General features: G+C 44.4%; 2 protein-coding genes across 2 annotated transcripts; one reads left to right on the top strand and one right to left on the bottom strand.

Moving 5' to 3' along the window:
• The first annotated feature begins 40,105 nt into the window (after positions 1–40,105).
• Positions 40,106–91,099, top strand: sh2d4a (SH2 domain containing 4A). Its single transcript, XM_080200066.1, has 9 exons — positions 40,106–40,557; positions 44,787–45,058; positions 55,890–56,049; positions 61,001–61,157; positions 65,956–66,103; positions 77,795–77,990; positions 82,019–82,149; positions 83,054–83,274; positions 90,330–91,099. Exons 2-9 carry the CDS (start codon positions 44,893–44,895, stop codon positions 90,420–90,422), a joined length of 1,272 nt encoding a protein of 423 aa, XP_080056192.1. The 5' UTR covers positions 40,106–40,557; positions 44,787–44,892; the 3' UTR covers positions 90,423–91,099.
• Positions 91,100–100,572: 9,473 nt separating this feature from the next.
• csgalnact1a (chondroitin sulfate N-acetylgalactosaminyltransferase 1a) lies at positions 100,573–244,850 on the bottom strand. The gene is made up of 8 exons (XM_080200053.1): positions 244,759–244,850; positions 179,734–180,509; positions 157,926–158,142; positions 125,095–125,196; positions 121,491–121,669; positions 107,243–107,337; positions 104,689–104,770; positions 100,573–100,866 (listed from the first exon to the last, which is right to left on the bottom strand). Exons 2-8 carry the CDS (start codon positions 180,374–180,376, stop codon positions 100,577–100,579), a joined length of 1,608 nt encoding a protein of 535 aa, XP_080056179.1. The 5' UTR covers positions 180,377–180,509; positions 244,759–244,850; the 3' UTR covers positions 100,573–100,576.
• Positions 244,851–281,131: the final 36,281 nt, after the last annotated feature.

Here is a 281,131-nt window from a genome sequence, read left to right as displayed (position 1 = left end):
GATAAACTCTATTTATATATAAAAGTCTTCACTTCCAATACTACCGTTTATTCTGTGCAAATATCCTACCATTATGTTGTAATATTCAACCACTAATTCTCAGTGGTCAATAAATACTCCACGCAAACACTCTTCAAGTGAATTAATACTGGGGGCTGTCAGTTATCAAAACAAGGGATTTTAAATAGAATGATAGTTGCAGACACAGAGGCCACATGCTCCCTGCGATACTTTAGAAAGGGAGCAGCAAGGTTCGACAGAGGCTAGCACCAGATTCCCCCGCATCTTTACAATAAATGCGAGCTACCTCTAAATGTGCCTTGAACACTCACACAAATAAATGTACAAACTGCCCATTGCATTCAGATTGCATCTAACATCCAAAGTGTAAACTTCCCGCTTTTCTGAACAAAATTGCATTGGTAGTTAAAAAACAGGAAAAGCTGTAAGAGTGTCCCACATATAAACGAGAACCTGGGATGTGAGTCCCGTTACTAGGGGGCTGTTGAAAGGTCTGATTTGATATGTATAGCTAATTTTTGCCGTTCAGATTCTGCCTGACCTGAGGTGTCATTCTGGGGTATACTGTTCTAATATACAAGCGCCAGCGTTCATTATTTTCCTTTTTATTGTGGCAGTGGTGCGTGCCTGAGGGTCATTACCCACTGCTCGTTTCAGTCCTTGAGCCATTACTCACTGCAGAAGGTCAAAGGTCTCAGGGTAGACCCGTCTGGCACCACATGAGGCACTTTGACACAGAGCACAACTTGCTGGGACTCTGATTGGCCTTAATCAAATCCAAGTACAAAAGATATTTGGATTGTTAGTTCAGCATCTCACAGCAAGCTACCTCTTGCCATCCTTTGGAAGCATGATTATCGCCAGTGATCTCAAAACAGAGGAGACAAACAGTGTAGTGTTAGTAGCATTGAACTAGTAATCCAGAGGCCCCAAAGCTAATGTCCTAGGGATTTGGGTTCAAATCCCACCATAGCAGCTGGTGACATTTACATCCAGTTAATAATATCTGAGATATAAAGCTAGTCTCGGTGATAATGGCTGGGATTGCAGTGAAGACTTACCTGGTAATGTCCTTCAGGGAAGGAAATCTGCCAGGTTTACCTAGTCTGGCCTCCATGTGACTCCAAACCCATAGCAATCAGGTTGACTCTGAAATTACCTAGCAAGCCATTCAGATCAAGGACAATAAGGGATGGGACAGAAATACTGGCCCTGCTGGTGTCTTCCATATCCACGACAACCAAAAACACTTGCTACCATTTTCTCAGGATGGGCAATATATACTCCCTCAAACAGCAATTAAAAATGTATCATATGCTCATTATCACTTTGCTGTTTGTGCAAATTTGTTGCTGTGTTTTGTACATTGCAATAGTGACCATACCTCAGAAGTACTACATTGCCGGTAAAATTCTTTAGAATGTCTTAAGATTGGGAAAGGTGCTACTGTATAAAAATGCAAGTCTTTTTTTTTGTCTGGCTCTATGACTCAGCCTGCAGCATATGGGTTGTATCAGTATAGGTGACACCTCCATTTTATTAGGAATGGAGATACATTATATTCTTCATTATGGAGCAGTTTTGGGTATTGGTGAGACCGCACTAATCTGGAATATCGTGCACATTATTGATGTCCTTATTTAAGGAAAGATGTAAATGCTATAGGATCAGTTCAGAGAAGGATTACTGGGCGAATACCAGGGACGGGCGAGTTGTCTTACGAGGAGAGATTGGAGAGGTTAAGTTTGTATCCACTGGAGTTTCGATGACCAAGCGGCGACTTGACGGAAACCTTTAAGATCCTGAAGGGTGTTGACAGAGTGGATGTGGAGAGCATGTTGGTGACATTTGGCCAAACCTTGCTACTTTTGCACTAGCAGGATCTTATAGGCCCCCGACGATGCACTCCCGTCGCAGGTTTCCCAGCTACAAGGGCAGTCTTGTTGACAACTCCCAGCTACCTGACGAAGGGACAGGCGGTCCTGAAAGCTTGCGACTGTTGCTACAAATAAACCTGTTTGGACTTTAAACTGGTGTCGTGGAATTTCTTTCTGTTTTACTCCAGTCCAATGCCGGCATCTCCACATCATGACTATAGTGGGACCATAGGATCCTGCGGCCCGCCAGCAAGTGGCACTCCGCTGCAAAACGCACTGTGGCGGGGTGGAGGAAAATCCCACCCATCATCTTATCAAAGAACCTAGAACTAGGGCTCACTGTTTAAAAATAAGGGGTCACTCATTTAAGATGGAGATCGGGAGGATTAGTTTTTCTCTCGGGATCATTTTTTCTCTCTTCCTCAAAAAGCAGTGGGAGCAGAATCTTTAGAATGCAGATAGATTCTTGATTAACAAGAGAGTGAAAGGTTATCGGGGGTGGGCAGGAGGTTACGGTCGGATCAGCCATGATCTGATTGATTGGCGGAACAGGCTCGACAGGCTGAGTGGCCTTATCTTGCTCCAATGTTCGTATAATACAAGGGGCAGAATTTAATACATTCTGCCATAAGTTTGATGTTGGGGGGCATTTAACCAGACGGAAGCAGTCACGGTAGGGATCACGCTGCCTTAATGCACTAACCTGAATAAGTCCACAACAAGAAGTCAGGTGAACAGTCTTCCCATCCCAACACCAATTGAAACCTTTAAATGGGTCATTTAAATGAGGAGCATAACATTGATTACATTTTAGAATGACTGCACTGGCGGCAAAGCACTCTGAGATGTTCGGTGGTGAAAAGTGTAATGTAAAAGAAGTCCTGAATATTTAATTTCTTTTTAATGAAGGTGACCTTATTCAGTTTTGGATTGAGACTTTCTTTGACTGTAGTTTTCAGTGTAGATTTTCACAGTAACTTCACTGCAGCATTAATGTAACCTACTTGCGACACTAATAAATAAACTTTAAACTTTTAGATGGAATTATACAAATAGGGAATCGCAGAATTAAGGTGCACGTTGTACGCCATGGTGACTTCATGCTGGCTATTGTCCTGGGTTCCAAGCTTGGGACTCCCTTCCCTGCCTCTCCGGCTCTCTCTCCTACTTTTAAGGTTCTTCTTTAAAGCTGCTTCTTCGATCAAGCTTTTGGTTCCCAAGTCCATATACCTATCTCCGGCATCAAATTGTGTTTGATAAGGCTCTTGCATTATTAGAAGCAACTTGGGATGTTTTTACTGTGTTACAGGCGCTATGTGAAGTAAGCTGTTGTTGCAGTGGTGCTCCAACCCATGACAGCGGCCCTGGATTTTAAACAGGAGAAGAAGCTTGTCGGGCTTCTTTGTCACTGTCATGTGGAAGGCACTCGATTTGTTTCTGTCTTGCACACTGAAAGGGCACTGATGCCTCGTGGAACAACTCCTTTCCCCTCCGCTCTCGTGACCCACATATCAGCAATGTCACCAAATCTATTTAGCTTTCCCTGACAGCAAACACTGACACAGATGGTGCTTTCTGAGAAGGTCAGCCTTAATTGAGCCACAGTGTATTAGCGACGCAATATTATTCAGATCCCGGGAGATAAGGGAGAGTATGGAGGGAAATCAGGAATGGCTTGTCATGCTCGGTTTACACAGAGGTAAATCTCTGTGGCGGTAGACTATAGCCATTGCTTTGCTGGAGTGATGCTTCACAGCTGTGCTGCCTACTTCAGTGAACCCGCTTACACTCGTGCTGATTTTTAAATATCTTCTGCTTCCAAAATGTTTTAAGAGAATACTATCAGGGCCACACATGAGATCTGACCCCACTTCTGAGTACAGATCCTAACCATATCCGGGTTGTGGAGAGAGGTAGTCAGCAGAATCAAATGAGCAATTAGCAAACAGGATACAGAATGTGAAGGGGACATAACTCGGACATATACTCACAAAGCTCCAAGCAGCACTGAGAGAGACTGCGAGTGAATTTACTGCCTTCCACCTCCTCTCTCACTGTGACTAGCCTCACTGCTCCTCTCTCTCACTGTGAATGGTCCATGGCCCTCCTCTCTCACTGTGAATGTCCCCATCGCTCCTCTCTCACTGTGAATGTCCCCATTCCTCCTCTCTCACTGTGAATGTCCCCATCGCTCCTCTCTCACTGTGAATGGCCCCATTCCTCCTCTCTCACTGTGAATGGTCCATTCCTCCTCTCTCACTGTGAATGGCCCCATTTCTCTCCTCTCACTGTCCTACAAACAGCAATTTGATAACGACCAGACAATCTGGGTCTTTCTTTTTAAGTGATCTTGGATAAGGGATAAATATTCTTCCAGGAACATATCCCTTGCTGTAGTCTGATATAGCACCATGGGCTCCTGAACATGCACCTGAAAGGACAAACAGGCCCTCAGTTTAACAAATCACCTGAAAGGTGGCATCATGGACAGTGCAGCACTCCTTCAGAGCTGCACAGAACTGTCAGTGAGGTGGTGTTCCCAAGTCCCTAGACTGGGGGCTTAAACATCAGACCTTCTGGCTCAGAGGCAAGAGGGTTACCACTGAGCCACAACTAAGACCATGAGCTCTCCTCCAACACAGCTTCACATTATCAACGAGAGTGGTTGGTGCCCAATATGATTGGGATCAATCCAACATCTTTTGGATTCTTCTGACCATCATATAAACAACAGCTGCTCCAGTTATACAAAGCATCAGCTTGTACATCTCAAGGCATGTCACTGTCTAGCTGGGGAAGCCAGAATTAATTTGGTGTATGTGTTAAGTGTTAACCAGTTGGCTTTGGTCGGTTGGAGTAAATGCCTCACTGCTACTGTTCACACTAATTACCCCATTGACATGTTTTACCCGGCAGGCGTGTTCAGTGCTCAGTTCCCATTTCGGCAAGTGATGAAGTAAGTGACCAGTCATGGTGCGATTCCTGACCACACTGCAGGTGTGACTAACTCAGCATACAGGCAGCAGTTCCATTGCTGTTGAACCTGATCACCTCTTTCTGAAATTCTGAAGATAGTGCCTACAAAGGCAAAAAAACCCAAGAACCAAAAGTAAATGAAATCAAGCAAGAATAATCAAAAAGAAATGGGTGAATATGAAGTGATTGTAACAACTTGGTGGAAATTGCTTGGTTTAATACTGTGGCCTTACCACTCTTGATCTTCAGAACACTTGCTTGAGAAGTGAGGTTATTTGGTTGGCCAACTATTACAGAATGAACTCTTCTGCACAGAACATAGAACAGTGCAGCACAGGAAGAGGCCCTTCGGCCCATGACGTTGTGTCAAACATGGCACCAAATTAAAGTAATCCTTTCTGCCTGTCCTTGGTCTATATCCCTCTATTCCTGGCATATTCATGTTCTTACCTAAAAGCCCCTTGAATACACCAATTGTACCTGCCTGCACCACCATCCCTGGCAACACATTCCATTCACCTGCAACTCTGTGTAAAAATATTGTGCTCACATTTCACTGGAAGGATGTTGGCTCATTGGACAGCTTTATATTTTTGGTCTATCTCTGCATTGCAATTTGAATGTGGGAGTATGCAATGTAAAATCTCATTGTCGCACCTGTGCTAAACATCTAAGAGTAGAGTTAAAACGCAGTACTGAGATACAATTACGTTGGAATTGTGGTACTGGGTGGAAGGTGAAAAGTTACGGTTTAAATATATCTTTATTAATCAGGCTATACATTTAAAGTTTGGAAGTGCCTTTCACAAAGGCATCCCAGGGTGCTTTCCAGTCAATGAAGTACTTTTTGAAGCACAGTCCATGAGTTTGCACATTCAGCAAGATCCATAAAAGGTAAAGGGATAATAACCAGATCATTTGTTCTAGTCAGAGAGTTAGAGAGTCATACAGCCCTTAAGCCTGTTGAGTCTGCACCAACAATAACTATGACTGAAGGCATGCTAATCCCATTTTCCAGCACTTGTCCCATTTTGTTGAATGTTACAATGTTTCAAGTACTCATCTAAATACTTTTTATAGATTGTAAGGTTTCTGGCCTCGACTACCTTGTAAGAAGTCTCACAACACCAGGTTAATGTTCAACAGGTTTATTTGGTAGCAAAAGCCACTAGATTTTGGCCTGTCCCTTTGTCAGGTAAGTGGGAGTTCTGTTCACAAACAGGGCATATAAGGACACAAACTCAATTTACAAAATAATGGTTGGAGTATGAGTCTTTACAGACAATCAAGTCTTAATTAATTTTATTTTGTAAATTGAGTTTGTCTCTTTATATGCCCTGTTTGTGACTAGAACTCCCACTTACCTGAAGGGGCAGCACTCCAAAAGCTAATGGCTTTTGCTACCAAACAAACCTATTGGACTTTAAACCTTGTGTTGTGATACTTCTTACTGTGTTTACCCCAGTCCAACGCCGGCATCTCCACATCTCAACTACCTTCCCAGGCAGTGCATCCCAGATTCCCACCACCCTCTGAGTAAAAATAGTTCTTCTCAAATCCTCTCTGAGTCTCCTGACCCCTACCCTAAAACTATGCCCTGTTGTGATTGACCCCTCAACCAAGAGGAACAGCTGCTTCCTATTCATTCTGTCCCTATCCCTCACATTATGCACCTCAAACATGTCCCCCTTCAGCCTTCTCTGCTCCAAAGAAAACAACCCAAGCCTATCCAGACTCTCCTTGTAGCTCAGATGCCCTATCCCAGGTCAGATCTTGGCATCACCACAGTACCTCCTCTAATGCAATCACATCCTTTCAACAGTGACCAGAACTGCACACAGTACTCTAGATGTGGACTAACCAATGGCCTGTATTGCTCCAACATAACCCTCCTTGCTCTTGTACTCTGGTGATGTTGGTTAATGGATAAATATAAATGTATGGGCAAATATTAGCTAGGAAATGAAGGAAGAACTTAAATGTAACACAAGCCACCAATATCAGTAGAAATAAAATTAGTCATACGCATTCTTATTTACTGTTGAATAATCACCAGTACGCAAGATCAGGCGGGCAATTGTGGGTAGAGACCTGTCTCTAAGGCAGAGTCCCTGTTGATGGAATCAGCTACAACATCTCAGACCAGATATGCCAATCCTTCTGGAACACCCTGGAATCTTCCAGAATTAGGATATTGTTATGATATAATGAGATACAAAGGCATCAACTGAAATGTTTTTGCTTTCATTGTATTGTGCACTTTTGGTTTTTTTAATTAAAGAAGTAGTGGAAATGTTGGGAAAAATAAACAGTTTGTGTGGGAAAATCATGGAGGTCAGAGGTCATGGAATGAAACCTCTAGTAGCATGTGCAACCTGAGTTTTCAACCGTTATCCCAAAGAGGCTCCTACTGAGAAAGATTTTAAGTGATAGAATTATTCCATTTCATTGAAACCAAACTCCTCATCTTAATTGAAAGCAAATACTGCGGATCTGAAATAAAAACAAAGGCTGGAATTTTACCGCCTTGCCCATCACAGGAATCGGAGTGGGGGAGAAGTGGAACATTGAAAGTTCTGGTGACCTCGGGCGGGATTTTATGGTTTTGGGAGAACAAGGCGGTAAAATCCTTCCCATTGTGCTGGAAAATCGCGATGGGTCTGGTGTATCTGTGGAGAGAAGAACCAGAATTAATGATCCCAGTCCGATATGACTCTCACCCTCACTTTAAAAGTCCTGATGGAAGTAGATGGAATTCAAGGTTCAACTCAATGGTTTGTGGCTCCCAACCAAAATGGTCAGCAAGAAAATAACTTGCAGCAGCTCAGCCAAGTGTGTGGTGCCCAGACAGACCATAATTAAGGTTTAACTGATGACTAAAAGAAATACAAGCTTTAATTTGGGGTTTCTGCTGTGTATTCAGAAGCGAACGTGTTTTAAGTGTTTTGTTTTTAAAATGGCACTGCTTGCTTCTGAATTCCTTATCACAGTTCAAGACATTAGACTAACTAACTCATCCACCTCTCAATCATAGCCCAGCAAGACTCCAAACCAATTATTCTTTTTTCTCATTTTCTCCCCTCCCTTTTGTTCCTGAAGATTTGGAAGAGTTTTGATAAAACAAGGGAAAAAAAATCTATTTCCGCTGACAGGATCAGAGTTGACAGTTGAAAGTCCATTGTGCAGGAGGCCATTTAGCCCATCAAGTCTGTTCTGGTTCTTACGAAGGTTTACTTCATAATCTCACATATTTCCCCTTTAATCCCTCTAATTTATATATCTTGAGACACTAAAGGACAATTTAGCGTGGCTAATCCATCTAACGTGCACATCTTAGGACTGGTATTAATGAACATTGCAAAAAAGTACCAAGGGTAAGTTGAGGCAATTTTTTTAAACACAACTAGAGGCGAGAATAAATGTTCCAGAGCGATGTGTTCAAATCCCACCATAGCAACTTGGAGGTTAAATCGATTTGTTTAAACAAACCCGGAATAAAGTGAAATAATAATGACCTTGGCGCTACTACATTGTTGTAAAACCCATTTGCTTTGCTATTTGGGAAGGAAACCTGCCATCGTTACCTGGTTCAGCCTATAGGTGACCTCAAACCCACTCTTAACCATCGCCTGAAATGGCCAAGCAAACCACTTAGTTGCACCCAACTACTATATTTGCAGTGGTACAGAAAGTAAATGACCACTGCCTTTTCAAAGGCAGGTAGGGATAGGCAATGAATACTGGCCTTTCCAGTGTTACCCACATCCTGTGAATACACTTTTTAAAAAGTAACTTCCAGAAGAGAATTTGACACGTACTTGTTAAAAATGTAAATGAAAGACACATTTATGCTGCATCTTTCTTGACCTTTGGATGTCCCAGGGTGTTTTGCAGCCAAAGTGTTGTTGAAGTGTTGTGACAGCTTCAAGTAAGAAAAGCTGCAGCCAATTTGTATCTACCAATCTCCCAACAACAACAACAACAGATAGAAATGTTGGCTGAGGGATAAATTGGCCAGTGAGTACTCCACATTGCTCATCCTCAGAATAAAATGAGACCTTCTATATCCACCTGAGAGGGCAAACTGGACCCCAGTTTAACACCACTTCTGAATTAGGCACCTTCGGCAGTGCAGCACTCCCTCACTACTGCGTTAGATTATCAGTCTGGATTTTGTGCTCAAGTTACTGGATTCAAACTTACTTTTATACTCAAGGCACTGAGCCAAAGCTGACGCTTGACGTGTTAGTTGAGGGAAAGGGAGATGAGGGGATATGGGAGTAGGGCAGACATTGGGGATTAGGAGTACTGCTCATGTGAAGGCCCAACACTATCGTAGATTAGGCCTGTTTCATGCTGTAATTTTATACACTGTGTGCCTGAAGCGCTCTTATGGTAACTCTAATTGACTGGTGGGTAATGGACATGGGAAAAACCAGAAAGCAGAACGCCTGCCACTCTGTGGCCTCACATTGTCGGCATCTTTAAGACTTGAATAGCAGATTAGTTGTGAAGACTCGCATTCTAATCAGTAATCTGTAAACTGTGTGTGCTGTTATATGCTCTGTCTGAGGCCAGAACTCTCCATCCACCTGACGAAGGGGCAAACCCGGAAAGCTTGTGAGTTTACTATCAAATATATTAGTTGGACTTTAACCTGGTGTTGTCAGACTTCTTACTCTGAGCCTTAGCAGAATAGGGAGAGAAACCGAAGAGAAAGGGAACATGTTTTTGTATTAAAAAAAGACACAGAAAAACGCATCACCCTTTACCTGCCATTTGCTGTAGGTGAAAAAGTATTTAAAACTCCATGTTTGTAAATACCAAACTACCTACAATACCTGAAACTGTGTTGCGGTGGCACAGTGGTCAGCATTGCTGCCTCCCAGTGCCAAGGACCTGGGATCGATTTCTGGCCTGGGTCACTGTCTGTGCGGAGTTTGCACATTCTCCCTGTGTCTGCCTGGGTTTCCCCCGGATGCTCCGGTTTCCTCCCACAATCCGAAAGACGTACTGGTTAGGTGCACTGACCTGAATAGGTGCCAGAATGTGGTGACTGGGGGAATTTCACAGTAACTTCATTGCTGTGTTAACGTCAGCCTTACTTGTGACTAATAATTAAACTTTACTTTTAATTTTTGAAGAGTCATGTTATATATGTTTCTGCTTTTGTAGAATCATAGGATACCTGCAGTGCAGAAAGAGGCCATTTAACCCATCGAACCTGCATCGACTGTCTCTGTCAGAGTCCTTTACTCAGGCTCTGTTCCCCCACCCTATCCTTGCAGCCCACACATTTATCTTGGTTAATCCATCTCATCTATACACCTTGGGATACGAAGAGACAATTTAAAGTTTATTTATTAGTATCATAAGTGGGCTTACATTAACAATTAAGTCACTGTGAAAATTCCCTAGTCGCCACACCCTGGCATCTGTTCGGCTACACTGAGGGAAAATTTAGCGTGGCCAATGCACATAACCAGCACGTGTTTCGGATTGTGGGAGGAAACCAGGGCAAACCCATGCAGGCACAGGGAGCACGTGTAGACTCCGCACAGAGAGTGACCCAAGCTAGGAATTGAACCAGGGCCTTTGGCACTGAGAGGCAGCAGTGTGCCACCATTCCGTCCACGAGCCACCCAACCTGCACATCTTTTGACTGTGGGAAAAAAACCAGTACATCCAGAGGAGACTCACACAAACACAAGGAGAACGTGCAAACTCCACACAGACAGTGACCCGAGACTGGAATTGAATCCTGGTCCTGTGAGGCAGCAGTGCCAACCACTGTGCCACCGTGCCACCCTTTCAGTGCGTCCCCCTCAAAAGATACTTAATTCATTTTGCATCTTTGTTTTGTTCAATTGTAAACTGATTACAATGTTTGCTAAGTGCTATTCCAACAGAGAAAACAGACTCATTTCATTGGATTAGTAAGTAGGAATAATTGCATTCCCCTTCCTGCCATCCTTCAATTATCAAATAGTTTGGAAGCTTTTGAGGCCAATCTAGATTTGGCTTAAAAACTTCCAAGAATTTGCAAATATCACAGATCAACGATGAGTAAACACATTTAACCACAACCACAACATAGTTCAAACTTCTTTGTGTGCAACTTCATTTACGAACCACTCCTCTTATTGGTCCAAACAGGAGAAAATAGCGAGCATTTATTCACGCTGATAAAGATGATAAGCTGTGTAAACAAATTCAGTCACCCACTCAGCACGTTGATGGAAAAATACCAACAATCCATATTGATGGGATTTCATATTACTCAACACCCCTGAGCCTGCCTTGAAGTAAACTTGGTCAGTCCCCAAGGTGAGTGTTGCAGACAAGGGATCTTTTATTGCTCTTTATCAAGTCTTAGTGGGTCAGAATGGTACCCTAATCAGAGTTAAAATCTTTTTTTTAAAAACATAATATTGTGGTCAGCCCAGAGATGCCTCTTCATGGGAAAAGTAACCAGCATAATTTATTTACAATTAGCATGCCGCGATAATTTAAATCACCAGTGGTTCTCTCTGGCACTCCTCGCTGCCCAATCTGATGATTCACCCTACAATTCTTTGTGATCCTGCTTTAAATGCTTGTCCTAATGCTCAGTATAACACAGGACAGTGTACATCTAAACAACCTTTTACAATAACGTGGACTGCGATGTGAACCGATGACAGAGTACCAGGGACTCCTCAAATGCAAGGGGAAAAACATGTAAAGGGGCTATTTTCTACTTGGGTGTGGAATAAACGGAAATGGAACTTATTGTATTATAGAATCCCTACAGTGTGGAAGAGGCCATTCGGCTCATCAAGTCTGCACTGACTATCTGACAGAGCATCTCACCCAGGCTCCCTCTCTTGCCCTATCCCTGTAACCCTACACACTTACCATGGCCAATCCATCTAACCTACACATCTTTGGACACTGAGGAAGAGCTTAGCATGGCCAATCCACGTAACCTGCACATTTTTGGACTTTGGGAGGAAACTGGAGCATCCGGAGGAAACCCATGCAGACATGTGGGGAACATGCAAACTTCACACAGTCACCAAAGGCTGGAATTGAACTTGATTGAAATATTGTCACAATGGCATGAGAAATAGTTTCTGAGCCAGGGTGAGAGTTCTCAAATTTCAAATCAAATGCTTTCCTATGTATTGAAACGTACATTCCGGTGAAAGTTCACCAGCCTGACAGGTTTCTGTTTTTCGCTCTACCAGCTGCCAGGCTTTCTGAGTATTTCCAGAATTTTCTGTTTTTATTTCAGATTTCTAACATTCATAATACATAACTTAGGTGAATAAAACTCGTGAATAAAGTGATTAGACATGCTGTTTAATTTTCTTTTTAGGGTACTTAGTACCCTGAAGGCAGAAACCAAAGAATATTTGCAATGATATTTGTTTAGAACATAAGAACATAAGAAATAGGAGCAGGAGTAGGCCAGCTAGCCCTTTGAGCCTGCCCCGCCATTCAATAAGATCATGGCTGATCTGTCGTGGCTCAGTTCCACTTTCCCGCCCTCTCCCCATAACCCTTAATCCCCTCGCTTATCAAAAACCCATCAACCCGCGTCTTAAAAATATTTAGCAAGGCAGCCTCCACCACTTCAACGGGCAGAGAATTCCAGAGATTCACCACCCTTTGAGTGAAGAAGTTCTTTCTCAACTCTGCCTGAGTAGAGAAACACATTTTTAAAATTACATGATGTGATGTAAAGAAGGTGCTTCCATTTGTCAGGGTGCTTAAAATTAGGGACCATGAATATAAGGCTGACACGGGTAAACCCAGTAAGGAAAACTCTTCACTCAGAGAGTGTTTAGGATGTGGAATTCACTATAACATGGGGCAGATCTTATAGAAACATATAACTTTATGAAGGGAATAGACAAGATAGAAGCAGGGAAGTTGTTTCCACTGGCATACGAAACTAGAACTAGGGGGCAAAGCCTCCTAGGTAGTTGAGATGAATGTATTTAAGGGAAAACTGGATGAATACATGAGAGAGAAGTGGATAGAAAGTTGTGTTGACATGTGAGATGGAGGAGGGTGGGAGGAGGCATAGATGGAGAATGAGCATAGATATAGATGAATGGACTATCACTCTAAAAATTATTCTCTGGTGTCCTTCTGTGTCGATGAGTCAGAATGATGCCCAGGATCAGAGAAGGCACTGTTTCAGCTTAGTGACAGACAATAGGGGATGAATGCAACAAGCCTGTCAACCAAATTGATCATCACTGGACTGGAAATGAATGTGGCCGATTAGTAAAAGCTGCTAACTCATTGGGTAAACAGACCCCAAATTCCAGTTTACACAATTTGACAGGGATTCAGCCAGAGGGATGGGGAAGGTGACAAGTTAGAACAACTCCCCCCACATCATTCCAACCTTCACTTGTGTGGCCATATTGTTTGATTTTGCACAGGAATTCATAAGATTGCGCAGAATGTAGGACACAGAAACAGTCCATCCAGCTAAACCAGTCAATGCCTATGTTTATGCTTCACTTGAGTAATCACCCAGAACATCTCTTGCCTAAATTACTATAACCCCCATGAGGTCCATGGGGAATCATTGATTGACCGCATTGGGTGGGGTTGCAGTTAATGCAGACACGATGGGCCAAATGGCAGCCTTCTGCTCTATAGCATTCTATGATTATATGATCTCCCTGTGGGGCTTGTTGAGTTCCCTGGTAAGAACATAATTACTAAGAGCAGGAGTAGGCCATCAGGCCCTTCGAGCCTGCTCCGCCATTCCATAGGATCATGGCTGATCTTTACATGGACTCAGCTCCATTTACCCGCCCACTCACCATAACCCTTAATTCCTTTATCTATCCTTGCCTTAAAAACATACAATGAGGTAGCCTCCACTGCTTTAATAGGAAGGCAATTCCACAGATTCACAATCCTTTGTGTGAAGAAATTCTGCCTCAACTCAGTCCTAAATCTGCCACCCCTTATTTTGAGGCTATGCCCCTTAATTCTAGATTCACCTGCCAGTGGAAACATCTTCCCTGCTTCTATCTTATCTATTCCCTTCATAATCTTATATGTATGTATAAGACTTTCCCTCACTCTTCTACATTCCCCTGAGAATAGCACCAGTCTACTCAGTCTTTCCTCAGAAGCCAACAATCTCAACTCCAGAATCAACCTAGTGAATCTCCTCTCCATCCCCTCCAGTATATCCTTCCTCAAGTAAGGAGACCAAAGCTGTACACAGTACTCCAGGTGTGGCCTCACCAGCACCTTATACAGCTGCAACATAACCTCACTGTTTTTAAACTCCATCCCTCTAGGAATGAAGGACAAAATTCCATTTGCCTTCTTAATTACCCGCTGCACCTGCAAATCAACTCCTTTAACACCACTTCCTGTAATAGTGACTTCCACGTTCTCACCATTCTTTGAGTAAATACATTTCTTCCAAACACCTGTCAGATTTCTTGGTGAATATCTTGTATCGATGGTCTCTACATGCTCTTCCCCACAAGAGGAAACATTGGTTGGGATTTTCTGGTGTCATCCACCACCAGACCAGAGATTCCTACCTGTAATCAGCTGACATTTGGCTGATCCATCAGATTTTTCCATTCATTCATTCCCATCATGGATGGTATGGGAAAAGATGGCCATTCTCTCTGTATCTACTCCATCAAAACCTATCATCACGTTAAAGATATCTACTAAGTCAGCCTTATTTTTTCAAGAGACCGTCAATTCCTTCCTGATATATATACACACACATTTCTGGTATTATTCTTGTAAATCTTCTTTGTGTCCTCTTCTGTGCCTCAATATAGATTTGATAATCTGATGATCAGCATTGCACAGAATACTCTTAAATGTGCATGTCTAATCAAGGATAGAAGCAGAGTTTTTTATTTGTTCATGGGATGTCTTATGGTCTAAAAATCTGACGGCAGCAGGATAGAAGCTGTTCTTAAGTTGGCTGGAAGTGATCGCAGACTTTTGTATGTATTTCCCAGTAGAAGAAGATGCAAGAGAATATGCCTGGGGTTTGGGGTCCTTGATTATGCTGACTGCTTTTCCGAGGCAGCATGAAGTGTAGACAGAGTCAATGGATGGGAAGCTGGTTTGCATGATGAACTGGGCTTCATTTACAACCCTTTGTAGTTTCTTGCGGTCTTGGGCAGAGCAGGAGCCATACCAAGCTGTGATACATCTGCTTTCTATGGTGCATCTGTAAAAATGACCCATAACAGACATGCTGAATTGGGTTTGTTTAATTGTTCAATACATTCCTTTCTATTTTTAAATGCATTTATCGCATTGATCACCCCATGATTTACTGTCATGTTTACTTTCTCTATCTCCCTGATAAAAGCCAAAGCAAAATTTTTTTTTCAAAAATATACTTTATTTGTAAAATTTGTAAATGCACATTGCAAAACATTGAAACATAGGAAGTACAGAAAGTGCCATAAAACTTGATTGTTTCCACTTGACTTGTCTTCAACAAAGCAGCTCATTGCCATCTTCTTAAGGGCAACTAGGGATGGGCAATAAATGCTGGCATCACCAGCAACACCCATGTCCCTTGAATGAATAAAAAAAATACGTAAGTGTCTCTATACAATTGTAACTCTCTTGATATTTACAATAGATATTTCACGTCAGGCGAGCAGCGTGGGGGCAAAACATTTCCAACTGAAAAATTATCAGAAGTACAATAATTACTTAATTTCTTTTGCAAAAATATACTCTCTTCATACAAAACCTGAAATTCACATTGCAAAACATTTCAAATTGTTATAACAGGAATTGTTATATATGTATATTGTATATCTCTCTTCCACCTTCTTCCTTTGGGAAAAAGATACAAAAGTCTGAGGCCATGTACCAAGCGACTCAAAAACAGCTTCTTCCCTGCTGCTGTCAGACTTTTGAATGGATCTATCTTGCATTAAGTTGATCTTTCTCTGCATCCTAGCTATGACTGTAACACTACATTCTGCACCCTCTCCTTTTCTTCTGTATGAAAGGTATGCTTTGTCTTTATATCCCGCAAGAAACAGTACTTTTCACAGTATGTTAATACATGTGACAATAATAAATCAAAATCAAAATAAAATCAAAATCAAATCATAACGTCATGGGAACAGCCCGTACAGCACAGCAGCTGTGTCATAGAGTTGCTTGGGATGAACTTTGACAAATACCACAGCAGAAGTGTTCAACTGTCTCTCTTTCTCTACTCCTGCCCACCCCCCACCCCCCACCGCACCTCACTCCCCACCCCCACCCCCTCCCCAGCCAGGAAGGGAGCAGACACAATTGCCTTAAACAGAAAAGATGCAAATGAGGAAACGCATTGTAAACCAATGGAAATGGTAGGGAGGAGGGGGGGGTGGTGGGATGGGGCGGGGGCATTAACCATTTTATTGAGCCAGTTTCCTGCTTTACAGTTAGTCCAATGGAGTCACAGCAGGGAACCTAATAAACGGAGGCTTGATTGAGGTATTGAAAGTCATGCAGATAGTTCCCACTTGTGAAAGGATCGAGAATGAGAGCCCAAAGCTTTAAAGTAATAGGCAACAGAAGCAAAAGCTACGTTAGAAAGTGTTTTTCACACAGTGAATGGTTGGGTTCTGGAATGCACAGCCTCTGAGTGTGGTGGAGGCAGGTTCCACCAAGGCATTCAAGGGGGAATTAGACTGTTATCGGAAAAGGAAGAATATGCTGTGTTTTGGGGAGAAGACGGGAGAATGGTGCTCAGTGAGTTGCTCATTCGGAGAGCCCTGCAGGCATAATGGGCTGAATGGCCTTCTTCTGCACTGTAACAGCACTGTGATTCTCTGGGAATCACTCTGGGATTCACTGTTAATCTACCTTACCCTAAACGGGACTGGAATGAGGATAGGACTAATTAAGAGTTGCTATGTTTTGAATCAACTATCTTTGTTTAAGCAATAATCCTCTTTCCTTTCTCTGGATAAGGATAGAGGGCAAGGACTGGGGTTGGACTTGGAGAGAAAGTCCCTCCAAATGAATTGCATTGTTGTTGCACCTTTAAAATGTATTGGATTTTCCAGTTTGTGCATAAACTATTTCTGTGTTGTTAATAGTATTGTCAATCATTGTATCTCCACTGTGTTCTCACTAAAGCAATTGTTAAAATAAACCAAAAATAATAAGACAGCATTGAGACCAAAGATCTACTTCAAAAGGGTGGCATGGTGACACAGTAGGTAGTACTGCGACCTCACAGTAGCAGGGACATGGATTCGATTCCGGTCTTGGGTGACTGCCTGTGTGGAGTTTGCATGTTCTCCCCATGTCTGAGTGGGTTTCCTCCAGGGGCTCTGGTTTCCAGGGTGTTGGCCATGATAAATGTGCTAAGGGTTACAGAGCTGGGAAAGAGGGGAGGAACTAGATGATAATACTCTTTCAGAGGGTTAATGCAGACTCAATGGGCTTGCATCTGCAATGCAGTGATTCTATTTCATTACAAAATAAACTTGAAAAGTATACACTTAATGCCTCAATGTCTATTCTTATTTAGTATTATAGCATTTTAGCAACATTTATTAATGATGACTTCTGGTTACATCACTAAACGCATTTTGAATCCCACAGAAGGAAGACACTTCATTTCAACTGCTTTAAAAACCATACAAAATAATGTCAAAAGATTTTGAACTGATCACACACAACAGAACAATGGAATCAATTGTTGAAAGTTCTTTTGGTTTTGTAGGAGATAAGGTTGGAAATAGAGAAGCCAGGGCTCAGGGTGGGTGTAGGGCCTCTGTTGGCGAGATGGAGTTGGTAATGGAGAGATAATTATTCATTTGCTCTTCATCCATATATTTTATCCAGGTATAACAGCGCACCAAACGTTGTACATCACCTGTAGTTAGCATAGCTCCAACAAGACACGTGTTCAATAGTTTATAAGAGTCTTCTGACTCCCATACAGCAGCCTCCAGAGAAAGAGACTTCTTTTCCTGCTGGGTACCAACCTTGTCTTGATTCAACACAGGTTTGTGCAATCGAGTTTCTGCCACCATTTTGGCTAGGTTCAAGGCTCTCTACATCTTTACAAAAATTCAGGCCTGGGTCCCTGACAGGCATTACCCGTGAATGTACAACACTCCTTCAGTACTGCACAGGTGTGTCTGCCTGGGTCAAGTCTCTAGACTGCAATTTAATCTGACAAGCTTTTGACTCCAGACGAAAATGTTCTGACGTATACTGGCATCATTCGGTTTCCAGTTGCTTCCAGAATAAAATTCCCAAGTCTGAATAGAGAATGAGGCTTTTCTTACATATTATTTTAAGACTCAAATCAAACATGAACAATATCACAGGAAAGGATTGGCCTGTAACATTGAAAACAGCAGCGGTTTTATGTGGGTTGGGACATTCACAAAGATTTGATCAGCCTTTTTATTTATTCAGCTTATTTATTCGCCTTCCTTAGCTGGCAGAGTCACCCAACGACTCTTAAGAATGCATTGTTTTGCACATACTGAAGTTAAAATACATTTTAAATCATCTAACACTCATTCTTTGCTAATGATTCTTGTGTGGTCAGTGTTAATCCTAAATGCTTTTCTGTAGAGATCCATGAGGGATTCTCATTCAGGGACAGCAAAGCAGGTCACAGTTCTGTACCCCAAATCAGAAGACTAACAAAAGATCACCAACAACATCAAAATGTCTGTCAAGTGTAGGACTGACCCCAATTATACGGTTCATCTCCTCCCCTACATTGGCATTCATTTCCACCTTTCTCACTTCTGTTTCCCTGCACTGCTGCTCCTGGGTGCACTTGCTTTATCGAGGGATGGGAACAACACGACAAATCTTCCTCCGCTGACACAGTGGTCAGCACTGCCGCCTCACAGCTTCAGGGAACTGTTTTCGATTCCCAGCTTGGATCACCGTCTGTGCAGAGTCTGAAGTCTCACAATACCAGGTTAAAGTCCAACAGGTTTATTTGGGATCACGAGCTTTCGGAGAGCTGGAGATCTGGAAAATAAGTAGTGGAAAGGGTTGAAGGAGTGGGAAAAAGATGTGGGATAGGTTCAACCTGGGCAACTCAGAAAACTGCTTTTTAGTCCAATTTCTTCTTTGTAGAGATATGTTTTTGTTCAAGTGCTGGTCATAAAATGTGAGTGAATTTTAATAGGTGTAAATATTAAGATATGGAGATCTGTGGAACAATGATGATACGCCCTTCATAGCCACTTGAGATGAATTTATAAAATATCTGTACTGTTTATATTGCATTTTGTTGGAAGGTTATAAAAGGTCTATCAGAACAGCCAGACAGACTGCAATGCTTAGTACAATGTCTTTCAATAGCAGTGTAAACTGATTGAGCGATTCTCCATCGATTAAAGGTCTTTTTTTTAGCTATATCCAATCAAAATCCAATCAAAGCCCCTACAAGAGAGACATTACAGACCCAAGCTGACAAGAAAGGCTGCCCATTTCCTGTCTTGGGCTCGATCAACGAGATCCAAGCTGATAGGAGCAGGCATTGCACCCCTTTCAGGGCTTGATTTCAGCTCCATCTTAGCCAAAAGGCCTTGATGAAGATATTTTAAATTTAAAATGGTTTAAGTTGATCTGATGTAAATTGGATTACTTGTAGGATTAGCACCCTGCCCCACAACATCCATGTGATTGTTAACTCAAAGCTGAAACTATTTTCCTACCTGTGATTTTCAGCTCCTCCCTCTACACCCACCAACTGGGCGGCACGGTGGCACAGTGGTTAGCACTGCTGCCTCACAGCGCCAGGGACCCAGATTCGATTCCCGGCTTGGGTCACTGTCTGTGTAGACATTCTCCCTGTGTCTGTGTGAGTTTCCTCCAGGTGCTCCAGTTTCCTCCCACAGCCCAAAGATGTGCAAGTTGGGTGGATTGGCCATGCTAAATTGCCCTTGGTGTCTCAGGATGTGTAGGTTAGAGGGATTTAGCAGGGTAGTGGGAATAGGGCTTGGGGTGGGATTGTTGTCGGTGCAGACTCGATGAGCAGAATGGCCTCCTTCTGCACTGTAGGGTATCTATGAACTGACGCTAATTTATACAAACTTTGAACAAACAAATGGTTGGAACCAGTTACACAACATATCAGTACAAGGATGTATATCAGGTAATAATTGTAACTCATGCACAAGCTGGAAAGAGAAGTCAACACATTGGGAGCAGTGTGATCATTCAGGAAGACAGATCATGCAGTAAGAGATTCAATGAACACTTCTAATGTTTTCTGTTCTATTGCAATCCCAGAATATATTCTGCTGATGCAAACACATATAACACAGGTCCAGACATTCCATAATTTTTTCAGCAGATGAACATCAGTTGCAAATCTAATGCTGTCCTTTAAATCCTAGACTCCCCACAATAAGAAGGAGGCCATTCGGCCCATCAAGTCTGTTCCAACCACAGTCCCACTCAGGGACTAACACCATGCATTTATCCTGCTAATCCTCCTGACACTAAGGGGCAATTTAGCATGGCCAATGCACCTAACCTGCACATCTTTGGACTGTGGGAGGAAACTGGGGCACCCAGAGGAAACCCACACAGACACAGGGAGAATGTGCAACTCCACACGGACAGTGACCCCAGGCCAGAATTGAGCCAGGGACTCTGGCGCTGTGAGGCAGCAGAGCTAACCACTGTGCCACCGTGTCACCCTAATGCTAATTTGTCTTAAGAATTTGTCAAAGTAAATCCATTCATGAGGATGGCACAGTGACACAGTGGTTACTGCTGCTGCCTCACAGTGCTAGGAACCCAGGTTCAATTCTGGCCTCAGGTCATAGTCTGCATGGAGTTTGCACATTCTCCCTGTGTTTGCATGGGTTTCCTCCGGGTGCTTCAGTTTCCTTTCACAGTCCAAAGGTGTGTGGAACATATAAACAAGCATTTTCTCTTATGTCTCAAAAAGGGGTGGCACAATGGTTAGCACTGCTGCCTCAGAGCAGTAAGAAGTCTCACAACACCAGGTTAAAGTCCAACCAATTTATTTGATAGTAAACTCACAAGCTTTCGAGGTTTGCCCCTTCGTCAGGCGAATGGAGAGTTCTGGACTCAGACAGAGCATATAACAGCACACGCAGTTTACATATTACTGATTAGAATCCAAGTCTTTTCAATTAACCTACCGACTAACTAACTAACAGCCAATAAACCTGTTGGACTTTAACCTGGTGTTGTGAGGTTTCTTACTGTGTTTACCCCAGTCCAGCACCGGCATCTCCACATCATGACTACTATCGAAGCCTCGGAGCGCCAGGGACCTGAGTTCAATTCTGACTCAGGTGGAGTTTATACATTCTCCCTGTGTCTGCATGGGTTTCCTCCTGGTGCTCCGGTTTCCTCCCACAACCCAAAGATGTATGGATTCGGTGGATTGGCAATGGTAAATTGACCCTTAATGTCAGAGGATTAGCAGGGTAAATACATTGAGTTATGGGGCCTGGGTGGGATTGTTGTCGATGCAGACGCGATGGGCCAAATGGCCTCTTGCTGCTCTGTAAGGATTCTATGATAAGGTGATTTAGATCGATGAGTACCAAACAGCAAAGGAGGATAGGATAGTGTGTCAGTAGAGGGACTGGTAGTAATTCTATACGAATGACTCAAAATTTCGGCATAGTTTGGTAACCTCCAAATGTAGTGATAAATTAGGGGGTAAACTGTGCAATGGATTTTGTCACACAAGAACAGATCCAGCAGCAATGCCATGGTTGTCCCTCTCCAAGCACCATCATACTTTCCACGTGACACAGTCTGATATGAGAGGAAATATAAATGCAAAAGATTAACTTTGCGGAAAGATTGTTGTTGAAAGGACAGGGAACAAGAGAAACATTAAGCTAGTCAAAGGGGAAACCATTCCATGTAAAGAATCAGTTGTGATCCATCGGCCGCTCTTTTGCAAGGTTCAAAATGTCCAATGTCTAGATTTTATGCCAGAGCCTTGAGCATATGATCTGGGTGGACACTTCTCTGCAACAATGAAGGTGTGCTGCACTGTCAGATGTGCCATCTTCCATATGAGGTCCTTGTCTGCCCTTTTCATAGAATCCCTACGGAGCAGAAGAGGCCATTCAGCCCATCCATTCTGCACGACTCTCTGTCAGAGCAACTTAGCCTTGCCCTAACCCCTGCCCTATCCCTGTAACCCCATACATTTCAAATGGCTAATCCATCTAATCTACACATCTTGGGACACTAAGGGGCAAGTTAGCACGGCCAATCTACCAAACCTACACACCTTTGTCACTGTGGGAGGAAACCAGAGCAGCCGGAGGGAACACACGCAGAATGGAGAGAACGTGCAAACTCCACACAGACAGTAACCCAAGGCTGGAATTGAAACCAGATCCCTGGCGCTGTGAGGCAGCAATGCTAACCATTATGCCACCATGCCGCAGTAGAAAAGATCCTGATGCATTGTTCAATGAAAAGCTGAGAAATTCTCCTGGCCATCATTTTGCCCTCAATCAAGATGATATATAATAAAACAATTCTTTAGTTTGTTCATCGGATTACAGTTTGTGGGATCTTGCTGTGTGCAAACTGACTGCACAATGCTTTCAGGTGCATTGAGACTGTGAAAGTAACAATTAATAATATAAAAATAATAAAGAAACCAGGTTGGGTGAACATAAAAAGCTAAGGGTAGCTGCAGGAAAACAAAAAATAAATGTGCGCAAAGATTTAAAAAGCTAACATGCAGAAATCGCTGAATAATAAAATGGTATAATAACATTCAGATGGACTCTGACAGGAATGGTTCCCTCACTGATCACAGATGATCTTCTGACATTAATTGGGACCCCGTCTGCAGGATATATAACATGGTGTTATTGGCAGTAATGAGTTCCTTGCTTCTTAATGGGATGTAGCCATCTCCATGATTTATAACAGGATGGAGATTGCCCCTGCCGTGTGCCTCTTACAGACCCACTCCCTGCTGGGCTTCAATTGCAACACTGGGTCTAGTTGTTAAGCACTGTTGGAGAGTGTATGGGAATCACATCAGCTTTGCCTGTGGGAGCGACCCCTCAAATATATCGAAGGCCTGGTTCAATTTTATCATCATATAGGAATTTGTAGGAAGCAGCATTGGTGGTTTTAATGGTCGTTTTTATGTGGAATTTCAGAATATGACGTTTTGGGATACCGTATACAAGAAATCTGAGACCCATCATGTGGTAAATATAGCTTGTTTGGCAGAACTATGGCTCCTAAAGCTATCCACTGCTGCGGATTTTCTTCACCTCAGGTCTGGGTTTGTTGGAGGCTCATGGATAGAGATTGAGTGCTACAATTAGTCAAAAACCCTATTGCCATTGTATCAGGTGACTAGCAGAATGGTGGAAAGTGGAATTAGGTGGGCCTTAACTTTCTGCCATCTAGCAATTCCTAAGTTGTAATCTTGTAACTAAATTCTTTCATTTTGCAATTTCCTGTAAAGTTAAAGCTTTTCTATGTCCACATTAATGAACGTGAGCACCCTTTATTTTGACTCACACCATCACTGCACTGACTTCTGACGCTCTCACTGCAGCTTTCGAATTCACCCAGTGATTATGATCGGGACTAGGGGACCTCCACTGATTGGGGATGTACCCTTCATCGCCTCTCATTCAGACACTTGCACAGTCAGGCTCGGTAATTATAAAGTGCAGCCATCTAGATTTGAAATGAGATTTGTTAACAAGCATATTAACTCCAAGATCAGTCCTTAAAATGTTGACCTGTAATAAGTTAAACATGAGGGTAAAATGAAAATCATGTGCAGATTGTGTTATTACCATATTCTGGGAGTTTATGCGGCTGGCAGAAGCTGAGAGCTTAGGTCATTGCTGTAAATCCTCCACCCATGACCGATCATCTGACAGAAATTACAATCACACTCTATAAATGACTCAGACAGTTGCCCAGATCCCCAGTGAAATGTGGGCTGTTTCCTGGTTTCCTAGTGTAGTAACCACAGGAAAGCTTCTCAGTTTCCTTTGGTTTCTAATATGTCATTCATCCCACTGAGACAACATTGCGTAAGCTCTCCCCCCCCAACCACTGCCACGTCACTGTAAACGATAAGGAATGCCTTGGAAAGAATTATGGATGTGTTACATTTCAAAATGAAAGCAATTTTTGTTTGTGGCTCTTTGTTTGTAGACATTTGTGCTCCATCCTCTCACCCCTCTGTCCCAATTTCCCCTTTTCCTCTATCCTTTCTCCCTCCCTCACCTTTCTCCATCTGCCTCATGCCCCCTCAACCCCCCTCTTTCTTTCTCCCTTCCCTGCCCCTCTGTCAGACATTTGCTCAATCAGGCTCAGTAATTATAAGTGCAGACGTCTAGGTTTGAAATGCACCTCCCTCCTTATAAGTCATGGTTTGGTTGCCTCAACTTTAAGCCACAAGGTTCTGGGTTCAAGTCCCACTCCAGAGCTTGACACTCCAGTGAAGTACTGAGGGAGTGCTGCATTGTTAGAGATGCCATTATTTCAGTAAAGCATTAAATCAAGCAAGGCCCTACCTGCTCGTTCAGGTGGGTGTAAGAGATCCTATTGCACTATATCAAAGAAGAGCCGTGGATTATCCCTGGTATCCTAGCTAATATTTACCATATAATTAATATCATGAAAACAAATTATCTGGTCAATATCACACTCCAGTTTGTGGGAGCTTGCTGTGTACAGGATAGCTGCTGCACTTCATATATTATAGCAAAGAATACGGCTGGAATTTTACTGCCTCACCTGCCCAATGTACGTAAAATCACGACCAAGGCCAACAAAATATGCCGTTCTGCGAGCCTCGCCCACCCCGGAATGCATGCGCTGGTAAAATCAAGGCCTCCGTTTCAAAAATAATGTATTTGCTGCAAAGTGCTTTGAGATCAATTATCATAGGTTGCCTACAGTGCAGAAGGAGGCTATTCAGCCCATCGACTTTGCACCCATTATGTAAAGAACATCCCACTCAGGCCATACCCCCACAGCCCCACATATTTACCCTGCTAATTCCCCTAACCTACACATCTTGGAACACTAAGGGCAATTTAGCACGGCCAACCCACCTAACCAACACATCTCTGAACTTTTGGAGGAAACTGGAGCACCTGGAGGAAACCCACACGGGGAGAATGAGAAAACTCCACACAAACAGTTACCCAAAGCTGGAATAGAACCCGGGTCGCTGGTACTGTGAGACAGCAGTGCTAACCACTGTGCCACTGTGCCGCCCACCAGACATCTGGTGATTGTGAAAAGCACTATGTAAATGCAAGCCCCACTCCCATCGGACTCTCCCCTCCCCATCTTGATCCACCTTGTCTACCTCTTTCTGACACCCTTACTACCCATCTATCCAAAACCAACTCAGAGTCATAACTGGGGCGCGAATGTTCAAGTGTTGCTGTTCCGCATCTGAAGGAGCAGGAACTTAATGTTGAGCTGGGTGGAGAGAAAGGGAGGCTCTGATCAGCTGGGCTGGAGGGAAAACAGAATGGAGACTACTGAATCGTAGGAGCAAAGAATAAAGCCAATGGCCCCGTAGGAAATATATCAAGCGACAGCAGGAAGGAACACAGGGCAGGAAGTGGGCTAAAGATCTGGGAGAAGAAAAGGAGACAGCTTTGGAAACTGATGGTGTAATGAAAAGTAGTGAAATAAAAAGAGAGGGTGAGAAACTGTATCCTCCAGGCATCTATCAGTATTCTTCAGTTTTGGGAGTATTATTTTAATTTCAACAAATATCTGGATGTACCTCAACAACATGGAATTCTTCCTTTTCAAATAAATTAGTCCTATGAGAGACTTGAGATCCTCAATTCAAGTGGATAAAGCATTTGAAGAGCACTTCTTTATGATGAAGGATAGGTGAATAGAGGTAGATTATTTCCAATGCTTATGAAGTCAATAACAGGTTCAATTCAGATCTGGGAAAACCAGGAGAGAGGTTTCAATGTATCTGTATACAGTATAAATGCTTTGCCACGCAGAGATGGTTGAACCAAAGACCATTGCATCTTTTAGGGGGCATTTGGTTACGTATTTGAAGCAAAAAGAAGCAAGGTTATTAAGAAAGACGCCAGCTTTGTGGGTTAGTCTTGAATTACTTCAGGGAAAGAGCTGGAGCCCTTCTGATTTGTGAACTTCTGTGGTATTGGTCCAATAAAATGAACCAAAATTATTAACCAAATAGAGGTTCCAAACTTGCCTGTAAACAAAATATCAGATCAAATCATAGAACTCCCACAGTACAAAAGGAGGTCATTCGGCCCATCAAGTCTATACCGAACACAATCCATAAGAACATAAGAAAAAGGAGCAGGAGTAGGCCATCTAGCCCTTTGAGCCTACCCCGCCATTCAATAAGATCATGGCTGATCTGAAGTGGATCAGTTCCACTTTCCCGCTTTCTCCCCATAACTCTTAATTCCCTTGTCTATCAGAAACCTATCTACCCGTGACTTAAATATATACAGCAAGGTAGCCTCCACCACTTCAATGGGCAGAGAATTCCAAAGATTCACCACCCTTTGACTGAAGAAGTTCCTCCTCAACTCTGATCTAAACTGCGCCCCCCCCCTTATCTTGAGGCTGTGCCCTCTAGTCCTGCTATCCTTTCTAAGTGGGAAGAATCTCTCTATCCATCCCCTTCATTATCTTATATGTCTCTATAAGATACCCCCCCCCCCAGCCTTCTAAACTCTAATGAGTACAGACCCAGTCTATTCAGTCTCTCTTCATAGGCTAGCCCCCTCATCTCCGGTATCAGCCTAGTGAACCTCCTCTGCACTCCCTCCAAGGCCAATATATCCTTCTGCAAGTGCAGCGACCAAAACTGCACTCAGTACTCCAGCTGCGGCCTCACCAGTACCCTGTACAGTTGCAGCACTCCACTGGTCACCAACTGCCAACCAGAATAGTACCCAGGCCCTATTCCCATAACTCCACACATTTACCCTGCTGAGTCACCTGACACTAGGGTCAATTTAGCATGTCAAATCCCACTTAGCCCACACGTTTTTGGACTGTGGGAAGAAACCGGAGCACCCGGAGGAAACAAACGCAGCCATAGGGAGAAAGTGCAAACTCCATACGGACAGTGACCAAGGCCGGAAATGAACCTGGGCCCCTGGTGCTGAGAGGCTTCAGTGCCAACCACTGTGCCATCATGCCGGCCACTTTTGCAGAACAGCTATCTCCAGTCCACAAACTTCACAGTTGTCAGGATAAAGCTTTCTCCCTTGTCCTGCCTTGTCTAAATCTATCTCTGTAGCCCACAGCCTGAGGTCAGCTTGATTCAGAAAGATCAAAGTTTAAACTCTTATTTTCATGCAGAATAAAACACCCCAACATTTTTGTTACTCGCAACGGGCACAGTGAGATGCATTGATTATTCACAATGGATGGATTTGGTGAACAGTAGCCAAGTTCAAGTGACCTTTTAGCGTTTTGTGAATCATTTCCTACTTCCTCAGTGCCTCATTTGGTATTCACAAAAATTCCTTTTTCATTAAATGTTTGACTGCCCTTTAGAGCAAAATGACAGATCCAATTTGGAATTCTTTCAAGGATAGTCTTTAGGTTGTGGCACAAGGCATTAGTATGAATCATTCAGCATATTTTCTGTTACTTGTCCTGAAATTCCTTTGAGTTTCCAATTAAAAATGTTTGAAAACTTTTAAATGATGGTGAAATCCAAAGGTTTATGCAGAAAGAACCTGGAAGTGATGTACTTCCAAAATATATATCTTTCAGGACTCAAAACACATTGCAAGAGTGCAGCAGAATTAACTGCTTGATTTCTCTGCATTCTCTTGCTCCATGCTGTAACATGAAACAAAATGTAAAACAGCCCACTTGTTGTCTAGGAGAAGACATGTTATGCCGTAGGGCTTTAGAATCATAGAGTAGAAGGCCATTCAGCCCATCGAGTCTTCCCCAACAACATTCTCACCCAAGCCCTATCCCCATAACCCCATGCATTTATCCTGCTAATTCCCCCAACATTAATGCTGGAATTTTACTGACATGCCCACCCCAGCTCACAGAACAGATTTCTCCGTTGGCCTCAGGATTTTATGAGCCTAAGAGGCAAGGTCATAAAATACCAACCTAAGGGTCAATTTAGCATGGCCAATTCACCTAACCTGCACATCTTTGGACTGAGGGAGGAAACCAGAACATCCAGAGGAAACCCATGCAGACACGGAGAGAATGCGAAAACTCCACACAGAGAGTGGCCCAAGGCTGGAATCGAGCTCAAGTCCCTGGCGCTGTGAGGCAACCATGCTAACCACTGTGCCACCGTGATACCCATGATTTAGTATCATAGAAACCCTGCAGTGCAGAAGGAAGCCATTCCACTGACCACAATCCCACCCAGGCCCTACCCCCATATCCCTGCACATTTATCCGCTAATCCCTCTAACCTACACATCTCAGGACACTAAGGGACAATTTTAGCATGCCCAATCAATCTAACCCACACATCTTTGGGCTGTGGGAGGAAACCAGAGCACCCAGAGGAAACCCACGCAGACACTAGGAGAATGTGCAAATTCCACACTGACAGTGACCCAAGCCAGGGATCGAACCCAGGACCCTGGAGCTGTGAAGCAGCAGTGCTAACCACTGTGCTGACGTGCCGCCCGTACCGTGCCAGTTAAGTGCTGTCTTAGTCATAGCACAGTCATCAAATTCTGGCCAAGGTCTCTGTCTCCATCCATAGTTTTCACAACATCCAGAATTATTATGCTCCATTCGTTTGCAATTAATTGGTTTCCAGAGGGACAAGAAAGCGTGGGATGCGAAAAAGGCCAATTGTCTATAAAGCCCATCACATCTGCAAACTATCCACACTCTGTCTTCCAATATGTTTACAGCATCAGAACAACTGTAAGAAATCCTAAATACTCAAAAAGTATTAATAAAAAATTATGCTTACATCAACAATATTCACCTTCAATGTGACGCAAGACACAGACTAAACGCCTTGTCTATAATGACAGATGCACCATTAAATACATGCACCTCATGCACCCCGGACACAGGGTGTGCCTTTAAATAGAAGACAGGGAGTGTGCCTTTAAGAAGAGGTGGCGAAGCAGTAAGTTGATCATAGAATCACAGAATCCCTACAGTGCAGAAGTACAGTCCATTCAGCCCATTGAACTTGCACCAATAACAATCCCACCCAGGTCCTATCCCTGTAACTCCACATATTTACCCTGCTAATCCCCCTGACACTAAGGGGCAATTTAGCATGGCCAATCAACCTAACCTGCACACCTTTGAACTGTGGGGAGAAACCGGGGCGCCTGGAGGAAACCCATGGAGACACGAGGAGAATGTGCAAACTCCACACAGACAGTGACCCAAGGCTGGAATTGAACCTGAGTTGACCCTTGCTCTATGTTGGATGGGACTTCCGGATCCCTCTCGGGGATGGCCTCACCAGTGCTTTCCTTAACATGGTTTGACCTGCGTCCACCAACTCATTATCTGCCTAATCACAATGTTGGCGCAAGTCTCGAACCTGCAGCTGGTAAAGGCTGGCAGCAAGGGAGACAATAATACATCACTTGACTGAATTGCCACACTTCAGATAATTCATACCACCCACTATTTGCATCTGGCAAACAAGAAAAATATTAGATTTAATATAATTTCACAGGTGTATGAATAGTTCAGGTGTACCAAATCCAACCTCATTCACCCATCACTTTGATGACATTACAAAGAAAATCGCAAAAAACTGTATTGTCAGCTGAAAGCCACTTGAGAATTTTGTGTCGATTGCCCCAGCTTGATACAGTATCAGTGAGGTGTTATCCAGAGTGAACCCAGGCCTCCTGGCCATCCAAATGCAGGACAACGGACACACTACTAACCATGAAGTAGCTCTGATCCAGCAGGACTTCCCAATGTGAGCTTCAGTCTCCTGACAAAAGTGGCCGAAGGAGCGTATGTCATTTTGTTTGCAGAACAACTTCCTCCACCTCCCCCCAATCCCACTTGCCTACACTCCCCAATCTCTTCTCCCCTACCCCACACTCCCCATACCCCGTCCCCCTTGCCTCAATTCTCCAACCTCTCCCCCATGTGCCCCACACTCCTCAACCTCCCCCCTGCCCCACACTCATCAAGCTCTCCCCCGCCCCCACTTCACATTCCCCAAACCCCCTCAACTAACCCGTAACAATTTTAATCAGACAATTGAGGTTGGCCTGCTTGAAAATGAACTCCCTGATTAAGGGCAAATTGATGCTCCAGTCAGGGAGCCCCATGCTCCGTACTTTAACAGGAGTGTCAGTTCCTCTGGTACTCCAGATGTAGACTGCACACTAAGAACTCTCTGTACAGTGTTGGTGGATCTTGTAAATGAAGGAATTTTGGTGACAGGACTTCCGCCTCTGAGGACTTATTACAATCCCCCAGCCCATTCTTGTCACTCACTCCCCCGCCCCTGATGGAGATCACCCCCTAACCCCCCCCACCCCCAAATCTGGCTAGAATGATGGGTTAGAATGGTCACTTGTCAGGGAAATCTTTAACTTTCCACACAGAGCATCCTCTAGTGGAACTCAGCTGAAACAACATGGCACTTGAAACACAAGCTTTCCAAATACACATCTACACTGTCAAATTCCTATCAGGAGAGCCAGGTCTGTTCACCTGGGAGAAATGCCCTGTTATTCTGAACCACTCAGGGGCAAAGGGACAATACTAAGAATTGACAGTAGTTTGTCTTCTTAAGCTTGGTGGCCATTGCCTTTATGACAACCTGTGGGTTGTGGTCCATCTTTGATTTGGTTTGCTTTATTATTGGCACATGTATTAACATACAGTGGAAAGTATTGTTTCTTGCGCGCTACACAGACAAAACATCGTTCATTGAGAAGGAAATGAGAGAGTGCAAAATGTAGCGTTACAGTCATAGCTAGGGTGTAGAGAAAGATCAACATAATACAAGGTAGGCCCATTCAAAAGTCTGACAGCAGCAGGGAAGAAGCTGTTCTTGAGTCAGTTGTTCTGCGACCTCAGACTTATGTATTTTTTTCCCGACACAAGAAGATGGAAGAGCGAATATCCGGGGTGCGTGAGGTCCTTAATTATGCTGGCTGCTTTTCTGAGGCAACGGAAAGTGTACACAGAATCAATAGATGGGAGGCTGGTTTGTAGACAGAGTCAATGGATGGGAGGCTGGTTTGTCTTTGCTGTGTCTCTGCTTCTCCCAGACCCTTTCATGCTCTGTGTGACGGCAGGACCTGGCCCAGTATGAAGCAACTGAATCACAAAGAGAAAGCAATGGTTCTTTCAGAGCTCTAAATCTCACTTACAAAGGACAGAGTTATTAAATAATGAGTTGCTATTTTTTCCTTTGATTTAAGTGTTTGCCATAGGTACAAAGAAAAAAATACTCCTTCTAAAAGTTATGACCACTTGTTGGCCAAAAGTTACTTTTATTTTCCACAAGCATGTATCTGAATAATTTGCAGGGCTGGACATGGATGGAATATGATCTGAGAAATCACACATAACTGACTATGGAGATGTACTGGCAGACGCAGGAAACAGGCACACTGACACAGAAAAGTAAAGATTTTAAAAGTTTATTTAATTATTTACAAGTAAGGCTTACATTAACATTGCAATGAAGTTACAGTGAAATTCCCCTAGTCGCCACTCTGGCACCTATTCGGGTCAATGCACCTAATCAGCACATCTTTCAGACTGTGGAAGGAAACCCACGCGGACATAGGGAGAATGTGCAGATTCCACATAGACAGTGACCCAAGCCGGGAATTGAGCCCGGGTCCCTGGCACTGTGAGGCAGTAGTGCTAACCACTGTGCCACCATGCCACCCAGAGTCAGCTTTTGCTGCTTTGACAGATTGCCTCCAAGGTGTGAGACCTCAGAACTCCAGACCCAGTTTTGTTGTTGTTTCCTTCATTGTGCTGCTGTGAACATAAAAAGGGCACTTAGCCAGCAGATTCTACATGGACCAGACTTAAGACATCTTAATGTTTTCTTGTCTTGTGTTGATCCTATTTTGCAACTGACATCTGACACAACAGTGAAGCTTAACACTGATCCAAAAACATCGTGAATCATTTACTGATGGTTAATAGCTGGGATAATTATACTATATGCATGCGCAGAATTGTGTCAATGTGCCTAATTGGCTAAAACACCTAATACCACCCAACAAGCTCTCCTCTTCCATCCTAAGACCCATCTGCAGTGAGTGCTGGGGAAGCGGCAGTCCACGCTTTGACCTCATGGTCTGACAATCTGCGCAAGGTATCCCTTGACATCACAACTTGCAACAATAAATATGCGCATGAGGCTCCAGGCCTAAATTTGGGTGAGACTCGACAATCAACTTTCTGGATTGTGCTCCCAGCATGTCAACTAGTTCAGATTTGCATTTGATTCAACTTAAGTTGTCTTTCTTCTGAGCAACGTCCAGCAAAAGGACACTGAGATAAAAGCAAAATACTGCGGATGCTGGAATCTGAAACAAAAACAGAAAATGCTGGAAAACCTCAGCAGGTCTGACAGCATCTGTGGGGAGAGAATAGACCCAACGTTTCAAGTCTAGATGACCCTTCGTCAGAGATCTTTTCTGTTTTTGATGAAGGGTCATCCAGACTTGAAACGTTGGCTCTATTCTCTCCCCACAGATGCTGTCAGACCTGCTGAGATTTTCTGGCATGTTCTGTTTTTATTGCAGTGAAAGAACACACCAGGGGTGAAAATCCAGTGAAAAAACAGACAGGGGATTGGGATCCAGTTGGACAACATTTCGGAGGAGGTGATCCAGTGGAAGTACGTTCCTGCGGTGGAAATCTTTTTTATTCATGTGAGAATAGTAGATATCACTGGTAAGACTAGCATTTATTGCCCTTGGGAAGATGACGGTGAGCTTCCTTCTCGGACACCTGCACTCCATATGGTGTGGATACACCTGAGGTGCTTTTAGCGAGTAAATTCCAAGAGTTTGACCCAGCGACAGCAAAGGAACTGCGATATTTTTCCACAAACACTGTGTGTTGGCGGTGGACAGAATGAGGGCCCAAGGCCAAAAATTCCAACCCAAGGTCAACTGATCTTTACATGGTCTGCTGAAGCTTCTGTCCGGCCCGTTACGATTCCCATGGTGAGCGGGACAGGAAAGTTTCACCCTGAATCTTTAAGATGGTGAATGGGTTGCTGGTCAAGGGGACTGCTTTGTCCTGGATGCTGTTGAGTGTTCCATATATCCATCAACATGTGACATGCATTTGACACTCCCTAATTCCAGAACTTGTAATTCGAGTGTCATCTCTGTTCTTACCCTATATTTGCACAGAAATTGATATTCCTTTATTGGGAAAGACACTGCCAACTATCCGTTTTTATTTTGCAAATACTTCAATACCATCAGTATGAATTTGGACAGCTGAATGTGTGTTTTTCTAATCAGGCCAAAAATCCCACGGACTCCATTCACTTTCAAGTAGAAGAAGTGCATCTTCACCAAGCATGCTTTAACTCGGAGGAAATGAACTGCTTTCGGATATTTAGGAGGAACCAGCCTGTTAACTGACTCTGAGCTCCCTCAGGTGGTCACTCACAAACTCAGCTCGAACTATGACTGAAGCAGACCCACGCACGCACTTTATCCAAGAGGTCATTGTCTTTGGTTAAAGAGAAGTTGCTGGAACTTCCTCATTTGTTGTGATTTGCAAAACAACTAATCAAAGCTGGGGAAAGGAATCGCTTCCCACGGATTCACTTGGGCAGGTGGGGGTATTGATTGTATAAACCTAACAAAACCAGGCAGGGATCCAAGTGCCAAGAACATCTGGTCCTTTCTTCAAATAACTCCAGAAATAGCTGGGAATCCCACTGGGACTGACAGACAACATTGCAGCGCTAGAATCTTGGTCAGTGCAGAGCACACCCCTAGATGGCCACCTTCCCCCCATAACTGTGCCCCTCACATTAACCTATTCTGTGGTCACATTAACCTGGGCCGTACCCACATTAACTTCACTATGCCCACACTAACCTGTACTGTACCCACACTAACCTGGACTGTACCCACACTAACCTGGACTGTGCCCACAGTAACCTGGACTGTACCTACATTAACCTCACTATACTTACATTAACCTGAACTGTACCCACATTAACCGGACTGTACCTACTTTAACCTGGACTGTACCCACATTAACTTGAACTGTACCTACATTAACTAGGAATGTACCTACATGAACCTGGACTATACCTACATTAACAAGGACTGTACCCACATTAACCTGGACTATGCCCAAATTAACCAGGACTGTACCTACATTAACCTATATTGTACCTACATTAACCTGTACTGTACCCACATTAACCTGGACTGTACCCACATTAACTTGGACTGCACCCACATTAACATGGACTGTACCTCTATTAATCTGGATTGTACCCAAATTAACCTGACTGCACCTACATTAACCTGGACTGTACCCACATTAATCTGTACTGTACCCACATTAACCTGGGCTGTGCCCACACTAATCTGGACTGTACCAACATTAACATGGACTGTACCCACACTAACCTGGACTGTACCACATTAACATGGACTGTTCCCACATTAACATGGACTGTACCCAATTAACCCATTCTGCACCCACATTAACCTGTCCTGTGCCCAAATTAACATGGACTGTACCCACATTAGCATGGACTGTACCTACATTAACCTGGACTGTACCCACACTAACCTGGACTGTACATACATCAACCTGGATTGTATCCAAATTAACCTATTCTTTACCCACATTAAACTGGACTGTACCCACAGTAACCTGGACTGTACCCACATTCGCATGGACTGTACCCACATTAACCTGGACTGTGCCTACATTAACCTGGACTGCACCCACAATAACATGGACTGAGCCCATATTAACCTGTACTGTACCTATATTAATCTGGACTGCACCCAAAGTACCTGTACTGTACTACATTAACCTGGACTGCACCCACATTAACTTGGACTGTACCCATATTAACCTGTACTGTACCTACATTAACCTGGACTGTACCTACATTAACCTGGATTGCACCCAAATTAAACTATTCTGTACCCACATTAACTTTGTCTGCACCTACATTAACCTGGACTGCACCCACAGTAACCTAGACTGTATCTACATTCACTTGGACTGTACCTACATTAACCTATCCTGTACCCACAGTAACCTGGACTGTACCTACATTTCTTCTTCCAGAAGGTGCACAGAGAAACATCTGTGATCGGCAGCCTGAAGTAAGAAGATGGCTCTGTAAGATCATCACAGTCTGACATCCTGAGGATCTGTAAATCCTTCAATGCTGGACTGTATGACCTGAAGCCAACAATCAGCACGGCCTCCCAGTCCATCTTGTTGTCTATCATGCATGTCTTAGACGACGGCAAACAGGAAAGCCTGGACAGACCGATATCTCTGGATGAGCTGACAAAGGCCGTCGAGTCCCTTCAGATGGGTAAAACTCCCGGAAGCGATGGCTTACTGGCTGAGTTTTACTCAATGTTGTGGGACTTGACGGGCACGGACCTCCTGAAAGTGTACGAGAGTATGCTTCTGGAAGGCAGCATGTCAGAATCCATGAGGAAAGGCATCATTACCCTTATCTACAAGCAGAAGAGGGAAAGGAAATAAATTAGAAATTGGTGACCCATTTCACTATTGAACGTGGACTATAAAATTTTGGCCAAGGTCATTGCCAGCTGGGTCAAGACTGCCTCTGTGGTCAGTGATCCATCCTGATCAAACCTGTGCTGTACCCAGCAGGAAGATCTCTGATAGCCTCGCGCTACTCAGGGATACGATTGCCTACATGCAGGACAGGCAGGTGGATACCTGCCTCACCAGCCTAGACCAGGAGAAGGCATTTGACAGAATATCGCACAGCTACATGATGGATGTGCTGTCCAAAATGGGCTTTGGGGAGGGAATCTGCAATTGGATCCGACTGCTCCACACAGACACCAGTAGCGTAGTTTCAATCAACGGGTGGGAATCAGAAAGGTTTCAGATCAGGTCTGGACTCAGGCAGGGCTGCTCTCTCTCCTCCGTCCTTTTTGTGTGTTGCATTGAACCCTTTGCCGAGGCCCTCAGAAGCGACGCAGGCATCAAAGGAGTTACAATGCCAGGCAGCGGAGGCACGCATGTCAAAGCCTCCCTGTACATGGATGATGTGGCTGCCTTCTGCTCGGATCCCTCGTCTGTTCGCAGGCTCCTCCAAGTCTGCAAGCAGTTTGAGCTGGCCTCAGGAGCCAAAGTTAACCAAGGCAAGAGCGAGGCCATGTTCTTTGGGAACTGGGCTGACAGATCCTTTGTCCCCTTCACCATCAGGGCAGATTACCGTAAGGTGCTGGGGATATGGTTTGGAGCAGCAGGGGCATGCGCCAAAAAGTGGGATGAGCGCATCGCCAAAGCCAGGCAAAAATTGGGCTTGTGGGAGCAATGCTCCCTCTCTGTCACCGGAAAAAACCTGGTGATCCGATGCGAGGTGCTGTCCGTGTTGTTGTACATGGTGCAGGTGTGGCCTATCTCCAAATCCCGCGCAGCAGCAGTGACACAGGCCATCTTCAAATTTATCTGGAGATCAAAAATGGATCGTGTCCAGGGGGAAGTGATGCACAAATCTCCAGAGAACGGAGGGAAAATGTTCCCAATGCTGCCCTCATTCTGACAGCCAGCTTTGTGTGCGGCTGCATCAAGCTGTGCGTAGATCCTCGGTGCGCTAACAGCAAGTGCCACTACTTTTTGAGGCACTACCTGTCCTAAGTGTTGCGGAGGACGGGTCTGGCCTCACTGCCATGGAACACTCCAAGTAGTTGGACTGTACCGCAGCACCTATCCTTCGTGGAGAAATTTTTCCACAAACACACTTTTGACCACATGGCAATCAAGCAGTGGTCAGTGCATTACGTCCTTGAGGCCCTGAGAGAAAAGGAGATGGTGGGTCCTGTGGGATGGTTCCCTGAGCAGACTGTCGGTGTCATCTGGCAGAACGCCTCATCACCAGAACTCACAAACAAGCACCAAGACCTGGCTTGGCTGGTGGTGAGAAGGGCACTCCCCGTCAGATCCTTTATGTACGCTCGAGGTCTCAACATCACCGCACGCTGCCCTCGAAGCAATTGTGGGGGTGATGAAATGGTCGCACACTTCCTTGTGAAATGTGCCTTTGTAAAGAAGGTCTGGAGTGAGATGCAGTGGTATTTGTCGAGGTTTGTCCTGAGCAGCTCGGTGCCGCAGGACTCTGTGTTCTATGGGCTGTTTCTGCGGACGCACACCGAGACAAATATCAACTGCTGCTGGAGGGTCATCAACTCGGTGAAGGACGCATTTTGGTCCGCTCGAAACTTGCTGATCTTCCAGTTGAAAGAACTGTCCTCGACTGAGAGTTGCAGACTGGCACATTCCAAGGTCCAGGACTATGTGCTGAGGGATGCACTGAAACTTGGGGCTGCCACCGCAAAGGCACAATGGGGAAAGGCCACAGTGTAGAGCCTTTCAACCGAGGCAGACCGTGGGCCCGGGAGCAGAATACCCTCGGCCTGTGTAACTGTGTGCCAATATGAAAAATAACAGCACACAGTAAAATCTGAGGCATGTATGTAGTTTTAGGCAATGAAATGTAATGAATGCAATGTTGTGTAAATAAGCATTGTATTGTACTGGAAAAACAATTTTTTTTTGCACTGTTTGTAATTTTTTGATCGTTTTGCAATAGTTTATTTCTTTTTTTATGAATAAAGTATATTTTTGAAATAATAATGTAAAGTGTACAATGCCTCACCATTAACCTGGACTGTACATTTTTGCATTAGCCTGTACTGTGCCCTAATTAACCTTGACAGTGCCCTAATTAACCTGTACTGTGCGTGTGCTCATTAATCTGAATTGTATGTCTCATTAATCTAGACCACATCCCCGTCAATGTGCCCTTATTTAACCTGCCCACCCCACCCCCTCCATGAACCTCAACCCTGACTTGCTGCAGCATCAACCCTGGTCAGTGCCCTTTTCTTCAGTCTGCTCTATTTTATTTTGGAAGTGGTAGGTCCCTCTCCCCTGCCTTGTATTTCTGATCTATTTAAAATTTAAACCTTAGCCTTCCCCCACCCCCAGTGCCTCAGTCACTGACACCTTCCCTGCTTCTTAATTCTTTTAATGCATTTTCCATGAGCTCACTGATCTCTGATATCATCCATTGCCCTTATCCTCTCTCCTTCTGTATGTGTGTGTGTGTGTGTGTGTGTGTGTGTGTGCCCTGTTTCTCTCTCTTTCTTGTCTCTTTCTCTCTCTTTCAACCAGAAACTGGTGCTGAGTTTTTTTTTGTCATAAGATATACTTTATTCATAAATCTGAGTACATTACGATCATTCCAACATGGCCATCACACTAAAAGCAATAATATTCAGGCTCTTCATTTTCATTCGCATTCCAACTATTAGTTTATAAATTGAGTTTCTGTCTTTATTTGCTCTGTTTGTGAACAGAACTCACACTCACCTGATGAAGGGGCAGCACTCTGAAAGCTAGTGGCTTGTGCTACCAAATAAACCTGTTGGGCTTTAACTTGGTGTTGTGAGCCTTCTTACTGTATTTACCCCAGTCCAACGCTGGCATCTCCACGTCATAGATATTTATACTGCAGGGTGAGGGTGACATTGATAAATACTTCTAAAAAAATCAAGTAACTTTCTGAGATGCTTCAATACAATGAAGAAAACATTTTAGACATGGTCTTACGAATGCTGCAAGGTTATTTTAAAGGCCGTTGACATAGAAAAAGTTGCACTCTGAGGTGACTTAGTATAACTGAGATGCATGTAATATTCACTGTTGTCATGATGTGGAGATGCTGGCGTTGGACTGGGGTAAACACAATAAGAAGTCTGACAACACCAGGTTTAAGTCCAACCGATTTATTTGATAGTAAACTCACAAGCTTTCAGGGTTTGCCCCTTCGTCAGGTGAATGGAGAGTTCTGGCCTCAGACAGAGCATATGACAGCACAGACAGTTTCCAGATTACTGATTAGAATGTGAGCCTTTACAATCAGTAATCTGGAAACTGTCTGTGCTGTCATATGCTCTGTCTGAGGCCAGAACTCACCATTCACCTGACAAAGGGGCAAACCCTGAAAGCTTGCGAGTTTACCATCAAATAAATCGGTTGGACTTAAGCCTGGTGTTGTCAGACTTTTTACTATATTCATTGTAGGCACTGAGTTTTTCCTGCTGTTCCAGCAATGTGGTGCTGCAGGACATTTCCCCCCACCCCCCAACCCCCCACTGCCTGGGACTGTGCCTTTAAGGGACTCCCCTGCCCCACACACACAGTAAAAAGTCTGACAACACCAGGTTTTAATCCAACCGATTTATTTGATAGTAAACGCACAAGCTTTCGGGGTTAGTCCCTTTGTCAGGTGAATGGAGAGTTCTGGCCTCAGACAGAGCATATAAAGCACAGACTGTTTAGAGATTACTGATTAGAATGCGAATCCTTACACCTAACCTGCTGTTCAAGACCTGAAGTGGTTGACAATGTGAGTGGAAGGAGCACTGATCACAGGTTAAAGAGATGTGATCAGTGCTCCTTCCACTCACATTGTCAACCACTTCAGGTCTTGAACAGCAGGTTAGGTGTAAGGATTCGCATTTTAATCAGTAATCTCTAAACAGTCTGTGCTTTATATGCTCTGTCTGAGGCCAGAACTCTCCATTCACCTGACAAAGGGACTAACCCCGAAAGCTTGTGCGTTTACTATCAAATAAATCGGTTGGATTAAAACCTGGTGTTGTCAGACTTTTTACTGTGTTTACGCCAGTCCAACGCCGGCATACCCACATCATGACTACTATCCACACACACACACACACCACACACCCCTCCATCCACTCAAATCGTTACAACGTGTTGCAATAGCAATAGGTTACAGTGGAGTATCAAGCTGGCCACTCAGTGCCAGGCTGGGGGCACCCGCCCACACTCCAGGTAAAGGTGTAACAAGGGGAGGGGAGGATGTTGTCTGATTGGTCCATGGAGGAAGGGGCGGGTCTATGTTAATGAGGCGGCTGGCTGGAATGTGGGGAATTCTGCTGGAGGTGGTGCGGGGCTTTGAGCGCTGGTAAAGCAGCAGCGGCAGCCAGGCAGAGAAAGAAGCGAGAGGGAGAGAGAGCCACCGCCCGGGCTCAGTCTCAGAGCTCCACCACTCTCTCAGTCTGAGCACTTTGTAGCTGGGCTCCCAGTCCGGGTTGGGACCAAGGTCTGGCATTTAGAGCATTCACACAAGCGTCGCTCACACATCCGCGCGGAGACTTTTGCGCTTCTTTGCTAGGAGTTTTAACCAGAGGATTTGGACTAGCTGCAGCAGTGCTGGTGAAGGAACAGCAGTGGTGAAGGGTGTCTGTTCCCTGTCTGCTCCGAGGAAGGGGGTCTATTGATTTCCAAGCACTGTCTGCGCCGAAATTGCACCCTCGTGTCATGTAATGGTGGAAATCGACGAGGATCGATCCAACTTCCTGACCTTTATTGGAGTGCAGAGGGAAGGGGAGCCCCAGCTCCAATGATCCAGGTGTTGGTAAGTTTGTTCTCGATCCTGTCGGTTTTGAATTCTGATTTTGTCCTTTACACTTAAGGGCATGAAATCCCCTCCCTCTCCCTCTCCCTCCGGATTTCTTAACATTTGGACAGCCAGCGGTGAAATCAAAGGACTGGAAACCTGGAGTTGTGTCTGAGGTCCCCACCGACAAGTTGCTAAACGTATCGCACTTCCTCAGAGGTGGTACAGGGGGCAAGTTCACCTCTCCTGGCTTTCTCTGGCCATTTGGGTGGCATTGCCCCACTCTACTGGCAGGTTGAAACTGTATATTTTCACTGTATGTTAATTAATCTTTTTCACTGTATGTTAATACATGTGACAGATCAAATTAAAAGGGGGAGTGGGTGGGATGGTTTAAAATAATTTTACTGTGTGTGAAGTAAACAAAGTGCGACATGCATGATTATATCACCTGATTGAAGTAACCTTTAAGTGCTTCTGATCCCTGAGGCAAATGGTTAAAATGTTGAGAGAGTGCATTAAAGAAAACAGAAAGTGTTAGCAATGCTTAAAACAAGTTTGGTAACATTTGGAAAATGCCAATCAGTTAACTGTCATGAAGGTGAGGATGGTTTTATTAGATGTTGATCTCTTGCCTGTCCACAGCTCTTGCCGTGGGACAGAGAGTTCATTATAGCTTAGTAGGAGGAAAAATTTCAATTCCTGAACTCAATAAATAAAAAAGTTCCCGTTTAAATGGAACTCTTGGCAGAAACTGCTGAGGCCTGATGGGGCTGTGTGTTTCCAATTAGAACTTAGTCACATTTTTGTGAAAGTGTTTTTAAATGGGAATTAAAGCAGAATGCAGCATGTGACTTTTTCACCCTGGCCCCTTGCGGCCATGACTCATGCAGTATACACTGCTCATGAAGAACGCTTCATTGGCATTGATGACTCTCTGAAGAACACCATTCCATTATATGCTTGAACATTGGAGGAGGGTCCTTGCCAAGTTAACCCGGCCCCAATTGAATGTAGCACAGTACATACTTAGGAATGAGTTTCCACTGTTGGCGGTGAAATTCAATCCGTGTAAAACCATTGTCCTTGCGGTTTAGGATACATCAAACTATTCTAGTTTTGTTCCAAACCTCCCCTAATTATTTTACAGCCTTTAAGTTACAAGCTCGTCTCTTTGTTTCGCGCGGTGTTCAACTGCTGATGCTTTTGGCATTATCGAGCTTGATGTCATTGTAGAGTGCTTGCAAGTTGATGCATTACACTTGAATGAATCATTGGATGTTTTGTGGTTTTGGAAGAAGTGATCCTTTTCATCAGCGGAATTGTCTGCAAGGATCTTAGTGGTTTCTCAGGACATTTATGTAATTGTAAATGATAGAAAATTAACTTAGAAAAACAGGCGCCAGACACCTATCCCCTCTACTTGTAAGAGTTAATGTTTCACCCAGAAAATGGCTTTCTAGACACTGCGTCATTCCCTTGATACCATACTGGAATGTCAACCTAGAATATGTGCTCAGGTGTGAGTACCAAACAGAGTCATGGCTGATTCCATGAACACGTGTACATGTCTGCTGAAGCTCTTTTTCCACACTTTTTAGGAGGCGTGCATGCTATATTTCTTCTCCTGTTTGACTGGCATGCAAGTTGCAAGAAATGAAGCCTCTCCTTAAATCCCGCCCAGGCTCTGAAGTTTTACTGCACTTGATTTTTAATAACAGATTGTGTATTGTTTACATTCATGCACTTAGAATATTATTATGACTCTTTCTGACCTCCTATTCCCCACCAAGTTTATACTTGCTGTAAGCTATGGCTCAGTGAGTTAACAAAGGGCTAGTTGGCCTACTCCTGCTCCTATTTCTTATGTTCTCTGAATCAGAAGGTTGTGGGTTAAATCCCATTCCAGAGCACAAAAGTCAATGCTAACACTCTGTTGCCATTAAGAGGGAGTGCTGCACTGTCACAGGTTGCATTTTTCCAGATGAAACATTAAGTGAGACTCCTTCAGCCCTCTCAGACGGATAGCCTATCACATTCTTCCTAAGAAGAGGAGTTATCCCTGCTGTCCTGACAATTAACACCAGAATAACAGATTGTCTGTCTGGTCATTATTGTAGTGTCTACAAGAGCCTTTTTTAAAATGTATTCATGGGACATGGGTGTCGTTGGCTGGCCAGCATTTATTGTTCATCCCTAGTTGCCTTTGGAGGGCAGTATGAGAGTCAACCACATTGATGTGGCTCTGAAGTCACATATAGGTAAGGGCAGGAGATTTCCTTCCCTAAAAGGGCAGATGGGTTTTTATGACAATGGTTTCATGGTCATCAGTAGATTCTTCATTCCAGTTTTTTTTTAATTCAAATTCCACCACTTGCCATGGTGGGATTTGAACCCGGGTCCCCAGAACATTTGCTGAGTTTCTGGATTAATAATCTAGCAATAATACCACTAGACTGTTGCCTCCCTACAGGTTGCTGTGTGCAAATTGGCTGCTGCATTTCCAATATTAAAAATAGTGACTGCGTTTTTATCCCAATGCAGATTTCAGCCAAAGGTCTTGAAAGTCACCACCTAATGCAAGTTTTTTTTTCCCAATTCTATTTGGGGCAAGAAGAAATGGCGATATATTTCCTGACTTTGTTCCATCGCAGTCGCTGGGTCAAAATCTTGGAATTCCCTCCCTAATGGCATTGTGAGTCAACCCACAGCACTTGGACTGCAACGATTCAAGAAGGCAGCTCACCACCTTCTGATGGGCAATAAATGCTGGCCAGTCAGTGATGCCCGTGCCCCACAAATGAATATTTAAAAAAAGAACAAAAATGTTGGGCTTTACCTTGCTTTGGGCCAAGGTGACTAGACTGTAGCATAGTGATTACACTGAGGGGCTGGATAAGGGTTCCAGAATCATGAGTTCAAATTCCAACACAGCAACTTAAATTCAATTAATTAAATAAAATCTCAAAAAGCAAGCTTCAGTAATTGTCTTGTAGCACAGAGGGTGGCATCCCTGCCTCTTGATTTAGAAGCTCTGGGTTCAAGTCCCAGTAAGAAGTCTCACAACACCAGGTTAAAGTCCAACAGGTTTATTTGGCAGCACTCATTTTTGGAGTCTCAAGCTCCTTCATCAAGTGAGTGAGGACCTGTGTTCACAAACAGGGCATATAAAGACTCAATTTACAGGTAATCAAGCCTTAAAGGTACAGAATCTCGTAAATTGAGTTTGTGTCTTAATATGCTCTGTGAACACACATTCTCACTCACCTGATGAAGGAGCTTGAGACTCTGAAAGCTAGTGCTGCTAAATAAACCTATTGGACTTTAACCTGGTGTTGTGAGACTTCTTACTGTGTTTACCCCAGTCCAACGCCAGCATCTCCACTTCAAGTCCCAACCCAGGACTTGACACTCAAGGACGGTGCTTTCATAACACGGTCAAACAGGTTGAGAATCAACTGCAAAATCCTTTTGACACGCCAGTGGCTGCCGGTAAGAGAGGCTGAGACTCTTGGTCAGTTATGCTTGATGTGGAGCGGTGCCCCTTGAGGTAAAAGCCTCTGACAACAGGCTAATGACCTGTTAAAGGAAAACCTTGCTTTGGGAGCAGATGACAGGCTGTCTTGTGCATCACTAGATATAGATGTAGAATCCCCACAGTGCAGAAGGAGGCCATTTAGCCCATTGTGTCTGCATCGACAACATTCCCACCTAGGCTCTATCCTCTTAACCCCAAAGATTTATCCCAGTAATCCCTCTAACTACGCATCCCAGGATATTAAGGGTCAATTTAGCATGGCTAATGCACCTAACCCACACATCTTTGGACTGTGGGAGGAAACTGGAGCACCCGGTGGAAACCCACGCTGACACAGGGAGAACATGCAGACTTTGCACAGACAGTGACCCCAGCCAGGAATCGAACCCAGGCCCCTGGAGCTGTGAAGCAGCAGTGCCGGCATGCAAAGAGAGAAACAATAACAATCAGTACTTGAGTGTGAAAAATCCATCTAGTTCATCAATGTCCTTTTGGGGAAGAAAATCAGCTGTCCCCTATCTGGTGTGACATGCACGTGACTCCCAGCCTCTCAGCAAAGTGGTTATGCTTAGCTGTCTTGGAATTGCAACCCACTGTATTCTCGATACTATGGTCTCCAGGGCAATTGGGGATGGGCAATTGGTGTTGGCCTTACCAACAATGCTCTTATCCATGTTAATGAGTAAAATGCTCTGCTTTCCCTTTTCAGGTGACCAGAACCCCGAACTCCAGTTCATTTCTTCAGCACGGACTGTGACCTTGGGCTTGTGTTTTTTCTGCATTGGAGGAGCTGTTAAACGAACAAAGCTTTGAGAATGCTGCAGCAAATATTGGAGACCATGTACATTGAGCCAGATCTTCTGGCTGAGCTAAATGAAGAACAAAAGCAGATACTGTTTTTTAAAATGAGACAGGAACAGATTCGAAGGTGGAAGGAGAGGGAAGAAAGCCTGGAGCTGAAACAGCAAAAGCCTTCGACGAGTAAGCTGATTGTTGTGTTGTCACTGTGTCTAAAGAACTTTTAGACAGAAATCCATATAAAATGTATCACTTTTTTTTATAAGATGCTCACCTTGAGTGGAAGTATTAACGGGAGATTTAACACAGATTGGAAAATCATGAAGATTTGATTCAGTGGCAACTCTTTCCAGTGTAAAAGGGTCAGTAATGAGAGAATTTAACATAAGGAGGTGAATACTTTTAACATGGCAAAGATGCTTTGATCTGGAATGCACTGCCTGAAAGGTGCTGGAATCTGGCACAAAAAATAGAAACTCCTAGAAAATCTTAGCAGGAGTGACAGCTACTGTGGAGCAAGAATAGAGCCAATGTTGAGTCTGGATGACCGTTGAGGGATTTGGAAGGCTAGTGATCCTAGACAATAAAAGGAAAAGAGGCTATTCAGCCCACTGTGTAGCTTTCAAGAGGAAATTGGATCAAACTTGAAAAGAAAATCTTTGCAGAGTGATGGGCAAATAAAATCTGAAAGAACAAGATCAGTAATTGTCTTGTGGCGCAGTGGGGTAGCATCCCTGCCTCTTGAGTCAGAAGGACTAGGTTCGAGTCCCACCCCAGGACTTGATGCTCCAGGAAGCTGACACAGGTTGAGAAACAACCTGTAAAATCTTTTTGACGCGCCCATGGCTGGCGATAAGAGTGGGAAAGACTCCTGTTCAGCTATGAAGTGGAGTGGCGCACCTCAAGTTATAAGCCAGAGGAACTAATTAGATAGTTCTTTCACATAGCCACCACAGACATGGTGGGCTGTAAGAGTCTAGGATGACTAGCCTTCCAGATCCCACAATGGTCATCCAGACTCAACATTGACTCTATTCACTCTCCACAGTTGCTGTCACTCCTGTCATTCCTACTGAGATTTTCCAGGAGTTTCTGGTTTTTTTTGTGCACCTGCACTATTTTGCTTTTAGTCTTCCGAATCTCTTGAACTTAGATCACTTGTAGCTACCAAATGTGTCAGTCCATTTTTTTAGCGCACTGAAAATTACAGGAAAGGAAATGACTGAAAAATATTGACTGTGGCCAATATTCTGCTTCAGAGCAGAGATGTCACAGGAAATCACAACTCACTTTAATGAGCTCCCAAGGTTTCAGCTGGTCTCTTGCAGACAGCTGCATTCTTTACTGCCTCTCAATCTTTTTCCTGTTTCTTGAGCAATTTTCACGTCTACCTGCTTCATTTTGAAGCTGTCTCCAGTAAAGGTATCTTTCCAACTGCACTATTTGGGGTCGCAGCAGACCATCCACCTTCCTGCCCCTACCTCAGCCCATCTGTTGCTCATCCCCCTTTTTTACCTCTAGACTGCCCACCTCAAATGCCCTTGTCACCACCCTCCATAAACCTCGGCTTGTCCAATTTTAATAAACCCTAGAATCCATACAGTGCCAAAAGAGCCCATTCATTCCATCGAGCTTGCACCAATAATAATCCCACCCAGGCCCTATTCCTGTAAACCCATGTATTTACCCTGCCAGTCCCAACGGGCAATTTATCATGGCCAATCAACCTAACCTACACGTCTTTGAACTGTGGGAGGAAACTGGATCACCAGGAGGAAACCCACGCAGACATGGGGAGAAGGTGCAAACTACACACGGACAGTGACTCAAGGCTGGAATTGAATCCCGGTCCCTGGCACTGAAAGGCAGCAGTGCTAAACCACTGTGTCACCCCTAATTGTTGCTGCATGTTGTTATATTCCTGAAAGCCAACAGGATATAATTGGAGGCCAATCTTTCCTTGGTCTGGCACTCCAGTAACATGCATACGCCTCCTAACTTAACTCCATCCTACTTTCAGTAATTGTCTTTCCACATCTGCTCAAGTCATATCCTCCACCTGCTTACAATTGATAACCTAACATTTGTTTCCTATCACAAGCCCAGCTCATGCAGCGTCCCTGAACTCACTGACCTGTATTCTCTCCCACTCAGCCGCCATCTCCAATTTAAAGTTCTCGTCCTCAAGTTTGTGGCCCTGCCTCTCCCTATCACAGTAACCCCACTCCTCCCACCTCCATCTTCTTTCCCCAACCCCGCACCACCCACCCCACCCCCCCCAACACACACACACACACACACACACACACACACACACACACACACACACACACATCTCTCAATCCTCCAACTGTGGCTTCTTCTGCATCACTTTCCCTTCACCCAGCTATTGGTGGTTGTGCCTTCAACCCTGTACTTTTTTTCTGTGAATGGCATGGTGGTTAGCACTACTGCCTCTGCCTCACAGCGCCAGGGACCCGTGTTCAATTCCAGCCTCGGGTCACTGTCTGTGTGGAGTTTGCACATTCTCCCCGTGTCTGCGTGGGTTTCTTCCCACAGTCCAAAGATGTGCAGGTTAGATTCATTGGCTAAATTGCCCCTAATATCGGGGGATTAGCAGGGTAAATGAGGGTTACGAGAATAGAGCCTGGGTGGGATTATAGTCGATACGGACTCAATGGGCCGAACGGCCGCCTCCCGTACCATAGGGATTCTACATTCTGGAACTCCCTCCATTAACCACTCGACTGTCCTCTATAAATGTTCCTTAAAACGCATTTCTTTAACTAAACTTCTCTCCTCCTCATTTATAGAATCCTGACAGTGCAGAAAATGCCATTCGGCCCATCAAGTCTGCACCCACTGCAGACACTCTGACAGAATATCTGACCCAGGCCACCTTCCCTGCTCTATCCTCATACGTTTCTCCTGGCTAATCCATCTAACCTACACATCCTGAGACACTAAGGGACAGTTTAGCATGGCCAATCCACCTAACCTGCACATCTTTAGACAGTGGTAGGAAACCGGAGGGAACGTGCAAACTTCACGCAAACAGTCACTCGAGACTGGAAGTGAACCTGTGTCCCTGGCACTGAGAGGTAGCAGTGCCAATCACTATGCTGCCCCATGGCAATTTGTATTTGATTAACCCCTGTGAAGTATCATGAGACTTATTCTACTTTAATGACTTTGTATAATTTATTTATAAAATTCATATGTTGTGTAAATTTTTGCTGTATTTAGCAACATGGTAGCCTGACTACGATTAAAGTACTTCAGATACTGCGCCCCACCTGAAGGTCACCTTTGAGCATAGGTGTCTGAACAATGTTCGTGGTGGTGTAGAATTGGAATGGGAGCAATAATGAGCTGTTGTGGGATTCGCCTCACATCCCCCTAGAGAGCAAATCTCACTAATGGGAACCTCAGCAGCCATACTATCGCGCTCTATGCCTTTTGGGGCGTTGACAGGCTCAAACCCATTCTGTTGGGGGGATGGGGGTAGAGAAAAGAGAGAGGGGGAGAGAGAGAGAGAAGGGAAGAGCCTTCAATGAACTCCAATTGCTTTTTGGGGTCATTGCGATGTCTCCAATAGTATTGTAAAATTGATCTAGGCTGTCAAAAGGGAAAAGTAAAACAGAATAGTGCCTCATTTTGTAGGCAAATTACTCCAGGTAATGACTCAGGTACCTGGAGTAAGTGTCTCCTGTGTGGGAGGTGAACGTTTGAAGGTTGGGAGGAATGGCACTGAGGGAATTGAAGACACTTCTCTGCAATTTCAAGCACTGGCTGGTTTTAATGCTAATTTTGTAACTTCTTGAAGCTAATATCCTGGCTCCTGCTCACATTTCAACATCTGAACAAAAATATTGCTCGCACTAAATCAACAGAATGATAGACAGATGCAAATCAATATTTGAATCATTCATTCTTTTGCTAACCTAGGCAGCAGGGAGTGTGGTTTCACTCCATTGATCTGGGCTTGATTTGAACCCAGGCCCTTGAGGTTAAAAACTGAGAGTATACTGGCCCAAATTAATAATGCTTTATTGGATTCTTGACTTTTGTTTCCAACATATCCCTTCAAAAGATTAACCTTTCTCTTAAAGGTTAAAGCAAAAAGTAAACACTGTACCATATTTATAGGTGTATAAACCAGTGATTTTTGGGTTAAGAGTAGAGAGTTGGTTTATCCTTGCTCACGGTATCTCTCCTAAGTTGTTTCTACTCAGATTGTGACTCCAACAGTGCACCTGCACATTCTAATTGACTCTTAGATATCACAATTCTCAAAAGAATAGGGTACCAAGAAGTGACTCTCCTGCTATTCCCTCTCCCAATATTCATTTTACTTGAGCTGTCTCTGACTTGTATGACCTGTTTTGGTGTGGGGTACATGCACTTCACCCCCCAACTGATTTTTTTTTGCCAATATTTATGTTCCACATGACCCTCCTCCCACTTCTTCCATCTGACCCTTATCTGCACATATACTTTCTATTTCCGTCTCTCCCATGTTTATTTAGCTTTAGGGAGAGGCGATGGTCTAATGGTATTATCACTTGGATTATTAATCCGGAAACCCAGCTAATGTTCTGGTGACCCGGCAGATGGTGGAATTTAAATTCAATAAAATTCAATTTAAAAAAATCTAGAATTAAGAATCTACTGATGACCGTAAAACTATTGTCGATTGTTGGAAAAATCCATCTGGTTCATTAATGTCCCTTAGAGAAAGAAATCTGCCATCCTTATCTGGTCTGACCTACATGTGACTCCAGAACCACGGTAATGTGGTTGACACTCAACTGCTCTCCAAGGGCAACTAGGGATGGGCAATAAATACTGGCCAACCAACAACATGAAATGAATAAAACAAAAGCTTCCCCTTAAATGCATCTATCCTATTCGCCTCAGCTACTCCTTGTGGTAGCAAGATGTGCACTCTAATCACTCTCTAGGTAAGGATTTTCTCCTGAATTCCTTAGAGTTTATTAGTGTTTTATATTTATGGGCGCTAGTTCTGGTTTCACCTCTGCTGAAGTTCCCTCCATCTACAGTATCGCGTCCTTTCATAATCTTGAAGACCTACGACAGGTCACCCCAGCCACCTTTTTTCCAGAGAAAAGAGCCCAGCCCATTCAGCCTTCCCTGCTTGGTGTAACAGTTCTGTATCGTCTTTGCAAAATGTGCCTTGTTATCAAGGATGGCAGCAGGCTGATATTTGGAGGCAAAGTGCCCTGTAGAGTTCTGGAAGAGTGGCACCAAATTCTTATCCACCATTGCTCTGCACCAAGAATTTCTGAATTGAATTCACTAACCAGAGCCACGTTTCACCTCGGTGAGCCTGCTGCGGGTGGACAGAATGCTTCTCTCTCCTGTTCAGTACGATTGCCTTTGGAACAAATGCATTTTTTGTTTAATGCTCCGTTCCAATGCTGTGGTAAATCTTGCTTTCTATTTTTATTTCGCTTGGCGTTCCCACTGCTGATTACGAACACCTAAAATAAAATGTTACTAATGCTGGAAATCGGAAATAAAAGCGAAGAAGGATGGCGTTGTGGCACACAGTGGATAGCGCGGCTGCCTCACAGAACCTGGGACCCGGGTTCAATTCCGGTCTCAGGTCTCTGTCTATGTGGAGTTTGCACATTCTCCCCATGTCTGCATGGCTTTCCCCCTGGTGCTCTGGTTTCCTCCCACACCAAGATTTGCAGGTTAGCTGGATTGGCCATGCTAAATTGCCCCTTAGTATCCAAAGATTTATAGGTTAGGTGGTTTAGTGGGGTAAATGCATGGGGTTACAAGGATAGGGATGGGTGGGCCTGAGTAAGATGCTCTGTCACAGAGTCGGTACAGACTCAATGGGCCAAATGGCCTCCTTCTGCACTGTAGGGATTCTGTGAAGTGTTATGATGATTGGTCATTTCCATCTGAAACATTGGGCAGGATTTTCTGGCCTGGCTCGCCCAGAAACTGGAAAATTCTGCCTGAAGTCAATGAACCTTTCCATGGTCCATCCCTCGCCCACTCCAAATCCCGTGGCACACGGGATGGTAAAATTCACCCCATTAACTCATTCTCTCCCCGTGTGTTGTCTGACCTGCCAAGTTCTGATGTGGAGATGCTGGCGTTGGACTGGGGTAAACACAGTAAGAAGTCTCTCAACACCAGGTTAAAGTCCAACCAGTTTATTTGATCGTAAACCCACGAGCTTTCAGAAACGCTGTTCCTTCTGGCCTCCACATGCTGTGGTTTGTGGGAGTTTGCTGGTGGCACTTTGGCTGCTGCGTTTCCTACATTACAACAGTGACCACTTAATTGGCAGAAAATATAAATCTGTCGGTATGTAGTTACCTGGTTAGCCCCAGTCCTTTACTCTTTCCCCCAAGGTTTTGCAAATCCATTGCCTTCAACTACCGTACAGTAATTTTGAAATGTTTTGCCGTTTTTAAAAAAAATTCTAGTTAGTATTGGCCTGAAATGTCCGAACCAGACCCCCCAAATGTAACACAGTGGGGGGAAAGAGTTAGTTCAACAACATGATTTGATACCGATTGGTATCTCAGGCAAAGCTTTGAACGTGTAGTAATTTCATAGTTAGCCCTTTTTAGAGTCAGGTGGGGAAGTAAACAGGATGAAGATTTGGTGATTAGAAAGTTTTATGTATTGTGTATGCTTGGACAAACATGCGTTTCCTTGGAAAATTAAGCTACAGAAAATGCAAAAGGCTTGAGGAGTCGAGTTTTTGCTATTGGTTTGTCAAAGTAAGTATCAACTATGGAACCTCTAGCGCTCTCCCTCTGATGGGAAGGAAGCTGTAATGAGGGAGTTTGTCTTCTCTGCCAGAGCTATTTTTTTTTGTGTGTGTATGGTTTACATAGTGCTGCTTAACCCAGCGTGTAATCAGGAACTGATGTTACACAGAGACATGTGGTACAACGCTATGCAATTTTTTTTTCCCATTTGCCCAGAAGAGTGTGAAAATATCAGAGAGGGTGACAAGTGAGGCATTCATTGGCCTTGGCTAAGTATGCCAGCTCAACACCTAATGTGGGTGAACCATGTCGATGCTAGGTTTAAGTCAACAATACTGAGCTAACAGATCTCAACAGACCTCAAATTTTGGTGGATGAGAGATTAAAGGAAAGAAAATACTTGAATTTCAATGGTGCCATTCATGACTTTGGTAGGTCTCCAAGCATTTTACAGCCATTTAATCACTTTTGCAGTGAAGGCACTAGAGTGAACACAGCAGGCAATTTGTACACAACCTCTCGGAATCTCCCCCACGCTTGCCCCAGGTCTGGAAAATCCCGCCTAAGGGTCAACAGACCTTTGTGGTCAGTGTCCTGCCTGCTATGATTCCCATGGTGGGCGGCACAGCAGAATTCCATCTAACATGTTTCCAAAAATAACAGTGCAATAATGTCTGGAAGGATTAATGTTGTCTAGTAAAAATCTAAAGTTGTCTCCACTTAAAGATCTATAGAATAATGAGGAGAACACTTAAGCTAGATAGGTAATATCTTTTCCCAAAGGTAGGGGAGTCTCAAACTAGAGGGCACAGGTTTAAGGTGAGAGGGGAGAGATACAAAAGCATCCAGAGGGGCAATTGTTTTCACCCAGAGGGTGATGAATATGTGGAACAAGCTGCTAGAGGTGGGGACAGTTTTGTCTTTCAAAAAGCTTTTGGACAGTTACATGGGTAAGATGGGTATAAAGGGATATGGGCCAAATGTGGGCAATTGGGACTAGCTTAGTGATATTAGTGGTTTTTTGAAAAACAAGGGTTTAGCCGTTTTTTTTGAAAAAAATGGTGGCATGGACAAGTTGGGCCAAAGGATCTGTTTGCATGCTGTAAACCTCTGATTCTATAAAAGGCTAGGGAATTCAAAGACTGATAGATTTTTTGTTCACTTAGGATATCAAATGTGGAACTAGGGTGGCTGAATGATTTGATGTTTACATGAGTCATGATCTAATTGAGTGGTGAAGCAGGCTTTAGAGGCTGAAGGGCCTAGTTTTATTCCTTTGTTCCCAGATCATTCAGGTTGGACTCAATACTGTGCTTCTCCCATTGGATGAGCTCCAGATCTTTGTCACACTATCTATGTTCTTCACCAAGAAACCCAGTGAGTGGGTTATTATGGGTCACCCCACCCAGAAGGAGTGGCAAAGGGTGCATTATAATCACACATGGAAGCAAGGTGATTGAGGAAAAGAATCTCAAGACGGTTCCAGTATGACAAACAAGTTTTTATTTTATCACGAGAATTGATCATCCTGACTTTATATTGGAGCCAGGCGTTTAGAATCAGCTGCCAATCTACAAGAGAAAGAACCAGGGTCCATTTTATTTATCTGGCGCACTCACCAGATAGGCCGTGGAACATAAGAAATAGGAGTAGAATTAGGCCATTTGGCCCATCGAGTCTGCTCTGCCATTCAATCATTGCCGATGAGTTTTGTTTAAGTAGGTTTGTGATCACACTAAAATATGAAATGTGTTGAGACAAATAACATAGATCCGTTGAAGGAAAAAATGTAAGTACATGAGGGAGAAGGGTATGTTGATCAGGTTGGGCCGAGGTTTATAATATGGCAACAGGTCCTTCGGCCCAACTTTTCCATGCTGCCCAGTTTTTATCACTAATCTAGTCCCAATTGCCTGCATTTGGCCCTTATTCCTCTATACCTATCTTACCCATGTAACTGTCTAAATGCTTCTACTACTATCCCTGGCCTCTGCTACTACCTGTGGCAGCTTGTTCCAGACACTCACCATCCTCTGTGTGAAAAAAATTACCCCTCTGAACCCTTTTCTACCTCTTCCCCCTCAGCTTAACCTTTGCCCTCTAGACTCCCTTACCTTTGGGAAAAGATATTGACTATCTTATTCTACCTTATCTATGCCCTCATTATTTTATAGACCTCAGTAAGATCACTCTAAGCCTCCTACGCTCCCAGTCTATCCAGCCTCTCCTTATAACTCAAACCATCAAGTCCTGGTAGCATCCTAGTAAATCTCTTTTGCACTCTTTTTCTAGTTTAATAATATCCTTTCTTTAAAAGGACGACCAGAACTGTACACAGTATTCCAAATGTGGCCTTACTAACGTCTTGTACAACTTCAACAAGACATTCTAACTCCTGTATTCAATTAGATGAAGGAAGATGTGGAGCAGAGACTGGTTGCGTCAAAATGTCTGTTTCTGTTTCATGAAATTCTAATCAGGATATCAAACGAACCTCCTCTGCTCATCATCAAACTAGTTCCAGTTGAAGGATGGCATCTCTGACGGTGCATCACTCCCTTAGTGCTTCATGAGATCAACATTGATTTTGTACTCAGGCCTCTGGAGTGTGACTTGAACTCTGGACCTTCTGACTCCGAGGCGAGCGAGCTCAGCACTGAGCCGAGGCGAGCGAGCTCAGCACTGAGCCGAGGCGAGCACAGAAGGGCAGCTCGATTCCAGTTGACTACTCTTCAGCCCTCGCATGGTGGGGGGGTGATATCTGGTGGAAGTGTTGTGACATTTGTGGGGGGGTGCTTTGCTGGTGCAGGAATTTGACTTGATTTATCATTGTCACATGTATTAGTAACAGCGAGAAGTATTGTTTCATGCATGCTATACAGGCAAAGCATACCGTCTATAGAGAAGGAAAGGAGAGCATGCAGAACGTAGTGTTACAGTCACAGCTAGGTTGTAGAGGAAGATCAACTTAGTGCAAGGTAGGTCTATTCAAACGTCTGATGGCAGCAGGGAAGAAGCTGTTCTTGAGTCAGTTGGCACATGGCCTCAGACTTTTGTATCTTTTCCCTGACGGAAGTAAGTGGAAGAGAGTATGTCTGGAATGTGTAGGGTCCTTAATTATGCTGGCTGCTTTGCCAAGGCGACGGGAAGCGTAGACAGAGTCAATGGATGGGAGGCTGGTTTGCGTGATGGATTGGGCTACATTCACGATCTTTTGAGTTCCTTGAAGTCTTGGGTAGAGCAGGAGCCATACCAAGCTGTGATACAACCAGAAAGAATGCTTTCTATTATGCATCTGTAAAAGTTGGTGAGAGCTGTAGCTGACATGCCAAATTTCCTTGATCTTCTGAGAGAATAGAGGCATTGGTGGACTTGACAGGTAATTGGTGATCTGAAACCATAACGTCCGTGCAATTTGCTATTGCCAGGAGAGGCAGGGAAGATAGAACTCTGCAGAAGGAAACCTTTTCATTAAACTTTCAAAGGCATCGGTATAGATGCCTCTTTCACCAAGATCTGTTTACAGTGGGATGATTTTCCAAAATCTGTAATGTGAATTAATTTAAGAGCAGATGATGTCGCTGCTATTCATCAAGGGAAATCCTAAGTGGGGAATAAAAGCTTTATTGTGCACTCGAGGCAAACAGTTTTAATGGATGGCATTGAGACAACCATTAACTATTCGAACCAGCAAATGCCTGGGAGCAATTACTAAGTTAGAACATTGCTTGATTTTTCTTTTGGATGGTTCTGGATGGCGAGTCCTTGTTTGGGGGTGGGAGGCACCAAGGACTGACTGCACATCGTACTTTCCACACCACCTCCATCATCGAAGCCAGCCTACAGCTACAAGCCAGCCTTGCCTCTGTCACACCTGAAAGGAAAAATGAAAACAGGATTGTGGTAACTGGAGCTGGGGAGAAACTTGAGGGTTACAGGCTAGTGGAGAAAATGTGATCTGCGCTGCTGAGTGGCTCATTTCCCAATGCCACCCCTTCCTAACCCCCATGTTATCTCTTACCGCTAACTGAGCAGTTAAACCCAGTGTGTTGGTACACTGTGACAGGCCCATCCAATACATCGGCACATGCCATGCAGTGATACATTTGGTATGCTTAGCATGGTTCTGCATTGGTATACTTTTCTTAGCTATAGTATTTGAGAAATGGTGCTGTGAAAGACCTTGATGCATAATTCTCTGCTTTCCTTTAGTGACTGTTTAAAATGGCCTTCAAACTCTCTTTCATTTGCAGGGAATGGGAAATCGGTGAACTGGTTGCTGGCAGCGGACAATGATGTCTGGGTCTGGGTGATGGGTGAGGGCCCTGGCGACAAACCCTACGACCAGATTTGCGATGAAATAATTGCAGAGAGAGCAAGACAGCAAGCTCAAAAAGAGGCTGGAGAACTGCGGTATGAAGTATTTCCATGTCCCTTTCTAGAACAATAACCTTATTTAAAGCCCTTTGTGACTAGAATCAAACCTGTGCCAGAAGGATCTTTTCGAACTGTCCTCAAAAGACAATAGAGTCTCGACTGATCTTTTGTACGTCAGAAATCCTTCCATGTTCATGGTGATTTTGGCTCAGATGGAAACTAAACTTCCGCATTTCAAGTCTCAGACTTTTAAAACAGTGATTAACATGCAAAATCCACATCAATCTGGGTGAATTTAGTCTGCTAACTCCTGGTTAGTGAAAAGTATTTCACAAGGGGGATAGAACATCTATATCTAAGGACAACTAACTGAAATGTAATACTGATAGTTGTCCCGTAAGACAACAGTTTGATTTATTGATGCACAGTGAGTTAGTATTGCTAGGACTGGCCGACTTGTGTTATTGAGCAGTGAGTGCGCAATGTAAAGAGAACATCCCTCTCCTGATGGATAAGATATACGACTGGGTCATTTAGAGACCCTGTCTTCGATATTCCTATTGTCTGGCTACATCCCTGCTGTCTAAGTTGGGTAATGGTGCAAAGTTTGGAAAAACTAAGTGTGGAAGGAGAAAAATAACTTGGTGCAAGAACCAATTGATGTTCTAGTCCTAACTTTAGTGTTGCCCTAACGAGTCCCTACAGTGCAGAAGGAGGCCATTTGGCCCATTGAGCCTGCACCAACAGCAATCCCACCCAGGCCTTATCCCCATAAACCCACATATTTACCCCACCAATCCCCTTGACACTAAGGGGCAATTTAGCATGAACAATCCACCTAACCAGCACATCCTTTTCGTGAAAAATCTCAAACTCAAATTCTTTCAAGTTTATTCCTGGATGCAGGTCAATAATTGTAATTTTCTAACATCTGTCCTATATTACTCAGATCTTGGCACATCAAAGACTTGAGGCTTTGCAAAAAAGATTTCTCTTGTATGAACCCATGTCCCCAAAATAAACTCTGATTCTGCAGATACAGATGAGGAATGTTGTGTTGCTGATCTGTTGAGGCCACTTGTAGATTTGAAGCTATTCATTTGTTGAGCTGCAGTACTTAGTGCTTCAGAATTAATGAAACCAATTATGTATTTGTTGCAATGAAGGATACAATTGCTGTTCCACCCTATGGTGAGGTGAGAGTGACTGCCCTTGACATCAAGGCAACATTTGGTCAAATGTGGCATCAAGGAACCCTAGTAAAACTAGTCACTGGAAATTTTGGGGGGAGCCGCTACTGGTTAGAGTAATACCTGGCCCAAAGAAAGATAGTTGTGATTGGCAGTCAATCATCTCAGGTCCAGGGCATCATTGTGAAGTTCCTCAGGCTAGTATCCTAAGTCCAACCATCTTCAGCTGTTTCATCAATGATCTTCCTTCAATCTTGAGGTCAGAAGTTTGGACGTTCGCTGATCACTGCATGATGTTCAGCACCATTCGCGACTCCTCAGATACTGAAGCAATCCATGTTGAAATGCAGCAAGATCTGGACAATAGCCAGGTTTAGACTGGCAAGTAATATTCAAGCCACACAAATGCCAAGCAATGACCAGCCACAATGAAAGGGGAACTAACTGACTTTCAATGGCATTAGTGTTACTGAATCCCCCACTATCAATGCCCTGGGAGGGGCGGGGATGGGGGTGGTGGTGGTGGACAGCTCTGTGGGTGTACTTACACCCGTGGGACTGCAGCAGTTCAAGAAGGCAGCTCACCACCACCTTAAGGGCATCTAGGGATGTTGGTCGAGCCAGTGATGCCCACATCCTATAAATTGAATGTAAAAAAAAAAGTTTGATTATTATTTCTAGCTGTGTAAGCGGTTTGCCAGATTGCACTGTAGTTCTTCCTTGAAAGTCTAGTACGAGTCTTTGGCCTACTAGCACTATTCCTGCTTCTTGCTCAATGTATGGTACAAGCCCCAGTCTAGACAGTCCAGAAAGTTGGAGGCCAGGCAGCTTTCAATTCTTTGTTGATATCCAATTGAGCACTTGTGCCTTGTGGTGACTGCTCTGCACCCTTCCATTATCTGGGTAGTGGTAGCCCTTAAGACACTCCCTTCCTGCGTACACTTAATCAGCTAGTGTAAAGATAGCTATGGGAGGAGTGTTCACATCCATAGCCTGTCAGACTGTTAATCAGCCTGCAAGTTGTTCCAGTATTTCTCATTATTCTTCAAGGGAAGAGAGTGAAGATATAAAAGCAGGAGTCCAAAGTGCTTAACTCTCAATTTTTTTTTGTTTTTTTTTTCACTGGTACCAGTGTGCGATTGTGAAATATTTGAATTGGTTAACACTTGAGGTTAACTTGGCTTTGCGGTTGCCAATCTGTGTATTTTGTCCTGAGTCTTTGGAAACTGTTATGTCTCAATCTTTTTATTTAATAGCAGTCTGGTCCAGTATTTGGTGAATACCACATTTGGGGAGTGGGATGGGGGAAAGTTATTTTTTTTGTTTGCTATCTGCTCCCATGTCCAAATGCTTGTTATGCATTTTCTGTTGTGACTTTTATTTTTCCCTGTGGTCATTTCTTTTAAAATGCAACATTATTATTTTAAAAATGATCTTCTGTTTTCTCATTACTCTTCCCCCCTCACCCCCAAATATTCCGACCTGATCTCTCTCTCCCTTGCTCCAATTTTTTTTTTTTGCAGCCTTGAGCTGCAAACAATATTTATCAGTCCCAAACAGAATCAGCAGTGAGGAAGCCAGTCCAATGACGCAGCGAAAGGACTCGACTGAGTCTGGTCTGCATGAATACATTTTTTTTCCAAAGACGTGCACAATACTTGCAGTCGGGGAAGGAAATCCAGGGATATTTGCGTCTCTACTGTTCCCTTGGAAGATGGCTGCATGGGACTTTGCCATGTTAGTGAGGAAAAAATGTGAGTGGAATTTTTGATTTGAGTGTTTGCCACAATTGGCATCCAAATTGAGACAGTTCAAGTCCTGATAGCTGTCAAGTCATATTTATATTTTCTCCTTCCATTCATCCGGTAAAACTAGTTGTTACATGTCTAGGCGTCAATATTCTTTTAATAGCTCTTGGAACTGTGTTGGGTGTCAAAAGGAAATAACCAATTAGGAGGCTTGCCTGAGGCCACATAACATTACTCTGGCTCCCTGCTTCAAGAGTAAGAGGAACCTGCAGGAACAGCACTCAGCAGTACTGTGACACGGGGCACCAGGCCCCAGCTTGTGCTGATGCTCCCAGGGATTGACTGTAGTTGGCACAGTCTCCACCCCCGCCCCTACATGGGACAGCTTTAAGGGACGGAGATCCTCTTGGTAGAGGATTTTTGCATCTCGATCGTCTGTTGGGCCTCGGTGTTTGCTTGGTGCTGAACGAGTAACATGGGGTAATTGGCTGAAGCTGGTGAATTGGATCCAAGCCCGCTTTAGAGATTGGATCTGGGATCCAGAATTGTGTTTATTTTGGGAATGGCGGCGATGAAAGAGTTAGCAGTTTGAAGTCTTCCTTTTACATCAGAAACGTAGGAAAGTAACAATCCTTTGGGATGAAGGGAGCCAGGAAACTCCCCCCTCAAAGAGACTAGCTACTGTCAGCTGTTTCAGATGCCCTTGGATGGGACAAAAGCCTACTTCTCCTAGCCATACCCCCGTGGCCGTGTAAACTTCAATTGACTGTAGGGCAGGTGTATCCTGGCACCTGTGCAGAGGCCCATTCATGGCTTATTTTCAGGGCCCACCTGACTTGAACTGTGTTGCAATCTTCAAATGTGTGCCAACTTGTGGGGGTGGGTGTGTTGTTCCTCGTGGGTGTCCAGTTTGATTTGGTTATGGGGTAATGCAGTTGTATTATGACCTTCACGTGCAATAGTGGCTGGGCAGGCAGCAGGGACATGGGTTGTCTTTTCCACTGCCTGAACTATGAGTGGTGATGTGGAGATGCTGGCATTGGACTGGGGGTAAACACGGTAAGAAGTCTCACAACACCAGGTTAAAGTCCAACAGGTTTATTTGGTAGCACAATGCTTTTGAGCTCTTATTACCCACCCTAGGAATGTTGAATGCAGATATTCGACCCATTTGGCTGTGTTATGAATGCACCTTCCTTGGCCATCAAGTCCTGGGGGTGGGATACACACAGTAAGAAGTCTCTCAACACCAGGTGAAAGTCCAACAGGTTTATTTGGTAGCAAATTCCACTAGCTTTTTGGAGCGCAGCTCCTTCTTCAGGTGAGTGTGAGTTCTATTCACAAACAGGGCATATAAAGACACAAACTCAATTTACAAAATAATGGTTGGAGTGTGAGTCTTTACAGGTAATCAAGTCTTAAAGGTATAGACAATGTGAGTGGAGAGAGCATTAAGCACAAGTTAGAGATGTGTATTGTCTCCAGACAGCACAGTTAATGAGACTTTGCAAGCCCAGGCAAGTCGTGGGGGTTACAGATAGTGTGACATGAACCCAAGATCCCGATTGACACCCGTCATGTCTGGAGACCATACACATCTCTTTAATCTGTTCTTAATGCTCTCTCCACTCAGATTGTCTGTACCTTTTCAGACTTGATTCCTGTAAAGCCTCACATTCCAACCATTATTTTGTAAATTGAATTTGTCTTTATGTGACCTGTTTGTGAATAGAACTCCCACTCACCTGATGAAGGGGCAGTGCTCCAAAAGCTAGTGGCTTTTGCTATCAAATAGACCTGTTGGACTTTAACCTGGTGCTGTGAGGCTTCTTACTGAACTTTTAGTACTCAGACCAGGAATGGTACCTTCTGGAACAGCTGTCCTGTAATAGACTTGGATTTGAATGTAGGATCTTTCTGTCCTTGATGGTCCAACTATCCAATACTCAGATTCGTACTGAGCTCTTGCAGGTTAGAGGAGCAATTGAGTGCCCAAACAACAGGTTCCACTGTACGTGCTGTTTTTAAAATAAGTTCTTTGCTTGACAGGAAGGAGAAAGAAAAGGAGTTGATTCGAAGATTCTCCACCTCACTTAAGATGGGAGAGAGAGGCATCAAGAGGCAGAAAGAGGTTGAAAAGAAAGCTGAAGTAGATCAGGCGACAAGAGCAGCCGCTGAAGATGAACGAATCCAAATGGAGCTCAAGGTAAATTGCAGTCACCTCTCCATCTTCCTCCTTTTCTACCTGACCATGTTCATTTTTTTTTCCCTTCTACCGTTGTTTTTCTCTCCCCCACTCACGCCATCCTGACTTGCAGCAATATTGCTGCTCTTTCAGTGTCACTGGGCCTAAATCCTGGAATTCCTTATCTACCACAGAGGGACCCTGACAGTTCAAGAGGCAGCTCATCACCAGCAACTTGAGGAAAACTAGGGATGGGCAACAAATGCCGGCTTTATCAACTTCTCTGATTTAAGAAGTAGTCTGACATGGTCATCACTAAGGACAGACAGTGGGTGTGGAAAGAGTGTTGGGATGTGGAGGAAGACCCTTCTCTGATAACTCCTCTGCTAGATAGCAACACTCATGCAATGTCTCATTAGATAGCAACTAGCAACCTTTTTGTCCACTCCCAAACCAGCCAGAATGTATCGATCTCTGGAATATCAAGGAGGTAACTTGCATTGCCTTCTTTCCACATCTGCTGATTCCTACAGGAATAACTTGCCTAGACAGACCTGGAGGCATTTTGCACCATGGAGACACAGCAGCCCAAACCCAGGAGCTGGGGTTCCTCCTCCCAGTCCATTTGTGCACCTTATAAGATTCACTCAGGGTTACCTGGAGGTTGGGAAGTCTTAACAATCGAAGCACTCCTCTCTTTGTTGTTCTGATTTAAGATTGTCAAGTCAGAGGCTCCATGAAGGCACTTAGCCACTCCCATCAATGTCCCAGTGCTGTGCTAAAATGTTACTTCAGTTCATCAGATGCTGGGTTCCCATTCACTGTTGTGATATTGTGATGGTTTTAACTTGTGGGCTGGTTATAGAAGGCCACACGGGGAGTGAGGCCTGGTTCGAAGGTTTCCAATTCCAACAGCAACTTTGAATGAGTCAAAACAAATTTTCTCCTGACATGGGCTTTCATTTGGATAAAACATGCTTAAGTTCACCTTCAACAAGTTGGATATTCTGAAGGGTGTTGCAAAAAATGTAATTAATGTGGAAAATGGTGCGTGTTTAACTCAAAAGTGTTAATATTTTTACATTCCAAAGAGAGATTCCGATTTACTATTTTTTTAAAATTTTATTGATGGATTTGTAATTTGTGTAATCTCTGTTTGCAGTCTTGATTCTAAAATCATCACCCAGAAGGATAGGGTGTCACAATGGTTATCACTGCTGCCTCACAGCACCAGGGACCCAGCTTCGATTCCCGGCTTGGGTCACTGTCTGTAAAGTTTTTATCATTCACAAGTAAGGCTTACATTAACACTGCAATGAAGTTACTGTGACATTGCCACAGTCTGGCGCCTGTTTGGGTCAATGCACCTAACCAGCACATCTTTCCGAATGTGGGAGGAAACCGGAGTACTGTGGTGAGCGCTGTGGTTAACACTGCTGCCTCGCCGCGCCAGGGACCCGGATTCAATTTCTGGCTCGGGTCACTGTCTGTGTGGAGTTTGCACGTTCTCACCATGTCTGCGTGGGTTTCCTCCAGGTGCTCCGACTCCGTCCCACAGTTCAAAGATGTGTGGGTTAGGTTGATTGGCCATGCTAAATTGCCACTTAGTGCCACTAGAAGGGTAAAATAAGTGGGGTTATGAGGATAGGGCCTTGATGGGTTTGCGGTTGGTGCAGACTCCATTGGCCGAGTGGCCCCCTTCTGTGCCGTATGGATTCTATGATATTGTATCTACATATTACACCAGTTAATCATTAGTTCAATTAGACAGCTACTGCATTGTCTCCTTCATTTAAATTACCCTTTCAGCCATAAAAGTAGTATTTCTGTTAACTCAGGCTCATGAGTAAATGAAGATTATGTTATCCACCTTGCACTTATTTCTTTTCGGGTGATATTTGGCTCAGCGAAGCTAGTTTACTGGAAATTCTATACTAACGAGATTAATAGTAAATTGCAATTCGGTTTGGGTCTATTTTTATTTTGGCGTCTTGGCCTGATAAGATTACAAACTATTTTCATTTACCTTAAATTTGTCCAGAATGTATCTTTGCTTATCTGAACACAACCAAACCACTAATCTTTCACCAGATAAGAACCAGGGATTTTTTTTTATTATTTTGTCAATCCTGCTTAACAACTTGGCTAAGGTCAAGTGTAGTATCAACATGCTGCGCTTGATTGAAGTCATTGGGTTACATTTTAGCTTCATTTGAAGCAATTTTTAAAAGCGGCACCTCAGCCTTTCTGCTAAGATGCAGATAAGATCAAGCCTTGGATGAGGAGCTATGCCTACTCCAATCAGCGTAGACCAAGCCCAAGACAGGAGGTGAGAGCCCTGTCTTGTCAGCTTGGATCGGGAATGTCTCAATTTGTTGGGACTCTGAATTCGATTTGATTTGATTGAATTGGAACAAAAATTTAAAAAAAACTTTAAACATAGCCATAGAAAACAATAACATCTCGGGCTGTTTTGTCCCCAGTAACACATTAGCAACATAGCAGGCATCAAAGGTGATCCTGACACCCAAAATGGTGATCAGCCTGGGTGCAATTGCTTACTGAATCTTGTTGAATATTTAATCCTCAGTATGTTTGGTACTTGCTAGTGAAGTAACCTTTCTGTTAGTACTTTTTTTTCCTCCTTGGCTGATTCAGCTCCCTCCATATAACGGGTGGCACAGTGGTTGGCACTGCTGCCTCACAGCTCCAGGGACGCGGGTTCGATTCCCAGCTTGAGTCACTCTCTGTGTGGAGTCTGCACATTCTCTCCGTGTCTGCATGGGTTTTCTCTGGGTGCTCTGGTTTCCTCCCACCGTCTGAAAGACGTGCCGGTTAGGTGCATTGACCCCAGCAGACGCTGGAATGTGGCAACTAGGGGAATTCCACAGTAACTTCATTGCAGTGTTAATGTAAGCCTTACTTGTGACTAATAAATAATCTTTAAGGAAGTTTGTCCAGAAGTGGACAAATTTTAACTCCAGTGTGAAATTTGAATTTGTACGAACGGGAAGTTTGAGATGTGTGATAACATGCGTCAATATTCCCCCAGCGTGGATATTATAAATATTGACATTATGTGGAGATGCTGGCATTTGACTGGGGTAAGCACGTAAGAAGTTTCACAACACCAGGTTAAAGTCCAACAGGTTTATTTGGCAGCGCTAGCTTTTGAGTCTCAAGCTCCTTTATCAGGTGAGTGATGTCTTTATATGCCCTGTATGTGAACACAATTCTGAAGAAGGAACTTGAGACTCCGAAAGCTAGTGCTGCCAGATAGACCTGTTGGATTTTAACCTGGTGTTGTGAGACTTCTTACAACATTGACACTTGCAGCCTCTTTACTTAAGGAATCAAGCAAGTGGCTGCTTTCATCTAAGATTGTGGGTATATGATTTTTGCGCAAGAATGTGATGAGGGTGAAGAAATGTGGATTGTATCATTCAGGACATTGCAACAGGCCTGTTGTTGCAAATTCAGGGGAGGGTTTAGTTCTCACTTTTAAATTATTTTCCCAAATCTAGCCCGAGCCTGTTTTTAAGTGCCGGCTTTGAAATCTCGCCCTCACTCAGCCCTTTAATGAAGAGAGGAATTCTCAATGGAATTCTTAGTTGGAAGTTAAATATCACCAATGTTCGCTTCCACAGTTCAGCACTTGTAAAAGTCCTTCAGTCAAATTCCACCAGCGAATTCTCCATACAATTGTATCATTCCAATTCCCCTGTACAGCACTCTAGAACAAAGAACAACACAGCACAGGAAACAGGCCCTTCAGCCCTACAAGCCCGTGCCACCATTTTGACATTTAGTGAGTGCCTCATTCCAATCCCTCTTCTACCTGTGACTTTTGTTTACGCCCATTGGACTCCACAATAAAGGTGTGCAAATTTAGACAATTATAACCAGATTGAGGGACACCTAATTTAGGGACAATTTGTTAACGCCAATCAACCTAAGAGCACGTTTTTGGGGTGTGGGAGGAAACCGGAGCGCCCAGAGAAAACCCACGTAAGCATGGGGAGAATGTGCAAACTCCCACAGACACTGGCCCAAATCCATGTATCTGCACTGCAAATAGTGATAGTCACTGAGCTGTCATGTTGCCCGTCAGCTGGTCCAGTTTAAGCATATACTAACAACTCTTTATATACTTTCCTGTGCTGTCAATTGTCCTTTGGTTGTCAGAAGTAGTTTTTAAATGTAAGAATAATGAAATCATGAGGATAATTAGGGGTCCTGAGACTTTGAAGGTGATATGCAAATGGTCATTGGACCATTGATGTTAAACGGAGGCGGCACTGTGGTTAGCACTACTGCCTCACAGTGCCAGGGATCCGGGTTCAGTTCCTGGCTTGGGTCACTGTCTTTTGTGGAGCTTGCACATTCTTCCCGTGTCTGCTCCAGTTTCCTCAGTTCTCAGGTTTCTTCCCACAGTCCAAAGATGTGCAGGTTAGGTTGATTGGCCATACTAAAATTGACCCTAGTGTCAGGAGGGTTAGCAGGGTAAAGGTGAGGGGTAACAGGAATAGGGCCTGGGTGGGATTGTGGTCAGTGCAGACTCGATGGGCTAAATGGCCTCCTTCTGTACTATAGGGATTGTATGAAACGTTGTGAATGTCATTTGCTTGTTTTTGGTTCTAGTCAGTATAATACTTTTCAGTGTTGTTGTTGCTTTATTGTGCACTGTTTCATTGTTTCACCCCTGCTCCCCCTCTCCTCCACCCCCGCCAAACCCTGAAACTTTATTTATTTGTCAAAATTATTTCCTGCTCCTATGTGGACATCCACAATAAGTAATGGAATTTATCTGCTCACAAAGAGGAAAGAGGAGGAAGAACGCAGGAGACAAGAAGAGGAGCTCAAGCGTCTGGAAGAAGAGAGAACCCAGCAGTTGTACATTAACTTGAAGGAAGCTCAAGAAATGGTGCAGAGAAATGAAAAGGAAGATCCAGAATGGCGCGAGAGCTGTAAGTACAAAGTGCTGCCCGTACCAAGTCATAGAATCCCTACAGAGCAGAAGGAGGCCATTTGGCCCATCGAGTCTGCACTGATGACAATCCCACCCAGGCCTTATCCCCACAACCCCTTCCGTTTACCCTAGTTAGTCCCCCTGACACAAAGGGACAATTTTTAGCGTGGCCAATTTACCTAACCCATACATCTTTGGACTGTGGGAGGAAACTGGAGCACCCAGAGGAAACCCACGCAGACATGGGGAGAATGTGCAAACTCCACACAGACAGTGACCCAAGTCAGGAATCGAGCCCAGGTCCCTGACACTGTGAGGCAGTAGTGTTAACCACCGTGCTGCCCCAAGTCAATCAAGATTCATGAACCAAATTGCTGTTGACCTTTATTGTTGCATAATGGGTTTTTTTTTAAAAGAACTTTTTTACTTCTGTATATTTAAGAGGCATGAGTCAAAGTCATAAGAAAGCCCCCAAACTCTAGAATTGTAAAAGTAACGTACAGAAGGACTTGGGGCAGGATTTTCTGGCTCTTCCCACCAGCAGCATCTTCTGGTCCTACCAAAGGTGAACCCCTTTGCCCACCCTCTGCAGTGGGTTCCCTGGTGGTGGGATGGGTGAGCCACCAAAACATCGTAGACGTTGGCACAACCGGAAGATCCCAGTGGCAGCCAATGGTGAACCACCTCCACTGCTGGAAAACATGCCATTTTGGGGGGCGGGGTGGTGTTTAAAAATCTTGCCCTGAGATTAAAAAGTCAAGCATAGTAAAGACATAAAAGAGACTTGTTTTTTTTGCGTTGTATCTTTCATAACCTCAGGCTGTCCAATAGAACTTTACATCTAATGACCTCACTCTGGAAGGTTAGTCATTGTAATAATGTAAGAAATTGACCTGTGAATAGTAAGATCCCACAGTAATATAATGACCAGATAACCTGCTTGTGTGATGTCGAATGAGGGATAAATATTGGCCAGGACTCCTGGGCAGCACAGTGGTTAGCATTGCAGCCCCCTAGTGCCAGGGACCTGGGTTCAGTTCCCAGCTTGGGTCACTGTCTGTGCGGAGCCTGTGTGTTCTCCCAGTGCCTGTGTGGATTTCCTCCAGGTGCTCTGGTTTCCTCCCACAGTCCGAAAGATAGGCATTGGCTGTGCTAAATTCTCTCTGTGTACCCAAACAGGCGGCAGAATGTGGCAGCTAGGGGATTGTCACAGTAACTTTGTTGCAGTATTAATGTAAGCCTACTTGTGACATGAATAAATTAACTTTGAAAAACACTTTTAAGCTTAAAACTTTGAAGGGAGAACTCTCTTGATACATAATGTGCATGAAATCACAGTGCACAGTTTGAGAGCAGCAGGCAGGGATTCTTCCCTCAGTCATGGAATGTCAGCAATTAAAATTCTTGCTTGTGTGTGTCTGTCTGATTGCTGGGGAATTGGAGGGTCTTCATGTAAACTTGAAAATAATCCACTTGGAGATTTGTCTTCAGGTTTAAATTGGCTCTGAATTTGGGATCTTGACTCTCATTGATATCTGCCAGCTCCCATTTTATAGCTGTTGTATTGAGTTTGGAGGCGCCTGTCCTGAGGAAAAACCTTAAGCTTCCATCAGTGTGCTCTTTTGATACATAGCCCTCCTCTTGGTTGAGCCCAAACCAATTAGGAGACAAGAGTCACATTGCAGCAATAAAAGGAATTCTGAGTGTGCGTGTGAGTAATGCCCTGATTATGTTGTGAGTTGTGGTTTTTACACAAAAGAAAAAGATGTGGTTTGCGCACACAGATTCAAAATAACAACACAAATTTATTCTCAGAGCATTTGCCTGTATTGAGTAGAAAATGAAACTAAATAGCATTCAGCGCAACACCCTAATGACATCACTGTCAAATCAAGTGATCGGCTCTTAAAGCAATCATGCAACCACTTAAATATATAACAATGTGAACATGGTGGACTTATAATAAACTTAATTATTGAAGGAAATGGATGCAGTATTCTATTGTAAAGGAACTTTTAGGTTTGCAGTGTAGAGAAGAGACCCAGAGGTTTGCTGGCTGGATTGGACTTGTTTAGAAAAGGAGTAAGTGGAATAAAACCTTTCGGAGATACTATCTACATCTGTTTTTATTCCTAAAGGTCATCTAGCTTCAGATTGGAAGCGGGGGTGGTGGTTTTTCCCTTGTGTTCCACGGTTAGTCATCACTGATTAATGTAGGTGGTTGAGGATTTTTACATTACCTTGTCAATATTTTGTGTTTCTCCTCCATGTACGATGGACGTGGTATCCATTGATAACAATATGCACACTAAATTTTACCTTTTGTTGAAGATTTTGCTTCTTAGAGCAGTGCTGGAAGTTTAGGGATTTGTCCATGAACAGATTCCAGAATTATATTCACTTGTGCTGCTGAGCTTCAGTTGAAAAGTCCAGGGTCCAAAACCTGCCCTCCGGAAGGATTTTGAAGTGGGGATTGTTGAGCAGTGAATGACCAAAAAATAGCTGATTTTCTCTGTGTATTTCTGCTGAATGTAGACCTAGATTTACAGCAGTTTGCTTCCCTGATGGTTACAACTAATGCGTGTGAGGCAGAAACAAAATTTTGATCTCTGGGTCAGAGTTAAGTAGAGCCAAACTTCTGCTGTCTTCTGATTCATCTGTTGATCTGTGAAGATGCTATTTATCTGACAACTAACACTTAGCCTAAGTTTATTTTTAGTTCTGTTTGTGTTGTAATATCACTGTCAGTATGTATTGAGTTTTGTTTTCCTTGTTTACTGACAGATGCATTGATTTAGTGTTGCTCATTGAATATGCTCATGAGTAACAAGTGGCCCCAAACTCCCACTCTCACAGTGGGCCTTCCCAGCAATGACTAATATGTGTTAGACACATTCAAGTGATTTAAGTGCACGAAGTGTTCCAAAGTTTCCAACACTGGTTGTAATGATTTCAATCGGGCCGTTGAGGTTGGCCCATTAGAGAATGAACTCCCTGATTTAAGGATCCAATTGATAGGCCAATCAGGGAGTCTTTGCCTTGAACCTAACTGGCACTGCCGGTTCCTCTGAAACCCCCAGAAGTAGCCTGCTGACTGCTAACACTCTGTGTACTGCTGTTAGAGTTTGTAAGTAAAAGGATTTTGGTGAAGGGACTTTTGCCTCTGAAGACTTATTACACTGGTCTTGAATGTTGAACACTAATTCAAGGGCCAGTGTTAGATTTGTTCCACACTACTGATGTAAAGAAATCTATTGAGTGTGCTCAATAGTATGTAGTAAGACCATCAGAACTAGGCCACTCGGCCCATTGAGTCTGCTCTGCCATTCAATCATAGCTGAAATTTTTCTCATCCCCATTCTCCAGCCTTTTTCCCATAACCCCTGATCCCCTTATTAATCAAGAAACTATCCATCTCTGCTTTAAAGACACTCAATGATCTGGCCTCCACAGCCTTCTGCGGCAAAGAATTCCACAGATTCACCACTCTGGATGAAGAAATTCCTCCTCATCTCCGTTTGTCCCTTTAGCCTGAGGTTATGCCCTCTGGTTCTAGTTTTTCTTACTAGTGGAAACATCCTCTTCACATCCACTCTATCCAGACCTCGCAGTATCCTGTAAGTTTCAATAAGATTCCCCCCCAACCCCATCCTTCTAAACTCCAGTGAGTACAGACTTAGAGTCCTCAACCATTCCTCATATGACAAACTCTTCATTCCAGGGATCCTTCTTGTGAACGTTCTCTGGGCTCCTTCCCAAGGCCAGCACATGTAGTGTTGGATAGGAAGTCTTGGGGTCACTCTGTCCATTGATAGCTTCTCCTTCTTCCATTTGACAATGGCTAGTTTCAAAGTAGCCTTAACTCCAAATACTTCTTGTAATGAGGACGGGAGGGTATCAGGTACTTGTACCCAGTCAACTTCTAGCAAAGGAACTTTATCAGCACATTGAACAGGAAAATACAGACTGGCTGCTACCTCAACTAATCACCAGGATCACTTTTACCAGAGGCAAAACAAGAAATGGCCAATAGGTTTATTCTTGGTTTCAACTGTAGAAACTGGAGCTTTTGAACCTAGTCTCATGAGAGGAATACCAATAATTAACATCTTTCCTGTACAAGGCAGCATTCTAATCTACCCTATTAATTAATTTGGAGTTTGTTCACTTTTAAAGGCCTTATTCAAATATAATTAAAAATCCCAAGATGTTTAATTGTAGCATTACAAAACACAATGGAGGTGATGTTGAGCCTGCATTCACTGTCAGACAGAATGGCCATGATGCCGGCGTTGGATTGGGATGGGCACAGTAACAAGTCTCACAACATCAGGTTAAAGTCCAACAGGTTTATTTGGTAGCACAAGCTTTTGGAGCATTTCCCTTTCATCAGGCGATGCTCCAAAAGCTTGTGCTACCAAATAAACCTGAGAGAATGGCAACATGGGCTGAAAAGCTGGAGAGAATTATTTGATTTGATTTATTTTTGCCACATGTATTAGTATACAGTGAAGAGTATTGTTCCTTGCGTGCTGTACAGACAAAACATACAGTTCATAGAGAAGGAAAGGAGAGTCATAGCTAGGGTGTAGAGAAAGATCAACTTGGTGTGAGGTAGGCTTATGTAAAAGTCTGATGGCAGCAGAGAAGAAGACATTCTTGAATCAGTTGGTACATGACCTCGGACTTTTGTCTTTTTCCCGACAGAAGGTGGTGGAAATGAGTGTCTTATTAGGAAAAATGATTCTCTCTGGCGTAATCATGTTGCACAATTTTCCCTGCCCCTTGCCCGTGACCTAGTGAGCTTCACGCCTACAAACGGGGAGGGCCTCATTATAATAAATTTTAATACATCAGGCTCCTCTCACCGTGGTTACAAACCTCAGCGATGTGACGTCACGTCAGCAAGGTTTACAACAGGTACTCCCAGTCGTGGGAATCCCTCGGGGGTGTAAAGGTGAGCGTACAAAGGGAGAGGGTCATGGCCAGGCAGTACCCTGGCATTGCCACATGGCACAGGTTGGCAGCATGTCAGCCTGTGCCATAGGGCAATGCTGGGGCAGACCATAGTTTGGAGGAGCAGGGTGGCGGGGTGTGGTGGGGAAACTCATTTTTTGGGTGGGGGGATCGGGGAGAGCAGAAGTGGGAGCTGTAGGGATGCTGGTGATGATTGTTTGGATGAGGGAAGGACTCCGATGACTGCTTGTGGGGGAAGAGGGAAGAAAGGTTTTGATGTTGGCGATGACTGTGTATTTAAAGGAGGGAAGTGAGCTGTAGGGAGGGAATTCCAGATCATGGGGCCTGGGCTTCTGAAAGCATAGCAACCAATGATGGAGCAATTAAAATTGGAAATGCAAAGAAGTCCCGGAGTGGAGCACAGTTATCTCAGAGGGTTGTGGGGCTGGCATTGATTACTGGTTGGGAAGGAGGAGGCCAGAGACGTGATTTGAGAGGAAGGATGGGAATTTTCGCTGATACACGCGTCAATTTGGCATTGTTCGAATTAAAGTCCGAATCTTGCGTTCTCACCAAATGTGCTCATGGGCAGCAAGTAGATCCATACCCCACGTCCTCACGGTGGGCCTTCCCGGCAATGCCTACAATGTGTTTGGTACATTCGTGTGATTTTAATTAAGTGCATGAAATGTGCTCCAGTCTCCAACCCTGATCATAAATGCTGAACAGTAATTATGCTGATTTTGAAGGATGAAGATTTGATTCGTATCAAACATTTTGCTTGACTGTGGACCAACGTAGGTCAGCAGGCAAGAGGGGCGATGGAGCAGAATTCACCACAACTTAAGATAGGGACAGCAAATTGTCATTTTTGTTTATTTGGAAAGAACACTTCACCCTCAGGCTGTCTCCCTGCACCCAATCAGCTTTTATTTTAAACAAAAAGGGTTGCTATAATGTGGGAAAATACAGCCTCCAAAAAGAGTGGCCTTTTCCTCCCTTGCCTGATTTTAGGACAGAAACAGTGACACGGTGGATAGCACTGCTGCCTCACAGCACCAGGGACCTAGTCTAATTCTGGCCTTGGGTCATTGTCTGTGTGGAGTTTGCACATTTTCCCCATGTCTGCGTGGGTTTCCTCCAGTTTCCTTCTACAGTCCAAAGCTGTGTGGGTTAGCCTGACTGTCCATGCTAAATTGACCTTAGTGTCAGGGGATTACCAGGGTAAATAAGTGTGGTTACAAGAATAGGGACTGGGTGGGATTGTGGTCGGTGCAGACTCAATGGGCCGAATGGCCCCCTTCTGCGCTGTAGGAATTCCATGATTTTATGATTCTACGATGAACAGAGAGATTCCTTGGTTTAAAAAGTTAATTTTACTAAAGCTCGTCAAACATGTTGGTGCAGGTATACACAAAAGTTAAGCAAAGAGCTTGGAGTCTGGCAGACACCAAAACCTGGAATCTGCTGATCGAAAAAAAATAAGAGAATACCCCAGACATCTGCGACCGACCTTTTAAATACACTGAAGCAAGGTGGACGTGCCGTTTTTAAAAGATTTTCATGCTGACTCGGACCAGAATGTAAAAATGTCCTTGCTGCGTTCTGAATTGTGGGAAGCTAACCAAATCAGTAAAAGCAAAACTTTGAAGCCCCATTACCGACTTGTGGCATTACCATGGTTACTGATCAGCAGACCAGCCCTGAATATCACCACACAATTGCTCTTTTTGTCAACTGTGGCCCATGAGTAATAGCAGAAGGGCCTTGCAGCGCAGAGAACCAGAGCATGAGGTGCATGATGATGCACATTCATATCATTTTTTTTAGATTGATATAAAAACTGGCTGGGGAGCCTGGGCGGGTTTAATTAGTAGTTGTCTCGGCAGCAGTCTATCCTGAGCCCAACACCTCATTCCGTAGAAGCTCATTGCAGTGCTGGTGAAGGACTCTGCGGTCAGAGGTGTTGTCCTTCATATAAGGCATTGGCCCTGAATTTACAGGCACGGCTGCCCCAAAGGCTTGCAGAACGACATTCTCCATTTTCCTCGGGCACAATCTTACATGCCTTGGGCGGGCGTGCCAGTAAAATGCCAGCCATTGCGGCTTGAGATCTTGAGTGACAGAAAAGGTCTCATAGCACAATTCAGAGAAGCACGGGGCCTTCTACCGACCGATATTTATCTCCTGTTCACTGCCTGGTTGTGGGTCCTCGTGTACAAATTGACTCCTTTTATCAACTTCGCTCGTTCCCAAAGCATTTTGAGGCTATTAGTTAAAAGTTTTTTTTTGTTTTGTAGAAGCTTCCTTTCAAACATCAAAAGAATAGACCATTGTGAAGTTGAATGTACCAGCTGTATTCACCAACACTGCAGGGCTGTTCAGTTGATGAATGAACACTTGTAGGTTTCCCAAATGACCTTTTTCAAATAGCCAAAACTAAAATTGTCCATTCTTGATCTGAGTTGAACCTAGATTGTTGAGGGGGCAAGACTTGTGTGAACTCACTGCAGCATCTGTTTAGGAGGGTGGGCATGGAATCTCTCCAGTTTCTACAACTGCAAGAGTAGGCCACTCAGCCCTTCGAGCCTGTCCCTCCATTCAGTAAGGTTGTAGCTGATCTGATTGTGACCTCAACTCCACATTCCCACCTACACCCGATTTGACTTGTTGCTCTTTTGCTTAACTCCCAAATTCCCACTTAGCCCGTTGACTTACACTTCTTTGCTTATCAAGAACGTATTTAACACTGCCAGAGAAATTTTCAAAGGCTTTGTTTCCACTGCCTTTTGAGGAAGAGAATTTCAAAGATTCACCACCCTCTGAGGAAAACAAAATCTTTATCTTTGCTTTAAATGAATGACCCCCTAATCCTAAATACTCCCATAAGTTTAAAGATGCTCGCCATGTCTATCCTATTAGAACCCCTTGGGAACTTGTATGCTTCAGTCTAACCTCCTCTTAATCCAGTGGATAGAAGCCTAGCCCGTCAAATCTTTCCTTGTAAGATTACCCACTCGTTCCAGGTATTAGTCTGGTAAACCTTATTTAAACTGCCTCTAATGGATTTACATCGATCCTTAAATAAGGAAACCAATATTATAGACAGTGGTCTCACCAGTGCTCTGTATAACTGAAGCACGACCTCCTACTTTTGTATTTGATACCCCTCGCAATAAATGATATTGTTCTGTTCGCTGGCCTAATTACTTGCTGTACCTGCGCATTAACCTTTCATGTACTGGACACACACATCCCTCTGCATCTCCGAGCTCTGCAATCTCTCACCATTTAGATAGTACGCTACTTCTTTATTCTTCCTGCCTTAAAGAATAATTTCACATTTTGCCATGCTCTATCTCTATATCCTTTTGTAACCTTAAGTCCTCCCCACAACTTCATTTTCGATCTATCTTTGTATCATCAACAAAGTTGGCATACGTGCCTTCTGTCCCTTGATCCAAATAGTTTAAGTTGTAAAAGGTTGAGGGTCCAGCGCTGATCTCTATTACACAGCACTCATTCCATCCTACCAACTAGAAAATGTCCTGTTTGTGCCTACAGTTCCCCTGTTGACGAACCAGTTTTCTATCCGTACCAGTAGGTTATGTCCAACATCATGGGCTTTTATTTTCTGCATTAGCCTTTGATGTGGCATTTTATCAAATGCCTTCTAGAAATCTAAGTGCATCACATCCACCAGTCCCCCTTTATTCACAGCACATGTTATTACTTCAAAGAACTTCGATATGTTAGTTAGACATGATTTCTGTTTCACAAAAACCATGTCGACAATGTCTGGATATTCTGAATTTTCCAAGTGCTCTGCCAAAAACTCTTTAAGGCTTCTAACATTTTACCTATTGCAAATATTAAGCTAACTGACCTGTAGTTATGCTGCTTTGTGTCACCTTCCCCTTTTGAATGAAGGAGTTAGATTAACTATTTTCCAACCTAATAGAGCCATCTCAGAATCTAGTGGATTTTGGAAAATAAGAACCAAGGCGTCAACTATCTCTGGACATTTCCTCCAAGGCTCTAGGATGAAGACCATCTGGACTCGGACTTGTCAGTCCAACAACTAGCTCAGTACCATTTCCCTGGTAATTGTACTTTTCCTGAGTTCCTCCCTCCCTTCCATTTCTTGATTAAGAGCTTTTTTGTTTGGGATGTTATTGGTATCCTTTATAATGAAGACTGATGGAAAATACCTGTTCAGTTAATCTGCCATCTCCTTTTCCATTATTAATTCCCCAGTCACTCCCTATAGTGACAGAAGGTACATGTGCTAAATTTGTCAATGGTACTAAGATAGATAGGAAAGTAAATTGTGAAGAGGACATGAAGCTGCAACGGTGGCTCAGTGGTTAGCACTGCTGCCTCACAGCACCAGGGATCCAGGTTCAATTCCCAGCTTGGGTCACTGTCTGTGTGGAGTTTGCCCATTCTCCTTGTATCTGCGTGGGTTTCCTCTGGGTACTGCAGTTTCCTCCCAGATGTGTGGGTTAGGTGGATTAGCCATGATAAGTTGCCTTAGCGTCAGGGGGATTAACAGGGTAAATACATACGGTTACGGAGATCAGGCTGGGATGGGATTGTTGTCGGTGCAGGCTTGATGGGCTGAATGGCCTCCTTCTGCACTGTGGGGTTTCTATGTTTCTAAAGGGATATAGACAGACAGAATGTGTGAATGTCTGGAATGTGGAGCATAATGTGGGAAAATGCTCATTTTGTTTAGGTTTTTATATTTCTGGAAAGCTTTTTCTTGTACTCCCTACTTATCTTTTAGTTGTATTTTGGCTTTTTTTTTTGTAATCAATCCAATTCTCTGACCTGCCACCCATCCTCCTGCAAAGATGTGCTTTTTTTTAGTATCAAACTTATTTAGTTCACCATGGCTACTGGGCCCTCCCCTTGGAGCTTTTTTTTCTCTTTGGAATGTATCTGTTCTGTGTATTCTAAAATATCCCTTTTTTAAATGTCTGCCACTGCACCAGTATTGATCGATCCCATAACCTAATTCACTATAGCTAGCTGTGCTTTCATGCCTTCACAGTGGGCTGGATCTCAAACAATGACAAGACGGAGTACAGGAATGAGATAGAGGAGCTGGTGCAGCAAAAATAACCTCTCCCTTAATGTCAACAAGACGAAGGAGATAGTCATTGACATCAGGAAACATAGAGGAGAACATGCCCCTGTCTACATCAACAGGGACGAAGTAGAAAGGGTCAAGAGCTTCAAGTTTTTGGGCGTCCAGATCACCAACAATCTGTCCTGGACCCTCCATGCCAACAGTATAACTAAGAAAGCCCACCAATGTCTGTACTTTCTCAGAAGACTAGAGAAATTTGGCATGTCAGCTATGACTCTTTCCAACCTTTATAAATGCACTATAGAAAGCATTCTTTCTGGTTGTATCACAGCTTGGTATGGCTCCTGCTCTCCCCAAGACAGCAAGAAACTACGATAGGTCATGAATATAACCCAATCTATCACGCAAACCAGCCTCCCATCCATTGACTCTGTCTACACTTCCTGCTGCCTCGGCAAAGCAGCCAGCATAATTAAGGACCCCATGCACCCTGGACATTCTCTCTTCCACCTTCTTCCGTTGGGAAAAAGATACAAAAGTCTGAGGTCATGTACCAACTGACTCAAGAACAGCTTCTTCCCCGCTGCCATCAGACTTTTGAATGGACCTATCTTGCATTGTTGATCTTTCTTTACACCCGAGCTATAATTGTAACACTACATTCTGCACTTTCTCATTTCCTTCTCTATGAACAGTATGCTTTGCCTGTGTAGCGCAAAAGAAACAATACTTTTATGTATGCTAATAAATGTGACAATAATAAATCAAATCATAATTGCTCTATTTAAGTTTTTTTAAAATGTTAGTCTCCAACCCACACATCTGTCCCTCAACTGGAATTTAACTTCAATCATAATGCTACTAACTAGAGGTGCCTTCATAATGAGGATGTAGAAATCATACTGTGCATAAGTAGGCCATTCTGCCCATCTGCACCGACAACAATCCCATGTAGGCCCTATCCCTGTACCTCTACATATTTATCCCACTAACCTACGCATCTTGGGACACTAAGGGGCAATTTAGCATAGCCAACGTACCTAACCAGCACATCTCCGACTGTGGGAGGAAAGCGGAACACTTGGAGGAAACCCATGCAGACACAAGAAGAACATGCAGACTCTGCACAGACAGTGACCCAAGCTGGGAATTGAACCCAGGTCCCTGGAGCTGTGGGGCAGCAGTGCTAACCACTGTACCACCTATTGAGTCACAGAATACCAGGCCTGGTTGGCTCCAGAATGTGCTACTCTAAGAAGTTATGTCAAAAAAATTTCTATGAACTCCACCTATGCTACCTTTACTCTTCTGATTTCTCTAGTCTTTGTGTGGATTAAAATTCTCCTATTTAAAAAGTGATGAGCGACTGATGAGAGGGTTAAATCATATACCCAGCCTTCAACTTGATCACTGTTGTGGGATTTAATATTGTCTCTCCCAGTTGCTCGTGGTTGGATTTGGTTGTATCTTTATTCATGATATCTAAAGAATTTGTGCACACAAAAGAGTTTTCTTTTGACTTGTGAAACATATCTTTTATTTGTGATGTCTGACTGAGAAATCTCACAGTAACTGACCTTCACAGTGCTACACAAACCTTCTTAATCATGTGCTCCTTTTAATGTCCTTCTCTGGCAGTGAGGAAATCCAAGGCAGCTGATGAAAGGCGAAGATCGATAGCTAAGCAGGCACGGGCTGACTATAAGCGCCACTCCCTAAAGGCGATCGAGAGGGGAAAAGTGTCTGCGATGACCCAGAATTTCCAAGGTTCTCCAGTGAAGCCCCCCGTCCCCCAGCGTAAATATGCAATTAATCGGAAAGAGGGCAATGTAAGGTGAGAAGTTGGAAGTGATAGTGATGTTGATTAACAATGATCCTTTTCTAGTGTGCACAGCTCAAATCCATCTTGTTCACAACTGAGTTGGCAAAACATCTCGCAGTACTGCCAGCATTGTGTTTCTTTTTCATTTGTGGGACGTGGGCATTGCTGGCTGATTGCATTTATTACCCATCCCTGGTTGCCCTTGAGAGGGTGGTGGTGAGCTGCCTCCTTGCAACTTAGTGGCTTGCTAGGCCATTTCAGACCCTCAGTTGGGAGTCAACCACATTGCTGTGTCTCTGGAGTCACGTGTAGGCCAGACCAGGTAAGAATTTCCTTCCCTAAAGGACATTAGTGAACTAGATGGGTTTTTCCAACAATCGACAATGATGACCATGAAACCAGTAGATTCTTAATTCCAAATTTTAAAAAGAAATTTAATTCAAATCCAGCATTTGCCATGGCAGGATCTGAACCCAGGTCTCCAGAACGTTAGCTGAGTCTCCAGCGATACTGCCACTAGGCCATCACCCTATTTGAGAATGGTGTGTGGGTGAGCTTGGTTGGTGAGTAGGTTCACCTTGATTAAAATGTATTCCTGTGGTGATTTAGGAAAATAAAAACAGTCTGTTGATCAAATAATGTTTTCTTCTGCGAGTGTTCTTAAAATATTTTAACAGTGATACCTTATGGCCCAGTATGGGTAGGTCCAGGTTCAGTGGCTAACTCTTCCCCTTGGCAGGATAACTGTGGCAGCACTAACAGTGAATCATTCTGAATCATGAGTTCACTGAAGTTAATGATAGTTTGCATTTGCATAGCGCTCTTAACATACTAACATGCCACAATCCTCTTTGCAGGACTGTTATCAAATTAAGTTTGGCAGTGACGCAAACAAGGAGACATGAAGGCTGAGGGGGATATAATTGAAGCGTATGAGATTATAGGTTGAATAGAGAGCAGCTGTTACCCTTGGTTGAGGGATCAAACATAATGGGGCATAGTTTTAGGGTAAGGGACAGGGGATTTAGGAAATTGTTTTTCACTCAGAGGGTGATAAGAAGCTGGAATTTACTGCCTGGGAAGGTAGTGGAGGCCAGAAACTTTACAGCTTCAAAAAAACATTTGAATGAGCACTTGAACTCCCATAACATTCAAAGATATGGAGCACGTGCAGAAAAATGAGATTAACGCGCCTTTAGTGGTAGTTATTACCAGTGCAAACTTGATGGGCCGAAGGGCCTTCTGTGCACTGTGTAACTCTGTGGCACCTCTCTGTATCTTCCAGCAATGACAGTGATAGTCAAAGTGCTGCTGCACTCGGAAAGTTCCCCTGACACGGTGCTGCTGTGTATTCCTTCCAAGCCTAGCTTTCATGGAAACGGGCAGCACCCTTGGAGAACTCCATTGGAGTGGAGTAGCGTAGAGAAACAATGGCATCTTCAGTCATGTACCCAGTCTCCAATCTGGACATCAGAAGATTCTGGCCATTAGGACAGATGACCAAAAGTTTGGTTACGGAGAGTAGGTTTTAAGGAATGACTTAAAAGACGAAAGAAAGATGCAAGATTTGGGGATGGAATTCCAATGCCTCTGGCCCCAGGCGACCAATGGCACATCCGCCAGTGATGGAGTGATTAAAACTGGGTATGTCAGTCAGAATGGGAGAAGTGCAGAGGTTGTGGAGTTGTAGGAAATTAGACAATGGGGCAAAGTCAAGAACACCCTGAGAGTTTAAGAGCTATGCCTGAATACTCTAGATTCACGCTATACATAATTAGGCCTAATTTGGTCTGCATGTAAAGAGAATTGTGGCGACAGGTTTTTAGGTGCATGAGGGCATGGCGGAGTAGTTTGGGCAAGGGTGCGAGTTCTACCCTGCAAATTAGATTAAAATTAGCCCCCAAAGAACCGATGTGATGGCCTAATGGTATTATCACTAGACTATTAATCCAGAAATTTAGCTACTGTTCTGGGGACTCAGATTCAAATCCTGCCAAGGCAGATGGTGGAATTTGAATTCAATAAAACAAAAACTCGAATTAAGAATCTACTGATGACCATGAAACCATTGTCAATCGTTGGGAAAAACCCATCTGGTTCACTAGTTTCCTTTAGGGAAGGAAATCTGCCATCCTTACCTGGTCTGGCTTACATGTGACTCCAGAGCCACAGCAACATGATTGACTCTCAACTGCCCTCAGGCAACTAGAGATGGGCAATAAATGCTGGCCAGTCAGTGATGCCCATGTCCTGCGAATGAATTAAAAAAACTTGTATCATCTCCTATCTTTTTCCTTTGTTTTTCCCTCAAGTGGGAGACCAGCTCCCAGATCTCTTCTTGTGTTCCCCAGGTTGGTTAATGAAGAATCTCCGCAAAGTGCCTTTGGCTTGCCTGTGTGTGTGTGTGCACATGCAAACATACCCAGTCATACCAGTCACAAGTTCCAGCTTCAGAAGTGCCTCCAGTCTGTTTACTTCTGCACGTCACTGCCGCTTTTCCAAACAGAGTCTAACCTGTTCTGGGCAGCTTTTTGAAGGTCTTGTGCCCACGTAAAGCCCTGAACTCTGCTTTCGCGCTTGGGATGGACTGGCAAGTCCCTACTCTGGGCAAGCCCCCGGCCGTTTGCACTCCAGCCGTGGGGCTGTTTGCTCGGCGGGTAAAAGATAACCAGCCGTGTGCTCAGTGGAAAGGAATGCGGTGTGTGTTTGGACATGTTTGACAGACTGACGAATAATCACCAATTTCCGTCATGCGGTGCAGATGTGTGTCAGGGACCAGTAAGATAAACAGCAAGACTCTACAAACGGCCGAACTAAAATGCTTGAATGGCAGAGCGGGATTGCCACAGTCCTGCTCACTGGGCAGATTTAGAAGAACAGTTGTGTAATTTTTAACTTTGGGATTGCAGTGTGATGAAGACCGAGTTTTAGAATTAGAGCAAAGTTCCTTATTGATCTTACAACAGTTAATTGCACGTGCACTATTACAGCTCAAGGTCTTGTGGGCAATACTCTGAACTTTCACTGGTGTGGATGTTTGTGTTTTATTGATAAGTATTTCCCTCCTAATTAATTAATTTTTCCAATTCTGCTCTTATTTCCCGATCGGGTTCCAGCAAAAATAAAAGCTTCCAGATGCAGCTGCTATGCTGTAAAGATAATTAGTCACAGGGCAAGCACAAGTTGTGAGCTTGCTCATGAACTTGGCTGTATAAAATTCTCCCCAACCAAGAACAACGCAATGTATCAAATTGGCCGTCTGAGACTCTCTCTTACTGCCTTTTCTCCCTCCACTCCCCAGCCAATATCACAGCTCCATTTTGTCTGGCAGACTACACACATGTGGAGCTCTTCAGTGCATGTCCCCCATCCTCATGTGAATACAATATACAAAGCTGGAGTATCCAATTTTTGTTTCTTGGGTGGGGGAAGGATGATGCGCTTCCAAGTTGGTGTCTAAATTCTTATTCATTTGTGGGATATGGGCATCGCTGGCTGGCCAGCATTTGTTGCCCATCCCTAGTTGCCCAAGGGCAGTCGGGAATCAACCACATTGCTGTGGCTCTGGGGTCACATGTAGGCCAGACCAGGTAAGGACGGCAGATTTCCTTCCCTAAAGGACAGTAGTGAACCAGATGGATTTTTTTCTGACAATAGTTTCATGGTCATTAGTAGATTCATAATTCCAGATTTTTTTACTGAATTCAAATTCCACCATCTTCCATGAACCCAGATCCCCAGAACATTAGCTGAGTTTCTGGTTGGGCTGAATGGCGTGTTTGGGTTGTACTTTCTATGCAGTCTTGGAAATCAGAAAGTACAGGGTCAAAACATCACTAGAAGATGCATCAATCATTCAAATCAAACAATGGAAAAAAAAGACATGCATTTATATTGCACCTTTCAGTTCCTCAAGATATTCCAAAGTGCTTTAGACTCAATGAGCTATTTTTGAAGTGTAGTCATAATGAGAGAGAGGAGACATGGCCTTGCTTGTTATCTAATTAATGGTGGTGTGTATTTCTCTATTACTGATCTAGAAAAGATGCTCGGTCCCAGAAATCGAGTGATAACAGCCATGAGAGAATCATCAGATGGTTCAGAGAGCAGCAAATCCCACTCCGTGCTGGATATGAAAAAGACGCTGATGTCATAGCCCCCTGGTTTCATGGTAAGCCACTGAATTCTTGTCACTACTTTTATAATTCACTAATTTGCTATTTTTTTTGTTTCATGGTGGCACAGGGGTTAGCTCTGCTGCCTCTCAGTGCCAGGCACCCAGGTTCAATTCCAGCCTTGGGCGACTGTCTGTCCATGTTGAGTTTGCAGGTTCTTCTCGTGTCTCCAGGTGCTCCGATTTCCTCCCACAGTTCCAAGATGTGCAGGTTAAGTGGATTGGCCATACTGAATTGTCCCTAAGTGTCCAGGGATGCACAGGTTAGATGGGTAGATGTGAGGTTACAGGGATAAGGCAGGGGAGTGGGCCTTGGTAGAGTGCTCTTTCAGAGAGTTGGTGTAGATTTGATGGGCCGAACGGCCTCCTTCTGCACTGTGGGGATCCTATCCTTGTGTTTCTCTCCCCTCCCTCAGGTCACTGTGTGGAGTTTGCATATCCTCGTCGTGTCTGCATGGGTTTCCCCTGGGTGGTCCTGTTTCCTCCTACAGTCCAAAGATATATGGGTTAGGTTGATTGGCCATGCTAAATTTCCCTTTAGTGTCAGAGGGATGAGCAGGGTAAATATGTGGGGTTACAGGGATGGGGCCTGTGTGGGATTGTTGTCTGTGCAGGCTCGACGGGCTGAATGGCCCCCCCTGTAGGAAATCTGAGCAGCAGGTTTGGCACTAGACTCCTGGTGCTCTGTGCCTGATCGGGGATCAGGGAGGGGGACCTCATCCTGTCCAGATTTGCCTCCAACTATTGGTGGTCTTCACTGTAGTTCCAAGTGTAGTACCGGCAGTGGCCACCCTTCCTAGTGGCAGTTTCCAATCCCTCAGAGCTGCCAGTCTCTGGCCAGCAGTTCACTTCACTTTGTACAGTGTGAATCGGTGAGATATTTCTGCTTTATTTTCACTAGGTGTTATAACCAGGCAAGACACAGAGGAGATTCTGAGCAAGAAAGAGGCTGGGGCATTTCTGATCCGTATCAGTGAGCGGATGATTGGCTATTGCTTGTCTTATCGAAGCAGTGACGGGTTTAAACACTTTCTGATCGACTCCTCGAAGGACTCGTACACCTTCTTCGGTGTAGACCAGTTACAGCACGCAACGCTAGCAGACCTGGTGGAGTATCACAAGGTAAATGACAAGGGGTTCCCCTTCTGTTCTCCGTGAATTACTCAAGAGATTCTTGCATAGCTGGTCAGTTCCTCCTCTGGCTCTGTGTGGTGAATACAACCGGCTCTTTGGTGACCGGTCTGGGGGAGGCAGGTCAGCCCCCATGTGGCAAAAGAGAGGGAGGAGGGAAGCTAGGCAGCGGTTCTGCTTTCTTATGGATCTCGCTGACAGTGAATGCATGTGAGTGTCAGATGAAGCTAGGATGTTTTGGATTCCACCGCAATGGCCTCTCTGGTTTAGTAGCCTGCTTTACCTCAAGTGAGAGAGTTCATGACAGTCACTGGGTGCATTGGCTGCTCTGCTTTGCCCAACCCAGCAAAGTTGTTTGTGTGAGACACGTAGAGCAATACAGCACAGAAACAGGCCCTTCGGCCCAACCAGTCTATGCCAACCATGGTGCCCTCCCAGCTAGTCCCAATTGCCTACATTTGACCCATATACTTCTAATCCTTTCCCATCCGTGTACTTACCCAAACGCTTTTTAAATGGTTAGCACTGCTGCCTCAGAGCGTCAGGGACCCGTGTTCAATCCCGGCCCCGGGTCACTATCTGTGCGGAGTCTGCACATTCTCCCTGTGTCTGCGTGGGTTTCCTCCAGGTGCTCTGGTTTCCTCCAACAGTCCAAAGATGTGTGGGTTAGTTGAATTGGCCACACTAAATTACCCCTTAGTGTCAGGGGGATTTGCAGAGTAAATATGAGTTATGGGGATAGAGCCTCAGTGGTATTGTGGTTGGTGCAGACTCAATGGGCCAAATGGTCTCCTGCACTGTAGGATTCTATGAAATGCTACTATTGTGCCTGCCTCAACCACTTTCTCAAACAGCTCATTCCATATTTGCACCCTCCTCTGCATGAGGAAGGTGCTGCTCAGGTCCCTTTTAAATCTTTCCCCTTTATCTTAAACCTATGCCCTCTAGTTTTCAATTCCCCTTCTCATTTTTTTTGTGATTTGGCTCTTGTTTCAATACACAAGACGAGTTGCTCAATACTGAGTGACTCACTGATTGAGAAATCAGCAGAGCCGTGTCAGAGGTTCCTGATTTTAAACAGAGAGCCACAACCTGACAAAGGGAAAGAATTTAGTTTTTGGGCTGGAAAGGGGAGGTGAAACCCAATTTGTAGTTGAATCCGTTGTTACTGGTGATGCAAGGTCTACACTTTGTTGAAGTCTCAACTATTACAGCCTTGATTCAAACATGGCAAAAGACCTGAATTGTAGAGGTGAGGTGAGAATGGCAACCCTTAGTATCAAGGCTGCATTCAACTGAGTGTGGCATCACGGAGTCCCAGCAAATAGGAATCAGTGGGTATCGCAGGCAAACTCTCCACTGGTTGGAGTCATATCTGGTACATAGGAAGATGGTTGTGGTTGTGGAGGGTCAGTCATCCCAGCTCCAAGACATCTCTGCAGGAGTTCTTCAGCGTAGTGTCCTGGGCCCAACCATCTTCAGCTGCTTCATCAATGACCTGCCCTCCTTCACAAGGTCAGAAGTGGGGATGTTTAGTACTATTTGTGATTCCTCAGTTACTGAAGCAGCCCATGTTCAAATGCAACTACATCCAGGCTTGGGCTGACAACTGGCAAGTAACATTCATGCCACACAAATGCCAGGCAATGATCATCACCAATAAGAGACACTCTAACCATCGCCCCTTGACATTCAATGGTGTAACCATCACTGAATCTCCCACTGTCAACATCCTTGGGGTTACCATTGACCAGAAACTCAACTGGACTCACCGCATAAACAGAGTGGCTATAAGAGCAGGTCAGAGGCTAGGAATACTGTCTTGAGTAACCCACCTCCAGACTCACCAAAGCCTATCCACCATCTACAAGGCACAAGTCAGGAGTGTGATGGAATACTCCCCACTTGCCTGGATAGGTGCAGCTTCAACAACACTCAAGAAGCTCGACATCTTCCAGGACAAAGCTATCCACTTGATTGGCACCACAGCTGGAATTTTACTGTCCTGCCCACCAAGGGATTTGGGACAGGTGAGGGATGGACCATGGAAAGGCCTGTTGACCTCGGATGAGATTTTCTGGTTTTGGGGCGAGCGAGGCTGGAAAATTCCACTTCACGTTCATAAACATCCACTCCCTCCATCACTGATGCTCCTACCTACAAGATGTGCTGCAGAAATTCAAGAAAGATCATAGAACATTACAGCGCAGTACAGGCCCTTTGGCCCTCGATGTTGCGCCGACCAGTGGAACCAATCTAATGACCCTCTAACCTAAACTATTCCCATGTTATCCATATGCCTATCCACTGACCATTTGAACGCCCTTAAAGTTGGCGAGTCCACAACTGCTGCTGGCAGGGCATTCCACGCCCTTACTACCCTCTGAGTAGAGAACCTACCTCTGAAATCCGTCCTATAATTACCACCCCTTAATTTAAAGCTATGTCCCCTTGTGTTAGCCATCACCATCCGAGGGAAAAGGCTCTCACTGTCCACCCTGTCAAACCCTCTGATTATCTTGTATGCCTCAATTAGGTCACCTCATAACCTCCTTCTCTCTAATGAAAATAACCTCAAGTCCCTCAGCCTCTCCTCATAAGGCCTTCCCACCGTACCAGGCAACATCCTGGTAAACCTCCTCTGCACCCTTTCCAACGCCTCCACATCCTTCTTATAATGCGGCGACCAGAACTGTACTCAATACTCCAAGTGCGGCCAAGATCCTTAGAGAGCACCTTCCAAACCCGTGACAAGGGCAGGTGGGAACACCACCTACAAGTTCCTCTCCAAGCCACTCACCATCCTGACTTAGAAAAATATGGCTGTTCCTTCACAGTTGCTGGGTGAAAATCCTGGAATTCCCTCCTTAATTACATTGTGGATCAACCTACAGCACACGGACTGCAGTGTTTCAAGAAGGCAGCTCACCATCACCTTCTCAAGGGCAACTATTGAGGATCAGTAATAAATGCTGGCCAGCCAGCAACGCACATGTTCCACAAATGAATTTTTAAAAATTCCTGTGTCTTTTTTGCTATACAGAATGTGCAAGTTTTTCCTTAATTTTTCAGCTAAGTACCTCTGCTCTTTACTCTCCCTCCAACCAAGTAACTTTGTTGAAAAGCTCTAAAGTCAGTGAAAGGGTGTAAGCCTTCAAACAGCGAGAACAAGACTGTGCCCATGGAGTAACGGGGGAAATTCCTCACCGCAAAAGTTTGTTAACTGGTCAGGAGTGCAGCTACAATGATCCTTACTTGTGGGTTTTTGAGTGTTGATCCTGACTGCCTTTGCGGGTGCATTTTACTTTGCAACCTGGGCCTGCCACAGTTAAATATGAAACTGGAAATGATCTGTCAATATTTGGGTTGAGATTTTAATGGTATTCTGAAAGATTAACGGGTCTCCGTGAAGGACAGTAACAGCCATCTGGCATAGATTAGCAAGTCTCACTAATCTAACAGTCAGCATGAAAAGTAAAGCAAAGTGAAATCCCAGCTGGTAAGTGAGATACTGCTTCAAGCTCATTCCTGGGGATTGCTTTACAATTTGGTGAGTTGCAGGAGAAAATGTAATATTTGACACTTACCCAGGGAGTGTAATCTTACCACCAACCTGGGTTATTATCTCTCTCTTCCCCTCCCTCCCCCCACCAGCGCAAAGCCTGTTCTTGGCAGACTACGTCTAGAAACAAAATCAAATTATTTTAGATATTTAAATTTTTGTTTTAGGCCCAGACATTCTGGTTGGTGGATTTGGCAAGCAGGGTTGGGATTCTGGTTCTGTATCAGGATCGTTTAGATAGGAAACGTTAACCCTATTTCTCTCTCCACACATGTTGCCAGACCTGCTGAGTTTATCCAGCATTTTCTGTTTTTGACATTTTAGAAATGCGTTGGTTGGTTGTTACCTACAACCTTCCCCACTGTTGGTCCTTCCAGCTCCTGTTGCAGTCACTCTTCCTTAAACCGGCACCTTCAGTCTTTTAAATGGCCGCAGTCAGCTGACATTTTCTTCCATTACCATCCCAGGCTTGGGGCTTTCCTTTCAACATCTGTGTTTAATCCTTGCTATCCTCTGTCATCTGGTTCCAGTTGCATTCTCGACCATCTCAAAGCACCAAGTGCTTAGCCCCTCTCCTATTTTCCCCTATTTTCACACCTTGCATCGACTGCCAGATTTTTTTTCTAGATCCTACCTGGTGATGGAAGCCATTTTGTTTGGCTACACTAAAAATGAATAAATCTTCTGCCCTTTATCCTAACACTATGCCCCCTTGTAATTGATCCCTCAACCAAGGGGAACAGCTGCTTCCTATTCACCCTGCCCATACTCCTCATAATCTTACACACCTCAATCATGTCCCCCCTCAGCCTTCTCTGCTCTCGAGAAAACAATCCAAGCCTATCCAGTGTCTCCTTTTATAGCTCATTTGCTCCACCCCAGGCAACATCCTGGTGCATCTCCTCTGTACCCCCCTCCAGTGCAATCACATCCTACTAGTGAGGTGACTAAAATTGCGCACTCCAACTGTGGCCAACTCAAAGTTCTGTTGGTTAATCCGGGAGCTTATGTCCATCACCATCTGTATAGAAACAAGTCTCTCAAATACAGTAACATGGGGTGTGACCATCACAGGCAAGCATTTATTCCCCACCCCTAGATGCCCTCATCAGAGGGTGGTCATGGTGAACCAATGCCTTGCAAGCTTGTCAGCGTGGTACAATTCCAGTGACTTGTTAGGCCATTACATGGGACAGTTAAGTGTCAATCACATTAATATTGAACTGGAGTCATGTTTAAGTCAGGCCAAATAAGGGCAGCAGTTTTCTTTCCATTGTAGCCATACTAGAACCAGAGGGCACAACCTCAGGCTAAAGGGTCGATCCTTTAAAACAGCGATGAGGAGGAATTTCTTCAGCCAGAGAGTGGTGACCCTGTGAAACTCTTTGCCGCAGATGGCTTTGGAGGCCAGGTCTTTAAGACAGAGATAGATAGGTTCTTGATTAATAAGGGGATCAGGGACTATGGGGAAAAGTCAGGCGAATGGGGATGAGAAAAATGTCAGCCATGATTGAATGGCGGAGCAGACTTGATAGGCCAAGTGGCCTAATTCTGCTCCCATATCTTAAGGTCTTATTAGTGAACCAGATGGGTTGCTTTTATGACACTTCATGTTTTCAGGGTCACTCACGTTTTGTTCCAGATTTTTTTAATAATAAAGCAAAATTCCATTAGTGTTTCAAGAATGTATTCCAAAACCACAGAGCCATCCTCAAAAGTGAAGCGACAAATCTTTAAGCTACTAAAACTGCAGAGCTGCTCATCAAACCCATTCTGTAAATTATAGAATCCCTACAGTGTAAAAGGAGACCATTCAGCCCATCGAGTGTGCACTGACCACAATCCCACCCAGACCCTATTCCCATAACCCCTCATATTTACCCTGCTAGTCCCCCTGACAGTAGGGTTAATTTAGCATGGCTAATCAACCTAACTCACACATCTTTGGACTGTGGGAGGAAATCAGAGCACCTGGAGGAAACCCATGCAGACATTGGGAGAATGTGCAAACTCCACACAAACAGTGACCTGAGGTTGGAATTGAACCAGGCCCCTGGCACTATGAGGCTACAGTGCTAACCACTGTGCCACCGTGCTGCCCCATTGTTCACGCCATCTTTAGTCTGAATTATACAGGATGCCAAATTCCCCACCCACCCTACCCCGGTTAAAAATTGGGTGCCTGCCAAGGGTTAAACAGATACCGTGCAGCCATTTATCAGCCTATTAGCCATTGATGGGTTGGGGGGGGGTGGTGCGGTGGGTGTGTGGTGGTTGGGGATGAGACTCCTGCCTTTCTGGATCAACAAGTCCTCCCATAGAGCCACTGACCAGTCTGAAGCCTCTAGCATTCCAGTAGTGGCTGCGCCACTGGGAGTAGTGGTGAATGCTGGTACTGCAACTGGGGCTGAAGAAGGCGACCTGCACTGGACCTAGTTCAGCTGGTGACTTGGGTCTCCCTGAGCAGAAGTTGACAGGACCTGGCAATTGCAGTAGGGGGCTTGGACTTGAGGCCATGGTCAGAAGGGGTGGGTGGTACCCTCCAGTGGGCATAGGGGCTCACTTAAGAATCTAAATTGGCCTCCAATGCACCACCCCTGCTGTTGGTAAAATTGCAGTGGAGGCAGGTGGGTAGGCTACTGGATTTTGCATGCCCCCTTGCCTTCGAACATGCTGATAGAGGATTAAATAGGAACCGAACAGCATAAAAAAGGCCCTTTGGCCCATTGAATCTGTATTGACAATAACTACTACTAAAGTTGCACCAATCCCATTTTCCAGCGCTTGTCCGGTATCCTTGAATGTTGTGATGTTTCGAGTACTCACCTGAATATGTATTTTTTTTAAAAGGTTGTAAAGTTTCTGGCCTCCACTACCTTGCCAGGCAGTGCATTCCAGATTCCCAATGCCCTCTGAGTAAGGGAAAAAAAGACTTTCTTTAATTCCCTCAGCCTCTCCTTTATAACTCAAATGCTCCATCCCAGGCAACATCTTGAAGAATCTCCCCTGTAACCCCTCCAGTCCAATATCAACCTTCCTACGGTGAGGTGACCAGAACTGCACACAGTGCTCCAGTTGTGGCCTAACCAATGTTTTGTTGGTTAATCCAACCTATAGACCTGCCCCCTACTGATTCGATCTCCTACTATTACAGCCTCCCACCATCTAATCGTGAGAAACCTCGGGCTATCATAATGGCAGCATGCTGTTTTTGTGATGTAAGCGCACGATATTGCTGGATGGACTTGGTTAGATGCCTTTTTTGGAGTGTGATGAGGTTTAGAAAGGTGAGGAGGGGGGGGTGAAGGAACCACATACCATCAGTGTTTGGGTAGAAGATTATCTGATCAAAAATGTGAAGAAATAATGAGTCTATTTGACATTTATTAAAAGTGTATATATATTTTAATTTAGTAAATAATTGTCCTTGTGTAGGCAATATATACAACTGCTCTTTCCTAAACTTCAGCCTTGCTCTTGGCAGGAGGAACCAATCACATTAGCGGGTGCTGAACTTTTACTTGAACCATGTGGTCAGAGCAAGGATCCTCCAGACTACGCCCATCTCTTCAACTGAATCTCTCTCAACCAGGAGCTGCTGCCACATCTAATGTAGTCTTCCTTCCTAAGGTTCACTTTCGTGGATAGTCAAGTAAGGTAACTGATACCCAGCAATGAAATTCCACCTTCTTTTGAGAAGGTTCCTCGCTATGCAAGAAGGATGTTGATCACATTTGAAGTGGACAGTATTCTTCAACTTATATCTGATCTACTTATTTAAGAACAAATGAATTTGCATTCAGGGTTATAGCTGTTACTACTTTGTTTTTGAAGGGGTTAGGCTTTCATTCACGAATTTTTGTACGTTGTAAGTTAGGAACCCTTTCCAAGTAGAGTTTGAGCAAAGAATACAAACTGTTAAATCCATTTATTTTACTGATATAGACTGGACATATTGCAAAGCTGATTTTGTTGTGTTATAGCCCAGTCTCTAACAGTGTAATATTAGTGATGTACGCCTCAATCATTATACAATGGAAAAAAATGCCAATTTGAAGATGAACTGTGATATTTACGTGATTGTAAAATAAAATGAATCAAAAGATTCATGTCTGTATTCTAGATCAGCAGTTCTCAATTTGTTTTGAATGGATTAGTAACCACAGATTCCACCCTTCCTACTCAACCAAGTTATAATGTCTGTGCTATATAATGCTCATGAAATTACTGAATGCAAGTGTGTTTTAAGAAGAACCCAGATTTTTAAAAAATTATTCATTCATGAGATGTGAGCATCGCTGGCTAGGCCAGCATTTATTGCCCATTCCAAGGGCACTTAAGAGTCAACCATGTTGCTGTGGATCTGGAGTCGCATGTAAGCCAGACCAGATAAGGACAGCAGATTTCCTTCCCTAAAGGACATTAGTGAACCAGATAGGTTTTTCTGACAATCGACTGGTTTAATGATCACAGAAATCCTACAGTGGAGAAGGAAGCCATTCAGCCCATCAAGTCTGCACCAACCATAAACCCACCAAGGCCCGACTCCCATATCCCTACATATTTACCCGCTAATCGCTGTAACCTACACATCTTGTGACTCTAAGGGGCAATTTTTAGCATGGCCAATCAACCTAACCTGCACATTTTTGGACATTTTGATGATTATGAAACTGTAATTCCAGATTTTTATAGAATTCAAATATCACCATCTGCCCTGGTGGGATTCAAACCCAGGTCCCAGAGCTTTTCACTGGGTCTCTGAATTAGTAATCCAGTGACAATATCAGAATGCCACCATCTCCCCCAATTTGCCTTCAGAAATTAGTGAGATGGGTGTGTCTGCTTTGCGCTACCGATTCTCTTTATCCTTAGCAGGGGCCTGGAGAGAATGGAGATTGGAACACACTAGGGAAGTTCAGGGATGGCAGGAGGCTGGACAGAGCGCAGAGCACAGTGTAAGCACTAGGTAGAGGAGCACGTGAAGGACAGAAGCAGCAGTGCACTACTCCAGCCACTGCTCACTTGTCTACCCTTCAGCACTGCATCCATGGTGGTCCCTCGGGTTGTAAGGCTGGTCTTGTTGCAAACCCTCTGGAAGGTCTCCATGGAGAATCCCATTTTGAGAACCATTGTTCTCGGTAGTCCCAAGCGCCTTGCCTTCAAACATGGCTCCCAAACTCAAGCTATTTGTAACATCCCCCTAATTTTCATTGTACTTGTTATTGAATAAAGTGGAATTATCACCATGTGATTTTATAACTAACACACCAACGTCAGCAGGTACGGCAACTCCATGACTATATTCTTTTTGACTAGTCTTAACTGAATGTGTCATCTTGGGGAATCATCGGCTAACAACCCATTTTAATTCATAATTCCAGTGCATAATGCAGTGAAACCCAGGATGAAAGTAGCACCTAATATCTGGATTATATTTGTAACATGATTTATTTAAATTGTCCTGCAGTGGGACATCCAACACTGGTGGCTCAATGGTTAGCACTGTTGCCTCACAGCAATAGGAATTTGATTCCCGGATTGGGTCACTGTCTTTGCAGAGTCTGCACATTCTCCCCCAAGTCTGTGTGGGTTTCCTCTCGCTGCTCCGGTTTCTTCCCAGTCCAAAAGTGCTGGTTGGGCACATGGCCATGCTAAATTCTCCCTCAGAGTACCCGAACAGTGCGGCAACTAGGGGATTTCCACAGTAAATTCATTGCATTGTTAATGTAAGCCTACTTGTGACAATAAAAAATGTGTTGATTGGCCACGCTAAATTAACCCTAGGGTCAGGGGATTAATGGGGGAATTACGGGAATAGGACCTGGGTGGGACTGTGGTCGGTGCAAACTAGATGGGCTGAATGGCCTGCACGGTCAGGATTCTATGAATAAATAAGTAGACCTGGCAATGGTTCTTAAAGACCATGTAACATGTGCCATATTGTGGTCTTTGCTAAGTAAACATGATCCAGTACTGAGGGTGTTAATGTTGGTTGGCCCCCCCTCTTTCCATTAAACCTTTAGTCCTGATTTGTCATCATCAAGAAAACCAGGTTGGGGGGTGAAACACTTCCCCTTGACTCAAAATGCCGCTTCGAGTAATCGAAAAGCACACTGCCGACATGGAGACAGGGTTACACGTTTATTGTGAAACTTTGTCCGTTGTTCAGCGATTATACAAAACAACACCTCAAGTAGCACAGCTTAGCTGAGCTCCGTTACTGTACAGTATTTTACAGAGACTTTAAATTACCAACATTTAAAAATTAAAGGCATTTAAATCTACACAACAGCAAAGGAATCCTGAAACTTTACATCTCCCACACATAAACCAAACCGTTCGGTAATGTATGTGAAAGGGCTGGGCAAACCCTTCCGTGGATTTTGTACCAGGTTTAACAGCAGCATTGGTCAAACACAGCACTGTGCTGGAAAGCTTTTGTGTACTATTCTTATTTTTCACTTGTGAACTTGTTTTTTTTTTAACCCTTGTGTGTGTGTGTGTGTGTGTGTGTATATATTTCCACATTATAGTTTTATAATCGTGAAAATTAACTTTAATCCTGAAACAGAGACTTTACTTCCAGGTCTGTATTACCGAGTAACTATAATTAATTGTTATGTCAGTGCTGACTTTAAAGCACAGGCTGGGACTTTATACTTCTGTTGCTCATATTTTAGCTAAATAATAATTCTATGCATTCCACTTGACATAGCCAATCTTTGGTAAGATCAGTACATATTGAATGGTAAGCAGCACTCATTTCTACTTTTGACACCATCTTTGATGAAATTCTTCAATTTATAAAAATCATAGGCTGCTACAGTGCAGGAGGCCATTCAGCCCATTGAGACTGCACCAACACTGACAGAGCATCTTATCCAGGCCCACCTTCCCTGTCCCTGCAACCCTATGTATTTACCCCACTGAGCCTCCTAACTTACACATTTTGGGACACTAATGTTGGAATTTTACCAGCATGCCCGGGGGGGGGCGAGGTTCGGAGAGCGGCATTCTACCTTGGCCTTGGGTGGGATCATATGCACCTTGCTGGTAAAATTCCATCCATAGGGGCAATTTAGCATAGCCAATCCACTTAACCTGCACATTGTGGAGTGTGGGAGGAAACTGGAGCACCAGGAGGAAACCCAGGCAGATGAGGAGAACATGAGACTCCGCACAGTCACCCGAGTCTGGAATCAAACCTGGGTCCCTGGCACTGTGGAAATAGTCAGAAGTCTCACAGCACCAGGTTAAAGTTGAACTTTAACCTGGTGTTGTGAGACTTCTTACTGTGCTTACCCCAGTCCAACGCTGGATCTCTACATCATGGCTGTGGAAATAAGCACCCCAGCCTGAGACTCTGATAATAGAGGATCTTGGAAGCAAAGTTTACACACACTCCTATTTTACAGGCCACATGTGTTTCAGTATTGGTGCCACTCAATGCTATGGTGCCATTCAGGAGACAGCTACACATTAACATAGGGATGCAAAAATAAATTGCATTTGTCAAATATTTGATTACAAAATCAACATTATGACGATACAGAGAAGCTTCATTCATGCTCTTATGAGTTATGTGTTTTTTTTTAAAAAATTACTCCATTCTTTTACTCCACTGGGACACAGTAGTTAGCACTGCTGCCTCATAGCACCAGGGACCTGGGTTCAATTCCGGCCTCGGGTCACTATCTGTGTGGAGCTTGCACGTTCTCTCTGTGTCTGTGTGGGCTTTCTCCGAGTGCTCTGGTTTCCACCCACGGACCAAAGATGTGCAGGTTAGATTGATTGGCTATGACAAATTGCCCCTTAGTGTCACGGGCATTAGCAGGGTAAATCGTGGGGTAACAGGGATAGGACCCGGGTGGGATTGTTGTTGGTGCAGGCCTGATGGGCCAAATGACTTCTTTCTGCACTGTAGGGATGCCGTGATTCTTCAAGTTATAAAACTAAAGTGCAGTGTGGACAGGACAACCCAGAATCCATCTCCTTGCTTGCTCCAAAAATCAAATCGAATCCAATTCATGGACTCCACAAGAAAGACATATAAGATCCAAGCTGACAAGAAAAGGCTAGTAACACCCCAACTACATGATCTTGAACGAATCCAAGATTTTTGAGGGCTTTGCCATGGCTTAAGGCAAGCTTTCAAGTGTCACTTTCAATTGAAGCTAGCTAGTAAGAGTGTAATCGAAGAAAGATTTTGAATGAATAGCTGGATAGAAACTGTTTCTATTGGCAGCAAGGCCAGTAACTTGAAGACATCAATTAGGTTTAATATAATTGACAGTAAACAAGGTGGAGGTCTTGTGGCACAGTGAATAGTATTTCCTCCTCTGAGCCAGAAGCTCTGGGTTCAAATCCCACTCTAGGTATTGATGAGCACAGAAGATGCATTCATAACACTGCCAAATGGGTTGATTTACCAACCTGCAACTTTTTCCAACGCATATAAATGTTAGATGGTAAGAGCAGGATTGTCTCCTAATTACCCATGCTTGATGTAGAGTGTCCTGAAGTATAGCTTCAAGCTAGTGGGCTGTTACAGAAAATCCACGTCATCAAAATGGATTGAAGCATTTGCTTTGTCTTCCTCATGTGCACTGCGATGAGGGAAGCCTTCTAAGCCTAAAGAAACTAAAGGGAAGATGATTTTTTTTTATGTGGTTAATTTTGATCTGGACAACTGCCTGATAGAGAGGTGGAAGTCGACTCCGTAGTAACTTTCCAAAGGGAACTGGATTTATAGTTGAAAAGGAAAGTTATTGGGACAGAGCAAGGGAGTGGGACTGAAACAGAAAATGTTGGAAGATCTCAGCAGGTCTGACAGCATCTACGGAGAGAGAATAGAGCCAACGTTTCACGTCTAGATGACCCTGAAATGTTGGCTCTACCCTCTCTCCACAGATGCTGTCAGATCTGCTGAGATCTTCCAGCATTTTCTGTTTTTGTTTCAGATTCCAGCAACAGAAGTATTTTGCTTTTAGTTTAAGGGAGTGGGACTAATTGGATAGACCTTTCACAGAGCCAGAACCAGAAGGATGGAATGAATGGCCTCTTTGTTCTGCAGAATTCTGAGTCAGTATTTTTTTTAAGTTGGCGTGGACTGTATGATCCTTGTAGATAGGAATGTACTGGACCGGAAGTGACCACAGTGGCCTATTTGATCAAGAGTTGGTAATCCAGGCACATTGCTTATTAAGTTGAAAATGCCCAGCCCTAAGTTTAAGCATTTATAAAATCCAGTTAATGTAAACACAACACTTTTTAACACTGAAGCTATAAACAATTTCAAAAGTATTAACAGCACTCCACAAACCTGATAGATCAACAGATTATGACTGTACAAATACTGCATAGATTTTAATTGACATGTTTGGTCCAATGACGTACTTTACAAAATTCACTTAACCTTAAAAAAAAATACCCTGGATGTATCGAGTTTATCTGATACCATTTCGCTACAAGAGGGTAAAGCTTGTCTCTGTCTCTCTTATTTTCTCCCGCTTCTACCTTTCTCTTCCTGACGCTCACTCACTAATACCACGGAGCAACTCGTTCCGACAGGAAAAGAAAGGTTGGGCCTCTGGTTTTGTGATGGGTGGGAGTCAATATATGGGTAACATTGACCACAGGTTGGGAAATGCACTCTGGCTGTGTATACCTGCTTACTTTTGGGGGGTGGAGGGGGGGGTTGGTGGTTGGCATGGTTACAATGAGGGCCTAAAGGGAACAGATCGTAACCACAGCCTTTACTACGAGATTCCACGGCAATCACTATTGCTCACTATCATAGCTTAAGAAATCAGAGATACTCATTCCACCTGGAAGTAATGGGGCCCTAATTTTTCACACGCGTTGATTTACAATTGTAAAGTGCAGACTAGATTTAATGAGATCTGGTTTCAATCACACAGCCTTTGGTAACGTGAATTGTGTGTGTCTTCTACCCCAACCCCACCTTCTCCTGAGAATGAGTACGAACACAAGTACTATGGTCCTGGTAAGTATTTGTTCCTAAGGAAAGGTTGCTATCCTTAAGGCGTTACTTTTCCTGAAAAGCTCGAACGTAACTTCTTTCAGCAAGTGCTGCTGTTGGTGAATGTGATCTGGATGTTTGGGGGGGGGGGGGGGGGGGCAGTGGGGGTTTGAGACTTCTGATTGCCTGCCAATAACCAAGTAGTCCCTGTGTAAAAAGCAAACTATTGGCCTCTCAGCAGCTTTAGCAATACAAAGTTTCTGCAAGATATTGGGTTAATGCAGTGCCACTGCCTACTATAAACCCACTGGCATAGTTTCAAATATGCAATGAAAATGAAATGCTGCAACTCTGCAATTGAAGTGTAGCTGAAACCTTTTCTTTCTAATGCCCTTTAATCTGCTATGCCTTTCCAGACATTTGCTGCTGCTAAACTTATAAACACTTGATACACACTTAACTTCAGTTGTTACATTCTTTGTTGCTTGATGCCAACTTGAATATATTCAAAGAGGCTTCTGCAGCAGCACCTCCTCAACCTATAAACCATCCAGCTAGATTGACGGGTAGTAAGGAGTGGCAATGCCATCACCTCCAAGTTACATGTCATTCTGACCTGGACATACTTTGCTATTCCTTCATTGTCGTCCTCAGGTTAATATCTTGGAAATCCCCAACACAACAGCATCCTCATCACATGGAGAAGGCAGCTCCCCACCAGCTTTTGAGGGCACTTAGGGATTGCCAATGAATGCATATATTGGCAATATGGTAGTCCAGTAGTTAGCACTCCTGCTCCACCGTGCCAGGGACGCGGGTTTGATTCCGGCTTGGGTTACTGTCTGCGGAGTCTGCACATTCTCCCTGTGTCTGCGTGGGTTTCCTCCCACAAGTCCGAAATACATTAGGTGCATTGAATCATCGAATCCCTACAGTGCAGGAGGAGGTCGTTTGGCCAATCAAGCCTGTACTGACCACAATATCACCCTGGCCCTATCCCCATAACGCTACGTATTTACCCTGCCAATCCCCAATCAATCTAACCTCATCTTTGGAGTGTGGGAGGAAACTACAGTATCCAGTAGAAACCCAAGCAGACACGGGGAGAACGTACAGACAGTGACCCGAGGCTGGAATTGAACCTGGGTCCCTAGCATTGTAAGGCAGCAGTGCTAACCACTGTGCTACCCACCGGCCATTCTAAATTCACCTTCAGTGTACCCGAACAAGTGCCGGAGTGTGATGACTAGGGGATTTTCACAGTAACTTCATTGCAGTGTTAATGTAAGCCTACTCCTAACACTAAACTAATTAAGAGTTTTAAAAAAAAGTGTCTTGAGAATGAATATTTAAAAATAATCCTGTTTTGGGTACCTGCGCTACTTGTAATCTTCTTTGTCTGCCTTAGGACTGTTATATCGTGGGATAGAAACAACCAAGAACATCCCCGTTTGTGCACTTGAAGCAAGTACATTAAGCATTAAGTTGACCATTTTCTGCTAAACTCTGGGGTAAATTTCATGATGCCGGTAGAAATGTATGGTAGATTCCTGTTTTTCTTCCCTAATCTAATTCTTGCTGTAGCTGATTGCAGAAAAACAATAATAAAAGATGGTTATGAAGTGTCGTTCATGAAGTAACTTATGTGCTGGAGTTACCATTGGACTGACTGAGACAGTAAGGCAGAAATGTACACTCTTCATCACTGTATAATTTATACATGGCCTCACTGCACTGTACAAGGGGGGGTTTTGTTTGTAAGGCTTCCACTTTATACATAGCAGGCTGCTAGAAGTCGCAAAGCGAGGAAACAAAAGTGCAATTGAAGGTTTGAGGAACAGTTTCACAGTTGTCAATCCACACTGAATATTTTGGACTGAAAATAGCCCCAGCATGTCCCGGATGAGTGAGAATAGGTTCGCAACTTGGCTTCGGTCAGCTGAGTCTTTGGGACAGTTGAGTTTGCTCAGCCTAGAAGCTTCCAGGCCTTCTGATCCTTTCGCTTTTGGTTTAAGCTCAATACTTTTCATGGTTTGTTTGCACTTTGTTTTTGCAGGGAGCAGGTCAAATTGTCCTCTGCTTTAAGCTGAGGAGACAGTAGGCGACCTACAGAATAGGCTTAATAAAACACACAACGGCAGTAGATGAAACTTGATACGGAATATTGCACATAGAAAGGAAGAAAATGAGCAATACAAGTACTTCATGAGTGGTGCATCAAAATGGCCATGGATGAAGTAGAGTAATCTTGGATTTTTAGTAGGCTGGACATTTAATAGGTCCAATCACTGGAGCAGTAAACAACAATACTGACAAAACTGTAAGAGAACAAGTCATTCACAACCTCTTCAAATTTTTGAAGGAAAGCAAAGACATCTTCCACTGTCTAAGCCAACATTCCTCCCTCAGCCACCAAACACATTTATTGTTCATCCACTGTTTGGGAGCATGTTGATTCTTCAAAGTCAATTATCAACCATGAAACACTTTGGGCCAATCCGAGAGCTATGATAAGGCGCTTTATAATAGCAAGTTGTTGTTTTACAGTGGTCAGACTGTACCTTGACTCATGCATCTGTTTCTGGTCCCTGAGACCCAGGGAGACATGCAACTGTTGGAGACAATGCAGACCAGAACCCAGAGGATGCTCTCTGTTGTCAGGAAGCTTTGAGGAACTTGCGCTCTTCAGCCTTAATAGAAGGTCCAGGACATTGACTGGCATCCTGTCCACCATCTTAAACATTTACTCCCTCCATAACTGATGCAGCGTGGCAGCAGGACCATCTTCAAGATGCCCTGCAGCAAGTCATCAAGACTCCTTCGACAGCCACTTCCAAACACGCTTCCTCCACCACCAAAAAGGACAACAGATACATGAGAATGCCACCACCTGCAATTTCCCCTCCGAGTTGCACACCATCCTGACTTGGAACCTTCATTGTCACTGGGGCAAAATCCTGGAAATCGCTTCCCAACAGCACGGTCGGTGCGTCTACACCAACATGGATTGTAATGGTTCCAGAAGGCAACTCACTACAACCTTCTCAAGGGTAATTAGGAATGGGCAATAAATGCTGGTCCAGCCAGCGATGCCCACATCGCTGCAAACAAGTATTAAAAAAAGTCACTGTGGTTGACCCTACAGAGACACAAGATGGCAAACAGAAGCGGAAAAGGCAAACTAAATTGTGCAAGGGACTTGGGGTCAGAGGTCAAGACCAATTCGGAGTAAACTTGGAATGAAGTCTGCAGTACGATGGTGGAGACTGGAATGATGAGGGTGGTTTTTGGAAGAATATGCAAGAATGGAGCAAATGGGTTTCCTCCTTCACGCCTACTTTATGGTTCATGATTGGCTTAAGTGACCACTTCAGGCCACGAACTGTTGATTCACAAGTCCTCAACAAAAATAACTCATCCTTTTAACATATAAATACTATACACACGCACAGGTGCCTGTGCTGTAATTGTCAGTAATCTGAAGGGCCACCGTCCAGTTTAGTGTCTCACATGAGCAGTGGAATTGACCTGTATTAACCTCTGGCTGATCCTGAAACTGTGGACGTTCCAAACCACCAGCAGCGTAAGCTTGACTTTCCCTTAGGTTGGAGGAGAACAACACATATCGTAACGTCACAGCGGCGCGTCACGTTGCAGGGTACGACTTGAAAACAATTTGCTTCCGTGATGGGTTCTCCACCAGTATCAGGTACCCGCTGCTAAACCCAACGCAGCCTGGGCTTCTCTTATGTTTTCTTCACGTTGGTTTTGTGTCGCTGTTTGCGTAGATGTGCCTCAATCTCGTGCCTGAAGACCAGCATTCCCAGTTGGGCGTGAGAGGCCTCGTTCATGGCTTTGGACTGCATGCACATGCGGTACTGTTCAGGGGTCAGCTCGTCCACACAGCGCTTCTCGTGCCACAAGTGGAACAGTCCGCGGACTGGCGTCCGTATCACGATCAGGTCGCTGTGGAGATATTTGCGGTAAAGGTGAACGTCCTCACCTCCCCACCCTTTTATGTCCAAGTCGAAACCACCTGGAAGAACAGACGTGTTAGAGGTTCAGACCCTTCAGGATTGAGCAGAATCCCCACTCCAATAAAAAGTTACGAGATAAGCTATGCCAAGGTTAAGTCAAACAATTAAAATGTAAAGAGCAGAGCTATATAAATATTAACAGAAATTCTTTCATCGAACATTACAAACAGCAAAGAAAAGTACAGCACAGCAACAGGCCCTTCAACTCTCCCAGGCTGCATCGATCATGATGCCGTAACTAAACGGGAAAAAAAAACCTTCTGCCCTAACTGGGTCCGTATCCCACTATTCCTCCCTATTCATGTACCAATCCAGATGCCTCTTAAATGTTGCTAATGTGCCTGCTTCCACCACCTCCTCTGGCAGCGTGTTCCAGGCACCCACCACGCACTGCGTGAAAAACTTCCCCCCCCGCACATCTCCCTCCAAATTTCCTCCTCTCACCTTGAACCTGTGCCCCCTTGTATATGACACTTCCACCCTGGGGAAAAAGCCTGTGTTTATCCTCACTGTCTATGCCTCTCATGATTTTGCAGACCTCTATCAGGTCTCCCCTCAGCTTCCATCTTCCCCGTGAAAACAATCCTAGTTTATCCTGTCCTTCTGTGATGTGGATATTCACGTCACCTGCTGAGTTCCTGAACACGTGCAGGTTGAATGCTTTGCCAGGTATCGCCCTAACTACATAAAACAGCATAAAGCCTAAGCTCCTTCAAAGAGCCAGCATGGGCGATGATAGACCGAATGGTCTCCTTTTGGCTGTGAGATTCCATAGCTACCAATTTCAGTCTACAGCACCTGCATTTTTAAACATGCCGGTTTAGTGCAATGGCCGTATTAAATTCTCCCTCAGTGTACCCGAACAGGTGCCGGAGTGTGGCCCCTAGGGGATTTCACAGTAACTTCATAGCAGATGTTAATATAAGCCTACTTGTGACATTAATAAATGAACTTCAAACGTTTTAGGCCATTTAGCCCTTTGAGCCTGTTCTGTAATTCAATGATGTAATTCAAATCTCTTGGTAATTTTATTTAACCAAAGTTTATCTATCTCTGTGTTGAAAATTCCAGTTGTCCACAGCCTTTTGGGAAAGTGATTCCCAGATTTCCACTGCTGTGTGTGTTAGGAAAAGTGCTTCCTGCTTTCACTGCTAATGGTCTAGCTGTAATTTTAAGATAGTGTCCCTTTTAATGTAGATTCCCTGACCAAAGGAAGTAGTTTCATTGTAACTGAGCAATTAAACACTTTTAGCATTGTAACTTTCCAACTACGCCCCGGTGAAAGTACACATCGATTTTGCACAAAGCAATACAAACCATGTTTGTCCAACCTCGCAATTTAACCCTTTCCTCCTCTGTATCAGTTTGGCGAGTCTGTTCTGGGACTCTCCCAAGGCCAAAACATGTCTCTCCCGAGGTTCAGTCCCTGCAACTGAAGGTGTAATTGGCAGGGGTGGGGGTGGAATGGGACTGGCAATTGGATAACAGAAAGAGGGACAGAGTTCTTTTGTTCCAGAAGAAGGAATCTGAAATGCACAGCCTGGGAAGGTAGTCAAGACCGGAGACCTTACAACTTTAAAAAAAATGTTCTTGAATGAGCACTTGAAATATCATAATATTCCAGGATATGGGACAAGTGCAGGAAATGGGATTAATGCGCCTTTAGTGGTAGATATTGTTGGCGCAGACTTGATGGGCCAAAGGGTCTTTTCCGTTCTGTATGACTCTATTGCTGGAATTTTACTGTCTCGCCTGCCCAAGGCTCGTAAAATCCCATCTGAGGCCAACAGAAAATGCCATTCTGCCAGCCTTGCCTGTTTCAATTCTAGGGTGGGTGTGCCGGTAAAATTCCAGCATTTTACTCTATTCTGGGGAACAGTCCAGCAGGCAGGGGTGGCATAAAATCAGCGACGTGTCTGCTGTCTAGTGACCTCCGCTGGTACTTTACCACCAGTGAGAGTGATGTCGGGTGGCCCACACACCCTTGGACTAATCAGCGGCTTCTTACTCCCCTCCTCTTGCCACTGCTGGTATCTCACTAGCCATGGTGGGGGTGGGTGGGTGGGTAGGACAGCGTACGCACAGGCCACATGGTGACACAGGCCACATGGTGAGACTGCCAGGTAAGATCTGGAGGACTGAGCCTGTGCCCAACAGAGGTGCCCCATCACCACCAGAGTACTTCCCACCCCCACCACAACATGGCCTGTCCTTCTCTCCTGTCCCACTGGCACTTTCAGGATCATCCCAGTAAAACTCCCACTGTGTGGCTCCTTGATGCGATGCACTGTCTGTAGTCCCCATCCCTTTTATTTGATTAACCGGCAGCTTCCAGAGGGTAGTCCCACCTTCCTTCCATATGGGAGCAGAGGTCTCACCCTGACCCAACTACAGACTATAAAATCTACTTAGTGCAAAACTGCAAAAGGAGGTGGGCTTACCAAAGCATGCCCGTGCCCACAACTCCACCCACTGATTTTTAAGGTGGGAGCCAGGCCTCTGGTATCTGAATTGATCAGTATTTGTCTGTACTCAACTTGGAGTTCTGTCGCTTGCTCAAGCCTTGGGACACAGCCATACCTCAGGGTATAGTTGGGCTTGTAAAAGCCATTGCTTGGATTGTGCTGTCCTGGTTTGCAAAACAGCCAACCTCCCTTCCCCTCATTGGAGAAAATGTCATTCCTAGAGAGGGGAAATCAGTGTGCACATCACCTCTCATTTAGGTATTACATCTTTTTCAATCTATAGTTTAGTCTCATGCATTGCTCGGCATTACGACATTTAGAATCCCTACAGTGCAGAAAGAGGCCCATTGAGTCTACGCTGACCCTCCAAAAGGGCATCCCACCCAGACCCTCCCCTCCATCCAATCCTCATAATCCCATGGCTAATCCTTCCAAACTACACATCTTTAGACACTAAGAGTCAATGAGCATGGACAATCCACTTAATCTACACATCTGTGGATTCGGGGAAGAAACCGGAGCAGCCAGAGGAAACACATGCAGACATGGGGAGAATGTACAAACTCCACACACACAGCACCGAAGGCTGGAATTGAACCTAGATCCATGTTAATGCTGCTTTGACAAAGGGTCATCTGGACTCGAAACGTCAGCTCTTTTCTCTCTTTACAGTTGCTGCTGCAGACCTGCTGAGATTTTCCAGCGTTTTCTCTTTTGGTCTATGATTCTACTTCATTGGCTGTAAAGTGTCCACGTGCGAGATTTTACCTAATTGCAGGTTCTGGGCTGGATTCTCCGACTTTGTTCATTTCCACTCTGCTGCCAATGAGAACAGAGAATTGGGCGCTCAGCCAAAACTCCATTCACTGCAGCAGCACCGGGGAACGTCAGTCACGATCGAGGTCAGGAGTTTCCGGTGCCTGTCTTTTCAAACGGATGATAATATGCCACGTGGTCGGGGGAATGAGAAAGGATCAGGCTGTGTTGGGGAAGGAGGAGGATGATAATGGGTCAGACACAGAAAATCTATTTTCTCTAACTATTGGCTCTGGTCGGTATCAATGGACTGAATGTGGCAGATCAAGGAGCAGGACGTGAAAGCAAATGTCTTTTTTCCAACACTGAACACATTCCACTCTCCTTAGTCCTCAGGAATCAAAACCTCTCTGTACATTGTGACTCAGCAGAGATCTGTGTACTTTATTCACGAGACCCCTTTATCGTAACACCAGCCATGCCAGATTACAGCCTTCAATACAGCAACAATGCAGTAGGTGGCAGTCTTGCTACTGGTTAAGAAGCAAACACCAGTCTGGTGTCACGCCTGGAAGGAAGTCCAATTGTCTGTACACTTACCTATGTTGATAAAGTCTGATCTATACTGGCAAGTCATTCCAAAGCCAAAGTCCCTCCAAAAGCCTGAATCCTTCTTAATCACCTTTAGCAAAACAAAGAGTCCACGTTAAATTTTGAAACTTCATATTTTCCATAGCTTCTTCTTCCTGTTCTCCCTTTTTGCAATACCACGAATGTAAAACTTATCATTTTACTTAGACTTCAAAAAATATTCCAGTTGGGCACGGTGGCACAATCATTAGATCTGCAGCCTCACAGTGCTGGTGAACCTGAGTTCAATTCTGGCCTCGGGTGACTGTCTGTGTGGAGTTTACGCCTTCCCCCCGTGTCTGCGTGGGTTTTCTCCGGGTGCTTGAGTTTCCAAAGACATGCAGGTTAACCTGATTGGACATGCTAAATTGCCCCTTAGTGTCACAGGGACTAGCAGGGTAAATACACGGGGTTACGCAGATGGGGCCTGGGTAAGATTGGTGTTGGTGCAGGCTTGGTCATAGAATCCCGACAGTACAGAAGGAGGCCATTCGGCCTATCGAGTCCACACTGACCAAAATTCCACCCAGGCCCTATCCGCATAACCCCATGATGTGGAGATGCCTGTATTGGACTGGGGTAGGCAAATAAGAAATCTCATTACATCAGGTTAAAGCCCAACAGGTATATTTGGAATCACAAGCTTTCAGAGCACTGCTCCTTCGTCAGGAGAGTTACTCACTTTTTACTGTACCCATAACCCCAAGCATTTACCCTAACTAGTCCCCCTGACACTAAGGGGCAATTTAGCATGGCCAGTCCACCTAATCTGCACATCTTTGGACTGTGGGAGGAAACTGGAGCATCCGGAGGAAACCCACGCAGGCATGGGGAGGACAGTGCACACAGACAGTGACCCAAGGCTGGAATTGAACCTGGATCCCTGGTGGTGCAAGGCAGGGCCGCCCCAATAGACTGAATGGCCTCCATCTACGCTGTAAGGATTCTATGATGATAAAACATTTTATGAACTCATATAATGATACAATGGCCATTCTGCCCATCCTGCATATGCTGGGGACCATCTCCCTTAACCATTCAACCAGCTCTGTAATAACACAACTGCCCCAGGAAGGTGTGAACATCAGCCTCTGTTCAGGCAGTTAACCTCAGTACCTACAAGAGAGAGAAGGAAGGAGGCCACAGGAGTTCGTGCCCCTGATCCCAATCAAGCAATCCCTCCTGGAAAAGTGAAAAAAAAACAGAAAATGCTGGAAAAATGCAGGTGGCCTGGCAGCAACAGTGAGAGAAGAGCAGAGTTAAGGTTTCGACTCTTCAGAAGTGAAGAGAGGTAGAAATGTGATGGGTTTATGCTGTTGAAAAGGTGAGGTTGAGCAAGCAGGGAAAAATAGAAGATCAGGGCAGGAGAGGTGAAATGATAAAGATGCCATGGATACAAGACAAAGGGAGTGGTAATGATACTATTAGGAAACAAAATTGGTGTTAATAGCGGCATAAAGGTCAGCCCTGACTGAAAGCAAGATAGCAGAATATCTTGAGCGGGATAAGGGTCAGTATTTTCTGAAAGCAATGACAAATGTGAGCTCCAGGGATCAGCTCTGATTTCTCCTTGCCCCAGGGCCATATTGCACAGACTCAAGAGTGTGCTGAGGTCCTGGAACGAAGAGCTTGTCATATGAGGGCTCTAGATCTGTACTTGTTGGAGTTTAAAAGGGTGAGGGGAGATCTTATTGAAAATTATAGGATACTGCGAGGCCTGCATAGAATGGATGTGGAGAGAATGTTTCCACTAGTAGGAAAAACTAGACCCAGAGGGCACAACCTCAGGCTAACGGGACAATCCTTTAAAACAGAGATGAGGAGGAATTTCTTCAGCCAGAGAGTGGTGAATCTGTGGAACTCTTTGCTACAGAAGATTGTGGAGGCCAAGTCATTGAGTGTCTTTAAAACAGAGATAGATAGGTTCTTGATTAATAAGGGGAACAGGGGTTATGGGGAAAAGTCAGGAGAATGGGGATGAGAAAAATATCAGTCAAGATTGAATGGCAGCGCACACTCGATGGGCTGAGTGGCCTAATTCTGCTCCTATGTCTTATGGTCTTACAGAATCATAGTTTAGAAGAGGGAAGAAGAGCCATTAATTTCAGAGGTGACACAGTTGACTTGTCACATTGATGTCTGCACTTCTTGGTCATCAATTATGAATCACTAGTGACAAACAATGACGAAGCCACATATTCCCACATCATGGTAAGGAAGGCATAATGAGAACTTGCTTCCAACAGTGTACGTCTGGGCTTATGTGACCAGCTGGAAGCAAGCAGCTGTCAGGGGATTAGTAGGATAAACACATGGGATTACAGAGATACAGCCTGGGTGAGATTGCCTGATGGCACAGGCTTGATGGGCCAAATTGTCTCCTTCTACACTGTAGGGATGCTGTGATTCTGTAATATTTGAGGGTCAGGTACATTGTAGGCTTTAGTTAATGGATTCTCCAAAAAGGCCACATTCCGACTTAAGTTCTACTGGCACATATTGTACATGTAAAGACAATGCTTACCAGCTGTTGTTCAATGGGTGGAATGGAGTCATGATGACCATATATAATGGCAGGATTATATTGGCTGAACAGGACAGGGTAGAAAACCTTCTTTCCTGCAAGACAGAAAGAAAATGTTAAACTTGTTCAGCAGGATGCTGAAAGGGTGCTGCCGTTTCCTCAATCAAACCTTGTTGCACTCTTATAGCGGCACCCAGACTCCCAAATGGCAAGGTGGCTCCCAGGTAACAAGTGAAAAGATATAATGGATAGGGTGTCAAAGGAGTTGAGAGAGGGAAGACAACCAGCAGAGATGAGGGTAAATGTGCGGCTGAACCATAACGTACAAAGGGACGGTTCAGTTTCCTGACGCAATAAAAGGAGTCATGATGTGGGAATGCCGGCGTTGGACTGGCGTAAACACAGTAAAAAGTCTGACAACACCAGGTTTTAGTCCAACCGATTTATTTGATAGTAAGCTCACAAGCTTTCGAGGGGACTGCCTCCTGACGAAGAGGCAGTCCCCTCGAGAGCTTGTGAGTATTATCAAATAAATCAGTTGGACTAAAACCTGGTGTTGTCAGACTTTTTACTGCAATAAAAGGAGTCATAGATTCCCTACAGGCAAAAGAAGGCCATTCGGTCCACCAAATCTGCACTGACCACAATCCCACACAGGCCCTATTCCCATAATCCCATATATTTGCCCTGCTAATCTCCCTGACAATAGGGTCAATTTAGCATGGCCAATCAACCTAACCCGCACATCTTTGGACTGTGGGAGCAAGCTGGGGAACCTGGAGGAAACCCATGCAGACACAGGGAGAATGTGCAAACTCCACACAGAAAGTGATCCAAGGCTGAAACTGAACCCAGGTCCCTGGCGCTGTGAGCTTACCACTGTGCCACCGTGTCACCCCAGTCCTGAGACCAGAGTGGCCTGTACAGTCTGGATAGAGTTCATCCGACCAAGACTGGAACCGATGTCCTCACTCAGAGGTGGCACAGTGGTTAGTAGTACTGCCTCACAGCATCAGGGACCTGGGTTTGATTGCTGGTTTGGGTCACTGGCTGTATGGAGTTTGCACTTTCTCTCTGTATCTACGTGGGTTTACTCCAGGTGCTCTGGTTTCCTCCCACATATCAAAAGATGTGCGGGTTAGATGAATTGGCTGTGCTAAATTTCCTCTTAGTATCCTGGGGTGCTTCGGTTAGAGGGACTAGCAGGGTAAATATGAGAGATTACAGGGATAAGGCCTATGTAGGATTGCGATCGGTGCAGACATGATGGGCCAAATAGCCTCCTTCTGCACTGTAAGGTTTCTATGATCCTAAATAATGTCTGTGGCAAAGTAACTAATTTGGTGGGATAAGGGATCAAAAGGGGATGAGAGAACAGAGAGGAAAACAAAAAGAGGTAAGAAATGTGAGGAAATAGAGGCACTTGGAGCCTTCTTGGCAGGGTAATATGTGAATTCTTGGACTCACTAAGGGAGCGGAGGGGTGGGTGCTCATAGTTTCATTTGGCTGAGATTGTTGTACCATGTTTTATTAATCTCTATCAGTTGGAACAAGATCATAAAGTGCCACCTTGCCAATGTGGACAGTGTGTTTTGTTTTTATATTCATCCGATTGAGTGTTCTGGCAGTTATTTGCATCATATGGGATGAAGACCTTAGATATCTGGCCAATGAATCCACCATATAGTGCAAAGAGAAAGTACTTTGTATCCTTATTAGCTTTTTAGCTGCCAAATGCCCCATAGATTTGATTAAAGGCAATTCTAACTGCTCCATGCCTACTTGCCGGGTTTTTCCATTAAGTTACAATGTGGAGTATCCCTCGTGTTTATCCTCTCTGACATGTTTACAAGATGCTGTTAAAAATCAGGCCTTCACCAAGAATAAGGTGTTTTCCATCTGCAGCTACAAGTATGTCAATGTAGGCTAAAGAAAGAAAAATTCCTTCATCATTCTTCATTGTCTTTTTATCGGTTTTCCAGGCCTTGCTGGGCTGTTAACGTTTTATGCCTACAGATTTCAGATTGGGGTTGTCCAACATACAGTCCATGGGCTAGAGTCCAGTCCACCAAAAGTTTCTATTTGGCCCACCAACCTTTGACGTAAGCCGAGCGTCAGAGTTTTCTTTCTCTTTGAACCTAACTGCTGGGTTTTTCACTCTATCAACTTCAAAACTCAAGTATTGATGTGTACCTTGTACCTATCTTGAACAGCACCCACCAGAGTGGCCAATCTTCATGGTGAGAATCAGGGGCCAGCCTGTCATGGGGATGGGGTGGGAGTGGGGAGTAGGGAGGATACCAGAAATGTGAGAGTTGGCGGGTGGTGGCGCAAGAGATGTGTGTTGGGGGGTGTTTGGGGATGGCGCTGCTGGAGCTTCAAGCTGTTGAGGGGGGAGGTAAGAGTGTGGAATGTTGGAGGGTATGCTAGCATAGATGTGAAAATTGTTGAGGGATAGGTATTGCTGGAGCTTTGAGAGAGCAAGCAGAAAGAGAGGGTACTGCGCACGGGTGAAATTTAAAGGTCCAGATTATGGGAGAAACAGAACCCCAATATCAGACAATCTAGGAAAATAAGTGATAATTGGTCAGCTTAGTCTCCACTCATAATGCTTATCAAAATATACTTACTGAGCGCAACAAGGGAACTGACAAGTGATGCAGTGGCTGCCGTCTCTGTCTCTGAGCCCAAAGTTATGGGTGCGAGTCCCACCCGAGAACTTGCTGGCCAAGGAAGGTGTGTTCATAATGTGGTCAAACAGGTTGTGTCAACCTGCAAACCACTCCAGCACACCAATGACAGAGCAGGAGAGACTCCTGCTCAGCCACTTTTGGTTCGGAGTAACACTCCTCAAGCTATAAGCCTCTGGCAATAAGCTAGTGGCCTGATCTAGGTAAAACCTCGCTTTCGGAACTATGTCTTGTGCACCACTAGGTGAAGAACGAGAAGCAACAACAATGCTGAATGCTGTGTCTGATATGTCTAAGACAAGATGGCTGTTTTCAAGGAATACAATATCAAGCGACAGTTTTCTATGAAACACGCTGGCAAATTTTACCGTCTCCTGGGTCAAGGGAAAATTGATCGCGTGAACTCATCGAAACAAAACATTTATTGGGCAACAATCTTTCTTCACATCCACAAACCAGAGTTATGAAACAGCAACCAAGATCAGTTTTTTCTTTGAACAGCTGGAGCAATAAGACCATAGACATAGGAGCAGAATCAGGCCACTCAGCCCATCAAGTCTGCTCCATCATTCAATCATGGCTGATATTTTTCTCATCCCCATTCTCCCTTATTAATCAAGAACCTATCTATCTCTGTCTTAAAGACACTCAATGACCTGGCCTCCACAACATTCTGCAGCAAAGATTCCACAGATTCACCACTCTCTGGCTGAAGAAATTCCTCTTCACCTCTGTTTTAAAGGATCGTCCCTTTAATCTGAGGTTTTGCCCTCTGGATCTAAGTTTTCCGACTGGTGGAAACATCCTCTCCATGTCCACTCTATCCAGGCCTCGCAGTATCCTGTAAGTTTCAATAAGATTCCCCCTCATCCTTCTAAACTCCAACGAGTACAGACTCAGAGACCTCATCCATTCCTCATACGGCAATCGCTTCATTCCAGCGATCATTCTTGTGAACCTCCTCTGGACTCTTTCCAAGGCCAGCACATCCTTCCTTCAATACAGGGCCCAAAACAGCTCACGATACTCCAAATGGGCTCTGACCAGTGTCTTATACAGCCTCAGAAGTACATCTCTGCTCCATAGCTCAGTGGTTAGAGTACTGGCCTTTTAAATCAGGGGTTGTGAGTTCAATTCTTGCTAGAGCAATTTAATTTGGGACAGCACGGTGGCACAGTGGTTAGCACTGCTGCCTCACAGTGCCAGGGATCCCAGGGTTCAATTCCCAACTTGGGCCACTGTCTGTGTGGAATTTGCATGTTCTCCTTGAGTTTGCATGTTCTTCTCATGTTTGCATGGGTTTCCTCTGGGTGCTCTGGTTTCCCCCCACAGTCCAAAGATGAAGGGGTTAGGTTGATTGGCCATGGTAAATTGACCTTACTTTCAGAGGGATTAGCAGGGTAAATATGCAGGATTATGGGGATCGGGTGGGATTGTGGTTAGTGTAGGATTGATGGGCCAAATGGCCTCCTTCTATACTGTAGGATTCTATGATTCATTAACCAAGGGAGAGAATTACTGTCTGATGGGGAATTTGGGAAAGAGTACTTGGAGTCCATAATGACCATGTTGACTTCTCTGGCATTTCCTATAGAAGGTCAACGGCAGTGGAAACCAGTTGTTCATATTAGAGAGTTGTTTGAAGGGTAGACCAAGCACCTAACATTCTCTGATCAAAACTGGCAATCTTTGCACAAGGAGGCACCAAAACATTTGAAATCGCTAAGGAACTGCTCGATCTATGTCCAATGAAATGTATCATGGGACAAGACAATGAAATAAACATGCCTTGGTGAAATTCAAACTTCCACTGGATAGACTTTGTGGTCTAGCATCTGAAGGATGTCTAACGTCCTGCACTGACAAGGCAGCACAGTGGATTTGTTGGTCTATTACTAAAATCAGTGCCTCGGGAAGATATTACACATCACTGAGTCATTCTGCAAGATCGGCTCAGTGCAAAGATCCTGGAGATGGAGCATGTGATGGAAAGTTTGTTTCTAGTGTTATCTTAATTCGGTCCAAGGAGCTCAGTTACACACAGTTCCAAGCCTTTCTTGAAAAGGTCAGATCAGACTATGATATCATTCAAATTCAGCCAAGTTCATAGAAACATAGAAGATAGGAGAGAGGAGGCCATTTGGCCTTTCGGGCCTGCTCCGCCATTCATCTCGATCACAGCTGATCATCCAACTCAATAGCATAATCCTGCTTCCTCACCATAACCTTTAATTCCATTCACCCCAAGTGTTACAATTAGCCACCTCTTGAATACATTCTCAGGCTCAGCAGGGTGCCCATACTAGTCAGATTGCTTCAAGAAATTAAAAACCTTCATGAAAACAATGGAAAAGATGTCAGCTTTATGGATGACGATGATCCAAAGATGTGACAGTAAAGTTGATTGGCCACGAAAGGTACAGGGGGATTAGCGGGGTCAATACACGGGGTTGTGGAGTAAGCCTGGGTAAGGGGCAGTATCAACTCAATGGGCCAATTGGCCTCCTCTGCACAGTAGGGATTCAGTAGGCAGGATTTTATAGCCTCACTCCAGCGAGAACAGAACTTCCCATCCGAGGTCAACAGACATTTCCGCTGTCCACCCCTCACCCGCTCTGATTCCGTCACGGGTGGGGCAGTAAAATTCCAGCAGATGAGTGCTTGAATGGCTCATCTTTCAAGCAAGCATTCCTGGTTGACATCACCAAGTATTTTGCGGAGTTGAACGAAAAGGAAAGGACCAATTTGTCAACCAAGTGCATGAGAATGTCCTGGCGCTCATTCAGAAGTTAGAATTGATCAGGAAAGAGCTAACGATGAAGAAGATTGTCTGTTTCACAACACTGTCAGCAAGGCACGCTGAGACCATAACCCATGGAAAGTATTCTGCAATGATCGGCAGACTGGGAGATGAATTTCATCAAAGGTTTCGCAGATTTCAAGGGACACTGTAGTGAACTGAAGTTCTTTGCCAATCCACATGGAACCGATGTCACTGAGACTTCTGACATGATCTACCTTGCATTAACTGAGAATCAAAATGACTGGAAGGAAGAGAACTTCTGCAGGGTATGACCTTCTGACATTTAACAGGCAATATGTTCCCTCAGAGTCTGATTCAAGTTTCTCAGAACATGCCTCTGATTCATTGCACTGTTTGGCAGCACACTTTGCTGGTAACAGCCTTCTTCCAAGAATGGAAAACGTGAAAACAAATTCAAAATCACTCCTGATTGATGGCCATCAATCTGGAACATTCCACATCGCTATGTCACCCATGCGGGTAGACACTGACTACTTGTGTACGCAAAAATTATGCCAGGTGGCATCACGGGGAAGTGGTGTTATTATCACTGGACTAGTAATCCAGAGAGCCACGGCAATAATTCTCTGGGAAACTAGTTCAAATCCCACCACGGCAGACGGTGGAATTCGATTTCTGTAAAATCTGGAATTAAAAGTCTAACGATGACAATGAAACCGTTGTTGACTGTTGGAAAAATCCCATCTGGTTCATTAATGTCCTTGAGGGAAGGAAATCTGCCATCCTTACCTGGTCTGGCCTACATGTGGTTCCAGAGCCACAGCAATGTGGTTAACTGTTAAATGCCCTCAGTGATGGGCGATAAGTACTAACCCAACCAGCAATGCCCACATCTTATGAACAAAAATTAAACAAAGATATCTCACCAACTCAGTGTTCAATATAGTAATGAAAAACTAAGCTAATCAATTAGTTTTTTTTCCATTTGACACAAACATGTTTTGATTAATAGTGAGAAGAATTTCTAATGCCTTGTCTTTCCAAAATTTACTTACTATTTGAGAAATAAATTGAAATGTAGCGCCTTGGGTGGCAAGGACGGAGAGGCCAGTTTTAGATCAACCAGGTCAAAATTAGTTGCAGCAGTCCACGGGCAAGGCCAGGGGAATGGGGTCACATGGGTAGCAGGCAAGTAGAGTCACATGCCTGGGTGTTCATCCCCAAGGTGGGCCCGCACAGCTCGGGAGATAGTGCCCACAAAGGCAGGTTCACTGTTGGCAGCATGGGTACAGGCTGGCGTCAGGCCAGCCTACCTCAGGAAAGGTTTGGTAGCAGACACATGGGCTTCTAGTTGTGAAGCTGGGCCGGTTAAAAGGCCCACCTCACAGCAGTGAGACTCTGCCCCAGTTGAAATGAAAATGCAAAGTGCTGCCAGCCTTCAGCCCTCGCATCCCCTCTAAGCAGTTTGGCCACGTTATGATCACACCTTCATTGTACATCAAAGTCGTGGGGAGAATCGAACCCTGAACTTCTGGTTCAGCGGCAGGGACACTACCCACTGTGCCACAGGACCTCACAATCTATGCCCCTTGTAGGGCCATAGAGGTGGGTAGAAGGGCAGCACTGACCTAGGGAGTAGGCCCTTTAGACCTTACTTTTGAAAGGTCCCCTCTTGCAGGTTCATGGCTCCTCTGAGGGGCAGTGAACCACAACTCTTTAAAAACCTGGCTCAGCTCCGTGATAATTGCAGAGGGCTAGGAGATACCTACCCCCAGAAATGGAGCTGGCCAGGTTGGGATTTCCACACCCTTTAAAGGCACTCCCAAAAATCAGACAGATTGGGAATAGGATTCCCGGAGTTAGGACCAGCTCAGCAATTTCAAAGGACTCCTGAGTCAACCCAGCTCAGTAAAAATCCAGGCCACAATAACAGCAACAAAAAGGAAGGGAATTACACAAACTCAATCGAGATTGGGCAGATTCCTCCAGGAAGGTCCCAGAAAGTAAGTAATGTCACTTCCCTGGAATTTCCTGACTTCTGGGTGTGTAGATAAAACCAGGAAATGGCTAAAGCTAGCCACAAACCAAACCTTTCCACAAGCTCAGAGCCTGGGTTCCATCTTTCATTCAGAACCTTAGACAGAACTAGTCCCATTTTTGGAATATAACATTTACATTTCAATATCTTGGCTGCCATTTCGATCAATGATTTGGGACTCAGCTTTAAGTTTTTTTTATTAATATCACAAGTAGGCTTACATTAACACTGCGATGAAGTTTCTGTGAAAATCCCCTAGTTGCCACACTCCTGTTCGGGTACATTGAGGGAGAATTTAACATGGCCAATGGGAGGAAACCGGAGCACTTGGAGGAATCCCACGCAGATACTGGGAGAACGTACAGACTCCGCACAAACAGCGACCCAAGCCGGGAATCGAACCTGGGTCCCTGGAGCTGAGAGACAGCAGTGCTAACCATTGTACCGCCCCAGAATGGTGAAGCAGTAAAGTTGTCAATTGATCTTATGCACTTTTAATCTCACTGCTCTCTGCCCATCTAACTGGCGAGGATTCTGAGTGTTGCAGATTGTGCCAGCAGATCTATCCTCAATTAATTGCCCAAAAGAATTGGGGTAGAAACCATCAGAATATAATGCAATCTCCATAACAAAATTAAGCAAGCTTCATGGAAATATGAGAGTGGGGAACACTCATCTCAAATCTAAGCAGCATTATTGCTGAGTACAAGTGGTAGGATCAGAATAATATTAGCCGTGGCCTGCTGCATGGTTATATATTATCATTCAAGAAGTTTTAAAGTCTCAATGTGCAGCATTCACATTATCCATTCTGCCCTGGCTGACTTTTATATGTGTGGGGAAACTGAGCAGAGCCCAGCACTGTAATCCTATTCTACACTTAACACTCCAATCCACTGTATAAGCAGCTTGTAATGTAGTGCTGGTCACAACACACTTCTTCACTCCTATCTCAGCTGTATGGCTGCAAACTGTTGTAAATAACACGGAGGAAGGTGAAAGGGACCTGCTGTAGTTTCTTCAACAGTAAAACCAGCCGGCTTGTTGCGGGATCAATCTGAACCCGTGGAATGGGTGGCTACTCTCACACTAATTTCTCAGGAAGGGCCATGACTGTGTGGGTGCCGTATGTGGAAATGACAAGCAGTACAGTTATCGGAGTCTTAGATCTGGCATTATTTGATACATCCAGAAGTTGAATTCGACGGGCATCACGGTGGCACAGTGGTTAACACTGCTGCCTCACAGTGCCAGGGACGCGGGTTCGATTCCCAGCTTGGGTGACCGTGTGAAGTTTGCATGTTCTCCCCCTGTCTGTGTAGGTTTCTTCTGGGTGTTCCTGTTTCCTCACACAGCTCAAAGATGGAAACCCAGTCATAGAATCCCTAAAGTGCGGAAGGAGGCTATTTGGCCCATCGAGTCTGCATCAACAACAATCCCACCCAGGCTCTATCCCCGTAATCCCACATATTTATCCTGCTAATCTGCCTAACCTATGCACTCTGGAAAACTTAAGGGGCAATTTTGCATGGCCAATTTCACCTAACCCGCACATCTTTGGACCGTGAGACGAAAGATGTGCAGGTGAGATGAATTGGCTATGCTAAATTGACCCTTAGCATCCAAAGATGTGTAGGTTAGGTGGATTGGCTGTGATAAATGCGCAGGATTACAGGGGCAGGACACGTGGGTGGGCCTGGATAAAAAGCTCCTTTGGAGAGTCGGTGCAGATTCGACGGATCAAATGGCCTCCTTGGGCATTGATGGGATTCGGTGGCTCTGTGGGATTTTATATCAACATGGTCGCTAGGGTAGAAACAAGGTGCAGTGTGTTAAGAAACTGACTACCCACTGATCACCTGTCCTGTTAAGTTCTCAAGCCAGGGTGTCAGAGAATTTTGTGTGAGGGGCCACATTTCAATTACGGGGCCAGTGAGTAAACTTTGGAAAGACAAAACATTAGAAATTCATCTCTCCATTAATCAAAACATTTTTACGAGCAAGCGTCAAATGAGAAAATTTATTCACTTACTTTCTCATCACTATATTGAACATTGATTTAATGAGATATCTGACATTGTTTTTACTTGCACAAAGACGCCATGTCTGCCCACACAGCGATGCGGAATATTCTGGATAAATGTCCGTCAGTCAGGAGTGGTCTTGAGTTTGTTCGGACATTTTTCATTCTTGAAAAAAAAAGCTGTTTACAGCAAAACATGCTGTCAACAGAGCAATGAATGAGAAGGCTGTTTTGATAGATTTGATTTAGACTCTGAGAGAACATATTGGCTGTAAAATATCAGAAGGTCACACCCTGGGAAAGCGCTCTTCATTCCAATTATTTTGACTCTCGATTAGCGCCAGTTGGAACGTGTCACGAGCCTCAGTGACACCAGTTCCAAATGGATCTGAAAGGTCATCACCATGTTCCCCAAAACCTGTAAACTTTGTTTGAATTCATTCCTTAGTCTGCCTATCAGTGCAGAATACTTCTCATGCTTTTCAGTCTCAGCATGCCTTGTTGATAGTTGTTGTGAGCTGGACAATTTTCTTCATAAATCAACTCTTTCCTAATCAATTCCAATTTCTGAGGGAAAGCTTGACCACACATGATGATGTCAACCAGGAGTGCCACGTCATTCAAGCCCTGCTCGTCATCCCTGAGGCTTTGCTTTTGTTTGTCATGAGGGTTTTTATTTTGGCAAGTAACGGTTAGAATCTGGTTAGTGTGGCCGCCATGCTGAGTCAGCAAACGTGGCTGTATGGTCTAACCCAACCTTTCCAAGAAAGGCTTGGAACTGTCTGTGATTGAGTTCCTTGGGCCTAATGAAAATGATTGTAGAAACCACCTTTCCATCTCCAGGGTCTTTGCACACAACTGTTTTGTTTGAACGATGCGTGATGGCTTCCCGAGGCACTGATCTGGGTATTAGACTAACAAATCCACTGTGCTTGCCTGTCAGCGCAGGAGCTCCATCAGTTGTTAAGACCACAAAGTGTGTCCTCTGGAAGACTGAATTTCACCAAGGCACATTTACTACATTGAAAATGCCTTGTCCCCTGGTGCACTGCAGTGCTATGAGACTTCTTACTGTGTTTACTCTAGTCCAACGCCAGCATCGCCACATTCACTGGACACAAGTAGAGCAATTCCTCAGCGGCTTTGAAGGTCCTCATTCCCAGTCTAGCTCTAACACTCACATTTGTGCTGTCATCAAACCCTGAACTGTAAAACCGACAAGACAGTGGGTTTTTTGATCAGAGAATTTCAAATATTGGGTGCTTGGTTATCTATTCATCCAATAGTGGCCAGATGTGAAAGGCTAGTTTTCTCTACACTGACGTTTTATGAGGACATACCAGAGATGCAAACATGATGGAGCATTCTTTCACAAATTTCCCATCAGACAAGTTTCCCTCTCTTGGTTATTATTTCAGCTATCAAAAATCACCAGCTCAGTACTCTGATTTGCAGCTCTGAAAATGATTGTTTCCCGATATTATTTTGTTTCAGTCAATTGATTCTCAGCTGACTCATGAGGCTATCAAATGGGCCGATATGCTTTGTAATGTTGCTTGATACTTTACCGCATGAAAACAGCAACTTCTCTTGACAGCTCAGATAGATATGCCCCATTGTGCTCAATAACAAATAAACCATCACTCCCAGAGTCTTTGAACATTGACATTCAGAATCTATTTTCCTTTTCTTGACTAATCATGGGAGCTGCCATCTTCCTTTTCGAAAGTACCATGAATGGGCGGTATATCAGATAGATACCATAGAATCATGGAAACCCTACAGTACAGAAGGAGGCCGTTCCGCCCCTCGAGTCTACTGCAACAACAATCCCATCCAGGCCCTATCCCCATAACCCCACATATTTACCCGCTAACCTGTGCATCCCAGGGACAATTTACTATGGCCAATGTACCTAACCTGCACATCATTAGACTGTGGGAGGAAACCAGAGCATCTGGAGGAAACCCATGCAGACACAGGGAGAATGCGCAAACTCCACACCATGACCCAAACCAGGAATCGAACCCAGGTCCCTGGTGCTGTGAGGCAGCGGTGCTAACCACCGTGCCACCCACAGGTACACATCAATCACGGTGGGTAACTCTGGCAGAACAAATAAAGGGACGTTCTGACACAGAGGTCCATTAGAGCAAGGAGGAGTGAAGTGGGTGCTGCCAGTGACGTGAGAGCTCATCAACAAAAGATGAGGTAGTACTCTGCACATACATTTAAAAAACCAAAGTTACCATTGACCAGAAACTGAACTGGACTAGCCAAATAAATACTGTGGTTACAAGAGCAAGTCTGAGACTAGGGATCTTGATGCGAGTAACCTGACTCCCCATAACCTGTCCACCAACTACAAGGCCCAAGTCAAGATTGCGACTCTCCACTTGGCTGAATGAGCTAAAAGCAAAGACAAAGGGTCACCTAGACTCGAAACATTGGTTCTATTCTCCCCCCACAATGGCTGCCAGACCTGCTGAGATTTTCCAGCATTTTCTGGTTTTTGTTTCAGATTCCAGCAGCCGCCGTATTTTGCTTAAACCGTGACACATGATCTGACGAGTACTGTGGTGCTCCTCCAGAATGGTTCAGGCAACGGAATCATAGAATCCTACAATGAAGAATGAGGCCATTTGGCCCATCGAGGCTGCACCGATCACAATCCCACCCAGGCCCTTATCTACAAAAATCCCATACATTTACTCGAGTGAGTCCCCCTGACAATAAAGGCAATTTAGCACGGCACATCTAACCCCCACACCTTTGGGTGATTTAACAAATAAATCATCACGCCCGGAGTCTCTGAACACTCGGCATTCGGAATCAATTTTCCCTTTCTTGACTAATCAAGGGAGCTACCATCTTCCTTTTGGAAAGTACCATGAGTGGGTGTTATTTCAGATAGATACCATAGAATCATGGAAACCCTACAGTACAGAAGGAGGCTGTTCGGCCCATCAAGTCTATCGCAACAATAATCCCATCCAGGCCCTACCCCCATAACCCCACATATTTACCCCGCTAACCCACGCATCCTGTGACACAAAGGGACAATTTAGCATGGCCAGTGCACCTAACCTTAGACTGTGGGAGGAAACCGGAGCATCAGGAGGAAACCCAGGCAGACATGGCAAGAAGGTGCAAACTCCACACAGACAGGGACCCAATTGGGAATCGAACCTGGGTCCATGGCGCTGTGAGGCAGCAGTGCTAACCACTGCGCCATCATGCCAAGGGTTGCCAAAGCCAAGGTCTGCACAATGATATTCCATGCAGCAGCACTGTGCTTTTTATGCATATGCTGCCCACACGTGCTTGCATTTTGCGCAGGATTTGAGAGCTAGGTGGTGAGTGGGTAGTCCTTGTCAACCACGAGCTATCCTGGTTTCTCCTGATGGCTCCAATACAGCAGACTAAGTAAAGACATCATGACAGCTATCAGGAAAACAGACATTCACACACCAAATGACTATTCAGGCAATGGAACTCTTTTGGTTGGGGCACTGCCCTCCAATTTGACACAGTGCCCACAAAGTAGCGTTTCTGCAGTCAGTGACATCCTGCAACAGAAAATCTGAGCGCACATTTCCCCCTGTTTCTCTCCGCACAAAGAAAATGCATTCCCCTCTCCTATAGAGCATCAGTGACCTCCCTTGTGTGGCTGTCAACGTGGGAGATGCTAGTGACAGCCAGTGACGGAGTGGAACTCATCCTGTACCAAGGCTGCAACTCTGCAGAAGTGGCAGTTTCAAAGAGCGCATCCTTCACAAAAAGGAGGTACAGGCAAAGCAACTGCTGGATGAAGACCGTGGATATGGTCTCCTGATGAGAGCATTTCCTCCCCCACCCCCCTCCCCTCCTCTCCAAGCACCTTGTCCTGCTCTGTGATGCCTCTACTCAGTTTCCTTGTCATGCTACTCTTAACAATAGCACCCATGACCTGGAGCAAGTGGTCTTAGCAAGATCCTTGGAGTAAGAGAATCTGGACTCTCACCATGTACAACATACTCCTTGTCGACTTCCCCCGCTTTAAGTAGTACTAGAAAACTGAATGCACTTTTCCAGACTCAGACAGATCCAACAGAAATCCAACAGCAACTGGCCCAAAAGTTGTTGATGATCCCTTCCTGCTACTGAACGTATGTTCGACTGTGCATGTGTAAGAAAAGGCATTAGCTAAAGCATCAAGATTGAAAATAGCACTACTGGCACCAAATCAGCATTACAGATCAACTCCCATTTCTAACTCCAGCACAAATACTCTTACCAAAACAGCATCCATATAGCCCACATTGTATGATGCTGACACAATTTAGAGAACAAAGTAAGTTAAAGTTTATTTATTAGTGTCACAAGTAGGCTTACATTAACATTGCAGTGAAGTCACTGTGAAAATCTCGCCACACTCCGGCACCCGTTCGGGTACGCTGAGGGAGAATTTAGCAATGGCCAATGCACCTCACCAGCATGTCTGAAAATGCAGGTGCTATGGACTGAATTTGGTGCCACGGAATCCCACAACCAAGTCAGGTTGTGAAGGAATACTGCCCACTGCCTGGATGAGTACAGCTCCAACAGGGCTAAGACAAAGGGTCAGCTAGATTCTATTCTCTCCCCGGAGATGCAGTCAGATGTGCTGTCACTAACGCGACCATTCGGTCTATCATTGTCTATGCTTTGAAGGAGCTTAGGCTTTATGCTCTCTAATGTAGGTAGTGAGATACCTGGCTGGGCGTTCAATCTGCATGTGTTCAGGAACTCAGCAGTGAAGTGAATATCCACGTCACAGAAGAACAGAAGGACATTGTTCCCCTTCCAAGCCCGAGCACCTACATCCAATCCTTTCCCGCGGGAGAAATCCTCTTTCAAGGGAATGAAGGTGTAGTTCCTGTAATTTGCCTCTCTATATTCGAAAGATAAAGACATGAAAATATATCACTCCAGAACAGATACATTATATTCTCTGCACAAATTTTCAGCAGCAACTTCTCCTCGGTAACAAGAGGGTGTCATTATTACATGTGAGTCACAACTTATCTGAATAATAAAACACGGTTGGTTTGAGCCATTTGAGGGCAAGAAGGAAAACTTAAAAATGGAAAACAATTTAGCCAAAAAATTGCAAAAAGCATTTGCACCGAGAGCAGCAACATCATGCAAATTTATCATTACCGGAACACCTTGCAAAACGCCCACCATCCTAACTGGAGGATTTATCGCCCACACCTTCACTGTCACTGCTCAATATACTGAATTTTCTATTCAACACCATCGGGCCAGCACGGACACCACAATGGACCACAGTGGTTCAAAAAGAAGGTCCACCTTCTTAAGGGCAACTGGAGATGGACAATAAATGCCACCCTTGCAAGTGGCACCTGCCTCCTGAGAATGAATGTATCACAAAATGTGCAACTCACTTGGGATAGGACAGTTTCTTCAAAAAGGGTGTTCCTTCATCTTGCCCCATTCTAGAATCATAGAATCCCTGCAGTGCAGAAGGAGGCCATTCGGCCCATCACGCCTGCACCGACAACAATCCCTATTCCTGTAACTTCCCTGCTAAACCCCCAACACTAAGGGGCAATTTAGCATGGCCTATCCACCTAACCCACACATCTTTGTACTGTGGGAGGAAACCCATGCAGACACGGGGAGATTGTGCAAACTCCACACAGACAGTGATGCGAAGCTGGAATTGAACCCAGGCACTGTGAGGCAGTAGTTCTAACCATTGTGCCACTATGCCACCCCAAGTTCACCATTCTTCTGGTAAATTTAATTTAGTCGACATAATGCCAGTTGTCCACATAGTTCACAAATTCAATTCTCTCCGCAGATATTGGAATTTTCTAAAGCTGCTGATTAGAACCTGCAGCTTTATATTCCAATTTTGCTTTTAGGTTGGAAGGATTAAGGAAAGGTTGTTTCTCAGTTGGAAAAGTTTTCAGCAAACCTTCAGAGGAACTGTGAGCTTTGCTTTGCTGAGAAATAGGCTTAAAAGTCCAGCCTTAGGGAAAAGGTGGATTGAACTTCGAGGGTGAACAGATATGATTGAGTGTCAGGGAGCGTACAGCCGTGACCAGTACGTGTGTGTATTGGCCAGAGATGTTTTTCACGGCTAACAAAATCCTCAAAGATCCTGATAATCCAGCTTTTAATCAGGCAGTGGGGAGGAGGAAATGGGGATTATTTTTAATGGAAATGGACCCAGAAGTATATAAAATGCTCAAGAATTTGATCGCACTTCGCCAAGTCAAAGGACACACTGTTGTCAGACACTTTGTACAAGTTCAAACTGTAGTACAGTTCCAAGCCAATGGAAATTGCTGCAAGTTATCATAGCATCCCTACAGTGCAGACGGAGGCCATTCAGCCCATCGAGTCTGCACCAACACCAATCCCATCCAGGCCCTATCCCCATAACCTCATGTATTTATCCTGCTAATCCCCTTGACACTGAGGAGCAATTTAGCATGGCCAATCAACTTATTCTGCATATTTTTGGACTGCGGGATGAAACCAGAGCACCCAGAGGAAACCCACACAGACATGGGGAACATGTGCAGACTCCACACAGACAGTTGCACAGGGGAGGCAATGGCCTAGTTATATTGTCACCAGACTATTCATCCAGAAACTTAGATAATGTTCTGAGGACTTGGGTTCAAATCCCGCCATGACTGACGGTGGGATTAGAATTTGATTTAAAAAATCTGGAATTAAGAATCTACCGATGCCATGAAACCATTGTCGGTTGTCGGAAAAACCCATCTGGTTCACTTTAGGGAAGGAATTCTGCTGTCCTTACTAGGTCTGGCCGACATGTGACTGTAATGTGGTTGACTCTCAATTGCCCTCCAAGGGCAACTAGGGATGGGCAATAAATGCTGGCCAGCCAGCAACGCCCATGTCCCATGAATGAATAAAAAAAACTCCACACAGGCAGTCACCCAAGGCCAGAGTCGAACCCGGGTTCCTGGTCCTGTGAGGCAGCAGTGCTAACCACTGTGTCACCATGCCATCCAGTTTTGAACAAGGAATCAGTTACCCTGCGAGGACGTTGGCGAGTTTAACGTGGCTTTGAACAAGTCTGTCTGTCCCATTGTAATTTTCCAAGAGACAGCATTGTTTCTTCAGGTACTGGAATTTTCCTGAGGGGCAATGAATCAAATTTGGCAATAAGTGAGAGTATCACCATGTTCTGGGTCATTACTGGATCGGGGTTTTGTGAAAGTGAGCATTAAAGCAAGTAGTCTGGCAGTTTCAGACTGCAAGCTCTCAACACGTCACATATTTGATATAAGGCTCTGGACAGAGAGAGCCTTAAGACACCAGCGCACTGTTCTGTAAACCTCAGCAGGAGCATAACTCAGAAAATTTATCAACATCAAGTCAAACATGGAGCTCCATTCTTCAAGCTCTGTGGCAAGACTTTATTTGCCTCAGAGCTCCGAGGTGTGTAGTTCCTGATGCCCTGCCAGTGAAGCTGCAGTCACTGAAGGATGTTGGGTTAAGGAAAGAGTTGATAGAATGTTCTCATATAAAAAACACTGTTAAAATAATCTATTGCCTTACCAGAGCAAAATCTGTCTCAGTCAATGTACTTTCGCACTACTTCCCTCCAAACACCTTTGTTTTCCCCTCTCGAAGGTCATTCGCTGAGTACGTGCTGGGTACAATCGGCCAAGTGTGTCAGCTCTGCCAGCGTAATGTGCCCAAGTGGCCAAGCTCAACATGTTCAAATGGGCAGCATGGTGGCACAGTGGTTAGCACTGCTGCCTCATAGCGCCAGGGACCTGGGTTCAATTCCAGCCTGGGATAACTGTCTATGTGAAGTTTGCACATTCTCCCCATGTCTGCATGTGTTTCCTCCGGGTGCTCTGGTTCCCAAAAGTGGACAAGTTAAAAGGATTGACCATGCTAAAATTTCCCCTTAGTGGCCCAAGACGTGTGGGTTAGGGGGACTCGTGAGATAAATACATGAGATTACAGGATACGGCCGCTGTGGGATGCTCTGTCGGACAGTCAGTCCTGACCTGATGAACTGAATGGCCTCCTTCTGCACTGTAGGGATTATGTATTACGTAAACTCAGCAGCTAATGTATCCCTCATCAGCAATACAATGGACGGAATTATCCTGTCCCTCTGCCATGGGAATCAGAGCGAGTGAGGGGCGGACCATGGGAAGGTCCGTTGACCTCAGGTGGGATTATCCGGTTTCAGGATGAGCAAGGCCGTAAAATCCAGCCCAGAGTGTCACTCGTTGGGCGATGTGCCACAAGGGATTGTAGCTGGTGCTTAACCTTCTGAAAGACCGTGCTCACCTGGACATATATTCAAGTATGGATTTGACTTCTGTCATCTGTTCTGTTCCAAAGTAAACCACTGTGAGGTGAACTCTGCCGTCCAGTCGAATACACACCTCCCTACAAAACACATACGGAAAGAAGTTACCTTCAGCTCAATGTAGTCATGTGCAAAAGTACAAAATACCAAGAATTACATTAAAGAATCCAACATACTGCAGATGATGAAATCTGCAATTGGAAATAAAAACAGAAGATGCTGGAAATACTCAACAGGTCAGCCAGCATCTGTGGAGGAAATATTGCTTTGGGTCGATGATGACACTATCAGAAGCAGCAGCATTTTCACTTTGAGAGAACAGACCCAAGTTGAACCTGTGGTGGTCATGATGTGGAGATGCTGGCGTTGGAATGGAGTAGGCACAGTAAGAAGTCTCACAACGCCAGGTTAAAATCCAATGGGGTTATTTGGTAACACAAGGTTTTGGAGCATTGACTCACCTGATGAAGGGGCAGTGCTCTGAAAGCTCGTGTTACCAAATAAACTTGTTGGACTTTAACTTGGTGTTGTGAGACTACTTACTGTAACTTGAACCTATCAATTGTCATACATCAGACATGGCTAAATTAGTACACCTCCTGCCTCTAATTCATAAGATTATCAGCCCAATCCCTACTCCAGACTAACACCTTAGCAAAGCATGGGTTGGCATGTTGTCTTTATTTTAATGAGACACTAAATAGCAGCCTCCTAGATAGAGATTTTTTAAAAAGTGCATGGAACTCTTTGAAGACCAGTCAGGAGTGTGATGGAATACTCCCCACTTGCCTGGATGGGTGCAGCTCCAACAGCACTCAAGAAGCCTGACACCATCCAGGACAAAGCAGCCCACTTAATTGGCATCACATCCACAAACATCCACTCCCTCCATCAATGACGCTCAGTAGCAGCAGTGTGTACTATCTACAAGATGCACTGCAGCAATTCACCAAAGATCCTTAGACAGCACCTTCCAAACTCAAGGGCAGCAGATACATGGGATCTCTTTAACAGAAACCTGAAACAAAAGTGATTTTAAAAAAAAGCTCGCACTGGTCTCTGAATACTAACCATAATTCTATCCAAAGGTGTTGGGAATTTGGAATGCACTGCCTGGGAAGGTAGTCGAAGCTGGAAACCTTACAACCCTTAGAAAATATTTGGACGAACACTTGAAATATCATAATATTCAAAGATATGGGACTGAAAATGGGATTATCACGCCTTTGTTGGTAGATATTAAGGGGAGGCAGTGACCTAGTGGTATAATTGCTAGACTATCAATCCAGAAATTCAGCTAATGTTCTGAAGACACAGGTTCAAATCCCGCCACGGCAGATGGTGGAATTTGAATTCAATTAAACAAAAAATGTGGAATTAAGAATCTACTGATGACCATAATTGTTGGAAAACCCCATCTGGTTCACTAATGTCCTTTAGGGAATCTGCTGCCCTTACCCAATCTGACCTACAAGTGACTCCAGAGCCATAGCAATGTGGTTGACTCTCAACTGCTCTCCAAGGGCAACTAAGGATGGACAATAAATGCTGGCCAAACCATTGAAGCCCATGAGCCATGGTTGAATAAAAAAAAAAAATTGTCGGTGCAGACTCAATGGGCCAAAGGGCCTTTTTTGTGCTGTATGACTCGGATAGTTTCCAGATCCAGGTGTATTTGGTCTAGATTACAAGGAATCTAGCAAGGAAGCAAATTCCAAACCAGCCTGTAGGTTTCTTAGTAACCTTCACAATAGAGTAAATTCCACTGTATTTGCAAAAATTTCATCCAGAACAGGTTTGACAGCTCTTGTGTTTGGCCACATCAAATGTTTTTCATAGTGTGTCCTGAAGGAGAGACAGATGGTGTTGCCCAGACACTGGGCACAGATTTTCAATTCTTGGTGAGGATAGAGAGAAAGTTTTTCAGTTATTGGAAGAGGTACAAGACAGGACCACAAGACTGATCCTTGGATTTGAGGGAATGATGTGTGGGGGAAGATCGACTTCCCTGGGAATACGATAGGTATTACTGAAGTCGCGAAGGGTTTGGATAAATTGGATCCAGCAAAGTTTGTCTATTTTGTACAGAACTGAAGCACAAAAGGGGCCATGCTTAGGAATTAAGGAAACAAATGGAAGTGTGAAATGAAGGAGGAAGTTCTTTACTAAGGGGATGCTGAACATGTGGGGTGCATGGTGGTTCGCACTGCTGCCTCATATTGCCATTGTATTAACCTCAGTTCGATTCCCTCCTCGGGTAACTGTCTGTATGGACTTTGCACATTCTCCCCGTGTCTGCATGGGTTTCCTCCAGGTGCTCTGTTTTCCTCCCACGCTCCAAAGATATGGTTGATTAGGTTAATTGGCCGTGCTAAATTGCCCCTTAGTATCAGGGGTACTAGCTAGGGTAAATGCATGGGGCTGTGGGGCTGGGATTGTGGTCAGTGCCGACTCAATGGGCTGGATGGCTTCCTTCTGCACTGTGAGATTCTATGTGGAAACAATTGCTGACATTGGTGGTGGATGAATAAGGAACTAAAACCGGCTTGAAGGAAGAACTAGACAGATACTTCTCAACAAATGGGTTTAAACATGTCACCAAATGGATTGGTGAGCTAAATGGGCTTTATCTTCTCCTGCCTGAAAGTGACAGGGGGCAGTAGGTTGCTGGGGCATCAGGATTTTGCCTGCCTGGAAAGCTTGCCGAACAACATGCCAATCAGGCAGCGGCAAGGGCAGCAGTGGGCCTTCCCCTAGATTCAAGACCCCAGGGCAGAGGTCCCACCGACTGAGAGCTGCTGGCCAATCACGCACGCCGCACAATGACAGGCCTCCCTGCATAGAAGCGGACTCTTGAGTGGTTATTAATCAGTCACTTAAGGTGCTTAATTGGAAATGTGGTGGGAAGGTCAACCATGGGCCTTCCCAACCAGGACTTAATCCTGGCGGAGATGTCAGGTTAGTGGAGCTTCGGGAACCATCATCCCACGAAAAATAAATGTCCCTCCCATCTCCAAGCTCATCACCGGCGAGGGTACAAGATTCCAACTTGTGTTATTAAATCTATGGTACAAAAAGAAAACGGTGGACACACACGACAGGTGGATCAGCACCTGACAGAAATGGTTGTGTGTGTGGATCTTTCATCTAAAACAGAATCTGTGAGGTAAGTGGGCTCCTTTACGAGATGCTAACCTACCTCGAGGTCATCAGTCACAGCACAGTGTAGAACGAGGCCATTCAGTCCATCGAGACTGCACCAACTCTCCGACAGAGCAGGCGAGGCATTCCCATCACTCTATGTTCTTATTATTGGAAAATTCCTTTATTTCTAATGAAAAACACTATTTAAAGTGACTCAGCTGCCACCACAAATTCCATAAAATTTTAGTACTTCATCCAAATAGCCAAGAAGTCAAGTGATGTAATTTGAAACCAAGGAAGATCATCAGATCATTGGTCATCAGATCCATGAGCAATACCACCGAGGGACTGTTTCCAGTTAAAATACCTTTGTCATCAGAGTGCGGTAAATAAGGTTTGCAAACTACAGACATGAATTACCATATGGGATTATGATACAGAGCCAATTGTGGCAGAAAAGAATGGCAAACAGATGATGTGACATGTGTATAGCACAAACATAGGCAATTCTCATCAATGAGTCAGTCTATGCTGGTACTTATGACCTCCATAGGCCTCGCATCCCGCCCTATCTATCCTCCCCAACATATTCCTTTGTTTCTTCCTCAAGTGTTTATCCAGCTTCCCCTTATGCACATCGGTGCTCCTCTCTTTGTGTGGTAGTGAGTTCCACATTCTAATCACTCTCTGGGCTGGATTTTCCGGTTGTGCTTGACCCCAAGGCCGGAAAATCCTGCCCAAGGTCAACGGACCTTTGCGCGGTTTGTCCCCGCCTGCTATGATTCCCATGGTGGGCGGGACGGGGCAATTCCACCCTCTGTGTCACATTGCTGAAGAGAAAGGTGAACGCAATCTCTTCAGGTTCCATCAGGCTTCATGTGAAAGAATCAGAACTATAGGCCACGATGCTCCCAAAAGTGCCGGAAAACTGCTCTAAATTCCGACTCTTTTGTCAGTTCAGCTCCTCACCCGAATCTCCTCACTCTGTGTACTGCAGAGGTCCCAATCATGAATCACATTAAAAACCCAAGGGGACGGGGCCTATCCGCGCTGGAACTTGCCAATTCCAGAACTGCGTACGCAGCGGCCCTGATCTGTCAGTCCCCCTGTTTGCCGGCCAGCTCAATCAGTGGCCAGCCTGGGACCCCCGCAGTGCTGCCCCTTCAGCCTCCTTCAAGGCCCATTCGCAGCGCCCATGAAAATTCCCAGGACAGCCCTGACCCTCCCCTCCACCCCGGAGCACCCCAATGTACAGCCTACCCCCCAGCAATAGTGAACCCCCCACTCCCCTCCTCCCAGACTCCCCCCCCCCCCCATGGCCAGACCCCCTCCGGGAGGCAGGCCCCCCACATCCCCTACCCCCCCCCCCCCCCCAGTCTGCGCCAATCGCTGCCCCCTCTCCATCCCAAACTCGATCACCATGCAGAGTGGCAATGGGGACTTTCCACCCCCATCGATCGCCCCTAGGCCTCGCTGACAATAGGCCCTGTCCCCTTGGCGCTGCCCAATGCCCAGTGGGCAGTGCAAAAGTTTCCCCTGTGCATGGGTACTTTGCCCCTTGAACAGTGCCAGGCGACACAGGCTGGGACTGCCAGGGTGCCCATGCCTAGGGGCACAACCTCCCACAACCTGACCCCCTGGAGGGCCCCGAGTGCCCCCCTTCATTCTGATGGGGTCTCTCACTACTTCCCGAACCTGAGGAGCTAATGTAAATGTCGCTGGAATGAAGTACTCCTGGCAGGTTGGGAGATTCAACCAGGACCTGGAAGTTCCCAATAATGAACTACTAAACGTCTTTAAAATACATTTTAAAAAGATTCAAATTACTTACCTGCCTTCCCGTTAGTTTCCCGTGTGGTCTGACCAGCGATTGTTCTCCTGCTCTGGGAGATGCGCATGCGTTCCTGGCGCATGCACAAACCCCGGTACAAGGCCAGTGATGCACATCTCCCACCCCAACCCACCAGAAAAGTTGTGGGTCACCATGGAAGAATTATGCCTATAGAATCTACAGTGCTGAAGGAGGCCATTTGGCCCATCAAGTCTGCACCGACCACAATCCTGCCCAGGCCCTCTACCCGTAACCCCATGCATTTACCCTAGCTAATCCCCCAACACTAAGGGGTAATTTAGCATGGCCAATCCACCGAACCCACACATCTTTGGTAGGAGCGTACACAGACACGGGGACAACGTGCAAATTCCACGCAGACAGTAACCCAAGAATCAAACCCAGCTCCTTGGCGCTGACAGGCAGCAGTGGTAACCACTGTGTCACCCAAAAGCTGCCTGAAGGGGTGAGGACTGACCCAGGATACTGGCACTGTGATCAGTATCAGTTTCCCTTCAATGTAGTTAGTGGGATCGGTCCAAAATGGAGCCCAATCTGTCCCGAGATTAGCTGTCATGTTTTAAATATTTGTTAATGAAGGTTGATTTTGGAATGAATGGATTGAAATGGTGGAGCTTGAATAGAATATTGATGAGCCACAATTGGACATGTTGACAGGGATGTGACTTATTTCATTTCACCAACAGCCAATTCATTTCCTCTCAGATAATCCAGCTGTGTTGTGAAACACATTCTTTAACTGTGGCACAAGCAGTGATGGGTATCAAACCAACCCACGGTCAAGGGGATTTTGTGGCAACATTATAAATATCCCTTGCTTAGCATCCTCCCCTTTTTTTCCCAAGTGGGTGCCAGAACGCAATGAGCAAAGCACTCATTGAACAGGTTCAAAGGAAATCTCCACCATGTCTGCAAGGAACTGGGAGAATGAGACAAGGGTGAGTGAGGAGCGAGTAAGGATGCAAGGAAGCGAGGGAGAGAAGAGGGGAGTTGGAGAGATGGTGAGGCAATAGAGAGAGAGGGAGAGGGAATGAAGGACAGGGATGGACAGAAAAAGAGCTGCAAGAGAGCATGAGGAATGGAATATCCATCTCTACCAGTGGTTAAAAGCATACTACTCAAGGGTGGGGTTTTCTGGCCATGCTCATCCTAAAACTGAAAAATCCCACCCGAGGTTAAGGTTCATTCCCATGGTCCGCCCTCACCCAATACGATTCCTGTAGCGGGTGACAGGCAGGTGAGAGTGACGGAGTGTTACTGAGAGTAATAGTTCACAGCTGGCACTCATTCCTGTCCTCCCCAGATATGAACTTTTCCACCGGGTCACTGCATAACAATCAGTTGCATTTCTTTCCTTAGTTTGAGGATTCTGAGACCAAATGCAGTAACCTATGCAATCACCCAGTGACTTTTTCATCAGTGCAGCAATTATTCTTGAATCCTCAGGAGATGGTTTAATGACTCCTAAAACATGATGTAAAGCTGCTAGATGCAGAGAAAATATCTTGTTGCATTCTGTTTGGTTTTTGGACGCAGCACAGTTGAATAGTAACTCTGAAGCACATTGACATCATCTTATATTCATGAACAGAATGTTCTCACAACAATGCAATTTCTTCACACAAAGACTGTATTTATATTTCACCCATTGCAACCTCAGAACATCTCAAAGTATTTACAGTCAATTAAATACCTTTAAGGTGTGCATACTGAAACACAGGAGTCAATTTGTGCACAGCAGGATCCCACTGCTGTAATATGCCTTTCAGGTATTGCAGCATGACATCACTTGAAAGGAGGTGTGTCCTGTGACCCAGTCTTAGTTTCACTTTTACTTGTGAACGGAACACAGCACGCACAGCTCTTGCTGCTGACATCTTCACAGTTTTTACCTTTTTAGAGATGTTCCCATATGCTTAGTCTTAATAATTGAAGCCTTAACATGTTTACCCAATCCTTTCAGTGATCGGTGTTTTTATATATAAGAAATATATTATATAAATATATATAATTATAAAAACACAACGCTCACCAACAGCAATGTGGCAATGATGATATTGTGTTCTAATGGTTGGAATGGATCGGATTCTCTTAAAGTTAACGTGCAGGTTCAGTCTGCGTTTGCCTTCCTAACTGCCATGTTAGCATTCATGTCAAGAGGGCTGGCATACAAGAGCAGGGATGTACTTCTGAGGCTGTATGAAGATCTGATCAGACCCCATTTGGAATATTATAAACAGTTTTGGGCCCCATATAGAAGGAAGGACGTGCTGACCTTGGAAAGGGTCAAGAGGAAGTTCACAAGATTGATCCCTGGAAACGAAGAGCTTGTTGTACGATGAACGGTTAAGGACTGTGGGTCTGTACACGTTGGAGTTTAGAAGGATGAGGGGGAACCTTATTGAAACTTACAGGATACTGCGAGGCCTGGATAGAGTGGACGTGGAGAGGATGTTTCCACTCGTAGGAAAAACTAGAACCAGAGGTCACAACCTTAGGTTAAAGGGACAATCCTTTAAAGCAGAAATGTGGAGGAATTTCTTCAGCCAGAAAGTGGTGAATCTGTGGAACTCTTTGCCACAGAAGGCTGTGGAGGTCAGGTCATTGAGTGTCTTTAAGATAGAAATAGATAGGTTCTTGATTAATAAGGGGATCAGAGATTATGGAGAAAAGGCAGGAGAATGGGGATGAGAAAAATAATAGCCATGATTGAATGGCAGAGTAGATTTGATGGGCCGAGTGGCCTAATTCTGCTTCTACGTCTTATGACCAACAATCTTTTCACACAGAGGTAAGGATGCTACAAACGTTCTGTAAGATGTAAGGTATTTTGCAGGTGATTAGTGTTTTGCAAGCTTAATGTCACAAGCTGAAAATAGGCTGAGCAGCAACTAAGGGACAAGGTGAGACTGAAGGAGCTTTTCCTCCCACCAGCACATCCCACAACACATTTTGCCACGGCAACAGCTGACCTTTGTGTTTCTAGTGATGAATGATGGGTTAGAAGGCATACTCAATGGCTTGTAAAACATGACCCTGGCGGTAACTTGCAGCCTGGCCAGATGAAGCCTCGTCTGACACAAGTCGATTTGTCTCAACTTATACCTCCTTCCTCCATCAATCAGCATCAGTGACCCGAAATCCCTCCCATGACAAAACGAGGTTCAAGTTCTCTGAATTTCCTTTGACTCTCTTTGAACAGACAGAGAAATGCCTGCGAATATCCAAAGCCTTTCCACAGGATGTCTGCAAGTAATTAAATAAATGAGGAACGCAAGCCTTCTCTTAACCCACTGAATACTGATGGAACATCTGTGCCTAGCTGCAAAATTACAAGCGGACTTGTACCACTTCCATGTCCCAGAAGAAACGTCCATAAATTAAACAAGGCCTCAAATTAAAAGGTGTTGCGAATTGGCACACCGCTTTTTCTTAAGAATAGAGCCTCTTTACTATTCTGTTGTGACATTAACTCAATAACAGTGACATTTAACCACTGCACAAACCACAAAAGCTTATTAAGTTGTAATGTAAAAGGTCAGTGAAGCCTCACACTTGTGAAAATAACCCAATTTTTACAAAGGACGGATATTTTGGGGCTTACATGTCGACAGTAGCTCAAAAGAAACAGGACCCAGCTGAAGGTAGGTCTGGGGAGAATCCACTGATGTGTGATGCCCTGTTCCTGACAGCTGCCTAAATAAGATATCCACATTACGTCAGACTCAGAATGGATACAGCTGTTAGAATCATGACATGTTATTATAATTGTGCAAACACTGCACTGACTCACCCACCCTCCACTGTATGCCAACATACAGATGTGCTTCTGGATGAGGTCATTGTATGGGGAAGCTGTTTGCAGTGAGCTCTACAGTTTATAGTGTACCATTCACCGAGGTAATGCTGACCTTTACACTGTTACTGTGGGTCAAATACTCAGTTCCCCATCATCTTCTGCCGGTGAACTGATTTGTTTTGCCTGGAGCAACACAATTCTCATTCTTGCTTTCAAATTCTTCTCATCTGCTCCCTCTTCTATTTTATTCATTTACGGGATGTGGGTGTCGCTGGCTAAGCCAGCATTTATTGCCCATCCCAAATTTGAATTGAGAAGGTGGTGGTGAGCTGCCTTCTCGAACCACTGCAGTCCCCGCGGGTACACCCACAAGGCAGAGTCTAGATGGTGCCAATCTCAGGGGCATTGTAACTACATCTTTCTCCATTCACTGGATGCGGATATCGCTGGCTGGACCAGTATCTATTGCCCATCCCTAACTATCCTTGAATTGAGTAGCTTGTTCGACCATTTCAAAGGGAGTTAAGAGTCAATCATATTGGCGTGTGTTTGGAGTTACACGTAGGCCAGACCAGGTAAGAATGGCAGATTTCCTTCCCTTAAGTGAATGAGAGATGTTTTTTTCCAATGACAACCAACAGTGGTATCATAGTCATCATCAGACTTTTAATTCCAAATTTTTTATTAGATTCAAATTTCACCACCTGTGTTTGAACCCGGGTCCCCAGGGCATTACCCTGGGTCTCTGGATTACTAGGCCGGTGACAGTACCATTACGTTACTGCCTCCCCACTAACGTGGTTAATTGTGTTGTTATTCCCTTAGGAGAAAAAATTGGTTCGAGCCCAAGAAAAGGCATGGGAATGGTGATGCAGGTTTGTCCCACACCCATTGCTTACGGTGCAAGCAGTGCGCAAACCTTTTGCTGCCTGCTCCTTTACATGTTTGCATACAGTGCACAACTGAGGAGTGATTACACATCTGAGCAAGGGTGTAAAATCCCAAGAGGTTGGCACAGGTTAGAACTATTCTGCGCTACTGAAGGGGAACTGCAGTCTGGCTGGAGCAATGCAGCTGAAACCATCAAAGACAACTATCTCTTCTACGTCACTTTCACCTCATTCCACAATCGTTTCTCGCATCCCCTCCCCTCCCCACACACCCTCCCCCACTGACCTCCATCAACAACCAACCCCCACCATAACCTGTCCCTTTCTCTTTTCAATTACCCAAGAATTATCATCTGGTGAGGTAGTGGTGGAAGAATAACAGGTAGGAGAGAAGGAATGGGGGCAGCACAGTGGCACAGTGATTAGCACTGCTGTCTCACAGTTTCAGGGACCTGGGTTCGATTCCCGCTTGGGTCATTGTTTGTGTGGAGTTTGCACGTTCTCCCCATGTCTGCATGGGTTTCCTCCAGTTTCCGCCCACAGTCTAAAGATGTGCAGGTTAGGTGCATTGGCCAAGCTAAATTGCCCCTTAGAGTCCCAGGAGGCGTAGATTAAAGGGATTAGAGGATGGGTCAAATACTCAGTTCCCCATCATCTTCTGCCGATGAACTGATTTGTTTTGCCTGGAGCAGGGATAGGGGCTGGGTGGGATTGTTGTCAATGCGGGCTCGATGGGCCTCCTTCTGCACTGTAGAGTTCTATGATAGATGATAGAATTGAATTGATTTGATTTACTATTGTCACATGCATTAGTATACAGTGAAAAGTATTGTTTCTTGCGTGCTAAAGAGACAAAGCATACCATTCATAGAGCACATAGGGGAGATAGAAAGGAGAGGGTGCAGATGTGGTGTTACAGTCATAGCTAGGGTGTAGAGAGACATCAGCTTAATATAAGGTAGGTCCATTCAAAAGTCTGATGGCAGCAGGGAAGGAGCTGCTCTCGAGTCATTTGGTATGTGATTTCAGTCTTTTCCCTGACGGAAGAAGGCGGAAGAAGTATGTTCGGAGTTCGTGGAGTCAAGAACAGTGATGAGGAACAAACTCCATCACTCACTGACGCTGATACAGCCCATCATTTAAAGGATAGCAGGAAGCATTGGGCATGAATGGCCTACAGTCAGGGCAGGGGGCAAGGACAAGGCAAATGCCCAGTTTCCTAGAGTGCAATCAACTGAGCACATGGATTGGGGCGGGGCAGGGGGGGCTGCAGAAGCTAAATAAGGCGAGAGGTAGAAATAGTCAAATGACAGAAAGACAGTATGTGCATGGGGGCATTGCCCAGAGCTTAGAACCCACCCTCTCCAGCCTGAAGATGGTGGCCAACTCCACTGGTGCAGGCAGGCCCAATGTGTTGAGTGATGTCTCAGAACAAGTTCTCATTCCAGCTCAGCTCACTGCTAAGTTCAACCCGCTGCCTCTGTGGCCTTGGATACCAGTGTTCAAAGGACGCCATAGCTGTCCAGCACTCTGTGGTAACCCGGGTAGCGAAGGCAATTCAGGCAGAAGTCAGAAGAAAATGGCATTGCCTTTGCAATGTACTTGAACCGAGAGGCAATGTTCAAGGTGCATGGAGGGGGGGAGGGGGAGGGGGAGAGGGGGAGTGTGTTATAGCTGCTTTACAACGAAGTTGGGAATGTGTATGTACGTCGACTCAGGAGCTGCTCTTGAGTTTTCAGGAAGTATGACATATCAAGGTTGCACAAGCATCTGGAATTAATTTGCCTCAAATGCATATTTACTCTTCTGTTATTTTTCCCTGGAACAGCTGAACTGCCAAAGAACCGTCATTACCTCCACTAAAGCAGCCACAATCATTAAAAGGTTGGGTGAAATCTTACCAAAAAATGGCAGAGTGTTGGCTCTGGTCTGAAAAACGGAATGTTTCTCACCAATGGTATGTTTCCAAGCCAAATCTTACAGCTCATTAGTATTCATTTTTATTCCCACAAGTTTCATGCTGGAGCAGCAAGTTGTCTCCGAGTCACCTGCCCTAACAATGATCGCTGGGGATGGCAGCCAAGAAACCTGCACTGCGTTTCATTGAGGGGGTCACTGATCAGACTGCGCCCCCTGGAACCACCAGACTCCAGCAATTCTGGACTTCTCCAACCCCACTGTGTCACCCACAGCTGACATCAGAGCAGATGTTCACACTGCGGTGGGTTCAATAACTAGGCTGGCTTTGGGACACTCACTGTTGAGCATCTCACAGCTGACGATCTACACCAGGCAGAGGCAGGGATGTCTGAAGGAACCAGCGCTTAGAGAGATGGCACAGTCCAGGATTCTACTGGGCCCCTGGGCCTGGTTACACCAGAGCTACAAAGGAAGAGTCATAAATACTAGGGAGGGATGACAGCAGCAATCCTCAGACTGCAAGGCCAATTGGAAGAACCCCATCACCTTCTATCCAAGGAGATGTCACCATCACTGCAGTGCACCAAAGCCAACACTGCAAGGTTGGCGTCTGCAGTGGCGACCTTAGTGCAGGGCGTACACTCCATGGCAAGAGATGTCCGCACCATGGTGCAGGGCTGTGACTGCATGGTGCAGGCACTGGCGGGAATGCATGAGTTTATGTGCCAGAGGGTGGTGGGGCTTCTGTATCTCACTCTGCCTCTTCATCCCATGGAGAAGCACAGTGGCCCCTGGGAGCCCAAAGGGAAGAGGGCTGGCAGGAGTACAGCTTGACACCATCGAGCCTGGGGACCGTGGGCATCTCCCGGCTCCCCCGATCTTTCCTGTGGGTGACACATCTCCCTGTCACCAAGGAGGGAAGCAGTCAAACACCCGTGCTCAATGAAAGTAGGTCTGGACCCTCAAGATCCAGGTCTCCCCATGGGACGCCTGCCAAGGTCATCTCAGGCCAAAGGGCGTGGAAGTTAGCAGGCCACCTCAACATCAGCTGCAGATCCTGGGGATACACCTAGATGTGGGGGGGGAGGGGGGGGCGGCGGGGGGGGCGGTGAGGAAGGTTAAAAAATCATAGGCACTTAGTGGGAACGGGTGAATTTCAGCATTAGTGTAGCGAGGTCAACGTTTTGTTCTGAATACTTGTCAATAAATTTCACTTTGTTCACTCACTGTAATGACTTTAATCAGGCAATTGAGGTGGCCCTATTCGAATATGAATTCTCTGATTAAGGGCCAAATTGATGGGAGCCTCTTGTTTTGTATTTAACCAGGTGTGTCAGTTCCTCTGGGACTCCTCGTGTAGACTGCTAACGGAAAGCACTCTGCTGTTGTCAGTCTTGTAAACGAAGGGATTTTGGTGAAGGGACTTCTGTCTCCAAGGACGTATTACACTTACAGAACCTCCACCCTGTCTGCTCATGCCACCAAGCTTGGGTGAACACTGCGGTTACCAGGCACCCTGTGGAGTGTGAGAATGGCAGTGCTATGTCCCTCCCACCTTCTTGCCAGCCCTTACTAAGGAAAGGCATCCCCTCAGCTGCAGTATGGACAGGAACCCAGAAAGGAGGACAGGGGATACATTGCCTGCATACCAGCCTTCACAACCCCTTTAGAGTGAGGGGTGCCCCAACACGAAGGGTAGAGAAAGATGGCAAGTGACCCCTCCTGACACCGCTTCCCAAAATGGTGATTCTGGGATTCCCACAGCTGGCCTCGAGTGGAACCTATCCGTGTCCCGTGAGACCGCCCCCATTTCTCCTGAGCAGTGCACATGGGTGCTGGCTGCCTGAGTGCCCATCTCCGAAACCCCCCTCAGAGGTGAAAGTGCCTGGGTCATGCTGTAAATGGGGCCTACTGAAAATTCCATGCGGCCTCAATATCCAGACAGAGTGCTCACTAATTACCTGCTAATGTATGAAATTGAGCCTTCTGTGGTCGCATGTCATGTTTTAAGCCACTCCATTGGTGAGGGACCAGTAAGATCAGAGCTCAGAAACTCACCGGCGTGAATCCCGCCCTCTGAATTTTGAACACACACCACCCTCCCCATAGATGGAGAGTGTAGGCTCAGGGTGGCATGGTGGCACAGTGGTTAGCACTGCTGCCTCCTAGCACCAGGGACCTGGGTTTGATTCCCGATCTTGGGTCACTGTGCGGAGTTTGCACATTCTCCCCGTGTCAGCGTGGGTTTCCTCTGGGTGCTCCAGTTTCCTCCCACACTCCAATGATGTGCAGGTTTGGCAAATTGGCCATGCTAAATTGCTCCTTAGTGTCCCAGGATGCGTAGGTTAGAGGGATTAGCGGGACAAGTTTGTGGGGTTACGGGCATAAGAACTAGATGGGATCGATGTCAGTACAGACCTGATGGGCTGAACGGCGTTCTTCTGGATACTAGGGTTTCTGTGATTCTATGAAAGTCACCCCCGTTGTGTTTAATGCTCCTGTCTGACTAACACACGCAGAATAATGTTCAGTCAGCCTTTTATGAGTACATCGAACTACCTTTAACTGATGATGCTAGGTAACTTTAAGGCACTTGCAAAGAATAATTGGAGAACTTTACAGGCGCAGTCCTCTGGAGGTTTTGCTTTAATGAGGTCGACATCGCTTTTACAGTTTGTCTCTTAACCTTTCTTGTTTGATCTGGTGGAATATAAAATAAAAAAAGGGTTACTGTGTCTGGCACGTTTACAAGTGAGATGGGCTGGGGAATCTCCTTGGGTGGCGATGGAAAGTTTACAGGTTGATTGATTCAAGATAAAAAATTAAAAGGTAAACACAGTTACTTCCACTAATTACCCACATCTTTTAAATTACATTGTGGGTGATTAGAAATTTTAAAATTTCCCCAAAAAGGTCAGCATCACAGTGCAGCAAGTGACACTGTCACACATCAGCTTTCAATAGCACACAGCAGGACATAAGATATAGGAGTAGAATTAGGCCATTTGGCCCATCGAGTCTGTTCCATCATTCAATCGTGGCTGGTAAGTTTCTCAACCCCATTCTCGCACCTTTTCTCCATAACTTTTGATCCCCTTATCAATCAAGAACCTATCTCTGTCTCAAATACACTCGATACCCTGGCCTCCACAGCCTTCTGTGGCAATGAATTCCATAGATTAACCACCCACTGGCTGAAGAAATTCCTCCTCATCTCGGTTCTAAAGGGTCATTCTTTTATTCTGAAGCTGTGCCCTCGGATCCTAGTCTCTCCTACTAACGTAAACTTCTTCCCACCTCCACTCTATCGAGCCCTTTCAGTATTCTTTAAGTATCAATGAGATCTCCCCCCCATCCTTCTAAATTTCATCAAGTACAGGCCCAGAGTCCTCAAATGCTCCTCATACATCAAACCATTCATTCCTGGGATCATTCTAATGACCATTCTCTGGATTCTCTCCAAAGGCCAGCACATCCTTCCTTAGATAGGGGCCTAAAATTGCTCACAATATTCCAATCGCAGTTTGCAGTACAGTTTAGTTCCTGACCTAAGCCAGACTTTTACAGTCTTTAGAGCTAAGAAGAATGAGGGGAGATCTTATAGAAACATAAGATTATGAAGGGAATAGATTAGAAGTAGGGAAGTTGTTTCCATTGGCAGGTGAAACTAGAACTAGGCAGCATAGCCTCAAAATAAGGGGGAACAGATTTACGACTGAGTTGAGTCTTCAAGCTAAGACTCGCATTCTAATCAGTATTCTGTAAACTGTGTGTGCCTTTATATGCCCTGTTTCTGAACAGAACTCCCCACTCACCCTGACATAGGAACAGTGTTCCAAAAGCTTGTGGCGTTTACTATCAAATAAACCTGTTGGACTTTAACCTGGTGTTGTGAGACTTCTCACCAATTTTCTTAGCAGAGAGAGGGAGAGGGAAAGAGAAAGAGGCAGAGAGACGCAGAAAAGGCTAATGAGGCATACTATAACCCCAACCTTTGCCACAGTCTGAATCGAGTCTGTTGTCGACGATGGTAAGGGTCTGGTTTAAGAGATGCAGCCGCCTGCATACCAGCCTTCACAATCCCTGCTGCGAGATATCAGCAACTTACCCCATCTCCCTTAACTACTCTGTTTTACAGAATCTTGAAGGAAAAGCGGGATCAGAGGCTTTCGGTGAGGTATCAGTTGATGTGCAATAATCTCTGAGTGATAATGATTGATTTGGATGTCTATTCGTTCTGACTACATAAATCAACTCTCCTTCTAGTTTTATATCAAGAAACGTGTGGGCTCCGGGCTAACTCAACGTCCGAGGTGAGAGAGAAAGCACAGTATTGAATGGAATGCAATCAGAGACAGGTTCTTGGGGTCAGACAGAGAGAGGCCGTGTTCCCTGTTCTCTCCTGCTCTGCCACTTTTTGTTCAGCTCACGTCCAACCCTTGTTGCCCCTTGTGATGCCTTGTCCTTATACTGTGGCTTGTTGTCTTCTTGTTCTCTGGAGTTTTTTCCATTTTTATTCATGTTACTCTTTTGTTTTGTGTGGATGGCGGATGGGGCTATTTGTGTGGTGGGGGAAAATAGGGGGATTCTTTTGTTCCTGGTGACTGAATACAATGAGAGACAAGCAGCGTTGGAGAAAAAGGTAGGAACACAAGCAAAAACAAGACTGGCTTGGTTTTTACACCTTGTTATATTTTGAAAGGATAAAAGATCATATCTTAATGACATTCCTCTCGTCACAGTAAGACCTCTCTGCTGCATAATTCAGCCAGCTGCTAGAACAACTACATCATGTATCGATTGAGTATTGACAAGCACTTGAGGCTTGGGAAGAAAGATTAGCTTCTTTAGTATCTTGTAAATCCAGCCAGAGTTAACATGCGATGGTTGTAGTGAATGGTGCCAGACATCGGACATATCACTATGCCCTTGAACCTACTTATAAGCAAAGCTTTGAATTGTGGAGCCTTCTTTTTTCAAGATTTTTATTCTTTCATTGAATACGGACGTCACCGATAAAGTCAGCATTTGTTGCCCATTCTGAATTACCCCCCCCCCCCCACAAAAATGGGTGGCACAGTGGCTGGACCTGCTGCCTCACAGCTCCAGGGACCTGGGTTCGATTCTGTCTCGGGTGACCGCCTGTGTGGAGTTTGCACGTTCTCCCCGTGTCTGTGTGGATTTCCTACAGGTGCTCTGGTTTCCTCCCACAGTCCAACGATAGATGGATTGGCCCTGGTAAATTCTCTTAGTGTCAGGGGCATTAGCAGGGTAAATGCGTGGGATTACAGGGATAGGGACTAGGTGGCATTATTGTCAGTGCAGGCCCGATAGGTCAAATGGTCTCCTTCTGCACCGCAGGGATTTTATGATTCTATGAAAATGTTCCAGTATTTGATAGTCAGAAGCTTTTTCCTAGGGTGGAAGAGTCAATTACTAGGGGGCATAGGTTTAAGATGCGAGGTTTAAAGGAGATGTCCGAGGCAAGTTTTTTTTTGCACAGAGGGTGGTGGGTACCTGGAACTCGCTGCCGGGGGAGGTAGTGGAAGCAGATACAACAGAGACTTATAAGGGGCGCCAAGACAAATATATGAATAGGATGGGAATAGAGGGATATGGTCCCTGGAAGGGTAGGGGGTTTTAGTTCAGCTGGACAGCATGGTTGGTACAGGCTCGGAGGGACAAAGGGCCTATTTCTGTGCTGTAATTTTCTTTTATCTCAGAGGTAAGTTAAGAAGTCAACCACGTTTTGTGGGTCTGGAGTCACATATGGCTCATACCAGATCTTTTACACCTTTGATTAACACCTCAAAAAAACCACTGCAAACAGTGCAGCATTCCCTCAGTGGTAACCTGGATTACATGCTGGAGTCTCTCATGTTGGAGGACTCATGACCAGCTGAATCAGAGGCTCAACTGTGACCATGGAGTCAAAGGCGGGCACTTTACCTCCCATCTGGGGAGGCAATAGCCGAATGGTATTATCACTAGATTATTAATCCAGGAACTCATCTAATATTCTGGGGATCTGGTTCAAATCCCACCATGGCAGACAGTGGAATTTGAATTCAATAAGAAATATCTGGAATTAAGAATCTACTGATGACCATGAAACCATTGCCGATTGTCAGAAAAACCCACCAGGTTCACAAATGTCTTTTAGGGAAGGAAATCTGCCGTCCTTACCAGGTCTGGCTTACACATGACTCCAGTGTGGTTGACTCTCAACTGCCCTCTAAAATACCACTCACTTCAAGGGCACCTAGGGATGGGCAATAAATGCTGGCCAGCCAGCGATGCCCATGCCCCACAAAAATAAAGCTGACAACCAACACATGCCATTTACACGCTAAGACATGACAGGAGATCATAGCTGTTGTGATCGTGGTGTCTGTCACTTTAAGACAGCACAGCTGAAAAGGGTCAGCTGGCTTGAGGGACCAGTGGGAACCGAGAGCAAGTGATCAACCCCAGAGGATAGAGTCCTCTCTCAGGCAGAATACATCGGGCAGCCATGCAGTCAGCATGTAAAAACTGGAGCATGTTCCAAGGCAGTCCTGGGCTACAAACACTTGAAACTCATTTCTCTTTATCAATAAATATCTTTTATTCCTAATGAAATCTCGATTTCCCCTGAGGAGTGCCGCGCTATTATAATTACAAAACAAATTCAGGAAGCCAGACCTGCTGATCCATTCAGAGCCAGGCAGGTCTGGAATACTGTAGGAAAGTGTTGATTGGTTAATCTGTTGATGGTACCTGGAAAAGTTAGTTTATCACTAAAGATGAATGCTCCAGCAATCTCCGCCAGCCAATAAGTAGAGCGATTCTCATCTGAAGGAAGCTCAGCATAAAGGAAAGTGTGACTTAGATTTCTGTGGAGCCCGTTGCAACCTCAAAATACCCCGGAGAGCTTTAGTCAATGAAGTACTCTTGAAACGTATTCACCGCTGTAATGTCAGAAATCCAACTGCCAATTTACATACCATTAACCACAAAGTAATGTTGGCTGTGAGGAGTTTGCACGTTCTCCCCGTGTCTGCGTGGGTTTCCTTCGGGTGCTCCAGTTTCCTCCCACAGTCCAAAGATGTGCCGGTTAGGTTGATTGGCTATGCTAAATTGCCCCTTACTCTCAGCTGGGTAAAACAGTTGTGGGGCTAAGTCTGGGTGGGATAGTGGTCAGTGCAGGCTCGCAGGGCCAAATGGCCCCCTTCTGCACTGTGGGGATTCTATGGATTCTGTGAGTGATTATTATTGGCGTGGACATCAGAATTCCCTTGTTCTCCAAACAGCACCCTGGGATCTTCCCCATCCACCTGTGAAGGTACGTGAGGCCCCAATTTAACACCTAACCCAAAAGACAGCAACTCCAACAATGCTGTATCACTCAGGAGTAAAAGTAAAAAGTTTAGTTATTAGTCACAAGTAAGGCTTACATTAATAATGCAATGAAGTTACTCTGAAATTCCCCTAGTCACCAGATTCCGGCACTTGTTCGGATCAATGCACCTAAACAGCATGTTTTTCAGACTGGGAGGAAACCAGAGCATCCAGAGGAAACTCACACACACACACGGGGAGAATGTGCAAACTCCACACGGTGACCCAAGCTGGGAGTCAAACCACTGTGCTACCTTGCACTTGAACATTAGCTAAATTACTTGCTCAAGTCTCTGAAATGGGACTTGAACCCATAACCTTCTAACGCAGAAGAGTGCTACCATCTGAGCCCCAGCTAATGTTAACTGTGACCTTTGTGCTGGTATTGCTCAAGTAGAATTAGGGAACTTCCCCTGTTGGAGGCTCCGAAGATCGTTTCTTCCTAATCATCCAAATGCTCTGGGCTGCAGCGAGGTGGGGGGGAAGGAATGTGCAATCAAGATTGGGCAAACAGAAATGTTTCCTCAGTGTGGTTTCCTCAGTAGCTTTTTTGGAGCCTCACGCTTGGAGCTGGGTTTTCACTAATAACGGATGTCTAACTTCAATAAAAAAAACACACAGCGATTATCAACTCCTCAGTCTCACTAGAGTCTTCTCGTCAAACCAGAGATACTGGCAACTAAGGAGATAGACAGGAAACACTGATAGTACTTCAACGAGACACAGGAAGAGATAAGGCAGAGAGTATCACAAAGGCCAAAAATGAAGAAACAGTGCAACTTGAGTTAACTGATTGTCAATCCCACCTCAACAACAACAACAGACTCTTACTGATTCTCTGGAATGGCCAAAGCTAATTCTTAAAAACCTTTGCTTTCCCTCAATATTTCTTCCTGCAGCTTGCTTGACCTCTGACCTTTTTACTTATTCTTCGCACCATCATATTTCTTTCAAATCATTCCTGTTCTTTTGAAACTGTTACTTGGGCCCCCAATATCATCTTGCTTTTTTCATAATTTCTCTTTTATGTATTATTTAGAAATAAAGGATCCCAGCTCACCTCGTTCCTATGCAGAGGCAGTGGCACACTGGAATTGTCACTGGACTAGCAATCCTGAGTAATACTCTGGGGATTCGGATTCGAATCCCACCACAGACAGTGAAATTTGAATTCAATAAATATATCGGGAATTAAAAGTCTAATGATTGTTGTTGTTTAAAAAAAAATCCCACTTGGTTCACTAATGAACTTTAGGGAAGGAAGTCTGCTGTCCCTACCTGGTCTGGCCTACATGTGACTCCAGACTCACCGCAATATGGTTGACTGTCAAGCACCCTCTGAAGTGGAGGACAGTTAGGGATGGGCAATAAATGCTGGCCCAGCCAGCGATGCCCACACTCCGTAAAAATGTATTTAAAAAAAAGTTCAGGTAGCATTGCGACCAGCCTATTGCCAGTCCATCAGAACTGTGATGTAAACTGCTGAGGGATAATGCCACATGTTTCTATACCTATGTCTATGCTTCCTATCAGCTCCACCCTGCTCAGCCTAACTGGCAGTACGCCCAGAAAAATTCCAACGTTGTTCATTCGGGCAGCATGATGGCACAGTGCCAGGGACCTGGGTTTGATTCCTGGCTTGGGTCACTGACTGCATGTTCTCCCCGTACCTGCGTGGGTTTCCTCCACGTGCGCTGGTTTCCTCCTGTGGTCCGAAAGACGTGCTGGTTAGCTGTATTTAGCCATGCTAAATTCTACCTCAGTGCACCCGAACAGTTAAAGTTTATTTGATTGTGTCACAAGTAGGCCTACATTGACACCACAATGCGGTTACTGTGAAAATCCCCTCGTAGCCACACTCCGGCGTCTGTTCGGGTTACACTGAGGGAGAATGGCTAATGCACCTAACCAGCACGTCTTTCAGATCGTGGGAGGAAACTGGAGCATCTGCAGACACGGGGAGAATGTGCAGACTCTGCACAGCTGGGAATCGAACCTGGGCCCCTGGCGCTGTGAGGCAGCAGGACCAATTACTGAGCGTGGGCGTCAGAGTGTTGCGACTAGGGAATTTTTACAGTAACTTCATTGCAGTATTAATGTAAGCCTACTTGTGACATTAATGAATAAATTTCAATTATTCTCCCCACACTGCGCTCCCACCCCCTCCCCGTCATATTACAGAACTTTTGTTCTCTGTTCTCCATCTCCTCACACTCTCAAACATTCACTCCCAGTATACCTCCACAGGATTGCTGTATCTCACTCTAACCCCAGGGACTTGAATACAAAACGGACACTCCAGTGACCTAATAGAGGGAGCTCTCCCCATTCTCTAAGCCAATATTTTCCTTAGCCAAACCACTAGTGCAGATTATCTGGTCATTTTCACATTGCTGATTGTGGTTTCCCGGTTGCATGCAAATTAACTTGTGCATCAGCTTATGAGCTTTGCTCCTCTATCTAAATATCTTGCAAATAGCGACAAGGGGAATGTGAGCTAGACTGAAGCAAAGGCTCTAAGCAACTACTTTATGTAGAAACAGACCACACAGACAAACTGAGCAGCTTCCTAGTGTGTAACTTCAGGCCTCGCTGGAAAAAGAGTTAAGGTGGAACTGAAGCAACCTGAAGAATTAGAAATCACTCATAGAATCCCTTCAGGGCAGAAGGAGGCCATTCAGCCCAATGAGTCTGCACCGAATCTCTGACAGTACCTTATCCAGGCCCACACTGCCACCTTATCTCCGTAACTCCACACATGTTCCATGGACAATCCATCTAACCAACAGACCTACATAAGGGGCAATTTAGCATGGCCAACCCACCTGTACATCTTTGAACTGTGGGAGGAAACCGGAGCATCCAAAGAAAACCCATACAGACACGAGGAGAACATGCAAACTCCACATAGACAAACGCCCGAAACCGGAATTGAACCTGGGTCCCTGGCGCTGTGAGGCTGTAGTGCCTCACTGTGCCAATCTGTCACTTAGTGATGAACAGATAGAAACTGGTGAAGGGAAAATTGAGGATTGATGGTTGCAAATGGTTCGGATGTAATGAGACCTTAATATCCAAAATCTAGGCACAGTCTCCTCTTTTTCTTAAATGTTTTCCACTAACGGGTACCAGATCAATAGTGTGGTACATTCAACACTGATCTCACATCCAAACTCAATCACTTCACTCCTACATTATAAGTATCTCAACTAGTTCAGACCAGAGACACCACAATCACTCCACCAGCATGTGGTAAATGGGTCATTATTTTGTGCCTAATGCCAGGAATACTCAAGTCATTTCAGTGTCACTCACCAACAGTTTGCTGCCTTTTCCTCCCATCTCTACTGCTTGAACCATCTCCCTTTCTGGGAAGAGCTTGGAATAATCTCGTACACAGTTGAGAATTTAAGGGCACTTCAAGACTGTACACAAATTGATGGGTTCGGTAGAGCATATCTCCCACTTTACCAACTATCACAGCAGCCATTGAGCCTCATTTGATGGTTAAAACGTCTGCTTTCAAAAGCAGTACACTGCTGTAATATGCCTTTAAGGGATAGCAGCTTGCGATCACTAGGAGGGAAGTGTGTCACGTGATCCAGTCGCAGTTTCACTTTGGCCTGTGAGTAGAACACAGCACACTCTGCTGTTGATGTTTCCACACTTCTGCCTTTTTCAGCTGTTTTTATGTACCGGGTCTTAATGACCGCACCCACAACATGTTTGCCCAATCCCTTAGGAGTGATTGATGCTTTTATAGCATATTAAAAAAAAATCACATGCAATGTGGTGATTGTCACTTTAAGGATCAACTTGCAGAGTAAGGATGACATTGCCTAGGGAATCAATCGGGGAGAGGCGAGGTTGGGTGGGGGGGGGGGAGGGAGGTGAGGGGGTCACCCTAGTAACCACAAGCTTCTGTTTTCAGAGTCATCTTGGAAGCTGACTGCAGCCATGAGGCTGGAAGCCTTAGTATAATTTTAACCTCTAAATAAGTGAGTTGTGTTTTCCCTAAATTGGTGAACAAGCATCGTTACATGCACATCATTAAGATGGGTCAATGTGATTCATAGACCAAACAGTCTGGAGTTCCTAATTGCAGCTGTGGCTCTGTTTGTCCCGCTCTTATCTCCGAGTCTGAAGATTGTGTGTCTTTTAAGTTCCACTGAACAGACTCATGCACAATATCTAGGCTGACACTGCAGTGCAGTACTGAGCACTAATCTGTCAGAGGATACTGTCACGAGATGTTAAATCAAAGCCCTGCCTTAGGCAGGTATCAAGGATCCCATGAAAGTATCCTGAGGGATAGCAAGAGAGTTAGCCATTTCCCCCTCTAACCAACATCACTGGAAGAGACAACCCTGTCATTATCTTATTGCTGTCTGTGCTGCCTTACTATGAGCAACGTGGTTGCTAGGCTTTTCTACAATTATAACATTTCAGAAGAAAGTTATTGACTAAACAAGTATTATAACATCCATGAAAGATGATATATAAATGCAAGTTGGTACAATAGTTAGCACTGCTGCCTCACAGTGCCAGAGATCCGGATTTGATTCCTGGCTTGGGGCACTGTGTGCAGAGTTTTGCATATTCTCCACGTATCTGCATGGGTTTCTTCCGGGTACTCTGGTTTCCTCCCACAGTCCAAAGATGTGTGCGTTAGGTGGACTGGCCATGCTAAATTGCCTCTTTGTCAGGGGGACTAGCTAGGGTAAATGCACGGGGTTATGGGGATAGAGTTTGGGTGGGATTATGGTCGGTGCAGACTTGATGGATCGAATGGCCTCCTTCTGCACTGTAAGATTCTGTAAGTTATTATTTTCTTTATTTCTTTTAAACTATAAAATAGAAAATGATAAATAAACGACTCGATCTGGAAACATCCCAAATGAACATTCACAGGTCACAGTGCAGCATGTTGGTACAATCTTCAAAGTACTGTGTAGATTACCAGCTCCCTGGCAGGGACATTGCTCCCTCTTGAGAGGAGGTGACAGGTTGGGCTTTCTCTCACTTCTCTTCTAGCCATTATCCAGAAGGTTTCAAGAATCCCTCACTCACAGTATGGCTAGAAATCCACTTGCCATCTGCGATTCTCCTTTGGAGCAAGACCTTCTACATTATGCATGGCACATCCTGGCGCGACTAGCAGCACCCATCTAGGCTGAGTGAGGGGTGGGGGGGGGGGGGTGGGGGGTGGTAGGCGTCATCCTATCATTCAGCACAGGACAAAATCTTCAGCACTGCCACCTGATCGCAACTAATCTGCAGAACTAAACGTTGCAGTCAGAAGTCTCACAACACCAGGTTAAAGTCCAACAGGTTTATTTGGAATCATGAGCTTTTGGAGCGCTGCTACTTCCTTAGGTGAATGGGCTCCGGAATTTTGGGTTCACGTCACACTACCTGTATCCCCCACCATTTGGCCTGGGCTTGCAAAATCCTACTAACTGTCCAGGCTTGAGACAATTCACACCTCTTTAATCTGTGATTATCCCTCTCTCCACTCGCACTGTATGTCCCTGTAAAGACTTGATTACCTGTAAAGACTTGTATTATCATTATCATAACCATTATTCCCACTCACCTGATGAAGGAGCAGCGCTCCGAAAGCTTGTGATTCCAAATAAACCTGTTGGACTTTAACCTGGTGTTGAGAGACTTCTTACTGTGCCCACCCCAGTCCGACGCCAGCAACTCCACATCAAAACTGATATTGGTTGGGTTAGAAGAAAATAAACCACCCTCCAGCAAAAGCCATCTTGAGTCATTTAGATATTTCCTTATAAACGATTTACAGACTTTATTTGTGGCTTGGCTCCATTTACAAACTTTATTTTTCATTTGGTAGAGAGAAAATAAAAGGAAATTATATTTCCTGGTGCCACTGCTATCAAACAGGAAACTGTCTCACTATACACTAATGTACAGAACTGACTCAAGAACAGCTTCTTCCCTGCTGCCATCAGACTTTTGAATGGACCTACCTTGAATTAAGTTGATCTTTCTCCACATCCTAGCTATGACTGTAACACTACATTCTGCACTCTTTCGTTCCCTTTTCTACGAACGGTACGCTTTGTACGGCACACAAGAAACAATACATTTTACTGCATACTAATACATGTGACAATAATAAATCAAAAGATAAACTTAAAATTTTACTTCTGACATCAGCGAGATCTATATGTTCTATAAAATGATTTTTCTAAACTCACAGCAGAAAGAGGGCTAAAATTAGTAATTCTTTCATGGGTATAAATGGATGTGAGATAACTTACTGAGTGCTCATTGCTAGTAAATATTGTGTAGTGTAATAAAATGGTCAGGCATCAGTAAGAAAGGCAAAAACACTGCTCCAAAATGATTAGACCAAAAATCTCAGCATGGAAAGTGCTGGAAGCTTTGAAGTAAGAGCTAAACAAATCAACACGCGACAAAATCAAGTGAACACAGAGAAAACAGGAAGCAGTCCAGTAACATTGCAGAACTGCAGCTACTGGGGGCAAAATTCAAAGCACCTAGAGCAACTAAGAACTGGCTGTGAGCAAGAATGGCTCAGACAGAAGAGACAGGAGGAGGCCATTCAGCCCCTTGAGGCTGCTCTGCTGTTCAATTAGAGCAACGGCAATTAGCCGCCTTTTATCAATGCCCCGGATCCCCTTGCCAAAAAAATCTATCAACCTCAATCTTGAGCACTTCAACTAGTCACCAACATTTACAATGTTTTAAAGGAGAAAGGTTCAGATTCCACTAAGCTACGCATGGAAAACATGCTTTCTGATTCCACTCCTCACTAGTCTAGCTCTTGTTAGAATGTGATAATTTGATTTGATTTATTATTGTCACATGTATTAACATAGTGAAAAATATTGTTTCCTGTGTGCTATACAGACAAAGCATAGTGCCCATGGAGAAGGAAACAAGAGAGCGCAGTATGTAGTGTTACAGTCATAGCTAGGGTGTAGAAAAAGATCAAGTTAATGCAAGGTAGGTCCATTCAAAACTCTGATGGCAGCAGGGATGAAGCTGTTCTTGAGTCGGTTGATATGTGATCTCACACTTTTGTATCTTTTTCCCAACGGAAGAGGGTGGAAGAGAGAATGTCTGGGGTGCAGGGTCCTAATTATACTGGCTGCTTTGCTGAGAAGTGGGAAGTGTAGACAGAGTCAATGGATGGGAAGCTGGTTTACGTGATGGGTTGGGCTACATTCACGACCTTTTGTAATTTCTTGTGGTCTTGGGCAGAGCAGGAGCCATACCAAGCTGTGGTACAACCAGAAAGAATACTTTCTACAGTGCATCTGTAAAAGTTGGTGAGAGTTGTAGTTGACATGCCAAATTTCCTTGGTCTTGAGAAAGTAGAGGTGTTGGTGGGTTTTCTTAACTATAGTGTCGGCATGACGGAGGTTGGGGGGGGAGCGGAAATCAGGAAGATTATTCATGATCTGGACACCTGAAAACTTGAAGCTCTCGACACTTTCAACTTCATCCCCATTGGTATAGACAGGTGCATGTCAATGGTGATATTGGATCTGTTGTAATGATGACATGTTATAAGAGCCAGCTGACCAAATAAACTATGTAACCAATGACAAAATGATGTGATGGTCAGCTGACTCAGTATAAACAACAAGCTGCTGGGGTTTGTGGGAACTTGGAATGGCCCAGGGTGAGGTGTCAAGTGCTGGAGGAATGAAGTTTCTTTATTAAACCTTTTTGATTTATAAATTGGAGTAAGTTTCATTTCATTTTATTGCTTATAATTGAAGTGTTCCTTTGGCTAGAACAGCTGTAAGTTCAAGATTGTGACCCCCATTCTTCTGGGTGCACCCAAAGGAAATAGTTTGTCTTTATCCACCCTATCAATTAGGGTTGTATTCATTGGAGTTTAGAAAAGAGTGAGAGGGGATCTAATGGAAGCTCATAACTTTCTAACAGGGTTAGACGTAGTAGATTCAGAAAGAATGTTCCCGATGGTGGGGGAGTCCAGAACTAAGGGTTATAGTTTGAGGATAAGGGGTAAACCTTTTAGAACTGAGGTGAGGAGAAACATCTCCACCCAGAGAGTGGTAGGATTCACCACTGAAAGGAGTTGAGGTCAAAAGATTATGTGATTTCAAGGAGAAATCGGATATAGCTCTTGGGGCTAAAGGGATTAAGGGATTGAAGAATATGGGGGGTGGGGGGTGGGGGTAGAAAATCAGGGTACTCAAGCTGATGATTAGCCAAGATCATAATAAATGGCAGAGCAGGATTGAAGGGCTGAACAGCCTACTTCTAGTTTCGATGTTCCTATCAAATTCTTTTGTCATTTTAAATGTTACGATTAGATCTGCCCTCTGGCTTCTAGACTCTAGGGACTGCAAATCATGTCCATGGAATCTGTGTTTATAATCTAACATTGGCTTGTTGCCTGGCAATGCTGTGCAGGCTCTTTGATGTTATTTGGAGGGATAGTAGGCCAGGCAATTGCCAGGACCAAAGATGGAACTGCTCAAATCTTCACAGCTGGGCAGTGGCGCCTTTTAAATGTGCAGAACTATGAAACTGCATGAATTTTTATTCGTCCAAAACCAAATGCAGACTGTGATGGACATTCTGTGCGACCCACACCAGCTGCTTGCAAACAATCGCAGAGCAGCCTGGACAAATCTCCACCTCAAACAACATCCACCCATTTTATCATTTCCTTCATGGGGCAGAAAACCTGGCAAATTGAATTGCAGCTGTCACCGGGTGGATCAGATCCCAATCCCATCCCCAGAAACTGCGGAGAGGTTTGTCCCAACCATCTGTCTGCCGTTGGGCGCAGAAACCGGATGAACGGTTTTGGGATCTGAATAAGATCAAACCGTGTCTCCAGTAAATGCCATTGGATTCTGTGCAGGCACAGACAAGTATTGATAGTCATCTTGTGTTGACAGGAGATGTGGTGTTTAACATTTCAAGGTCCCTTTATTTCAAACCACAGGCATGACATTATGTTCCGATCGAGGATATTCTTCAAAGATGGGTCCTCTACAGGCTGTTCTCTTACCTCCCATCATTTATGCCTGGGATTAGTGTCTATGCTACCCGAGTAGTAACCCAGATAAATAATCCAGGAGAACAAGCGCTCAAATCCTAGTTTGAGAAGGATCAGCAAAATAGCTGCTGGATTGTTGCAAAATCATAACTGGCTCACCAATATCCCTTAGGGACAGTTCCCTGCTGTCATTAGCAGGTCTGGGCTAAGTGACTGCAGTCTCATGTCAACATGATTGACTCTTTGGGCGGGATTTTCCAGCCTTGCTCGTCCCCCGAAACTGTAAAATTCCCACTCAAGGTCAACGGATCTTCCGATTGTCCATTTGCTCTGCTCTGTTGTTCATTGTCCCATTGTCTCCGATTCCCGTGGCAGGCAGGGCCATAAAATTCCAGCCTTTAATTCCCTCCTGAAGTGAGCTAGTAAGCCATCGAGTCATACCAAACCACAACAAAGAATCAGGGGTTACAGCAGCTCAAGAATGTGGCCCACTATCACCTTTGCAGGAAGAGTTATTGTTTCTGTCCTTGCCTGTGACACCCATAACCAGAGAATTAAGAAAAAAAACAGATTAGCAGGCTGGAATGATTTTGCTTCTTTCTCCACCGGCCAAGTTATTTTTGCTAAGCTCAGCGAGGCCAGGAGGAAACAGAAGGTTATGAAGTGTTTTGTAAACAGACTATGACACCGGCATAAGTATCGGGAAGCAGATGGCTTCCAGCAAGACGCCTTTGGCTTCTGACACTGTCGCTGCATCTGTTCTGTTGTCTAGCTACTGAAACAGAGTGTGTCTGGGTAGAGAGCTTGGGTTTTTTTTTTAACATGACAATCTGTTGCCTTTCGTTGTCATTCATCACCACCCCACCAATCAGCAGATTCTTCCAGCTCAGTTCCGCAAAGCTCACAACCTGCAGGCCACTGGCCCAGTAAATACAGAAGTTCTAAGCAGAGGTAGGCAATTCATACCTTCGAGCCTGCTCCACCATTCAATCAGACCATGGCTTGTCTTTCCCTGGTCTCAATTCCACTCTCCCACCTGTTCCCCATATTCCCTTTAACACATTTTTAAAAAAGTCAGAAATATATCTATCTCCTTCTTGAAACCAATGATTCAGACTCCACCACGCTATGGGGCAGTGAGTTCCATAAATTCACCACCCTCTGCGAGAAGTAGTTCCTCCTCATCTCAGTGTTAAATCTGCCGCCTCTAAACCCATACCTGTGACCTCTTGGTCTGGATTGCCCCATAAGATAAACATAGACCAAATGTTTCCTCATCAATTTTTTTTGTATTTGCTATATCTTGATCAAATCCCCTCTCATCTTTCTCAGTTCCTTATATGGTAGGTAACCATAACCACCAATGTCAGTCATTTTTTTATTCATTCATGGGACATAGGCGTCACTGGCTGGGCCAGCATTTACTGCCCATCCTTAGTTGCCCGAGGGCAGTTGAGAATCAACCATCTTGCTGTGGCTCTGGAGTCACATGCAGGCCAGTCCAGTTAAGGATGGCAGATTTCCTTCACTAAAAGGACATTAGTGAACCAGATGGGTTTTTCTGACAATTGCTAATGGGTTCGTGGTCATCAGTAGATTCTTAATCCCAGATATTGAATTTAAATTCCACAATCTGCCGTGGCGGGATTCGAACCCAACAGTGCTAACCACTCTGCCACTGAAGTTGACTAGAAAGTATCTCTTGCTGTGCTGAACTGAATCAGACCATGCTGACACAGAGGATTTGGAGTGAAGCCTCAGTAGGTGATACTTCTATATGCCTCTTGATATTTACCCCAGCCTAGACCCACTGCCCTCACATTAAGAAGGAGCCTGCCAGTGGAAAGCACAGAATAAGAGTGGAATAACACAGGAAAGAAAAGAAAGCATTGATATAACACCTTTCACAACCACACAACATCACAACGTGCTTCACGGTCAATTAAATAACTTTACATTTGCAGTCATGTTGTAGTCAGCAGCCAACTTGCCCACAGCAAGGTGTCATAAGGATCATATCTTGTTTGAAGCATAAATATTGGCCACAACCTGGAAAAAGAACTTCTTTGCTCATCTCCAAAACTGTGCTATTGGATCTCTAACTGCTACCTGTAGTGGGCAAATGCCTGTAACACCAACCCAGAAGTACCACCGAAGGGCCTTTAAATAGCACAAAACTCCAAAGCTTAATAACTGGACTTCAGGTTGAATGCTTTGAAAGATAAGTTTTTGAGGCTCACTGGAGGGGGAGGAGGCGATTACGAGGCTCACTGGAGGGGGAGGAGGCGATTACAAGGCTCCCTTTCATCTTCTGATTAATTACTTTGCAGCCTTTAGAACTTGGCATTGAGTTCAATAACTTCAGACCATGAACTCTTTCCTCCATGTTGACGTTTTCATTTTTTCCCAATCCCCTCCCCCACCAAGGCATCTGTAACTTTTCTTTGCTTTCATAAACTGCTGACCTTTGTTCTACTATTAACACATTCTGCCATCTTACCTTCATGCCATTATTAGCATCTTCTTTACTCTTTAACACTCCCTTTGTCTTGTGTCCATGACATCATTGTCATAGAATCCCTACAGTACAGAAGGAGGCCATTTGGCCCATCGAGCCTGCAACAACAACAATCCCATCCTATCCCCATAACCCCACATGTTTACCCTGCTAATCCTCCCCCCCCGCCCCACCACACCGAAACTAGGGTCAATTTAGCATGGCCAATCAACCTAACCAGCACTCCTGTGGACTGTGGTAGCAAACCAGAGCACCCAGAGGAAACTCTGACAGACATGGGGAGAACATGCAAACTCCACGCAGACAGTGACCCAAGCTGGGAATCGAACTCAAGTCCCTGGCTTTGTGAGGCAGCAGTGCTAACCAGTGTGCCATCTTGCAACTTTCTCCTTAGCTCCTAATTAGTGGTTAGCACTGCTGCCTCAAAACCCTTTAGCTCCCACCTATCCCTGACCTTCTATTCTGCTCTACTTTCCCTACCCCATTCTCCATCTTTATTGGCCCTCACATTTCTACTCCTCATCAGCTTTTGAGGAAGAGTCACACAGGCTGAAAACATTATCTCTGTTTCTCACTCCACAGATGCTGCCTGACCTGCTGAGTCCAGCATTATCCATTTTTATTTCTCTTTTCTCTATTTGTGTGACTCTGGACAGGCTTGCAGTGTTTGGCTATTACAAGGACTGGAGGAATTTTAAGGGGATGTCCTTCAGTCTGTAGCCACTTTCTACGTCAAAGTGAAAGCAGGAACAGAGATAGACATCTGAACACATTAAGATTTTATTCCGTCTGGCAACTATTTCTGGTGAAGCAGCAAATGTCCCAGCTATTGATATTTTCACCAAGTCATTAAGCAGAAGAGCAACCATAGTGCAGGCATAAAGGAAACACATTATTAGCCAATGAGTTTGGAATAGTATTAACCTTTCTTCATTAATCACGTTACAATCCCAGTTGATGTTGTAACTAGACAAGAAGATCCCAGAATGGAATCCTGGCTCAAAAGATCTAACTTTTATCTTTTTTGAGAAAATATGGAGGAATGGAGTCACATGACTGCTGATTAGTTTTGACAAGAAGAAAAAGCATTTATTAAACATTAAAAAGTTGGATTATGCTACAACACTCCTGTACTGCCCCCTTATCTTAACAGATTCTAAAATTAACATGGATTATAAAGTACATTTTAAACTACAATGGTCTCATTAATGCAAAAAAGTCCCTTCTAAGCCCACAAGATGACTGTGGATAGACGCACCCCTCTCTGAAATCAAGTAAATGTCTAGGATTTCTCTTCAAAATCCCCTAGAGGATTCTTATATCGTGAGCTACCTTGCCTCACTGAACTCCAGCTTCCACAAGTGATTTCAAATTCCACTTTCACATCTTCTTTTACGTTATGCTTTACCCCCGCTGCTTCCATCAAGATTTCACTTTCAGGCTCTACACCTCTCTCTTCAGGTTTCTTTTAGCTTAAAGGCTTTCATGCAGACTCTGAAGTCCAGCCACTGATTTTCACAATTATTTCCAATAATGTCTCCCAACTGTGGCAATTTCTCACAAACCCTATCCTGCACTACTGCAGATATCTTTCTGGTCTCTCACAGTTCAATGCCTTTTCAACTCCCTGTGACTTTACTGAATGGTAATCTGTTTTGGTTCCTAGTTCTCTGTTCCATTAACTCCAGAATTCTTGAAAACCTTTTCTCTAGTTTCCTTAACCAACTGGATTTTGGGTTTCTGGAATCTGTTTTCTTAACCATCCCTCCATAGTATGGCTTTTCTTCTAGCAAGGCTGAGAGATACGTTTCCTCTGTAGCCTTCTAAAATCAATTGCTTTTAGCAGAGCTGAGAGCGCTGTCTTCTCTCTCACTACTGATCTCCAACTAAAATCAACTTAGCTAAAAAGAAAACGATCCCAGTTGAGGAGCCACTGTTGCTAGTTTATTTACTTTCCACATCATAGCCCTCTCTAAGCACAATAGAATCATGACCAGAATGAAACCACCTCCCACACATCCAAACACCTTTATCCAGCATGAACCTAACAATAGGTTTTACCCTTCCAGACACAGAAACATTAAATTGCAACCACTTAAAACTTTATCTTATTTCTGCTGTTTACCAATATAAATCTAAATCCCTTAAAACTACCTTTATTTTCCTAACCATCATGCGCTGTAAAGTTCAGGGGGAGCCACTTCTATTATTTGAATAGGTTTCCAACGAAAACAGCTTTTAAACTAATGAACACAAACTAATAATTTACCTGAAATTGTGCATAAATTGTCGAAACTTATCGGCCCTTTTTGCCAGAGGCACTATGATATTAATCAGCATGTCGGACGTGTCCACCTTTGCTTTCTTCACTTTTATGATCGGGCCAAAGGGACGGAATAAAATTAGGCGTTTGAACTCATAGGCTCGGTCCCCTTTGAATGTCAGTTCATACAAAGTTCCTTTATCCTTCTCTGTGCGATAAATACCTGCAGAGATGACAACAAATTGAAAACAGCGTGACAGCAATGGGACCTGACACAGAAAAAATGCACAGCAGCACTGCAGGAACAATTTGCTTGACTTTCAGCTCCGATCACCAACAACAACGTGATGAGTGCCAATCTCGACCACAATTCCCACTCATCCAACAAAAGGGGACAGGACCTCAGAACTGGAGCTAAGCTGTTCAGTGTTACTGTCACAAAGCAATTCCACACTGCTTAGCTCACGGAAAACCAAAACGTTCTTCTCTATAGAAAAAAATAAAGGCTTAATTCTGGGGTGGCACGGCGGCACCGTGATTAGCACTGCTGCCTCACAGCGCCAGGGACACGGGTTCAATTCCAGCCTCGGGTCACCGTCTGCGTGGAGTTAGCACGTTCTCCCCGTGGATTTCCTCCGGGTGCTCCGGTTTCCTCCCACAGTCCAAAGATGTGCGGGTTTAGGTGGATTCGCCATGTTAAGTTGACCCTAGTGTCAGGGAGATTAGCAGGGTAAATATGAGGGGTTATGGGAATAGGGTCTGGGTGGGATTGTTGACGGTGCAGACTTGATGGGCCGAATGGCCTCTTTCTGCACTGTAGGGATTCTACGTATTCTATGAATCAAGATCATTAGACTTGTCTTAGCCACGGGTATTAAGAGTTAGGAAACCAAGGTGAGCAGATTGTACTGTGTTTGACCCGAAGATGAACTTCGAACCATTGTTCATTTCACCAGCAAAACTGCATATTTCAATCTCCGTAACCCTGCAGGCTGGGCAGCACTGTGGCACAGTGGTTAGCACCGCTGCCTCATGGGCCAGAATCAGGTTCAATTCCGGCCTTGGGTCAGTGTCTGTGCGGAGACTGCATGTTCTCCCCGTGTCTGGGCTTCCACTAGATGTTCCGGTTTCCTTCCACAGTCCAAAGACGTGCGGGTTAGGTGGCTTGGCCATGCTAAATTGCCCCTTAGTATGTGGGTTAGGAGGGACTGGAAATCATGAAAATCGTGGAAACCCTACAGTGCAAAAGGAGGCCATTCGGCCCATCGAGTCTGTATTGACAACAATTTCACCTAGGCCCTGTGCCTGTAGTCCCACCACCTCGCTGATCCTTCTATCATACACATCCTGGGATATTATACTGCCCCCAAGTTAGCAGGATTAGTAGGGTAAATAGTTACAGGATAGGGCCTGGGTAGGATGCTCTGTCAGAGATTCAATGAGCTCTGCACTCAGTCCTTCTGCACTGTAGGGTATTTATGATTCTATGACCCTGTCCCAGCTCAGTTGCTGTAGAAGCCCTCGCCCATGTCTTTATTACTTCCGGAATGATTATTGCAATGCCCTTCTGTTTAGCCTCCTATCTTCCACTCTACAGAAACCTGTACTCATCTAAAGCTCTGCTACCCATCACTCATGACGGAGGGTGCTGGCCCATACTGTTCCAGAATTCTCCAGACCTTTGCTCTTTCCTTTATCTGTAAACCGCTCCAAATCCACAAGACTTCAATCTCTGAGCTCCTTCAACTCTGGAGTGTAATCCCAATTTTATGGCTCCATCACTGGCAGCCATGCCTTCAGCTGACTGGGCCCTAATTGCTGGAATTCCCTCCATAAACATCTCTGCCATTATCTCCTCTATTAAAATGCTCCTTAAGATTTATCTGTTTGACCACGCTCCGCCTATCCAGCATCACAAGTGTTTTTTTTTAAGCGCCAGAGACCCAAGTGTCATTCCTGGCTAGGTTCACTATCCATGCACAGTCTCTCCGTGTCTGCGTGGGTTTCCTCCAGGTGCTCCGGTTTCCTCCCACAGTCCAAAAGGCTAGATGCATTGGCTAAGCTAAGTTCTCCTTCAGTGTATCCAAATAGGCGCTGGACTGTAGAGACCAGGGGATTTTCGCAGTAACTTCATTACAGTGTTAATGCAAGTCTACTCGTCACACTAATAAACAAACTTTAAAACAGTCGCAATACTGACATTTATCGTTGTTGAAAATGGAATTAAGATGCAAATCAGCCATGATCTAACTGGATTGCAGGGCAGACTCAAGGGGCCGAATGGCCTGCACCTAAGTTAGGCACTTCTCACCATACAGAATCATAACCTGCCTCACAAACTGCTTTAAAACAAGAGAAAGCAGTAAATTGAAATTGTTAAAAAAAAAATCACTGTTTCACTCCACATCGTTCTGCATGACGGATGCATCAGCCGCTCTGAATCTACCTGGTAAGCTTGTGGCAAAGCTGATACAAATGTTTGACAGGGCATCTGGATGGAAGGAGTGATTTTTGTAGCTGTTTCCCTTTCGCTCTAGGGAGTGAAAGTGACAGGTCCTAGTGCTGTACTCATCATGATGTGAACCACAGCAGAACTCAATCAAACCCGAGAGCAAACGGTGAAACCAAGAGGAAAAACCTTCCATCAGGCTGTCCTTTATTGGTGGACATCAAGAGACTGCAACACTTCCGAAAGGAATTTGAAATTTCCAAAAGGTGCCTCAAGAGATGATTATCATTTTCCTTCTAAATTCTGGATAGCGTCAAGAAAGCACAGCAGGGGACAAGTCGTAAGCAAAACTAAGTTACAGCACAAGGCAGCGTATATCGGTATCTGAGGGTAAACTCACCGATAGTCTAAGCAGGGATGATTGAGCGAGATGTTATAGCTCATATTACTCAACATGCGCTCTCTGCAGCATGGCACACTGGAGAAGCTATACAACATTCCTATCCTTCAGCCACTGTCTCTCCTCCCACTATACCGCCACATCTATTTGTTATCTAACTACATTTTCTGAAATGGGGTCACGTTTGTTTTCATTTCTTTAATGTTTATTCTCGGGATGCAGGCCATTCCCAAATTCTTTGATAAGGTGGTGATAGCTCTTCTTTGTGAACCGCTGCAGATAGCAGTTCAATGTGACTGACTGACCTGCTTTTGCGGACAGTTTAAGAGTCTATATTACTGTGGGCTTGGGCAGGGGGTCACATACAGACTCCGGCTAGGCGAAGGTTTCCTTCCCTCAAGAGCATTGCTGGAAAATTAGCAAATTTGCTATGGACGTGCCATCAGGGGACAGCACGGTCACACAGTGGTTAGCACCGCTGCCTCACAGCTCCAGGGACCCGCGTTCAATTCCGGCCTCGGGTGTGGAGTTTGCATGTTCTACCCGTGTCTGCGTGAGTTTCCTCCGGGAGTTCCAGTTTCCCCTCCTAGTCCAGAGACGTGCGGGTTAGTTTGATTGGCCATGCTAGGCGAGGAATTAGCAGGGTAAATACCTGAGGGTTATGGGCAGGATTGTTGTTGGTGCAGGCTCAAATGGGCCGAATGGCCTCCTTCTGCACTGTAGGGATTCTTATTAACTTTAAATGGCCGTTCAATTTTGTGCTCATCTCTAACCCACAAGGAGCATTTTCAACTCACTGTACTGAAATGTAAAGAGGCAGGAAGTGTGTGCACAGTGGTATGGGAGGGAGTCTTCCCACCTCCAGTCAGGAATGCCGCTGGGAACTTAATTTTCCGTGTAGCGCCAATGGTAGTTGTAATCAGGTCAGTGCCAAGTATGGGCACCATCTTTCTAAATCTGATACTGGAAGTCAGGCAGGTGCCAGACTGAAATGGGTAGCTCGGCTTACCAACTAATTAAATCCTGCTTCAGTTAGAAACTAAGTGATTGACTTGGAACCCAAAGTTTCTGTCTGTGATAACAACAGAATCTGATCACTTCAGGTTAAGGTTTCAGGGTTACAAGGTTAGCCCTTCTGATTTTATCCTCCCTTTAAATTAAAGTTAAATTAAATCCTGAATTAAAAACCGAGGAGGGCTGTGGGAGGAAACCAGAGCACCTGGAGGGAACCCACGCAGACACAGGGAGAATGTGCAGTCTCCACACAGTGAGCCAAGCCAGGAATCGAACCCAGGTCCCTGACGCTGTGAGGCAGCAGTGCTAACCACCGTGCCATCCCCATTTGAAGACTTGAGGTCTTCATCAGGGAGCGAGTAGCAAGGTGATGGGATAAAGGGAAGAAGGATCAAGGAAAGGCAGTGAGCAGGGTGGGGGTGTAGCAATGCAGTTCAAAAAGGTCAGCAACAGGGGGGGCAGGGGGAGAGTTGCAAATAGAGAAAGGGAGAACAAGCAAGGGATGGCGGGAGGAAGAAAGAGGAATAAAGGGAGTCTGCAGGGCAAGGGACAGCTGCATAGGGCAACTGATAGGGGCAATAAAGGTGGGACAAGGAAGGAGAGCAATTAGGAAGGGAGTCATTACATCAACACTACAACAGCCACCAAAAACTGCAACTTGTAATCCATGGCAGCGGCTGTTACCACAATAGCCATGAAGTGGAGATGCCGGCGTTGGACTGGGGTAAACACAGTAAGAAGTCTCACAACACCAGGTTAAAGTCCAACAGGTTTATTTGGTAGTAAAACGCCACTGGCTTTTGGGGTTTGCCCCTTTGGCAGGTGAGTGGGCCCACACACTGAATTTCAGCGTGATTTACGCTGAGGCACTCTGCAGTGCACAGTGTGGGGGATTCACTGAGAGTTCCGCCGAAAAAAATCAGTGGGATTTACTCTAATTTTTACGCAAATTTGACACTTGGAATTTTTGGGGAGAATTGCCCCCTACATCTTTCATGCCTTAGGCAAACGAAAATATTTATTTATTAATTTGTGTATTGCTGAGAAAGGTGATGTAGCGCCCAAACAGCACTCTCTTTCCTTGCAGTAGAAATTGTCGTTTCCTTTACAATTGGTATTCTTGTGAATCTGTCCTGATGAGTGCAGGTGAAAAGTTTTGACAGCATATTTTTTTTAAAAAAAAAACACTCCAATTCTGTACTACCAAGTGGCTACTTATTTATTTTTTTTTGATTCCCACTCACACCTGACGAAGGGGCAAACCCCGAAAGCTGGTGGCGTATACTACCAAATAAACTTGTTGGACTTTAACCTGGCATTGTGAGACTTCTTACCACAATAGCTCCCAGCTGAAAGGTAAGTGAGAAAGGGAAAACAGAAAAAAGGAAAGAAAGGTGAAAACGATCGGGAAAAAGGAGACAGAAACAAAGAAGCCACAGGAAAAATGAATACAAAAAAAAACAGCAGAAACAAAAAAAAGACTTATAAATAAGTAGCAACTTAATAGTTAACAGAACTGGAGTGTTGTTAAAAAAAGATATGCTGTCAAAACTTTTCACCCTGCACTCATCATGACAAATTCACAAAAATACTAATTATAAAGGAAACAACAATTTCTACTGCAAGTGCTTCATCACTTTTCTCAGCAATACATAAATTAATTAATAGATAAATAAATTAGTGTCATTTGCCTAAGGCATGAAAGATGTAGGGGGCGATTCTCCCCCAAAAGTTCTAAGTGTCAAATTTACATAAAAATTGGAGTAAATTCCATTGATTTTTTTCAGCGGGACTTTGAAAATGAATCCCCCACAGTGTGCATTGCAGAGTGCCTCAGTGTAAATCACGCTGAAATTCAGTGGGTGGGCCCTATTCCTGCTGGAGAGGGTGGCAGCGGAGTGCTGAGCAGGCCACAGCGCATGCGCTGATCTTTCGGCGCCGAGATTGGCACATGCGCAGTAGCCCGCACTGCCAGCCTCCCAAACGCTGGACAGCCGTGACCCCCACAACACTGTCCCTCCGACCTCTCCACAGCCTGACTGCTGGCTCTACGAACATGTCTGCGTCAGACTCGATCCCTCCCCTCCCCACCTTGGTCTCACCTCCACTCCCGGCAGCCCCAGTCTTCCAATCCTCCCTTCCCAATGGCAGCTACAAGCCCCTCCCTGCCCCCCGCCAGCAGCCCCAATACTCCCCTGGCATGCCAGCCCCCCCCACCCCCAACCACTGGCTTCCCTCCTTCTGTCACTCAGCCCAATTGCAGAGTGGCAGCAGGACCCCCCATCCCCACCGATCGTCCGTCCCTGAGGCTCTGTCCCCTATCAGGCCCTACTCTCCATTAGGCCCTACAACTTGGCACTGGCAGATGCCTGATGGGAATTTATTTTGCCAATTCTCAAAAGACTTACTGTCCCGATAGGGCTTTTGTTAACACTAGAAACTCAAGGATGGGAGTCGGGGATGACGTGGGGAATATCATCACTTAAAAACTGGCAAATGGAACACACTTGGTTTCTGAGGTAAGACAATTGAGGAAATGGTCGTATGAAAACAACTGGAAAGTTTCAAAACCTGAGCATTTCCGGCAGATGTTTCAGAGTGTTCAGGAAACAGGATATCCCCAGACAAGAAAGCGTGTAGCAAGTTTTCAAAGGTCAATGTATGTGTGTGTGTGCGTGTGCGTGTATGTGTATTATGTATGTACGTACGTATGTATGTGTGTGTGTGTCTATATATATATATATATATATATATATATATATATATATATAAATAATATATGTGTATCATACTAATACCACAGCAATACTTTGGAAAAGCAGCCAGCATAATCATTCTCTGCAGCTTAGGACAGCTCCACAGAAGAAATAGCTTCTAAAGGGAGAAAATATGCTGCGCCCAAATTCAGGGTCGGCTCACTCGAGCATGTGTTAGACACAGTCGAGGCCTACTGCGATGTTTTGCATCCTCACCTTGTCCACAGGAGTTCTACCAAGTTGACCAATCCAAAAGGTAGCTCAATCCATCACATAAACCAGCCTCCCATCCACTGACTCTGTCTACACTTCCCACTGCCTCAGCAAAGTAGCCAGCATAATTAAGGACCTCATGCACCCCGGACATTCTGTCTTCCACCTTCTTCCTTTGGGAAAAGGATAAAGTCTGAAGTCATATACCAACCAACTCAAGGACAGCTTTTTCCCTGCTGTCATCAGACTTTTGAATGGACCTACCATGTATCAAGCTGATCTTTCCCTACACCCTAGCTATGACTGCAACACTACATTCTGCACTCTCTCCTTTCCTTCTCTATGAACAGTACGCTTTGTCTGTATAGCTTGCAAGAACCAATACTTTTCACTGTATACCAATAAATGTGACAATAGTAAAGTCAAATCAGTGCAGGCTTTGCTTTCTTTGAATGTTGAGGAAGATGGCTTTACGGAAAATTACAGTAATATTACAGTGTTACAGCGAGTGCTTCATGCCTACATTTCAAGAAGTACTTAATTAGCTGTAAGGTGGTTTGGGAAGTTGTGAAAGTTATGCCGCAAAAGTGCAAGCTTTTCTTTTAGTATTTTGTGTGAGTTAAGAAATCACAAAGGTTGTTAGCTATGGGATGAGCTGGAGACTCACGCACCTCACTCTCATCACTACTATAGGCAGAACTTGGAATAGAGTTTCTACTAGCACCTCGAAATGTGCGGGTTAGGTTGATTGACCCATGTTAAATTGCTCCTTAGTGTTAGGGGAATTAAAGTTTATTTAATAGTGTCACAAATAAGCTTACATTAACATAGCAGTGAAGTTACTGTGAAAGGGTGGGGTTAGATTACCAGGGTAACTTTGTGGGATTACAGGGATAGGGCCTGGATGGGATTGTTGTTGGTGCAAGCTTGATGGGCCAAATGGCCTCCTTCTGCACTGTAGGTATTCTATGATTCTCACAACTTGAAAGATGGAGGAAGAATCATCAAGAGGACTCTGTTCCTGTAATCCATTCCAATTTTTATCATTCAAAGGTATATTTCCTTCATCTATTCACAGTCCTGAACAAGATTACTTTTTTTTTTATATATACTGAACTGTATTTGCCAGCTCTCTGCCCATCCTACTAAATATACCTCAGCCCTCCTGTAATGGGCACAATTCACCATGTCCTCAATCTGACGTCAACCCCTCAATTCCCAAGTCCACATCGTGTTTGTATACCACAGCCATAAGAGTGGCTCTGATGCAGACACGTGTGGTACAAAGCACATTAACTTTCCAGTTGCATTTACCTGTTGCTTCCTGCTTTACAAACCCGATCTGGCAGTTCAAATTCTATCACTGGGTGTTTACCTTTAAGACTTCATTCTGAACACACCCCATCTTCCAACTATTTGTCCGTTCACTCCACGCACTGAATGAGGCTGAGATGGGGAGGGGTTTCCAAATGAAGGACTATTACACACATAGGAAGCAATGGCCTAATGATATTATCGCTAGACTATTAACCCAGAGACTCAACTAATGTGCTGTGGACCTGAATTCGAATCCTGCCACAGCAGATGGTGGAATTTGAACCCAATTAAAAAAAAAGATATCTGGAATTAAGAATCTACTAATGACCATGAAACCACTATCGATTGCGGGAAAAATCCATCTGGCTCACTAATGCCTTTTAGGGAAGGAAATCTGCCGTCCTTACCCGGTCTGGCCTACACTGAATTTAATAAACCAGTTGATTGAATGAATGTACTCAAGAGGCGGCTGGATATAGCATTTGGGGCGAATGGGATCAGAAGTTATGGAGACAAAGCAGGATTGGGCTATTGGGTTGGATGATCAGCCATGATGGTGATGAAGGGCCAAATGGCCTCCTCCAGCTCCTATCTTCTACGTTTACAGGTGACTCCAAATCCACAGCAATGTGGTTGACTCTCAACTGCCCTCGGACAACTAAGGAATGGCAATAAATGCTAGCCAGCCAGCGATGGCCATGTCCTGTGAATGAATAATTTTTAAAAAAATCACCTTTTCTGGAGCATACACAGAATAATCACCCTTGAAGGAGTCAAGGTTTTGGTTTCATTAAAAAAACCCATGGCAGTGAGGAATAGATAACACATACCAAAAAGAAATTTCCTAATACATACAGTTTTCCAAATGGTAACCGCAGCATAAGACAGCAGGTTTCAGGGAAGGTGAGTGGTCTGGATGTTTTCAATTGCTGCACTTCAGTTTAATTCCCATTAAGTTAAGCTTATTTGCCAGCAACATTATAGATCAAAGCAAATCATTGCTGGCAGCCATCTCCCTGAGACGCACGGCGCTGTGGGGGAAAAAATATAATCAAAGGAAAGACAGCGTGAAGGAGACAGGACTCAAAGATAAAGCCACCTTCAACTCAAGAGATGGGCAAGAAAGCAAATCAGTTGTTAAGAGCAGATCAAGGTGCCTTGCTGTTGGGTTCTTTGCTGAAAATGTCACAAGACTGACAGCCCCATTGTAAACCCACGGCACTCGCGACGGGACAGACCACAGGGCTCTCTGCTTTCCTGTTAGGCTCTGACGTTTTGTTCTGGGGCTAGATAAACACCAACGTTCTGGAAAGTCTTGGTCTGACTCAGGATCGGAGTTTGAACAGAAAGTAAATAATTCACGAAAGCCTCCATCGTATTCTTACAGCCAAGGTCGAGGCTGCCTTGATGCTAAAACAGTTTATTAAAAAGCTTTCACTGCACTCACATCTTTAAAAAAAATACACTCTGCTGCCAGTATTAGAGCAAATCGCTACAATGACATCGAAGATATTGTTGGAAAGCCGCTGCCAAAAATACTAATAAATCATGAGGATGAAAGACCTGAATGTGCATAGCAATATAACCACTATTCATTTAGTCTTAGAAATCTCACAGCAAACTGTTAATGCTTCAGTAAGCAATTAAAACCTGGTTTTAATAAATGTACGAGTTGATTTTCCACAACACTAGATGTGATGCAGGATTATGTTTGACTTGGATGTTCTGATTTTAAAAGCTGACAGCCCCTATTGATTTAAACTGATGTCCAGTTTGCTGTGACTAACCAAGCAACATATCTGGAATGATGGAATCGGATTTCAATAACACACTGTACATTATTGTGACACTGTAAAAATGCACATGCCGACATCTGCACACTGTACACGCACCACGACACCCTCACCCTGTACAAACACAACCCCGACACCATTGCCCTCACACTGTGCATACACACCCCCTCCGACACCATCACACTGTACAAACACAACGCCCCCGACACCATTGCCCTCACACTGTACAAACACACCCCCCCGACACCGTCACCCTCACACTGTACAAACATGCCCCCTGAACCATCACCTTCACACTGTACAAGCACACACTTCCAACACCGTCACCTTCACACTGTACACACACACACCTCCTGACACCATCACCCTCACACTGTCCACACACACGCCAACACCGCCACCCTCACACTGTACACACACACATTCCCTGACACCACCACCCTCACACTGTACACACACACCCCCAACATCATCACCCTCACACTGTACACACACACGCGCCAACACCGCCACCCTCACACTGTACACACACACACATTCCCTGACACCACCACCCTCACACTGTACACACACACCCCCAACATCATCACCCTCATACTGTACACGCACACACTCCCAACACCGTCACTCTCACAACGTACACACAATCCCTCCCAACACCCCATCTAAACAAAAGCAAGTTACTGCGGGTCTGGAATCTGAAACCAAAAGGGAAAATGCTGGAAAACCTCAGCAGGTCTGGCAGCATCTGTAAAGAAAAGAGCTGACGTTTTGAGGCCAGACAACCCTTTGTCAAAGCTGGACAGACCTGCTAAGATTTTCCAGCGTTTTCTCATTTGGTCCCCAACACCATCACCCTCACACTGTACACTCAACCGCGATACTCTCATACTGTACACCCCCCAACATCCTCACACTGTACACCCCCCCCCAACACCATCACCCTCACACTGTACACTCAACCTCGATACTCTCATACTGTACACCCCCAACATCCTCACACTGTACACCCCCCGCCAACACCACCACCCTCACACTGTACACTCAACCTCGATACTCATACTGTACACCCCCCAACATCCTCACACTATACACCCCCCGCCAACACCACCACCCTCACACTGTACACCCACCCACCCCCCCCCAACTCTCGACACTCTCGCACTCAGACTGTACACCTCCCCAACACCAACACCACCCTCACACACACACACACACACACACACACACACACACACACACACACACACACACACACACACACACACACACACACACACACACACACCAGATCTCCTTAATTCAGTTTCAAAGCCTTTGGGTGATACAATTCCTGCAGTTTCAGAGAAGTTCTGAGGCTGCTTCTGAAATGCTGTTATAGATCTCACCCCAGCACATGGCAATAACAGCTTGTCGTTGCATTCTGTGTCTCTCCCTTTTCACACTCACCCACCCACATCCTCCCTCCCCCTCCACCGAACCCCCACAGCTACAGTCAGGATCAGTGTCGAGATTGTGCATGGAGTCGAGATGAACACACAGAGAAGTGAATGTCTCCAAAGTGCATTAGGGCAGCCGAGTTTCCAGTCAGACTCAGAACAGACAGGATTTTTAAAAAAAACTGGTCTAGAATGGGCAGAATCTCATTAACTGGGGCTGCCAGTAAATCGTTGGCATGATGACAAGTTTGTAAGGGCCGATCGATAGACCATCATTAATGAGGCAATTGCCTGAGATGTCTCATACATCAATCTTCCTTCAGTCTCACCCTGTGCAATATAACTGGAGCTTGTTGGGCAGATTCTATTCACTACAATGAGCATTGCAGTTACAGGTTAGTTTTATTAGAGGTGGACAATGCAATTATGCCCTAGAAATTACAGGAAAGCAGAAAAAGTAGTAATTGTATGAATGAAATTATCTGTCTGCATTAGGCAGCATCCATTATGACAGGTACTTCTGAAGGTGAATTACACACACAGCATCAGGGTACTCTTCAATCCCATTAGCAAGCTAGTACTAATCCCCTCATATTACTCAGCTTATTGTTTACACTGCTCATCAGACACCCAAGTCAGTCCATACGGTAGTGGATTCAGCCAAAAACCTTTATGCCTCCCCCCCCACCTCCATCCCATGTGAATCATGATGTGGAGATGCCGGCGCTGGACTGGGATGGACTACAGGAAGAAGTCTCACAGCACCAGCTTAAAGTCCAACAGGTTTATGTGGAATCAAGAGCTTTTGGAGCGCTGCTCCTTCGTCAGGTGAGTGATGAACCTGAGCAGCACAGTGGTTAGCACTGTTGCCTCACAGCACCAGGAACCTGGGTTCGATTCCCGACTTGGGTCGCTGTCTATGCGGACTCTGCACATTCTCGCTGTGTCTGCATGGGTTTCCTCCAGGTGCTCCAGTTTCCTCCCACACTCCAAAATCATGCTGGTTAGGTGAACTGGCCATGCTAAATTCTCCCTCAGTCCACCTGCAGAGTGTGGCAACTAGGGGATTTTCAGATTAACTTCACTGCAGTGTTAATGTAAGTCTACCTGTGACACTAATAAAAAACCTTCTTTAAAAACTCTTTCTTACCAAAAGGGGAATCTGTCACTGGAGTTGCAAGGGGTGGGAATACCAATCAATCTGCATCCTATCCCAAGCTGTGCCCTCTAATAAATGGACTTCCACTGCTGTCCAGCTTCTGGCACCTCTATTTGACGTCCACCCCAACAGAATGGAATTCTCTGATGATTAAAACTGCAAATACACTTTGCAGGAATTTTGGACTTTTATGGGATGTGAGAATTGAAATTTCATTGTACACAGACACACAATTTCTGTCCTTGACTTCTACACATGAAATATAGCAATACCATTTCCAAGTTGTTGGAACATCATATGAAAAATGTGGGCATTGCTTCAGCATTAGTGCAAACCTCCAAGTAGAAGGCAGAACAGCCTCTCGTTCTATGACGACATCATCAAGTTAAAGTTAGTGAACTAATTCTAACGGGTCCAAACCCCACTCCCAAACTTGGGCCCATAAATTCAGACTGGCAGTTCAGTGCAGCACTAAACTGAATGCAACAATATTGGAGGAACTGGTTTTTGGACATTAACCCAGCTTGATTGATTATTTAATTATACAGCCAGATTTGCTGTTTCTTTGTTGCATTGAAAGATACAAGTTTGCCATTAGCATTGCTTCTCTACTTTTCACTTCCATCCATCCCAAAACCTTAGCGTTTAGTTTACTTTTGTTATAGCTCTATTAACCTTCATTTGAGTTTTTAGTGATGTCAAGATTTGGGCTCCCAAACGCTTTTCTTCCACTGAGCCAATGAAGATCCTTATCTTTCAATAATATATCACCTCTCTTTTTCTTACCAAATGTAGTAGCTCGCAATCACCATTAGAATTCAAATGGACACATGAATGGCAAATGAGAGTATTAATGTTGTCTCGAAATTTGTTGCAACGCTCCTCTGAATTTCTTGCTATCTGCAAATCTAGACATGGTGTTTTTGATTACAAAGTCTAAGTTGCTGATATAAATCGTGAACAACAATGGTCCCAGTACCAATCCTTAAGGGACCCCCCCCCACCTCCAACCTTCTGCACTTTGAAGAACTATTCTTTACCTCCCTCTCTGCTACCCTTCCTGTTAATTGCCCCCTTTTTCCATTTGCTCTGAATTCACTCATAACCCTGTTACCTGGCACCTTATTGAAAGTGTTTTGGAAAAAAATAGATCATGTCCACATTTAAGAAACTTAGTTTCAAAAAAAGTGCTAGCTACAAAATATAGGATTTAGAGAATTGTAAAATACTCTCCACAATTTCTTCTTTTACTGTTACCAGCCACAATAAAGGTTTGATTTCATAACATTGTTCAGTGAAAGTTCTGTATACACACACACACACACACACACACACACACACACACACACACACACACACACACACACACACACACACACACACACACACACACACACAGTTTAATCTTTAGTGAGTTGAGAGAAGCAGCAAGGGAAAATTGTTGAAACTGTTGACAAGTGCACTAATAGGAGGTGGCCAAGTGAAAACTTAGTCAATCAGACAAGATATTCAGTTATAAAGTAAATCTGCAACATTTTTCCAAAGTAAATCTGAATTTCAGAAAGTAAGGAATGTGAAGCTTCGACTGAACGGACAGGTCCACTAACAACTCTCACCAATTTTTACAGATACACTATAGAAAGCATCCTTTTCGGATGTATCGCAACTTGGTATAGCTCCTCCTCTGACCAAGACCACAAGAAACTACAAAGGATTATGAACGTAGCCCAGTCCATCGTGCAAACCAGCCTCCCATCCATTGGTTCCGTCTACACTTTCAGCTGCCTTGGAAACCAGCCAACACAACCAAGGATCCCACACACCCCAGACATACGCTCTTCCACCTTTCTTCCATCAGGAAAAAGATACAAAAGTCTGAGAACACATACCAACCGACTCAAGAACAGCCTCCTCTCTGCTGCCATCAGACTTTTGGATGGATCGACCTTATATTAATTTGATCTTTCTCTACACCTTAGCTATGGCTGTAGCACTACATTCTGCACCCTTTCCTCTCCTAAGTCCTCTATGACAAAGTATGCTTTGTCTGTATACCACGCAAGAACCAATACCTTACACTATATACCAATGCACATGACAATAATAAATCAAATCAAATTGAATACAAGCAGGTTTCTTTTTGAAAGAGTGTAGTTCATTTCCAGTAATATATAAAAAAAGGGTGAGAATCTGTGGAGTTGAGTACAAAAGCTAGGCTGACATTCTGGCAGACTACTGAGGGAATGTGACACTGCTGGACGTACCAATTTTCAGCTGAGGCAATAAACAGGGGCCCTGTCTGCCATCTCAGATGGATGTCAAAGATTTCACTGCCATAGTCCAGACAGAGTTCTCCCTGATGTTTTGGTCAAACATTAAGATTGTCTAATAAATGCTGGCCTAGCCACATTCCACGAATGAATAAGAAACAATTTTTCGTCAAACTCTCTCATGTTGGAATTTTACCAGTATGCCTGCCCTGGAATCGAGGCTCGCCGAACAGCATTCTTCTTTGGCCTCGGGCAAAATCTTACGAGCCTCAGGTGGACAAGGCGGTAAAATTCTGACACCAGTGTCCCAGAAATACAATCATAACCATTAAAATCGAGAGGGAATAGCTTATGTTACTTCCAACTATATAAAGAAACTCTTTCGATCTTCAAATCTGTCTTTGGAGGAGTACGTAACAGTTTCTCATAGGAAGAGAAATGTTTTTTTTTAATATATATACAAGGTTCTTTCATACAGTCAAACTTGAGAAAACACACTAGGTCATTTTTGCTGAACTTGTAAATGGACGACAGCCAGGAGAGTGGGAGAGACACTTTGACTTGCTTCAATGCCTGTGGCTTCTCCCTTTGTATTAAGCTCTGCTGCAAGGGTTTACATGCAATTACTAGATAAAGGGATGGCCAAATATGGCTCATGATTTTTACCCTCTCCCCTAACGTGCCATCCACTGTGGCTGGATAGTCCATCTGAGATCACTGCTTAGGCTCACAAATAGCGCTCATGCAGCAGGTTTTTGTCACTTTATTCTTCTCACGCAGGCTCAATTTTTTCCCAAACCAGTTGTTAGGGAAGGCGGTGGCCTAGTAGTATTATCGCTAAACTATTAATTCAGAAACTCAGCTAATGGTCTGGGGACCTGGGTTCGAATCCCACCATGGCAGACTGTGGAATTTGAATTTGATAAAAAAAATCTGGAATTAAGAATCTACCATGAAACCATCGCCAATTGTTGGAAAAACCCACCTTGCTCGCCGATGTCCTTTAGGGAAGGAAATCTGCTTCCCTTACCCAGTCTGGCTTACATATGATTCCAGAACCACAGCAATGTGGTTGACTCTCAACTGCCCTCAGGCAACTAGGGATGGGCAGTAAACGCTGGACAGCCAGTGACGCCCATGTCCCATAAGTGAATAAAACAAACATCTAAAAGCTGAGATCAATTGCAAAATTGGCATAAGTCCATTTCTCCAACTCTGCTGCAGAATAGCACCACACCCAAACTTCCTCTCTGGTCCTCTTTTAAGGTCAAACCAAATAAACAGACGCAAATTAAGTTAGGACAAAGTAAAAAGGGGCAGCTCCCCAAAAGGAAGGGGAACAGCCTGAACCAAAACAAAGTACAAAGGAAACTTAAGAAACATCAAATTAAAATGTGATTATTCAGGTCAATAACGCACCCCATCCCCTGCGGTGCCCAACGAGCGCAAAAGGCGTCAACTGCGCCTGCGTACACCGCATGCTCCCTCTCCAGGGACACCTGGTCGCGGACGTAGCCACGGTAGAGGGACAGACAGGTTCAGTATAGTAATGTAAGTAGTTGCACTCTCTTCAGATACAGACAATTATTTATTACCAGTAAATTCATTGTGGATCATCCTTTCATCACACTTAGCTCTCAAAGTTTCCCTTTTTCGGTATGAGGGAAAGATTTGCTTGCCTTGATTAAACAGAGCTAGCTCAATAGGAGCATTTACATTTTTTTTTAAGTTGTACTTCTCATGAGGAAATCTTTCCATTAATGTCCTCTTTCTTCCAGAACTGTTTTTGACTGAATAGCAATTTCCAAACTGAAAAAAAAAATGCTAGGGATTGGGGAAAAACAGGGGACTGGATAGCTCTCTTAAAGGGTCAACACATGACCAATGATTTAATTTAAATAATAATTTAATCTTTGCTGATCAGTCCAACTCCACACGCAATTCTCCACCAACAAATAATGCCAGCTGTGGCCCCTTTATAGATCAGTGACTTCTATTTAATAATTGACATCAAATTAGGACTTAATTGGAAGGTCTGTTAACCCAGTCCTAACACGTGACACACCTTGGGATGTAATATATTAAAGGCACTTAATACAAGTTGTTGTTCGTGGCACCATCAGGGGGCAATAGTGAGCAGGGCTCATGGACTTCCTTCTCGCTGAGTGAAGAGAAGTATTGGGAAGGCGTTGACGCAGATCATTGATCCCATGTTTTCCAGAACATGGTGATTCATCTAGTGTCAATAACCTTAATTACAAGGATCCATCATTTTAAGGAATCTCAACACTTACAGCTGACTTGGAGCTGCTATTTCCTTTGAGATTATTTTAATTTCTTCAAGTTCTGCTACATCTCCTGGGTGTAGGGTTGGATTAGGAGTCACTGACATAGGAAGGAGGACCCAATCAGGCATGAGACAACGAATCTGCCTAGGTTGGACTGATTGTTAGAAGGGTTACGAGATGTGTTCAATTTGTTTTGAGTTTTTACAGTTACATGTATTGGTACACAGTGAAAATATTATTTCTTGCATGTTATACAAAGTATACTGTTCATGGAGTACAAAGGGGAGAAGGAAAGGAGAGAGGGCAGAATGTAGTGTGACAGTCATTGCTAGGGTGTAGAGAAAGATCTGATGGCATTCAAAAGTCTGATGGCAGCAGGCAAAAAGCTGTTCTTGAGTCGGTTGGTACGTGTTCTTAGACTTTTGTATCTTTTTCCCTGATGGAAGAAAACATCGAAAGCCACAGAACCCCTACAGTGCAGAAGGGCCCATCGAGTCTGCACTGACAACATCCCCACCCAGCCCCTATCACTGTCACCCCACTAATCCATGTAACTCACATATCCTGAGACACTAAGGGGCAATTTCATAGAATCATAGAAACCCTACAGTGCAGAAAGAGGCCACTTGGCCCACTGAGTCTGCTCCAACCACAATCCCGTCCAGGGCCTACCCCCATACCCCTACATATTCACCCACTGATCTCTCTAACATACGCATCTCAGGACACTAAGTGGCAATTTTAGCATGGCCGATGCACCTAACTCACACATCTTTGGACTGTAGGAGGAAACCAGAGCACCCAGAGGAAATCTGTGTAGACACAGGGACAATGTGCAAACACCACACCGACAGTGACCCAAGCTGGGAATCGAACCCATGTCCCTTGAGTTGGGAGGCAGAAGTGTTAACCACTGTGCTACCGTGCTAGAGACAGAAGAGGGTATGTCCTGGCTGTGTGGGTTCCTTGATTACGCTGGCTGCTTTTCCGAAGTAGCAGGATGTGTTGACGGAGTCTTACACAAAATAAGTGTTACATTCACAAAATCTGTGCGTCATGAAAAATGCAATATAGTTAGCTAGAGATAAAATATACTGAAGGGTGCCATAAGGCAGGAAAATGTCAGGGTTTGGTATGTTGCTGCACCACTTCTGTTTCACTCATGGTGTTTAGAACTCTCTGCTCACTCCAGTAAATTAGACATTGCCTACTTTAGTCCTTCTCCGATCTTTCTTGCGCATCTTTGTTGGCCATCCCTTTATAATAATAATGGACATTAATCCATTTTGCTCACTGTCCTAAACTAAAAACATTTATGATCAGCCGAGATAAAGGAATGAGTTTTATGCCCAATCTCCATCTGTCTTCTGGAAAACTTTCAGGCTATTTCCAATACTGAAAATGCACTCCAGCCTAGCAAAACACGCACTCGGACTTGGAGTTTGGCTGCCAGCAAATATATCAAGGCAGTAGCCTTGATATATTTGCTAAATGATTTGCTACACTGATCTTTGACTTAGCAACTGTAATGTCTTACTGAGAGTAACTTCTAGGTAAGTGTTGTTAGCATAAACATTTTTCACTGGTGTGTCACTTCCTCATGCCAGAAACGCACGAAATAACTGCCGCTCAAATAAAAGGGTAAATCACTAAGTGACAGCAGGAACAATGAATTCAAATTACTTCAGAAGGGAAGCAAGACAGGCCCATCTCCTACAACAAACTAAAGAACCTGCATTACATCCGTGTCACTTTACCATAGCCGCAACATTTTTTAATTCTCATTAAAGTTGAAAATTCGTGATCTTCACATTCATTTGGAAAGTTTGTTTCCAGCATGCCAAGCTGGGTGAGCAAATAAGATGGCTGCCGAACAGATTTTCCACAGTTTTTTTTTAAATTAGTTTTCGATTCCTTCTGTGTTGTTGAATAATGAACAGTGTTTGCCTACTCTTGATGAAGGAGCAGCGCTCCGAAAGCTCGTGATACCAAATAAACCTGTTGGGCTTTAACCTTGTGTTGTGAGATTTTGTACTGTGCCCACCCCAGTCCAACGCCAGCACCTCCACATCATGGCTGCTCCTGACTGTAATTGATAGAGTTCATGCGCCCTTGTTTGGCAATTTTAATTGACATTCCTCGCCACCTTTGAGGAATAAATTCCCTCCCCATTTCAATGGGATTTGTTGTTGTTTAGTGAATGTGACAAGGGGCTGACAGAATTTAAGTGCAACGAATGTAAGAGATAAAAAGTGCATAAAATGCAAGTCAGAGCACACATATATGAAAACATATTTCTCAAGGTGTTGAACATGGTCACGGCGAAATGGAATTTTCAATAGAAACAGATTTATTAAACTAAGAATAATCTGATCAGGATATGCAGACACTATTTGTTAGTCACAAGTAAGCTTACATTAACACCGCAATGAAGTTACTGTGAAAATCCCCTAGTCGCCACACTCTGGCATCTGTTTGCGTACACTGAAGGGGAATTTAGCATGGCCAATGTACCTAACCAGCACATCTTTCCGAATGTGGGAGGAAACCCACGCAGATGTGGGGAGAACGTGCACAGACAGTGACCCCAGTCAGGAATTGAACCCGAGTCCTTGAAGCTGTGAGACAGCAGTGCTAACCACTGTTCCGCCCTTTTAAGATGGCTATTCAGTCACACTTCTACAGTCATACATACTGTTGTGACTTTTATTTATTTTGTATTTTAAGTTACCATGTTCACATTTTTAATAGGAATTCCCAATGTAAATTTATCATGCTGTAGTTACCTATCAGCAGTGATGCTGTTGTGCAGCATTTGTATTACACCAAAGTGGCATCTGAAGTGGAATGGATGAAGTGTTACGGGAGCAACTGCGGCACTTACAGTCATAGAGGTTTACAACGTGGAAAAAAGGCCCTTCAGCCCAACTTGTTCATGCCGCCCAGTTTTTACCATTAAGCTGGTCCCAACTGCCCACGTTTGGCCCATATCCCTCCATACCAATGTTACCCATGTAATTGTCTAAATGCTTTTTAGTAGAGATTTATAGAATCATAGGACATACAGTGCAGAAAAGAGGCTATTCGACCCATCGAATCTGCACCGATGACAATTCCACCCCGGCTCTATCCCCGTAACCCCATGCATTTACCTAGCTAGTACCCCTGACTGTAAAGGGGCAATTTAGCATGGCCAATTCACCTAGCCTGCACATCTTTGGACTGTCGGAGGAAACCGGAGTACCCAGAGGAAACCCACGCACATGTGGAGAGAATGTGCAAACGTTCCCAAGCTGGGAATTGAACCCAGGTCTCTGGCGTTATGGGGCAGTAGTACTAACTGCACAATTCTGTAAAGAGAAATAAAACTGCATTTTAAACATGTTAATAAGGTAGGCAATGTTATAACAACACAAATATGAAAGCAAAATACTGCAGCTGCTGGAAATCTGAAATGCCAGGAATACTCAGTACGTCATTATATAAGTTACATTACAGTATGGGGTGCTCAAATAGATGATAAAGCTCCTTCTACTCCATTTCAAAATGTTTCAGCTTTATTCATTACAGCTTTAAAGTCACATCTCCATTTTCCAGATCATTGAACTCTTTTGTGATGGAGTTTATTGCCAAATGATGATCAGTTTTATCCTGTAGGATAACTAACCACAACGAACAAAATCAATCCTATCCAAACTTAATGGTGATGACTTACCAAAAAAACTCTAAGTCCAGGACAGGCGGGAAAACGGGACAGCTTCTAACCTGTTTTTTGGGCAAGTTCAAATTGCGAATTTTATGCACTTAGTGCATGGAAAAATGGGCTAAACCATTCCTCAGGGAAGGGAGCAGGGCTTAAATAGCCAGCCAGCCTGCTGTAGCAGCAGGGGGCACTATTGTGCATGTGCAGACCTCTGTGGCACTGGTATTGCCCAAGGGACACCCCCCAGCCTTGTTTTCAACCTCCCCAGGGGGCCTTCATGGCCTCCAGTTCTACCGGCAAGGCCAATTATTCAGCCTCTTACCAGAAATGGGCGAGAGACTGATCATGCCAGTGCTGGTAAGATCAGGAGAGGCGAGAAGTCAGGCATGAACCTGATTTCTCTGCTCTTGCGCAATTTTACCAGCTCATCCCACCCATGGGCGGGGTGAGCTGGTAAAACTGTGGCCAACATCACAAAGAATAGATACAATGAACAGAAAGAGACTTTGATCTCATTCAGCTCGAATCATAGAATCCCTCCAGTGCAGAAGAGGCCATTCAGCCCATCAAGTCTGCACTCATTCTCTGACAGATTATCTCACCCAGGCCCTTTTCTCTGCCCTATCCCTGTAACTCCACATATTTAACATGACTAATCCCCCTAAGCTTCATACCTTGTGACACTAAAGAACAATTTAGCTTGGCCAACCCACCTAACCTGCATACATTTGGACGGTGGAAGGAAACCAGAGCACCAGGAGGAAAGCTATGACAACGCAGAGGGAACGTGCAAACAGGCAGTGACCCGAGGCCAGAACTGAACCCAGGTCCCTGGCACTGTGAGTGCTAACCACTGTGCCACCACACTGCCCTCAGTTAGGTGGGGTTTAGCGCAAGTCCGTAAGTTGGAAGGACAATGTGCTACTCCACTATACCTCAGAGTCCCCTAGACACTGAAATCTTAAAACGAGAGAGTCAATTGTTTGGCAGGATTTCAAAAATTACAAACCAACCTTCAATAAAGTCAGCGGCAGCGTGCATGCGCTGATTCGTCGCTTCTTCATCTTCAGCAGTGTTGAGGAACTCTAGTGCAACTTCGATAGCCTCCACCAGCTCGTCCCGCTTGTCCTTCCGGACAGGTTTCTCCTCCGGGTGCCTGGTCAGGCCCATTTCCAGCTGGTACACCTTCTGCAACGTGAAGCTCTCGAACGGTATCACCGAATACTCCGTGGGCAGTTTGATGGCGGAGTGGACCTCCGCCTTGTCGATCTGAGAGTGCAGGTATTCCAGCAGGCCTGCCTGGGTTTTCTCCGGACTGCTGCGGTCGATATTAGCTCCCAACGAGTCGCCGTAGCGATCCTGCACGGCTTTCAGCTGCTCGCTCCTCTCCTGCAGTTCCTCCTTCAGTTGGGCAATTTGTCTCTTCAAGCTGGTGATGTAGTTACGGTGTTGCTCCTCGCGCTCCTCGAGCAACGCTTGAAAGTTATCCTTTCCGGTTGGCTCACTGACCCTTGGCAGTATGGGCTGCCCATCTTCCATCTTTGGCGTGCACGCTAACATGTACAACAATGAAACTATGCAACACAGGAGAACCAATATCATAGCTAGCCGCCAAATCCAGGTTGGCATTCCTCTCCGCATCATCCTTAGCCACATCTGATCGTTTGTGCGTACCGATCCCGTTAATCGGTCCAGAATAACTTGACAGCAATACCATCCGGCTCTGTACCAAATGGTTCAGTCCCCGTGATTCTTCTCATTTCAAACTAGGGCTGTCTTCTGACGGACACTGAAAGCACAAACACAAAAACACTACTCAATACTGCACAACTCAAAGAGAATTTCCTTCATTAAAAAGTACAATTTTTTTGCGGGGAATGTTTATTTATTAGTCACAAATAAGGCTTACATTAACACTGCAATGAAGTCACTGTGAAATTCCCCTAGTAGCCACATTCCAATGCCTGTCCAGGTCAATGCACCTAACCAGCACGCCTTTGAGACTGAGAGGAAACTAGAATTTAATTCTAGAAATTTAACAGGGCTCGTAGTTTACATTTTAGGTTTAAGTTTATTTATTGGCGTCGCAAGTAGGCTTACCTTAACACTGCAGTGAAGTTACTGTGAAAATCCCCTAATTGCCATACCCCAGCGCCTGTTTGGGTACACTGAGGGACAATTCAGCATGGCCAATGCACCTAACCAACAAGTCTTTTGGACTGTGGGAGGAAACCGGAGCACCCACAGGGAACCCACACAGACACAAGGAGAACAGGCAGACTCTGTACAGACAGTGACCCCAGGCAGGAATTCAATCAGGGTGCCTGGCACTATGAGGCAACAGTGCTAACCACAGTGCCACCCTGCTGCCCACAAGCCACCTAACCTGCACATCTTTTGACTGTGGGAGGAAACCAAAGAACCCGCAGGAAATTGATTCGCTTCATCATTTTTAAGCATTTCAACCAGACAACCTTCGAAGCACAGGGGGATACAAACTAGGTTTATACAACCTGTCCTCATAACTTAACCCTTTAAGCCTCAATGTCCTATTGATGATTCTGCACTGTATGCCACCTTGGAGCTCAGACTTCTACAGATATGCAGTAACTAGTCAATTAAAAAGAGTAATCAAGGTTAATAAAGTTAAATCTCACAGGATCCAGGGTGAAGTATCTAAATGGAAGCAAAATTGCCTTCTTGACAGAAGCCAGAGGGTGGTTGTAGAGGGTTGTTTATCAAACAGGGGGCCTGTGACCAGCAGTGTGCCTCAGGGATCAGTGCTGAGTCCACTTTTATTTGTCATTTATATTAATGATTTGGATGAGAATATAGATGCATGATTAGTAAGTTTGCAGGCGACACTAAAATTGGTGGCATAGTGGACAGTGAAGGAAGTCATCTCCAATTGCAACAGGATCTTGATTGATTGGGCCAGTGAGCTGACGAATGGCAGATGGAGTTTAATTTAGACAAATGCGAGGTGATGCACTTTGGTAGATTGAACCAGGACAGGACTTACTCAGTTAATAGTAGGGCGTTGGGGAGAGTTACAGAACAAAGAGATCGAGGGATACACGTGCATAGCTCCTTGAAAGTGGAGTTGCAGGTAGACAGAGTGGTGAAGACGGCATTCAGCATGCTTGGCTTCATCGGTCAGAACATTGAATACAGGAGTTGGAATGTCTTGTTGAAATTGTACAAGACATTGGTAAGGCCACACTTGGAATACTGTGTGCAATTCTGGTCACCCTATTATAGGAAGGATATTATTAAACTGGAAAAAGAGTGCAAAAAAAGATTTACTAGGATGCTACTGGGACTTGATGGACTGAGTTATAAAGAGAGGCTGGATAGACTGGGATTTTTTTCTCTGGAGTGTGTGTGTGTGTGAAATCTGTGTTATAGCGGTGTTTATATCCACATGTAATTTTTTTTAAAAAAGGAACAAAAAGAAAAAGGGGAAATCAATTGAGAGAGTGCTTGTTATTTGGAAAAGGGAGAGAGGGTGAATATGAGAGAGAGAGAGAGATTGATTGAGTGAGTGATTATTTGGGAAAGTGGGGTAATAGAGAGACAGAGAGAAATTGAGACACTGAGGGGTGTTCTTCTTGAGGTCTATAAAATAATGAGGGGCACAGATCAGCTAGATAGTCAATATCTTTTCCCAAAGGCAGGGAGTCTAAAACTAGTGGCCATAGGTTTAAGGTGAGAGGGAAGAGATACAAAAGTGTCCAGAAGGGCAATTTTTTCACACAGAAGTCTGGAACAAGCTGCCGAAGATAGTAGTAGTGGCAGGTACAATTTTGTCTTTTAAAAAGCATTTAGATAGTTACGTGGGTACAATGGGTATAGAAAGATATGGGCCAAATGCGGGCAATTGGAATTAGCTTAGGGGTTTTAAAAGTAAAGGGCGGTATGGACAAGTTAGGCCGAAGGGCCTGTTTCCATGTTGTAAACCTCTGACTCTAAAATAAAGCTTTCCAGGGTACATCAGGTCTGAAGAGACAAGGCTGTGTATAAAAACTATACAAGTGATTGCTGAGCATTTTTATAATGCCTTCCATTCCAAATCCTTTCCTTCATTTGTATTTCTCTGGATAATGGACATACCTACAGCCATGAAGCAAGTAGACACCGTTGAAATTTTTTCAGTGTGGGTGAGATAATCCTCAGATTCAGATTGTGTAGCCCGCAAACAAGTTGAGAGGTGTTGTCTGCAATACCTTAGAAGCTACCAAAAGAAATTCATGTAATTTCTCTGCAAACCTTTACAACTATTAGGGCACCATGGTGGCACAGTGGTTAGCACTGCTGTCTTACTGTGCTAAAGACCCGGGTTCGATTCTGGCTTTGGGTGACTGTCTATGGGGAGACTGTGCATTCTCTTCATGTCTGCATAAGTTTCCCCCGAATGCTCCATTTTCCTTCCACAGTCCAAAGAGGTACAGGTTAGGTAGATTTACCACGCTAAATTGCCCCTTAGTGTCCAAGGATGTGCGAGTTAGGTGGATTGACCATGATAAATTTTCCCTCAGTTATGCAAACAAGCAAGTGCAGCAACTAGGGGATTTTCACAGTAACTTCATTGCGATGTTAATGTGAGACTACTTATGGCTAATAAATAAACTTAAATAAATAAACTTAAACTTAAATTGACCCTTAGTGTCCAAAGATGTGCAGGTTAGGTGGATTGGCCATGCTAAATTGCCCCTTAGTGTCCAGGTTAGGTGAATTAGCCATGGTAAATGCTCGGAGTCACAGGATTATGGTAGGGGTATGGGTCTGGGTAAGATGCCCTTTTGGAGAGTCTGTGCAGACACGATGGGCTCAATGGCCTCCTTCACTTTAGGGATTCTATGATTCTATTTTCTCTTCAGATAGTTAGCCTGTTCATTCAACACTTTAACCATATCAGAAGGGCGTATCCAAGTGTAGCTCCCAGCTTCACACCCGCTTGCAGTACATTTGCAATGCAAAGTTTTAGAAGTTCTAAGGAGACCTAATGGCCTGGGAGTTTTTCATGAACTTAACTTCTTGATTGCGTCAACATTAAATAATCCAACATCTTGCCAGAGTGAACAATTGAGTTCTCACTGCCCCTGGTATAGCTGAAACATTGGTTGCTGTGATATGGGGCTTTGCTTTCAGTGACCCACTGTTAGAGGCCTCTGTCAACTTCAGCAACTGCAGGGTTCTCAAGAAAAACATCAACTCAAAAAAAAAGGTTAAACAAAAATCAAAACCCTCTGCAAGAAGCAAATAATCAAGTCAGAAGGATTGCTGCATACCAATACAAGCAGACCAATATCACTTAGAGATTACGTTCCACAACGGAAAGATTTAATTCCACAAAGCAATTCACAACAGCAACAACTATTTTCTCAGCCATGAACACAAATGTACTTATACTTTTACAGATGCATCATAGAAATTATCATTTCTGCTTGTATCACAGTTGGTATGGCTCCTGCTCTGCCCAAGACAGCGGAGGAACTATAAAAGATTGTGAATGTAGCCCAACCTATCATGCTAACCAGCCTCCCATCCATTGACTCTGTCTACACTTCCCACTCAGAAAAGCAGCCAGCATAATTAAGGACCCCACACACCCCGGACATTCTCTCTTCCACCTTCTTCCTTTGGGGAGAAAGATCCAAAAGTCTGAGGTCACCCACCAACCGACTCAAGAACAGCTTCTTCCCTACTGCTGTCAGACTTTCAAATGGATTTACCTTGCATTTAGTTGATCTTTCTCTACACTCTAGCTATGACTGTAACACTACATTCTGCACTCTCTCATTTCCTTCTTTATGACAGTATGTTTTGTCTATATAGCGCGCAAGCAACAATACTTTTCACTGTGTGTTAATGCATGTGACAATAGTAAATCAAATCAAATCAAAATGTACACCATTAGTGTAAGTGGACACTTATACATACGTTGAAGTGGTGGAGGCTGCCTCGCTAAATATTTTTAAGACGCGGGTTGATGGGTTTTTGATGAGAGAGGGGATTAAGGGTTATAGGGAGAGGGCGGGAAAGTGGAACTGAGCCACGACAGATCAGCCATGATCTTATTGAATGGCGGGGCAGGCTCGAAGGGCTAGATGGCCTACTCCTGCTCCTATTTCTTATGTTCTTATTAATGTCCTGTAATTCTTTCATTTCATTATTTGTCCTCCTTCAGGAATTATTTACTACGTAACATACAAACACAAGCGATTATTCATTATACGTGCAAGACATGATATTTGCCAATAACATAGCAGCAGCTCTGTGGAGTTTCTCATGACGCAATAGAGGACAGTTTACAGTGGGATGTGTCACCTGAAGTGTGACATTACAGAAAGCATGCCATTTATAGAAGGTGCGACATTTTACAGGAAGTCTGATATTTGCAGATTAAATCGAAAACTTTAGGTGCAATTGACTCAGTTGTTATTTTCTTATAAGTTCAAATAAACTGCAGAAGTGACACTGCAAAGTGTAAATAAAGTGCTTAAAAAGTTGAATTTACCAATAATCTGAATTTAAAAAAAAAAATCAGAATTAAAAGGTAGACTTTGGGGGGAATCTTACCAAAGGATGGCAGAGTGTGGGTTCTGAAGAGAAAGTGGACATGTTTCTCTCCAGATCTCACCACACTCTTCACAAAGAAAGAGCTGGGTGTATTTTACACAATCACTGGGGGGCTGGGGGGGGGGGGCAGGGGCGGGCGGGCAGGCATGGTGCCAACCTGGCAATGCAAACTAGTACTGGGGGCAATGCCAGGCTATTGCTTCATCATATCTGTCCCCGCACTGCCCCCCCAAGGAGGTTTTACTCATCTCCACGGCAGGTCCATGTCTGGGTGAACCTGTTGTAAACCGCGCCAGTGTGATGTCACAAAAGTATGACTCGAAATATACGGCGGGGGCTCAGTATCTGGCCCGGGGGGAGATGGGTGGGGGAATAGTATATAATAATAATATGGAATAATACAGCTCTCTGACTGAAGTTACAATGCTACCACTGAGCCACATCTGAGGCAGATGTTTCATGTTAAGCACATTTAAACCATGTTTGAAACATGTGTATTTATAGACATATTTGTTAGTTGCTTTACTAATTGTGATGTTCTCATTCTGTACTTCATGTTTAGTCTGGAATGAACCAGTGGCACAAATATTGCAGGGCAGGGATGTTGTTATTGGCATTATAATGGAGCAAGTTATGTTCAAAGGTTTCATGTGGAGCACTAGAATTCATTTGTTATTGAATTAAAGTACAGCCCATCACCACCACCAACAAGAACAACAACTTGTGTTTATATAGCACCTTTAAAATAGTAAAGCATCACAAAGCTCAACAAAAGCATTATCAACAATAATCTGACAAAGATGCCAACAAGATACTAACTTTGGATGGCATGGTAGCACAGCGGTTAGTATTGCTGCCTTATAGTGCCAGGGACCCAGGTTCAATTCAAGCCTCAGGTTACTGGCTGTGTGGAGTTTGCATGTACTCCCCGCGTCTGTGTGGGTTTCTTCCGGGTGCTGTGGTTTCCCCTCACAGTCCAAAAGATGTGTGGGTTAAGTTGATTGGCCACGCTAAAATGACCCGAGTGTTGGGGGATTAGCAGGATAAATGTGCGACATTACGGGAATAGGGCCTGGGTGGGATTGTGGTCAGTGCAGACACGATGGGCCAAATGGCTTCCTTCTGCACTATAACGATTCTTTGATCTATGAAAACAGGTGACCAAAATCTTGACCAAAGAGGTCAGTGTTAATGAGCATCTTAAAAGGAGAGAGAGAGGTAAAGTAGTAGACAGATTTAGGGACGGAATTCCGGAGCTTAGGCAAATAAAATCACTGCAGCTAATAATGAAGCACTTGAAATCAGGACCACTCAGATGCAAGTATTTTTTCACCTTAAGGAAGGCCTCATTCTTCCCTATCTCAGTAAACTCTGCCATCCCCACAACCCTCCAAGATTTTTTCGCTAATCCAATTCTGACCTCTTGGGCATTGTCAATTTTAAACAATCCACCTACACCTCTCTGTCTGCACCTCGCTTTCCTCCTTTAGGATAAACTCTGTGACCTGCCTACAACAAAAACAGAAAATGCTGGAAAATCTCAGCAGGTCTGACAGTGTCTGTGGAGAGAGAACAGAGCTAATGTTTCAAGTCTGGATGACGCTTCACCACAGCTCTTGACGAAGAGTAATTCAGATTTGAAACATTGTCAGAATTTGCCAACCCTCTCCACGCCTGGGATTCTCCAGACCCGCTACAGTGAATGGAGCTTCAGCTGAGAACTAAAATTCTTCGCTGGTAGCAGTGACAGGGAGTATGAGACTGGAGAACTCCAGCCGATAGTTCTGTTCTCTGTTGGATATGCGATGGGCCAAATGGCCTCCTTCCATACTGTAGAGTTTGTAGGATCTTTGAAACCTACTTTATTGATCAGATATTTGGTTACCTGGCTGAATACCTCCTTATGTGTCATATTTTGTTGAAGCATGCCCCTGTGAAGTGCATTGGGAATTTTTGTTAAAAGGTTCTATATAAATACACATTGTTGCAATTAACATAACAAGCCTTTGAACTTCTATTGAGGATTAAAAATATTTCAGCTTGGCCAGCGTGGCTATAATTAATGCTTCAAAATGAAACTTAACATTAAAACATCAACCATGAATAAGATGTTCCGATGGAAAACTGACCACTAGATAGAAAACAAGAAAGGCACCAATTATGTCTTTAATATAACATAATCAGCCTGGCTCTTCCTGTACAGTCAATCAGTAACTTTTGACATCAACTCCCATTTGAACAAAGTATTTCTCAAGACTTCATACCATAATCTGGTCAAATAATAAAAAGATTAGAACAAAAGACAACAATTATCTCAAAGTGTATCGTCCTCATATCTCAAATGTTGTGAAAAATTAAGAACTGTCCATCTCAAACATCCTGACTCACCAAAGCCTGTCCACACTTTATCTCAGGCAGGTGTGTAATGGAACACTCTTCACTTGCCTGGATGGGACAGCTCCTTCCAAATCCACGACCATGTTAGAAGTGGGTTAACAGACCTTCCAATTAAGTCATAATTTGATGTCAATTATTCAGTAGAAGTCACTGATATATAAAGGGGCTACAGGTGGCATTGGGTTTTGATGGAGAATTGTTTGTGGAATTGGATCAAAGATAGTTTAATGAAAAAGCAGAACTCATATCTCTTTCACTGAACTGCAACCTCAAGGCTCAGGCAGACTGAACCCATCTAAAGAGACAAAGGTAGCTGACAGACACAGGAACAGCACCACCTGGACCTGCCGCTCCAACCATCATGACTTGGAACACCGTTCCTTCACTGTCACTGGGTAAAAATCATTGAACTCCATCCCTAACAGCTCTATGGATGGACTAACACCACATGGACTGTGGTGGTTCAAGGAGGCAGCTCATCATCACTTTCTCAACAGACATTTAAGATGGGCAATAAATCCTGGTCTTAGCCAACAACACCCACATCCCATGAAATAATTCAAAAAACACCTACCTCCACAGTTACAAGATGATTGAACTAGGTCACCTACTAGGTTGCCATTATTTGAGATCTCTTCACAAAGGCAGAGAAATCTTAGATGGAAGAGGAGAGATATTTTTTGAAAAGGGAGAGAAATAAAGAAGAGTGATATGATGATGCAGCACAGTGGAACTCCAGTACATCAGGCCAAAGACTAGGAGAATGTGAGGCCACACTCACAATTCTCCACGTCAAGCTCACGTGTCATGTGAGAACAATGGGATGGAAATCCAACGGGGAAAGGGGGAAAATTGGGATTCATCCAGACTGGTAAAGCACACCTTCCAATGCCCAGCTTTGGAATAAAACTGACGTGAGTTCTGGGTGTGTGTACTTTCTTGGCTGGCATCTGGTGCAAAGAATTATGAAGTAAAGGAAATGGAGAGAGGAAAGTGTCAGAAAATTATTGTAAAGGGCTACTGACACAGTTACCATCAGCAAGACTCTAGTGAGTCTACATTTCCTTGAGAACAATAAATCTAGAATTACCTGCACTGTTGCCAAAGAAAACTGAAGATGCAGGAAATGCCACCTATAACACAAGGCTTCTTCCCGAAAGACGGATTATATCTGCTGTAAACGCTTTAAAACCATTAGTTGACCAAAGTCCAAAATCATTGTGAAACTGATTCCACTGAAAGCATTCAGAGCCTCCTTATAAATAGGGAAAGCCTTTCTTTTCTAAACAATGCATCACACAATATCAAACTCTGCCCATGTCTTTAATTACAAAGAAATGATCCAGTCAAAATACGCTGTTTGGTTTTAAGATTTTCAATGGAGGCGAGTCAAATGACCTAATGTTATACCTTCACTTTAAGCTAATGTGAGTTCCAACTCACATCCTGCTTTAAGCTGGCCTTGCACCACAGCAGAGGGGAAGATGTGAGTCATCGCCGAGGCCTCATGTAGGGTCAGTGGGCACTTAGCCATGAAGGTATGCATGGAGTCAGCCTAAAATGACATACTCACAATATACGAACTTGTTCACCCATGCCTCTGCACAATAGCCCCTGATGTTAGTATTATCCAGAAGGAAAAAGTAGTTTGGACTGATATTTCTCCATTTTACTGGTGTTCCATTTTAAAGACCAGTTCGCAACAATATTTTTATTTTCCCATTTATTGGTATTCCGTTTTAAAGTAACGTATACAAGGCCAGTTAGATTCTTACTTTCTCGTTTTACTGGTATTCCATTTTAAAGTATACAAGGCCAGTTCCGACCAGTATTCTTGTTTCTCCGTTTTTACTGTTTTTTCTCTCTGGGTAATGACTCCAGCGTGAATAGATAGCTGGCATTACAGAAAATGTTCCAAATGTAACCAAATGACTGGTTTAATGAGAAAAGGTTCGCCATCATTTTGGCCAGTGCGCCTGGGTAAATGTCTGAGTCGGGTGCCTTAAAATGCCTCACTGGTTTTCACAGTTTCCTCAACTCACAAGCGTGCCTTAGCTCCAGACATTGTATCTGCCACAGCAAGACATGCCAGAAAAATTCACTGAGGGGAGACGGAGATCAAATCCTGAAAGCAATGCAAACAAGGCCACGTGGCTTTGAGTCAGTTCCAAAACTAAAGGAAAAAACATGTGGCTATGAAGCGAGGTGCCCATTTTATTGCAAGCTCATTTCTTCCACTTCCATTCAAGCCTGGAAGAATGAATGGGGCTTCCAGATTAGTTACCTGCCAAATGATTTTCTCCCCCCACGTTTCGTTCTGGACTCAACAAACTCTTTGACAGCTATGGCTTCAAGTTATATTTTATGCCGAATTTATTTTTACTGCATTCTTTAAGTAAATGCGGGTTTTTGGGCGGAGACTTGAGAACAGCTTCTTTCCTGCTGCCAGACTTTTGGATGGACCTACCTTATATAAAGCTGATGTTTCTCTACACCCTAGCTGTGACTCTAACACTATATTCTGCACCCTCTCCTTTCCTTCTCCCCTATGTACTCTATGAATGGTATGCTTTGTCTGTATAGCGCGCAAGAAACAATACTCTTCACTGTATTCCAATACGTGACAATAATAAATCTAATCAAATCAAAACAAGAACTGTCTCCTGCTGTCCAGAGACATGAGGTGCCGGACCATCATCCAGTGTAATATTAAAGTATCTGCCATGTCAAGGTTTTCTGCCGTAAAAGGAGAAAAGATGTGCAATTAGAAGAGATGACATTAATTTGATGACAGGGTGGCCCAGTGGTTAGCACAGCTGCCTCTCAGTGCCGGGGACCCAGGTTCAATTCCCGGCTTGGGTCACTGTCTGTGTGGAGTTTGCATGTTCTCCCTGTTCTGCGTGGGTTTCCTCCGGGTGCTCCAGTTTCCTCCCACAGTCCAAAGATGTGCAGGTTAGGTGGATTGGCCATACTAAATTGCCACTTGGGTGTCGGGGGACTAGCTAGGTAAATGCATGAGGTTATGGGGATAGGGGCTGGGTGGGACAGTGCTTGGTGCAGACTTGACAGGCTGAATGGCCTCATTCTGCACTGAAGGATTCTATGATTCTTACTGCTGTTTTAAAAACAGAACATTCTAGAAACACTCAGCAGGTCTGGCAGCAAACAGACTTAACGTTTCAGATCTGTGACCTGTCACCAGTTAGAAATGTAACAGGTTTTCAGCGAGTGAAAAGAGTGGAGGGTGGGGAAAAAGAACAAAAGGGATGGTATATGCGATAGGGTGGAGGTCAGGAGAGATGAAACAGCAAATGATTTCATGGTGAAAGAATTAAGGAAGTGATAATGGGACAAGGAAGCAAATAAAAACTCTGGCTAGAAGAGATACGGACAGCAGAATAACACCCATCTGAATGCAAAGAAAAGCAATTAAAAAAAGAAATAAGAGTCAAAACCAAACTGGCAAAATGATATGAAATAAAATGGGGACCGAGGTTATGGTCTAAAGTTGTTGAACTTAGTGTGGAGTCTGGAAGGCTAGAAATCACCTGGTTGAAAGATGTTCTTCAAGTCACTGAGCTCTGTGGAACACTGTAGCAAGCTAAGGACAGAAAGATCAGAATGGAAATAAGGTAGAAAATTGTAATGATGGACAACAGGAAGCTGAGGATTATATTTGTGGACTGAAGATAGGTGTTCTGCAAAACAGTCACCCGTCTAGGCTTGGTTCCTCCAATGTAGAGGAGACCATATTGTGAGCAGTGAACACAGAACAGTAAACTGTCAGAGGTGAGTTTGGGGCCATGGATGGTGAAAAGGCAGTGCTGCATCTTCTAGGCTTTCACACGACATTAGCTCAATTCCTCTCCTGCACCCACTGTATTTTGTGTTTATTTTACTTACTGTTCATTAGGCAACCATGACTCATTTGACCCCAAGACAACCCAGTTGGAGATTCCACTTCTCTGTCAATGATACCCGCCCTGCGCTCAGTGGCTGACAATCACAGACATGGAACTGCAGCACAAAGAGCTGTGTTTAAAATACTGAAACCTGGCCGAAGACCCAAGTACACAGAGGAGGAGAAGCATTAAAAAAAAACCCATGAATGCTGCAATTCTACAATCAGAAAATAGTGGATCTGCACAGCAGCTCTTTTCGATTGAGGGTTTAACCCAAAGCATTAACGTACGTTTTTCTGTCACAGTGTTGACAGACCTGCTACTTTATTTTACACAGAGAAGTGACTGTTAGCCGAGGAGGTCACAGTCAAGGTGAACCATTAGCAAACAATGGCAACCCTCAAATCCCATCTGCAGGAGGGATTCACTGCAGACTCTTGTAGATCAGTTTGCACAACTGAACAAGTCTGGTTGAAGTATATGCAGAAGCTTCACTGGTTGAAAGGCATTGAGAAGATTGCAAGGTTAAAGCAGGCTTTATTAAGGTGAACGTACAATTGATATGGGAGATGGATGAATGGAGTTCTCCAACTATTCCTGTCAGGAATATGATGTGGGTGAATGAGGGGTGTTTACTGAGGCTGATAGTGTGATTTTATCATCTTTGGTTTCTCCAATTCTGCTTCTCGAGAAGATTCACAACTTTTGCAACAAACATCAAATCATTACGAGGTGCAGTTTAACCTAATGTTTACCTGGTGTAAGTGCACATATGTATTAGGATGTATAGATTGTGCAACTGAACGAAAGGATATCCTTTCACTACGATCTACACTGATATAGTTTTGGAAAGTAATAACTTGTAATGTATCTCATTACATCCTCAAGAAGCCCACTGGCTTCAAATGCAGTCATTCTCAGATGAATGTAAAAGAATCCAAGGCAGTATACTGAGGAAAGGCTGGGGAGGTTATCCCAGGTATTTATACCCAATATTTATCCCCCAAATAATATCACAAGAAACAGATCATCAGTTCACTGTCATATTGCTGCGTGCGGGTATTTACTGTGGTGCAAACTGTCAGCCACATTTCCTATATTACAACATTGACTACACTTCAAAAGCACTTCACTGGATGCAGAGAGCATTCAGGTAACCAATGTCCTTTAGGGAAAGAAATCTGCCCACCTTACCTGGTCTGGTCTACGTGTGACTCCAGACCCACAGCAACGTGTTTGACTCTTAAGTGTCCTCTGAAATGGTCTAGTAAGCAACGCAATTCAAGAGCAATCAGAGATGGGCAGCAAATGCTAGCCCAGCCAGTGACGCCCATATCCCATGAAAGAATTTTAAAAAAAACTGGTGGTCATGATAACTCAAGTCTTTTTTCTTCTTTTTGACGTACAACAACATGACATTCGAATTGGTCACAGCAATCTGCTACAAACAGTAAAGGAGATGTACAAAATTTCAAATTGCATTTGGTATATTGGTGATCTGCCCAAGAAAAGGCCCTTATATTGTTAGAATGTAACCGGTGATAACTTCGTACTGGATACAATGCAACCAATGGGAACAAGCTGTAAATGTCAGCTGACCCAGTAAACCATGGAACCAACTACAGAATGATGTAATAGGCAGCTGACTCGCTATAAATAAGAACCTGTTTGGAATCGTGGGGAGCTTGAAGTGGCCCAAGGTGAGGTCCCAAGTTTGGAGAAATGAAGTTTCTTTATTAAATCCTTTCTTTGATTTATAAGTTGGAGTTAGTTTTGTTACATTTTTATTGTCTGCATTTGAAGAGTTCCTTCTGAAGCAACATATATTTCCCCACACCTGGAGGTCCTGCATTTTCCTCTTCAGGCTCATAAGAGCCATTTTCAACATCAGTGAATAATATGACCAGGGAAATGCTTACACCAGGTGGTTTCCCACAGTTTTCTTCCCATGTGCTTAAAGGAAGCAACCACTCACCGTGTGAAGGATTCTCTGCAAGAAAACATCCGATACCTCTCAGTTCCAGCTTCCCTGCCATCATCACTAAAACTTTGCTGGTTCTGCCACAGGCAGAATGCAGGGCATTGTAATGCAGGGCATGTGACCTTTACCTGGACCTGGGGTAACTCAGAAGTGGCAGGGGGGACCACTCAAAGGTCTCAAATGATCAGGTGAAGGACAGGTAGATACAGGAAGAATTGTTTGCTCTTCAAGCCATACCAGCAGATATTTTAAGTCAACTTGAACAGGCAGATAAAGGTGCCATATGTTGCGAACATAATCCACATTTTCCTTTTACTCTGGTGGATTCTGGTCATCCAAATAGACAACACCACTAACAATGCGGCATCCTTCAGTACTACACAAAGGTGTTGGCCTGGATTATATGGCCAAACCTCAGGAGTGGGACTTGAATCCACACCCTTCTGACTATTAACTAACTCAGCCAAGCTCTTGATCATCAGAATTGGGCAACTTCAATACCATTCAATGTTTCTCCATACAAATGTCAAATTGCAATGACTATCAATGATTGCTGTTTTATAAGATAGATGCAATCATTTATCTCCCGTAGATAAGACATAAGGATAATTATTACTACTGGTTGAGGTTTGCATAATGGGAACAATCCCTCTACAGAACGCGCAATGCAAATGAAAGTCTGCACTGGGTTTTCCAAAAAATACCAGTTTATCAACGAGGGAACCATCGGCCAGTCAAAGAAATCATAGACAGATGAGTAAAAAATGAAAAGTATATTGGGTTTACTCTGATCACAATGGCATTGTCACCCTGCAAAACAATGTGCAGAATCAGAAGAGACGTCAATCTCCCTGATGCTCACTCTATCAATTCATAGAATCCTATAGAGCAGGAGGCCATTCAGCCCATCGAGTCTGCACCGACCACAATCCCACCCAGGCCCTATCCCCATAACCCCATGCATTTACCCTAGCTGAGGGGCTGCATGGTAGCACAGCGTTAGCACCGTTGCTTCACAACGCCAGGGACTCAGGTTCTAAACCCAGCTTGGGTCACTATCTGTGTGCAAACTCCACATTGTCCCCATGTCTGCGTTGGTTCCCTAGAGTGCTTCAGTTTCCTCCCACAATCTGAAAGGTGCATTGACCTGAACAGTCACCAGACTGTGGCAACTAGGGGAATTACACAGTGACTTCATTGCAGAGTTACGTAAACCTTACTTATGACTAATAAATAAACTTTAAACTTGACACTAAGAGGCAACTTAGTAGGTAAATCCAACTAATCCACAAACCGGAGCACCCGAGGAAACCCTCACCGACATAGGGAGAACGTGCAAACTCCACAAAGTCACCCGAGACCGGAATTGAACCCGGGTCCTTGGTGCTGTGAGGCAGCAGTGCTAACCACTGTGCCACATGCCGCCCTATACCTTTTCACACCCTGCTCTCCAAATGGGGCGAGTTAGCTTGCTCAGTACTCCACCTGAAAACGTGGATAAGCTTGTGTTTCCGGTACTTCTATAAACCTCCTCCATAGACTGGCGTAATAACATCCTTCTCCTCAGCAAAAACAACAGTAGCAGCTACTTGAGACAACAACAGCTCCAACAATGAGAATAGCCCACACCACAGTGTTTAGAATAACATAGCAAGATTTTTCAAATTCCAAATGTGTAGAAATATTAAATTGGGTTCATTTCAAAAGTGGTTTGGTTCCATTCCTGATTAGCTTCATTTGCAGTTGGGAAACTGCATTGCTTTCTGTTCCAGCTTAATACAAAGTGGATGCTATAAACTTGTAGCAAATTCACCAGAATTCTGAATCCGGGTTGAACTTTGAGCCAGTATCCAGACTGGGCACTGATAGTATCGTGTCCCAACAACGAACCGGAATGCAGCCTCCTGACTGTAATAACTCAGGAAGCCTGACCGGAAAGGAACAGAATTTATTACTGAAAGCAAAGTAAAAACACGACCGTGATGGTGTACACATACACTAGTCCCTGCCTGGGACTATAGTGCAGCAGGCCCAGTCCTGGGCCTGCCTTATAAAAGGCTCAGGTAATGAGTTTCTGCTGGGCAGCCTACTGCCTACTAGCAGGGGAACTCACACTCACTGAGCCCCATAGAGAAATCAGTGATTTTTAGGTCCCCGTGGACCTAAAACTGACCCATAAATGGTACATCCCTGCTGCTTCAGGCACTCGTGGGTCAAGTACTGCTCAGAGACAGAGAGCTACTGAAGATGACAAAATTCCACATCGCCAGACAGTTTGTGAAATAGCAGATGCTTTATATCAATCGTGGTCGGGACTAGACATAACTCACTTATGACTTTATCATTTCTGACAAAGGGTCTCAGTCTGAAATATTGACTGTCTTTAACCTTCCCAGATGTTGTACATTGCTGGCATATTTTAACCATGACTTTAACCCTTCAGTTTTAGGCAATCAGTTCCGCCAAGAGTCGAAATATCTCACATATTAAAACTTGTGGCCGTGTCGTTTGATGATAATGGCAATAGGCTTTGAAAATTCAACCGGAAGGCCAACTAAATGGTATCAGACATTAACACAACAAAATCAGCATTTCCTCTCCTGCCAGTACAACTTACTACCTTGGAACAAAATGCTTTGCAAACGGGGTTTCTCTTCTCGCCCCATCGGGCGATTCCAATATTCCAAATTTCAATTCATTTCCATTAACAACAGCGGCAGGATTGAAAGCAATGGCTGTTTTAGACCACTTCACACTATAATATCCTAGTGCAGACACTGCTTGGTAATCCTCGGGATGAACGAGGACCTAAATATATTTTGTTCTGCAAGCGCCAAGGTCTCTTGTGTGGCAGCTAAGGTTGAGTTATTACCACACATCAGAGGACCTCCAATAGATGCGAGCACTTTCAGTTGATATGGCCATAAAAACTTAATGGAATTCTAAGGTTTATCGCAAGATGTATAGAATACAGAAGGCAAGGAGTAATGATGGATTTCTATTAAATATTAATAAGATCTCAGACTGCTCCGGATTAGGCTTTAGGAAGGATATTGAGGTTTTTATGAAGCTACAAAGCAGGTTCATTAGGATGCTGTGAGGAAATGGAAGAACAAAAGAAAGGACTTGGAAAGAAATGTAACATTCGAACAGCACAGACTATAGGGTGATATTATAAAAGTGTTAAAGTATTACGATGGGATGAGACAGGATAGAAAGAAGCAGCCTAATTCCACTAAGAACAAAGAAAAGAACAGCACAGGAACAGGCCCTTCAGGCCTGTGCCGATCATGATGTCCTAACTAAACTAAAAAGGAAACCTTCTGCCCTTACTCGGATCGTATCCCACTATTCCCTCCCTATTCATGTACCCATCCAGATGCCTCTTAAATGTTGCTGATGTGCCTGTTTCCACCACCTCCTCTGGCAGTGTGTTCCAGTCACCCACTACTTCCTGCGTGAAAAACCTCCCCTCGCACATCTCCCTTAAACTTCCCTCCTCTCACCTTGAATCTGTGCCCACTTGTAATTGACGCTTACACTCTGGAAAGAGGGCCTCTGACTATCCATGCTGTCTCTGCCTCTCATGATTTTGTAGACCCCTATCAGGTCTCCTTTTAGCCTCCATCTTTCTAGTCTATTTAACCTCTCCTCATGGCCTGTGCCTTCGAGACCAGGCAACACCTTAACTGAGGGATTTCAAGTTAAAACCTGTGGATATTATATGAAGTGTCCGGGATATGGAAAAAAGTGCAGGGGAAGCTTTGCCTTGGAAAAGGTTCATGATTAGTGAATGAAGCACAAACTGTATAAACATTCAAGATTTGATTGGATAGGCAGATGCCAGAAAGGGAATAGAAAGGAATGAGAAACAGGATGGGGAAATATACTTAGAGTAATTTTTTTTTGTGCGGCAGCACAGACTGGGTGCAGTTTGAATGGCCTGCTTTCTGTGTCGTACCTTCTCTGCATTTCTAGAAGATGTTCATTGTTAAATGCACAATATGCCATCCCATTCACAAGTCTTCGGGAACATTAGGCAAAATACTGTGAATGCTGAATTCTGAAACACAAAGAGAAAATGCTGGAAGATCTCTGGAAGGTCGGACAGTATTTGTGTAGGAAGAATAGATCCAATGTTGGGTCATCCAGACTCAAAACGTTGGCTCTATTCTCTCTCCATAGATGCTGTCAGACCTGCTGAGATTTTCCAGCATTTCCATTTCTGTCTTTGGAAGCAGTGCCTGCTCACAGGTTCAGTAAGAAGTCTCACAATTCCAGGTTAAAGTCCAACAGATTTATTTGGAATCATGAGCTTTTGGAGCGCTGCTGGACTGAGTGTCCACTCCCCTGATGAAGGAGCAGTGCTCTGAAAGCTCGTGATTCCAAATAAACCTGTTGGACTTTAACCTGGTGTTGTGAGACTTCTTACTGTGCCCACTCCAGTCCAATTCCAGCATCGCTGCATCATGCTCACAGGTTGCACGACCTGGAAAGCAATCAGTTGTGAGCTCATATGTGGCAAATAACATTCACACCACACAAGTATCAGACAATGACCATCTCCAGCAACAGAATCCAACCATTGCCCTTTGACTTTCCATTGCATACTATCACTGAAACCCCCACTACCAATATCATGGGATTTACTGTTGACCACGTAACTAGACCAGCCATTTAATACTGTGGCTACAAGAGCAGGTCAAAAGCTGGGAATTCTACAGCAAATAACTCACATCCTGACTCCCCAGAGCTTGCCCACCATCTACAAGGCAGGAGTGGGTTAGAATACTCTCCACTTGCCTGGATAAGTTCAGTTTCAACAACACTCAAAGCTCACATTATTCAGGACAAATCAGCCTGCTTGATTGGTACCCTATCCATCAGCATAATTCATTCGCACCAAGTGTGCAGGGTAGCAGCGCAGATATTTGCGCTGCAAAGACTCATCAAGGCTTCTTTCATAGCACCTTCCAAACCTGCAACCTTCACCATCTAGATGAAAGGTGGCATGGGAACACCACCACCTCCGAGCCACACAATATCCTGGAAATAGATTGCCATTCCTTCACTGTCGCTGGGTCAAAATCCTAAACCTCCTCTGCTAACAGCCCAGTGGATGTACCCATACCACATGGACTGCAGCGGTTCGAGAAGACAGCTCACCACTACCTTCTCAAGGGCAATTAGGGGTGGGCAACAAATGCTGGCCTAGCCAGCAAGGTTCACTTTCCAAGTTGAGGGGACAGACTTCCCACAGAGCTGGTGAAGCAGGCCCTGAAGAAGACTTGGGGGGGGCGGGGGGGTAGTCAGTGTAAAGGGCAGCGGAATTATCTTTCCGTGGGAGCAGTAACTGCCATCGGCAGATCCCTGTGCCCTGGGTCCCTCCAGTAATGCAGGGGTTAAAATAAAAGCAGAAATCAAAATGAAAATAGTTTTGAGCTCAATTTTTGGCTGATGAGCCCTGCAGCTGATTATTTTCCAGTCACAACATGGAAAAACACCCTGTTATGCTATCTTTGCCACAAAGCAGAACAATATTATGGCTCCATTCTAAGATTATCTTCCTCTGCCGAGTTTAACTGAACGCTACATGTCAATGCAATTTACCAACAAGACGCATTGTTAAAAATGAAGCATGCTGACAAGTATTAACCATGAGCGGAAATTTCCACCCCGTGCGCAGGGTGCTGGCTGAGATGAGGATGCAGCTCTCCAGCTCCAGAGCTGAGTTCTCTCTTCAGATAATCTGGAACTCTTTGCAGGAAAACTCTGAAGGTGGGGCACATACCATCATGCTGGCAGGGCCTGGATAGAGAAATACAGACAATGTGAGTGGAGAGAGAGTTAAGCACAGGTACTTCTTTAACCTGTGCTTAAACACTCTCTCCACTCACATTGTCTGCATCTTTAAGACTTGATTACCTGTAAAGACTCGCATTCCAACCATTATTTTGTAAATTGAGTTTGTGTCTTTATATGTCCTGTTTGTGAACAGAACCCTCATTCGCCTGACGAAGGAGCGAGTGTTCCAAAAGCTAATGGCTTTTGCTACCAAATAAACCTGTTGGACTTTAACCTGGTGTTGAGAGACTTCTTACTCTGTTCTCTCTCCACAGAGGTTGTCAGAGCTCCTGAGATTTTCCAGCATTTTCTGGTTTTGTTCCCTGGAGCATCGGCCTGGGTTTTTGGTTACTAGTCTCCCCACAACCTCCCTCTGTCGCAACGTTGTAAACACAACCTGCAGAAAGTGCCCTCAACACTTGCTTAGCACTACAACAATTTGCACTTACACAGTGCCTTCAGTTCACAGAAGTTTCATCTGACAAGATTTGACATTGAGCCACAGGAGGAGGTAACAGGGCAGGTTTGCTCAAAGAGATAGCTGTAAGAGATGTCATGAAAGCGGGAACTGAGGGAGGGACACAGAGGTTTAGGGAGGGAATTCTGGATCTTAGGACTGAGGCAGCTGAAGGCACGGCTGCCAATGACAGAGCGATTAAAGCTGGGGGTTGCGCAGGAAGTCAGAATTGGAGTTGCGTGGAGATCTCAGAGAGTTGAAGGCTTGAAAGAGGTAAAAGAGAGAGAGAGGGATATAGGGGAACCATAGGATGAAACTAGGATGAACATTTTTACATCGACCCACTGCTAGACCAGGAGAGAGGACATGTCTCCTTTCCTTCATTCTCTGCCACTATTCTTTTGACTCATGTCCAACCCTTGTTGCTCCCTGTGATGCCTTGTCCTTATCTTGTGGCTTGTTGCCTTGTCTCCTGGGCCCTCGTCAAGATGTTATGGGTGAACAGAAATTGTTTTAGGACCATACATAGAACATAGAATCCTATAATGCTGAAGGAAGCCATTCGGCCCATTGAGTCTGCACTGACCACAATCCCACCCAAGTCCTACCCCCATAACCCCATGCATTTAGCCTGGCTAGTCCCCTGACACTAATTTAGCATGGTCAATCCACCTAACCTGCACCTCTTTGGACTGCGGGAGGAAACCAGAGCACCCGGAGCAAACCCACACAGATACAGGGAGAATATGCAAACTCCACACAGGCATTGACCCAAGCCAAGAGTCGAACCTGGGGCCCCGGCGCTGAGAGTCAGCAGTGCTAACCACTGTGCCAGCAGTATTAACTCCAGTTTATGGATGTGCACAGGTTTAGGATAACAAGGCAAAGATGAGAATTTCCACAGCGGATCAGCTAGGCAGTGGTGGAGACAAGTAATGGAGCACGGAGTAGGTGGTCATACTAGTGCAACCGGAAGTTCAGTTTGGGTCAAATAGGACTTCTATACTCTGAACAGTCGGACTCAGGACAGAGGCTAGGAATAAGGATGAGATCGGTGGCTAACAGAACATGATCACATTTTACTTTTGGGGTTTATTTTAGTGAAAGATAGAGTCCCGCCCGTTCACATTTAATAAATAAAACACAAGATGGCCTATGTTCAGTGTGTGATTTATGATGTCAATATAACTGTATACAGATTATCCACTGCATAATCCTAATTAATTGCTTCATAATGCAAACCAATTTTCAACAATGTAATTTTACTATCAAAGGATTTATATCTTTGAAACAGGAACACTGGGAAGTGGAGATTACTAGATCAGGCCTATTCAGAGATACAGAATGATGCTCTGATGAGCTAGGCGTTCACTGCCGCTGCATCAAGGGCCAAACTCATTTCAAGTAAATGAGGTCCTTGCTCTCCATTTAAAGCATGAGCGAACAGTTCAGATTGGAAAAAGCTATTTCCGTTGGAATCTCGCACTGCAGCATGTGCAGAGACCTTCACCAAACCAACAGAGCTAACAAAAGGAAGGTAACCTTTGATAGGATGCAAACTGGATCATTTTATTATCAAAAGAAAACTTTTCTAAAGTTTTTTTTCCCCGCACAGGCACCAAATGCAAATCAGTTCCAGCATCCCACCACAAGTTCCTCATGTGGACAAAATTTTTTGGTGTCCCCACCAGTGGGATCTTACGTTCCTTCTGACCAGATTTTCCATTCCCACTGATGGGATTGTCTGTTCCTGCTGACAGGATTTTCCATGCCCGTAGAGGGGATTATCCATTCCCACCAATAGGATTTTCCATCCCCGCTAATTCGATTTTCCATTCCCACCAACGGAATCATCTGGTCCCGCTGAAGGGATCTTCCATTCCTGCTGACATCAATCCCCCAGCACAGCTTCCCCAGTAGGGCAGGGTGCGATCAATGGGAAAACACGTTGACAGCGGCAGGACTGGAAGAACCTGCCACCAGCCAATGGCATACCGCCTCCGCCACTACCTAGCACGCTGCACGGGGCACAAGATTCCACACGTGGGAACGACAACTTCCTGTCAGCAAAACAAATAGGCATCTTCTGAGGCAGTTAGCGATATCAAACAATCAAGATAGGAACTTTCATCTTTGTCCGTAGGCATATTCACTCCAATGGTAAACCTCTCCTATTTACCAGACACTTTCAACAGCAGATACCAATGAAATTTGTCACGGTCTTAATCCAGCCTTGGTCCAGGAGGCTTTTATCCCATCATTCGCAGATGTTTCGCCAGTCAGATAGGAATGGGAGGGGTTCTGCAAATCTAACTCAGGAAACAGCGCAATTCAAGAAAGAAATCACAACTTCTGGGGTCAGAACAGTTTCAGTTTTCAATATATTGGAAATTTATGCAAATCAGAGAAGATAAGAGTTTGCGTTTGTATAGCACCTTTCATGACATTGCGATCGGCTGATTGAATCAAACAGCACGTTCATCCGGTTGTTCGGGATAGGCAGAGTATAGACTGTAATCAACCAACCCACACTTGCAAACTGCACAATGGCTAGCACTGCTGCCTCACGGCGCCAAGGACCCAGGTTCAATTCCCGGCTTGGGTCACTGTCTGTGCAGAGCCTGCACATTCTCCTGTGTCTGCGTGGATTTCCTCCGGGTGCTCCGGTTTCCTCCCACAGTCTGAGAGATGTGCTAGTTAGGTGCATTGGTCATGTCAAATTCTGCCTCAGTGTACCCAAACAGGAACTGGAGTGTGGCAACTAAGGGGTTTTCACAGTAACTTCATTGCGATGTAAATGTAAGCCGACTTGTGATACTAATAAATAAACTTTAACTTTAGCCCTCCACTGTTCAATGTGATTCTACAATTGGGCAGCAAGTGCTGAGCAATCCTGAGTGTGCTAATGCAACTGAACTTGTAAAGTGCTTCATTTACTCCTGCTAAGAGTGACATACATCCATATGCAGAGATCCGTTCTCTACAAACCAAAGCAAAATTCTCAGGCCTTTTGCCTTTTTGATTCGCTCAGAAGTTGGGGAGCTTGTAGTTCCTTGCTGCTTTCACCATGGCAACAATTCAGAGTCAACCAATCAGCATGCTTTCCGGCCACAGTGTAAATTGGCGTGATTGTTTGAAATTTGACATCCTTGTATTTGTCCTGGTGATGTGAGACAAATGCATCTTCAACAACGTGACTTCCTTTTCAGTAATCATAGAATCCTACAGTGCAGAAGGAGGCCATTCGGCCCATCGAGTCTGCACCAACACCAATTCCAACCAGGCCCCGTCCGTACAACCCCACACATTTACCCCACTAATCCCTCCAACCTGCCTGGGACAGTAGGGGCAATTTAGATGGCCAATCAACCTAACTGGCACATCTTCATACTGTGGGAGGAAACCAGAGCACCTGGAGGAAACCCACGCAGTTCAAGTTTTTTTTTTGTGATTGCACTTTGTGCTTTTTGAGTGTTGCTAGTGTTTCACAGAGCTCCATGGTGCATGCAAAGTGCGAATTCTAATTTCCCAGAAGCTTTCCCATTCACAGGTAGCAACAATCAAAAGGTCAGCAGGTTTATTGTGTTTGTGGGATGGTCCAACCCAAGCCTATCTGTCATTGACTGTCTGCCTTACCCCTCATGTCATCTGATACCCACACTGATACTTAGGGATGAGTTGCGTCTAAATGACAGCTGTTCTCAAACAGCTTTCTGTTAATTAATTGGGCAAAAGAAAATGAACACAAGCCAACAGTAATATGAGAACTACATTTTTAATTGGGATCTAATTATGAGCTAGCTTCAAAAGTTCACCCAATTCACAATCACATAACTCACAGCACAGAAGGAGGCCCAAATCTGCACCTGGCTCTCTGAAAGAGGATTCTAACTAATCCCCTTTTCCTCGTAACTTTGCACATTCTCACTTTTCAGAAAACAATCCAATTCACTTCTAAATAGCTCAATCAAACCTGTGGCATGGTGGTTAGCGCCAAGGACCTGGGTTCAATTCCTCGCTTGGGTCACTGTCTGTGTGGAGTTTGCACGTTCTTTCCATGTCTGCGTGGGTTTCCTCCGAGTGCTCCGGTTTTCTCCCACAGTCTAAAAGACGTGCTGGTTACATGGAACGGCGATGGTAAATTTTCCCTCAGTGTACCTGAGCAGGTGTCAGAGTGTGACGACTAGGAGGTTTTCACAGTAACTTTATTGCGGTGTTAATGCAAGCCTACTTGAAACACTAACAAATAAACTTTAAACTAGGCTCCACCACCCTCTCAGGAAGTTAGTTCCAGACTCCAGCCATCTTTTGGGTTTAAAAAAAAACTTTCCCCACATCACTTCTACTCCTTTTGCCCATTATTTTGGGACTTTGCCTTCAAGTTCTTGATGTGCTCCTCACTATTTGCCCTGTCCATACTCTCCAGGACCTTGAATACCTCCATCGAGTTTCCTCTCAGCCTCAGCAGGGAAATAGGGAAGTTGTTTCCACTGGTAGCTGGAACTAGAACTAGGGGACATAGCTTCAAAATAAGGAGAAGCAGATTTAGGACGGAGTTGAGGAGGAACTTCTTCACACAAAGAGTTGCGAATCTGTGGAATTCTCTGCCCAGTGAAGCAGTTGAGACTACCTCATTGAATGTTAAGGCAAGGACAGATAAATTTTTGAACAGCGAAGGAATTAAGAGTTATGGTGAGCGGGCAGGTAAGTGGAGCCGAGTCCACGAAAAGATCAGCCGTGATTTTACTGAATGGCGGAGCAGGCTCGAGGGGCCAAATGGCCTACTCCTGGTTCTTATGCTCTTCTTTTCTCCAAGGAAAAACCGTCCCAACCTCTCAAACCTATCCTCATAGTTCTTTATCTATGGAATCACTCCACTAAACTCTCTCTAATCCTTTGGACCACAAGCAATAATAATACATTTTCTTTTATTCATTTTATGGGGATGTGGGTATTTATTGCTCACCTTAATTGCCCTCCAGTTGAGGGGCGACTACAATGCTGTTGATTTAGAGTCACATGGAGGCCAAACTGGGTAAAATTTCCTTTCCTAAAGGGCATCAGATGAGTTTTTACAACAAATCGACAATGGTTTTAGACTTTTAATTCCAGACTTTTATTGAATTGAAATTTCACCATCTGCCATGGTGAGATTTGAACCCAGGTCCACAAATCTTGCTTTGGGTTTCTGGTTCTGGTGACAATCGCACTGCGCCATTGCCTCCCCTGGCTTGAAGCTTACAAGCCTTGAAAGAATTTAAAAATACGTAAGAGGGTTTAATTTTGCTGTTTCATTCTCATGATTTCCAGGTGCCAATGTCTACATTCGGTGGCTCTGACTGAACAGTAGCCTCTGAGTCAGTGCTGTCTGGCTTGGAATTTCTCGCAGTCTCTTTCGCCAGTGTGGGAAATCCCAGTACACCAATCCAATTTCCACCCAGATGAGTTCTGAATTCTGTGACTGATTCAATTTTCTCGCTCCTAATCAGTGTCACAAGAGAAGCAGTCGATTTGACCAGTCCAAAGATATTTTATTAACGAGCATGTTCACAACTCCTTTTTCACCCCGATAACAAAAATTTGTTCAAACATGTCCTCTGCTCCACCTCCTTAAAATATGATCAGAAATTGAGGCAGATGCATTTTATTTCTGCTGTCTGTACAGACATAGCAAAGCTCATGTATAGAAACTCAACTGTTCAGAGGCTCTGAATCATCCATCCTAAGTTTGCCTTTCACTCCCAAAACACAACCTTTCAAATCCTCTTTTATATTTCATTGGATCCATATGCAGTCAGTCCATGGGCTAATGGTGTGGCTGCAGACCTTGGAGAAATCGTCCCAACAGGGCAGATTGCTAGACCAAAAGCAGAAAGATCAAACGGATAAACCACTAAAAGGAAAAGCCAAATATAAATGTGTACATTAAGTAAGCACATTAAAAGAGCCCGCATTGCATGAACTACCTGGAGGTGGTGAAGAGGTGCAAAATGTGTGGGTGGCATGGTGGCACAGCAGTGGTTCAATTCCAGCCTAGGTGACTGTCTGTGTGAAGTTTGCAAGTTCTCTCCATGTCAGCGAGGGTTTCTTCCGGGTGCTTCAGTCTCCTCTCAGTCCAAAGATGTGCGTGCGGGCTAGGTGGATTGGCCGTGCTGAATTGCCCCTTAGGTGTCCCAAAGATGTGCAGGTTAGATGGATTGGCCATGCTAAGTTAGCCTCTAGTGTCCCAAAATGTGCAAATTAGGGGATTAGGGTAAATATTTGGGGCAGGGGTAAGCCTGAGTAAGATACTCTGACAGAGTGTCAGCGCAGACTCAATGGGCCAAGTGGCTTCCTTCTGCATGGAGGGATTCTCTGGGAAAAAGGGGGTTTTCACAGGATCTGACTATCACTGGCTGGGTCAGCATTTATTGCCTATCCCGAATTGCCCTTGAGCCGAGTGGCTTGCTATTTCAGAGGGCATCTAAGAGTCAAAGGCATTGCTGTGGATCTGGAGTCAAAAGTAGGTTAACATTTATTGCCCAGCATTAGTTGCCCTTGGGGGATAGAGGGGGGGTACAGTTGAGAGTTAGCCACATTGCTGTGGATCTGGGAGTCATACATAGGCCAGACCAGTTCAGAACAGCAGATTTCCTTCTCTAAAGGACATGAGTGAACCAGATAGATTTTCTAAAATACAACTATGGTTTTTACAGCCATCAGTAGATTCTTAATTCCAAATATTTTTTACTGAATTCAACTTCCATCATCTGCAGTGGCAAGATTCAAACCCAGGTCGCCAGAACATTAGGTGAGTTTACAGATTAAATAGTCTTGCGATTATACTACTAGGCTATCACCTGCCCAGGTGAGAGTGATGGAGCAATCTACTGGAAACCACTGCGTTAACTCACTGAGCTTCTCACTCAGATGATCTGCAAGAGCTCTGTTTCCACTGACGATGGGAAGGGAAGGCAGGAGAGCCTGTCCAAGAACGTTATTGTAGGAAATCATTTTAAAATGGAAAAGTAACTCTAACCTGGCCTAACTTTCAACGTCCGTGATATTTATTAGAACTGATTTACAAACCACGATCTTCGTGGAAAGCAATAACTCTAAGAAATCTATCTAGACCTGTAGTGTTGAAACTGCAGCTACAAGTGACCTCTGCAATTTGGTTCTCAAACCTCAACTTCCAATGCCAATCATTGGGGAGATTTAGAATCATTGAAACCTACAGTGCAGAAGGTGGCCATTCGGCCCATCGAGCCTGCACCAATCCCACCCAGGCCCTATCCCCGTAACTCCATGTTTTTACGGTGTTTATCCCCCAACACTAAGGACAATTTAACATGGCCAATCAACGTAACCCGTACAGCTTTGGACTACCTGTAGGAAATCCACGCAAGACACAGGGAGAACATGCAATCGCCACAAGGCAGTCACTCGAGGGCGGAATTGAACACAGGTTCTTGGTACTGTGAGGCAGCAGTGCCAACCACTGCACCGCGCATTTCCTTGGGTCTGCGTCCGATAGTGCTGCATCACGTGGGTGAACATCAGAAAACTGGTGCAAGAGGGCACAGGCACAAGCAGAGTGCCTGTATTCCTTTATCGATCATTTGATAGTTGAATTTTGCTAAATTGCACAGCATTTATTTAAAATTTAAAATGTTAGAATCTGTCATTAAGGAGGAAATTGCGAGGCATCTTGAAGGGAATTGCTTGATAGAGCAGACGCAGCACGGTTTCATTAAAGGGAAGTCGTGTCTGACAAATTTACTGGAGTTCTATGAGGATGTGTCTAGGGCGGTGGATAGAGGAGAGCCGGTGGATGTGGTCTTTCTAGATTTTCAGAAGGCGTTTGACAAAGTGCCTCACAAGAGGTTATTGCAGAAGGTCGAGGGACATGGAGTTGGGGGTAGGGTGTTAGCGTGGATAGAGGATTGGTTGTCAAATAGGAGGCAGAGAGTGGGCGTCAACGGGTGCTATTCGGATTGGCGGATGGTGACTAGTGGAGTGCCCCAGGGGTCGGTGCTGGGGCCTCAGCTTTTTACCATTTATATAGATGATCTGGAGGAGGGAACCGAGTGTAGAGTGTCGAAATTTGCTGATGACACCAAGATTGGGGGAACGGCAAATTGTGCGGAGGGTGTGGAGAGTCTGCAGAAGGATCTAGATAGGCTGGGCGAATGGGCCAGGAAATGGCAAATGGAATTTAATGTTGGCAAGTGTGAGATGGTCCACTTTGGTAGGAAGAATGGTAGGAAGGACTATTACTTACGGGGCGAAAAACTGCAGCAGGCGACGGTGCAGAGGGACCTCGGGGTCCTTGTGCATGAGTCGCAAAAACCCAGCTTGCAGGTGCAGCAGGTGGTCAGGAAGGCGAATGGGATGCTGGCCTTCATAGCGAGGGGGATTGAATATAAAAGTAGGGAGGTCTTGCTGCAGCTGTATAGGGCATTGGTGAGGCCGCAACTGGAGTACTGTGTGCATTTTTGGGCGCCGCACCTGCGCAAAGATATTTTGGCCTTGGAGGGAGTGCAGAGGAGGTTTACTAGACTGATACCGGAGTTGAGGGGGTTGAGCTATGAGGAGAGGCTGAATAAACTGGGCTTGTACTCGTTAGAGTTTAGAAGAATGAGAGGAGATCTCATTGAGACGTATAAGATGATGAATGGGATGGATAGGATAGAGGTGGAAAGACTCTTCCCGCTCAAAAAAGACAATAGGACTAGGGGGCACAGCCTCAAGATAAAAGGGGGGCGGTTTAGAACGGAGTTGAGGAGGAACTTCTTCACTCAAAAGGGTGGTGAATCTCTGGAATTCTCTGCCCGTTGAAGTGGTGGAGGCTGCCTCGCTAAATATTTTTAAGACGCGGGTTGATGGGTTTTTGATAGGAGAGGGGATTAAGGGTTATGGGGAGAGGGCGGGAAAGTGGAACTGAGCAGCGACAGATCAGCCATGATCTTATTGAATGGCGGGGCAGGCTCGAGGGGCTGGATGGCCTACTCCTGCTCCTATTTCTTATGTTCTTATATTTCAGATCAGTAGCAGACATCAATGTAAAGATGCCTTCTCAAGTAGCCTGTTTTTCTTTCAGTTATAGCTTATGTTGCTTTAAACGCAGGCAGGAAGGAACAACAGCTAGAAATCACATACCCTGCTAGTCTTCCCCAGTAACTCTGTGCTTTAGCAGAGGGTAACTGAGCTATAAAAGCAGTGAGGCCTCCTGATTAGTGTGCAACGAGTTAGATAATCTCTGCCAGGAAAGTTAGCCGTGCTGAGGGATTCCTAGGCTGGGCTAAAGGAAAACCAGGAGGCCTGATCCTGATCACTGTCCAGTGATCCCCCTTCTTATAAGCCGACAACAGAATCAGGGCGGAATTTTCCCCCAGCCCCTTTAAATCAGGCTATAATTGGGGGTGTGGTTCCAAGGCCTCTCATGACGCCATAGATTGGGTGGGCCCTCAGGCAGTGGCCCACCAAACCAAGCTAGAGGGTGGCCATTTTGAGAAGCTCACATTGTGATGCAAAAAACCCAGCCTAGGCATCGCCAGTGGATGCAGATCACTTCCAGTGTGACAAAACTGGACCTTTCACTTGTTTCTGCCAATCCACTCATCTTAAATCTTAAACAAATCAAATCACCTGAAAGAAATTGTGAAACACATTCCTTCAAAGAAAATGGAAGTTCAAGAAAAAGATGAAATTACAGAGTTCCAGGGAGAGATAAATAGTGTGACTACTGGTCAGTTACAGTTCAAGTCTAAGGCTTCAATACAAGTTGAAACAGGAGCTGCTGTTCACATATTAGCAGGTGACCTCAACTAGCTTCAGTCAATGACCCTACATCTATCAGACATTAGGTTACAAGGCTCAGGCAATATTACTTTCTAATCGAGGGCAAAGTTATTGATCCTCTGTTTCAAGAGATGACTGATTGTTGCTTCTCTCCTTCACAATCAATGTCCATCTCTATCTCAAGCAAAGCCAGCTAATGTTCATCGTTTAAGCGACGCACTGTTTTTCACGCAGCAATCAACCTTTTATTTAGAACCAGTGGAATTGCAACCCTCGGAACCAGAGGATGTTTGCACACACTCAGCAAGTTCACTTCTTTCACAGGGACTAGACCTACTAGACTGAAGCGAATATGGATGTTATGAATCTCTCCATCCTAAGGTCAGAGGTGGTGGATACAGAAGACACTTCAACAGATCATGGAATACAGAATCCTTACAGTGCAGGAGACCATTCAGCCCATTGAGTCTGCACTGACAGAGCATCCCACCTAGACCCTACCTGCATACTGCCACATATTTAGCCCAATCACCCTAACATCTTGGGACACGAAGAGGTAATTTAGCATGGCCAATCCACCTAGGTTGATTGGCCACGCTAAACTGACTCTAGTTTCAGGGGGTTTAGCAGGGTAAATATGTGGGGTTACAGGGATAGGGCCTCGGTGGGATTGTTGTCAATGCAGACTCAATGGGCCGAATGGCCTCCTTCTATACTGTAGGGGTTCCATGATAACCTGCTTATCTCAGGATTGTGGGAGGAAACCGGACCACCTGGAGGAAACCCACACAGACACAGGAAGAATGTGCAAATGCCACACAATCCACCCAAGGCTGGAATTGAACTGAGATCCCTGGTGCTGTGAGGCAGCAGTGCCAACCACTCTGATGTTGTTTCCTATAGGAGCGGCAAGATGGCAAAGTGCTTATGTGAGATTTGAACCTGGGACCTCTTGCACACATTTGGTCTGAAACACCCAAAGCGAAGACCTTACCCCTAGACCAACAAGGCAGATGTGGGTTCAGATGGGTGACCATCCTCACAAAGACCTGAACTGTCCCATCTGAGAGAGTGATGAGGAAGCAATCCTAGCAGTGTCGAGTGAAGTCTTAGAGATTGAGGTCTGAATGAATGATTCATCTTTCCCACGAATGGTTGCACCTTATGAAGTCTCAGTTCTCATTTTAGTAGAATCAGCTGTGCTTTTTAGTGACTGAGATCCAGTAAATCCAATCAAACCTTAGTTCCATTGAATCGGCCGATGTGTTGTCCACGTTATCTCCACTGTTGACACCACCATTGTGGGACAGATCTCAAACAATGACAAGACACAGTACAGGAAAGAGATAGAAAAGCTGGTGAACTGGTGCGATGACAATAATCTCTCCCCCAGTGTTGACAAAACAAAGAAAATAGTCATCAATTTCAGGAAGTGTAGAGGAGGACATGCCCATCTACATCAATGGGGACAAAGTAGAAATGATCTAGTTTTTAAGATGTCCAGATCACCAATGTGTCCTGGTCCCTCCATGTGGATGCTATAGTTAAGAAAGCTGCCAACGCCTCTACTTTCTCAGGTGACTAAGGAAATTTGGCATGTCCACCACAACAGAGCCCGCCATATCACCTGATCTTACACCCCCACCCCAGCTGCCAGCCCACTGCTCCAGCCACAGGGGGAAGTAAACTTCCAGCCACAGGAACGGGCATCCAACAGCCAAGACTGCACACGACAGAGGAGTGACTCACTGGCAGAGAAAGGAGAGGATTGCAAGTTGTCTTTTCATTACTGGGGCCTTGATTTAAATTCACACCAGGTTGATGGGATGAACGTTCACTCTTTCCCTGTTGGTTTTAAAGGACCATGCGTGAAGTTTCTTTCAATGGAGGACTGGTTATTTTCAAAGTGTTTTAAATATAAAAAAGGGCAAACAAGAACTGCACACAGTCAGAGCCACTTATCTGCATGTAATTGTTTAAAAACCACACTCGCTTCAGCCCACCTTTATGCATCCCCTGACACTGGAGCAATAATTACTTGCTGTCACACACATTTTGGAGCCCACGCATTTTCTTTCCTCAACATTAAAAAATTGTCTTTCTGCCCATGGCTTGATTAGGTTAAGGAGTAAAAGTCAAAGAGGTTCAGTAGGATGTGCAGGAGGAGTAGCGAGGATGAATGGAATGGGGAAGGAACAGAAAGCAAGATACATTTGTAATGCTCCCCCACAGCCAACAAAGGTATAATTCTTATCAGCAAGACTTAGAACAATATCTGGAGGCTGCTAACTCTGACAGAGACACATCAGACTGGCTTCCTGACATGTTCCTGCTTCTGCATTTGCTAGAGGCATGCTTCCAGTGGCAACAGTTCATAGAATCCTACAGTGCAGGAGGCCGCCATTTGGCCCATCGAGTCTGCACCAACCACAATCCCACCCAGACCCTATTCCCGTTACCCCATGCATTTACCCTAGCTAGTCCCCCTGACACAAAGGGGCAATTTAGCATGGGCAACCCACCTAACCTACACATCTTTGGACTGTGGGAAGAAACTGGAGCACCCAGAGGAAACTCACGCAGACACAGGGAGAACGTGCAAACTCCACACAGACAGTGACCCAACCAGGAATCGAACCCGGGTCCCTGGCGCTGTAAGGCAGCAGTGCTAACTACTGTACCACCATGCCGTCCTACCTGGCAAGCAGCAATAGGAAGCCAATTAAAAAAGTACTTAAATATACAATTAGCTACAATTTAAAATCAGTCAAGTTGCATTTTCTAGACATTGAAGCAGTCCTATGCAAAGTTTGGAGCTTGCCAACTCAGAGGAAGCAAAATCACAGCAAGGAGTGACTGTCACCTGGAAATGACAGGCATTCAGAGACACAAGGAGCACAACAGCAAGGCTCAAAGCAGAGCCACATGAATTAACAAATTCATCAGAACAAAACATGACAGAAGGTTAACAGACATAAATCCAGGAGAGTGAAAGGTAAAAAGGAGTTCTGGAGGATGAACACATTTACCGAAACACAAATCATAGAATCTCTAAAAGCAGGAGACCATTCAGCCCATCTAGCCTGCACCAGCAATTTGTGAATGTGGCTTTTGCAGGATTTTTGAAAAGGACACGTCTTTAGTAACTGTTGATGCTCGCACCAAATGGCCAGAGGTCACTTTGATGACATCTACCTCATCTGAGAAGACTACAGGAGTTGGGAGAAATATTTTATCGCTTTGGATTCCCTGATTCGACAACGGACCTCAATTTGTCGCACAGGGATTTGAGAACTTCCTACAAGAAAACAGCATTCAACACATTACTTCTGCAAACTATCACTCTGATACCAATGGATTAGCAGAACACTTCATCCAAACTCAAACACATCTTGAAAGCAACCAAGGAACAAGGTTCATTTATCAAACACCTTAAATTCCTGCTGGTCTGTCCATACATTCTATGACAAAGACCTCTCCTGCCTTGGTCATGAAGAAATGCATCCGCCAAAACTCCCAAAAACTAAGGAGATTGGGTGGCAGCAACACAATGGCGGAAAGCAGGGCAGAACAGAGTTTTCCACTAGGGGCAAGGAGTTTTGGCTAGGAACTACACCACAAGGGAGTTCCTGCCATGGTCCTTGTACAGACAGGACCTGTCACTTACATTGTCCAGGTCAGAGATGACATTATCTGGAAGAGTCATGCAGACCAGCTATTGGTTGGAAAAGCAGATCCGTCAAGATTGGAGCCTGTGGAAAATTCAGGTTTAGACTTACCAAGTTAGGACTTTCCTACAATCCCTACACCACTTTGACATTGGTTGAGGAAGTCAAACAATGGTTAGTATTGCTGCCTCACAGCGCCAGGGACCCGGGTTCGATTCCTGGCTTGGGTCGCTCTTTGTGCAGACTCCGCACATTCTCCCCGTGTGCTCTGATTTCCTCCCAGTCTGAAAAACGTGCTGGTTAGACGCACTAGCCATGTTAAATTCTTCCTCAGTATACCCGAAACAGGCGCTAGAGTGTGGCGACTAGCCACTGATGATGTCAATGGGAAGAACAAGATTCCAAAGGTTTGCCATCAATCGTTCTGCGAGCAATGACCTCCAGACCGTCTGATATATTAATATAGTGACTGAATTATTGACTATTGTTCATAGGGATGTTCAGATTAAAGGGGGGAGTATTGTGTATTTGTTCTATTGACACGCAATGGAACCCTGCCTCTGGCAATGCATGCAAACAGAAATGGTGACGAGATGTAGAGCGGGAAACAGAGAGAAGCGGCAGCCATGGAGGAGATCACACACCAGAAATAAAACTTCATTTGTTTTTAACCAGAGTGAACCTCCGTGTATCATGTCTCCAAACACACAACACTTTTCCAAAGAAAATAATTAACAATGTGCTCTCCCTGGGTAGCAATACTCCAAGATGGACTTATCAATGTAAATCAGCTAGAAGCCCGAGACAAGCTAAAAGGTCTCAAGGCAAATAAAACTCTGCAAATGGTTAACATCACTGAGCATGTTGATAGAGCCAAGCATGTAGATGTGTGAAACAATGATGGACTTTGATGAGAGAGTCAATCATTCCCACCACAGTTGCTGCCAACACACTGCTATCAATTGTGCTGCTGACCTGGTCTCTCACCTACTGTTCCTAATTAGATTGCAAATGCAGAGTTAGCCTGTTAATTGACTGCTTCCTATGAGATTGTGCCAGGGGGCACACCACTGATGCGGGCAGGGTGGAGACTCGGGAATGACCCTGACACTGAAAAATCTAATGCGTGGAATATTCCAGCCATCGTACGTAGCTATACAAACTGTGAAGCGGTGGCTATTTCATAGCTCGCACAGAACCCAGCATTCACATTTAACACAAACCTTGTGGGTGGTACATCGGCAGCAGTTAGCACTGCTGCCTCATAGCGCCAGGGATCCGGGTTTGATTTCCAGCTTCGATGACACTCTGCGTGGGTTTCCTCCAGGTGCTCCGGTTTCCTCCCGCAGTCCAAAGATATGCGGGTTAGGTTGATTAGCCATGCTGTATTGCCTCAGTGTCAGGGAGATTAGCAGGGTAAATATGTGTGGGATTATGGGGATAAGGCCTGGGTGGGTTTGTGGTCAGTGCAGGCTTGATGGGCCAAATGGCCTCTTTCAGCACTGTATGGATTTATGATTCAATGACGTCTCTTGCCACTCTTCTGCTAACATTAGCTGCAAATCCTTCTGTTCCTTCCATGCCTATGCATTCATCTATTGAGCCTTAAAATGTACCTTTGTTATGGTAGCATATTCCACACTATCCGGATGAAAGAGTTTCTACTGAATTTAATAGTGAGCACATTATATTTGCAAAAAGCTTCTTTTGAACTCCTGTAAATGGAATCATAGAATCCCTACAGTGCAAAAGGAGGCCATTCGGCCCATCAAGTCTGCACCAACAACAATCCCAACCCAGACCCTATCTACGTAATCTTATGTTTTTACCCTGTTAATCCCCCAGACAATAAGAGGCAATTTTGCATGGCCAATCTACTTAATCAATCTACCTTTGAACAAGTTTACCCTATCAAGTTCTTAAATGCCCGTATAAAGTTGTGCCCCCCCCCCACTCCCTCCCACTGTAGAGCTTCTACTTTCTTATGTGCACTGATCTATCAGTCTTCTCTGGTAAGTTCAGCCCCTCAGTTCCGATACCACCTTTGTAAATCTTTAACATTGGGAAGCAGTGATGTGGATTGTAACCATACACTGAAGTGAATTATCCTCATTATTGCATCTTACCAGATTTATTTCCGAATGAGATCATGATGCTTTTAAACAAATCCAGGCAGAGCGGTACTGGTGTTGTGACATTCTGCCATTTCCCGTTCGTCCACACAAGAACAGCTGCTTCGACTGCGATGAATTACAGCATCAACAGACCTGTCCACGCATCAATCCATCAAGCCCATTGAAAGAGAGACCTTGCATTAATACAACACCTTTTGTGACCTCAAGTTACTCTTTATTGTTGGGCATATATACTCTGCCCTATAGCCAAATGAAGTCCTTTTAAAATGTGGCCACCATTGTGATGATCAGATGTACACAGCAGGATCCCACAGACTGTAATAGAGCCGTGAAATCTTGTGTGTCCACCTGAGTGGGCAGATGTGGCCCTCTTTAACATGTCATCCATCAGGACACCTCTGACAGTGCAGCATTCCTTCAATAATGTGTTCAATAGCAGCCTGGATTATGTGCTCAGGTCTCTAGAATAAGACTAGAATCCACAGCATTTCAACAGATGACTGTCACTGCTGACCTGTTCCGTTCCATTACTGCGGTCACTGCTGACCCGTTCCGTTCCATTACTGCGGTGATCGTGGGTGATTCAGGCCACCCAATGTCTGAATGGATGCACCAAATTTTAAAAACCCTACAAAGCTTGGGTTTGGATTGGGCCAGATATAGGCAAGAGGTAAAAAAAGGAATAGCGGTAATAATATAACAGGTAGCAGTCAAGATGAGAGGGTGAATGTGCTGTAGAATGCAACATCCAATTATCTTCAGCCCTTATTTCTTAGGTTTAATCACCCAATAGGTGACTGTCCATCAAAAGCTTGCTCCAGTGATGGGGAAAAATCTGTGTCTGTCTGTGGATTAAACATTTTTAAAGCTGGCATAATTAAAGTGATCCTTTCTTGATGCACGCATGCATTCCACATTTGCTGTGTCTTCAGTGTTAGTTTTCAGAGGAATAGCTGACGGTGTTACACCGTAGAGTCAGTCAGAGGTTTACAGCATGGAAACAGGCCCTTCAGCCCAACTTGTCCATGTTGCCCCTTTTTTTAAACCCCCTAAGCTAGTCCCAGTTGCCCACATTTGCCCCACAATTGCTCAATACCCATCTTGCCCATGAAACTGTGTTACACATTGAACCTGATGAGATTCCACGTGTTGAGGTTTCTGGAGATTTAAACTTGCTCTGGTTCCATTAGGGTAAAGATGTGCTACCCACAATGTAAGATTACAGAAGTGAAAATTGTTCAAAATGTACTGGTTCTGAAGACACTTTATATGATTTGCATTTCTGTGTACTCACCTTTTCCAACGTACAATTTTAACATTGCTGGGTTCTAGGCACCGTGGTTAGCACTGCTGTCTCACAGTGCCAGGGACACGGGTTCGATTCCCAGTTTGGGTCACTGTCTGTGCAGAGTCTGCACATTCTCCCCTTGTCTGCACGGATTTCCTCCGGGTGCTCCAGTTTTCTCCCACAGTCCGAAAGATATGCTGGTTAGGTGCACTGGCTGTGCTAAATCCTCCCTCCATGTACCTGAACAGGTGCTGGAGTGTGGATTTTCACAGTAACTTCAGTGCAGTGTTAATGCAAACCTACTTGCGACAATAATAAATATTGTTTACACAGCAAGATTAAAAACGCAATGCAGCACTGCCAAGGGTTTGAGGTCTTTTTAAACCCAGATTCTCCTTTGTCGCTGCAAGTTCCCATGTCTCTGATGGGTCATTAAGGGACCTCTGGGTGTGAGCAACAAATATAAAACATTACAGGGTTCCCTCTTTGGCTGCTTTGTGAAGCCAACTGTTTCAGAGCAAAAAAAAAGCACAAGCACTGCCTCATGCATATTGCAGCCCTGCTGTCCTAAGACAGTGCTGTAATACAAAGAGTGTAACACGCACCGGCATCACAAACCAACAAAAGGAATGGAAACCATTTAAAACGTGGAAAGTTAAGAGCACCCACAGAGTTACGACAACTGAACGTAGCTCAGCCTGAGGTTTTATTGCTGCACTTGGGAGATTACACTGCATAATTTACAAGGAAACCAGCTCTCCATGAGATCACTCAGAGTTTAGTTGTCATGTTGTTCCCTTCAGCACTCACTCCTGTTAATCGAGCACCTTGGATCATTTCCAGGCCCCCTTCATCTGACAAGCCGCAGGAATTTTTTTTTTCCCCATACGTGTCGCTAAATCCTCTTAACTGCCTCCCACACCCACACCTACACTCTGACACTGGCTTCTCGTGTCTTCTTCTGTCAAAAGGCAGTCCAATTCCTCTTCTGTAATAAATACAAAACCATCCACAGAGTAGCTTTCAATTAAGACATCCTGCATCAAACAACAATTTGAAAAACATAATGCAGAATGACAAATAATATGATAGCCTCGTGGTTAGGATATTGCAGCAAATCCTGTTAGAGGCTGTTTAATCCGTTGGAAGGGGTTAGAAGAACCAAGACATTGATGAACGGCATACATAATTCTCTAAAAGTAACGGTACAAATTGATGCTGCCGGAAAAGGGTACATGACGGCACAGCATTAACATTACTGCCTCACAGCTCTAGAGACCCAGGTTCAATTCCAGTTTCTGGTCACCGCCTGTGTGGAATTTGCGCATTCTCCCCATGCCTGTGCGGGTTTCCTCCAGGTGCGCCAGTTTCCTCCCATCGTCCAAACATGTGTGGGTTTGGTTGGCTGGCCATATTAAATTGCCCCTTAATGTCAGGGGCATTAGCAGGTTAAATAAGTGGGGTTGCAGGGATAGAGCCTGGGTGAGGTGGCAGACCTGATGGGCCAAATCTGTTCTGTCGGGATTCTATGAAACAAAACATCAGGGTTCATTTCTGGAGGAGAAAGAATACAATAGCAATTTTAAATTAATATATAACCTTGGCTAGAGTGCACTTCAACTGCTGTGTGGTTCCAGTTGTCATACGGTTCTCTAATGAGGAAAGTCTGGTCAGTCTAGACTTGTATATCCATTGGACTTCAGAAGAGCAAGAGGCAACTTTATTGAAACGTAAGATAGGGAGCGGTCTTTAAGATTTTGATTTGATTTATTATCGTTGTATTTATTAACATACAGTGAAAAGTATTGCTTCTCGCATGCTATGCAGACAAAACACACTGTTTATAGAGAAGGAAACGGGAGAATGTAGAATGTGGTGTTACAGTCATAGCTAGGGTGTAGAGAAAGATCAACTTAATTCAAGATAAGTCCATTCAAAAGTCTGACAGCAGCAGGGAACAAGTTGTTCTTGAGTTCTTGACTTCTTGACTCAAGAACAACTGACCTCAGACTTTTGTATCTTTTTCCAGACAGAAGAAGGTGGAAAAGAAAATGTCTGGAGTGCATGGGGTCCTTAATTATGCTGGCTGCTTTGCTGAGGCAGCAGAAGTGTAGACAGAGTCAATGGATGGGATGCTGGTTTGAGAGATGAACTGGGCTTCGTTCACAACCTTTTGTAGTTCCTTGCAGTCTTGGGTAGAGCAGGAATCATACAAAGCTGTGATACAACCAGAAAGAATGCTTTCCATGGTGCATCTGTAAAAGTTGGTGAGAGTCGTAGCTGACATGCCAAATTTCCTCAGTCTTCTGAGAAAGTACAAGCTTTCTTAACTAGTGTCGGCATGGGGAGACCAGGACACCTAAAAACTTGAAACTCTCGACCCTTTCTACTTCATCCCTGTTGATGTAGACAGGGGCACGTTCTACACTTTCTGAACTCAATGACAATCTCCCTCATTTTGTTGACATTGAGGGAGAGATTATTGTTGCCGCACCAGTTCACCAAATTCTCTATGCCATCCCTGCACTCTGTCTCATCATTGTTTGAGATCCAACCCACTGTGATGGTGTCATCAGCAAACCTGAAAATCGAATTGGAGGGGAATTTGGCCACATAGTCATAGGTGTATAAAAGGAGTATAGTAGGGGGCTGAGAACACAGCCTTGTGGGGCACCAGTGTTCAGGTGTTGTTCCCCCTTCTTACTGATTGTGGTCTGACAGTTAGGAAGTTCAGCATCCAGTTGCAGAGGGAGGTGCCGAGGTTTTGACAGGGCAGGTGTGAAAAAGATGTTTCCTCTTGCGGGAGAATCTAGCATTAGGGGCCAGGGTCTAAAAATAAGAGGCTGCCCATTTAAGACAAAGATGAGAAGGAACGTTTCCTCTAAGAAGACAGAGATTTCGGAATTCTCTTCCTTAAACGTTGAGACGGCAGAGCCTTTGAAATCTTTAAGGCAAAAGTAAAATAGATTCTTGATAAGTAATGGCAGGGGGTGGGGAAGGGTGAAAGGTATTGGGGCAGACAGGAATGAGAAGTTGAGGTTAAAATTAGATCAGCCATGATTTCCTTCAATGGCAGAGCTGGGTCAAGGGGCCAAATGGCCTACTCCTACTTTGCTTGTTTGTATATGCATATACTACAAAAAGAGACATTGAAGGAAATGGAGAAAAGATTTACAAGAATATTACCAGGCTCGAAGGATGTAAACTATCAGGAAAGTTTGAGCAGGCTGCGGCTCTCATATGTGGATAAAAGAACAAGAGGAGACTTGACATGGAAATCTTTAAAATTATGAAGGGGTTCGATAGAGTGGACACGGAGAAACTATTTCTACTTGTCCAGAACAAGGGGACATAAGATAGACAGTCATTTATCCAATCAAATAAAGAATTTGAGGAAAGACTATTTGCAGAATGTGGAATTCCCTCTCATGGGAGTGGTTGAAGCATTGATGTATTTAAGGGAAAGCTTAATGCACACTCCAGGGAGACCATGAGAGAGAGAAATGTCATTAAAACAGGAGGCAGCTTACATGACATACCAACACCACCAACGTGTCTCCCCAGGGGCTGGGTACTGCGGCTGCAAATTGAGTGGGCCACTCCTACCCTGTAAACCCCACCCCCCACCTTCAACTTAAAATGTGGTGTTGATATTAGTCATTGGGTCAGCAACCTAAAGTCAATACACCATTCTCCAATATTCCAGAAGGTGAGTAGTCACAGAAATCAGAAGCTCGATCATAGCACAAGGACACAAGAAATAGAAGCAAGAGTAAGTCACACAGCCCTTCAAACTCACCTCGCCATTCAGTACAATCATGGTTGATCTGTGCTGGCGTCAACCCCTTTTCTGTGCTGTTTCCCCATAGCCCTTTATTCCTTCATCAAATATTTATTCACCTCCACTTTAGAAACATCTAATGATCCAGCCTCCACCACCCTTTGGGGCAGAGAATTCCAGAGATTCATCACCCTCTGTGAGAAGAGATTTCTCTGACAATAATAGGTGCACCATAGAAAGCACTCCTTGTTGTATCACAGCTTGGCTCCTGCTCTGCGCAAGAAACTACAAAAGGTCGTGAATGAAGCCCAATCCATCACGCAAACCAACCTCCCATCCATTGACTGTGTCTACACTTCCCACTGCCTCGGCAAAGCAGCCAGCATAATTAAGGATCCCACACACCCTGGACATATTCTCTTCCATCTTCTTTTGTTGGAAAAAGATACAAAAGTCTGAGGTCACGTACCAACCGACCCAAGAACAGCTTCTTCCCTGCTGCCAGACTACCTTGCATTAAGTTGTCCCTTCTCCACACCCTACCTACAACCGTAACATGACATTCTGCACTCTCGTTTCCTTCCCTACAGCATGTTTTGTCTGTATAGTGCGCAAGAAATGATACTTTTCCACTGTATGCTAATACGTGTGACAATAATAAATCAAAATTCTACGCACCTCAGTTTTAAATGACCAGCTCTTTATCTTGTAGCTACGTCCCCTTGTGTGAGACTCTCCCCCCGAGTAAAAAGATCTTGCCATCTACCTTAGCGAGCCATTTTTAAATAGTCAATCGGCAAGCTACAGAGCTTGTTAAACAACCAATCTTATTTCCCACTGCCCACACCACGTTTTGGGCGACAGGAGGAAAAATGTTTGCGAGTGCTTTTTGGCAGGTCTGAGGTGGAACTGGGAAGGAAGAAACGCTCTTCCCAAAGGAGCAGTAACTGGTGAAGGTGGCAGCACTGGTATGGCTTTTGTCTCACCTCATTTATTCATGGTTTTGAGGCTGCCATAAAAAGGAAAGATTGATAGAGGGGTTTATAAATTTGTAACTATGACCAAACACGGTCATATAATTCTGCTGAATGATGCCCCAGCCTAGACACCAGCTTGGGTGCAGAGGCACCCTTTGTTCCACACAGCCACTAGCTGGCTATCTGAAGCTCGAATCTTTGTGTTGAGATGACTGGAGTGGGAGCGAACGGATCACACACTCCGCAAAAAAAAACCCCATAAAATCCAGTCCCATGTAACCCAGCAGTTGTGCGCTTATACTACCATTAAACTACGTTCCATAAACATGGTAATTTGTAGCCTAGGGCCTGGAAACAAAAGCTTCAAAAGCACTTTCTCTGTTGCACTCAAAGTGAAAAAAAAAACACACAGACACACACACACACACACACCTTAATTGTTCAATATTTGGTGAGGATTAGTTGTAAAAGGTGGGGGCTCACTGGAAGCCAATCAAGTTTATTTATTAGTGTCCCTAAGTAGGCTTACATTAACGCTGCAGTGAAGTTACTGTGAAAATCCCCTAGTCTCCACACTCCAGCGCACGGTCCATGAAACTGAGGGAGAATTTAACATGGCCAATGCAGCTAACCAGCACATCTCCCGGACTGTGGGAGGAAACTGGAGCACCCAGAGGAAACCCACGCAGACACAGGGAGAACACACAAACTCCACAAAAACAGTGACATGAAGTTGGGAATCAAACCCAGGCCCTTGGCACTGTGAGGCAGCAATGCTAACCACTGTGCCACCCTATGTCACACCAGCCAATGTCACACAAGCAGCACACAGACTTCTGACAGAAGTTCATGTGGGTGGAAAGTGACTGTTGCCTGACATGACAAACTTAAACTCTGGTGAACTTCAATTTGTATCCATGGCTGCAACTTAAGTCAAAAGACGACAGGGGAATGGCAGCTTCTCTCTCTCACTGGGATTGATGGAAACTGCCAATGCGCCTACTGCATAAGTCATTATAATTCAATCAACAAACCATTAATAATTAATGTCAGTCAATAGGAAATACAATGGTTAATTGTTCATAAAGGCAAACAGCTGGCAACACACAGTCCAGGATACAGAAGAGAAAGAAACGTGCATTTATTTAGCACATTGCTACATCTCCCAGCCACGCCAATGCAATGTAGAATGTAAAGCCACCACTTGTTAGGTAGGAAAACGTCTACCCAACAAGCTTCCACACGCTACATTCCCCCAGCACTACATTAGCACCAGTAAAGATTGAGTGCACTCAAAGTGCCAGAGGAACGCCTAATCCCATGACTTGCTGGCTGAGAGATGATAGCAACCTCAGCAGAGCTGATTGGATGTGCTTTATGGATTTCGCGTTACTCTATTTTACTGGAAACCATTAGCAGGCAGCTGAGTGATCATCGGTGAGTGGGTCTGGCGTAGTCTGCGTAGGGTTGTCCATTTAGCACTTTCAATCATAGGAAGAAATGGATAATTAACTTCTTGCCAATCAGAGCACTTGAAGCTGCTTTAATGGTTTTCAGAGGTTTATTTTTCAAGCGTTTGTTTTGAGTCTTGGCATCCTCTAATGATTCTCTCCTCCCACGCAAAAAAAAATGATTGGAACCGATCTCTGGAGTGCATTTTGAGATTCAAATCAGCTTCCATAGTGAAAGCACTCAAGTTGCACGTATTATTACATCTATTAGATTTTAAAAGTATCGAATTAAAATACGTGTTAAAGAGAATTTCACCCGTGGGTTTGGTTTTGGTTCAATGGTAGCACTCCCACCTCTTGTCAGGAGGATTACAGATTCCACCCTCACTGCTAGGTCTGAGCGCACACCCTAGTCCGACACATCAGTACAGTAATGAGGGAATGCTGCACTGTCAGGGATGCCATCTTTCAAAGAAAAGCCTAATAAATATGAGTGCCCAACCTACCTATCCCTCAGTGGAACAGAACAAAAAAAAAAAAGGACTATTTGAAGGTGGGGGTGGATGTGAAAAATTCTCCCCGTGTCCTGGTTCACATTTATCCCTCCTCCTCCATCAGTTAAAACATATTAACTGGTCATTCACAGATTGCTGCTTAATGGATCTTATTGTGCAAGGTGCAGCTGCGATGTTTGCTGGCAAAAATAACACTGATCACACTTCCCATTTAATTCCTTGGCTGCAAAATGCTTTGGGGATATCCTGGAGTCATGAAAATACTATATATATGTAAATTTCTGCCTACTTCATTTCCTGCTGTTCCCAGGCATCATTTACTTTCTCAAAACCAACATACGCCACAACAACCTGCAGCGTATGACCTTTAACAGGGGAGGGGGAAAAAAAAATGCCCCAAGGTCTTGGGAAGACCATCAAGAACAATTCACGTTCTATTCTGGCCTGGACATACACCTTTCCTTCATCATTACCAGTTCAGAATCCTAGCTAGTGCCACCGTGGAAGAACCATCACCATAAGGGCTGTAGCTCAAATGAAGGCAAAGACAGGGCAATCGGGAGTGGGCAATTCACGTGGGCTTCTACGCAATCCAAAAACAAGTGGTAAAATCAGCTAAAACAACGCAGCCCCTCAGCAGAATATTCATAAATTTCCTCCACAAGTCGTAAGATATAGGAGCAGAATTAGGCCATTCAGCCCATCGAGTCCACTCCACCATTCAATCATGGCTGATATGTTCCTCATCCCCATTTTCCTGCCTTCCCCCCATAACCTTTCAACCCATTCCTCCTTAAATTTACTCACTGTCCCAACATCCCCTGCACTTTAGGGTCACGAATTCCACAGTTCTTTATGAGAAGTAGTTTCTCCTCAACTCTGTTTTAAATTTGCTATCCCTTATCCTAAAACTTTGATCTCTCGTCCTAGAATGTCCCACAAGAGGAAGCATCCTCTCCATGTCTCCTTTATCCATATATCTTTTATCATCTTGTATACCTCAGTTTGATCTCCCTTCATTCTTCTAAATTCTAGAGATTATAGGCCTAAACTTTCTTCATACCACAAATCCCTTATCTCTGGAATCAATCTAGTGAACCTCCTCTGAACTGCCTCCAATGTCGCTACATCTTTCCTCAAATACAGGGATCAAAACTGTGTACAATGCTCCAACCACAGTCTCACCAATGCTTTGTAGAGTTGCACCAAAATTTCCTTACCTTTATTTTCTATTCACTTAGCTATAAATGCCAACATTCCATTCGCTTTCTTTATTAACTGCTGTACCAGCTTGCTGGTTTTCTGTGACTAGCTTATTATCCAGCTTTACCCACATTTACTATCAGGATATTGTTTTGATTGGGTCTACCCACACTCCGAGGTTCCATCATTGATCTAGACTAGCTGGTCCATCATCCAGGTAGCATGGACATACTGATAGTCTGCCACGAAGGACTGAATTTCAACAGCAACTTGTGTCCCACGGACACTAAGGGGCAATTTTAGCATGGCCAATCAACCAAACCCACATATCTTTGGATTGTGGAAGGAAACTGCAACACCCGGAGGAAACCCACACAGATCTACAGAGAATGTGCAAACTCCATACGGTCAGCCAAAAGCAGAACTGAACAGGGCCCCAGGTGCTTTGAGGCAGCAGTGCTAACCACTCTGTCGCCCCATATCTCAGGGCATGGTAAGTATCTGATTACCAAGAAAATCAGCGAGACAACGTAATCACTAAGAGCTCCAGCTCACATCCTTCTCCTGTTTTGCCTCCGAGCCACTGTCTGGTTCAGACACCCATGCAAGATACCAATTGTCCGGCAACAAGTTCAAATCCATTTCATGCAATCAAATGGTTAGAGATCCGACTCTGCTGCCTCTGAGCAAACTAACATCCTATGCTATTAATTGTGACAGAACAATAACTATGGGGGGTGGGGAGGCTGGAGCTAGATTGCACAGTAAGAAACCAGTGAAGGTGGAAGGTAACTGAGTTAAGACTGGGAGATGGATCTGAACTTGACTCGGAGAGTCTGACTTTACAAATTTGGACTAGTTTGCTGCTAACCGGGGCCACGTTTTGCAAACGCTGATGAATGTGATTGACAATCTAGCCATTGATGAGATGCAGGGGTGCTTGCGATTGGATGTACATTTTCTTTGAGTGTGTGGTTCCAAAGTGGCTTGGATTGGATGTTTGTTTTATTTTCTGTTGAAAATGGCCTATGGAGGGGATTCATAATGATTGCAGAAGTGGAGACAATCAAATCTGAGAGCGCAACAATGTGAGGAGGCACTTGCACGTAACTGGCGTGAAAGTCCTTACAATTATTTGTGTCGAGCACATTTAAATCCAGTCATTACAACAGAGCAGGGAAACCTGTTGTGAGATTTGAGATTTGACAGTCTGGAAGACATACTGGTTAGCTGAGTCTGGTTGGACGTAACTGGTTAGCAATGAGTCTGCATGTTCTCCTCTAGGTCCTCCAGTTTCCTCCTACAGTCCAAAAGATGTGCTGGTTAGCAATGAGTCTGCACATTCTCCCCATGTCTGTGTGGGTTTCCTCTGGGTCCGCCAGTTTCCTCCCACAGTCTGAAAGACAAGCTGATGAGGTGCATTGGCCATGCTAAATTCTCCCTCAGTGTACCCAAACAGGCACTGGAGCATAGCGACTAGCGGATTTTCACAGTAACTTTGTTGCAGTGTAAGCTTACTTGTGACATTATTAAGTAAACTTTGAACTTTAAAACATGGAAGCTACAAGCGTCCAGTTGGAGACACTGCACTTTACATGGGGGATGGAAAGATCCTTGGAACTCACCTCTGAGTTTATTTAAAGAGGAGTAACAAGATAGAGAAATCAAAGTGGTGGCCATTGGTGGAGGCTAAGACTTGGATGGATTCACAAGAATGGGAACATAAGCAAATTATAGACAGCAAAAGAGACCTGACACAAAGTCAAACTGACAAAAAGAATCATAGATAAGCTATGGAAAATATTTCAACAGGAGGTCAGAAAGATGACAATGAAATACATTTGAGAAGATGAGTATGACAGACTAAAGTTTAATGGATGAAGAACAAAATCGAATCAGTTTCATCATTAAAAATACATACAATATAACTCAAATATTTATCAGGCTGATAATAAAAAGAATAAAGAGAACAAAAACTATAAAGAACTTAATTATAAAAACAAGGCAGAATAGTACTGGAAGTGAGTAAAAGGCAATAAAAAAGGGGTCATTTTAGGGCTATTATAGTAGCAAGATTATAGTCAAAGATGGAGCAAGACTGCTAAATGATGAAGGAGGCAAGCCTGTGTGAAAAGTGAGCAAATGGCTAGGGAAAGGGGCAGTAAGAAGTTTCACAACACCAGGTTTATTTGGAATCATGATCAGGTGACGTAGGAGCAGCACTCTGAAAGCTTGTGATTCCAAATAAACCCGTTAGACTTTAACCTGGTGTTGAGAGACTTCTTACTGTGCCCACCCCAATCCAATACACGCATCTCCACATCAGGAGTGTGCGAGAAAAAAGGAATTTACATTTTTACAGAACCGTTTACACCCACAGTATATCTCAAGGTGCATTACAGCCAATGAATTACGTTTGAAATGCAGTCTCACAAAGTAAGATCCCGAAAACAGAAAATAAGGTCATTAGCCAGATAATCCATGTTGGTGGTTATTAGCTGAGGGAGATGATGTTGGTCAGAATATCACAATAATCCCTCACTGCTTACATTCCATAATGCAAGGGGATCTTCTGTGTTCATCTGGACAGGCACATGGGGTCTAGGTTTAATGCCTCATCCAAAAGACAGGACCACCAACAATACAGTATTCCATAAAGAGTGTACTGGCCAGTCAAGATTATGTGCTTAAATCTTGGATTAAGATTTCCAGCACCCTTCAATTCAGAGGCAAGACTGAGCTGACAGAGGGAGGAATTACAGAACCAATAGCTGTTTGAAAAAGTAGTATATTATGTTGGATTATAATAGGTGGGATATTGAAGGCAATGGAAAACAAGTAGGCCCCATTGAATCCTTAGGACGTAAAAGGAGACCATTCAGCCCATTGCGTCTGCACCAGCTCTCTGAAAGGACATCTTACCTGACCCACAACCACCCCCACCCAACCCCCAGGGACAGGAAACCCACAAAGTACAGGAAGAACGTACAAACTCCACACAGACAGTCACCTGAGGCTGGAATCGAACCCGGGCCCCTGGCACTGAGAGGCAGCAGTGCTCACCACAGTGCCACCATGCTCCCCTGAGAGTGCGATAAGATCAGATAACTCATGAAGAACATTATGGGCTGGTATTTAATTGAGGCGATGGGGTCTTGTCCACCAGCTGGAGCCCCACATTGCCTCCTTTGGGGGAAGGCCACCACATTAAGTGCAGGAATTCATATATATGTTGGGCTTTGATTGAAGTGGAGTGGAGCTGCCAGGCTGCCCATGAACTTTCCTGCCCCAGAGAAAACCAGGGCAGGCGTGGGAACGTGTTGGGGTTAACACTCAGCACCCTTCCACCCAATTAAATGCCCCCGCCTCCAAAGTCAACTCAGGAGCAGGAGGAGCATAATATTCTACCCTATCGACACGAACTTGAGAAGCCAAACGTCCTGCTTCAGAGCTGCAACATTTCAAATGATTCTACACAGATAAGGAACCACTTCCTCTTCAGCTTGCCTCCTCCTGTTCTCTGCTAATGTTTCTTTCATTTGTTTGAATTGAAACATAGACACAATTAGCCTGGAAGCCTCCTCTGTTTAAGTCTATGTTAAAGTTGGCACAATACTTGAAAGTACTTTCACTTGGAATGCTGCCTCTGCTTTTCAACACGCGTATGCAATTAGGGGGCACATTCAAATCCAACGGAGAATCACAGAGCGTAGTTACAATGCAGTTTATTGGCCTGTATGTGTCAGCTCAACATTTTACATCTTCCCCCAACTCAGCGACACCCAATATTGCCGTTAGTTCTCGCCTCTTTGTCAGATAATCAAATACTGGGGAAAATGAAACAGACAACCAACCAAAAATGTCCAGTGGGTTTGTGCCAAAACACACACAGCACTCAGCTCCTGCCAAAATTAGAACCAATAATCGCTCCTTTCACAGAACCACAGAATCCCTAGAGTGCAGAGGGAGGCCATCCAGCCCACTGAGTCTGTACCAACTCCCTCACTCAGACCCTCCCTACCCCCCCATCCCCCGTCCGTTCCCCCCACCCCCATACCTGTAACCCTGTGCATTTACGGTGGCCAATCCACCCGATCTAAACATCTTTGGACACTAAGAGGCAATTTAGTACGGCCAATCCAGCTAACCTGCAGATCTTTCAGACTGTGGAAGGAAACCGGAGCACCCGGAGGAAACCCACGCAGACACAGGGAGAACGTGCAAACTCCACACAGACAGTGACCCAAGGCCCAAAACGAACCTGGGTCCATGGCGCTGTGAAGCAGCAAAGCTAATCACCTATCTTGGGTTTCACTGCACGATGCTGGAAATTCAAGGTTTCATTAAGTTTTTAAAGTTTATTTATTAGCATCACAAGTAGATTTACATTAACACTGCAATGAAGTTACTGTGAAAATCCTCTGGTCACCTCACTACAGCGTCTGTTCAGGTACACTGAAGAGTTTAGAATCAGCATGTCTTTCGGACTGTGGGAGGAAACCGGAGCACCCGAAGGAAATCCACGCAGACATGGGGAGAATGTGCAGACTCATTACTGTATATTATGAATTTGTAACAACCTCAATTTGATAGATGGTAAAACTATACAATACCCATAATGTGACATAGGTGTAGCATTGGCTTAGCGTACAATACAATTTACAGTGAGCGTGTTTCATGAGCTGCATCTATCATGTGTTGGTAGCTGATATGATGCTGGCATCTCCACAGAAACTAGGTGGTGGAGTGGTTACATGCAAAAAGTGGAAGTTGCAACAAAGTTCTGCTTCTGTGCACTTCCTATGGTTAACCCATCTGATCCATGTTGCCACCACTCAGCAGAGTTCCTAGCTATACTATGGAGGAGGCAGTTCCCGTGACTGATGGGTACAATGGAGATTGTGGAAATGTGCGCAGTCGCTAACGTTTCCAAGGCGAATAGCCCATCAGCAAGACAGAGAACAATAATTGCAAGCATCATTGAGTTTAATTCCTCAGTCAAGCCCACAAAAACATATCCTCATAAGACAGTGGAGTTCTAATCAGTCAGGACTGGGGATTTTACTGAGGGTGCGTTAAAGGGCCTGGCTTTGTCCATACACCAATAATTGAACTTCCTGATTAGAAAAGGAAGGAAATATTATTGTCTTGTAAAGGGATCAATCCCACTCTACAGCTCGAGCACAAACCGCAAGGGTTTGCCTCACTAACTTTTACAGATGCACCATAGAAAGCATTCTTTCTGGTTGTATCACAGCTTGGTATGGCTCCTGCTCTGTCCAAGACCACAAGAAACTATAAAAGGTCGTGAATGAAGCCCAGTCCATCACTCAAACCAGCCTCCCACCCATTAACACAGTCTACACTTCCCACTGCCTCAGAAAAGCAGCCAGCATAATTAAGGACCTCACACACCCCGGACAGACTCTCTTCCACTTTCTTCCATCAGGAAAAAGATACAAAAAAGTCTGAGGTTGCGTACCAACTGACTCAAGAACATCTTCTTCCCTGCTGCCATCAGACGTTTGAATGGACCTTCCTCGCACTAAGTTAATCTTTCTCTACACCCTAGCCATGACCGTAACACTGTGTTCCGCGCTCTCCTTCTCGATGGACGGTATGTATTGTCTGTACAGTATGCAAGAAACAATACTTTTCATTGTATACCAATGCATTTAGGGCAAAGGTGAGGATACATTTCTTCACCCAAAGACTGATGAGCCTGTGAAATTGATTACCACAGGAAGGAGTTGATGCCAAAACATTGAATACATTCAAGAGGCGGCTGGATATAGCAATTGGGAGCAATTGGGATAAAACGTAATGGGGAAAAAGCAGGATTAGGCTGTTGAGTTGGATGATCAGCCATGGTTGTAATGAATGGTGGAGCAGACTCAAAGGACCAAACGGCCTCTTCCTGCTCCTATCTTCTATGTTTTTATGTGACAATAATAAATCAAACCAAACCAAACCTCAAGACTGATACTCCAGTGCAGTACAGAAGGAATGCTATACTGTCAAGATGCCATTTTTCAGACGGATGTAAAAGATTACTTGGCAATATTTTTATGAATAACAGGGGAGTTAACCTGGGCGCCCTGGCCAACATTTATCCCTCAACAAACATCCCAAAAACAGATTATCTGATCATCATCATACTGCTCTGTGTGAGATTCCTTATGCAAACCAACTGCTGCATTTCCGAGGTCACAATAGTAACTACACTTCAAAAGTAATTTATTAGTCGCAAAGTGCTTCAGAACATCCTGTGGTTGTGAAAGGTGCTATGTAAATGCAAGTGAAATAGAATAGAATCCCTACAGTACATTCTGCCCATCGAGTCTGCACCAACTACAACCCCACCAAGGCCCTATTCCAGTAACCCCACATATTTACCCTGTTAATCCGCCTGACACTAGGTTCAATTTAGCACGGCCAATCAACCTAACCCGCACATCTTTGGAAGTCTTTCAAGTTTTCATTTTTTTTTAAACGAAAAACAGTGCTATTCCAAATTTTATTTAGGGATTTTTTTGGAGTCGGACAGAGAGAGGACATGTCCCCTTTTCTTTGTGCCCTGCCACTTTTCCTTAGGCTCACATCCAATCTTCGTTGCTCCCCATGATGCCTCACCCTTATCTTATGGCTTGTCGTCTTCTTGTCTCCTGGGCCTTTTTCTTCTTAAAAATTATATATTATTACTCATGTTAGTTTTTTCGCGTCTCAGATAGTGTATCTGAAGATTTCAGTAGAACTTCCACATGAATTATCCAACACCGATCACATTGGACTCAAAATTGGCTGAAACAGGAAGCAGAGGATGATGGTCGAGGGATATTTCTGTGCCTGCAAGTCTGTTTCCCAGTGGGGTTCCATAGGACCTGGTGCTGGCACCCTTGCAGTTTGTGATGCACATTCATGATTTGGGCTTAAGGGTAAGGGATATGATCACAAAGCACAAAAATTAGTAGGGTGGCTGGTAATGAAGAGGATAGCCATAGACTACAGGGGAATATCAATGGACTAGTCAGGTGGGCAGAACAGAAAAGTGAGAGGTCATGCTCTTGGGGAGGACTAAGAAGGCAAAGGATTACACTATCAATGGCAGGAATCTGGAAAATACTGCAGATCAGAGGGATCTTGGAGTACATATCCCCAGAGATCCACAAAGGCAGCAGGATTAGGTGGTTAAGAAGGCATATGGGATACTTTATTAGCTGAGGCATAGAATACAAAAGCAGGGAGGACATGTTGGAACTGTATAAAATGCTGGTTAGGCCACAATTGGTTTACTGCGTACAGTTCTGGTCACCACATTGTAGGAAGGATGTGGTCGCACAGGACGGGGTGCAGAGGAGATTTACCAGGATGCTGCCTAGGCTGGATGGTCCAGGTTATGAGGAAAGATTGGATAGGTTGGAGCTGTTTTACTTGGAGCAGAGAAGATTGAGAGGAGATCTGATAGATTATGAGGGGCATAGATAGGATGGATAGGAACTCACTTTTTCCATTAGTAGAGGGGTGAATAACTTGGGGTGATATAGATTTAAGGTAAGAGATAGATGTCTGAGAGGGAACTTGAGCAGAAACTTTTTCACCCGGAGAATGGTGGGAGTCTGGAACTCATTACCTGAGAGGGCGGTTAAGCCAGAAACTCTTGTAACATTTAAGTAGTATTTAGATATTCTCTAGTGCTGCCGCAGCTTACAGAGTTTTGGGCCAAGTGCTGCGAGATGAGATTAGTATAGTAAAATCTTTGTTGACCAGCATGGACATGATGGACCAAATGGCTGTAAACGTTTAGGAATCTAACAATCTGAGAGCAGATTCTGCATCATTGAATCCAACTGAATCTGGCTCCTATTACAATCCTTTTACAACAAGCTATTTCACATCTGGACAACTTGCAAAGTACATTCAAGACTAAATGACCAATGTGGTGGTAGAATGTTAATGCTTGTTGTATCTCCACCTGAACTGCACCCCCCCCCCACCCCATTCCCCTGCTTCCTGCATTGTACAATAAGCCCCACTACCCAGATGACACAGTTTGTGAAATGAGGCCCATGTGAATCAGTAACTTATATGGCAAGGCCACACACAGAGCATTTGCTGGTACTTCCAGGGAATGCGTTGAGGTTAAAACAATTTTTCAGATTCTCTGAGACATCAAACTTCAAGGTCCCTTTGCTGCAACTCTATGAAATCCAGGCCCATGGTTTTTAGTGAGTTTAGTGAATGGTTGCCAACTCAAAATCTGGCTGAGCACCAACATTGGATTTGGTGTGTGTGTGTGTGTGTGTGTGTGTGTGTGTGTGTGTGTGTGTGTGTGTGTGTGTGTGTGTGTGTGTGTGTGTGTGTGTGAGAAAAATGAGGAGGGCCAGAGAATTAGCTGCCCTGACACTGGTCTCTGGCCAGCTAAAGGATCTGGGTCTGGGCGCATGCATCCAATTCATTCTCACTTTTTGGTTAATGGTATCTGTTGCCAGGGAATCCCCAACTGCAGGATCAAAGAGCATAAAATTACTCAACTTCAAAATGTAAGATTTGGACCAGACAAATAATAGAAAGAACCGCAACAGACATTCCATTGCTCACTCGTCAGATGAGTGGAGATTCCAGGGGCCCAGGTTCGAACCCTGCCACGGCAGATGGTGGAATTTGAATTGAATTCAATAAACAAAAATCTGGAATTAATAATCTACTGATGACCACAAAACCATTATCAATTGTTGGAAAAACCCTTCTGGTTCACTAGTGTCCTTTAAGGAAAGAAATCTGCCACCCTTACCTGGTCTGGTCTATGTGATTCCAGATCCACAGCAATGTGGCTGACTCTCAACTAGGAATGGGCAATTAAGACTGGCCAGCCAGCGTTGCCTTTGTCCCATGAATGAATATTTAAAAAAAAAATTTTACCACATGTTGTTTCAAAGAGTAGCACTCTCTCCTCTGAATCAGAAGGTTGTGGCTTTAAACCCCGCACGAAGAGACAGGAGTGCAGGGTCTGTGCAGATATTTCAGAGTGGTACTGAGGGAATGCTGCACAGTCTTTCAAATGAGATTTTATTCTGAGGCTTCATCTGTCGACTCCAGGGGACACAAGGAGGACCTCATGGCTCTATTCAAGGAAGTGCAAGGGAGTTCTCCAAGTCAACACTGAACCCTCAGCCTGGCTGGTGATTAGGTCAGTATCTCACTGCTATTTAATGGGAACTGTGTGTGTAAAGTGGTTGAGTACATTACAACAGTGGTGCATTTTAAAAAGCCTGCCTTCGGCTCGAAGTTATTTCTGGCATTATGTAAATGCAAACAGGTTTTTTAATAGAAGGCATTGAAACTGAACAGATATGCAAAAACAAAAAGTGGGGATCAAATGGAGGGAAAATCTTTGACAATGCAAATATAACCATGAACATATAGATAATATTCATCTCAACTGCCATCATTCTACCATCGCACTGGGAGGCAAGGTGACAGTGGTTAGCACTACTGCCTCACAGCGCCTGGGACCCGTGTTCAATTTCTGCCTCGGCTCATTGTCTGTGTGGAGGTTGCATGTTCTCCCCATGTCTGTGTGGGTTTCCTCTGGGTGCTCCAGTTTCCTCCCACAGTCCAAAGGTGTGCAGGTTAGGTGGATTGGCCGTGCTAAATTGCCCCTTAGTGTTAGGGGGAATAGTAGGTATAATGTGTGGGGTTAGGGGATAGGGCCTGGGTGGGATTGTGGTCGGTACAAACTCGATGGGCCAAATGGCCCCCTTCTGTACTGTGGAGATTCTATGAACATTTATTGGGAAGCAGAAAGAGAAACAAAATGGTAGATTCTTCTGCAATCTAAGCAAAGGAAGTTAATTTTAAACATTACTTCAGAGGTACACTTATCCCAGCAGGTCTTTCAGATTGCTACTTTTATTGTGTAAACACATGATCCACGAGAACCATTTAGCTCAGGTAGACAAGTCTACTGCTAAATAAGTGAATGACAAAGATAATTTCTAGTGCATAAGGCACTGTAATTCTCAAGTTCAAAATGTGCCCCCCCACCCCCCTGCCAAGAACAGCTGCAATGATGCATGCTCACAAACATGAACTGGAACACAAAGAGTATTTATTAACATGGACAACTTCCCCCTCCACCCCATGTGCCCTATTTATTAACATGGACAACCTCCCCCTCCACCCCCACCCGGTCTGCCCTAGTCCCTAAATGCCTCCTCCATGTCTTCTGCCTAAGACCACTCGCCATCTCCCTGGGGTAATTACCACGCTCATTCCCAGATGGTCAAAAGATTTGCATCAAATCGGGCAACAAGGTTGGAGCAGGCGAACTGTTGTGGGAACGTAATGGAAAACAACTAGAATGGAACGCAATCTTAGTACAACAAGTTGGTGACAAAGAAGGGGTTACATTACATTAGATGGTGCAGAGCAGATTCACCAGGATGCTACCTGGGCTGGAGTGTAGAGAGAGGCTGGTCAGGCTGGGTTTGTTTTCCTTAGAGCAGAGAATACCGAGGGGGGAGCTGATTGAGTACAAAAATTATGAGGGACACAAATAGGGTAAATAGGAGAAAAATTTCCCCTTAGTAGAGGGGTCAATAAGCAGGGGGCATAGATTTAGTGTAAGAAGCAGGGGATTCAGAAAGGATTTGAGGGAAACCATTACCAGGCCAAGAGGATGGTGGAAATCTGGAACTTGCTGCCTGAAAGGGCCATAGAGGCAGGCAACCCTCACAACGTTTAAGAATCATTTAGATGGGCACTTGAGACGCCATAACATACAAGGCTGCGGACCAAGTGCCGGAAAATGGAATTAGAATAGATAGGTGATTGATGGCCAGCACAGCCATGATGGACTGAAGGGCCTCTTTTTGTGCTGTAAAACTCTATGGGTGGGATCTTGAGCCTGGACTCTGTGCATTTGATCCCGATTTCCAATTTTCCCGCCCTTTATGGTTAATGTAATCAGGTACGTGCTCATAATGGTGTGATTTTAATATATTTAAATACAATTAACTAATTTCCTCACCGTATGATCCTCCCCTCACTAAATATTCATACCTTGCTAACATGATGCCACATCAGATGTAAACCTGTTGAGAGGACCCCTCCATAGGTAAGTGTAGCCCCAGGGGGCAGGGCAACATGACCACGTGTTGCCCTGGCAATGCCCCCAGAATAGGTTGGAACCAACCTGGCAGTACCAACCTGTGCTAGGGCTGGACCTTGATGGGAGCCCCACGCATGGTAGGGATTCATTTATGTGCAGTTGGGGTGGGATGCGAGCAGAATTCCAGCAACAATTTGGAGGGGGGGTAGGATTCCAATAATGAGGGTGGAGAGGGGCGAGTTTATTTTTATTTCTGAATAGGGGACCCTTTAAATATGGTGCCCAGATCTCTGTGCAGTCAGCTGCTGTCTCAAAAGTCCTCACCCTGCAAGAGTGACAATGTAAACCACTCCCACTCATTTTGTTTCTTTTAATAGGCTTAATATCTGGAGAGAAAACTGGTCTGATCAGCTGGAGAGTTACACACCAGTTTTCTGACTGAGCCTCACACTGCCAAATTCTGGTACAGTCGCCCCCCTTTTGACTCTTTTGCCAAATGTTATAATGGAGCAAAGGGAGGTGAACTTGCCTCTGAAAAGACAGAGGGCAGCAGCTTACAAAACATCACCCTAGCCCCAGGCTAAAACCCCTTCGGTGAAAATGCCAACTCATTTCCCAGTTGCCAACAGGCACTGGGCAGGCTAAGCTGGGAACAGAACCAGGAAGTGTTTTCCTTCATACATCATGGTATTGCATTCTTACAATTCTCTGCCCCCCGAGAATTTGTAAACCGAAACTTTCAAGACCAAAATCAATCAATTTTTACTTGGAAAACATATTGTGGAATATGGAGCAAGGTTAGATTAATGGAGGCGCAGACCAACCTTGATTGAATGGTGGAGTAGGTTTGTATGGCTGTCTTCTCTTTAGCTGTTCCTAGGCCCTTTGTCCAGAGCTGAAGGAATTCAATAGGCAACTCACGTTGCTGGCCTTGGTCCAATATCAAGGAAAGTGAATTGTAAAGCCACACAGCCAGGCTTTGAGCAACAGTTTATCCACCGGATCACAAGCACCCAGTTAAATCAACAGTTGGTGCATTCAGTTTGTCCCACCGTGCACTCAGATATTTGGAATACAAGCTGCCTCACTATATTCACCAAAGTCCATAAGGATCCCACTTCACTGCTCGGATCAGTTAGATTTGTACACTGGATGGTTCATCTCCAACAGCATGACGATGCTACCCTATGTTGGACACGTAGGAGATTAAATTTACCCCATTTTATGAGCTTAAAATGGGAACATTGATAAATAATCCAGCAGGGGACAGACCTGAGCCCAATCTGCGAGGACCCAAATATCACTGGCAAACTGATTTGTGCCATTTTACTCATGTGGTCAAATCAGAGACTAATTTTAATGCTGATGGGGCTTCTGCCGTCATTCCCAGCCCCGACTGCACAACACAGGCACCAACTGGTACTCCCGGCTAGTGACTGGTGCCACGAGTGACTCTGTCTCTTTAGCGTCCATTGGATGCTCTTGTGTCAAAGGAACACAAGCAAATGGAGCAAATTTGCATCCGGACACTCCTCAACACCATATTCCGAGGCTCCAGCAAACTGCATCCCTGTCTAAAGATGTCTTCAATCCCATTTACACTATGTCATAGTCACAGGGCGGGATTTTACAGCCTCATTTGAGTGATTCTGTGGTGGGTGGGGTGGTAGAATTCCAGTGATAGACTCATGGGATGCTATTTTACGACCTCGCGTGGGCAAGGCTCGTAAAATCCTGCCCGAGGCCCACAGAGAATTCCGTTCTGCAACTCTCAGGCCGCCCCAATTCCGGGACAGGCGAAGCGGTAAAATTCTGGCCAAAAAGAGTCATACGTTGCAGAAAAGGCCCTTCAGCCCCTCGAGTCAGCACTGACAATATCTACCACTAAAGGCGCACTAATCCCCTTTTCCTGCACTTGTCCCATATCCTTGAAGATTACGACATTTCACACGCTCATCCAAATATTTTTTATAGAATTAACAAAGACATTTACGCTGGTTTTGTACCACAATTTTCTGACAGGAATTTATGCCCAAATTTTCTGCAGAAGCTCATTTGCTGCAATAAAAGTCAGGGCAAAATAAAAATAATTGAGGCAGCTTCAGCAGAGCTATCCATGGGAGGGCGGCTGTATTGTGGCAGGGTGACTCAGAGATTTGTTTTAACTTGTGAAATATTTCTGACTTCCACTTCTTTCTCTCTGCTTGCTTCCATCTGACTGGATGTACAACACTCTGCACTGATAAAATGCCCCAGCTCGCTCTGTACCTTGAATGCTTCCACACAACTACTAGGGTGGTTGGAAGAGAATTTGTCGGAACTTGTTGTGTTTTTCTTTCTTGATCAAAGGCAAAGAATAAACTTGTTTTTACATAGCAGTTTTGCGGCACCTGTTTGGGTACACCGTGGGACGGTCAATGCAACTAACCAGCAGATTGTTCAGACTGTGGGAGGAAACTGGAGCACCCGGAGGGAACCCACGCAGACATGGGGAGAACGTGCAAATTCCACACAGAAAGTGACCCAAGCCGGGTCAAATCCTGGTCCCTGGCGCTGAGAGGCAGCAGTGTGAACCATTATGCCACCGTGCCTATTATGATGCTGAAGGAGGCCATTTAGCCCATCATATCTGCACTGCCTCTCCACAAGAACATCATGGCTTAGTGCCATTCCCCTGCCTTTTCATCATACCTTAATAAACAATGAACTACTTCTGTGGTTCTGAAGGCAAGCATTGTTTTCAATTTACTCATTTCCAAAGAGTACTGAGATGAATGGCCAAATTGTTTGCCTTTATCTTGATGAGCAGGAGAACTCTGCTGCTCATCTCCTAACAATGTCATGGGATCTACCTGAAAAATGGAACCTCACTTAATGTCTCATTAGAAGAATGAGCCTCCAACATTCCCTCACCAAAGTCCTGATCTGAAGTATTAGCCTAGAGCTAGGTGCTACTCGAGTGGGGAGTGAGCCCTCCAGCCTCTGACTCTGAGCTGAAGGCCAGTACTGACCAAACCCAGCTGACAGTTCAGCCTAAATAAAAACATCCAATTCTTTGTTGCGGTTCAGAAAAGAACAAGGATCCACTGGAGCAGCACGGTGGCACAATGGTTAACACTGTTGCCTCACAGTGCCAAGGACCCGTGTTCAATTCCAGCCTCAGGTCACTGCCTGTGTGGAGTTTGCACATTTTTGCCATGTCTGCGTGGCTTTCCTCCAAGTGCTCCAGTTTCCTCCCACAGTCCCAAGGTGTGCAGATTAGGCTGATTGGTCATGCTAAATTGACCCTGACCCTTAGTGTCAGGGGAATTAGAGGATAAATAGGGCCTGGGTAGGATTGTGGTCAATACAGACTCGATGGGCCAAATAACCTCCTTCTGCAATGTAAGGGGGGATCCTATGACTGTTAATAGATTCAGTAACAAGGAAAACTTGAAGAAACAGGAAGGAGGTGACCAAGAGGTACCTCATATTAAATAGAGAAAATTGCAATCATTACATCAAGGTATCTCAGCATATCACTGAATAAAAGGTAATTTGGATATATATTACAAGAACATAAGAAATAGGAGCAGGAGTAGGCCATCTAGCCCTTCAAGCCTGCCCCGCCATTCAACAAGACCATGGCTGATCTGAAGTGGATCAGTTCCACTTTCTCCCCATAACCCTTAATTCCCTTGTCTGTCAGAAACCTATCTACCCGTGACTTAAATATATTCAGCGAGGTAGCCTCCACCACTTCAACGGGCAGAGAATTCCACAGACTCACCACCCTTTGAGTGAAGAAGTTCCTCAACTTCGATCTGAACTGCACCCCCCCCCCCCCACACTTATTTTGAGGCTGCGCCCTCTAGTTCTGTTGTCCTTTTTAAGCAGGAAGAATCTCTCTACCTCTACCCTATCTAGCCCCTTCATTATTTTATATGTCTCTATAAGATCCCCCCTCAGCCTTCTAAACTCCAACTCCATATATTGGAATTTCTTCAAGTTGGAATTATCTAATTAATTTATGATCTCCTAAAGGTATAACTTAAAGAGGGCAATGGATTATATAAATGAGTATTTATATTCTGGATGGCCAAGCCAAAATGGGCCAGTTGACCATCCTCATATGAAATTATCTTGTCATTCTGAACAAGGAGGAAATCTTGTAGTGTTAGGGGCAACGTCCCTGCCTCTGAGACAGAAGCTCCGAGTTCAATTCTCACCACACAACTTGATAGCCGGTGAAAGTGTTTATTATGTGACCAATGAGCCAATAAAGTTTATTTATTAATGTCACAAGTAGACTTACATTAACACTGCAATGAAGTTACCGTGAAAATCTCCATGTCACCAACTCCGAGGCCTGTTCAGGTACACTGAGGGAGAATTTAGCATGGCCAACGCACCTAACCAATAGATCTTTCAGACTGTGGGAGGAAACCAGAGCATCCAGAGGAAACCAAAGTCGGAGGAGTTGTAGACGGTGAGGATGGATGTTATAGTTTGCAGACGGACGTAGCCCAGCCCTGCAGCTTATCTGAGAGGTGGCAAATGGAGGTTAATGCGGAAAAGTGTGAGGTGATTCACTTTGGCAAGTACAGAATTATAGGGCTAATGGAAGGACTCTTGGTAGTGTCGATGAGCAGAGAGATCTCGGTGTACATGTGCATACATCCCTGAAAGTTGGCACCCAGGTTGATAAGGTTGTTAAGAAGGCGATTAAGAGGGATTGAATTTCGGAGCCGTGAGGTCATATTGCAACTGTACAAAACTCTGGTGCAGCCGCACTTGGAGTATTGCGTACTGTTCTGGTCGCCGCATTATAAGAAGGATGTGGAGGTATTGGAAAGGGTGCAGAGGAGGTTTACCAGGATGTTGCCTGGTATGGTGGGAAGGTCTTATGAGGAAAGGCTGAGGGACTTGAGGTTATTTTCGTTAGAAAGAAGAAAGTTAAGAGGTGACCTAATTGAGGCATACAAGGCGATCAGAGGGTTAGATAGGGTGGATAGTGAGAGCCTTTTTCCTCAGATGGTGATGGCTAACATGAGGGGACATAGCTTTAAATTAAGGGGTGGTAATTATAGGACAGATGAAGGAGGTAGGCTCTTCAGAGGGTAGTAAGGGCATGGAATGCAGCAGTTGTGGACTCGCCAACTTTACGGGCATTCAAATGGTCAGTGGATAGGCATATGAATAACATTGGAATTGTTTAGGTTAGAGGGTCATTAGATTGGTTCCACTGGTCGGCGCAACATCAAGGGCCGAAGGGCCTGTACTGCACTGTAATGTTCTATGAAACCCACACAGACATGGGGAGACCGTGCAGCCCCCACACAGACAGTGACCCAAGCCGGGAATCGAACCTGGGTCTCTGGCGCTGTGAGGCAGCTAACCACTGTGACACCCTGTTCTAGAGCGTCAACCAGGCAAATCCTTCCAACACCTAGCAGGTGGACAGAGTGGGAGGGATGCCTGCTTAACCATTTGACAGAGACAATATTGGAGCCTCTCACCACTCCAGACTGCACTATGCATGTAACAAAGTGCGTTGCCACAGCAGCTCAGACTCCCCGAGTGAATTGAAAAGCACCACCTCTCAGGATAATGCTGCAGACGAATGCATTTCCCAAGAGAAAATGCCCACGTAAGTGATGAGCCAACGTGTTTAACTGCACTGTATTACTCACAGGACTTTACTGCTAACCTTGCATGTGGAAAGAGAGCAGGGAGAGAATCTTCCCCTATCAGAGAATGGGAGAAAGTGCCTGGGAAAATTGACAAAAGCAATGTAAATATTTAGAGACCATGAATAATTAAATAAGTTTAATTTATGGAAAGTAGGTATTCAGTTTATATTAGTAGTGAAAATTGTGCCCCTTAGTGGCTTTGTGAGTAAATGCAGCAGGCAGACTGAACTGCCAACTCTTATCCTCAGAACTGTGTTGAGTTGCTAAGTACCTCCAGGGCATCTATAGCATTGATACAATGGACTTCAGTGTTTTAAGACTAGGGATGAAGGGAGAGGGTAAATCAGCAAGGGTCACTGCTCCTGATTGCAATCTGGTGATCTCTCCTGAAAAATTAGCATCGCTGCTAAGTGAGAAACACGACGAGTTCTGATGAGGAGCCACGCAGATTCGAAATGCTGACTCTCTTCCTTTCTCCACAGATGATGCCGGGCCTGCTGAGTTTCTCCAGCATTTTCTGTTTTTATTTCTACCATCCGCAGTATTTTAGAATCATAGAATCCCTACAGTGCAGGAGATGGCCATTCAGCCCATCAAGTCTGCACCGACAGCAATCCCACCCAAGCCCTAATCCCGTAATCCCACATATTTACCCTGCTAGTCCCCTGAGACTAAGGGGCAATTTAGCATGGCCAATCGACCTAACCCGCACATCTTTGGGCGGTGGGAGAAAACCGGAGCACCCAGACAGAACCCACGCAGACACAGTGAGAACATGCAAACTCCACACAAACAGTCTGGGTGGCACAGTGGTTAGCAGTGCTGCCTCACAGCACCAGGGACCTGTGTTCGATTCCCAGCTTGGGTCACTGTCTGTATGGAGTCTGCACGTTCTCCCTGTGTCTGCGTGGGTTTCCTCCCACAGTCCGAGAAATGTGCTGTCAGGTGCACTGACCATGCTAAATTCTCCCTCAGTGTACCCAAACAGGGACTGGAGTGTGGTGACTGGGGAATTTTCACAGTAACTTCATTGCAGTGTTAATGTAAGCCTACTTGTGACACAAATAAATAAACTTAAAACTTAAACATGCAAAGCTGGAATTGATCCCAGGTCTTTGGTGTGGTGAGGCAGCAGTGCTAACCACTGTGCCAGCCTGCCACCCAACTTCTGCATCTATTTAGGGTAAGGTTTTTGCTCCGATTTCCCCCAACTTGCTGAAATCAGGACGTAAGCTTACAAGACATCACGGAATTGCCAGAACCACACTGCAATATGAATCAATTAAGAACTATTATCTTGGGGTTGCCACAGATCATCGACCTTGATTTACAAATCTATAGTCATTGATCAATTCTGTGCTATGAGAGCAGTGTGCTGGAAAATAAAGGTTTTGAATAAAAGCGTAATATTTCATCATACAGCCACAACATTGTCTGTACTATCATGTAGACATACAGCAACAAACAAGAAGCATTAGTTCAAGAGCTACTGACAAAAAGGGTTAAAATCCTAGTTACGACTCAAGTTGATCATATACAATGTCTGACACAGAAGATACATTCCCCGTTTCTGAACAGAGTGGTGATCATGATGTGGAGATGCCGGTGTTGGACTGGGGTAAACACAGTAAGAAGTGTGAGTGGTGATGACAGAGCAGTGATGACAGAGCTCGGCTGACACTAATAGCTGCTGCATTTTTTAAAAATATTATTTATTGGGACGTGAACATTCAAGGGCAGCATGGTAGCATACTGGTTAGCACTGCTGCCTCGCAGCGCCAGGGTCCCAGGTTCGATTCTTGGCTTGGGGCACTGACTGTGCCGAGACTGCACATTCACCCCGTGCCTGCATGGGTTTCCTCCCACTGTCTGGAAGATGTGCTGGTTAGATGCACTGGCTATGCTAAATTTTCCCTCAGTGTACCTGAACAGGCGCCAGAATGTGGCGACTAGGGGATTTTCACAGTAACTTCATTGCAGTGCTAATGTAAGCCTATTTGTGACACTAATAAATAAATAAGGCTAGTATTTGTTGCCCATCCCTAATTGCCCTTGGACTGGGTGTCTTGCTTGGCCATTTCAGATGGCATTCAGGAGTCATCCACATTGCTGTGGGTCTGGAGGCACCAGACCAGGTAAGGGTGACAGATTTCCATTCCAAAAAAAAAGTGAACCAGATGGGTCTTTAAAAATCTACAATTAGGTTCGTCGTCACCATTAATGAGTCGAGTTTTCAACTGTAAATTCAACAGTGGAATCCTCACAGCTTCGGTGATGGGATTGGAACACTGAATTAACCTGGGGACCTGGAATTGGCACTCGCCCAGTGACATTACCCAAACTCACTCCAGGACCACCCCCACCCCGCGCTAAAGTGAACTTTGGAAGCCGACTGATCCGTGCGTTGCAACGATGGCAAGGACCAGGTAAGATGTTCAACGCACGGCCGTGGAATGACAATGGAGAAGGGGAGACAGCAAGCAAAGTAACAGAGTAACTATGAAACCCACGGGCAAAGAAGTTGCACCCTCCACCCACCATCCAGTCACGGAACGTGTATAAAAGACGCGAGATAGTCAAGATAACGCCGTTCGCAGTGTGGCTTTACATAGAAACGCCAATCTGTATCTCTGAAACTAACCACACACACAGCTCATGACCACGTTCTATTTACCATGTGCCAAGCATCGAATCAAAACTTCCCTCCCAATATCGATTAGTAACCTCGAGTTAACTACCATTTTTAAAATTATTATTCGCTCGGTACGTACACATCCCTTGAAAAAAAAATATATTTTAAGCCCTCTAAGTCTAATCCAACCAGAAAGTTGCCAGGTCTTCAACAAGGTGGTCAAGCCTGATAGCCAAATGTCAGTAGTTTTAACTATGTTGTTCCTCGGAGTTGGACAAACAACACTCGCCGCGATGTATAGCAAATTCAGCGTCACTAGATGGGTGCTTTATTACTGTGCCTCATTACTGTACAACACATACCCAGGCTAAGGTATTGTCTTGTTAAACCACTTTCCCCAAAACACAGCCGGCAGACAGCGACACGAATCAGCAACAATAATAATTCTCTGGCTATTTATCTGGCTAGGGCTAAGCAGAAAAGGAAACAAGGAGAAATCATGCAGGAAATCTCCTGAACCATGAACATTCTCATTTAACAATAGTCCGGTTATATTATATTTCCCCCCCCCCCTCGTTAAAATCCCGCTGCAGTGCTGAAATCGTAGCTTGTGATGCTTTTTAAAAAAAAATGTAAAAGGTTCACAAACGCCGCACTTACCAGAACAGTTATTCAAAAATTAAACCCCCCTTGTGGATCTTTGTAAACACTGAACCCGGTGCAACGTGCAAGTGAATCCAAAGGGTACCATCGCCGTGCTGGAATATTAAAGGCTGCCTCTACGGCTGGGTGTTCCCTACTCTTAAGGGGCAGGGTAGGAGAGCTCGCTGCGGGTTTCGTCAGCCTGATGCCACACCCACAACCAGAGAGAGCCGAGTTCAGACTGTTCCAGCAGCTTATCTGGCTTCTTGATGACTATACTGTGCGTGAATCATATTATTTCACTCAGCCTTGAACTCCAACCCATCTAGAAGCGAAACGAAACAACCCCCCCCACATAAAGAAACTGGAGCAGCTTTATTGGAAGTGTTCCCACACTTTGAAATACTGTCCATCAACATCCTTTTACGTGTTCAATTGGCGTGTGACGGGCGTTAAGTGGGAGATAAAGGCAGACAATGGCAGCCAGGCAAGTCACCAAGTTAATTGGCCCTAAATTGGCACATTCTGCAGCCTCCGGCACCTAAATAGGGGACACCTGCAGAATTACTACTGGTTCACACTGAATGGTGCCCCCAACCTTTCCTCAGCTAATGTCAGCATCACCGGACAATTTAAAGCTTTTAGTTTGGCATTTCTAACCGAATAGAGACTCTACATCACTGGCAAAGGGAAGAATTCATCCAGATTGTGGTTGGAGTCCGGAACGAACTTCCTGAGAGGGTGATGGAGGCAGGTTCAACATAGAAACTAGAAGCAGAAGTAGGCCATTCAGCCCTTCGAGCCTGCTGTGCCACTCATTCTGATCACGGCTGATCATCAAATTCAAAACCCTGATCCCTTCAAATCCCTTGATCCACTGAATCATAAAATTCAAAGAATCCCTGTAGTGCAGAAGGAAGCTACTCAGCCCATTGAGACTGCACCCACCACTATCCCACCCAGGCCTTATTCTCGTCACCCTTCATATTTACCCTGCTAATTCCCCGACTCTAGGGTTAATTGAGCATGGTCAGTCAACCTAACCCGCACATCTTTGGACTTTGGGAGGAAATTGGACCACCTGGAGGAAATCCACACAGCCACGGGGAGCATGTGTAAACTCCACAGTCACCCGAGGCCAGAACCGAACCTGGGTCTCTGGCGCTTTGAGGCAGCAGTGCCAACCACTGTACCACCATACTGCCAAGAGCTCCTTTAGCCCCAAGAACTATATCTAATTTCATCTTGAAATAAGACAATGTTTTTGACCTGGAGTACTTTCCGCAGTAGTGAATTCCACACAAAGGGTGGTGAAATTTCTCCTCACCTCAGTTCTAAAAGGTTCTTCACCCTTTATCCTTAAACTATGATCCCTTAGTTCTGAACTTCCCAACCATCAGGAACATTCTTTCTGAGTCTACCCTGTCTAATCCTGCTAGAATGTTGTAAGTTTCTATGAGATTCCCTTCTCACTCTTCTAAACACCAATGAATGTAATCCTTCAATCGAGGTATTCTGTATCAAATAACCTGTGGCCTGAATCTTAGTCCAATTATGTACATATTTAACTTATGCTTTGGTTAGAGCCAGCACATTGCAATGTGTTAGTGCACACACTGCCTCTCCATCTGATCTGGGTATTAATTACCCAGATGTTGGCAAAAAAATGCATAAGGGACATAACTTTTGTAGACAGCAGTCATCAGAATAGCACTGAACTTAAAGTTAAGATTTATTTATTAGTCACAAGTAGGGTTACATTAACATTGCAATGAAGTTACTATGAAAATCCCCTAGTCACCACACCCTGGCACCTGTTCAGGTACACTGAGGGAGAATTTAGCATGGTCAATGCACCTAACCCGCATGTCTTTGGAGTGTGGGAGGAAACCAGAGCACCCGGAGAAACCCCACGTAGACACTTTGGGAGGAAACTGGACCACCTGGAGGAAATCCACGCAGACTCCCAAGCCGGGAATCGAACCCAGGTCCCTGGCACTATAAGGCAGAGCAAAATAGTGTGCTTGTGACTGACACAGAATTCAATCCCATCCTGATAGTCAACATGGCTGCAATTGTGTATTCATATTGAAAGGAAAGTACAAACTGTCCAATAAAATGTAAGCAGCTCTATGGAGAACCATCTGGGGATATTTTACGACATACACAACTGTATAAAATGCATGTTGTTGTCAAGAAGAAGGCATTATATATGATGGAACCATTGATGACATTACATAAACGCACGTTGTTGAAAGGGGCGTTATACGTGCTGGCACCAGATACATCTAATTCATGTCTGCAGAGAGATGAATGAACGGACACTATATATGATTTTGCACAGTTGAGCACTGAGGGAACCTGTTCCCCTAAGATTCAGAAGTGCTACTCTTGGTCATCTACACAAATAGAGTTATATCTATGCACTTCACTTTTATCTTGAAGCTGAAAGTATTTACCCCAGTGTAACTACTGGAGCCATGGGCAAGGCTGCAGAGGAAAGGTTCTGGGAGAAAAGCCTGCATTCCTGGGAATCTGACCTACCTTTAGGTATTTACCTACCTTTAGGATTATCCCAGGAGTAAGTCCACTCACAAAGGGAGGGTTCCAACTCCTTGATTGTATGAGCATGTCTCAGATATATATTGTACGATGCATGATGTATATTGGGCATAAAATGCATGTGACAATTATCTAACATTCCATCAAAGGCAGGTACAATGTCACCTGACTCATTGTCATCAAGCCCCACCTCAAACACACCACCTTATTCCCCCACTCCCTCTCTGCTCAAATCTTACTCTAGGGCTTGTACACAAAACTCAAGGATAACACTACTGTGCAGTCCTGAGGGTGTGCTACACTGTCAAAGAGGCTGGGGGTGATCTTACCAAAAAGATTCTCAGTCCCAAACTAATGTAAAAACAGGAGAGTTTTGGATACGGTTTTTCAGTGAGGCCACAAGTCCTATCTTATTAAGTTTTAAAGTTTATTTATTAGTGTCACAAGTAGGCTTACTTTAACACTGCAATGAAATTACTGTGAAAATCCTCTAGTTGCCACACTCCGGCGCCTGTTCGGGTACACTGAGGGAGAATTTAGCATGGCCAATGCATCTAACCAACACGTCTTTCGGACTGTGGGAGGAAACCGGAGAATCCGGAAGAAACCCACACAGACACGGGGAGAGCGTGCAAACTCCGCATAGACAGTGACTCAAGCCGGGAATCAAACCTAGGTTTCTGGCAATGTGAGGCAGCAGTGGTAACCTCTCTGCCACTATACCACTCACTTATGCCAGCCTGTTTAAAAAAAAAATTGCAAAATCTGTTTTCCATCAGCCAGGGAAGGGGGTTGGGCCTGAGCACCGCCCACAAGCTTCCAGGGGCCTCGATGGCTTTTGGTGCTATTGGTGAGGCCATCATGGCAGGTCTCCATTGATGGGAATCATACATGATCTTGACTGGTGAGGACCTTCACCAGCAAGGCCGCTGAGGCAAGTGAGCCCGGACAATATCATCTGTGCTAATGAATAAATACTTAAATCAACATTAGCATTGATTTAAATATTGAGACCAGCCTTGCGACCTTTTCAGGTGCGATGCTGATCTTGCCTGATATCCAGGCCCAGTAAGCTCGCGATAGGTGAGGAATTGGGCACGAACCCGGTTTTCTGCCTCTAGCACGGCTGTACTGGTTCGCCCCGTCCAGCAACCAGCGGGCCGAGAAAGTAAGATTGCCACCGCTGTCTTTTGAGTGAAATGTTCTTCAGGTGGATGTCAAAGATCCCATGTCATTATCCCTGGTGCCCTGGCCAATATTCATGCCTCAGTCAATGCCATGGAAACAGATTATTTGGCCATTATCATGTTATCATGTTGTGAGAGGTGCTGAACACAAATTGACTGCAATGTTTACTACATTACAACAGTGACTTGTACTTCAAAATTGCTTCATTAGTCAAAAAGCAATTTGAGATATGCAGTGATCGTGCAATAGAAATGCAAATCTTCCTTTTGTCTTTTTTGTGAAGATACTGTGCTAATTTGATATATTTTATGATTAAGGTGGGTTTGCTTTAAGATGAAGTGTTTTATTACAAGAGTCAATTTTAGTCTGGTAAACATGCACCAGATGCTAAGATTTGATTTGATTCATTATTGTCACATGTATTGGCATACAGTAAAAAGTATTGTTTCTTGCGAGCTATACAGACAAAACATATTGTTCAAAGAGAGGGAAATGAGGGAGTGCAGAACATAGTGTTACAGTCATAGCTAGGGTGTAGAGAAAGATTAACTTAATGCAAGGTAAGTCCATTCAACAGTCTGACAGCAGCAGGGAAGAAGCTGTTCTTGAGTCGGTTGATATATGACCTCAGACTTTTGTATCTTTTTCCCGAAGGAAGAAGGTGGAAGAAAGAGTGTCCGAGGTGCGTGGAGTCCTTAATTATGCTGGCTGCTTTGCCGAGGCAGCAGGAAGTGTAGACAGAATCAATGGATGGGAGGAGGCTGGTTTGGCTGATGGATTGGGCTACATTCATGACCTTTTGTAGTTCCTTGCAGTTTTGGGCAGAATAGGAGCCACACCAAGCTGTGATACAACCAGAAAGAATGCTTTCTATGGTGCATCTGTAAAAGTTGGTGAGAGTTGGTGAGCGATTGCAAGCTATTAACTGATCTTAGCTATGAATATGTTACTTTGTAGAGTTAATGGACCTTTTGTTTATTTAAGTTTCTCCTGGGATTTTAGACTTGGTATGCAGAATTGTGTGAGTTTTTGATTAGGTTGACTGAGAGGGGCAGGATCATGTTAACAATGGGAGGAGCTAAGCTTGCAGGAAAACCAAGTTTCATTTTCATTTTAAAATACAAGCAGTTGCTGCCTGGGCCTGCTAGAAGGAACAGGTGTCTCTCTCTCCAGAGGTTTTCTCTCTCTTTCTCTCTTCAGAGGTTTTCTGAAAGTTCCAAGATTGTTAACCCAAGTTACAAGCAAGTATGCATGCATTTTGCTAACTAATTATAAGCAACAGTTTAAGTCTATAAGGGAAATTTTGCTTGATTGTAACTCATAGTGATAGGTCAGCAATTAAGCATTGTATTGAGGCAGCATGATGGCACAGTGGATAGCACTGCTTCCTCACAGTGCCAGGGATCTGGGTTTGATTCCCAGCTTGGGTCACTGTCTGTGCGGAGTCTGCATGTTCTTCCCCTGTCTGCGTGCATTCCCTTCAGGTGCTCCGGTTTCTTCCTTGAAAGACATGCTGGTTCAGTGCATAAGCCATGCTAAATTCTCCCTTTGTGTAGCCAAACAGGTGGTGGAGTGTGGCGACTATGGGATCTTCACAGGGTGTTGGGGAGAGTTACAGAACAAGAGATGTAGGGGTACATGTTCATAGCTCCTTGAAAGTGGAGTTACAGGTGGACAGAGCGGTGAAGAAGGCATTCAAAATGCTTGGTTTCATCAGTCAGAACATTGAATACAGGAGTTGGGGCATCTTGTTAAAGTTGTACAAGACATTGGTAAGGCCATACTTGGAACACTGTGAAATTCTGGTCACTCTATTATAGAAAGGATATTATTAAACTAGAAAGAGTGCAGAAAAGATTTACTAAGATGCTACCGGAACTTGATAGATTGAATTATAAGGGCAGGCTGAATAGACTGGGAACTTTTGCTCTGGAGAGTAGGAGGCTGAGGGGTGACCTTATAGAGGTCTATAAAATAATTAGGGGCTTAGACAAGGTAGTCAATATCTTTTCCCAAAGTAGGGGAGTTTAAACTAGGTTTAAGGTGAGAGTGAAGAGATACAAAAGTGTCCAGAGGGGTAATTATTTCACACAGAGGATGGTAAGTGTCTGGAACAAACTGCCAGAGGTAGTAGTAGAGGTGGGTACAATGTTATCTTTTAAAAAGCATTTAGATAGTTACATGGGTATAGAGGGATAGGGACCAAATGCGGGCAATTGGGATTATTTTAGGGGCTTTAAAAAGAAAAGGGCAGCATGGACAAGTTGAGCCGAAGAGCCAGTTTCCATGCTGTAAACCCCTATGACTCTATAACTTCATTGCAGTGTTAATGTAAGCCTACTTGTGACACTAATAAATAAACTTTAACTTTAAACTTGTCATGCTTGAGCATTGTTCAATTGTTAAAAGTTAAGCTAATTAATTTGCTGTGGTTAAACTGTACTGGTAAATAAAAGTTGTTATGGTAAAAGCCCCCTAGTTCGTCAGTATAATTGTACCTGGAGTGAAACAACCTATCCTCACATTAATGCCAAAATAGAAAAATTGTTGGGGTCTAGTCTGGCTTCATAATATATCTAGGGGTTTCTGCTCTCGTACCTTACCATTCTTTAATGTAGTTTATCACATTGGTGCAACAACGGAGGAGTGCCGCAGTGTAAGATGTACTGTTTTACTACTGAGGCTCTGTTTGACTGCTCAGATGAACGCGTAGGATCCAATGAAACAATGCGAAGAAAGACAAAGGAATTCTTCCAGTACGCTGGCCAAAATTCCTCCTTCAACCGAACCACCAAAAACAAGACATTTTCTTTCATTTGCTGCCTGTGGGATCTTGCTGTGTACATGTTCACTGCTGTGCTTCCCTATTTAATAACAGTGCTGACAGCTCAAAAATAATGAATTGTCTGTGACACACTTTGGGGCATGCTGAGAGTGTCCAACAGCACCATATAGTTGCAAGCTTTTTTTACTCATTCGTGAGCTGTGGGAGGCACTGACTGGGCCAGCATTTACTGCCCATCCCTCACTGGCATTCACTTAGGAGTCAACCCCATTGCTGTGGGTCTGGAGTCACATGTAAGCCAGACAAGGTAAGGACAGCAGATTTCCTTCCCTGAAGAACATTAGTGGACCAGATGGGTTTTTACAAAAATTGAAAATGGTTTTATGGTCATTGTTAACAGATTTATTCTACTGGGGTCGGATTCAAACTCTGGTCCCCAGGATATTACACAGGGTCGAGTGGATTACTAATCCAGTGGCAGTACCACTACACCACTGCCTTCCCTTATTTCCTTCCTTCCTTCTTATTGTTACAGTGAGAGTAACATGTAAGAGCAGAATGTTCCTGGATTGTTGCTATCACGGTTTGGCTATTGACCTCATTCAGAATGAAACTGCTGATGATATTTGCATCACCTCAGATGGGCATGGACAACTGGAGCTTGCTCAGCTTTTGTTTTAAAGGCAATAACATTTATTTTCAATGTAATGTAGAAGAAGTGCAAACATTTTAAAACACCGAATATGAAACATGTCTCAAAATCAACCCAATAAACAAACCCCAGAACAGTCCACATCTCATTGATACCAAAAGATAGGAACTGCTTTAGTATCTAATTCTCTCTCTCAGTCTCTGGTTGCCAGTTGCTGTAAGAGATATGCCTTTATTTCTTTATTGCAATTACTCTGATCATTGGGGTGACATGCTGGCACAGTGGTTATACTGCTGCCTCACGCCATCAGGGAGATGGGTTTAATTCCGGCCTTGGGTAACAGTCTGTGTGGAGTTTGCACTTCCCCCCCACCCCCCGATGTCTGCGTGGGTTTCCTCTGGTTTCCTCCCACACTTCAAAGATGTGCAGGTTAGATTGATTGGCCATACTAAATTGCCACTTAGTTTCAGGGGGACTAGCAGGGTAAATATGTGGAGTTACAGGAATAAGGGCCTGGGTGGGATTGTGGTTGGTGCATTCCCGATGGGCCGAATGGCCTCCTTCTGCACTGTAAGAATTCTATGATTCTATGACTAAGTGTGACTAAGAGAACGGGCAGGTGGCCTAGCCCGAGTTCCCTAGCTGCCAGTATTGCTCTGGAGCGGGCCAACAGGTTATGCATGAGTGCAATGCAAGCAAGAATTCAACCTCTATTTTAAAACCTTGCTCTATAAACAAACAAGAGGCCTCTACTTGACATAATGGAGAACAGCAACTCAATGGAGTGGCAGACTCCAGGGATGAACCTACATCTCACCATTCAAAAGCAGTTCATGTTGCGTGACCTTAGAATTACTTAAACTGAGTATCTTCAGTACACAAACACTAGCGGTATTTTAGTGGTGCCTTCATGGATTTCTCTTTGTCCCACTGCTCCTCCATAAATAACTATAATGATTCACTTGTAGTGAGGGTGAGGGAGCAGAGGGTAAGAATTGCCCTGTGCTGCAGAAGTAATACTGTTAGCGCACATTGTGCTAGCCATTACCTGACTTTGAGATGCAGTGGGTGATCTGAAACTGGATTTTTGTTTTATAAGCTTGGTCCCAGAAAGGACCTTTTCTGGAAACAGAGGAAGAGAAATTGTACTTAGGATACTTACAAAAGGTTTTATAATGCACAGGAGAGTTTATGAAACTGTGCAGAATATTGAGGTACACCTATAGAGATTGTCTGCTCCTGGCAAATATTGTTGACTGGATTAAACACCAACAATTCTACTGAATTGATCCAATAATAATTTTCATAAAATCAGGAACCCTACAGCACAGAAGGAGGCCATTCAGCCCATCAAGTCTGCATCGACTCTCTAAACAAGCATTTTACTCAGGTCCACTCCACCCCACCCTTCCCTATCCACAAAACCCTGTGCATTTACCATGATTAATCCACCTAACCTAATGTCTTTGGATACTAAGGGACAACTTAGCATGGTCAATCCACCTATCCCACACATCTTTGGACACTAAGGGACAATTTAGCATGGCCAATGCACCTAACCCACACATCTTTGGACACTAAAAGTGCCTAACCTGCACACCTTTGGAGTGTGGAAGGAAACCCATGCAGACCTGGGGAGAACATGCAAACTCCCCACTGTCACCCAAGCCAGGAATCAAACCCAGGTCCCCAGCACTGTGAGACAGCAGTGATAACCACTGTGCCACCCCATGTATTAGCTATGACGACCAAGGAGTCAGATGACCCAAAGAACTGCTCAACACCTTCAAACCAGCATCGACTAAATACCTATAAAGGACGTGAGCAGCTAGTTCATCATCAGGAAGTCATTTATCTGTGATAAAATGAATATGCAGATTTCCCCTAGTTAGCTTCTTCCAAACATCACATATTCTTCCTCCATGGAACTCAAAAGTGTCCCCTATATGTGATTGACAGTGGCACAAATACAATGTTGGGCAGCGACCAGAATTTGTCTAGCAGAACCAGCTCTATTTTGCATTCAAACAGGCATTTCGGAGCTTCCAGGGAGCAGTTGAACACAAATTAACCGTCATTCAAGCATAACAAAAATGCTGTGGATGCAGGATTTTGTGATTAGGGGCAGAATAAAATATCATTCACCTGAAATGTTAGTTCTGTTCCTCTCTCCACACCTTTCCTGATGAGCGTTTCCAGCATTTTCTGTTTGTCAGTAGTCATTCAGATGTGTGCCAGGTTGACAACTCTGCTGACTTCCCAAACAAAAAGTGATCTGATCATTGAATCCTGTAGTGCAAAAGGGGGCCATTCAGCCCATCGAGTCTGAATCAACAACAATCCCATCCGGGCTCTATCCCCACAAACCCAAGTCTTTACCCTGCTAATCCCCCAGACACTAAGGGGAAATTTACCATGGCCAATCACCTAACCTGCACATCTTTGGACACCAAAGGGCAATTTAGCAAGACCAATCCATCTAACCTGCACATCTTTGGGCACTAAGGGACAATTTAGCATGGCCAATCCATCTAACCCACACATCTTTGGACACCAAGGGGCAATTTAGCATGGCCAATCCACCTAACCTGCACATCTTTGGTCACTAAGGGGCAATTTACCAATCCACCTAACCGACACATCTTTGGACTCTAAGAAACAATTTAGCATGGCCAATCCACCAAACCTGCACATCTTTAGACACTAAGGGATAATTTGGCATGACCAATCCATCTATTTGTGAACACTGCTCACAGCTGTCCAGCTGTGCCACAACAGTCAGCCTTCCTACTGAAACTGGAATGCCAGACCGGGAGCAAATGTAAAAAATCCATTAAAAAAAATCGACATGTGGCATGTAGCATGATTCACCCCCTGAAAATGCAATTTTCCATAGTCCTGCAACTAGTGAGCAGACTGATTTCTGAATAGATATGAATGATGACAAATCAATTGACTGAAAGTAACAGCAAAAACATCAAAGACTTGTTCTGGTTTCATGCTGAAGAACCATTCATTCAGGGAACTACTCTATTTTTGGACCACGAGATTGGATACATTGCAAATGATGCCCTGAAGCAACTTGTTGACCAGACAGTAATTGAAATGTTAAAACAGTTTCTACTCACTGTGGTATTCATGAGTTTTGGCACCATTTGCAGCTTTTAGTTTTAGTTTGTAGCTTCAGGCTGGACCTGGATCCTATCTTATGATGTGGGTATGCCAGCGTTGGACTGGCGTAAACACAGTAAAAAGTCTGACAACACCAGGTTTTAGTCCAACCTATTTATTTGATAATATACTCACAAGCTTTCGAGGGGACTGCCTCTTCGTCAGGTGAATGGAGAGTTCTGGCCTCAGACAGAGCATATAAAGCACAGACAGTTTAGAGATTACTGATTAAAATGCGAATCCTTACACCTAACCTGCTGTTCAAGACCTGAAGTGGCTGATAATGTGAGTGGAAGGAGCACTGATCACAGTTTAAAGAGATGTGTATTGTCTCCAGACAGTACAGTAAGTGAGGTTTTGCAAACCCAGGCAAGTCACGGGGGTTACAGATAGTGCGACATGAACCCAAGATCCCTGTTGAGACCGTCCTCATGTGTGCGGAACTTGGCTATCAGTCTCTGTTCAGCGACTCTGCGCTGTCGTGTGTCGTGAAGGCCGCCTTGGAGAATGCTTACCCGAAGGTCAGAGGCTGAATGCCCGTGACCACTGAAGTGTTCGCCAACAGGAAGGGAATAGTCTTGCCTGGTGACTGTCGAGCGATGTTCATTCAAGCAAGACTGAACCAAGCAAGATTGAACCAGGCAAGACTGTTCCCTTCCTGTTGGCGAACACTTCAGTGGTCACGGGCATTCAGCCTCTGACTTCGGGTAAGCATTCTCCAAGGCGGCCTTCACGACACACGACAGCGCAGAGTCGCTGAACAGAGACTGATAGCCAAGTTCCGCACACATGAGGACGGTCTCAACAGGGATCTTGGGTTCATGTCGCACTATCTGTAACCCCCGTGACTTGCCTGGGTTTGCAAAACCTCACTTACTGTACTGTCTGGAGACAATACACATCTCTTTAAACTGTGATCAGTGCTCCTTCCACTCACATTATCAGCCACTTCAGGTCTTGAACAGCAGGTTAGGTGTAAGGATTTGCATTTTAATCAGTAATCTCTAAACTGTCTGTGCTTTATATGCTCTGTCTGAGGCCAGAACTCTCCATTCACCTGACGAAGAGGCAGTCCCCTCGAAAGCTTGTGAGTATATTATCAAATAAATAGGTTGGACTAAAACCTGGTGTTGTCAGACTTTTTCCTATCTTATGGACAGCTGTAATGCTGTTTATAATGCAGAGGGGTCAATTCTTAAAAAATGAATCTGTCATGTGTGTCACTGGCTAGGTCAGAGTTTGTTGCCCATCCCTAATTGCCCTTGAAGTTGGACCACTGCAGTCTTGCTAGGTCATTCCAGAGGGCAGCTAAGAGCCAATACTTGGACCGGATGGGATAAAGATAGCAGATTTCCTTCCCTACGGATGTGAGTGAATTGCCGATAGTTTCATGGTCACCATTACTGATACGAGCTTTCAATTCCAGATTTATAAATTAAATGAATTTAAACATCCTTGGGGTTAACATTCACCAGAAACTCAACTGGACTCACCACATAATCACAGTGGCTACAAGAGGAGGTCAGAGGCTGGGAATACTGCAGCGAATAACTCACCCCCTGACTCCCCAAAGCCATCTGCAAGGCACATTTCAGGAGTGTGATGGAATATTCCCCACTTCCTGGACAGGTGCAGCTCCAACAACACTCAAGAAGCTCGACACCGTCCAGGACAAAGCAGCCCGCTTGATTGGCACCATATCTACAAACATCCACTCCCTTCACCACTGACACTCAATAGCAGCAGTATGTGCTATCGACAAGATGCACCGCAGCAATTCACAAAGCTCCTTAAACAGCATCTTCCAAACCCATGACCACTTCCATCTAGAAAGACAAAGGCAGCAGATACATGGGAACACCACCTTCAAGTTTCCCTCCAAGCCACTCACCATCCTGACTTGGAAATATATCACCTTTCCTCTATAGTCACAGGGTCAAAATCTTGGAATTCCCTCCCTAATGGCATTTTGGGTCAACCCGCAACACATGGACTGCAGCGATTCAAGGAAGCAGCTCACCACCACCTTCTCAAGGGCATCTAGGGATGGGCAATAAATGCAGGCCAGCCAGCAATGCCTCTGTCCCACGAATGAATTAAAAAAAAATTCCACCAGCTGCCATGCTGGGATTTGAACCCATGTCCCCAGAGCATCAGCCTGGAGCATTAGCCTGGGCCTCTGAATTCCCATAGTGCCAACCATCTCCCCCGAAATGGGACAACTGGATGTATTGCAGCAGGTCGTTCCTGCAGTAGGGGTGTTAAAAGTATTTTGTTTCTCCACTCCACTACTTGAGCCCAACATCTCTGCTGTAACAACAGTGGAGTTGCTACAGCCTGACACTCTACAGTAGCAACAATGGAGTGCTGCATTGTCGGAAATGCAGGTAGCCCTGGCTAACCTTCCACACACCTGACGGAGGAACACCGTTTCTGAAAGCTTGTGAGATTACTATCAAATAAACTGGTTGGACTCCAACCTGGTGTTGTGAGACTTCTCACTGTGTTTACCTCTCAGGTGAACTTAAAAGATCAGACAGCACAATTCAAGGAAGTACAGGGGTGGGGGCGGTGAGAGGGGGGTTGATTTTCCTATTTTTCTTGAAATCTTTATTCCTACACACGAGAAGTACTTCATTGGCTGTGAAGTGCTTTGGTTTTAAGGGCTTAAAGCATGCTGAATAAATGCACATTATTTCTTTCTAATTGCTCAACCTTGTTTTTATCAAGAAGGATTAACTGAAGCCATTGCTTCCGTTAATGTTATCAACCCAGGAATGAACTGATGAAACGACTTCCTTCAGCGGTCAGATGCCCTGGTGTCGAAATCAACCATAGTTTCTTCCTACATCATGCTCAACACTGACTTTATTCACAGGAGAAATGTGGGAGAAAGAGGAAGTAAGAGTGGTATGCAGTTGGCTGTTTCACTTGGGAGGTGGATGCACTAGGTGGACAAGCTGCAGTGAGAAGTGGGCAAACCCATTTCACTGATAGACACCTGTTTTGTCAAAGGTATTATTAAAACACTGCTCCCATACAAGACTTCCATGTTATGAATACTACATGGTATAATTTAGGTGGGAGGTGGGGGGGGGGTCAGTGACCATTAATCTATTTGTAAAAGAGTCTTTCAACCCAGCAATTCATTACCCCGAAGACAACTCACTCCATGCACTTTCACATTTTAATTATGTAAGCAGCCCCTGCCTGGCAGGACTCCTGTTGGGAAGGCTGGGGTCAGAGACTCATTGAAAGGGAAATCACAATTGAGAACGAACGCATCTCCCACAGGATCCATAGCAGAAACTCACCAACTTACTTCAAAAGCACCTCTCTCCACTACAACCTCCATGACCAATTATCAGTAGGAGCAACTTCATGGGAAAGCCACGAAATAGTTCTTATCAGATTTATCCACCCCATTTCTATGTCTCTGCATTCCATTTTCCTCCATCCATCTATTCAATCTAATCTTGAATGATGTTATAACTTCTGTCTCAACCCTAGAAGTGGATTCTATAACCTTACGACACTCTGCGTGAAGAGGTTTCACGTGCTTTGAATAAGAACATAAGAAATAGAAGCAGGAGTCGGCCATCTAGCCCTTCGAGCCTGCCCCGCCATTCAATAAGATCATGGCTGATCTGTCGTGGCTCAGTTCCGCTTTCCCGCTTTCTCCCCATAACCCTTAATTCCCTGGCCTACCAAAAACCTATCCACCCGTGTCTTAAATATATTTAGCGAGGTAGCCTCCACCACTTCAACGGGCAGAGAATTCCAGAGATTCACCACCCTTTGAGTGAAGAAGTTCCTCCTCAACTCCGTTCTAAACTGCTCCCCCCCGTTATCTTGAGGCTGTGCCCTCTAGTCCTGCTGTCCTTTCTGAGCGGAAAGAATCTCTCCATTTCTACCCTATCCATCCCCTTCATTATCTTATACGTCTCTATAAGATCCCCCCTCATCCTTCTAAATTCCAACAAGTACAGACCCAGTCTATTCAGACCCTCTTCATAGTCCAACCCCCTCAACTCCGGTATCAGCCTAGTGAACCTCCTCTGCACTCCCTCCAAGGCCAAAATATCCTTGCGCAAGTGTGGCGACCAAAACTGCACACAGTACTCCAGCTGCGGCCTCACCAGTGCCCTGTACAGTTGCAATTGTATTAAATCACTTTGCATTTAATTTGGTATCTTTGGATTCTTGTTCCAGACATATCAAATTCTGGAAATAATGTTCACTGACTCTGCCAGCATAATAAGGACCCCACACACCCCGGACATACCCTCCTCCACCTTCTTTTTAAAGCTTATTTATTTATTAATCACAAGTAAGGTGTACATTAGCTCTGCAATGAAGTTACTGTGAAATTCCCCTGTTCACCACAGTCCAGCACCTGTTCAGGTCAATGCATCTAACCAACACGTCTTTTAGAATGTGGGAGTACCCGGAGGAAACCCATGCAGACACAGGGAGAACGTGCAAACTCCACACAGACAGTGACCCAAGCCAGGAATCGAACCTGGGCCCTGGCACTGTGAAGCAGCAGTGCAAACCACTGTGCTACCATGCCACCTATTCTTCCATCGGAAAATGGTACAGCAGTCTGAGATCTATTTTGTATTAAGTTGATCTTTCTCTCCACCCTACCTATGATTGTAACACTGCATTCTGCGCCATTTTCTTTCCTCCACCCCATGTACTCTATAAACAGTATATTTTGTCTGTATAGCGCGCAAGAAACAAAACTTTTCACTGTATCCCCATAAGAACATAAAAACATAAGAACCAGGGGCAGGAGTAGGTCACCTGGCCCCTTGAGCCTGCTCCGCCATTCAATGAGATCATGGCTAATCTTTTTGTGGACTCAATTCCATTTACCCGCCTGCTCACCATAACCCTTAATTCCTTTACTGTTCAAAAATTTATCTATCCATGCCTTAAAAACATTTAATGAGGTAGCCTCAACTGCTCCACTGGGCAGGGAATGCCACAGATTCACAACCCTTTGTGTGAAAAAGTTCCTCCTCAACAGAGTCCTAAATCTGCTTCCTCTTATTTTGAAGCAATACCCCCTAGTTCTCGTTTCACCAGCCAGTGGAAACAACTTCCCTGCTTCTATCTTATCTAGTCCCTTCATAATCTTATATGTTTCTATATGATCTCACCTCATTTTTCTGAATTCCAATGAGTATAGCCCCAGTCCATTCAGCCTCTCCTCAAAAGCCAACTCTCTCAACTCCAGAATCAACTTAGTGAATCTCCTTTGCATCCCCTCAAGTAAGGAGACCAAAACTGTACACAGTACTCCAGGTGTGGCCTCACCAGCACCTTATACATCTGCAACATAATCTCACTGTTTTTAAACTCCATTCCTCTAGCAATGAAGGACAAAATTCCACTTGCCTTCTTAATTACCCGCTGCACCTGCAAACCAACTCCTTGAGATTCCTGCACAAGGACACCCAAGTCCCTCTGCACAGCAGCACACTGCAATATTTTACCATTTAAAAAATAGTCCATTTTGTTGTTATTCCTACCAAAATGGATGACCTCACATTTACCAACATTATACTCCATCTGCCAGACCCTAGCCCACTCAGATTAGCTATAGCCCTTTGCAGACTTGCAGCGTCCTCTGCACACTTTGCTCTTCCACCCATGTTAGTGTCATCTGCAAATTTTGACACACTACACTTGGTCCCCAACTCCAAATCATCTATGTAAATCGTAAACAATTGCGGTCCCAACACTGATCCCTGAGGCACACCAGTACTAGTCACTGACCGCCAACCAGAAAAGTGCATATGACAATAATAAATCAAATCAAAAACATGTTCCACTTCTTCATTTCTTTAGACATTTCTAACACAGCATCTTTTAACCAGCATTGTTCTAACAATAGAAGATCAAACATTTTAATTATGTCTCAATCTTTATACTTCCTCATAGCAAGCAGCATCCTAACTTCTCTAAATCTTCAATATCCTTCCCATTACATGGTGTCCAGAATTGCAGATATTAATTTATTAAGATGTTTCATCTCGTGGCTCTGTTGCCCAATACTTCTTTCAATAGAAGCTAGATTTCCAGCTTTTTACTCTAGGCACCAACATAGTCTGCAAACAGGAACAACTCTAAAACTGAATGTGGAGATGCTGGTGTTGAGCTGGGATGGGCACCTTAAGAAGTCTCACAACATCAGGTTGAAGTCCAACAGGTTTATTTGGTATCACAAGCTATCGGAGCGCTGCTCTTTCATCAGGGGAGTGAAAGCTCATGATACCAAATAAACCTGTTGGACTTTAACCTGGTGTATTGATCTTCTTACTCTAAAACTGAACCCTTTGGTACAACACTACCCAATTCCAACCATTCTGAAAAAGCTGATGCTAGTACTCTGTTTTCCACCTTCTAACTAATGTTTAAGTTAACTTGTAATCCGTTGTCTAATTCCACACCCTGCAGTCTCCTTTAATAACCTACTTTGCAATATCTTGTCAAAAACTTTCCTAAAATCCACATACAATACATTCACTCTATGTTTCTCATGTACCATGTCTGTTACCTCCTCAAGAAATCTTATGGGGGCTTGTCAAGCAAAATTATTCCACTTGAAATCTATGTTAGCTACCTCTATCTATTTTCTCTTTACCTAATTATGTAGGAATTTTATGCTTAATTTAAGACTGAGCTAAATGATTTTTCTCTTTTCCCACACCCCAGCATTCCTCTATCACATTCTTCATCACATATCTCCTCATGTTCTTCTTTTCCTCCGCAACCACATCAAGCTTGTTTCCTGCACAAGATACCTTTCCTTTAGCTTCAGCTCATTCTCACACCAGTCCTTCACTGCCCCACAGCTTGTTGTTGTCAATGGTTTCTCTCTGTCATGCATTGTTTCCCCCACTCTTCATATTGCACCCTCAAAAAGCTCCATTCACTCTTTTCTGTCTCTCTCATAGATCAGCCATGCTAGAATCATAATACAGTGCAGGAGGCCACTTGGCCCATCAAGTTTGCACCGACCACAATTCCAACCAGGCCCTATCCCCATAACTAGATACATTTACCCAGCTAGTCCCCCTGACACTAAGGGGCAATTTAGCAAGGCCAATCAACTTAACACACGCACTGTGGGAGGAAACCGGAGCACCCAGAGGAAACCCATGTGGACATGGGGAGAATGTGCAAACTCTACACAACCAAGCTGGGAATCGAACCTGGGTCCCCGGCACTGGCAGTGCTAACTACCGTGCCACCGTGCTGCTCACAGCAAGATCAATTATCTTTTTGAATGGTGGGCAACTTGACGTCTACTTCTGCTCCTACATCATATAGTTTTCTAATTACCACCTTACATTGAAATCTCCCTTCCCCCTCCAAAGTCCTCAAGTATTGTTGCCACCCATTCCGATACTTGTTTCTCCTCCAATTCGATATTTGAACTATTTTGCCCAGGTTCCATCCTGGCAAAGCACTGAGATCAGCTTGGTCAAATTCCATTGTAAGAGGATCATGGCAAATTAAACTCTCCTTTTCCTTCAGAGTGCTCCACAGCATCAGGCAATCATTCCATTTCCATCCAACATCTCATTTTACAGCTGCTGACAACATCTAATTCTACGCTAGCCACCACAACAAAGTGGGCTGCCCCTTGGCTGACATTTGAGTTGTAGACAGGTCACAGTTTTCTCCAATTTAACATTGATAATACTGAACTCACCCAGTTTTCTCACCTGAAAATCATTCCTTCACCAACTACAATGTCAAGACCTTTCAAATGATGAAGGCAATTGATTTTGTTTTGTTCTAAATCTTAATGTTCTAAATAGGTAGGAAGGGGAGGACTGGGAGATATCATCGCAAAATGCAGAAACAGAGTTAGGTCAGAAGTCAGGAAGTATGTGTGTTCAGAGTTACCGATCTCAAAAGGAAGAACAGGAGACAGAAGGAAAGGCATTTATATTGCACCTTTCACTATCTCAAGATATCCCAAAATGATTGCAGCCAGTGAAGCACTTCTGAAGTGCAGTTGCCGTTGTAATGTAAGAAACATGGCAATCATGGGTGGCACAGTGGTTAGCGCTGTTGCTTCACAGTGCCAGGGACCCGGGTTTGATTCCCAGCTTGGGTCACTGTGTGTGTGGAGTTTGCACATTCTCCCCATGTTTGCATGGGTTTCCTCCAGACATTCCCATTTCCTCTCACAGTCCAAAAATGTGTAGGTTAGGTGCACTGGCTATGCTAAATTGCCCCTTAGTGTTTCGGGATGCGTAAGTTAGAGGGGTTAGTGCGGTAAATATGTGGAGGACTGGGATAAGGTCTGTAGGATAGGATTGTTGTTGTGCAGACTCGGTGGGTTGAATGGCCTCTTCCTGCACTGTGGGGATTAAGTCCCACAAAATCCACTTGTCTTAAGTAATCCCATCAGAACAGAAAACTAAAACATCCATGGTGTAACTCTACACTAGCAAACACAGAATTTTCTAAAAGGGATTGGATGTTTCAGAATTCCAAGTCTGTGAATTAAGAAGTGGAGCTCAAGCCATAAGGTAATGGGGGGGGAGGGGGAGAAGAGAAGGGAAACCATATCTGGGTAGGAAACATTTTCTCCAGGGAATTCAAATTCTAATGATTCATTTTAATGAAAAACTTAAATGATTCCCTCCACCCCCAAACTGTTATGCTTTCAATAGTTTTGTTTCTAGCTGTGTGCATTGACCTGTGTAGGGAAGAAAATGGCATTAAAACGTAGCTTGCATGAAAAGCATCTTTGTTGGTTTTGTGCTGGTTGCCAGTTCATGATTATTGCTTTTTGGAAATGTGAGCAATTTGATTGCTTGGATTTGTGTGGGTGTCTGCTTTGTTAATGGTACTGGTGGCTTTTCCAATCTCGTAGTTATTTGAGGAAATTAGTTGAAATAATAACTGTTTCTGATATCAATACTAAGTGTGGATTGATGTGTGTATACACTTGGGGTATGTGGCACTTTGATCATTAAGAAGTTGCCAAACAATTCTAACGTCTATTCATACCTGTGTCTTACTCCATCCTCCATTTATGATTAAATATTAATTTTGAGAGAACAAATACAACTTGATACAAAACACACTCTCACCCTCAGAACTAGAATCCTGTCAACCTCCATCCAAGCTGCCTGAACGTGGAACTGTTTCTCTCACTGAAAGCTATTGCATCCGGGGCAATGGAAATTTTCAAAATGAAGTTTCGTGGATTTTTATTGAGTAATATATTAAGTGTTATGGAACCAAGTAAATCTGTGGAACTCACTACCCCAAAGTGTGCTGGAATAGTATGTAATCTTAAGGAGGAGTTGGACAGATTTTTAATTGGTAATGGGGAGAAGGCAGGAAAATGGGGATGAGGAGTGTATCAGTTATGATCGAATGGCACAGTGGACTCGATGGGCCGAATAGCCTAATTCTGCTCCTATATCATATGATCTTATAAGGCAGGTAAGCAGAATTATGATACAGATCAGTCATGGACTAATTGAGGGACAGAACAGGCTCGAAGGGCTGGATGGCCTACTCAGGCTTCGATATTCCAAAAGCAAGATGGTCCTCTAACTCCATCGACTAAAATATTCCCTCCCCTGTTTTTTGTCAAAGGGGAGTGGGACTGACTGAGTTACTCTTGTGGAGAGTGGAACAAACATGATGGGCTGAATGGCCTCCTTCTCTGCTGTAACCAGTCTATGATTCTGTGAGGAAGGAAATGCACAACAGCAATTGATTGATAATCAATGATGATTATCAAAACTGAAATATTCCTTCGAAATACACAAAGCACTTGGGCCAGGTTATAAATTCAAGGAATATCATGTGTGTTTGTGTGATTTTTTGAAAACTATGCTTAAAGGCTCTCTCAACCCAGAGTCTATATATAGCTACCATTTATAGTATAGATCTTGATAAATCAGACTATTCTATTATTTTAAATGACAGTGACTGAGTACGTGTATTAAGCAAATTGATATGCAAGAGCACTCTCTGAGAGCACTTGCTGACACCCTCAGAAATAGCCTACCATTTTCTCACTGCCTTCTTACATGAGGAGTAGCACAAAGACACATTATGGACTCACACATTTAAAGTGAACATTACCAGGAGGAGCCGTCTATAAACATGTTTCAGAACACCCTAAATCTGCCATTCATTTTTCATATATGGATATGTATTTATATTTCCACAGACTGGCTGTTTGCAGATATGCTGTTTAAAATCCAACCCAGTAAGAATATTAAGCACTGGAGGTATTCTCAAGAGTTGTTAAGAGAGAGTTCAGAGAGTTCTACTGTTGCCCAATACTGCAGCTCGAGACATTTCCCTCAGATTCTGCAAGTTCAAATGCAGATAGAGAATCAAGTCCAGCCCTTAGCACTTCTAGTTTTTTTGTTAACATCTTCTTAAGCACAGATAGGGGAAGGATTCCCAAGCTAATTATCAGCTTGTTGAACTACATTATGAATGCTCCTTCTGTGGCCAACAAGACCTAGCGTTGAGCTTGAATTACCTGACGGAGGAGTCTGAGACTCCGAAAACTTGTGCTGCCAAATAAACCTGTTGGATTTTAACCAGGTGTTGTGAGACGACTTACTGTGCTTGAGCTTGAACCCAGAGCTTCTAGTCCAGAGGTAGGGATGATACCCACAGTGCCACAAGACCTTGCAATGCTTCTAGTCTCTAGGGATTAACTCTGCCACAGATTTATTTTAGAATTCAAATTTAGCCATTTCCCATGGTGGGATTCGAACATGGCTCTAGGTTTGTGGTATACCAGTTCAGTGACCTACACCACTAGGCTACAGAAGGAACTCTGGAGCTCAATTCAAGTGATAGTCTTGTGTTGTCCCACCTGTGGTACTGTGGTTAGCACTGCTGCCTCACAGCACCAGGGACCCAGGTTCAATTCCCAAGTTGGATCACTGCCTGAGCAGAGTCTGCACATTCTCCCCGTATCTGTATGAGTTTCCTCCGGGTGCTCCAATTTCCTCCCACAGTCCAAACAACGTGCTGGTTAGGTACATTGGCCGTGCTAAATTCTCCCTCAGTGTATCTGAACAGGCATGTGGCAAGAAGGGGATTTTCACAGTAACTTCACTGCAGTGTCAGTGTAAGCCTACTTATGACACTAATAAATTAGTGTTAAAAGTCTGCTGGATAATTTACATGGCAGAAAGTGAGAAGCATTTGAAAGTTTTCTGTTCAAAAATGTGCTCCAAAGCATAGCTCATTCACCATTTGCTCCTTTTGTCTTGTTCTTCTTTAAGTCCCTCTTATTAACTAGTCACATTTTTTTTCTCATCCTTTCTTTCCCAATGGTCTCCAGCTGAAGAAATTGAGTTATGCCAAGTACAATGTTGTGGCTGCCCAGCAGCACACGTGTGGACCACAAGCATCAGCAGGCCATCTGACCATGCGGGCAATACCAGTAGAAACTCAGATTGAAATACAGGTCAAAACTGGCAAGACACTCAATCATAGAATCCCTACAGTGCAGATGCAGGCCGTTCAGCCCATTGAGCCTGCACCGACAACAATCCCTCCCAGTCCCTATTCCCATATCTCCACATAGTTACCCTGCCAGCCCCCTTGGCACTGAGGAGCAATTTGCCACAGCCAATCAACCTAATTTGCAGATTAAGTTAAAGTTAATTTATTAGTCACAAGTAGGCTCACATTAACACTGCACTGAAGTTACTGTGAAAATCCCCTAGTCGCCACACACTCCAGCACCTATTCGGGCACACTAAAGGAGAATTTAGCATGGCCACTGCACATAATTAGCACAGCTTTCGGACTGTGGGAGGAAACCGGAGCACCTGAAGGAAACCCACGCAGACACGGGGAGAACGTGCAGACTCCGCACAAACAGTGACCCAAGCTGGGAATCGAACTCGGGTCCCCAACGCCGTGAGGCAGCAGTGTTAACCACTGTGCCAACATGCCGCACATCTTTGGTCTGTGGGAGCAAACCAGAGCACCTGGAGGAAGCCCATGCACTCACGAGGTGAACATACAAATTCCACATAGACAATGACCCGAGGCGGGAATTGAACCTGGGCCCCTGGCGCTATGGGGCAGCAGTGCTAACCACTCCACCACTACGCTGTGCCATCATGCTTGCAAGACTTGTTAGGCCAGAACTGGGCAACCTTAATATCAAGAAGTGTTTTTAAAAAAATAGTCAAGAACATAATATCTTAAGAGTTCCAACACTGCTACTCAAGTGGCATCGATAATGAGAAATAAGATACAAGTTGGTCATATTTATGTTCTCATTGTTAGGAAGATGGATGCAAAAAAGAAAGGAAAAGACTTTACTTCAATGCAGTTTCCACTGTTGGGTGTCTTTTGGAGAATTGTTCGATATCTGAACAAGTTGGAAAATGTATTCAATTGATTAAGATCAGAAGCCACACAGCAGATTTTAATGCAGCACTTGGAGTCACAGGTTGCTGATCTCTGTGCTGGGCAAATCCATTTGCTATTTTGGAATCACGGTAGGTTTGTCGTTTGAATGATTTATAAGTCCGTCCAACCAGGGTGCACAAACAAGGACAAGATGTGGGGAATAATCTGAACCTCGCTACTTGGCAGAGGAAGCCTGGGAACCATGATCTGTTTTATCACAAATTTGCCTGTGATACTGTGGAGGTTCATTCTGCACTCGAGTCCAGGTTTCCAGCCTTGAGAAATGATTGAAACAATTACTTTGGTTGGCATTTTAATTATTTTCAGCCATAACACTCAGTGTGGGGCAGATTAAAAAAGATTATAAAACATAATGAGCTATTTAAAGATCAATTATGAGACAATTGTGTCATCTCGTGAGGGGCATGAGCTGAAACATAATGTGAGTGTCTTATAGTTCACTACTACTCATCTCTGCGTGTGACACAGCATTGGCAAAGATTGGAGCACAGACAAACAATAATATAGTGCTGGAACAAGGCCTTTGGCCCACCAAGACTGCGTCGTTTCATGGTTTCTATCCCTCTATTCACAAACCCGTTCACGTGTCCATCAAGGTACACCTTGAACCTTGTACACCAAGGTACACATTAGCAAGGCACACCTTGCTAATGTGCCTGCTTCCACCACCTCCACAGGCAGTGTCTTCCAGGCACTCACCACCCTCTGTGTGAAAAACCTTCCCCTCACATCTCCCCTAAACCTACCATCTCTCACCTTAAATCTGTGTCCTTTTGTACTCGAACCTTCCACTCTGGGGAAAAGGCCTCTGACTGTCCACTCTATTTAGGCCTCTCATAATTTTGTAGGCTTCTATCAGGTCTCCCCCCAGCCTCCGTCTTTCCAGTGAAAATAATCCGAGTTTATTCAACCTCTCCTCATATCTAAAACCCTCCAGACCAGGCAACGTCCTGGTGAGTAAACTTTCTTTGCACCCGCTCCAAAGCATTCAAGCCCTTCTGGTAGTGTTGTGACCAGAACTACACACAATATTCCAAATGCGGCTTAACTAAAATTTTATATAACTGTAACATAACTTGCCAACTTATATACTCAATGCCCCACACAATGAAGGCAAGCATATTGTATGCCTTCTTGACCACCTTATCCACTCTGCTGCCACTTTCAGGGATTAGTGGATCTATACACCCAGATCCCTCTGTAGGTCAACGCTCCTAAGGGTTCTGCCATTTACATCTTCCAAAATGCATCACCTTGCATTTGTCTGAATTAAACTATCTACCATTTCTCTGCCCAAGTCTGCAATCTATATCCTGCTGTATCCTTTTGATAATCCTTATCACTACCTGTAACTCCGCCAATTTTTGTGTCATCCACAAACCTACTATTTTCCTCCAGATCATTTATATACATTACAAACACCAAGAAATTAATGATCCGCATTTCATTTTTTGGATTGAAAATAAACGTGTTGGTTAATCTGACACTTCTAGCCTCAGCACTTTAATACTTGCATTATACTTGCAGGAATGCAGATGAGTTGGTGGCGAGAGATGTTGCAAAGTCAGAAACATAATTGAAAACACTCATGGTTTTTATATGAAGACCACAGACCAAGTCTTTCGCCAATGCATCAAATAAAAATGTACAGTTTGTTTTAGCCTTTCTAAATTGATTACATACCAAATGGTCCTTTCAGTCAGTTCATCGTAATTGTAATTTAGTAACAAAGTAGTGAACAAGCTGTCCCCTCTCTCCATTCTTCCTCCTTCATGAGTCTGTTGAAGTCGAAAAAGATTGTATTCTGCTCCAACTCCTTTATTCCCAGGAGAGAAGAGTCATATGGACTCAAAACATTTACTGTGCCTCTCTCTCCCCAGATGCTGCCAGGCCTGCTGAATTTATCCAGAAGTTGCTATTTTAATTCCATTATTCCCAGTGTAGCACCTCGTTATGTCCCTCATTACAATCTGCATGCTTTCAAAAGTCAAACTGGGCATCACCCAGCTATTGCTGTTTCAGTCATTCCTGATCCCTCCAACCATAAAAACATCCTTGACCTGAGCTCCCGAGTTTAAAACCTTGCAATCCGACATTATCTGACCTGCTCCAGGAAGGTGGAAGAGACCAATTCAAAAAATTAGGTCTCTACCTATGTCAACTTCAAGAAAACAAAAATAAGTATTTTAAAAAGTAAACTGGAACAAAGTCAAACTAAATAATTCTAAAGAAAATCTATAGTGGAAGGATTGTTTAAACAGGAGAGTGGAGAGACATGAGAACTGTCTTACATGAATGCACATGGATAACTCTTCAAGTTGCTGTTTATTTTCTTTGATTCAATGGGACTTGTCGGATTTTGTAGCAGAAAAGAGCAGTGTCAAGTCAAGAGGATTTAGACAATGTAGAGCCACAGGTCTCTGGTATAACTGCTGTAAAGGTCATGGGGCAAGCTAAGATTAAAAAAGTGCTTTACAACCAATCAAGTACTTTGAACAGTAGCGACTGTTATAATGCAGAGAACCTAGTGTTCAATTTGCACGCAGCCAGGCCCTGTGAAGAGCTGTGAGATAAAATACAATGAGAAGTTGTACAAATTTAACATCTCTAACATTGTAAAACATTTCAAGGGACTTCACAAAAGTGTTGTCAAACAAAATTTGACATGGAGCCATATAAGAAGATATTAGGGCAAATGGCCCAAAGCTTGTTCATAGTAGTAGGTTTAATGAATACCTTAAAGGACAAAAGGTAGGAAATCGGACAGGGAGGTTTTGAGAAGGAATTGGGGATGCGATGGACTAATGGTATTATTGCTAGACTATTAATTCAGAAACTCAGCTAATGTTCTGAGGACCCAGATTCAAATCCCGCCATGGTAGATGGTGGAGTTTAAATTCAATAAAAAAAATCTGGAATCAAGAATCTATGATAGCCATGAAACCATTGCTGATTGTCAGAAAAACCCATCTGGATCACTGATGTCCTTTAGGGAAGGAAATCTGATGTCTTTACCCAGTCTGCCTTCATGTGACTCCAGATCCACAGCAATGTGGTTGACTCTCAAGTACTCTCGGGCAACTAGGGATGGGCAATAAATGCTGGCCAGCCAGCGACACCTATGTCCCACAAATGAATTTTTTTTTAAATTCCAAAGCTTAGGGTTTACACAGTTGAAGGCACACAGCCATCAGGAATAGAATGATTAAAACTAGAGGTGCTCAAGACATCAGAATTAATTGAGCACACATATTTCCAAAGGGTTGTGGGATTGGAGATGACAGAGGTGGGGAAGTGTGAGGCCATGGGAGGAATTTAAAGGGTGATGGGTGAACAGGCATGGTGGGAGTTAGAGCATGGACAGTAAATTATGGATGGTTTCAGGTGGCACAGTGGTTAGCACTGCTGCCTCACAGTGCCAGGGGCCTGGGTTCAATTACGGACTTGGGTCATTGTCTGTGTGGAGTCTGCACATACTCCCTGTGTCTGTGTGGGTTTCCTCTGGGTGCTCCGGTTTCCTCTTTCAGTCCAAAAAACATGCTGATTAAGTGCATTGGCCATGCTAAATTCTTCCTCAGTGTCCCCGAATAGGCACTGGAGTGTGGCAACAAGGGGATTTTCACAGTAACTTCATTGTAAGCATACTTGTGACAATAATAAATTAACTTTAAACTTTAACTTTAAACTTTAATGTTTATGCTGGATAGAACATGGACGTTGCAAGACCACAGAGCTTAGATCTAATACTTTGGTTGTGGAATTGCTTAGCTCTGTCTATCACATGTTGCTTTTGCTGTTTGGCACACAAGTAGTCCTGTGTCGTAGCTTCACCAGGTTGACACCTCATTTTTAGTTATACCTGGTGCTGCTGTCCCGCACTCTTCATTCAACGAGGGTGATCCCCTGACCTGGTAGCAATGGTAGAGTGGGAGACATGTTGGGCCAAAGATGTGCAGGTTAGGTCATGCTAAATTGCTCCTTAGTGTCCCAAAATGTGTAGGTTTGGGGGTTAATGAGGTAAAAGTGTGGGGCTAAAGTAGGGGGTGGGCCTGGGTAGGATGCTCTGTTGGAGCATCAGTGCAGGCCCGATGGGCCGAATGGCCTCCTTCTCCACTGTATGGATTCTATGAGGTTGGCCAGAAGTGCGTTAGCATAATCAAGTCTAGAAGTCACAAAGGCCAGAATGAAAAATGAGGAAAAGACCAGATTATCTGGTTTGGCAGTGTTAGACAAGGGATAAATATTAGTCAGCATTCAAAAGAACGCCCTACCCTTCTAGTGCCATGAGATCCTATCCATCCATGAGAAGGCAGGTTAGGCCTTAGTTTACTGTGCCGACTGAAAAAAGGCACCTCTGACAACACAGCACTTCCTCTGCACTGGAGTGGCAGCCTAAAGCTCAAGTCTCTAGAGTTGGATATCAAGCCATGAACCCTGACTCAGGGTCAGAGTGTGACTGTGAAGTCAAGGCAACCTGAAGAACAGAACTGGTGGTAAGGCTAAAGATCTTGAGTAGTATTAGGATCAGTTATTTGCCAGAAGATCAAATTTTCCCTCTAAAGTGCCAATGTGCTAGCAGTCAAAAAGGTGGTCATTTTTAAAATAATGCATCTCATATGTACACCCACTGCCTGTCAACCTTTTCATGATGTTAACTTCAGAATAGGAATGCATCTATGTAAACATGTCACACTGCAGTAATATCTTCTTGCTAGAGGAGGCGCTGCAGCACCACCAGTGACATGAGGCTGAAATGGCAGTGTGACAGAGTTTACACAGGCAGTTTTAATAAGAGCCAGACAGTACAGAAGTAGTTGTACACACTACACTAAATCCTAAGACCATAAGCACAAGGTGATAAGATATAGGTGCAGGATTAGGCCATTCGGCCCATCGAGTCTGCTCCACCATTCAATCATGGCTGATACACTTCTCATCCCCAATCTCCTGCCTTCTCCCCCTAACCCTTGATCCTCTTATTGATCAAGAGCCTATCTATCTCTGTCTTAAAGACACTCAATGACCTGGCCTACACAGACCTCTGTGGCAATGAGTTCCACAGATTTACCACCCTCTGGCTGAAGAAATTCCTCATCTCTGTTTTATAGTCAGTGTCCCTTCAATCTGAGGTTGTGCCCTCAAGTTCCAGTCTCTCCACGTCCACTTTATCTAGTCCTCTCAGCATCCTTTAAGTTTCAGTTAGAATTTAGAAGGTTGAGGGGGAATCTATCGAGTATCTACACTAATCATGTTTGTGCGTGTTTCCTCTGAGTGCCCCAGTTTCCTCCCGCAGTCCAAAATTGCTAAATTACCCCTTAGTGTCCCAAGAAGTGTAGGGTTCTTTTTATTCATTCATGGGGTGTGGACGTCGCTGGTTGGCCAGCATTTATTGTCCATCCCTAGTTGCCCTTGAGAAGGTGGTGGTGGTGAGCTGCCTTCTTGAATCACTGCAGTCCATGTTCTGTGGGTTGACCCACAATGCCATTAGGGAGGGAATCCCAGGATTTTGGCCCAGCAACTGCGAAGGAATGGTGATATATTTCCAAGCCAGGGTGGTGGGTGGCTTGGAGGGGAACTTGCAGGTGATGGTGTTCCCATGTATCTGGTCCTTCTAGATAGAAGTGATTGTGGCTTTGGAAGGTGCTGTCCAAAGATCTTTGGTGAATTGCTGCAGTGCATCTTGTAAATAGTACACACTGCTGCTACTGAGCATCGGTGGCAGAGGGATTGAATGTTTGTAGATATGGTGCCAATCAAACGGGCTACTTTGATCTGGATGGTGTTGAGCTTCTTGAGTGTTGTTGAAACTGCACCCATCCAGGCAAGTGGGGAGTATTCCATCACACTCCTGACTTGTGCCTTGGATAGGCTGTGGGGAGTCAGGAGGTGAGTTAATCACTGCAGTATTCCTTGCCTGCTCTTATAGCCACTGTGTTTATATGTTAAGTTCAGTTGAGTTTCTAGTCAATGGTGACCCAAAGGATGTTGACTGTGGGGGATTCAGTGATGAACGTCTTGGTGCAGTGGTTAGAATGTCTCTTATTGGTGACGGTATTGCCTGGCATTTGTGTGGCACGGATGTTACTTGCCGCTTGTCAGCCCAAGCCTGGATATTGTCTAGATCTTGTTGCATTTGAACGTGAACTGCTTCAGTATCTGAGGAGTCACGGATGGTGCTGAACATTGTGCAATCATTGGCAAACATCTCCACTTCTGATCTTATGTTGGAGGGAAGGTCATTAATGAAGCAGCTGAAGATTGTTGGGCCAAGGACATTATCCTGAGGGACACCTGCAGAGATGTTCTGGAGCAGAGGGGACCGATCCTCCACAACCATCTTCCTATGTACCAGGTATGACTCTAACCAATGGAGTGCTTGCCCCCTGATACTTACTGATTCCAGTTTGGCTCCTTGACGCCACACTCGGTCGAATGCAGCCTTGATATCAAGGGCTGTGACTCTCACCTCACCTCTGGAATTCAGCTCTTTCGTCCGTGTTTGAACGAAGGCTCTTATGGGGCTAGGGCAAGGGAGAGGGTCTGGGTAAGACACTTTGTCAGGGAGTTGGTGCAGACTCAATGGACCAAAAGGCCTCCTTCTGCACTGCAGGGATTTTACAATCTTCTTTTCTGTGACTTAATCCCACTTTCCAGCAATTGACTCTTAGCCTTAATGTTATGATATTTCAAGTGCTCATTCCTGTACTTTTCAAAGGCTGTGAGGTTTCCTGTCTCCACTACCATCCCAGGCAGTTCATCTCAGACTCCCATCACCGTCTGAGTGTAAAAGATCTTTCCTCAAATCCTCTCTAAACCTCCGCCTCTCACCTTAAAATTACGCCCTTTCGGTATTGACCCTTCAAACCAAGGGCCAATCATAAACGAAGTCCACTTAACCCTACGAAAAAACCTACATAAAATGTGGACATAGGGATTCATAATGAAGATACAAAAATAAATATGCAATGGGGGCTGGGGGGTGGGGGAGGTGGTGAATTACATCTGCAGGCCCCGGTCCAATTATCCCTCGCCCTCTGACCCTGCTTCACCTCCAAGTCTACATTGCTCTTGTTTACCCAAGTGCAAATACCACAGGAGACCGGCTTGCGAAATGAAATAGTAGATGAAGGTAAACAGTCGGCTGCTCTGCAACTATGAAGAACCAACCACAAGAGACTGCCAACATCCTGGCATCTGACCAGTGACATTTCTGGGGCTACCAGAACTGCATGTGCTCAGTAGCACGATCCAAGGAGAACTGTGCAGGTATTCATACAAAAAAATCAAAATAGGTGAAAGCTTTATTTTAAATTAACCTTCTCAAAACCAATATGCAGTCTGGTTCATTTTGAAGGTCTGGGCATTTCGGATCATTATTTTGAACAATCGTTGGCGACATATATGGGGCATGGGTTTTTTTGAGCTGAGGGCAACATCCTTTAGTGTTTAAAATATAAATATAACAAATAAAGTAAAAGCAAATTACTGTGGATGCCTGAATCGGAAACCAAAAGAGAAAATGCTGGAAAATCTCAGCAGGTCTGGCTGCATCAGGAAGGAGAGAAAAGAGTTGACGTTTTGAGTGCAGATGACTCTTCCAACACAACATCTCGGCTCAGTGTTTTGCTCCAGCACAGAATGACCCCAAGTTTGGAGGGGGCAATCAAATTTCACAAAAGCATCCTGCTTTCTGACTAACCTTTCCCATTGATCAATGTACACAAAGAACAAAGAAAATTACAGCACAGGAACAGGCCCTTCAGCCCTCCAAGCCTGCATCAACAATACTGTTTGACTGAACTAAAACCCCCTCCCCTTCTGTGGACCATATCCCTCCATTCCCATCCTATTCATGTATTTATCCAGACGCCCCTTAAAAGTCACTATTGTATCCAGATATTTAATAGCCTATATTTAGGAAGTCTGTGAAGACCATCTATTGTATTAAACACAAACCTTCACTGCCTGAGACTCAGTAAGTGAACCTCTCACCTTTTTTCTGGTGGTTACAGTTCCGATATGTTGTTTGAAGCGGCTGGAATTCAGTCAGTCAATAACTTCATCGAACAGAGTTCTTGTGACACAAGCGCATTACCGTGGGTGACAGCATCTGAAACAAAAACAGAAAATGTTGGAAAATCTCAGCAGGTCTGGCAGCATTTGTGGAGAGAGAATAGAGCCAACATTTCCAGTCTGGATGAAATCTAGTTCAGAACACAAGATGGCCAAAACTATCTAAATTCTAACAAGTGAGTTCAAAAAAAAATCCAAGCCCTTCAGGCCCAGTTATAGATATTAAGATGTTTTGTTCAGCAGTGAGTTTGATTACTGTATGAGGCTGTACATGTGATAGCAATGTGAACATTGCAGTAGCACTTAATGCTGCATATATACACACACAACATGCTAGTCATTGTCAGTTCAAGATACTTACCCTTGTTTTGCTACAGAGATAATGTGGCTCTGTTACTGACCTCAGCACTCAGAGCAGACCACTGGTTATTAATGGGACATTAATAGGCAGCACAAGGGCTGTGGGATGGGGTGGGGGGGGGGCGGGGTGCGGGGTTGTCTCATTACTGCATGACAAAGGGCAAGTATGATGTAGCTTGAACTCTCAATTAAGCAGGTCTCCACGGGGTGGGGTCCATCTGCACATCAGACGTCTTAGTGAGACATCCCAGTGTCTCAGACAGTCAGTTTAATCTTATAGAGAGGGCATTGCAGACAGTAACCCCATTCGTGGCACGTGGCAGGAAAGGAGGAGGGAGTGAATGGGGCGTTTTGTCTTCATAAAGAGTCAACATTTCAAACTAAAATAATTCACTTCTTTCTTAAGTTCTATCGCTAACCCCTCAAGATAAAGGATCAAGCGGCAGGGGATTGCGAGCACAGAGGGATATATACAAGAGAGGAGGAAAAAAATCACTGCGCATCTCTCATTCAAAGGCATTGGGTGGGTTAAGTCATCGTTACCAGTGATAGTCCAGGTACAGCTGGGAACTGAGCGGCTAGAGTGGAAACGGGAAAGCTCTTTAGAACATTTTAGTGACAAGACAGTTAAGTTGGGGTAGATTGCTTACACTGTCTCTAAAAAACTTGCCTGCAAGGGTAAATTCACACGCTTCTTTGTCAGATTCCCCTGTCACCCACACACACACACACACACACACAGCTTGGCAAGTCACTTACAAATATCGGAGTGAAAAGTCAAATCCACACAAGCCCAGTCCTGTGCTGGTTTTCTCAAAGGCGTCCAGATAGAGGTAGATAATAATGACTCCCTTGAAATGGCAGGATTGACCCTAAGGAGTTAAATCGATGTTGGAGCAGTGGAGATGGTCCCAAGTTCTCTCTTGTTGTTACCGTTCTAACATCGAGGGAGCTTGTGAAAGTCTCACCGCTGGAGTAAATGCTTCAACACAGTAAAAAGTCTGACAACACCAGGTTTTAGTCCAACCTATTTATTTGATAATATTCTCACTAGCTTTCGAGGGGACAGCCTCTTCGTCAGGTGAATGGAGAGTTCTGGCCTCAGACAGAGCATATAAAGCACAGACAGTTTAGAGATTACGTAAATGCTTCAAGTCAGAGACGGAGTGAAAGACTCGCCTTCAGCTCAGTGGTTGCTGAAAGCAAACAACACCAGAGGAGATCTCACTGCACCTCAAGCAAGGCACCAACATCTCGTTGGGACACAGCGAGAGAGAGAGAGAAATAACGCCCCCCCCCCACACACACACATCCCCACACACATCCCCACACACACCCTGGGCCAACCTGGCTGCTGTGGAAACAGAAAGCAAGTTCCTCTTCTCCTTTGCGAAGCGCTCCTCAAAGGTTCCACTGTGCAGCAGTTAACAGTGGATACAGTTCTCGCTTCTGGCTCAGGCCACTTTCGCAGCTTACTCTGTAGGCTGGTGCCTCACTAAAGCTGCTCACACAGACAGGCCCTGCTGTCTCTGTGGAGCGCAGCTGTGCTGTTTCACTTTGCACTGACGGGGTTGATGCCATTCTGTCTGCACGTGTAACACACAAGCATGGATAATCCTCCCGGCATCTTGAACGAAGTGACTCTCTCTCCTTCTGGCCCCCAGCTCGGAAACAAGAGTGGTGCTATGGAGGTTTGGCACAAACTGCTATGACTCCAGAAAACAGAAGCTTCAATTTACCACCAGGTCTCACTTTGCAAAAATCGACCTGTAATCTAGAATCACAGAATCCCTACAGTGCAAAAGGAGGCCATTCAGCCCATCAAGTCTGCACATACTCTCTGTCAGAGCATGTTAATCACCGCCCTCTCTCCTGCCGCCCTATGCCCATGAGCCCACGTATTAACATCGCTAACCTACACATCTTAGGACACTATGGAGCACTTTCGCATGGCCGACGCACCTAACTAGCACATCTTTCGGAAAAGAAAATTATAGCACAGGAACTGGCCCTTCCTCCTAATGAATAGACCATGCTGTCCGACTGAACTAAAGCCCCCTACCCTTCCGAGGACCATATCCCTCTTCCCATCCTAGTCATGCATTTATCCAGATGCCCCTTAAAAGTCACTATGGTATCTGCTTCCACTACCTCCCCCGGCAGCGAGTTCCAGGCACCCACCACCCTCTGTGTAAAAAACTTGCTTTGTACATCTCCTTTAAACCTTGCCCTTAAACATATGCACCCCCTAGTAGATTCTTCCACCCTGGGAAAAAGCTTCTGACTATCCAAACTGGAAACAGAAACTGGAACTTTGAAGAGGTAATGACCTGCTTTTTCCCAACGCAATCTGCACTTAGCACACACTGACTGAAGCCTTGCCCTCCTCACTCAGACTGAGGGCCAAAGGGGAATGTTGCAGATCCACTGTCCTTCAACAACCTCACTTATCCTTCGAAGAACTCCGGACTGCCCCCGAACGGGAGTGAGGATCCTCATTTTTCAAACGTAAATATTTATTATTGTTCTTGGGGGAAGTAAATAATGCTAGACCTTCTGGAAGGCAAAGTTCAAGTGCAAATGTTTCAGTGGCTAACAGTGCCTTCCATCACATGGCTTGTAAAATAAATGCCTACGTTAAAGAAAAGGAAGCATAAAGGAATGAGGCACTGGCACATCAGCTATTCATATGTGAAACTCATTGATCAGAGATGTTTTTACCCTTGGATTTAATTTGAGTTCAAATTGCATGATAAGTGGCGAAGTTAATTCCCAAGGGTGAAGTGTGAATTTGATTGTCCCAGATTCTCTCCCAGCTCAATCTGATAAAACACACAGCACAAAAGACTACTTTCCATTTGGTGCCTCTGACATCTCCCTGGTGGCACCCAGAACCAGAATAGATGCCACATGCAGATTCGAATCAATGGGTCCACCATTGTCTGAAGTCATTTAACACAGCAAAACTTGTAGACAAGCTGAAATATTGCAGCTGACTGAGAAATGACCTCATGCTTTTTACAAGATTTAAAGGGACCTTTCTCAGCACCATGTCTCTCTCTGTGTTATTGCTCATTGCACTATTAAAGTTTATTAGTCACAAGTAGGCTTACATTAACACTGCACAATGAAGTTATTGTGAAAATCCCCTGGTCGCCACACTCCGGTGCCTGTTCGGGTACACTAAGGGAGAATTTAGCATGGCCAATTTACCTAACCAGCGCATCTTTTGGACTGTGGCAGGAAACCAGAGCACCCGAAGGAAACTCACACAGACACAAGGACAATGTGCAAACTCCACACAGACTGTGACAAAGCCAGGAATCAAACCCAGGTCCCTGGCACTGTGAGGCAGCAGCGCTAACCACTGTGCCACCCTGCTGCCAAATAGGCTGATGAATTTGCAGTGGAGAATTCAGAGAGGAAGATAAGTGTAGGGAGAAGTGTTTCCAGTACAAGTTATTCTCAGCACCACCCACCATCTCAACACAACAAAGTGACTATTTAGAAAGTGTTCAGCCTTGCAAAACAGATTCAACTCCTTCCCAGAGAAGCATAATGTTGGGCCTCAGATTCACCAAGGAGCAGTTTATCCCCATTATCAATCACAGGACATCAGAGAGTGCCTCTATTGGAGAAAGACCAGCGATCTCTCTGATCCAATGTGTGTAAGCTAGGAACACATAGCACTGGCTAAGTATAGCTGCCTACTGTTGCATGATAGGTTTCCACGGTGAGAGTTAACAAATTCTAAACTCCCAGCAGGTAAGAGTCTTATCATAGACACTACGGTCCAAGCTAAGCAAGACAATGAAATTACTACCCAGAACCTATATCTTTTCAAATGGCCTCCATTATCCTTCTCTTGGAGAACTGGTGCAGGCTGCATGGCCACTTGTGACTGCTTTGAATAGTTGGATGTTATTCAAATATGGAATCTGCTCAAAGAAATAGTTTACATTTCTATAGTATCTTTCACAATGCCAATTCCAATGTAGTCACCATTGTAATGTAAAGAAACACAGCAGTCAATTTGCATACAGCAAGCTCCCACAACAGATAATCGATATGAGTAAAGTCATTTGTTTCAGCCTTGTTGGTTGAGGCATAAATGTCAGTCAATACATCAGAAAGAACTTTCTTGTTCCTCTTCAAATGGTGTAATAAAAGCTTTCACATCCTCCTATTCTAGCAATCAATAAGAAGTCTCACAACATCAGGTTAAAGTCCAACAGGTTTATTTGGAATCACAAGTTTTCAGAGTGCTGCTGTTTCATTGGGAAACTCATCTGATGAAGGAGCAGTGGTCTGAAAGCTCATGATTCCAAATAAACCTGTTGGGATTTAACCTGATATTATGAGACTTTCTATTGTGCCCACCCCAGTCAAACACTGGCATCTCCACCTCATACCTATTGGACATTAGTGAACCTGATGGGTTTTTCCGACAATCTGCAATGGTTTCATGGTCATCAGCAGACTCTTCTAGATATGCTTTTAATTTTGAATTCAAATTCCACCATCTGCCCTGGCAAGATTCAAACCTGGGTCTACCATAACATTAGCTGAGTTTCTGGATTAATAGTCTAGTGATAATACCACTAGGCCATCGCCTGCTGCCTGGAGTCAACTTCAACTCATGTCCAACCTCCTTATTCTGTTAGAGCCCTCCTCCCGTGCCCTACATTTGGGTGTCAAATCAATCAAAACGGTTGATTTGGAGACCGTTAGGGAAAGTGCACCCACTGCCTTCGCATTATTTACACCTCACCTATCCTGGTTAGTGCGGGATTTTGCTACCTAATGCTGTCATGGTTGATAACGTGACGCTCATTTGCAGCCCGGGAAACGTGTCCGAGTTTACAAATGTTCTGACCCATTACTAAGCATTTCAGTCAGTTGGCTAATTCAATTTAAATGAGGCTGCTGAATGGATTTAATTAAGTTTTATCCTAGACCTGTGATGGATAGAGATAGATTAGAGATGTGAAGGCCTATAATTAGACTGTCATGCTATTATTATGTGGACAATGTTTCCCAGATATATGAGTGGGGGATTTTATTCTTACAAAGGAGGAGATTTGTAGTTACAACTTTGCTGGGTTTTCTTTTATATATTCTAACCCTTCTGAGAG

This window comes from Carcharhinus amblyrhynchos, chromosome 1 (assembly GCF_965287045.1).
Source record: "Carcharhinus amblyrhynchos chromosome 1, sCarAmb.v2.hapA, whole genome shotgun sequence".
Lineage (NCBI taxonomy): Eukaryota > Metazoa > Chordata > Chondrichthyes > Carcharhiniformes > Carcharhinidae > Carcharhinus > Carcharhinus amblyrhynchos.
Note: the sequence above shows the minus strand (reverse complement) of the source record. Positions and strands in the feature narration are given on the sequence as shown.

What these genes read in the sequence shown, in the direction of transcription:
- csgalnact1a (XM_080200053.1), bottom strand. Translation starts at nt 180,376, where the DNA reads ATGTGGCTAAGGATGATGCGGAGAGGAATGCCAACCTGGATTTGGCGG. An exon ending in TGCCGCTGACTTTATTGAAG is followed by an intron (nt 158,143 to 179,733) that starts GTTGGTTTGTAA and finishes TCATCTCTGCAG; the next exon opens with GTATTTATCGCACAGAGAAG. An exon ending in CAGATTGAACGCCCAGCCAG is followed by an intron (nt 107,338 to 121,490) that starts GTATCTCACTAC and finishes TCTGTCTTGCAG; the next exon opens with GAAAGAAGGTTTTCTACCCT.
- sh2d4a (XM_080200066.1), top strand. Translation starts at nt 44,893, where the DNA reads ATGCTGCAGCAAATATTGGAGACCATGTACATTGAGCCAGATCTTCTG. An exon ending in AAAGAGGCTGGAGAACTGCG is followed by an intron (nt 56,050 to 61,000) that starts GTATGAAGTATT and finishes TTTGCTTGACAG; the next exon opens with GAAGGAGAAAGAAAAGGAGT. An exon ending in TCCAGAATGGCGCGAGAGCT is followed by an intron (nt 66,104 to 77,794) that starts GTAAGTACAAAG and finishes CTTCTCTGGCAG; the next exon opens with TGAGGAAATCCAAGGCAGCT.